Source organism: Lepidochelys kempii, chromosome 2 (assembly GCF_965140265.1).
Source record: "Lepidochelys kempii isolate rLepKem1 chromosome 2, rLepKem1.hap2, whole genome shotgun sequence".
In the NCBI taxonomy this organism is placed as follows: domain Eukaryota; kingdom Metazoa; phylum Chordata; order Testudines; family Cheloniidae; genus Lepidochelys; species Lepidochelys kempii.
In genome coordinates, this window is record NC_133257.1 from 83,288,780 (window position 1) to 83,577,137 (window position 288,358).

The 288,358-nt window shown below is 41.7% G+C and overlaps 3 protein-coding genes across 11 annotated transcripts; 2 read left to right on the forward strand and 1 right to left on the reverse strand.

Annotated features, from left to right (window-relative positions):
* Positions 1–280: 280 nt before the first annotated feature.
* On the forward strand, positions 281–182,430 carry ROCK1 (Rho associated coiled-coil containing protein kinase 1). Of its 4 annotated transcripts, XM_073331427.1 has the most exons (34): positions 281–1,299; positions 61,537–61,618; positions 75,046–75,146; positions 75,941–76,078; positions 77,644–77,819; positions 80,280–80,364; positions 82,800–82,944; positions 91,633–91,771; positions 98,302–98,393; positions 105,867–106,026; positions 113,183–113,249; positions 117,723–117,811; positions 121,147–121,195; positions 121,871–122,006; positions 122,382–122,473; positions 122,609–122,855; positions 125,235–125,341; positions 129,675–129,825; positions 131,426–131,586; positions 132,967–133,151; positions 133,838–133,907; positions 141,616–141,710; positions 146,680–146,845; positions 148,565–148,658; positions 152,482–152,570; positions 153,242–153,430; positions 154,186–154,351; positions 160,130–160,200; positions 168,531–168,619; positions 170,218–170,296; positions 170,390–170,651; positions 171,454–171,661; positions 179,793–179,849; positions 180,929–182,430. In XM_073331427.1, exons 1-34 carry the CDS (start codon positions 1,207–1,209, stop codon positions 180,930–180,932), a joined length of 4,134 nt encoding a protein of 1,377 aa, XP_073187528.1. In that variant the 5' UTR covers positions 281–1,206; the 3' UTR covers positions 180,933–182,430. The 4 variants fall into 4 exon arrangements, with proteins under 4 accessions (XP_073187528.1, XP_073187529.1, XP_073187530.1 ...); XM_073331428.1 differs by lacking the exon at positions 179,793–179,849; XM_073331429.1 differs by lacking the exons at positions 168,531–168,619; positions 170,218–170,296; positions 170,390–170,651; ... (1 more) ...; positions 179,793–179,849; positions 180,929–182,430 and adding an exon at positions 167,510–167,684.
* Positions 182,431–186,203: 3,773 nt separating this feature from the next.
* Positions 186,204–222,225, forward strand: USP14 (ubiquitin specific peptidase 14). Of its 3 annotated transcripts, none has more exons than XM_073331431.1 (16): positions 186,204–186,413; positions 189,215–189,360; positions 190,662–190,694; positions 193,069–193,173; positions 195,332–195,435; positions 205,163–205,221; positions 207,217–207,347; positions 207,722–207,802; positions 208,723–208,802; positions 211,194–211,308; positions 214,585–214,650; positions 214,995–215,087; positions 218,094–218,222; positions 220,101–220,161; positions 221,234–221,341; positions 221,513–222,225. In XM_073331431.1, exons 1-16 carry the CDS (start codon positions 186,398–186,400, stop codon positions 221,662–221,664), a joined length of 1,479 nt encoding a protein of 492 aa, XP_073187532.1. In that variant the 5' UTR covers positions 186,204–186,397; the 3' UTR covers positions 221,665–222,225. The 3 variants fall into 3 exon arrangements, with proteins under 3 accessions (XP_073187532.1, XP_073187534.1, XP_073187533.1); XM_073331433.1 differs by having other exon boundaries at positions 221,272–221,341; positions 221,513–221,600; XM_073331432.1 differs by lacking the exon at positions 186,204–186,413 and adding an exon at positions 186,472–186,630.
* A 24,184-nt stretch (positions 222,226–246,409) lies between these two features.
* Positions 246,410–281,549, reverse strand: THOC1 (THO complex subunit 1). Of its 4 annotated transcripts, XM_073331435.1 has the most exons (21): positions 281,385–281,548; positions 280,409–280,482; positions 280,249–280,309; positions 278,809–278,875; positions 277,258–277,376; positions 275,926–275,974; positions 275,256–275,351; positions 274,863–274,945; positions 273,363–273,436; positions 267,647–267,755; positions 265,704–265,835; positions 264,184–264,284; positions 262,552–262,618; positions 262,167–262,217; positions 261,597–261,667; positions 259,987–260,082; positions 258,933–258,998; positions 253,304–253,387; positions 252,563–252,710; positions 251,241–251,319; positions 246,410–247,087 (listed from the first exon to the last, which is right to left on the reverse strand). In XM_073331435.1, exons 1-21 carry the CDS (start codon positions 281,430–281,432, stop codon positions 246,792–246,794), a joined length of 1,971 nt encoding a protein of 656 aa, XP_073187536.1. In that variant the 5' UTR covers positions 281,433–281,548; the 3' UTR covers positions 246,410–246,791. The 4 variants fall into 4 exon arrangements, with proteins under 4 accessions (XP_073187536.1, XP_073187537.1, XP_073187538.1 ...); XM_073331436.1 differs by lacking the exon at positions 259,987–260,082 and having other exon boundaries at positions 281,385–281,549; XM_073331437.1 differs by lacking the exons at positions 267,647–267,755; positions 273,363–273,436 and having other exon boundaries at positions 281,385–281,549.
* Positions 281,550–288,358: the final 6,809 nt, after the last annotated feature.

The following is a 288,358-nucleotide window of genomic DNA, read 5'->3' on the forward strand; positions in this document are numbered from 1 at the left end:
TGTCACAAGTCTCCTACTCTCTGCAGCATCTCACCTCCTGCCACCTCAACGTTCCGCTGGCGGTGATTGGCCCACAAGAGATCGCTCGCCGATCGGAGGCACGTGTGCATCCGGCTGGGGGGCGCGCTTCCACCCGTCAGTTCATTTATGCGCGGGCAGGAGATTCGCTTGCGCGTGCTCGGCGGCCGTTCAGTGGTGGGCTTGGGGATAGCGAGCTTCCTCCCCGCCCCGCTCGCTCGCTCGCGCGCTCTTCCGCAGCGCATGCGCGTTTGGTTCCGGCCCTTTCGGTCTGTTTAAACAGGAAGGCGGACATATTTGTGCGAGTCTCCTCCTCGCTCCCGGAGGCAGCCGCGGCCGGACCTTGCTCCGCTTCCTTTTTGCCCTTTCCTTTCCACAGCCTCGCTTGGTCCCTTCCACGGGAGCAGCGGCTTCCTCCGACTGGTCTGTGGGGGAGGGAGATGGGCGAGGAGCCGGGGCTGGAAGTTGCGGCGAGTTGAAGCGCGGCTCCCGGCCGGGGGCTGGAGTCGGGCGGCGAGTCCCTGCGGGGCCGGTGAGGAGGGGCGCGGGGCAGCCGAGGAGGAGCCGCCGCCGCCGGGGGCAGGCAGCGAGGGAGGAAGATGCTGCCGTCGCTCCGCTGAAGCCGCTCGTGCCCGAGGGGTGTCGCCGCGCTCGAGGGGGGGGCCTCTCCCCCGGAAGTGGGGGCCAGGGCGGCCTGCGCAGCTGGCACCCCGCTGCCCGGAGCAGCTTGGGCACAGGGCGGGGGCAGCGCCGGTCCCCGCACCCCGCCCCGGGGCTCCATGGAGGGAGTAGCTCCGAGGCGCTGAGGAGTTTCCTGTTTTCATGGTGGTTTTTGCTTCAAAAGAAATTGCTCTTCGGGAGCTGGCGCCGAGCAGCAGCAAGAGGAGGAACCGCTCCGCTGGCTCCGAGGGCGGCCGCCTGGCTGGGGGAATGCGGCTGGCGAGACCGCGGTGGAGCGAGGGAGTCTGCGGGGTTGCGATCGCAGCCTAGAAACGCTTGTGTGTGTGTGGATAGAAGGGGGCAGCTCTTCCTACCCCACCCTCGGCTCTAAATCTTTTGGGGAGCGCGTGAGACTTCCATTCCCCCTCGCCCCTGACTTCTCTGATCCGGAGGCTACCTAGGAAGCATCGTAGCCTGGTAGCTTACCCTGCTTTGCTCTGGAATAAGGAAAACTCTATTCTCGAAAACATGTCGACAGGCGAAAACTTTGAGGCTCGGTTTGAAAAAATCGATGTGATGTTAAAGGACCCCAAATCTGAAGTGAACTGTGACTGCTTACTGGTAAGTAGCGTGTGCGTGGAGATCCGTCTGCGCCCTGTTTCTGTGAATCTACTACGCTGTAGGACCAAACTCTACACGCCTTGCTTAGTCGCGTCACTTAACTCCTACTTACTTTTGTTTACCTGTGATGAGTGCTGTAGTGTGTGCGTGAATCTGTGAACTATGTGAGAATCTTCAGTACCACTGAAGTATTTGCCTATTCTTCACACCTCACCCTTACGTTTCCTATACATATCGTGTGTCTTGTGTTCTTTCACTATTTTTATAGGGGGCAATGTTAACTTTGTTGTTCAAGGGGATGACAAGTTATTGCCACTTCTAAACCCAGACACTATCCTGCAGATAGTCACGTGTCGTGGTGTAAAATTTGTTAGTCTCTAAGGTGCCACAAGTACTCCTTTCTTTTTGAGAAGTGTGAGTCTTATACGCAAGGTATGACCACTTTCAGTAGAGCATCTCAGTGCTATGAATACTTACTGCTCATATACATAGTGTTGTGCAAATACTAACTGTTTTTACCACCTTTACTACAACATTGTGAAAATTAATCTTACAGATGGGGAAAATAGATATGGGGTTAAATGGCTTGCTCAAAACTTCCTAGCAAGCCTGTTGGATTGGTGGGAGGAGAACTGGGGACAGTTTTCTGTTCCCCTACTTGATCCTGTAGCCCATGCTGCTTCCTCAATTCTTTAGTGTCTTGACGCATTTCAGCATCTTAATGAGTAGCATGTGCTAAAATGAAAGATAATATCTAGTTCTTGAGATGCTTTTCTAAAATGCTAATGGCTGACATTCATATGAAACTAATGCCTGTGTACTGTTAGTTTCTGATTGCATTGTAATGTAAAGTTGAAATAGACTCAGGTATTGCTGGATGCCTTAATTTTACAGTTGTCAAAAGTAGTAACAATAAATTACATAAACTAGTAAACCAGTTATGTAAAATTTTCTTCTTGCTGGGGTGAAGTGCCAAGTGAATAAAATAGATTTTTAGTTTTTCAACATTGTAATGGTGAAGGGCAAGTGAAGTAGGTTTTGTACCTGATAAACTTTTGAAAAGCTGTGTTAGGCATACACACAATTGTTCCTGTTTTCATCATCTATTGAGTTACCTTTTCTTGCCTTGGTAAGATTCAACTTCAAATGAAGGCAAAAATTCTTCCTTTCGTTCTACCTGGGCTATGTGGTGCCGAACAGAATGTGCACCTGTACGTAGAACGTGGGTGGTGGAATACAATGCATTAATCATTTGTAAGATATGCAGAAATTACTACTTAATTATGGAATTCTGATGTTCTAGTATCTTGTATTTTAGCCTACCAGATAAACATCTCATACTGAACAGCAGGGAGTAGGGTATGCAAGCTGATACTGTTTCATGTAATTTCTGAGAAATTCATGCTCTAAAAGATGCAAGGGTCAATTTATTGCTTGCAAGTTGGGGCAATTTGAATATCTGGTTGATGGCTGTACATGCTAACATATTTGAAGTCCTAATGAGTGATAGTATTCTGCATGTAAGGAAACACTACTCTTGATATTCAGAAATTTCTTATTTTTAACAAATTTGATACTCCTACCTAACATAGGGAACTGATAATGATGTACACTGTAAGCTAAGTCTTGGGGTAGCTGTACCTGTGATCTATACCCTATTTTCACCACTGAAAGTCAAATGTTTTCCCCGTGTTATGTATACAACGTTATCAGGTTTTATCAGTTTAAGTAGCAAATTACTAGCACATCTGCTTGTCCACCTCATAAATCTGACTACAGCCATAACATGGGAGCTGTGACATAGGGATTGCAAGGATGTTGCAACTAGCAGAATTGAGGTGTTTTGGCAGCGCTTACCCCAACATGTCTAGACAGCAAGTATGTCAGGGAACTTGGTTACAAACATTGCTCTAGTTTATAGTGTAGACTGGACCTTATCCATATTTCGTAGCCTTCTTTTGGTTCATCTGCTCTACAGTCTGGAGCCAGAAGTGGGGGACAGTTGTGTTGGAACCAGGTTCCCTGACCTAATTGTAGTGTAGATAGATAGGGCCTATACATAGCTCCATCCCAGGGCTTGACTCTCTTTAATATTGGAGTCTTACTGGACAGATAAGTTGGATTGGATTCATGTGGGTCATAGTTTTAAACGTACGTTCTTTTGATACAAATTTCAGAATGAGATTTACTTCCAACTATTTCTTATCTTTCCCTAGTGGGCACTCGTTTGAAGAGAACAAAAAATATAGTCCAAAACTTACTTTTGCTGATAGAAAAAAAACATTTCAAATAGTTTCAATATAGTGGACTAATGGTGTAAGTCCTTGGTGTCTTACATATAAAACCAATACTGACTGGATGCTGACGCTCATGCCCCTGCTTTTTAGACACTTTTAGTAAAAGCTTACTGCCAGCGCATTTAAAATCTCTACACTAAATTAAGTTGTCCTAAGAGGTTGGGTATGTGTTGGTTCTTGTCCATCTAGCACCACAACTTAATATGCTATTTCTCAGAAACAAAATACATGTTTTCTGGCCTGAATGGTTTACTCTGTGTGGCATAGCCTTTTCTGTGGCTTAAAAAAAAAAAGGCATTAAAGAAGTTAGCAATGCATTCTGCAGAAAAACATATTTTACTATTTTTTAAAATAGCATTTGAAGCTGGCTAAACCCTACCTACACTCTTTTTTTTGGGAAAAGTTTAATGATTAGACTTCTGTTTAACAAAGGCTAGTCTATAGAGCTAGCACAAACAATGTCTGCTTTACATGCTCCCTGTCTCATTCACATAGGCTTTGGTCAACTTATGTGGGCTGCTTCTGCTACTCGTCACAATGCTTTTAATTTAAAAAAAACTTTTAATTTGACTGAATTAATGCTGTTTGTAGTACTGAATATTTTTCTATTCTTAGACTAAACTGTATCAGCATTCTACAACTGTAATATCTATTGTATGAATATCTTAAACCCCCAAACTCATTTCTATGTACGTAGGTTTAAATGCATCAAACATTTTTTAGGTGCAGGACACTTTTTTTTGGGGGGGGGGGTAGTTGTCAGGTGTACTTATTTTTCCCCTCCCCTTCCCCATTATTCCTTTTCTTGAACCTCTCTTGCCCCTCCCAACTTGATTATTTCATGCCTGTGTTTCCTTGTTATGTAGTTCTGTGTCCATTCAGACTTGTGCACATCATGCACTAGTTTCTCTTTAATCCTGGCTGTGCATGCATTGAGATTTGAAATATTGTGAGAGCATAAGACAAGGAAAACTAATGCAAAGAGAATGGGAAGTGCCAAAGAAGTGAAGGGGTAGTATGAACTGAGGTAGGTGTAAATGAGGGACGTATAACAGAGCCAAGGAAACACATACCCTGGGAAAGGAAAAACATCATCTGGGAGAGAAAAGCTGAACTGGCCAGGAAGAAGAACAAAGTGAACTTGGGGCGAAAAATATAAAGGCAGAAAATAGATACAGAATGATACGAAGAGGAAGAACAAAAGAAATTCACACAGCTTTTTATTAACTACTTAATTTATAACTCTCTTCAGTTAACTTTATTATGTGTTGGCATGGTAGTTCTACAGCTTTAGTTTTTCTTTTTAAAAAGTACATGTCACAGCATCAGGTAACTTCTCAAAATATCAAGCCCTAGGAATCTAATACTGTATGTAATGTTGAAAAGATCAAATAAAACAGCAGAGGGTGTGTTAAACAAGTAGTCAGACACTGTAGGGTGTGCACTAATGAGAGATTGCTGCACACCTCGTGTATTAAACAGGGCCAGAGGCAAAAATAAATGCAAGCTGTCTGTTTCACTAATAACATTAAACAGTTAAAATGTTTGGTTTCAGAGTAACAGCTGTGTTAGTCTGTATCCGCAAAAAGAAAAGGAGGACTTGTGGCACCTTAGAGACTAACCAATTTATTTGAGCATAAGCTTTCATGAGCTACAGCTTACTTCATCGGATGCATACTGTGGAAAGTGTAGAAGATCTTTTATACACACAAAGCATGAAAAAATACCTCCCCCCACCCCACTCTCCTGCTGGCAATAGCTTATCTAAAGTGATCACCCTCCTTATAATGTGTATGATAATCAAGTTGGGCCATTTGCAGCACAAATCCAGGTTCCGTCCTCTCTCTTTCCCCTCCCCCCCACACAAACCCTCTCTCCTGCTGGTAATAATAAGCTATTACCAGCAGGAGAGTGGGTTGGGGGGGGTGTGTGTGAGAGAGAGCGTGGATTTGTGCTGGAATGGCCCAACTTGATTATCATACACATTATAAGGAGAGTGATCACTTTAGATAAGCTATTGCCAGCAGGAGAGTGGGGTGGGGGGAGGTATTTTTTCATGCTTTGTGTGTATAAAAGATCTTCTACACTTTCCACAGTATGCATCCGATGAAGTGAGCTGTAGCTCACGAAAGCTTATGCTTAAATAAATTGGTTAGTCTCTAAGGTGCCACAAGTACTCCTTTTCTTTTTAGTTAAAATGTTTGTTCACTGAATATACTTTATCCTTTTTTGTATCATTTTTGTATTATTAGTCAGAAAATGGCCCAAATCTTTGTGTTTTAGTACTTTAAAACTTTCTGCAGGAAAACCTTTTGGTCTGAAACGTCTCATGCTTGTTTTTTATTCAAAAGTAACTTTAAATGGTAGTTCGGTAAAATTCCACTTGGTTATTTTTGAATTCAGAGTACAAAAAGTTCTAATTTTTTTTCACACCTTAAATATTGTTCAGACATTTGACTAACTCAAACAGCTTAATTTTAAAACTTCAAACTCACTGTAGTCTTAATCCTCAGGAGAAAAGTGCCTCTTGACTTGTTCAGAAAGTTGGCTTAAAAATAACTGTTTGACAATAAGAAAAGGAGTACTTGTGGCACCTTAGAGACTAACCAGTTTATTTGAGCATAAGCTTTCGTGAGCTACAGCTCACTTCATCGGATGCATACTGTGGAAAGTATGTATCCGATGAAGTGAGCTGTAGCTCACGAAAGCTTATGCTCAAATAAATTGGTTAGTCTCTAAGGTGCCACAAGTACTCCTTTTCTTTTTGCGAGTACAGACTAACACGGCTGTTACTCTGAAACCTGTTTGACAATAGTGTGTACTGCATTATCCACTGCTAATTTAATCTAGCCTCAGAAGAGGTACCAGATTCTGTTGCTTCAAAATATGTGTAAGTGCAGCTTTTGGATTATGGAATACGTTTCCCAGCAATTTGGTGACAATGTGATTTAGACATTATGGTCTTTCTTGGGTATAATGAGATTGGATGTCCCATTAACACAGAAATCAGTAAAGTCATACTAGTCTGACTTGATTTACCTATTTAACTCTGCATCCTTTCCCCTACCCCCCAAAAAGAGATCCTTTGGCTTTAAAATATTTAGCGATAAGTTTCCTTTGCTATTAGAATATTTTCTGCAAGTTTTCACTGATTACTTCTGGAGATTTAACCCCCACCCAACCCTTTCAACTAGCACCTCTTTGAAATGTTTGCAAGTCTTAGTGTTCCTTTCTATCCCCCTATCTGTCAAAACACAATCATGTTACATGACATAGTGAAAGACGTACATTGGTCCATGTAAGAGACAACATTTCAAAGTCAGGAAGGGTAAATCATTTAAGATATTGCTATTTGAAACTTAAACTTTCTTTATCAATGAAGCCTTTGAAGAGAGAAAATACTGATTGAGAATATCTTAATTGTCAATTTCACAATCCCATTCCTCACTGGCTAATGCCACTCCTGAAAAGTGAAGGGGAAACTCACACATCTAGTAAAATCCTAATGTGAGTGTGCACATGATCCATTTTATAGATTTGACAACTATGTTCTTCAGTTACTCATGGTTAAAAAGGAGTTTTGTGGCAGAGTTGGAAATACACTCATCAATATACTACCCCAAAATTTTATTTACCATGTTACGGTATGTCTTAGACAATTTGGTTAAAATCTTTGCAGTTAGTAGGGCTGTCAAGCGATTAAAAGAAATTAATCGTGATTGATCGTGCGACTAAAAGAATTAATTGATGTTAAACAATAATAAAATACCATTTATTTAAACATTTTTGCATGTTTTCTACAGTGTCAAACTTTAGAGCCTACAAGTCCAATCATTCCTACTTCTTGTTCAGCCAATTGCTCAGACAAATAATTTGTTTACATTTGCAGAAGATAATGTTTCCTGCTTCTTGTTTACAGCGTCACCTGAAAGTGAGAACAGGCATTTGCATGGCAGTGTTGTAGCCAGTGTCACAAGATATTTACATGCCAGATGCGCTAAAGATTATGTACCTTGATGCTTCAACAACCATTCCAGAGGACATGTGTCTGTGCTGATAACAGGTTCTGCTCGCTAATGATCCAAAACATTGTGGACCGATGCATGTTCATTTTTACAATCTGAATCAGATGCCACCTGCAGAAGTTTGATTTTCTTTTTTGGTGGTTAGCGTTCTGTAGTTTCCGCATTGGAGTGTTGCTCTTTTAAAACTTCTGAAAGCATGTCCCACACCTCATCCCTCTGATTTTGGAAGGCACTTCAGATTCTGAAATCTTGGGTTGAGTGCTGTAGCTAGTTTTAGAATTTTCACATTGTTATCTTTGCATTTTGTCAAATTTGTAGTGAAAGTGTTCTTAAAATGAACAACATATGCTGGGTCATCGTCCAAGACTGCTATAACATTAAATATATGGTAGAATGAGGCTAAAGCAGAGCAGGAGAAAGGCAATTCTCCTCCAAGGAGTTCAGTCACAAATTTAATTAATGCATTATTTTCTTAACAAACGTCATCCGCATGGAAGCCTGTCCTCTGGAACGATGGCCAAAGCATGAAGAGGCATATGAATCTTTAGAGCATCTAGCACGTAAATATTTTGCAACGCCAGCTACAACAGCGTCATGCAAACGCCTGGTCTCACTTTCAGGTGACATTGTAAATAAGAAGCGGGCAGCATTACCTCCCGTAAATGTAAACAAAAATATTTGTCTTAGCGATTGGCTGAACAAAAGGTAGGACTGAGTGGACTTGTGGGCTCTAAAGTTTTACATTGTTTTGTTTCTGAGTGCAGTTATGGAACAAAAAAGTCTACATTTGTAAGTGGCACTTTCACGATTGTTCTACAGTACTTGCATGAGGTGAAATGAAAGATACTATCTTTTGTTTATCATTTTTACAGTGCAAATATTTGTAATAAAAAATATAAAATGAGCACTATACATGTTTTCTGTGATGTAACTAAAATTGATATATTTGAAACTGTAGAAAAACATCCAAAATATTTTATAAATTTCAATAGGTATTCTCTTGTTTAACAGTGCAGTTAATCACAATTAATTTTTTTTAGTTAATTGGGTGAGTTAACTGCGATTAATTGACAGCCCTAGTAGTTACCTGTAATATCGGGCTAATAACGCTTACCCAAGTGCTTTAAAATAATGTTTTGTACTTCATTCCCTTCTCCATCTGTAGATTTTAATCACAACTTTAGATGGTGAAACTTGAACCAAGATATTCAGTAACTTGGCTTGGAGGCACTGGCTGTGGAACTTGGTTAAGTGGGTTCTAGATCTAGGTTTGACCTTTACTTGCTAAGGGTTTTTAGCACTTTGCAAAAGTTTGAGGCGCATGTAGGCTGTATGGTTGGCTAATTTAGCTGTTTAATCAAAATGCAGGCCTTTTCGTATGTACAGCCTATGTCGTAAAGCTATGCGGAAGCAGTTATTAGGTTGCTTGGTGCTGATAACACCCATCAATTTAATAATGTGCTGATATAGCTCATACTGTTTCTTCTAAAAGTTTAAACTTTGTTTAGCATAAAAAGAAAAACAATAAGACCCTGGGATGTTTAAAAAATCCTTAATTTAAAAAAATTGGTTTCTGAGTGATGATGTATTTATTTTTCCATTAATAAAACGGAAGCCCTTTCAGGCAAGCAAATAGTTAGACATTATCAATTATCAAATAATGCATATTTCATTAGAACACTAACAATGTCTTCTCAGTAATCTCAAAATATAAACACGTCACGTTTTTTCCCCCTCAAAACAGTTACATGTGAAGTTTAATGAGGTATATGTTGAAAACTAAACCTCTAACTTGTATCTCTGGATTCAGTGGATACAGAGTAGAAATTCTTAAACAAACAACCCCTGAGGATTACTTGGGGTACATTTCAATCCCATATTAAAAGTTTTTGCATGTCAGTGTCTTGCTGTAGGATATTGTAAAGCTAAGGAGAGAGCAGCCTGTAGAACCTTACCTTTCATTCCCATGGTATTTGTGGGAAATATTCTAAAAAGAGTGGCAGAGAGTCCTGTGGCACCTTATAGATTAACAGACGTATTGGAGCATAAGCTTTCGTGGGTGAATAACAAAGTGGGTATTCACCTACGAAAGCTTGTGCTCCAATACGTCTGTTAGTCTATAAGGTGCCACAGGACTCTTAGTCTGGATCTGTAAAAGCGGCAAACACGGCTACCCCTCTAATACTTTACTCTAAAAAGAGTGTATTTAATAAAAATTCTGACTTTTTTTTTAATTCTCTGCTAGACACTTCACTCCATTGATCATCAAGTTCTCTTGTCCTGTATGTGAATGGAAACATACTGAGATGAATCAGTTCCTTTTTCAGACCCAGAGGGTTGTTATGGGTAACTGTTCTTCCTTTTTTGCCCGCAGAGTCACACAAGCTCAGTCCTCTTCGTTATGATGATAAACATTCTACATAAAGCAATAGAGCTGGTGAGACAATGTGGGCAGAAATAACAGCAGAATGCAGCCAACACTCATTTAATCAAATGCAAATATCATTGACCCCTAGTGCTCTCGAAGCTTTTCAGAAATCAGCACCCTGATAAAGAGCAGTTGAACTAAAGCTGAAACTTGATCTTACTGAACCTGAAGGAAGTACTTTGAAGAACTTGCGTACTCTATAGCCTTCCCTGTTGTTGTGCACATGTGTGCTTTCATTGTTAATCTGTAATCTTGGAGTTCATTTGGGCTCTTCATGGTTTATAGATGCCCAAAGAGCCTTGGCATAAAAACAGGTTTCAGAGTAGCAGCTGTGTTAGTCTGTATCCGCAAAAAGAAAGAGTACTTGTGGCACCTTAAGAGACTAACAAATGTATTTGAGCATAAGCTTTCGTGAGCTACAGCTCACTTCATCGGATGCACACAGTGGAAAATACAGTGGGGAGATTTTATATACACAGAGAACATGAAACAATGGGTGTTACCATACCTGATCACTCTTGTTACAGTGTGAATGGTAACACCCATTGTTTCATGTTCTCTGTGTATATAAAATCTCCCCACTGTGTGCATCCGATGAAGTGAGCTGTAGCTCACGAAAGCTTATGCTCAAGTAAATTTGTTAGTCTCTAAAGTGCCACAAGTACTTTTTTTTTATGCCTCCCCCCCCCCCCCCAAAAAAAAGCCCACCCCTGTCTATTTACAGTTGGCCAAAAGATGGTATCCTGTGAACCACAGACCTGGCCAAATTGATACATGCATTTTGGACCTGTGGGCTTGATTACTGCAGTACTGCATATTTAAGAATGAAAACACTTCTTTTGGAGAGATTTCAACTCATACAAAATGCACCACCTGCCTGCTGTGAACACCATCCTACACTTTGTGCTTGCTCCTAACTGAATACAGAGTACAGTTCAAAGTCTGCCCTGATATTAAAAATTCTTCATGGGATTGGCCCTACCTACTTGAGAGATTGCTCCTTTCTCACAGTCATGACCTTCCATGACTGATATGATACAGGAACTATGAAACTGGTTAATCAGTAAGGGGAGGCTGTAAGTACACACAACTTTCAAAGGAACTGGCCCTAAACTATGGAACTCACTCCACAAGACATGAATTACTATGAATATCACTCAAAACTCAATTCAGTTCAGATTTCCCTCTAAAATTTTTGTGTGCATGCACAAATAGAAACTAATCAATCTATTTCTTCAGGCTGGAAAGAAAGAGATGTCTGTTTTAAATTATTTCTGAATAGTTGGGTAGTACTATGATTATTCAAGGGTAATGACCATATAAATACATCAGTAGAAAATGCATCTGGCAGATTATAGTTTTATCCAGACTGTGGATTAGGATTAATTTAATTATAAGAATTACATGAGGTCTTTTGTGTGTGTGGAACATTTGTCATGGATTAAGGTTGCTATATCCTACTATCTGTGCCATGAAAGTGGCTTTTGGCCCTAAAGAGGGGGGACAGGGGTCAACAACAAAGTTCTTGTAGGATTTGTATCTTCTTCATTATGCTGTGTTCCACAGATTCATTACAATGGCTTGCAGCTTGGCGACAGAGCCAGAACTCTCAATCGCTGACAGTGGAGGAGCATCTTGTCCCTGAAGTTCCCTCCAATTTTTTTTTTTTTAAATTGGGAGCTTTCTTGAACAAGACCCAGTACTGTAACTATAATTCAGACAGGCAGTCCTCACTACTATCGTAGCATTCGTTCTCCTAAGTACATTTAAGAAATAGCCTTCTTTTGGTCAAGCATTAAAGTCCAGTCCTTAGGAACACTAGCAGTCTCTCTCATGGCAAAGTAGTCTTATCTTCTGAGAGATGCTTGGCAGCTTCATGGCCATGAAAATGCAAGTTAACCAAATTCAGCATATTGGTTATCCTGTGACTATTTTCTGGTAGAAGTCTTTTCCACCACTTATTGCCTGGGGAAAGATGGAGGAAATCCATTACAGACCTTGTCTTGGATATTCTTGTTTCAAGGATGAGCCTGTTTCCCACCTGGGAGGCACACTGATGTGAAAATCTTGTTGTAATAGCTCTATAGACCTTAGCACAAGGGAAAATAGAAAAAAGGGGTATCAGTGCTTACTTGAGAATTTCCTTTATTTATTTATTTTGTATTTTATTTTTTCAAGTAATAAGGTCCACAGATTCCACCCAGCCTGGAGACAAGTGGATCATCCATGATAGAAATGGAAATTGACAGCCGAAGACTTGGGTTTGTTGTTGTAAGGGGGAACTTGGGTTTGATTAAAAGAGGTGGGGACTGGAGAGAGATCTCATCTTCTGCAAGGACAGAAATTGTTGTTTGTTCCTCAAAGCATAGTTAACACAATCTGTAACTGAGGCCTGGTCTACGCTACAGAGGTAGGTCGAAGGAAGCTGCCTTAAGTCGACCTGTTAATGTATGTGTCTACGCTACCGGTTCCTAAGTCGCCTCTAATGTCGACTTGTGTAATCCACTTCTGTGAGAGGTGTAGCGCTTAATTCGACTTTTTTGGGTGGACTGCGAGGTAGTGCAGATGCAGTGTTGTGTAATTTGACTTAATTGGCCTCCAGGTGTCCCTCAATGCTCATCTGTGACCACTCTGGAGATCGTTCTCAACTCTGCTACACTGCAGCCAGGTACACAGGAAACAACCCCTCCCCTGCTAAAGCCCCAGGAATTTTTGATTTCCCATTTCCTGTTCAGCATTGGGAGCATGCCAGCTTGAGCACAGCTGGTCAAGGAGACTACACTCCCCAAATGCGCTCCAGCCTGATCTGCGCAGCAGGTGATGAATCTCACTGCTGTGTGGGGAGAAGAGTCTGTGCAGGCAGAGCTCGGATCCGGCAGAAGAAGCACTGACCTCTATGCAAAGATCGCTCATGGAATGGGGGAGAAGGGCTACATGAGGGACACACAGCAAGCCATGTGAAAATAGAAACTTCGCCAAGCGTACCAGAAGGCAAGGGAGGTGAAGAGTCATTCTGGTGCTGAACCCCACACATGCCGTTTCTACAATGAACTGCATGTAGTGTTCTTGGGAGTGACTGTACCAGTACCCCCACAAGCAACGTGGGCACCTCAGAGGTGTGAGAGTCTAGAGACAACAAGGAGGATGATACAGTGGATGAGGAAGAGGAAGAGAATGGGAGACAGGTGAGCGGTGGATCCGCTCTCCCTGAGAATCAGGAAATGTTTTTAAGCCCTCTGGGTTGCAAGACATCACTGTGGCCCGACCGTGATGCTGGGGAAGGCACCTCTGGTGAGTATACAATTACAAAGAAAGTCCACTGAAACTTTAGTTGGCACACGCATTTGGTGGTATTGCATGTTTACTGTGAGGAAAAAGTGAGTGCTGTGGCTCTCTGCTTACAAGAGGGTGCTCCAGCTACGCAGACGGTGGCCCCCGGAAAATACTGTTTATGTGGACTGGGATAGCCTGGGATCCTACATGGATCTCTCTAGGAAACTTTCATGGAGGTACTTTGCAATCCTGTGCAGAAGGTTTGTGGGCAGGGCAGTCTTATTTCTTCCACCATGGTAGGATACTTTCCCATGCAACTCCTGAATGAATTCTGCTGTCGTCATTGTGGTACATAGCATAATGGCATAAGGACCGGGTTTATACCCAGATGCTTGAAGCATCTCCTTTTTTTCTGCCTCTGTTACCCTCAGGAGTCTATCACGTAGGGTCACCTAGGGGAAACTGAGGAAGTTCTCATTAAAAGTGCTCTTACAAGGAAAAAGATCATGTAGACCCTTCCCTCCCCCACATTCCAGATTGCCAAACCACGCAGCCGCTAATGTGCCTTTACTGTGCTCTGCATGGGTCGGCAAGTAGTTGAACTGGCCCTGATAGGGGACTGGGGCCCCACAAGTGAGATTCCATGACTTGGGAGTGAAAACGTTCCCCCCCCCCGCTCTGTTTGTAAACAGCTTCCTGTGGTGCTATAGGGAAGGGCCATTGTTCGACTAGCTACCTGTGCTCCCTACATGAGCCTGCTATAAACTTGATTAAAAGTGTGGTCACCCATGACTCGATGGGTTAGGGGGTGGGCTACTCACCATTTCTGGAACAGCAAAACGGCACAGTGAACAGTTATGGATTCTGATTGTTATGGCTTGCACCTAATGTAATAAGGGTTTTTTTTTTTTTCATGAAAACTGCCTTGCTATGGAAATATTTTCTGCATTTACAATAGCGCCTTTATTTTTTTTCCCCCTGACTGACAGCTGGAAATGTCCTTCGGCATGTCATCAACACCTGAAAGCAGGCTTTCGGTGATTAAAAGGAGAACATGGGAGGACATGTTCACCAAGATAACGAATGCCTTGGGAAGAGTTGACACAGAGCTGAGAGCATGGAGGAGTTCACTGCATGGGAAGTTAGATGTGGACATGGAGAGCAGGAAAGCTTCCCATGAGCATGAGTGTGTGGTGCAGGATGAGATGCTTCGGATTCTGAGGGACCAATCAGACATGTTAAGGTGTCTGGTTGAACACGGATGTCAGCATGTGCTCCAGTCACTCTTCTGCTTCAGATGGTCCTGTTAACAGAACACGAGAGTCAGGTTCACCGTCAGAACATAGAGATGCTACAACTGAAAGCATGGCTCCTCTGTGGTTCTTTAATGACGAACTAGATTGCTCAGAACAGGTCAAACAAGTGCTACTCCACAGTAGAAAATCTACTTGTAAAACCTGCCTACGAAAGTGGAAGAGATTTACTACATGGTGCACCGCCAAACAACTCACAGCGGTGTCGGCATCCCTTCTACTGATACTAGATTACATTCTTGAATTAAAATAATCCGACCTATCCATCAGCTCAACAAAAGTACACCTTGTGGCTATCGCTGCTTTTCACCAAAAAATGCTCACCCAATCACCAGAAGATTTCTCGAGCATCTATCCAGAAGTAAGACTGCCCACACAACCTTGGGACCTAAACTTGGTTTTAAAAGGTCTCGCTTGAAAACTGTTTGAACCTCTGGCTACCTGCTCCCTACTACACCTTTCCATGAAGGTTGCATTTCTAATACCAATCACATCGGCTCGATGCATAAGAGAAATAAGGGCTCTCATGATAGACCTGGTAAAGTTACATTAAGGACTCATCCAAAATTCGTCTCTGAGATAGTCTCGTCCTTTCATATAAATCAACCAATACATCTTCCAGCATTATTTCCCAAACCACATAAGAACACACTTGAAGCTACAGTGCGTGCCCTAGACCAGTGGTTCCCAAACTTGTTCCTCTGTTTGTTCAGGGAAAGTCCCGGCCGGGCCAGTTTGTTTATCTGCCACGTCTGCAGGTTCGGCCGATCACAGCTCCCAGTGGCCACAGTTCCGCTACTCCAGGCCCATGGGAGCCGCTGGAAGCGGTGCAGGCTGCAGGACATACTGGCCACTGCTTCCAGCAGCTCCTATTGGCCTGGAGTAGCAAACCGCAGCCAGTTGGAGCTGCGATCGGCCGGAGCTGCGATCGGCCAAAGCTGCGGAAATGTCAGGTAAACAAACCGTCCCGGCAGGGGCTTTCCCTGCACAAACGGTGGAACAAGTTTGGGAACCACTGCCCTAGATGTTAGACGAGCATTAGCGTTCTATTTGGAGAGAACGAAACCATTTAGAGCTTCACCAAAACTATTATGTCTATTGCAGAACGGTCCAAAGGAGCCGCTATATCTACGCAGAGGCTCTCAAAATGGAAATCTAGATGTATTCACCTATGCTACCAACTAAAGGGCATACAACTGCCCGTGGGGACCAGAACACACTCTACCAGATCAATAACATCGTCAGTAGTATTTTTGCACAATGTCCCTCATGTAGACATATGTAAAGCTGCCAGCTGGGCCTCCGAATACACCTTTGCTAAACACTACACAATCACATAAGGCACAGAAGCGCATACATGGATTGGCCTAGCTATGTTATCTTCACTCAACCTGTCAACTCCGAAGCCCCTCCCATCTTAAAGAGGGCACTGCTCTACAGTCACCTGGAGTGGAGCACACACAGGGACATGGCTAGAAGAAGAAGAGAAGGTTACTCACCTTGTGCAGTGACTGAGATTCTTCAAGATGTGTGTCCCTGTGGGTGCTCTACTTGTACTCCTCCCCTCTACTTTGGAGTTCAAATGGCGGACCTCGGTAGAGAAGGAACTGAGGAGTCCGGGTTGTGTACGTGCTAGATGAAGCGACAATGGTGCTGTGAGGCAGGCACCACACATGCGCGACCTGTACAGACACTGCTACTAAAACACCCTGACCAAAGGTGCAGGGACGCACCAACACCTGGAGTGGAGCACCCACAGGGACACTCATCTTGAAGAACCTCAGTTACTGCACAGGGTGAGTAACCTTCTCATCTTCAATGGTCTGACACTGAAAAAAAGGGTCCTAAAAAAGTAGAAATTGTAATTTGACCTAAAGGATGAATATGAACAACACAAACACTTAGGGACAAAATTAGAAAGTCCAAGGCACAAAAGTAGATTAAATGTGTAGAGTCAGAAGGGGAAACAGTAAAATGTATTACAGTTACGTTAGAAGCAAGAGGAAGACCAAGGACAGGGTAGGCCCATTACTCAGTAAAGGAGAAAAGACCATAACAGAAACTGTGGAAATGGCAAAAGTACTACATGACCTCCTCCCCCCTCCAAAAAGTTTATTAGCGATTAGATGTCTTCTCTGGCGTTCACTGTGTTAAATGAGGTAAGATTAGAGGCTAAAATAGGGAAAGGACAAGTTAGATGTCTTCAAGTTATCAAGGCCTTATGAAATGCATCCTAGAATACTCAAGGGATTGATTGAGGAGATATCTGAGCCATTAGCTATTATCTTTGAAAACTCAGTAGACGGGCAAGATTCCAGAGGATTGGAAGATGGCAAATATAGTGCTCATCTATAAAAAGAGGATTAAGGACAATCTGGTAAATTAGACCCAGACATCTTAACTTCAGTACCCAGAAACATAATGCAGCAAATAATTAAGCAATCAATTTGCAAATACCTAGAAGATAATATGGTGATAAGTAACGGTCAGCATGGATTTGTCAAGAACAAATCCTGTCAAACCAACCTAATAGCTTTCTTTGACAGGGTAACTAACAAGCCTTGTGGATAGGGGGGAAGTGGTAGATATGGTATGTCTTGACTTTAGTAAAGCTTTTGATACAACCTAAATCAGTGCTCTTCACTATTTTTGAAGTGGGGGCCAAAAACCTTCAATGTGAGAGCCACATCAACTACTAAATTAACAGATTGCTTACTACTCAGTGATGTAATGTTACAGAGCCCCTTGTGTAACTAAAAGTTAGTCTATTTGTACAGTAAAACAGTACTCTTTTTTTTATAAAATAACCAGGAAAATATATGGAATTAAAAAGGTACCTATGCGAATAAACTTTGAGCAGAATAATGCAAAACTTAGTTTAACAACTGGATGAGCAAAAATGTGCCTGTTCCACCTTGACTTTGTTCTTGCAGTATCTGTAATGTCATTGCAATTCTGGTAAGATAGTCCAAATGTTCATTGGTCAATTTGTTCCTGTTTTCTTTTCACCGCTGTGGCAGCTTCAGGGTGGAGGAGGAGGCTCAGGGCTGGGGCAGAGGGTTGGGATGCGGACGGGGGGAGGGTGGTGTGGATGAGGGCTCTGGCTGCGGGTGCAGGCTCTGAAGTGGGGCTGGGGATGAGGTGTTTGGCATGCAGGCAGTCTACCCTGGGGCTGGAGTCAGAGGACTTCTCCCCCTCCCCCCCAGCCCTCTAAGTGCCAGCAGCAGCTAGCTCCGGGGAAGGGGTGTGCATCTCTCTCTCTGCTAGCAAGCAGCCCTGCAAGCCCTAACTTGCTCCCCTCCCCAGTTCCCGCCCACCCACTACCTCTCTCCTCTCCAGGTTCCTGCTGCATGGCCCTATAAAGCTTCTGCGCTGCTATTTATAGCCTGCTGCACAGCTTAGAGGGAATTTAGTGAGCCACACTTAGGATTGATGGGAGCCGCCACTCGCTCCAGGCCTTGCAATGAAGAACACCGACCTAGATGTAGCTACTGTAAGGTGGATGCATAACTGGTTGGAAAACCATTCGCGCAGAGTAGTTATCAGTGGTTCACAGACAAGCTGGAAGGACATGTCAAGAGGGGTTTTGCAGGAATCAGTTCTGGGTTGGGTTCTGTTCAATATCTTCAATTATTTAGATAATGGCATAGAGAGTACGCTTATAAAGTTTGCAGACAATACCAAGCTGGGAGAGGTTGCAAGTGTTTTGGAGAATTGGATTAAAATTCAAAATGATCTGGACAAACTGGAGGAAATGGTCTGAAGTAAATAGGATGAAATTGAGTAAGGGCAAATGCAAAGTACTCCATTTAGGAAGGAACAATCAGTTACATACATACAAAATGGGAAATGACTGCCTGGGAAGGAGTACTGTGGAAAGTGATCTGGGAGTTATAATGGATCACAAGCTAAGTATGTAACAGTGTAACACTTGCATAAAAAGTAAGCATCATTCTGGGATGAATTAGCAGGAGTGTTGCAAGCAAGGCATGAGAACTAATTCTTTTGCTCTGCTTCGCACTGAGAAGGCCTCAGCTGGAGTGTTGTGTCCAATTCTGGATGCCAGATTTTAGGAAAGATGTCTACAAATTGCAGAAGGTCCAGAGGAGAGCAACAAATATGATTAAAGGTCTAGAAAACATGATCTCTGAGGGAAGATTGAAAAAGCTGGGTTTGCATAGAAGAAAAGACTGAGGGGGGACAAGTACAAAAGGTTGTTACAAGAAGGAGGCAGAAAAATTGTGCTCATTAACTTCTGAGTATAGGACAAGAAGCAGTGGGATTAAATTGCAGCAAAGGAGGGTTTAGGTTGGACATGAGGAAAAACTTCCTGTCAGGGTAGATAAGCTCTGGAACAAATTGCCTAGGGAGGTTGTGGAATCTCCATCACTGGAGATTTTTAAGAAAAGATTAGCAAACATTTGTCAGGAATGGTTTGGTTATTATATTGTTATGACTTGAGTGCAGGGGACTGGACTAGATGAAGAATTCTCAAGAGGTCAAGTCCCACACTTCTGATTCTAGTATTTTGTTCTTGCAGAAGTGTCCCTCAGCATGGAAGAGGAATGCCTTCTCTTTCCCATTCACCTGTGTCTTTGGTTATGCCTTTCTCCTGTTTTTTTCACATCACCAAAATGGTTCAGAAAATAGAACTAGACAGGGTATCTATAATCCTGTGATAATATCATATCTGGTGCCTCAGACCACAGCTCCATATGCTCGTATGGATGGCAACATGCAAACTTTGGACACAATCTAGGTTTTAAACAGTTTCTTTCACGGGAACCCACTCACTCATCCTGACCTTCACAGGTTTGATTTTAGTTTGGAACCTGAGTGAGCTCTTGTGGATACTTCAGAGAACAGGTGGATTTTCTGTTAATCCTAGAACCTTCCATAACCACAGCATATGAGAATATGGGCCTCTTCTACCTGGAAATAGACATCAGTCTAAATCGGTTTTTAGCATCTGTTGGACAGCCACAGAACTTTGTGTTCTTGGCCTCCATAAGGGATTAAGCCTCTGTTACTGAAAGGTTCTGCTGACTTTTGAATTTTATTAATCCAAGTTTTCTGCTGACATCTCCTGTTTCTGCATTGCTATTGCACAGGAGAATCACTATGGAATTGTAACACTTCAGCCTGGTTCTTCAGATCCTTTTCATGCCTTCTTTGTAAAATAATCCTCCTTGTATTTGTCTGTTTTTCTTTCTTGTAGGATTGTGTTTCCTAGTAGTTGAAGTGGGTTGGGAATTTTGACAGTTAAATAACCTTATTTATTTTTCCTGGAAAATAGGTTCTGTTTTAATAATTGAACCTACAAATTTAGCCCGTGCACTCAACTGTAAAAAGTTGAATGTTCATAAAAGTCACAATAACCTATAATGTTGATGGAGGGGAAAAGTGCAAAAGGAAGACAAAGTAAAAACAAAAAGGCTTGCTAATATAACTTAGGGCAGTGATGGGCAGCATGAGGCTCATCAGGGTAATCTGCTGGCGGGCTGCGAGACAGTGTTTACGTTGACCGTCAGCAGGCACGGCTGCCTGCAGCTCCCAGTGGCTGCGGTTCACTGTTCCTGGCCACTGGGAGCCGCAGGAAGCGGCGGCCAGCACGTCCCTACGGCCCGTGCTGCTTCCCGCAGCTCCCATTGGCTGGGAATGGTGAGCCGCAGCTACTGGGAGCTGCGGGTGGCTGTGTCTGTGGACGGTTAATGTCAACAAACTGTCTCGCGGCCCGCAAGCGGATTACCCTGGTGGGCCGCAGGTTGCCCACCACTGACTTAGGGACTGTGTTTAAAATCATGCCTGGTAAATAAAAAAAAAAAAGTGTGGAAGCTGAAATCAATAAATCAAAATTGGTGCTTTGGAAATTAGGCCTAATTAGTGGACAAAATGATGAGTGGATGGGCTATTCTGCCAATCATTCCTTTTTGAGGGCCTTGGAAAGAGACTAGGTGACTGGATGTGGATGTTAGCTAACTGAAAGAGAAGGGGATGGAGCGAGTTTCATCGTTGCTGCCACCCCTGCTGTCTGTTGGACCACAGACCTTTTTCATTCTGATCCTGAAAATAGCCTGATCAGACTGGGCCAGAGAGGAGTCCAGATGACATAACTACCAGGTTGGGCTAAATCTTGAATATTACCTGGGGTGTGAGCTTCTGTCACCATCCTCTCCCCCACATGTGTTCTTTTTATTCCCTGTCTTATTTCTTTTCGTGGCCAAGATTATATTTTGATACACACTCTGTGCCCAGAAAAAGCCAGCTAAAAGAAATACTGTAATCATCTTGTTGCTGGTACAAATTTGTCAAGTCTTGAAGTGGCTAGTAAGACCATGTGCTATGCCTGATATATATTTTGAAATCAAGCAGTGAGATTGTGAGTGAAAGTCAACACTAGGGGCAGAAACTGCAATTTCTGTCTTTGCTGTTCTTTTTCTCCCACTTGTGCGTGTGGTGTTTTGTCTTTTAGGAAATGGGACAGGCCTTTAACAACAGATCTAGCCCATTTCAACTAAATTTTTTTCTCTTTCCCTAAAAGGACAGTTCTCACCAGTCCACCAAAGAAATTGTCAGACAAGAGGTTTTTTCTTTCTGAAGACTTGCTACACCTACAAGGAAAGGGAACAAGGGATGTTGTTAAAATGAAAGCTTTATTTAATATTTTACATTTCAAATGCTTTGTTTTTTTCCTTTTTTCCTGTATCTTTAATAAAAGATAAAAAGGATTTGTAATGGTGTGTTTGCCATGATATGAAGAAAACTGAGGTGTCATACCAATACCTAAAAACTTGTTTAAAACTGTTTAATGTTGGACAGTGACAGGCTCATATTAACATCTGTGATTCTTTGGGCCCATTTATTTGATCTAAATTTAATATAGCTATCTCTAAGCATGACTTGTACATAAATTAGTTTAAGTGGAATTTTTTGTGTATTTCCTTATTTTTGTTTTAAATCCAAATATTAGAAGGGAGGAGACGTTATTGAATTGAATGTGAAATGAGCTTAATCTACACAGACCAAAGAGAGGAGAAAGATAACTTTGTTCATTCTTCATGTTGATCCTGAAACTTTCTTGAAGGCCTTCATGACTTTGCTCTTTCAATGGATTATATCATACATACCAAGCATGCAAAAGCATCCAAGAAGAATTTTCTTCAGAAAGGCATCAAATTACATTCTGTAAAGGGCTTATCAGAGTTTTAAGATGAGAAGCATAGAGCTTTGTATAATCAAACTTGCAATGTATGGTTGCTTGAGATCTGCAATTTTTCATCAAGTACACTGGACCCTCGCTAGAACCCGTGTCTATATAGCGTGAATTCGCATATAATGCAGTTGCAGCCATGGATTCCAAACTGAATTACTTTAATGGGAATTCATTTTAACATGGTCCCCGCGTTAACATGGTCCCCGCGTTAACATGGTACCGCTCATGGATCCCAAATCCCGTGTTCTAGCGAGGGTCCAGTTTACTACAAGTCTCTTGTAGTTGCCAGGGCAGTCTTTGGTCTTTCTAGTTTCCCTTGATCTAAATTAAGCAAGCAAATAACTTTAAAATAAAAATAAATTAAAAGGATAATTTTTATTTTTATTATTATTTTTTTTTACTTTTAGAGCAGGGGTCTCTAAACTTTGAGACGAGGGCCATATTCGATTTTTGAAGGGGCTTTGTGGGCTGAAGCAACTGTGAAAGAAATTAAATATATGCAAAATATATGCAAAATTGTTAAAAAAACCAACACTACTCTACTGTGTCAGTGTTGTATTAAATTCTAAATCAGGTATAAAAGTTAATCGATGCAGGTACTGTAAGTTGACTCCCCTTTTTGGGTCTGCTCTGTCCCGTGCCTGCTCCCTTCTCCCTGTGCCTGCTAGGCGTGCCTGCTCCCTTGAAGATAATGACAAAGGATTGAAAGTTTGGCTGTACTTTGGGAAGAGAAGCTCCAGGTTCCCATTGTTGGTTGGGACTGTATGGTTCTATTAGTGCTGTAGTTAAAATTTAACTATTATGAAATTGTTAATTTCCATCTTCTTTACTTCTTTATTGGAGATGTAATTAAGCATCTGGCTTGTATTTTTACTCTAAGGCAGGTGTCTGTGCCTGCTCGGCTGCCCTAAGTTGGCTCCCCTTTTGGGGGGACACTTGCTCCTGGGGGGACTCATCCCTCTGCACAACTCAGCTGAGCTCTCCCCGCTCCTCCCCATGCAAGCTGCTGCCAGCAGCCTCTCTGCCTGCTCCGTGTGCCTACTCAGCTGCAGCCTGCCTGTTTGCTTCTCCCTGTACCTGCTCGGCTGTAGCAACGACTACATTCTGTGTTCTGAATAGACCTCTGTATATCAAAATACATTTGTAAGTTGCACTTTCACGATAAAGAGATTGCACTAGAGTGCTTGTGTGAAGTGAATTGAAAAAATACTATTTCTTTTGTTTATCATTTTACAGTGCAAATATTTGTAATAAAAATAAGTGAATACTGTGCACTTTGTAATTGAAATCAATGTATTTGAAAATGTAGAATAACATCCAAAATATTAAACAATAGAATACCAATTGAAATTTATTAAACAGTGTGATTAAAACCGTGGTTAATCATGATAAATTTTGTTGAGCTCTGCAATTAATTGCAAAAGGAAAAGGAGTACTTGTGACACCTTAGACTAACAAATTTATTTGAGCATAAGCTTTAGCTCACTTCATCGGATGCATTCAGTGAAAAATACAGTGGGGAGATTTATATACATAGAGAACATGAAACAATGGGTGTTACCATACACACCTTTTGTAGTGATAATCAAGGTGGGCCATTTCCAGCAGTTGACAAGAACGTCTGAGGAACGGTGGGGGGATAAACATGGAGAAATCGTTTTACTCTGTGTAATGACCAATCCACTCCCAGGCTCTATTCAAGCCTAAGTTAATTGTATCCAGTTTGAAAATTAATTCCAATTCAGTAGTCTCTTCGGAGTCTGTTTTTGAAGTTTTTTTGTTTGAAGAATTGGCTGGAAATGGCCCACCTTGATTATCACTACAAAAGGTGTCGTCCCCCTCCTTCCGCCCCCGCTCTCCTGCTGGTAATAGTTCATCTTAAGTGATCACTCTCCTTACAGTGTGTATGGTTTCAGAGTAACAGCCGTGTTGGTCTGTATTCGCAAAAAGAAAAGGAGTACTTGTGGCACCTTAGAGACTAACCAATTTATTTGAGCATAAGCTTTCGTGAGCTACAGCTCACTTCATCAGATGCCTACTGTGGAAACTGCAGAAGACATTATATACACAGAGACCATGAAACAATACCTCCTCCCACCCCACTCTTACCAGCAGGAGAGTGGGGTGGGAGGAGGCATTGTTTCATGGTCTCTGTGTATATAATGTCTTCTGCAGTTTCCACAGTATGCATCTGATGAAGTGAGCTGTAGCTCACGAAAGCTTATGCTCAAATAAATTGGTTAGTCTCTAAGGTGCCACAAGTACTCCTTTTCTTTTTGCGAATACAGACTAACACGGCTACTACTCTGAAACCTGTGATTAATTGATAGCCCTCATATTAAGTCAAGAATCAAAAGTGCCCAAATTGATTTTATTGGCTTCCTGAGAAGGAAACTAAGGCAGTGAGTAAGTGCAGTGCCATCCTAACTCAGCAGAAGGGTCCTACATGACAGATATGCCCTATGACAAGCAGAGTACAGAAGGTTCTGCTTGGAGTGGGGTTGTATGTGTGGGAGGAATTTGTGTGGGGATGGATTAGAGCAGAGGTTGGCAAACTACGGCCCGCGGGCCACATCTGGCCCGCGGGACCCTCCTTCCTGGCTCCGGAGGCTATCCCCCGGCCCCTCCCCTGCTCTTCCCCTTCCACCTCAGCTCACTGCGCTGCCGGCACAATGCTCTGGGCAGTGGAGTGGCAAGCTCTTGCTGGGCAGCACAGCTGCAGAGCCGTGGCGTGACCCAGTGCTCTGTGCTGCCTGGTGATGTGGCTGGTTCCAGCTGGTGGCACGGCTGCCTGTTCTGGTGCTCTGGGTGGTGCGGCTGTAGCGTCGCCAGTCACTGGTGCTCCAGACAGCGTGGTAGGAGCGGGGGGCATTAGAAAGAGGGCAGGGGAGTTTGGGTTGGTGGGCAGGGGGTGGAGGTGTGGATAGGGGTCGGGGTGGTCAGAAGGCAGGGAACAGGGAGGTTAAATGGGGGCAGGAGTACCAGGGGGGCAATCAGGAAGGAGAGGGAGGGTTGGATGGGGCGGTGGTGGGTAGTCAGGCAGTTCCTGGGGCAGTCAGGGTGGTCGGATGGGGCTGGAGTCCTGGGGGGCGGGGGGGAACCTGTCAGGGGGCTAGAAGCGGGGAAAGTCCGATAAGGGGTGGGGGCTGGGCCACACCTGGCTGTTTGGGGAGATGCAGCCTCCCCTAACCGGCCCTCCATATACTTTTGGAAACCTGATTTGGCCCTCAGGCCAAAAAGTTTGCCTGCCCCTGGATTAGAGGGAGGGGTGTTAATGCCATTCTGGTTCTGAGGGAAAAGCTTATTAGCAAGGGAGGCTTTGAATTTTTCCTAAAGGCTATTAGACTTCAGATTAATCTAGTCTTTGTAAGTTGTTTTTCATAACTGAATCTTCTCAACTGAGAATGTTTTGTCCCCTGCTCTCATTTCTCAGCTGGTACTCTCATTCAGGGATGTTTCTGCTCCTTCTCATTCAACAATCCAGTGGGTTTCTTTTTGCTATTCAGATCTGGCATGTAGAATGAATAACCAGTCGCTGTTTCCAATAATATTTTTTTTCCCCCACTCGTCTGCCCTCCTCTTCCTGGCTGGCTCCTGCACTTTCCTCAGTTTGACTGTCTTTGTTTCAGGCAGCTGCCTTCAGTTTCTCACAGAGCAGTTAATCGGCTGGAGGGACAGAAAATACTTTAGGTGTGGCTGTGAACAGATTTGTTCAGTGGCAGGTTCATGGTGCCACTGTTGTGCTGCTAACTCTCAGTACCCTTAGGGGTATGTCTATATTGCAGATAAGGCCTGTGCCAGCTGACTCAGGCCCCAGAGGCTCGGGCTGTGGGACTATTTAATTGCAGGGTAGACTTCTGGGTTCAGGCTCCAGCCAGAGCTCTGGGACCCTCCCACCTCGCAGGGTCCTATAGTCTGAGCTTCAGTTAGAGCACGGAAGTCTACACTGCAATGAAACAGTCCTGCAGCCCGATCCCCATGAGCCCAAGTCCACTGGCATGTTAATTGCAGTGTAGACATAACCTCAGAGACTGACTTGAGCAGCCTCAGTCTTATTTGGTTCTAAGCACAGGGGCCAGAATCTTCTTCTTCTTCTTTTTTTTTAAAGAAAAATCCAAAAAGAGAATTGTATTTTGAAAGAAAGATATATACTTTAACGTATATGTTGACATTAAAAGCTGCCTGGTAGCTTCTGAAGCCCTGGGTGTGGCATGCAGAGCGCTTCACACCCTGCCCCATTCTTCACCTACTAGACGGGATAGGTGTGGGGGTGGGAGAGCTCAGCATCTGTGCCTTGCAGCAAGTTGGTGGGGTTGCGGCTTCAGCCCAATGGGGATGGGGGTCTCAGGGCTTCAGCAGGAGTAGGCCTGAAGCCCCAAGTCTACGTAGGCCCGCCCCGGCTATCAAACTTTTGAAGATTGTCATATGCGGCTTGGAGGGTCAGTAAGTTTGGCCACCCCTGCTTTACACTGTCATGTATCCTACATATGTTGCATATGTTTGAACAGCTGCTTTAGGAATGTTTAGTCCCAACTTTCTCACTTCATATCTCTCTGCCTGTAAGGCTAAATGACTCTAGTTTCCTTCAGTCAACTGTACAGGACTGATAGGCAGCCATAAAAATATTTAAAATGATCTCAGATAGCTCTTTCCGTACCTAAAAAGTCTGATCTACAAGTAGTGACACACCAAGGCTCTTCCAAGATTAGAAGAGAATGCTGGATCCCAATGGTAAACTGGTAGTATTTCCTTCTAGTCTTGCAAATATTGGACTTTAAACTTATTGCATTTAAGAATAGGAAAGCTGTTCTGGCCCAGGACTGAATCTTGCTTGTTCTGGACCTCAAACAGGTATAATTTTGGTGGAATAACGTCATATGAGGAATAACAAGGAAAATTTCCCTTTACTTTTCAATAATGATTTAAAAAAAACCCAGCTACTTGGAAGCTTTGTTGCAGTTTAGAATGGTAAGTCCTGGGTAAATAGATTATTGGACAATTGGGGCCCTGGGGGATGGTGACTTAGTATGTATAATTGAGGGGTGGGGAGGATGGCTATAGCTTTTTAAGGGACATGGTCACACAGGCGATTTTTCAGTTTAGCAGGTGAGCTGGCAGTAGATCAGCAGGAGCTGCTAGTCTTCCTCCCCTGCAAAGCATCAGATGGCCAGCGAGGTAGCTGCAATAGGAGAAGGTCAGCATCTGCCCACTCCTCCTGGAGCTACGGGAGACCTGGTTGCAAGCATTCTTGACTCCTTAGAGCTAAGATCAAGTGTAAGTAGTCTCTTGGTCTGTCCAAGGCTGTGATCAAGTGTCTTGATATTTTTGGTCTTTTGTCCCTGAGATGAAAACCTTGTCTATGTCTCCTGGACCATGAAGTACAAAAAAATCTAAGTTATATATGTTATTACCAGTTTAATATCTGCTATGTTCTGTCTCTGAGAACTTTATATTAAATGGATTTTTGGAACAGGGAGATGGAATAGGAGAGCCCAGGCAGTTGTAAGAGTGAATAGTAGCACAAGATAACTTCACACAGAGCTGAGAATAGAACCCAGGTCTCAGTCACATAGCAATGCTGCCTTTCAGAATGAATGTGCAAGATCTCTATGCTGTCTGTAACTACTAGACAACACTTCTATCCAGAGACAGGAATGGAATATGGGACGTCCAGCTTTCCCCTTCTGTCTAACAAATAGTTGTGTAAGCTTCTGGTAGACAGTGTCACATCTCTTGTGGCTGGTCCACAGGGAGTAATAACTTACTACTATACTACATGTTACTCCTTTAGCACAGTGGTTCTCACTCTTTGGGGCAGGCATGGGAATGTGTCAAAGAAGATGGAAGCTGTGTCTCTCTCTCTCTCTCTCTTTTTTTTTTTTTTTAAAAGCTCTGGCTGTCAGCACTGGGTGGCTGGGGCTCGTGCAGAAGGGCCATGCACATCTGGGAGGCAGGGAGAAAGGGGGCAGCCGGAGGAGCCCTGCTGTCCCTGTGCTGACAGTCGGAGCCCTGCCACTTTGGCTCAGGCTCTTCTCCCTTCCCCCCAGTACCTCACTGGGAGGCAGCCCAGGCTCTGGCTGTCAGCCCCAGGGTGGCTGCAGCAGTGCAGAACTAAGGGTGGCAATGGGGTGCTAAGTCTGCTGGGAAAAGTGATATTGACAAATATTATTTTTTACAATGCCAACCTTACTTCTGTGCTGCTGCTGTGCACTGCCTTCAGAGCTTGCTCCAAGCTAGCAGTCGCTGCTCTTTGCTCTGCTGCCAGAAAAGGGTGGTGGTATATGTACTTGTGTGTGTGCAGGGGCATAAACAACTACAGGAACAAAAGAAGAGGGGCCAGATCAGATAAGTTTGAGAACCACTGCTTTAGCCTAATTGGTGGAGTTATGTGCTGCAGACCTTAGAGTCCTGGTTTAAAGCCTACTAGTGACCCATTGGAGACAAAGTTCCATATAATGGAATTTGGTTTTTTTAGTTTAAACAAACTAGTAAATTACATACAACTATGTTCAAAAAACACTTAAAGTTGCAAAGTCCCAAGCTCTTAGGAAATACCAGAATTGAAGTTGTGTATTCAACCTTAATTTGTCCTCCTTGTCCATATGCCTTATGGTAGTTTTAATTATACTGTACTATATTGATCTAAAGAACCCCTACTTCGTATGGCACAGTGAATAAGACAAAGTTGCAAGAAGACAATATGTGCTTACTAAGGCTGTCAAGCAAGTAAAAAAATTAATTGCGATTAATCACAGGCAGTCAAACCATAATAGAATACCATTTATTTAAATATCATTTACATTTATTTATTTAAATATTTTGGGATGTTTACTACATTTTCAAAGTATACAGTGCTCACTTTATATTTACAAATATTTGCATGTAAAAAAACAAGAAATAGTATTTTTCAATTCACCTAATACAAGTACTGTAGTGCAATATCTTTATCATGAAAGTTGAACTTACAAGTGTAGAATTATGTTAAAAAAAACAACAACAAAAAACTGCATTCCAAAATGAAACAATGTAAAACTTTAGAGTCTACAAGTCCACTCAGCCCTACTTTTTGTTCAGCCAATCGCTCAGACAAACGAGATGGTTTACATTTACAGGTGATAACATTGCCCATTTACAAAGTCACCTGAAAGTAAGAATAGGTGTGCTCATGGTACTTTTGTAGTCAGCATTGCAAGGTATTTACATGACAGATATAATTTTATTAAGATGATGTTGAAGTAAAAAGAAAACGGTACAGAGTTTAATCACAGAAGCTTCTGGTTATCAGGGAATAAGTTACAGATTATCAAGGGGTGCAGAATTCGATTTAGGAACGGGTGGCGTAAGGAATACATAATCTGCAATCTCCACGATTGGGGGTAAAAGATTAACAGGTCAAAGTACAGACATTGAGATATGGGGGTATGTTGCTGATATATAATGGCTATGTTCAGGTGTGGAGTATAATGAGTGGATACGATGATGAGGATGGATTGACCCTCATTTGGTGAGATTTAATGTTCAGTGAGTTTATGGTTCCAGTTCATATGGTCCAATGGAAAAAGTCTCTCAGTCCCTTTCCCATATTTGATGCACGATGTCGTACCAGCTCACACCTCCTGGTACTGTTGGTGGCCGGTGATGTGTTCGATGTAGATGTCCCTGGACCATCGGATGGTGTCTAAGACCATGAGGCACCGCATGAGCCATGTGTAGCATCAACCGATCCCACAGGTCCACAGCACGCGCTCTTTGCAGGGGTCCCAAGTGTCCAGGGCTCCGACGATCAGGACACCATCTGCACCTCGTAGCCCTTCGCTCTCAGGGTGTTGGCCAGGGGGGGCGTATTTTTCCAGCTTACGAGCTCGGGATTCGTGGAAGGCCGGGGTTCTGTTCTCAAAGGAGACCGTGACGTCGATGAGGATGATCTTTTTCTGGGCCTCATCGGTGACTACCACGTCAGGTCGCAACTGGCTGTCAGTACCGGGGATGGTGCAGTTCCCGGCGACCTCCCCCAGGCGTGGTGCGATGGCTTTCACCAGGCGGTTCTGGATGGCATTGTGGCGCAGCTGCCAGGCTCTGGAGTGGGGCTTGCAGCAGCACAGGATGTGGGGCAGGGTCTCGTTGGAGTAGCCGCACTTCCTGCGACGCTTGTCTTGCACTTTTGTAGCCAGCATTGCAAGGTATTTACATGCCAGATATACTAAACATTCATATGCCTCCTCATGCTTTGTTCAGCATTCCAGAGGACATGCTTCCATGCTGATGAAGCTCGTTAAAGAAATAATGTGTTAATTAAATTTGTGACTGAACTCCTTAGGGGAGAATTGTATCTCTCCTGCTCTGTGGTTTACCCGCATTCTGACATATATTTCATGTCATAGCAGTCACGGATGATGACGCAGCACATGTTGTTTGTTTTAAGAACACTTTCACTGTAGATCTGACAAAACGCAACGAAGGTACCAATGTGAGATTTCTAAAGATAGCTACAGCACTAGACCAAGGTTTAGGAATCTGAAGTGCCTTCCAAAATCTGAGAGGGATGAGGTGTGGAGCATGCTTTCCGAAGTCTTAAAAGAGCAACACTCCGATGCAGAAACTACAGAACTCGAACCACCAAGAAAGAAAATCAACCTTCTGCTGGTGGCATCTGACTCAGATGATGAAAATGAACAAGTGTCAGTCTGCACTGCTTTGGATCATTATAGAGCAGAACCCGTCATCAGCCTGGACTCATGTCCTCTGAAATGGTGGTTGAAGCATGAAGGGACATATGAATCTTTAGTACATCTGGCACGTAAATATCTTGTGACACTGGCTACAACAGTGCCATGTGAACTCATTTTCACTTTCAGGTGACGTAAACAAGAAGTGGGCAGCATTATCTCCTGCAAATGTAAACAAACTTGTTTGAGTGATTGGCTGAACAAAAGGTAGGGCTGAGTGGACTTGTAGGCTGTAAAGTTTTACGTTGTTTTGTTTTTGAGTGCAGTTATGTAACAAAAAAAAAATCTACATTTGTAAGTGGCACTTTCATGATAAAGAGATTACACTACAGTACTTGCGTGAGATGAATTGAAAAATACTATTTCTTTTGTTTATCATTTTTACAGTGCAAATATTTATAATAAAAATAATATAAAGTGAGCACTGTACACTTTGTGTTGTAATTGAAATCAATATGTTTGAAAATGCAAAAAAAAAATCCAAAAATATTTAATAAATTTCAATTGGCATTTTGTTTAACAATGCAATTAAAACAACAACTAATCATGATGTTTTTTAGTTAATTGCATGAGTTAACTGTGATTGACAGCCCCAGTGCTTATGTTTTAAGGTGCTGGATTGTGTTTCTGGCTCTACTACAAATTTTCTGATGTTGGGCAAGACTTTCATAATGCGTATGTGAACGGAGCCAAATTAAGTTGGCATAGGCAACCTTATTTCTGATGCTTACTAGCGTTTGGGTGCTTGACATTGTAACCTTCATTTTTTTAATGTAAGTTTTTAAATTTATGATCACACCTGTGTGTGTTGTATATGGCACTATGTATTTTAGTCCTATCTTAGTTGTGGAAGGAGAGGGCACCCTGGAAGAGAGAGTATCTGTTGTTAAAAAGAAATGTAGATGAAGTGCTGCTTTGTGTATCAAATTCATATCCACACAATTTTGCTGTGATTGTTTAATATCTTAAGTGAAAGGAGCTGACCCATCACTTGGAAGACAATGAGTGATTGATAATGACTTAGAAATATACTTTAAAATTTTCAGAGCTTTTTTTAAAAACTGTTTTTTATTACTGTGGGCAGAGCTAGCCAGTATTTCTTTCTTTGTTCAAGTGGATGCAGAAAAACTAGAAATTTTAAGTTTCATCACTACAAAAGTTTTTTTTTCTCCTGCTGATAATAGGCTAATTAGTTAAGATGAGCTCTCACAGTTTGTATGGTAACTTCTAACTTATCTGTACGTGTGTGTGTGTATATCTGTATCTATCTTACCGTATGTTCTGTTTTATGCATCCGATGAAGTGAGCTGTAGCTCACGAAAGCTTATGCTCTAATAAATTTGTTAGTCTCTACGGTGCCACAAGTACTCCTGTTTTTTCAGAAATTTTAAGTCTGTTACATATGTTTTTCCTTTGGTTTTGTGTGTGGTTTTTTTGACAAACATTGTCAAATCTGCTGCCTTATTGCTGTAGTCAAAGGCATGCTGTAATAGTTAGATTTAAGCTTTGTCTACACTGCACTTTCATCATTAAAACTTCTGTCGCTCAGGGGTGTGAAGGTGGAAGCGGTTTTATTTTGTAGCCAGGAGAACTCTCTCCTGGCTATAAAGAGAGACTACACAGTGCACCTTACAACTGCATGGCTCCAGCAGTGTAGACGTAGCCTTACATTCGATGAATGGTTATCAACCTGTTGTCCGCGGACCCCTGTGCATCTGTAGACTAAGATTTCCAAAGGAGTCCGCGCCCGCATTTGATATTTTTTTTTTTTTTAGAATTCCGCAAATGAAAAAGATTGACAACCACTGTATTAAATTTTGAAACTCCTTTAAGTGCATAATGTGCTAAAAGCTGTGTTTACAGCTTGAAAATACTCTTTGAAAATCTACAAGTATGCATATTGGTTCTTTTTAGTGGTGGTGGTGATGAAATTCCATAAATGTTGTGTGGAAGTATTTCTAGCTTTTGGGAGTACTTAATATGGAATTTTTAATAACATGAAATCAGCATGTTGATTTAAGATTTCTAAACTTGAAGTTGAAAATCAGGTCTGTTGAGAATATATTTTTGATAAAGAGGAAATCATGAAGTGTAAGAAACAAAATGATTTTAGCTGTTGAGGAAACAGCATTCACCAAAAGGCACAATTCAGCCTTTTTATAAGCACATACAAAACAAGCCCATACGCTTTCCTGGTGTCTGCTCTGTAGAACTACATAATAAATTGATTTTACAGTTTAACAGTGCTAAGTTCTTGTTCAGTTACGTATTTTAAATAACTGCTTGATGTGTGATTGCTTGCGATGGAATTCTGCAGAAATGTAGCTTGAGTCACGACAGGAAATTGTGCAATCATGAGCATGTCAAGTTGAGTACTTTTTGACTCTGCAAAAATTCAGTCTCTTTGTGTTGTACATCTTATACGTTTGGGCTACACATGACAACCAAAAAAAATTTTATCCAAACTTGAAAGAAATGTAAATAGTAGTTCACAGATACTTTGTGATCTAATTGTTGTTAATTCATTATGATCTTAATTTGTATGTTGTCATGATTATTTTTGATCCCCATATTGAAAGTGGATTTTGTGGGAGCAGGTTGGGAACTTGCTACTGTTAGATCTGGAGCCAACTACAATTCTTTAATTTCTGTTAGGAATGTTTGTTCAATAAAAGTATGAAACTGATTGATGGACTCTTGAAAATTTTTTTGTTGGGAACACACAATTTTAATAGTGACTTAAAAGGGAGGAATAAAACTGGGGCTGTCCTTTTTTAGCTATTTTTTGATATGTAAAGAAGGCCTGAAAGGTTAGTAATGCAATGATGGGAGACTTCCAAAAAAATTGGATTCAGAGATTAAGGCCAGCATGGACTCTGATGACTATCGAGTCATACCACCTGTGTAAAATGCCATGGAATTTTGTCAAATGATTCCTGTTTCAGACCCATAACTTCTGTCTGAGCAAGAGCATATCTTTTAGAAAGACATCCAGTCATCTTTAAAAGACTTTGTGATGTTCCACCACATTCCTTATTCCTAAATTATTGCCTTATTGCCTAAATTATTCCATTAATTAGTAGGCTTGCAAATTTGATTTAAAAAAATAGTTTTGATGGATAATATAGATCTTTATCTTTACACATTTTTTCATTTTTTATCAATTGTTAGATTTTCACAGTTGCACAGTTATTTGGGGAAGTCAGACAATTATTTAATGGTAGCAGACATTGAAATTCAAAAAGTTAAAAGCCTTGTAACAGTTATAATACAAATAGTCAATATCACATCAAAATATACCAAAGTAAATATCCTTAGTTTGATTTAATTTTTCAGGCAGCATTTTTTTACTTTGCTGATCTGAAAAATTTTGATTACTATTGATGGAAATTATTTTTTCAACTGTGTGTACGGTGACATCGTTTACCGATAAAAGTCCAATCCAATCTTATTAATTACCCTCATGGTTAAAAATCTGGGCCTTTATTTCTACTCTGAATCTATCTAGTTTCTTCATCCATCCATTGGATCTAGTTATCCTTGTCTGCTAGATTACAGAACTCTCTACAATCAAAATCTTTTTCCCGTATAGTTTTTTTTATAAATCGTTATAGGTTGCTTGATCACTTTCTTTATTAAACTAAACGGATCAACCTTTTAGTTTCTTAATTTTAAGGCAGAGTTTTCAGACCGTGAATCATTCTTGTAACTATTTTGGACTCTCTTTTTCAGTTTTGAAAGTGTGAACATCAGAACAGGACACAGTATGGCATTAGTGAGACCATTACTAGAATATACAGTGGTAATAATGCCTCCTTACTTCTATTTTATAATCTCATGATCCATTCAAGGATTGCATTTGCTCTTTTAGCCACTGCATTGCACTGCATGGTTATCCTCCATTATCTTTAAGTCCTCTTTTGAGTTACTGCTTCCAGGATACAGTCTCCCATCTTGTAAGTGTGACCTGCAATCTTGACTTAGACCTGTAATCTTAAATTTTATTATATTCAACATATGTCCAGTTAATTGCAACTTGCCATGTGATCCAGATAACTCTGTAGAACTGACCTGCCCTTGTTGTTTAGCCCTCAACCAACTTTTGTGTCACTTGGAGAGTTTACCAGCAATGATTTTGTTTTCTTCCAAATAACTGATTGATATTGAATAACATTGGCCAAGGACAGATTCTTGTGGGACCCCACTAGAATGCTCCCATTGGATGATGATTCTCTGTTAACATCCAAACCATCCCCATTCAATATAGACAAAGTCATTCTCACTTGAGAGCAAGGGTTGATGCTCTCTGTACAGATCAGGACAGTTCAGCCTCATGCTCATCTCTTCAGCCATTTGCTGATCAGAGATTTCAGGGTAATGGGATATGAAGTCTTGAAGCTTCAGATCCCTTTTCATTGCTTTTTCTTGAAATGACTTGGGGATGGGGAAGGTTCATCTGAATCTGTAGAGTGACAGCCTTGATTGTCTCCTTTTTTTCCCTCTTCAGTTAGAAGCTAGCGGCTAGGATAAGGAGGGAATTGAGAGCCAACTTCTATCCTGTCACTGTTCTAATGTCTCAAAAGGAAAACTATGTGGAATAGCAGCATCGACACCCCACCTCATAGAGAAGGGACGTCATGTAGTTCAGAGTTCTCAGTGGAGAAGGGGACAAAGAATTTCTGTAAGGCATTTGACTTAGTACTGCATGACATTTTGATTAAGAAACTTGAACAGCACAAAATCAACACAATGCATTAAATAGATTAAAAACTGGCTAACTGATGTCTGAAAATGTAATTGTATACCGAGAATCATAATGAGTGTGTTTCCCAGTGGGGTCTTGCGGGGATTGGAGGTTGGCCCTATGCTATTTAACGCTTTTTTTTTTTATCAATGACCTAGAAGAAAAAATAATTTTATTAGTAGTAAAATATGCAGATGACCCAGACTGGAGGAGTGGCGGTAATGAAGAAGACAAGCCATTGGTACAGAGTGATCTGGATTTCTAGGTAAACTGGGCACAATCAGTCTGTGACTCAATATAGCCAAATGTAACATATATCTAGGAACAAGGCATACAGTCCCTACTTACAATAAGGAAGACTCTATCCTGGGAAGCATGAAAAGGAGGATCACAATGGATAATCAACTTAATATCAGCTCAGTGTCCAGAGTGACACTGTAGCCAAAAGGGCTACTGTGATTGTTGGATCTGTAAACAGAAGAATATGGAGTAGGGAATTTATATTCCTTTGTCTTAGGTACTAGTACGACTGCTGTTGGAATACTGTGTCCAGTTCTGGTGTCAGTAGTTCAGAAAAGTTGTTGATAAATTGGAGAGGGCTCAGAAAAGAGCCATGAGAATGATAAAACGATTAGAAAACTTGCCTTCTGATGAGAGACTGAAGAATCTCAGTCTATTTAGTTTATCAAAGAGAAGGTTAAGAACTTGATCACAGTCTATCAGTATCTCCATAGGGATCAGAAATTTGATAATAAGGGGTTCTTCTATCTAGCACACAGAGGTTTAACAAGAGCCTGTGCCTGGAAGTTGAAACTAGACAAATTTAAACTAGAAATAGGGCATAGATTTTTAATAGTGACAGTAATTAACCAATGGAACAACTTAAGGGTTGTGGTGGGTTTTCCAGCACTTAAAAACTTTTAAATAAAGATTGAATGTTTTTTTTCTAAAAGGTAGATGATTAATTCATGAAGTCCTAGGGCCTGTGTTATGCAGGAGGTCAGACTAGATCAGGGGTTCTAAAACTGGGGGTTGGGACCCCTCAGGGGGTCATGAGGTGATTATATGGGAAGGGGGGGTCACAAGCTGTCAGCCCTCACCCCAAACCCTGTTTTGCCTGTAGCATTTATAATGGTGTTAAATTAAACACACTTTTTAATATATTTATAATGGGGATCGCACTCAGAGGCTTGCTATGTGAAAGGGGTCACCAGTACAAAAGTTTGAGAATCACTGGACTAGATAATCACAATGGCCCCTTCTGACCTTAAGCTCTGAATCTGTTTTGCAAAGGGGATGCATATACCAAACCATCCCAGTGTGTAGGAGAGCAAAATGAATAGATGAGAGAGAAGGATTGTTGAGTGCTAGTGTAGATTTGTTTCCTATAACTACCAATATGTTAATTTTATCAAGATATTCATGCCTTCTGTGACCCACTTTGGAGTAGCATCTCCAGATTTCCTTCACCCCAACAGACAAATAAAATAAAGCCTGTTCATATTAACCCTGTTAGGATTGTAGTAACTATTAGAAATCCAGCTGCTTGTATTTTAAATCAGTTGTATGCTGCAGCTTTTTTTATGCTTTTATTTGAAATGCTCTTAATGAGCTGGTCTGTCAGGCCATAATCCTTTGCTCATTCAAATTCCTTCTGAAGTCTCTCTCTTATTGTGACACCAACAAATAACTATTGTTGGTTGTAATGTAGTTTGGAATTAGCTATACATCTATTTTTTTTTTCTTTAAAAACACTTCACTAAAATCTCATTAACAGGACTTAACCTATTGGTACTTTCACTTGGCCAACTTTTTCCTTTCTTTTTATGTTTTTGTTTCCTTTGCTCTCTGTATGTCTTCCATTTTTTAAAAGAAAAGCTTTGTAAACTCTTCAGGAGAAGGACTGTACTGGTGGTGTTTATATGTTGCTCTCTGCCAGAAACAATAAATAATATAATAGGGTAGCTTACAACAAATATATCCTGTTTCATTGCATCACAGGACGAATTCAGTGTTTCATTGTTTGATTTTTTTTTTTTCTTTTGGTAGCCTCTGGAGATGGTATAGTTCCTTTTTCTGATTTTCTGCAAGGTAAATGGTATCTTGTGGGAGCCCAGCATATTAGGTGATCTCTCTACAGATTCAGTTTACTGCTTGCTTCACAAGAAAGCTGTAACAAAGGTGACTGTGTTCTGTTCCTAGTTTATGGTTCAAGTCTGACATCTTGTATGGCATGTTGGACCTAAATTAATATAGTTAATGATGAAGTAGTTGAGCTGTTTTAGATGTTCTCACTGATCACATTCTTGAAAAGAGGTTGGAGTTCAAGGAAATTAAGTCAGGAGGTGGCAAGGTTCACAGTGTGGGCCTCATTTTAGTCAGCATTTAGTTTTTCAAACGTTATTGTTTGCAGGGACTCTTTGCACTGAGATTCTGACCTTCTGATTTGAGAGTCTAATTCAGAGGTGGGCAAACTATGGCCCACGGGCCACATCCGGCTCGCGGGACTGTCCTGCCTGGCCCTTGAGCTCCCGGCCAGGGAGGCTAGCCCACGGCCCCTCCCCCGCTATCCCCCCTTTCCCGCAGCTATGCTGCCACGCGGACAGGGCCGGCGGATTTGATAAGAGGCAGGAGGTCCTGGGGGGCGGTTGGGGGTGGCGGTGTGGATAGGGGTTAGGGCAGTCAGGGGACAGGGAGTGGGGGGTGGGTGGGTTGGGGCAGGGGGTTCCCGAGAGGGGACAGTCAGGGGGTGGGGGGGTTGGATCGGTCGGGCCTTCTGAGGGGGGCAGTCAGGGGATGGGAAGTGGGAGGGGACGGATAGGGGGCAGGGGCCAGGCTGTTTGGGGAGGCACAGCCCTCCCTACCCTGCCCTTCATACTGTTTTGCAACCCCAATGTGGCCCTTGGGCCAAAAAATTTGCCCACTTCTGGTCTAATAAAAGTGATAGACCTGCTGTTTGAAGAGCAGATTTTTTTTCCAAAGACTCTTGAAACCTTGGAGAAATTGAAGACTACCAGATTCATAACTATGACTCAACCTCTGAGACAGTCATCTTTCTTTTTAGAGTGGCTTCTGTAAATTCCCGCTTGTGGCACCAGCATTGAGCTGCAGAATCTTCTAGAGAGCAGTGTCCATTAGGGCGACTCATCCCTTGCAGAGGGTACCAAAGGTATAAAGGGAGGGGGGGCCCCAAACTTTCCTTAGTTCTTTTAACTCCCAAAGTTATAGCAACTTCAGATTGCATGCAGTGTCCTCAATGCATCCCTCATTGTTCTGTTTATTTTTTTTATCTGCCCTTTTACGGCTATTTTTATTTTAGTTGCAGTTGGTGCAGGTGTCCTTTTGGAAGAAGTGGTCATATGCCTCATATTGGAAGGTCAGTTTTATTGGCTCTCTTCCTCAAGGGCAGTGATTCTCAACCTATTTACTATTGTGGGCCACATCCACACAAAATATAAATATATACTACCTTTATGGCCTTAGGATGTCACATGGATTGCAGCAGTGTGCTGATTGGGCTGCAAGTGGCCCGTGGTTTGCGAACCGCTACTCAGCGATTCCACTTCCTTCAGGAATCCAGAGTGTCCCACTCTGAAAAGTCTTTCAAGGGTCAGCAGAGGGCAAGGTGGTTTTTCTTTGGTCTCTAGGCTCTCAGCTGCTTCTCTGGGTTCAGTAAAGAAATTTGGGGAGTTTCTTGGTATTGTTTTTTTCTTGTTTGTTTTTTCCAGAGGATCTTGGATCCCACTTTTATTGTTCCAGAGTTCACTGTCATGGCCAAGAGTCAGATCAAAACCAATCTTTTTCTCCGTGCCTTTTTAATAATTCATTTTAGGAGATCCTTCTGCAGGGTAAAATCAACTCCCATTTTAAAATAAAAATGATAGAAGTGGAACGTGAGTCTTAGAAGGGCAGAGTGGGGGCTTTAAAAAAAATTATTTTATTCTATTTTCTGTTATTTTGCTCTCCCCAAAGAGATGTATATTCAGTACTCTTCGAGATTTAAAAAAAATTTGAAATTCCATATGACTTCTATGGGGAAACGTACCTCTTTAAAGTCTCAAAACTGGTCTGAGGCCCTTGATGTGTACCTCAGAAAGACAGAGGCATAGGAAGTGTCTCAGGTTCCAGTTGGGCAAAAATCACTGAGTACAAAGTGTTAATTTTCAGGCTGCCAGGAGCTTCAAGAATGTATATCAAGTACATGAAAGTGGTGGCTGCCCATCTTCACCAGTAAGCCTTGGTAAAATTGGGCTCCATCCAGTGATCTCAATAATGATACAATCACATCAAGAGGTGATTCATGCTCTTGTGCAAATATGTTCCCTGCTCAACTCATTGCAGTTATGAGTGAATGTATGGGAGTCAGTCTAGGAGCCCTTCTGATTTCTGTAAGGACTTTCAGTGGATTGAGGAACATTAACTTGTCATCAGAAGAAATTTAGTGATGTCAGGAAAATGACTTTAACAGCAAAGTTTCAAACCAGTAGACCACAACCTGTTTTACCTTGGCTTGAGGCTGCAGATGTGTAATCTGCAAGGTTAAAAAGTCTTGTTTGCAACTTGACTGTGGACTCCTGAGATTAATCTGCTCTTCTGAGGGAGATTAAGAATACCCTAAATTTAAACTGCAGAGGATAAGATCAGCATGAATAGTCCCTGAAGAACTTTTTGGAGAGTTTGATCTTTTGCTGTATTAGCTTCATCTGGAAGTGGATCACTATGTTCTGGATTTGGTTGAAAGGGCTAGAGACCAAGCTAATTCTATCATTACTCTATTGAAACACATGAGGTTGGATAGAACACTGGACTGGGATTTAGTAGACCTGGTTTGAATACCCTGGCTCTGCCACTGGCTTGCTGGGAGACCTTGGGTAAGTCACTTCCCTCCTCTGCCTCCATTTCTCCATCTGTAAAATGGAGATAATGATATTGACCTATGTAAAGTGTAGTGACATCTATTGATAAAAGATGCAATATAAAAAGCTAGATATTATTACAAAAATGATTTGGAGCCTAATGTAGTTGGTAACAGTCTCTGTAATGTCTTTTCTCCCAGTAGCTCTAGTTTAGACTTCTGAACTGCTACTAGGAACTCAGTTTTTGTATCTATAAAGCATAATTCCATGGATCATGTGGCATGCAACTCCTATTGCAGGGGTCACATTACTCTTGCTCTCCTTTCTCAGCATTTTATCCTACTAATCCCCGGCCCTGGCCCATCCTTTGTATTTTCCTGCACTGCAGATTTGTTTTTTCCCTTTGCAAAATAGCTGAAGAAAGAGCAGGCAAATAATAGCATCGTTACATGACTTCATCGGGGAAGAGAGTTAATGTTATTTCTTCCTCAGTCTCTGTCCAAGATCAGAAATCTCTTTAACTGAAGTGTGAGAGCTTTGACTTCTTGCTCCTCCTTCTCCTCCTCCTGATCTTTCATAAAATCTCTCTTCCTTTTTCACTGAGTTTTCTTTCAGCTTTTAAATCTTGAGTATATTCCGTTCGCCAGTCCTGACTTCCCTCACTTCTGTCTATCCCATCGTTAATTTTTTTAACTTTCCAGCTGTTTGACATCCTACAGCTGTTTGACATCGTTCTGTTGCCATCTTAAACTCAGTATTGCAAAAACCTGAATTACTCACATCTCTTTTCTCCAGTATGATCAGTAATACCTCTGTCGTCTTTTCTGCCTCCCCCCACCCCCCGTGTTCAGTTATATTTAATTGTCACGTCTTCCAAATCCTCTTCTATCTCTACAGCATCTCTAAATGTTCTTACACCTATGGCAAAAACTGTTGTCTATACCATAATTAACTCTTTCACTTTACCTGCTTTCTACCACCTCAGTCCCCTTCAGTCTCTCTGAAACTTTGGCGTAAGCATACATTGCTGTCGCTCTTGGTCTAACTCTGAGGGAGGTCGCGCCTCCTTGCTGTCATGCCCTTAGCACTGCAATCAGTTAGGGGGAATTAGCAGTCTTCAAAGTTTAGGTTGCTTGATCCAGGCTGAGCAATAGTGAGTCTCTGAGCCCAGACCCTCAGTCAGGGCGGGGCAGAAAACAGTTGGGGGCTCTGGTCTGCAGTCAGGGCAGAGCAACAAGGGCTATAAGCCCAGGCCCTCAGTCAGGGTGGGGCAGCAAATAGTTCGGGGGTCTCTGGCCTACAATCAGGGCAGATCAATAAAGCAGTCTAGGGGCTCAGGCAGGGATGAGCTCCAAAGAGTCTAGTGTCCTAGGTTGGTGGACAGTAGACTACCGCAAGCCTCCTAGCCTAAGGTGAGGAGGCTGCCATCCCAGGGGTAGGGTGGTAGGGGGACCTGGGCCAACCTGACTCCACTGGGTCCCAGCCCAGGGCCGTAACAGTGGTGGAGTAGTCCGCCACTGGGTCAGCGGGGATCTGCCTGCAACACACTGACCTAGTGTCACGCCAACAGTTAACCAGACTGTAGTTTAGTTTCCCTGGGCTACTTCCTGTGTTCCCTTGGTTTAGTTCCTTTGTTATCAGGGTATCCTCCATCTCTCTTGGGTAGGTGGCCAGTTGCGGCCCCAGCAGCTTCTTGGCATCTCAGTTGGCCAACGGCACTGGGAGCTCTGGCCAGTCCTCAAGAGGCAGCCCCAGCAGCTCCTTGGCACCTTGGTCTGGTGGCAGCCCTGGGAACTCGGGCCAGTCCTCAGGTAGCAGCCCCGTTAGCTCCTCCTTGGCGTCCCGCTCCAGCAGCGGGAGAGAAGCGTCTGTCTCCCTCAGCAGCTCCAGCCCAACTGAATGTAGGGCTCACCTTTAGTACTTTTGCTTCCTGTCCTGCCCCTTAGCTTCTGTGGGGCGGACATGGCTTTCCTAGCTCTGCAGCCCACAAGCTGTGGTTGTGGTCCCTCCTGGTCTAACTCTGAGGGAGGCCATCCCTCCTCGCTACATTTGGCAAATCTTGTTTTGGTCCTTGAACTTTGGGATGCCTCCCTTTTTGATGCTTTTCATTGACATTCATGTACATTTCAAATTTCTTGTCCTTACCATCAACACTCTGGCTAGTTCTGCTCTTGCATATATCTTTATCCTCACTGCCTCCTTTTTTCTTTATACAAGTCTCTTCTGTTTACTCTTGATCCTTTTAAATTCTGTTTATAGTCTGCAAGTTCCTCCTTTGGTGTATCAAATATCCATCTTTTCATGAAAAGAAAAGGAGTACTTGTGGCACCTTAGAGACTAACAAATTTATTTGAGCATAAGCTGTAGCTCACGAAAGCTTATGCTCAAATGACTTTGTTAGTCTCTAAGGTGCCACAAGTACTCCTTTTCTTTTTGCGAATACAGACTTACATGGCTGCTACTCTGAAACCTGTCATCTTTTCATTCTAACCTTTCTTTGTAATTTCTAATTTTGCTTTCGGAAAGCCTACTAACCTTTTTCCGTACCGTTTGTTTTTAATATAACAGTTCATGGCTCTGAGGTCACTTCATCTTGTGCATGTGTGTGTATCTAAAATTTTGTATCTTGTTTCCGATATTATTGTGTAAGTGTGCATGGAGAAGAGAATAACTTCCTAAAACATTATCAACTCCTGGCAGTGTTTGCTAAGGATGTATCATTAAATGGAAGAGTCAAACCTGGACTCCTGCTGGTAGATTAAAATAATGAAAGATAAGACTTTACCCTCTCCAGCAGCTCCCTTGGTATTCTGAGATAGAACTTATCACTCTTTTATGAGAAGAATTTTCTGAATAGAGTTCATTGAAAGGAGTCCTTATGACCTAGATCAGAGAGCAGGTTTGGGTACATATGAAGATGTATTGTGGCACTGGAATACTATTTAAACTGCCCTCAGCTATGTGGTAATGATGTACTCTAATAAAAGCCAGCTGGCTCTGTGAACAAAATTTTAAAATTTTTGTTGATATATTTTGTATTCATATATTCAAATAAATAATTATACATTTAAGTTTAACAAGATCAGAGTTTGCCATCACATAATATGTGTGTTTAAAAAAAACAAACAAACCAAAACCTAAACAAACTAACTGGGAAAGCAGTGGAAGCTAATGTTAGCTTTAGTTTCAAGATCTCTTATCCATCTTTTAGAAACATCTAGGAAAAGTTTACTGTAGATGAAAGAATATTATTGATCTCTGTAAAGTAATTGAACTTCATTATCTAGAATCAATATAGCAATAAACAAAGTAGTAAGTGACAAGTTTTCAGGACAATTTTACTTGAATGAAAAAATTCCTGAAAATTCACACAATACTCCTAAGTCATTCAAGCTTAGGAATTGACTTTCTATCTGTCTGTCTTAGTCACATCAAAATATGGCTCTTAACTTGTCTTATATTGTTTTGTTTCATTTCTCTGTAATCACTTGTTGATCTTATCTAACTTTTTACAAGTAAAAATGTGCTGTGGAAGCTTAATGCGTCAAATTTGTTCACTGTGTGTCCGTCCGTTCCCCATCTCCTCTCTTCCAACTCACTCCAAAAATACCCCTAGCTTTCCGTTTGTCTGTGTCAGAGAATATGCTGTTCAGCCTTCCAAAATGAGAATTATCCATTCTAAAGGGTCAATTAGTTTAGAGCAAAATAACTTCCACCTTTGTGAGAGTTTTACTTGCCAACATCCATACTGATATTTATTCAGTATATAAAATGCCTGATAAGAAAAAAGAAAATTGTAGTTGAATTGCTACCTCTGGTTAACAGGGAAGGGTAAAGAGATGGAATAATTTGCCATGTAATCTGCCAGGTATATTGGCCTTTGTAAATTGGAAGGAAATCTGTGTCCTACAGATCATTTTAATAAATATTATGTTAGATATTAATGGAAAGTTTCTGAATGTGTTAGTAAATTAGGTCCCCTGTTGGGCAAGGACTAATATGCTGTAGCTGAGCCTTTTCTATGTTCATCTTTTATTTTTTAAGAGAAAGTGTGGTGGAGAATAGCTAACTGAAGGAGACTCAACCCTTCCCCTGCGCCCCCAGATTTGCTCTATTCCAAGTATATCCTGATTCTGAATGACTTGTGGCATTAATCTGAAATTTAGAGGAACTGGAATCTTGGAGACATTCTGACTTAAGGGCTCACTTCTAAAGTTTGGTTAATCTCTGAATATTTTTACATGCACTTGTCAAAATATAATTTAAAATATTAGACATATAGAGCGCTTATTATGCCTACCCAGAGGAGGAAGGGAATGATTCAAAAACTGTGCTTTTAGACTCCATAAAGCAGACTTATACATCATTTCTTTATTATCTTGATAACTTTACTGGTATTTTAAAAGCCAATAAAAAGCAGTCTGATCTTCTTTCTCCTCACTCTAACATGCTTTCTTCCTAAATAATACTCTGGGATTCTATTCTCTGTACCACTGCTTGCCCTAATTGTGCACTCAAGCAATTTTTATTTAATTGTGCAATATCTTGTATACTGTGGCCACTGGATATAGCTATTTTTTTCACTGAGTTGTATGAGAGTACCTGGTGTGGTTAAAAGAAAAGGAGTACTAGTGGCACCTTAGAGACTAAGCAATTTATTTGAGCATAAGCTTTCGTGAGCTACAGCTCACTTCATCGGATGCATTCAGTGGAAAATACAGTGAGGAGATTTATATATACACAGAACATGAAAAAATGGGTGTTATCCTACATACTGTAAGGAGAGTGATCACTTAAGATGAGCTATTACCAGCAGGAGGGCGGGGGGGAGGAAGAAAACCTTTTGTAATGATGATCAAGGTGGGCCATTTCCAGATCCGATGATGTAGCTCACGAAAGCTTATGCTCAAATAAGTTGGTTAGTCTCTAAGGTGCCACTAGTACTCCTTTTTCTTTTTGCTAATACAGATTAACACGGCTGCTACTCTAAAACCTGTTTGTGGTTAGCTCTCCATTGTCAGGAAGGGTAAAATATAAATATATACTACTACTTTTGATTAGCAGATTATGGTGTAAATTATAATTTTGATAAGGGAAAAAGTGTTTGATCAGTTATGTTTTTACCTATTTCTCTAAACCTTACGTGCTGACACCAAAGTGAGAACAGACCAGCACTTGAAAGGGAGCGTTTAGTAGTATTTATCTAGGTAAACAACTTAATTGCTGGAAGTCTCCCTTAATTATATATTAGAACATTGCCTATTATGTTGGCCCATACTGTCTCATTGTTGTCTTATACTCTCTTATCTGTCCGTAAATATCTGTTGTCTTTTGTCTTGTACTTAAATTTTAAGTTTTTTGGGACATGGACCATCTTAATATTCTGTGTCTGGCACAATCGGGGATGGAAATGTCCATTATTAAGACATGTTTGTGCTATGGTAGTACTAATAAAAATGCAGTCAGTACTCTCAGAAACAAATAAGTGCAGCAGACTCTCCAGAGAAGGCGGAGAACTATGTCCACAAATCCAGCCCTGAGCGCCTGGTAAAAGAGGTAGATCTCTCACAGAATTGTGAGAAATGTGTCTGACTTCACCTCTTTTGAACTAGCTGGGGGTGAATTCCAGAGTTCAGGGATACTTATGAAGAGCATATTTCTACTGTCTCCTTTTATTTTAAAATGAATGAGGTGCAGTTTGATAGTATCCACTAATCACAACTGCAGCGGTATCCCAGGGATAGAGAGATGATGCCTCAAATACACTAGTCCTAAGCCATATAATATTTTGTGGGTCAAATGACCACCTTATATTCTTCAATGAGCAGCCAGAACATACTATAGAGCACTAGTGACATGTGTTCTGGGCACAAACTCCACATTCGCCAGTACCTTCAATTTCTAAATGGATGTGAAGTACTGAAAATCCCATAGTGTGTGCATCTACTAACTCTCCTAATAGCCCAATGTGCACACTCCGCTAAATGGGGAGGAGGGGGGAGGAGCCCTTTTCGAGCTCTACATGAGTCCTTGGCATAGGAAAGCAGTTGTCCAAAATTACCCTTTAGTACTTCTCTGGGAGTGGGGTACAAAGCTATTGATTTAATTCTTACTTGCTGGCTTTAACCATCTGGAAGGTCATGAGTCGAAAGCTCAATCTGTGACAAAGTATTTCTGACCTCTCTGATGTCTTAAGGGAATTGCTGACCTAAATTCAACCACAGATACTTATGTGCCTAATTCCCATTGAAATCAGTGTGAGTTAGGTGCCTAAATGCCTTTGTGACTCTGGGCCTTAGTGTGTACTCTTGAGATCTCACTCTGCAGTCCTAGAGCAGACAGTTCAGTTCAAATCTATTTGATATTTTCCGCAGTACAACACGAAATGTCCTCATGATGGAGAGGGCCCATGTCATTCACTGTGTGGAGACCGCCTCGACTAACTTGGTTGTCCACTACTTTGCAGTAAATTTTGCTGAGGGAAATGTAGGGAACCCTATTTGGAGGCAACAGTCCTTTTTTTTTGCCTCCCATACAACTATGAGTTAAGACTTCAAAAAATGCTTTCCTTAGGGTCAGTCTACACTGGCAATGCTAACGCGCTACTGTGGCAGCGCTTTAACGTGCCTTGTGTGGTCGCGGTGCAGCCAGCGCTCTAAAAAAACCACCTCTATGCTGGGGCACTGTTTTCACTGGCGCTTTACAGCGCTGCAATTTCCTGCACTCGGGGGGGGGGTGTTTTCACACCCCCGAGCGAGAAAGTTGCAGCGCTGTTAATTGCCAGTGTAGACAAGCTCCTGGTTCGTCAGGATTGACATAAAGCCTCTCCGAGTTGTACTCAAGCTAACTTCTCTTTTGTTTCAGCTGTGGTGGGTCATCTGTAAATTGTGGATGTCTGTGGATAAAGCTTAGGTAAAGGACATATAGGGCCTATTCCAGTAGTTGAGGACAAAAAAAATAATTATATAGTTCTACTATTGGTATATTGGACTGTATTTCTGTTTCTGCTCTTTGTCACAGTAGTAACAACAGTATGTTTCTTCAGCATCTTTTAAAAAAAACATTTGGGTTCCATTGGTTTCTGGGGGTGGACTGTCAAACAGAATCTGCACATTAGAGAGACATCCCAAATTCAGTTTATAGGAGGCAGTGACTAGTCAGTAACAGACTGAGTAACAGTTTCCTCATTGAAACATTAAATCATGGGTGTAGCCAGATGTTTTGAGTTCAATAAGCAGCTGCCTGTGAGAGTCTCACGGTTGTTATGATAGCTCAGAATTTCATGGTTCTCACAGAAGAATCAGTATCACGTGGATGGTAGTTACTGAATCCTGTTAACCTTTTGGCCTTTGATGCTATTCAAGTAACTGACTTTAACAGCTCATGAAGGGATTTAGTAGTGCAGTGGGGTGATTTGTACACGAACTTCAGTCCAATCTTAACTCCAGCCCAAGACTCTCATATATAGTGGACTCTCTTTGATCCACTATTTGGGTATAAAAACCACTTATAATGCAGATTTGATTCAAACAGAACAGCCACACAGATGTAAATTCCTTGGAGATTTATACTCTGTTGAATATCTGGCTAGAGCCAATGTGACAAAACTGGCTAACAAGTGTCATCCAACCAGGTTTGGAAATACATTGCAAAAAGAGATGGGGGGAGGGGCTTAAATCTGCTCTGATCGTGGATTCTCGACATTTTACCTGCTCCTGTTGGATTAATTAGCATGAGCTGAAATCCATGAATTTTGTCTGCTGACATCACAACCTTCTGAAAGGTAATTGTAGGTGAAACCAGCAAAATAAAGACTTATTGTATGGATTGTTACTTATTCCTTATACCCAATTTTTCTTCCTGCTTTGTCTTCTCTTTCCTACAATCACTGTGCTCAAGTGCTCCAAAGCAAATGCCACATGCCTTCTGCCAGGCCACCGTAGACTTAGTACACAGCAGCATTATTTTATCATCTTGGCTTCTATAAAGTGGCCATTGACAGGATGGAGCTGCCATAACTGATTGACTATGCCTGGTCGTCACGGTCCATCTCACCAGTACAGGTATCCTCCCAAATCAGTCTCTTCCTGCCTGTCTGCAAACCCACCACTCCCTCCCGCCCCATGCATGCTCTCCATTCACTTGCTGTTATAGGTCTTCCAACTCAACAATGTACTCACTTTTTCATTATTTCTTCTCCTTCCCATCTGCAGATTGCTGGGTTTCTCATCTTCATACAAGAGAAAACTAGACATTTTGACCTAGGGTCAATATTGTATGTTAGTTTCAGAAGTCATTAATTTTGGCGGGCTGGGTAGACACTTCACTTAAACATGCAATGGCAGTAGGCTCCAGAAAGATTTCACTCTCCTCTTCTCTACGACTGAATAAATAGGCTGGTTTAAAGATAGTTTAAGCTTAAAGGTTAGTGTGTGTACAATTGTGCATTAGAGTAATGAGATTAAATGGAGCAATTAACACTCCAACAAATCCATCACCAGGCTATTTTTTTTAAATATAAAGAAGCTTTGAAAAGTAAAACTTCAGATAACAGAAAAAAGGCTATGGTTGAGGGAATTATAACTTGGAAAGTTACAGTTGTAGATTTCAAGACTTACTGTGCCCTCTGTCCAAAAAAGGAAAAGCTGCAAGGACATTTAAACTTGGGAAACAGCCAGTCAGCCTAAGGAATGCAACTGTTGTATGCCGCTAATTCCCACTAAATTTTTTTCTTATTTCTTTGAATGATAGATTTAAAAAATAGTAAAATAAACAAAAAAACCCAAACAAAATATCACGGTAGTGAGTCTCAGAGCCTGGGTCAACTGACTAGGGCTCACGCTGAAAGGCTAAAATTTTGGGCTCGAGCTGGAGCCCAGGCTGTGCAACCTGGTGAGGCAGGAGGTTCTTGGAGCCTGGTGTCCAGCACAAGACCAAATATCTACATTGCTATTTTTAGTCGTGTGGCATGTGCCCAAGTTGGTTGACCTGGGCTCTGAAACTCACTGACACGTGTGTTCTTTGCTGTGTAGGTGTGCCCCAATCTAGTGGAATAAACTCGATGGTGTCTTCAGAGACCATGGATTTGTGGTTTAGTAGGCTCTCAAAGTGCTCCTTCCAGTGTTGTTTAATAGCTGCATTGTACTTGAGGAGGGTGTAACGGGGTTGGGTCTTTGGAGCTTGTACCATATATAGCTTTTGTTGCTTGAAAGATGTTTCTTATGTCATCCTGGTCTATGAAATCCTGGATCTCAGAGGCCTTCTATTGCCACTACTTGTTTTTGATGTCACATAGCCTCCTTTGGACTTTGGCTTTAAGCAGGTGATAGGCCTCATGTTTTCATTTGTTAGAGGAATCTTTTTGCCAGTTACAAATGCGTTTCTTTTCTGTTGAATTAATGCTTGGAATTCCTCGTTGTCTTCGTCAAACCAGTTTTGATGCCAATGAGTGGAATATCCTATGGTTTCAGCACATGCATTGTGAATGGTGTTTTTAAGTTGATCCCAGTGCTCTTGAACGTCAGTGATATTGTCAGGCAGGTTACTGTCAGGCAGGTTACTCAGACAGATGTTGCTGGAATGTCTCGCAACTGGCTTGGTCTTGAAGTGCTTTGACGTTGTACCACTTTCCCTTAGTCTTTGGGTGTTTGTGATGTGGTAGAGCGAGCTGCAGGTACATGACTGATCTTACTAATCGATGGTCTGTCCAACAGTGATCGGTACCGCTCATAGCTCGTGTTATATGGACATTGGTATAGTCTCAGGCTCTGACTATAACCTAGTTAAGGAAGTGCCAGTGTTTGGACCGAGGATGTTTCCAGGTGGTCTTAAATTTGTTACTGTGCCTAAAGATGGTATTTGTGATGAGCAGGTCATGCTCCACACATTTGCTGAGGGGTTTACATTTCCCACCCCTTCTTTGCCTGTTGTGCCTCTCCGGAGTTGGGAATCCCTTCCGACTCTGGCATTGAAATTTCCCAGGAGGATGAGTTCGTCTGCCTTAGGTGTGGCTGCGAGGACTGCATCAAGAGTTCTATAAAACTGCTCCTTATTGTCTTCCTCGTCTTTGAGTGTTGGGGCATGTGTGCTGATGACCATGGCATATTGGTTGTTGCTCAGCTTGAGCCGAAGAGTCACGTTGATCCCCACGGGAAGCTCCAAAAGCAGACTGGTGATCTTATTTTTGATGGCAAAGCCAGTCCCATGAATGTGTCTCTCTTCAGGTGGCTTTCCTTTCCAAAAGAAGGTGTAGCCATCTCCATCCTCTTTTAATTGGCCCTCATCGGCCCGACGAGTCTCGCTAAGAGCTGCAGTGTCATTATAATCTTGCCAGTTCTCTGCCAATTATGGCAGTTCTTCTTTCTGGGAATTCACTATGCTGAGAGTCCATAAGGGTGTGGAAATTCCAGGTGGTGAAATTCATTGTCTTATTCTCTTGTTTCGGCCACTGAGTTGAGTGATTACGCTGGATATGGACATTCCACAATGCTCAGCAATGGACCATCTTGCTGATCTCCCATTTTTGAGGAAGTCCGGGATGCCATCACCCAGACAAAAAAATCACAAGGCACCAGGCCCAGATGGCATCCCAGCTGAGGTTTTTAAAGATGGTGGAATAATGCTCCAGCACAGACTTTGCCAACTCCCTGACAAAATATGGACCTGTGAACAAATTCCCCCTGACTTAAGAACGCCAACATTGTTACAATATTCAAGAAAGGGGACAAATCTTTGTGCAGGAACTACAGCGGTATTGTTCTCCTCTCCATCACAGGGAAGATTCTTGCCCAGATCCTACTAAACTGTCTCTTCCCCCTTGCTGAGGAACTCCTCCCCGAAACAGTGTGGCTTCAGGCCATCCCAAGGCACAACTGACATGATCTTCATGGCACGACAGATTCAGGAGAAGTTCAGAGTGGAACACCAGGAATGGAATGTTCATGGCATTCATTGACCTAACCAAGGCCTTTGACTCTATCAATCATGATGCCCTATGGAAGGTGCTGTGTAGATTTGGCCGTCCACAGAAATTCATTTCCATCATCAGACTACTCCATGATGGGATGACTGCCACCATTTAGTGCAACGGCTCAGAGGCTGAACCATTCGCACCTGTGTCAAGCAGGGCTGTGTCTTTGCTCCAACACTTTTTTCTCCATTTACCTTGCCATGATCCTGATTCTCATTCACAACCTCTTTCCTGACAGAATCGGGATTGAGTATCGTATGGATGGCCAACTCCTCAATCTTTGATGTCTCCAAACAAAATCCAAGATCATGAGAATTGGCATCACTCACCTTCAGTGTACAGGTGACTGTCATTCTTGCACACACAAAGGCAGACGTGCAAAGCACCCTAAATCTTTTTGCAAATGCCTATCACAGCCTGGGTGTCTCTCAACATCAGGAAAACCAAGGTACTCTACCAACCCTCACCTGCACAAACTACTCTTCGTACTCCAGAAATCACCATCAGCAAAGAACCCCTGGAAAATGTGGACCATTTTCCGTAACTTGGCAGCCACCTTTCCCAAACAGCCAGCATTGACACCAAAATTGAATACAGGATCCACTGTGCCAGCACATCGTTGAAAGACCACTCAAAAGAGTCTTCAATTATAGGGATCTACAAACAGGTACCAAGATCTTAGTTTACAAGGCAGTTGTCATCCCCACCCTTCTCTATGGGTGTGAGACCTGGGTAACCTACAGATGGCATGTCAAACAGCTGGAGTGGTTCCAGCAGCGTTACCTCAGGAGAATTCTCAGGATCAGCTTGAAAGGCTGACACATTACATCAGCATTCTCTCTGCAGCCAACGTCAGCAGTATAGAAGTACAAGTCATGAAATACCAACTCCACTGGGCTGGCCACTGTGTATGTATGCCTGACACTCGCCTCCCGAAGCAAGTACTCTTCTCTCAGTTAAGTCAGGGAAGAAGGGCAGCTGAAGCATTTCAAAGACCTACTGAAAGTACATCTTAAAAAGGGAGGCATGAACCCAGCAAACTGGGAGGACTTGGCACGGAACAGAATACAGTGGCGCCACACCATACACCAAGCCACAGCTCACTTTGAGGACAACAGATGTGCTCATGAGACAGAGAAGCAACCGAAGAGGAAAGAGAGGGCGCAACAGTCCAGCCAACAACTATGTCTCCAAGATTACACCTGTCACTTCTGTGGGGAAAATCTGCAGGGCAAGAACTGGGCTCCTCAGCCACTTAAAAACTCACCAATGAACCCCCTTGGCAGACATCATCCTCGCACTGAGGGATAGCCGAAGAGAGACCACAATCTAGTGGGAATCAGGAAAAGGATTAGACATTTTATATAATGAAAATATCCACGTTTACATTAGATGAGATTAAAACAAATAGAATTTTCATGCTCCAGGGCATAAATCAAATTCGGAGTCAAGAAGGTGTGAATGTAAAATAATGGGGGAGGGAAGAGGTTGTGGTTCTTGGTCTTTAGACAGTTTGAAGAAAATTTTTACCTGCAGGTGGAAAAATGAAGAGAGCTCTTCATTGTAGTGAATGTAACTTATACATTTTGAATGTTACTTTTTTCCAATTTGAACATTTTGCAAAATTTAAAGCAGCAATAGCAGTGACGAGTATACTTTCACATTTGAAAATCTATCTGCCTGACTCAAAACCATAAGGGAAAAGTAGTCTGTTAAATCAAGATTAATTCTTGCTTAGCAGACTTTCAAATGCTGCTAAACAACTTTGATAATTAGCTTAGTAGAAAATTCTTATATGTAAGCATGATTGTTTGCCACATCAAAAAATTGGAAAAATCATTATATCAAAATAATGCCAAAGATTCAATTGTATCTGAAAACCCCCAAAGCCATAATATATTTTTGAAAAATATGTATTAAGTGTTTTCTGTGTGGAAAAAGATTCTGAAAACTACCCAGAACATTGTATTGATAGAATTCTGAAAAAATTATACGAGTTATTACTTTGATAAAGCCAGTAATGTATTCTTAAATTATGGAGTTTTTAAAGTATTTTGTCAACTCCAAACACATTTTTTATAAAGAAAAGGAATATGCTGTAAAGCACTATATGATAAGAGTTAAGAAGACAGTGCTTCATCATGCAGTCCTAGGTTTAGAAACATTTTTTTCTAGACTATTTAGTCCAATGACAGAAGAATCTGTAGAATGTGCAAATGGAATTACACAAAATATGAATATAATCTGGATGAATGAAAATGATACCAATCACAATGTTGTTGAGATTGTTTTGCAAAAATAGTCTTATTTGGATGGGGGGAGTAGATGCTCAAGTTAATACAGCTGAACTATATTAGAAATTGGCAGAAGGGGTAGAATAATTAGGGTAAGGTATTTCAGGTAACTAAAGAGAAACACAACTCTCATATCTTCCTGAAAGCTTAATTTTATTTTACAAAACCTGAAGAAATGTGTGATACTAAAACAAGCATTAAGAAATAAACCTAATAGCAGAAGGAAAGAATTTAGAGCAGGATGGGCAAACTTTTTGTCTGAGGGCCACATCTCAGTATGGAAATTGTATAGCAGGCCATGAACGCTCACAAAATTGGGGATAGGGGTACAGGAGGGGGTGTGGGCTCTGACTGGGGGTGTGGGTCTCTGGGGTTGGGCCAGGAATGAGGAGTTCAGGGTGAGGGAGGGGGCTGTAGGCTGGGGCAGGAGGTTGGGGCAGGGGATGAGTGCTCTGGCTGGGGTGGGGGGTGGGGGGCAGGCTCTGGGGTGGGGCTGGGGATGAGGGGTTTGGAGGACAGGAGGGGGATCCGGGCTGGGACTGAGTGGTTTGGAGGGTGGGAGGGGGATCCGGGCTGGGGCATGGGGTTGGAGTGCAGGGGGTGAGGGCTAGATTTACAAAAAGAACCAAACAGTGGGAGAAAAGGACTTTGACACTGGACAAACCATGATCAGATTAAATTAGGGATGGATCAGAACATAAAGGTAGCAGCTGAGGGAATTGCCTATGAGATCGTCAGGCCAATCAACATAGTGGTAGTATAGAGTCATTACGGGGACTCCAAAATTGAGGCTGTATTTAGCTTCTTCCACCACCACACATGTCGCTCTTGGGGAAGCACTTTTGGACCACTCCAAAGTTTCAAAAATGTAAATGGAATATATGATTTCCATTAGACCTGTGACAAACTATCTTCCCTACTAGTCATGCAAAGCTAGTTTAAAGTTGAAAGGTGGGCTAGGGGCTGTGCGACTACTGGTAATGGTGCATCACTGCTTTCTTTTATGGAAGAGTACATGAGCACTGGATGTCTTTAGAAAAAGAGGTATCTACTTGTTTAATTTAGAGGGAAGTTAGATAGCAAAAATGACTGGAAAGATTAGAAAGAAAGAGGGAAACTATAATGCAGAGAGAGATGTGTACCTTTGTGCAGCCAATCCTGGTCCTGGCTGGGAATAAGGAATGACAGAGCTCATGCCCTACTTCCCATTCACTTTCTTTCAGGTATAACTACTAATATACCATAGCAGTTCCACTCTCCCCAATCTCCATATTCGTTGTTTCAACTGATTTGCTAAAAGGCATTTTTCACTTCTGGTGCAGTGGTCTCAAACTTGTTTACTGGCGACCCCTTTCACATCGCAAGCCTCTGAGTGAGACCCCCCCCTTAATAAATTAAACACACTTTTTAATATATTTAACACCATTATAAATGCTGTAGGCAAGCGTGGTTTTGGGTGGAGGTTGGCAGCTCGTGACCCCTCCCATGTAATGACCTCACGACCCCCTGAGGGGGTCCCGACCCCCAGTTTGAGAACCCCTGTTCTGGTGCTCATATACTTATTCCCTCTTCACTCTCCTGTTGGTGTAACTGTAATTGCCAGAGTTCGAGTATCCTCTCATCATTCCATTCATGCACAGCCTGTGGAGTTTGCAAGCTCTGCCATCTGAGCTAATAGGTTTTAAGCAAGCTTTATGAAAATAGAAAAATAGAACAAATCTACCTCATGTTTTCACATACTAGTACCTCATATATTAAATACTTAAAATCATAGGGTTAGAAGGTCATCTTGTCTAATCCTCTATCAAGATGCAGGATTTGTTGTGTCTAAACCATTCAAGATAGATGGTTATCCAGCCTCCTTTTGAAAACTTCTAGGGAAGGTGCTTCCACAACCTCCCTAGGTAGTCTCTTTCATTAAGCGACTGTTCTTACAGTTAAGAAGTTTTTCCTGAGATTTAATCTATATCTGCTATGCTGTAATTTGAACCTATTGCCTCTTGTGCTGCCCTCTATGGCGGAGGTGGGCAAACTACGGCCCGCGGGCTTTTTTTGCAACCGCATTGCATTGTTGATTTATGTTGAGGTTATGATCCACTACAACTCCCAGATCCTTCTTCACAGTGCTGCTGCAAAGCCGGTTATACCCTAGTCTGTATTTGTGCATTTGGATTTTCTTCCCTCATGTAGTACCTTTCATTTTGTTTATAGCTCAGTTCTCCAATTTATCGAGATCTCTTTGAATTTTAGCTCTATCCTGAAAAGTGTTGTCAACTTTCCCCAGATTTGTGTCCTCTGCAGATTTGATGACTATGCTCTCTATTGCTACGTTCAGGTCATTAATAAAGATATTAAACAACACTGGACCCAGAACAGATCCCTGTGGAACCCCACTTGAGACTTCCCTCCAATCTGACATCATTCCATTAATAGTTACTCTTTCTTTGTCTCAGAGTAGTAGCCGTGTTAGTCTGTATCTGCAAAAAGAAAAGGAGGACTTGTGGCACCTTAGAGACTAACAAATTTATTTGAGCATAAGCTTTCGTGAGCTACAGCTCACTTCATCGGATGCATTCAGTAGAAAGTAGTGCGGAGATTTATATACACAGAGAACATGAAACAAATAAATTTCTTAGTCTCTAAGGTGCCACAAGTCCTCCTTTTCTTTGTTTGTCGTTTTTAACCAATTACATATCCTCTTAATTGTAGCTCTGCTGAGCCCACATTTCTCCATCTTACTTATCAGGATGTCATGTGGGACAGTGCCAAAAGCCTTGCTGAAGTCCAAGTATATTATGTCCACCACATTCCCCCTATCCACCAAACCAGTTACCCTGTCAAACAAGGAAATCAAGCTGGTTTGGTGTGATTTCTTCTTAATAAATCTGTGCTGGCTGCTAGTGATTACCCTTTGATCCTCCAGGTATTCACAGTTTAAATGTTTTATATTTTGGTCTAGTAGCTTCCCAGGTATCGAGGTCAGGCTGACTGGTCTATAGTTCCCTTGCTCCTCCTTTTTCCCCTTTTAAAAGATTAGTAGACTTTTAAATATTTTAATTAATCAGGAGGTAATGAGGATTTCACACAGGAGTAATTTTTTTAAAAAATGAGTTAATACCTATTTATTCTGAATACCCCAACCCTTAGCCTAGGTAGAGGGGGAAATCAGCACAAAAATCCAGCCTTAACTCATTTTTTTCTTTTCTCTGCAGTTCGCCTTTAAAACAATATTAAAATTCTTTTAAAAAAGTTTGAAATCCTGTATCCTCTTTTCTTTTGAATGAGCTGGGGCAGAGTAGATTCCACTCTCAGGACTTCAGCAATGGGTCGCTGGATACTGAAGGCCTGCTTCTTTTTCCCCAGCAAAGCATGTTTAAATAGGAATCTCTTGGGCTGATGACAACTTTGTTAAACACTCTTTTTTGCCTGACTTTCAAATTTATTTTTAAACTGAACTTCAGATTGTTGAATAGCTTGACATTGTTCAGTATCAATTTAGCCATCCTTCATAGTTGATCTTTGATAGAGAGGGTGCCTCCAAGTAAAACAGTGATGATCTGAGAAGTGTTTATGGACTACTATGAACCCAGTTGTGTTTTTGGATTAATTCTGTATTTGACTCTGTTCACATATACTGTGTATGACTGATCTGTATTTAAAATCCACTCTCACCTACGATAGTTGTGGACTTCTTATGGATTGTGTCTCACCCTTATTTTTTAAACGAACCTCAAATATATATACATTTTGAGATTCTTATTGCACTAGACATACTGTACATGTTAATATTTAGAAAAGGAAAAAGTGAGAGGAAAATTTAGAATCCTGCAAATATTCTAATTTGGCACAGATGATCATATGCAATATTTTAGCATTGTATTTTTTAAAAGAAAGGGCTAAATTGTGGCTTTTCTGCAAGCCCTGAGCTAGATGAAGCAAGCATATAGTTGTACTACCCCAGGAGCAGACAAAGAACCTGATTCTAAATCAGAGTCACAATCTGGTTCTTAGTGTCCCCCCCCACCACTCGTGGGAGAAGTATTTTGTGCTGGTATGACTAAAGCAGGTTACTTCACCCAGAGTGTTTGGGGGTGGAGGGCAGAGTGACATGAAGGGTCTGCACACTCCTCGTTCCTGACCACCCGTTCCCTGTACAACTGTGGTGTGCGGGGGAGAGGGGATAGTAGCAGCTGAGCAGAGGTTGCTCTCCTTCACCTTCTGTTCCCCACAATGTGTGGGTAGCTAGTCCATTGGAGTAATAGTTTATCTTGTGCTCCGTTGCTTAGGCACATTAGCTAGATCACAATGTGGCCCGGGATTATCCTCTTCTTTTGTTAACACCATCCGGTTTAAATGGATTGTTTTCCTTTTTATTCAATTTTCCAGGCAAAGTCTGGAAAATGTAATTTTCATTAGTTTAGTTAACCATTTTTTTGTAAGTTTTTTTCACATTTTCATGCTGTGTACCTTCATTACCATTTCTCTTTGGGGTGTAAATTGTTTGACTTCTTGTCTTTCCTCCAAACTATTGATCCATAAAAATAGTTAGTCTACTCTATTATCCAGTTATTGATAATTTATCTTTTTGATCACTACTCCAGGGCCAAAAGGAATACTGGTCCTGAAAGCCTCTCATTCTTTACAGTAGAAGAGAATCACAGGAGAAGTATAAATATTAACTTTTTTCTTTAAGTTTTGTGAAAATATTGAGACATTCTACTTAGTTGTTTATTATTTATATTACAGTAGTGCCTAGGAGCACCAAACAATACTGAGACTCCATTGTGTTAGGTCCTGTACAAATGACTAACGTTCAGCAGCAGTTTTTAATTTTTTTAAAAAAAAGTAATGAATTTAACAAGCGTGATAACATCCATGTTTTAAAGTCAGGTTATTCTGATTACCTCTTATCTTTATTCCCATTACCATCACTAAATTTAATTCTGGTGTAATTTTTAACACTCCTCACTCAAACCTCTGAAGTTAAAGATTGATACTTTGTCATTCAAAAGTATGGATTCCAAGCTTCTCCATAACTTGCATTCAGATGGCGTTGATTCTAGCTCTGAAATTTTTTGAGATGGAGGACAGTAAAAATCTAGGTTGAAATTGAAAGTGCAGGGAAAGTGTTTTGTTTTTGTCTTTTTTGTTTTTTATCAGAAAGATTTGATTTTGTTTGTGCTGTGTAATGGAATGCTTTTCAAATGGTGTATGTATACCATAGCATTTCTTTTCCAGCCATGCAAGTTTGTGGGATATTGATCCGTTGGATCAGTAGTGTGGGTTTATTTTAAGGTATTGGTCAAAGACTTAATCTAGAAAGTCTCAGACCTTGCACTAGCACAAGTCACTCTCTAATTTATTTTTGTAGTTGCCACTTAAACATTATCTGACTGCAAAAAAAGGTTTTCCAACACAATTTTAACTGAATTTTCTGAGGTTTAGTCATCCAGAACACTTGATGGGCCTTTATTAGCTAGGTGCCATTTGTTCTTGGGAGGTGAAGAGTTTGTTTTATTACCAGAGATGTAGGGTATAACCATGTGAGGTGCTGTATGCTTCCTGTGAAGTTTAAGAGCACACTCAGCTCCTAATGGAAAAGCCACACGGTACTTCATAGGACCTGCAAAGTATCTTGTATGCATTTACGCTTGTTCTTGAGTATCTTAAGGTTTGTCTAGAATCTAGACCAATCTAGGGGTTGGCAACCTATGGCACGCACGCGAGCTGATTTTTAATGGCATGCTGAGGCCTGCTGGGTACCAGCCGCCGGCCCCGCTCAGCCGGCTGTCGAACCCAGGCCGGCAGCCTGGACTCCGGCAGGCAGCAGTGTGCCATTAAAGATCATGCCCACCCCGGCCCGCTCTTCTTCACCGGGGCAGGGTGAAGAAGCTTTGTCCTGCCGGCTGCTGCTGCAGGGCAGGCAAGCTCCCCCCTCCCCCGCCTCTTCCCCCAGCGTGCTGGGTTCCTGGCCCCCCTCCTCCTCTCCCTCCCTGCCACCCATCAGCTGATGGCCCCTGTGAGGGAAGGGGAGAAGTGGAGTTGCAGGGCGTGTGCTACTCTGGGAAGGAGGCGGAGAAGAGCTGGGGATGGGGCATTGGGGAAGGGGGGTGGAATCACCTCCAGCCCCCTGCCATGAGCCGTTCTGGGCAGGGGGCTGGGAGCACCCACACACCCCAGCCCTCTGCTCTGACCCCTTCAACCCCCCCACGACCCCAGCCCTGACTCCAGCCCCCCCACACCCCATGCCCTGACTCTTGCACCCCCCACATTCCCACCCCCACCCTGAGCACCAAACGGGAGCTACTGCACCCCCCACACATTCCCACCTGCACCCCTTGCACCAATTGGGAGCTGCCCAGGTAAGCACTCCACACCCAAACCTCCTGCCCCAACCCTGAGCCTGCTCTTGGCCAGACCTTATACCCCAACCCCCAGCTTGCTCCTTTACCCCCAGTCCTGTGCTGGGTGCACTCCCACCCTCAGCGCAGTGCAGAGAGAGAGGAAGAGAATGGGCTAGAACCAGGGAGAAGGTAGGTACCCACTCTATGTGGACAGGGCCGCGATCGCAGACCGGCAGCGGGCTGAGCGGGGCCGGCAGCAGGGACCCTGGCTGGCAGGAGCCAGCGGACGGAACCCCAGACCGGCAGCGGGCTGAGCCGCTCAGCCCGCTGTTGGTCTGGGGTCCCGGCTGCCGGCCCTGCTCAGCCTGCTGTCGGTCTGGGGTTCTGGCTGCCAGCCCCTTCCCAGCCGGGTCCCGGCCGCAGGCCCCGCTCAGTCTTCTGTCTGCCTAGATGAATGGAACCCCAGGCTGGCAGCGGGCTGAGTGGGCTGGCGGCGTAAGATCAGCATTTTAATTTAATTTTAAATGAAGCTTCTTAAACATTTTGAACACCTTGTTTACTTTACATACAACAATAGTTTAGTTATATAATATATAGACTTAGAGCGAGACCTTCTAAAAAACGTTAAAATGTATTACTGGCACGCGAAACCTTAAATTAAAGTGAATAAATGAAAACTCGGCACACCACTTCTGAAAGATTGCCGACCCCTGATCTAGACTCTAGATGAACAGTTAGTGAGCGGCAAGTTAGGGTGTAAATATACAGTGCACTAGTGTGCAAAGCATTGACTTTTCATGAGGACCTTGCTACTGTGCACTGAAAGTTCCCTAATGTGCTTTGATCTATTCCACTTTGAAATTGAAATAGTTTCCTATGCACTAGGGAACTTTTAGTGTGCGATAATAAGGCCCATATGGACAGTTAGTGCGTGGCACACTTGTGTGCTGTACATTTACACCCCAGCGTGTCACTCACTGTTTATCAAGACAAACCCTAATAGTTTGCAGTTTTGTAGTAGCTAGAGAACCCATGGTGGGCTGTTTCTGATCCTGTGCTCGGCTTTGTTGCAGCAAAACACTTGTACATAAAGTAACTCACATGTTTACGAGTAGTCCCATTAAGTTCCATGAGACTATACACGTGCATGAAGTGACATATGTGTTTGCTGGATGAAGTCACTGCTGTGTAAATGTGAAAAATAATCTTAATTAAAATAAAAAATAAAAAGAACCTAATGCTAGAACTCAACTTGAAGCTTGGCCTTAAATTAACATCATGCTCTTCTCTCTCTCACAATTACCCTCTAACTCTTACAGGGCCTCTACTTCTTGCTATCTGATGTACTTTTTAGTCTTTGGCAGCAGTGCGCTTTAGTCCACATCAAAATTATATTTTCTCCACTTTCTAGAATGAAACACAGTAATAAAGTACAAGAAGAATACTTGAGAAATGGCATGCTTTTTTCTTTTAAAACATATGAGTTAATTATGTTTGTCCATCCTTTTCTGTTTTTTCTTTTATGGGATGCATGGAGGCTGTTGTAGACATGCTTTCTGGTGAAAGAAGTGGAATAAAAGCTGAATCACAGTGTATTGCCTTTAAATATATTTAAATTTGCTAATTGCATAATAATCTTCATTCTGTTAATGTGGGAATTTGGCAAAGGTAATTGTTTGTCTTGTCTCTATGATTAACCTAATTAATTGTGTTTCAAAAGGATATATAATTTTGTTTGTGCTTTTCTTTGTTCAGGATGGATTAGATGCTTTGGTGTATGATTTGGATTTTCCTGCCTTAAGAAAAAACAAAAATATAGACAACTTTTTAAACAGATGTAAGTATTTAATATTTTTATTATAATATTAAATAACAAGTTATAACTAAATATAAATAGTTATTAGTAACTAGGATCTAGATTTTCAAAAGTTACAAGTGATTTTTGGTGCTTCAGTTTTTGGGGGCCAATCTTGAAATTTTAAAGGAGCCTGACTTTCAGAAAAGACTGAACACACAGCCCTGAAAATCAAGCCCTTTCAAGGTGTTTCAAGTTGGGCACTCAAACTCATTAGTCACATTCGAAAATGTAGGCCTACATCTTACCTTTTTCTGTATTTTTCTTCGTCCTGGACATTCACTTTCCCCATCAAAACCTGTGCCAGGGCAATCCTTCTGGAAGAAGTTGGGAGCTGTGCTTTGCCACTTTGCAGCTAGAGGGGATACTAGCTATTTAAACAATCCCTTTGCACCCCTTTCTTCCCACACCCAGCATACTAGATTGCCAGAAGTGAGGGACTGTACTCTGGTTTGGAAACTTAGAATTTTAAGTAATGATAACATTAAGTATTTACTAAGATTTGTACAGTGCTCTGAAGTTGTACTGAATTAAGAAAAGATCACTTGTGTGATAAAACCATTTATTCAAAATCAAATTTACAGTCATCACATTCTTAATATTTTGTATTTTTCCTAAAATAGTAAATCATAAACAGTTATCACAACACAACATTACTAAACCATCACAGAGACAATATAATAAAAATATAAGCCACAAGGAGTGTAGATTAGTAGGCTATTGATACATGATATATTTAGGAGGAGGTGATGGTAGTAGTAGTATAAGGTCTCTTGCCTTAAACTACATGAGAAGCCTAAACATTGTAGTTGATGCATTTCTTCTTTTTTTGTGTGTGCTTAGTGCTAGCTGTGCAGAATTCTGCTCTTTTTTGCTGATTTAAATTATTTTTGGTGCACAAGAAGGAAGCAAATGAAATTTAGCTGTGTGGTTTAAGCTTCATTAAAAACTCCAGTGTTTGTCTAGTGCAAAAGAACAAAATGAAGAAGGAAATATTTTTTTAGTCCTGTAAGGGAGCAGTGAAAAACTCATCTATATAAAATTATGTATTCTCTTTTGCAGCTGAGGGCCACCACTGTGTACTACTGCATTGTGGTTATGGTTAATATTGGCATCTGCTACATTTTGAAAAGAACTTCAGAATTCTAAACTCTTAACTAATCTTTACCCTTTAAATGGAATGGCTTTTAAAGTAACCATAAGATTTTTCATTATGAATGCAGCTGTTTTTTCACAGGAGTCATGGTTCTTCTTCAAGTGCTTGCTCATGTCTGTTCCATTCTAGGTGATTGTGTGCCCACGTGCACAGTTGTTGGAGACTTTTGCCTTAGCAGTATCCATAGGTTTGGCTGTGGCGCCCCCTTGAGTGCTGCGCTCATGTGTCTGTATATTAGGCACCACCAACCCTACATCCTCTCAGTTCCTTCTTACCGCCCGTGGCGGTTGGTTGGAGTGCCTGGTCTTGCCTTTAGCAAGAGCATTAGCGGGTCTTCATAGTCCTTTGTTCTACCTGTTCTGTACATAGTAGTTAGGTAGTCTTTGCAATGTTAAGTTAGGGTATGTAGAGTCCTGGCTGGGACTTCGCCTCCCAGGGGGGCATCCCCTGCTCACCCGGCTTCAAGCCATGTGCGTCATGCAGCAGGCCGATGCCTATCAGTGACTCCCACGAAATCTATCTGAAGTGTTTGGGGGAAGCCCATAGAAAGGACAAGTGTCAAATTTGTAAGAACTTTTCCCCATCCGCAAAAGAAGCAGGATATCCGCTTGAGGGCCCTCTTCCGGAGGCTGTGCTCTGCCCAATGTCAGAGCCCTCCGCCGTAGAACCTACATCGAGTACTTCGGCTTCTGTGCGAGGTGCTTCGGCAAGGGGGAACAGTGCCAGGCGGTGCCGAAAAAGCGCCAGAAGAAGACAAGGAGGCTGTGGGCAAATGACTTTTAGGCCATACGCCCACCGTGAGGCTTGACTGGGGTAGCGCTGAGATTGGACCCCATAGCCTGGCCAGGGATCCACCCGTGACCCTGGAAAGCGGCAAAGGTCCCCAGCCTCTCCCATGGTTGTCAGGACCTGAAGCGGTACCAGTGGCTCTGCAGGCGCCACACCAGGTGACTGTCCCAGCTACGACCCCAGCACCGAAAGGGAAACCTATGGGAGTGCAGCCTCATAGGAGGGTGGAGCACCCCCAATCACCGGACCGGAGGTGCACATCCCCGTTTCTGTGACCTCGGTCCCCAGCACCATATCCTAGCTCTCCAGCTAGACAACCCAGGTCTCTGACGTGCTCCCTGCCTACTAGGCGCGGGACACCGGAGCTGCGACGCTGTTCCCCGTACTGCAAGTACCAGAAAACTTCCGGCCATAGGTCAGCTAGGCCCCAGTCACTCTCTCCCAGGTGGTCTCCTAGATATCGGTCACTGTCCTGGATTGGCTGCTCAGAATCACGGTGCCAGTCCCGGTCTCCCCGGTACTGCTCCTTTGGCAGACATCGCTACTCGTCTTCGCCTCCCTGGTCACCGTCCAAGGTCAGCAGGCAAACTCTGGTTGCCACCGTGGTTGCCAGAGGGACAGTGGTCCGGGTCAGAACAAGAATTTAGCACGTCACCCCAACAAGGGAATTATCCTCGTACGCGGGAGATTGTTGCAGCACCAACCATAGTGTTGTCGCAGCAGGGACAGTGGCCTACCTAGTGGCAGTACTGGAACCCATGATGGAGTGCCGGTGATGCTGGTCACATATTCTCAGTCCTCCCTGGCTTCCTTGGATAAGACAGTCCTGGCACCACTGGCACTGCAGCCAGAGCAAGATACTGAGCCAGACGCGACACCAGCGCACCGAAAGAGCCTTCCCCGGACAAGAAGAGGGAATGCTCTCCTCCGCAAGTGGAACAGTTCTTGTCATTGAGTCCTGACGAGGCCAGTCCCCCGGACGACTTTAAGGAGCGCCAAGCCCTCCTTCAACGGATGTCTGAGAACTTAAACCTCCATGCTGAAGAGGCCGACAACGTCATTTCGGCCCCTGGCTCGGGTCACATTGCCGGTACACCCGGGGGTCCTTAAAATTGACAAGTCATTGTGGCAAACCCCCTCCTCTATTCTGCCGACATCTAAGAAAGCAGAACAGAAATACTATGTCCCTGCGAAGGGATTTGAATATCTCTATATTCATCCCCCTGCGGCACTACTGGCTGTGTCCACAGTGAATGAAAGGGACAGAGGGTCAAGTTAGCAGCACGCCGAAGAACCAATTGGCCAAAAGACTTGATTTGTTTGGCAGAAAAGTTTATTTGACGGCTAGCCTACAATTCAGGGTCTGTAATCACCAGGTCTGCTGGGACGTTATCATTTCAATCTGTGGGACTCCTTGAATAAATTCAAAGAGACAGTCTCACAAGATCGAACCCAGGAATTTCCCACACTGGTGGATGAAGGCACGTTGGTCGCCAGAGGGTCCTCCAAATAGCCTGAGTCGCCACTGACTTGGCCAGGGTGGTCGTAGGGAGAGTGTTAGCTCAGTGGTTTGTGCACTGGCCTGCTAAACCCAGGGTTGTGAGCTCAATCCTTGAGGGGGGTCATTTAGGGATCTGGGGCAAAAATTGGGGATTGGTCCTGCTTTGAGCAGGGGGTTGGACTAGATGACCTCCTGAGGTCCCTTCCAACCCTGATATTCTATGATCTGTGATCTGTGGTGGCCATGAGACACGGCTCTTGGCTGCAGTCCTCTGGGTTGTCCCAAGAGATGCAGGCCACGATCCAAGACCTCCCTTTTGATGGCACCGGGCTCTTCTCTGAGCTTATGGACTTTCGGCTACACTGCCTTAAAGACTCCCGAGCCACCCTCTGCTCCCTGGGCCTTCATCCCCCGCAACAGTCCAGGAAGCCTTTCTGTCCTTTGCCGCCGCCTCCCCCTTCAGCAGTCTAGGTCCTGGGGAACTCCCAGAGTGGGCTTCTACAGGAGGAAGGATAAAAACATGGGGCATAAACAGTGATACCTATCCTCTTCCCACCTGGCTGCACAACCTGACCCTCCCCAAATCCAGGGAGGCCAAAAGCAGTTTTTTTGAGGGTGTGCCTGAGGATGGGGCCCCCGCCAGTCTGACGGAACCATCCATCCTTCCCCTTCCTCAACCACCTCAGCCCTTTCCGGTCGGCATGGTCCTGTATCACTTTGGACTGTTGGGTGCTTGATACAGTTTCTGGGCTATACCCTACAGTTTACCGCCAACCACCCCTTCCACCTCCCTTCCCTGTCCCTCTTCAGGGACCCTTCTCATGAGCAGCTCCTTGTTCAGGAGGTCAACAACCTCCTGCGCCTGGGGGCAGTGGAGGAGGTCCCAGGGGCATGGAAAGAAGAGGATTCTACTCCCATTACTTCCTATTTCCAGAAGCAAAAGGGGGCATCAGAACTATTCTGGACCTGGGTCACCTCAACAAGTCTCTCAAAAAGTTAAAGTTTCACATGGTCTCCCTTGTCTTCATCATCCGCTCCCTGGACCTGGGAGACTGGTTTGACGCCCTCGATTTAAAGGATGCTTACTTCCATATCTCCATCCCCCCTTGTGGTTAGGGGGGAAGCGGTAGATGTGGTATAGCTTGACTTGAGTAAAGCTTTTGATACTGTTTCGCTTGACCTTCTCATAAACAAACTAGGGAAATGCAACCTAGAGGGAGCCACTATAAGGTGGATGCAAAACTGATTGGAAAACCGTTCCCAGAGAGTAGTTTTCAGTGGTTCAGAATCATGGTGGAAGGGCATAATGAGTGGGGTCCCGCATGGATCGGTTCCGGTTCTGTTCAATATCTTAATCAGTGATTTAGATAATGTCAGAGAGAGTACACTTTTAAAGTTTGTGGATGATACCAAGCTGGGAGCAGGTTGCAAGGATTAAAATTCAAAATGATCTGGACAAACTGGAGAAATGGTCTGAAATAAATGGATTGAAATTCAATAAGGACATATGCAAAGTACTCCATTTAGGAAGGAGCAATCAGTTGCACACATACAAAATGGGAAGTGATTGCCTAGGAAGGAGTATTGCGGAAAGGGATACGGGGGTCATAGTGGATCACAAGCTGAATATGTCAACAGTGTAACTCTATTGCAAAAAAAAGTGAACATCATTCTGGCATGTATTAGCAGTAGTGTTGTAAGCAAGACACGAGAAGTAATTCTTCCTCTCTACTCCGCACTGATTAGGCCTCAATTGGAGTATTGTGTCCAGTTCTGGGTACCACATTCAGGAAAGATGTGGACAGATTGGAGAAAGTCTAGAGAAGAGCAACAAAAATGATTTAAGTCTTAAAAAATCTTTCAAAAATTGGGTTTGTTTAGTCTGGAAAAGAGAAGACTGAGAGGGGACATAACCGTTTTTAAGTACATAAAAGTTCATTACAAGGTGGAGGGAGAAGAATTGTTCTCCTTAACCTCTGAGGATAGGACAAGAAGCAATGGGCTTAAATTGCAGCAATGGAGGTTTAGGTTGGACATTAGGAAAAATTTCCTAACTGTCAGGGTGGTTAAGCACTGGAATAAATTGCCTAGGGAGGTTGTGGAATCTCCATCATTAGAGATTTTTAAGAGCAGGTTAGACAAACACCTGTCAGAAATGGTCTGGATAATACTTAGTCTTGCCATGAGTGCAGGGGACTAGACTAGATGACCTCTTGAGGTCCCTTCCAGTCCTATTATTCTTTGATGGCCAGATTCCTCAAGGGTCTTGAGCGCCTCTACCCGCATGTCAAGGACCCTGTTCCTCTGTGGGACTTGAACCTGGTGCTGTCGTGGCTCATGGGTCTTCCTTTTGATCCTCTGGCTTCCTGTTCTCTCCTCCTGTCCTCAAAAGTTGTGTTCCTGGTTACAGTGACTTCAGCCCGCCGAGTCTCAGAAATTTGGGTACTCACCTTGGAACTGCCTTATATGGCCTTCTACAAGGACATGGTCCAGCTGATACTGCACCCGGCTTTCCTGCCAAAGGTGGTCTCTCAGTTTCATTCAAGCCAGGACATTTACTTACTTGTCTTTTTTCCAAAGCACATAAGTCAGAGAAGGAGCGTGGACTGCATGCCTTGGACGTTAGGAGGGCACTAACCTTCTACATTGATACAGGACCAAGCCCTTCGGTAAGTCTACACAATTGTTCATCTTGGTGGCTGACAGGATGAAAGGGCACCCTGTATCCGCCCAAAGAATTTCTTCTTGGGTCACCGCCTGCATTCGCTTCTGCCATGATCAAGCAAAGGTGCTGCCCCGGTGATTGTCACTCCCCACTTGACCAGGACGAAGGCCCCTTCGGCAGCTTTTCTAGCCCAGGTGCCTATCCAGGACATCTGCAGGGTAGCCATCTGGTCGTCTGTCCATATGTTTATGTCCCACTACGCGCCTACCCAGTAGGCCCGGATCAATGCTGGCTTTGGCAGGGCAGCGCTGCAAGCCACGAAACTGAACTCTGAGCCCACCTCTGCAGATACCACTTGTGAGTCACTTAGAATGGAATCGACATGAGTAGGCACTCGAATAAGAAAAAACGGTTACCTTTTGCAACTGTTATTCTTCTAGATGTGTTGCTCATGTCTATTCCATTACCTACCCTTTTACCCCTCTGTCGGAGTTGCTGGCAAGAAGGAACTGAGAGGGCATAGGATCTGCGTAGTCTAATATACCGATGCATGAGTGCGGCACTCAAGGGAGCGCCACCCCCATCCCTACGTTTACCGCTAAGGCAAAAGTCTCCGACAACTGTGCATGTGGGCATGCATACACCTAGAATGGAATGGACAAGAGCAACACATCTTGAAGAACAACAGTTAAAAAGGTAACCTTTTTCTATAATTTTCATACTTTAGAAAATCTTTAACAAATCTTTCACTTATGTTTGCTGACTGTGATAGTGGACAGTTGAATCAGTTTTATTGAGAAATTTGCGAGCTGCCAAATTAAATCTTGGGCTGTGTAATAGTTTGAGGGATCAGGAATCAATAAATGAGGACTAATGGTCTGTTACATGGCAAAGCAGATAAAAATCAATAATTTTAAAAATAAATAATCCTGTTGAAATTTGAAATTATGACAACCTGTGTTAAGGCCTAAAATTTACTATAATCTATTGAAATAATTTAAATTAAATAAATAAGCAGTATGTTTGCTGCCAAAGTTTTAAAGCAAGTCAAACTATTAGAATGCATCTGATGAAGTGAGCTGTAGCTCATGAAAGCTTATGCTTAAATAAATTGGTTAGTCTCTGAGGTGTCACAAGTACTCCTTTTTTTTTTGCGAATACAGACTAACGCAGCTGCTACTCTGAAACCTGTATTAGATTGTTGGAAGTCAGTGGCTAAGCACCTAGAACCAGAGTTTGCTGAAGTACTTTTGACATCAGTAGCCTTTTTTGCAGGAAGACAGAGGATATTTTCTTCTTTTCAGTTTATTCAGCTTGTTCAGATCAATGACTAGTTCATTCAAAGTTAAGAAACAGATATGGAGTTGAAAACAAGCATTGCTGTATTTTTCTCTTCCAATCTGCAAATAAAAACTGATATGAGAGGATGAGATCGATTAGTTCTAAAATGTTGAAGGACATGGTGATTAGAAAAACGCTGATTAAATCACTAGTGATAAATAATACTACTTTTATTGAATAAATCAATTAGTTTTAAATGCAAAACTTGTTTTAATAAACTGTGTCTTACATGTCCAGCTCACTTGATTAACATTAAAAAAAATCAAAACATTTAAATATTGGTATTGTGCATTTTAATAGAATTCCAATTTCTAGTCAAATAGAGCTTGACACAAATCATGAGTAAAAATTAATCATCCTCTAATGAATAAGAAATGTTTCATTTACCATTTTATCATCATAAAACAGTAAAAATTATGAATGTATGTTAAGCTATATAATTGCTTAAATCAATGTGTGTAGGTATAGTGTATCCTGATTTAGCAAAAAGTTCCAAATTCAGTTACAAACTTGATACGTTTTAATGGTTGCCAACCATGGAGAATCAGCATTTTGGAAAATAACTAAAAAGTACAAATGCAAAACAAGATTAAAATGAATTATTTAAACCGTGGTTTCCAGTTTGCTTGATTTTAAATCATGATTTTAAATTGCTCTGATTTTAAATCAGTCCACCATGTCACTTGATGACAGAGAGGTTGCAGATACTGGTCTGGGTGTTACTGTGGACTGAACTGACAGTTTGAACTGACAGAGATTGAAGTGTTCTCCGACTGGTTTATGAATGTTATAATTCTTGACATCTGATTTGTGTCCATTTATTCTTTTACGTAGAGACTGTCCAGTTTGACCAATGTAAATGGCAGAGGGGCATTGCTGGCACATGATGGCATATATCACATTGGTGGATGTGCAGGTGAACGAGCCTCTGATAGTGTGGCTGATGTTATTAGGCCCTGTGATGGTGTCCCCTGAATAGATATGTGGGCACAGTTGGCAACGGGCTTTGTTGCAAGGATAAGTTCCTGGGTTAGTGGTTCTGTTGTGTGGTATGTGGTTGTTGGTGAGTATTTGCTTCAGGTTGCGGGGCTGTCTGTAGGCAAGGACTGGCCTGTCTCCCAAGATTTGTGAGAGTGTTGGGTCATCCTTTAGGATAGGTTGTAGATCCTTAATAATGCGTTGGAGGGGTTTTAGTTGGGGGCTGAAGGTGACGGCTAGTGGCGTTCTGTTATTTTCTTTGTTAGGCCTGTCCTGTAGTAGGTAACTTCTGGGAACTCTTCTGGCTCTATCAATCTGTTTCTTTACTTCCGCAGGTGGGTATTGTAGTTGTAAGAAAGCTTGACAGAGATCTTGTAGGTGTTTGTCTCTGTCTGAGGGGTTGGAGCAAATGCGGTTGTATCGCAGAGCTTGGCTGTAGACGATGGATCGTGTGGTGTGGTCAGGGTGAAAGCTGGAGGCATGCAGGTAGGAATAGCGGTCAGTAGGTTTCCAGTATAGGGTGGTGTTTATGTGACCATTGTTTATTAGCACTGTAGTGTCCAGGAAGTGGATCTCTTGTGTGGACTGGACCAGGCTGAGGTTGATGGTGGGATGGAAATTGTTGAAATCATGGTGGAATTCCTCAAGGGCTTCTTTTCCATGGGTCCAGATGATGAAGATGTCATCAATGTAGCGCAAGTAGAGTAGGGGCTTTAGGGGACGAGAGCTGAGGAAGGGTTGTTCTAAGTCAGCCATAAAAATGTTGGCATACTGTGGGGCCATGCGGGTATCCATAGCAGTGCCGCTGATCTGAAGGTATACATTGTCCCCAAATGTGAAATAGTTATGGGTAAGGACAAAGTCACAAAGTTCAGCCACCAGGTTAGCCGTGACATTATCGGGGATAGTGTTCTTGACGGCTTGTAGTCCATCTTTGTGTGGAATGTTGGTGTAGAGGGCTTCTACATCCATAGTGGCCAGGATGGTGTTTTCTGGAAGATCACCGATGGATTGAAGTTTCCTCAAGAAGTCAGTGGTGTCTCGAAGGTAGCTAGGAGTGCTGGTAGCGTAGGGCCTGAGGAGGGAGTCTACATAGCCAGACAATCCTGCTGTCAGGGTGCCAATGCCTGAGATGATGGGGCGCCCAGGATTTCCAGGTTTATGGATCTTGGGTAGTAGATAGAATATCCCAGGTCGGGGTTCCAGGGGTGTGTCTGTGCGGATTTGATCTTGTGCTTTTTCAGGAAGTTTCTTGAGCAAATGCTGTAGTTGCTTTTGGTAACTCTCAGTGGGATCATAGGGTAATGGCTTGTAGAAACTGGTGTTGGAGAGCTGCCGAGAAGCCTCTTGTTCATATTCTGACCTATTCATGATGACAACAGCACCTCCTTTGTCAGCCTTTTGCTGGTTTAACTTGGATTTAAACTTTGAGAGTGGTCAGTTTGGATAAGCTATTGCCAGCAGGAAAGTGAGTTTGTGTGTGTATGGAGGTGGGGGGGGTGAGAAGGCCTGGATTTGTGCTGGGGGTGGCCCACCTTGATTATCATGTGCATTGTGGGGAGAGTGGTCACTTTGGATGAGCTATTGCCAGCGGGATAGTGAGTTTGTGTGTGTGGTTTTTGCGAGGGGGGTGGGGGGGTGAGAGAACCTGGATTTGTGCAGGAAATGGCCCAACTTGATTGTCATGCACATTGTGTGGAGAGTTGTCACTTTGGATGGGCTATCACCAGCAGGAGAGTGAATTTGTGTGGGTGGGTGGAGGGCGAGAAAACCTGGATTTGTGCTGGAAATGGCCCAACTTGATGATCACTTTAGATAAGCTATTACCAGCAGGACAGTGGGGTGGGAGGAGGTATTGTTTCATATTCTCTGTGTGTATATAAAGTCTGCTGCAGTTTCCATGGTATGCATCCGATGAAGTGAGCTGTAGCTCACGAAAGCTCATGCTCAAATAAATTGGTTAGTCTCTAAGGTGCCACAAGTACTCCTTTTCTTTTTGCGAATACAGACTAACACGGCTGTTACTCTGAAACCTGTCATGTCTCACTGCCACATGAAAATGGGATAGACCATTGCAATGGTGATCATCTCCTTCAGTTTGTAGATTGTTGGCCTTGAATTGCTTCCAGCAAGTGGTTTCTGAAAATTATCCAGAGAGGATCTATCAAGTTTTGTTCCTTCAAAATGGTTCACAAACTTAGTCTGCAGTAGGAATTCAGAGTTTATCGTTCAGTGCATATAAGCTCATTAACAAATTTCAGACAACAAGGGAGATATCCATGCCTATGGAAGCTGTCTCAGCTGGCAGGCTTTCAGGTGTAGCTGGCCAAGCTCTCTCCTGTCAGTGACAGACAGCCTTTGTAGCTGCATGCAGGCTAAGAGCCCACTGATTAATTGGTCTGTGGACTTTGTAAATCAAAAAGAGGAAATTTTCCGTAAGATACATTTTCCTATTACAAGCAGCAGATTCTGTATGACTTATGATGTTACTGTAACATGATATTGTCTTAGGGAGTTGTTTAAGAATTTAATGTGTGCGTATAATGGCTGTCTTTCAGACATTTAAGTTGCAATTTGCAAATGCCCACAAAGCCCACCTAGTCATTTTATAATATTTGGACCTAAATTGCTGGTAACAATGCATTTTCATTCTCTCTGTTGAGATACCAAGTGGTACTTCAATACACTATAGAATAAATTATTACAAAATTTTTGCCTTTCAAAATAAGTACGTGGTCTTTTTTTTTTTTTTTTTAAAACTAGTCAACAGTCACAACCCACCCCAAACTTTATTTTGTTTCACATCTTCTTTAAAAACAAAATAAATATCTATTATAGTAACTTAAAGAAAAAAAGCATTTGATGTTATTCATATGCCAGTTTTAGCCTTATGTTAATTAAAGTGACTAAAATATGAACCTTGTGAAAAACAATATCTGAGTGTATAGTATTAAACAGCTGTTTGATGACAGAATAAAAATTTCACTTTTTTTTTTTAAACTTTTCTGTCCTTTGATCCTTCAGAAATGAGTGACATTTACGTGGTCACAGGCCAGGTTTATGTCTGAAACCATTTGAGGCAAACTTTCACGTCATGTCTTGCTTTTATCTGCATTAGTGTGAAGACTTTTCCTACAGTGTTGATAGTCTCTTGTAATGGGATTGTGAGGCAACCAATTATTGACAAACAGAAAAAATTTGCCATGGTGATTGTTACATTTCAACCCTATCCAGTCCTACTGATCCTCTAGCTTTAGACTAAGTCAACCTTGCTTGAATAGTGAAAGAACTTAAATTAGATCTTATTCAGTTTACTAAAGATTCTAACCATTTTACAGAATCTGAATCACACTTGTAACTCTTTATTTCTGTAGCATAGTTTATTAAAATCTGTGTGTTATATATAGTGCTCTGTAAACCATGGGTTTACATTAGAAAGCAAGAGAAAAGAATATTCAAACCAAGGTATGGAGTTTTATGAAAACTCCTTGTTACTGGAAGTCAGTTGCATTCCTGCTGCTTTATTTTAAATTGGTCCTTTTTAATATGAAAATTAATTTCTGCATGCATCTTTTGGTTTTTAAACGTGCTCTGTATGTAGGGTAACCAAGTCATTTTTAGTAGCATGCCAAATAATTATTTAAAAAGAATCTTGATTACTGGAATATCAGTTCCTCCCCTCGCAGTTCTTTCAAAACTTTCCTTTTTGGTCTAAAATTGTATTTTGGAAATAAAACAGAATTATTGCTGTGAATGTTTTATTAGAAATGGGGCTGTTTTAAAAGCTGTTCTGTGCTTGTACCAAAACATGAAGCTTTTCCATGTAGTCTCATGCCAGTGCTGACCCATATGGATTAAAATAGCCTGTTTTTAATCTATGACCAAATTTGGAATTAGAATATCTGCCCACTGGGAGTTTGTAAATTTTTGTAGTTTAAAGAATGATAGGTTTATATAAATAATTGCAATGATTCTCACTGCATGTTTTAAATTAAAATCCACTTTTTCAACTACAGAAAAGTAATAAAAGTACCTGCAGTTTGTTTTCTAAGGAGCTTGTTTAAGTGTGTTTTATACGTGTGGTATGGTAGTTTCTCAATCTTTTACATACATGCCCTTTTAATGATGATCTTTTTATATTGTTCTGTATACAAGCAGGTCACCCTAGATGCAGAATTTCCGCATTCCAGTAGCTGTTTCCGATATTTGTTTTGAATGAGAGCTTTCACCATTTAAACTGTTTCTTTCTTAGTTTGATCGTGCAATGAAGTTGAACTGTGACATTTTTCTGTTATCATGGCAATGAAAGTGAGGTCATGGGTTCAGAATACAGATTTCCATAAGAATATGAGCAAGACCTTGTCTTAAACGTATATTTTAATAAGCATCAGATGTTGTAAAAACAGTTATCAGTAAATGAAATGTAAATTGATTTTTGTGTTAAATCCAATACACTTGAAATATTTTCTTAATATGAAAGTTCCTTTCTAATAATGTTTTTAATGTTACTCCTGGGTGAATTCTGCACACAATCTTTTTAAATTCTGTAAAATTCTGCATGTTTTGTCAAAATAACATAATCACGCCAGTTTCAATTATTTTGGTAATTTATTTCAAAATACCTTTCGGTAACAATACAGACAACAGAAAAGATTGAGGAAATATATTTTGAAAAACAGATTCCTTACTAGGCATATTAATGTAGAACTTTGTGTAATAATTCATTTGAACTACAATACAGAAATGGTGTAATTGTAGCATGACCTTTCTTGCGGCTTCCTTTTGCCTCCCCATCAGAATAAATTATTCTGCAGGGGTGGGGAAGGGAATAATCTGCAGGGAACATTAATTCTGTGCTTGTAGTGTTCCCCAAGGTGTGTAATGTGTAGCTCTGTAATAACCAATATAGAAAGACAGTGAAGGCTTTATTAATGAATTACTGTACTGTTTTAATGATTTATATTTTTCTCTTTATACAGATAAAGACACAACTAATAAAATCAGAGATTTGCGCATGAAAGCTGAAGATTATGAAGTAGTGAAGGTGATTGGCAGAGGTGCATTTGGGGAAGTTCAGCTGGTAGGTTATATTTCAGTGTGTAAATAGAGTTGGATTTTGTTTTACGCTACTCAGCGCTACTTACCTTTGTATTTTTAATAAGATTTTTTTAAAAATTAAGCTAATCTTCTAATATAGGGACCGTAAACCTAGTGAGAATTTTATTCTTGGAAAGAAAGTTTTCTAGGATCTTAACTTTTAATACTCACATCCACAGACATCTGAGTTGAATGTGCATTTTCACTATACTCATCCTGGCCACTGCAACTCTAGGAATTTGTGAGGCAGCTCTTCAGCTGGCTCTGACAATTTACATCACCCAAGGAACTGCCTCCAAAACCTGAACGCAGATTTTACACATATAGCATTTTTTGTGTGTAGTGAGTTAACAACCAGGCCTGCTCATATTGAATCACTGAGTTGGGTAGCTGATGGAAGAGATGTAAAATAAGGCAAATGTGCTCTTCAAAATATTTATGTTCTTTTTACATTATTTAGCAAAAATATTTACACTTTTATTAAAAACAAATAAATGTAAATTACAGAGCAATTATTGTAATGTACATGGACTTTTATTTTTAATATTCTTAGCAAGTGTTCTATTCTGATAGTTGTATTGTAGTTAAAAAATGCAATATTATACCATGTAGATCAATAGAATAATTATTTTTACGAAAGAACCGTGAAGAATTGGATAAAATTGGTGAACTAAGGTAAAATGCTCAAAGCAGAAAAAATATTGGATTAAATATCTTAATAGATCATCAATATGAAAAGTTAATCTATTTTTCTGTATCTTAATTTTATCTTCAAAGGTAAGGCATAAATCTTCAAGGAAGGTGTATGCTATGAAACTGCTGAGCAAGTTTGAGATGATAAAAAGATCAGATTCTGCTTTCTTTTGGGAAGAAAGGGACATTATGGCTTTTGCTAATAGCCCCTGGGTTGTTCAGGTATAGTTATACCACTGTTAATATTTTTGATTATGGCAGCGTGATTTTGTTCTATCACTGGATGAATCACATTGTAACTGAAGAATTATATAAATGTTCATTTGTAGCTTTGTTTCCTAAGCAACTTACAAAACTTCCTTTTTCAGCTAAGTTGAAATGTTTTGTTAGGAAAAGCCATTGAAAATTTAAAAACTGCAAAAAACAAAATTGTAGTTACTGTAATTCTTTTTAAAGTTATATTAAGTAGTTATGTTCTGAATTAATATATGGTAAAATAATGTTGTTAAAATTGTTGTGCCTGCTGGACAAGAATTCTTTGTGTCACCCCAGTGTATGTGACAATTATTCACGTAAAAAGCATATTTTAAAAAACAAGTAGTTGCACAAATATATATCTGTTTTCTTGTGTCTTTGGTAAATGAGGTTAAATGCAAAATTTGAAATGAGATAAGAGAAGCCATAATTGAGCAATGTGGTATTGTAGATTTGTGATGATAAATGCAGTTTAGCCTATATAATTTACAGTATGAACTTTTTTTTCCAAGCCTCAGTTTCTTCTTTGAAATATAAGGACTGGGTCTTGCAAAGACTTGCACATATGCTAACTTGCTCAGTGGTACTACTCTTAATTTTAAGAATGGTGCCTACATCTTTGTTGTTTGATGGTTTAAATGACCTAACTTTCAAGCTCATGGAAGCCTTATTTACACTGATTTGGGAAAAAATCGTGTTAGTATTTTTCTAGAGAATGATTATCTGGAAAGATGTTTGCATTGTTTGCAAACAATGTGTAAATTCAAGAGCCGTTAATTTACTGGTACTGTTTATTTTGAGCAGGCCTATGCCAACCGATAAACATGGATTTGTACTTTTTAAAAAAAAAAATAGGAACTCACTTTTCAAACTGTATGATTTGATAGAAGAATGATAAATTTGCAATAGTAAATCAAATATAGTAACGAGGGCTATAAGAACGCTGCAAAAAATTTTAATAGTTTTCATTCATAGCTTGTGCATTTTGGTAGGCAGATCCATTCTCCTGGATTGCTTGATGCATTTGTTAGAAGATGACCAGTTTGCAGTTCTGTACAATACTTTATTTTCGTAAGATCCTAAATAAAACAGCTATCTAAAGAAAATATGCAGGCACTTCAGAAAAAATGCAGGCAGATATCTTTGATAAAATATTTCCTTTTTAATGTATTTGTAAACTAATCAGCTGTCTCATTTAATTGATGGAAGCTTGTTGCTCAGTTATATAGGTGTATGTAGTCTGACGGTGATCTCAGTGTTCATTGAGCCAGAGACTCTATCACAATCAGTCTCCTTTAAACTACGCTTTGGCAGTGTAAAGAGGCAGAAGACAGCAGTAATAGTGCCTCCTCTTCATAAGGGGAATTCTGGTTGACAAAAGCTGTTGGAATGGCTCTAGTAATTCTACTAATCTTTAAGTGTTAAAACATTTGCAGTGAAATTAATTTGATCAATGCAATATGCAAAATTTTCAAGCTTTTATATTAAGATGTACTGAATATTCAGTTACTTACTTTTGTTTGTTTTTATAGTTATTTTATGCATTCCAAGATGACCGTTACCTTTACATGGTGATGGAATATATGCCTGGTGGGGACCTTGTGAATTTAATGAGCAACTATGATGTTCCTGAGAAATGGGCAAGATTTTATACTGCAGAAGTTGTTCTTGCGTTGGATGCAATTCACTCAATGGGCTTTATTCACAGGTGCATATATAATTACTATAGTTAAACTAGATCTATATTAATCTTTACTTTGTCAGAATGTCTTTATAAGCATTACTTAATCTGTTTTTAAATTGTTGCTGGTATTATTACTTCATGGTTATTCCACTAGACACCTTAAACATTTCTTAGTGTGAGAAAATGTGAATCTGAGGTGATAATCTTCAAGATAAGATATTTTCAGCAAATTGACAGTACTTGAGCATTCTGTTCTCTGCCTGAGCTTGGATTTCTAGGATTTGCCCACTTTACAGGTAGAAAAAACAAAACCAAGATGGATCTAATAAACTATCCCAAGCATTTAGTTTGGTTTCTTTCCTGAGTAGAGAAAGCACATGGTTTAATAACTGGATAATAATAGTATTTGGTAGTGTCCACTACTAGGTACTATTATTTATTAGATGTGTTGTTGTTGTGCCTAGAGATCAGAGCCCCATGGAGCTAAGCACGGTACAAACACCTAATAAGAGATAGTCCCTGCGACAATTTTTTTACAGTTTAAAGGAACAAGAAGACAAAGGGTAAGAGAGGAAACAGTCACAGACAGGTAGAGTGATTTACTACAGGTTGCACAGCAGGTCTCTGACAGGAATAGAACTTGGACTGGGACTCAGAAGACTCAATGCCCTAATCCACTGGACCACGCTGCAATATTTGTATTAGAATATACCTCTAATGACATCTAATCAGTCTTGTTTTCTAATCAATCCTCACATTATGATCGGATTGAATGAATCTCAGGATTGGGTGCAGTCTTTCCATATTTGTTCTACTTGATGGGTGATCCACTCCAATAGATTTAATTTAGTTTTGTCTCCAAAGAGAGATGTGAGAAGAGGGTGCAAATATGAGAGCGATACAGAGAGAATATAGATAGATTGGTAAATAAAGTAGCTCTTTCAGCCTCTTACTAATGAGGTAACATTGAAAGAGCAAGTCATGGAAAGGAAGAATACTACCTGCAACTATAGTAATTATTTTTAAACTCCCTAGACATGTATTTCTGCCTATGTTTGTTCGTTGTGTCATGGGAACAAAAAATTAACATATACCATACTTTCGTTCGTAGTCCTCCTCTCTGATTTTTATCCATCCCTTCTTATTTGGAATAGCAGTGTGGCTAGATATAACACAACAATTTTAATTGCTTTTCTTTTCTTTTCTTTTTTTCTTGAAGAGAACTCAATCGTCATTGGTTGATATAGAAATAAAAAATGGCTACATAGTCAATGAGAGGCTTGTCTTAGTAAATTACATATAACTAAAGTCCTGCAAATCTGCAGATATCCATTTTATATTGGTGGATACAAATTTTGTATCCACTCGGGGCTCTACATATATATCCATATTTCTCATTTTTGTTATGATTCAAAACAGCAGAATGTTATAGTTCTAATTTACTAGACTATTAATCAAAATATAGAGTTGAAATAAAACCTCAAAACCACTAAACAAAGGAAGATTAGAATATTAGCTTTAGTTGAAAAGAAAGCTATCTTAAATACAAATTTGCTGCTGTATAATAAAAACAGCATAAGTTAATCAAATTATTTTGCATTAAATATGTATAGTGCATTTCATTGTGAAGGATCCCAAAATACTTTGTATACTGTATACATTTAAGAATCACTTAAGCACATCTAAAATATAATCACATCGGGGGTAGATTATAATAGCTATTCCGTGGTTAGCATTTGTGTAAAGTTTTTGGTTTTTTATTTTATTAATTGGGAACTGAAAAATAATTGCTTCACTTGAAAATATAGGGGTAATTTTAGGTTGGGGTAATGTAAATATCCAAATTGCAATTTGGCCAGGAGGTTAGGATTAATACTTATGCTTGTCCATATATATTCTGTTAGTGGTGTGCATGTTCGCCCTGCACTTCAGTTTAAAATCTTTGGGCCAGCAGTGCCTGTTGGAGGCCACACCTGTGTCATGAGTGTCTCATGCCTCCAACTGAAGATGTAAAGGCTGGGGCATCCCCTGCTCTCCCTTGGTTCCTTCTCACCACCTGTGGTTGCAAGTTGGAATGTGCTGCGTCCAACTTCTTTACGCACAGAATGGCATATTCTTTGTTATGTAAATAATTGTACTGACCTTCTCCACTGGATAAATCACTTTCTCATTAGGAAGGGATATGAGGAACTTGAGTTTGAAGAGTAATACCCAGGTTCTTGAATTGAACCTACATCTACAGAGTTATAGTTCACTGCCTTAATGAGAAGACAATACTTACTGATACTTGAAATTTGGGGGTAATTTGACTGAGAGTTTGAAAAATTGGAGGGGGCAAAAGGAACACTTGCATTTTTTTGAAGTGTCTTCTTGCCATCTTAAGAGTCTTAGTCTCTTCTTGTCATGTCACATCAGAAAAATAGTTGTCTTGTTTTGGTAAGTATAACTAATTTGTCAAATTAAGTATAATGTAATATTTTTCAGAGATGTGAAGCCTGATAATATGCTGCTGGATAAAGCTGGTCATTTAAAACTAGCAGATTTTGGTACTTGTATGAAGATGAATAAGGTTGGTATATTTAAACCTTGAATCTAGCACTGCTATTTGAGGAGCGCATCCTGTGAATATTGTTCTTTGGGTTTCCATCTGCTATTGGTTGATTGACTTTCTCTGGTGCTTAGCACTGTTGTGTTTGAGAACCTCACATCTGTTAACAAATTTAGCCTCACAGCATCCCTATGAATTAGGGAGAAATTATTATCAGTTTTACAGATGGGATATTGAAGCATTAAGAGATTAAGTGCCTTTCAGTCACATAGGAATTCTGTGGCAGAGACATAAAAGGAGCCTAAATGTCCTGGTACTTGCCTTAGTCATAAGAAAATCTTTCCATATCAGAGTGTATATTAGTTTCCACAGTGTGTACAGTGGAAAATTAATTGTTGAATTGTGCACCACAGTTTCAGTACCAAGAGAGCAAATAACATTTGTATCCTCTATTTTTACTGTTGGTTAAAAGGAGACTACTAAAAGTCCTGACACCTCTTAGTCTGAGACTGCAGTCCATGTCTCTGTTATCAACAGGGAGAGTACATAAACTCTTCCCCCTCCGCCCCCCCCGAACTTGGGAAAAAGAGGACTGTTTTTTCCAATGTGAGTGAGTCTGAAATTCCTTTGTTGTACTTTCTTGTTTTTTCTTTTTCCTCCTACCTCTGTTCCTCTCGTTGACCTAGACTGCAGAGCGAGCTTCTTGTTTCATCTGCTTGAGGGGACTTAAGCTATTTAGCAGTGGTAAATAGGGGGAAACTAAAAGCAAGAATTTAAGAGATTTCTTATTGATCATTTTTAAAAAGTTACATGTGATTGCCATTTAGCAGCCTCATCACAATTGAAAAGTAAAGGTTGATTCTGCTGCAACCTTTTCAGTGTAGAATCAGGTTATTGAAGGACTTGTTGACAGCAAACCAGTGCAATGAGAAACATGAAAAGGAGCTCTTTTTAATTTGATGGAAGCATTTATGTCTGCTAATGTGCTACTCAAAGCTCTGAAGAATCAAATCCATATTGTTCCTTAGAAAAATCCGAGGTCATGGCAGTGTCTCAGTGGTTGCATACTGACTATCTCCTTCATGTCTTTGGTTATCATATTACTGAAGTAAAAAAAGAAATGAGCTGAAGCAATTTCTGTGTCAATTGTCTGTGATGAAACAATCAGTATCCAAAGTTACTGTGCCCTTTATGTGCTTATTTGCCATAACTTCACTCAGCAAAAATGTTTGAGCAACCAGGTGAAAGAAATCTCAGAATTATTCTATTGCAATATGTCCTCATGAGGCCATAAAATAATAAATGATTTCCAAAGCAAGTTTGCAAACGCTATAAAATTTTTTTTGCTGTTCTCTACACAGTGTTATTGGTTTCTGTCAGACAGTACCGCATACATCAACATATACTAGGGGAAAACCCTTGAAATGGGTGATCCTTGATAGATCACATGTAACTGATAAGCACATCTGTTAAATCTTTTCAGGAACACTTGAATGAAGAACTTTGTCTAGCTGCTTTATAATAAATAAATAAAAGGCACTAAGAGCTCCTTCAAATAAGGCCAGACTTGGGCAGTATGTGCAGGCAGTTCCTCATAATTGCCTCAAATGGCTTTAGTGGAATATCCTAGGCATGAATTTGGCCCTGTATGTTAAGCTTAATTATATCTTAACTATGGCACAGTTAGGTAATGATGAATTTTGATGAAGAAAATTATGATGATGTTAACCTTGTTTTTATTTTTGAGCGGCAAAGTACCAAAAAAAAAAAAGACACCTATCCCCAATAAATAGACTTTAGCATATATTGGTGTTGCAGAGGCAATTCAGTGTCTGGAATACACTTAATTTCACTCAAAAAAAAATTGCAAGTACAATACTGGTTTTAAATTGGATATGTTAAGCAAAAATTAGTTGTAAGCAACAGTTTTCATTATGTAATTACATCTGCAGATCCCCTCTCTATGAATAGCGTGCCCTGTCCTATGGAGCCTAGAATCATTTCAGAACTGTATGACCAATAGAGAAGAGCAAGTGGGTGCTGACCATGAATCCAGTATTCCAAATCACAACCAAGAGACTGCCCTTAATTTGTCCGTTCTTTCTCCACTGGCACAAGCAGCCATGGGACATTCCTTTCAGCCCTTGTCCCTTATGCAGTTTGTCTACTTAGGATTTCAAGTTTTAATATTTAATTTTTTGTGGTTCTGTGGATTTTTTTCAGAGCAGTTTAATAGTTATTTAATAGTATTAAAATGTATCTTCGGCAGATCTGGAGTTATGTGCTGCATTTAAAAGATATTTTTAGAATGATAAAATGCCCACCTCAGACCAACATTTTCAGAAATTTCCATTGTTTAGGAAAGGAGTATTCATCTAGATGATAAATATTCCCTTAAAATGTTGTGCAATTCCCATTCTAAATATTTGAGCCTTACTGTTTTGTTTTCTTTGTAGGAAGGTATGGTACGATGTGATACAGCTGTTGGAACACCGGATTATATTTCTCCTGAAGTATTAAAATCCCAAGGGGGTGATGGTTACTATGGACGAGAATGTGACTGGTGGTCAGTTGGAGTCTTTTTGTATGAAATGCTTGTTGGTGAGTAACAAGGTCATCAATGTTTTATGAGTAAAATTAACTGCACTTGCTTCTTGACTTCATGTTAAAATCACATTATGATGTTTCTCATGTACTTTAATTCAGAATTATCCTGCTTTACTGGTTGCCAGTAATTGTAGTATTTACAAAATATGTTTGTGTTGTACAGAGGCATCAGCAATATTATATCAGTGGGCTTTTGTGGGTTAGTGTTGTTAATTTTGTTATTACGTTAAAGGAACTATTGGTAGAATTCTTTGCTTCTGATGCAGTTTTATTCCCCTCACTAGATACTGCTAAACCATCCCTTCCAGATATAATTTATCAAAAGTGTTTTTTTTTCTTTCTTTTTTTTCCACTTGTGGAAAGTACCAAAGTGCATCAAGTATCAGGTATTTTCAAAGATGTTTCGCAAGGAAGCCTAGTTCGAATGATCCTATAAGATCTCAATTCACCTTGCCTCCCATTTCAGATGAAACAAGTTGAATTATTTGCTGTATTAATACATTGGTATATTATTCAGAAACAGAATATAAAAATTCAGCATATGGCACTGAATAGAAGTTGGCCCAGTGTTGCTGACTCTGTTTTTGGTTATGGTTATGAGACCATTTTTTTTAAAATGGGCAAACAAATTAATAAATTCACTTTCTCTTTGCAAGCATATACATCACAGGCTAAGGAAAAAAATTGAGAGCTCCTTGTTAAAATATTGTCAGCACTTCAGTGGTGGACACTCTAGAAACATTTAAGACTTCTCCCCTGGAGTCTGATTGAACATTAAGCACCCTAACAATCCTGTTTTGATTTGGATAAAATGAATCGGCACAAAATGTCTTTTTCACTAAATGGGATGCCGATATTAATAGGACTTACATTATTGTGGTTAATGATGCACCCAACTCAACATCTGAGCATATATATGTACCTATAATTATATATCCGTCATTTTGCCTGTAATAGATTGCAGCAGTAGCCACCCATCAAAACTACTACTTAATCAAGCAAATAATTGAGCAATTAAATTAACTTTAAGTCATGGCAGGGTCAACTAACAGTCACTGGTGGACTGAGAGAAAGAAGGAATTCCATAATCAAGGTTCCAACAGCAAGAATTGACCATATTTGAAAATTCTTTAGAGCAGTTAATAAACTCTGGTATGTGAGCTTGTTGTCCGTGGTACCTGAACAACAACAAAATTTTGTTTCAGTGCACAGTTGCAACATGCACAGCAGGGTGTCAGAAAACATCCTAGAAGCAAACTGTACTCTCCTGGCTGCTTTCAGCCATAAAGATGAATAACATTCACTCACCATGCAAGCATAGTAGTTCTGTTTAGTGGTGTGTTGTGCGCTGTGGCTATGCAGATAGGTGTCGTACTCTAATCTGGTGCATAGTTGACTGGCTTTGTGTTAAGACTAACCTCCTGCTTGTATTGGGCCTCGTAGGTTAAGCTACTAAGGTAAACTTGTGAAGTTCCATATCAGTCCACTAGAGACCCTCTTATCTAAAAAGATGGTTGCATACATGGCTGGTTCAGAGTGGCTGCAAAACCTGCAGCCACAGGGAGCCCTGAGACCAAAAGACTGTCATGCAAGAATTTTGCTGTAGAGCAGGATCTCCCACTGTACTCCCTGCCCTTCAGACCCGGCAGCCTAACCCTTGCAAGGCTGCGAGGCAGGAGGCAGATGGAAAATTCCCTCATCTCTATGCAGGGAAGTTGGGAGGCAGGGGTGGTTGGTTGCGTCTGGTGGATAAAAGCCTGGCTATATAGAACTAAGGTGATTTGCCTGGTTCTTCAAATTGGAGCCTCCTCCCACCAGGGGGAACTACTGTGCAAATTTGTTCAGCACTGCAGGTATCCAGAGGCACTGCTGGGGAGTGGGTTGGGGCCATGCTGCTGAGGAGCAGAGACCTCCTGGAGCTGAAGCTGCATGATGCCCAAATAAAGCTCCCATTGTTCTTTGAGTGCTTGCTCATGTCCGTTCCACGCTAGGTGTGCGTGTGCCGCATGCACAGTTGCTGGAGATTTTTTCCCCTTAGTGGTATCTGTAGGACCAGCCCTAGTGCCCCCTGTAGCAACATACACGTGCTGGTATAAGGGGCTCTGCCGGATCTGCACCCTCTCAGTTCCTTCTTACACGCAGGATGGCTGCTTGGAATTACCTCCTTGCTCTTGCAAGGCTTTCCCAGTGGTTTGGACTCTGTAGTCTGTTCCACATAGTTTTTGCAGTTAGTGTTTTTAGTTATCAGTTAATATTAGTGTATGTAGTGTAAATAGCAGTCCCAGTTGTCAAGCGACGTTGGCCCAGGGACTGGACATGGCCTGGTCCTCAGGCTTCAAGTCATGTACCTCCTGCGGCAAGCCCATGTCAATGAGTAATCTGCATTTGAGATGTCTAAAGTGCCTTGGGGAAGCTCACATTAAGGAGATCTGCAGGGGCTTCAGACTGCATTCAGAAAGACAGGGATATTTGGTCTGAAGGCTTTGCTCATGGAGGCAGCCCTCAGACTGTCCTCGGAGTTGTGCCGCTCCAAATCGGGGCCAAGCACTTCAGCCTCCAGGTGAAGTGCTCCACTGGCACTGTGCTCTTCCTGGCACCATTCTCCATTGCTGGTGTTGAGGAAGAAGCATAAGAAACAGCTTGCTGAGAGAGGGCACTCTCTGGTGCCAAAGAGGGCCAAGCAGGGAGCAGCTGATGCAGTGAGACCCGTGCCAGGCCACACGTCTTCCCCAGAGCCATGGTTGGCTCTGGTGACTCTGCCTAGGGCACCGAGACCAGTCTGGGACCCATCTCCAACTCCTGAGATTGGTCATGGCACCTCGTGCCTGTGAACCCCCTTGACTCTGGAGGCATTCCTGGCTGCAAAGGATTTGATGTTTCTCCCTGTACCGCCCACCCCCCAAAGCCACTTGCCAGCCAGGGCTACCAGGGATAGAGGGTTCAGGGGGTGGTGCGATAGCAACCACCGTGGCACCTCCCAGAGGAAAGTCCTCCATGGCCCTGCCACAGCGGTCCCCACCCCGGTGCCGGTTACCGATTTCCCGGCACCACCTGGTCTCCAAGGGAAGAGTCCTCTTTGGAATCCGAGGGGGAATCCTTCACCCTGCCGAAAAAGTACCGGTACCCGACTTATGTACTGGACTTCGGTACAGGCACCGCAGCTGGTGCTTGGCCACGGGGCCATTGGCCAGTGCACTGGCAATATTGGAACCTGTAGTCGTACTTGGTGGTGTCCAAGAGATGAGCCACTGTTTCATCCTGACCGGCACCGGACCCCAACTCCGGTACTTCAGTGACCTCAGCACTGAGGTCACTGAAGTAGCCCATATGGAGGTGGTGCAGGTGGAAGAGGAAGGACCAGCCCCTCCTACTGTGCTAGCCTTTTCCTCCTCATCTCCTGATGAGGCAGTTGTAGGTCCTAGTTACCGGTTTCTGCCAGATGACTACAGGGCCCATCAAGAGCCCCTAAAACAGGTCGTCACAAACTTGGGGCTGGAAGCTGAGGAGCTAAAGGAGTCCACGCATAGCCTGATTTATATCCTGGCTGCAGGGGATCCCTCCAGAATGGCCCTGCCAGTCAATGAAGTGCTGTTGGGGCTGGTAAGGTGCTATGGCAGACCCCTTAGTCTCAGCCCCCTGCCTCTAAAAGGGCAGAGACCAAGTACTGTGTACTGGCTAGTGGGTTTGAATACATGTACTCACATTTCCTCCCTCCCCCTGGTGGTGTCAGTCTCAAATGAGTGGGACCCCAAAGAGCCCCACCCCAAAGAATAAAGAAGCTAAGAGGCTGGATCTGTTCAGTGAAAGGTTTCTCTGGAGGAGTCTCTGCACCTTGCAGTCTTTAAATCATGATTTGAGGACTTCAATAGCTCAGACATAAGTTAGGGTTTTTTTACAGGAGTTGGTGGGTGAGATTCCGTGGCCTGCGTTGTGCAGGAGGTCAGACTAGACGAGCATAATGGTCCCTTCTGACCTTAAAGTCTGTGATTCCGTGGGCAACCTTTAGTTTTGCATCTCTAACTAGCAGGCGCTGCTGGGGAGGTATGATTTTAACTTGTGGGACTCAGTGCTCAAGTTTAGGGACTCTGTGCTGCTGGAGTCAAGGCAGGAGTTCATGGTCATCCTGGAGGAAGACAAGATGGAGGCTAGGGCCTTCCGCTAGGTAGTTCTGGATGCTGCTGACTCAGCGGCCAGAACTATGGAATCAGCGATCACCATGAGGCGCTGTTCATGGCTCCAATCATCAGGCCTCTCGCATGAGGTGCAGCAGTCTGCTTAGGGTACCTCCCTCTTTGAGGGTACCTCTCTGTTCTCCAAACAGATGGATTCCAAGCTTCATGACCTCACAGACTCAAGGGCCATGCTTTGCTCCTGAGGCCTCCAGGAAGCATTTCAGGCCTCAACAGCCTCAACGGGTTTTCGGGGCACACAGGCGGGAACCCTAGAAAAGGAAAGGGAAGGGTTAAAAGCATAGTCAGTCCCTGCCTTCTGCCTCAGCTTCCCAGTCAGGCTCAAGTAGGTACCCGGTGGGACCAGGCAGGCCTTTTGAAGGCACGCCTGAGGATGACATACCAGACTCGATTCAGGATCCATCCCCCATTTTGTTTTTGGACTGCCTATCGCGCTTTTGCCCTGTGTGGTCCTATGTAACATTGGACTGTTGGGTGCCCAGTACTGCAACAGTTTGTTACATCCTGCAGTTTTCATCCACCCCTCCATCCTACCCCTCCAATCCTGTCCCTCTTCAGGGACCCTTCTCACAAGCAGCATCTCATCTAGGAGATACAAGCTCTCTTATGTCTAGGGAATATAGAGGAAGTTCCTTGAGGCTTGAGCAGGAAGGGGTTTTACTCCTGATTTTTCCTAATCCCGAAAGCCAAAGGGGGCCTACTGCCCATCCTGGACCTGTATTGTCTCAACAAAATATCTCAAGAAACTGAAGTTTGGCATGGTCTCCCTGGCCTCCATCATTCCCTCCTTGAATCCAGGAGCTGGTACGTCACCCTCAATTTAAAGGACACTTATTTCCACATCTCCATGTTCCATGGACAGAAGATTCTTTAGGTTTATGCTGGGCCAATGCCACTACCAATTCATTGTTCTTCCATTCAGTCTGTCAGCTGCCCCACGGGTTTTTGCGAAATGTATGGCGGTGGTTGCAGCCTATCTCAGATGTTGAAGTGTACAAGTCTACTCGTTCCTCGATGATTGGCTGATCAAAGGCCGCTTGTGGGTTCTGGTTCAGCACAGCATTGGCATAGTACGGGCCACCGTTTGAGCACTGGGTCTGTTAATAAACACGCACAAATCAACATTGGTCTTGGTGTTGAGAATAGAGAGTATTGGGGCAGTGCTCAACTCCACCCAGGCCAAGGCCTACCTATTGAAGGCCAAGTTCCGAACTATGTCGGATCTAATTGCCTGGGTTACAGTTCACCCACTTACAACCACTCTGGTGTGCCTCAAGCTATTAGGTCATATGGCAGCGTGTACCTAAGTGGTGCAGTATTTGCGGCTATGTCTCAGACCCCTATAGACGTGGCTCATGTCAGTCTACTCAATGGACAGATACTGCTTGGACTTGGTTTTCAGAATTCCAACGCCTATCTTCGCTTCTCTGACTTGGTGGAAAGAACCATGTTCTGTGATGAAGGGGTGCCTCTTGGTGCCCTGTATCTGACAGTAACCTTGGTTTCAGATGTGTCAGACCTGGGGTGGGGAACCCACATTGGCAGACTCAGGACCCAGGGTCTTAGGACCCAGGATGAACTCTCCCTGCATGTAAAAGTTGGGGAAGTCAGAGCGATACGCTTGGCCTGCCAGGTGTCGTTTCCCCCCCCCCCCCCAAGCTCTCAGGCATGGTCGTGAAGGTCTTGACAGACAACATGGCCTTGATGTTTTACATCAACAAGCAAGGGGGATCTTGATCCTCAGCTCTGAGTCAAGAGGCCTTCCGATTGTGGGACTTCTGCATGAAGCACGCTATTTGTCTTGAGGCCTCGCACCTCCAGGGAGACTGGAATGCATTGGTAGATCATCTCAGCAGGTCCTTTTCCTCTCGCCACAAGTGGTCTCTTCACTCAGAGGTCACGAGTGTTATCTTCCAGAAGTGGGGAACTCCCCTGGTGGACCTGTTAGTCACCAGACAGAACAGGAAATGCCACTGGTTCTGTTCTGTGCACAGGCTCAGTAAGGGCTCCCTTTCCGATGCCTTCCTGCTCTCATGGGCAGATGACCTGCTGTACGCCTTCCTCCTGATCCCCTGGGTTTACAACGTTCTCCTAAAGATCAAGAGGGACAAGGCAAAGGTTATCATGATAACTCTGTTGTCTCATGATATCATGATCTATCCAGCAGTGATTCAGCATCTTTCTGGACCTCTCAGTGGCAGGTCCACTAGCGCTGCCACCCCATCTGGACTTGATTTTGGAAGACCACAGCTGGTTGCTTCACCCAGACTTTACCTCCCTATACCGGATGGCTTGGCTGGTGCGTCACTGAACCCTGAGGAGCAAGACTGCTCGAATCAGGTTCAGCAAGTCTTGCTAGGTAGGAGAAAGCCAAGTAGATAGTCTTGGTGGATGGTTAGGTAGAAGCATTTCACTTTTTGGACCTCCACATGGAATCTTTCTCCATCTTGGTCTTCCCTGCAGTCCATCATGAAGTATCTGCTCTACCTGAAACATCGAGGTCTGGCTCTATCATCTGTTAATGTTCACTTGGCAGCCATCTCCACCTTCCTACCTTCAATACAGGGCAGATCAGTCTTCTCACACAAGATGATGATCAGGTTCCTCAAGGACTTGGAAGACGCTGCATACAGTTTGTGACCTGATTTTCCGATGGGACTTAAACCTGGTCCTATCAAAGCTCTTGGGGCTCCCGCTTCCAACCGTTGGCATCTTGTTCCTTACTGCTCCTCTCTTGGAAGGTTGCCTTCCTAGTGTTGATCACTTTGGCCAGAAGGTTTCCGAGATCAAAGCCCTGACTCAGAATCCCCTTATATGATGTTCTTCAAGGACAAGGTTCAGGTGCAGGCCCACCCGGCTTTCCTCCCGAAGGTGATGTCGCAATTCCATAACAACCAGGACATTTTTCTGCAAGTCTTCTTTCCAAAGCCCCACAGCACTGATGAGGAACATCTGCTTCATATGTTAGATGTTAGGCTGGCCCTGGTCTTCTATATTGAGAGGACTAAGCCCTTTTGTAAGTCTACACTACTTTTTGTAGCAGTAGTGAAAAGGATGAAAGGACTACCGGTGTCATCCCAAAGACTCTAATCCTGGATAACTGCCTGCATCTGAGCTTACTATGAGCAGGCAAAGGTTCCGCCTCTGGCCATCATGATCGCTCATTCCATGAGAGCCCAGGCTTTGTCAGCAGTGTTCCTCACACAGATACCAATCCAGGACATCTGCAGAGCCGCAACATGGTAGTCTGTTCATACCTTCACATCCCACTACGCTTTCATGAAACAGGCCCGTGACGATGCCAGTTTCAGGAAAGCAGTGTTGCAATCAGCATGTCCATGAACTCTGAGCTCGGGGGTATTGCTTGTGAGTCATCTAGCATGGAATGGACATGAGCAAGCACTCGAAGAAAAAATGGTTGTTAACCTTTTGTAACTGTTGTTCTCAGGATGTGTTTCTTGTGTCCATTCCATGACCTGCCCTCCTATTCCTCTATCGGAGTTACTGGCAAGAAGGAACTGAGAGATTACAGAGCCCCAGCATGTTTGCAGAGATTGCAGAGACCCTACGGCTGGTCCCACGGATACCAGTAAGGGAAAAAAATCTCCAGCAACTGTGCATGTGCGATGTAAACACCTAGCATAGAATGAACATGAGCAACACATCTCAAAGAACAACAGTTACAAAAAGTTAGTAACTGTTTTTTTCCAGCCAAGACTCCCCACACTTGTCTACCTTTTTTAGGTCCCTCTCCCCACACTTTTACATACACTTCTCATTAATGGCATTTTTAAAATTTTCTCCAAGAGCTATTCAAAATGTTATGTTTTTCTTGATTTCCATTTTGTAAAAATGGAAGCAAGGTGAACTCTGGCTCGTGTTCAACAATAATCCAGATAACTGCAGGAATGTCAAAGTTGAATTAGAAAAATTAAAAAGTCAAGCCGTTCAATGAAGTTCAGCTGCATACCAGCATATATCAAGACATCTTGTGACAAATTTGTTTCTTGTAATTTGAGTAACACGAAAGACGGATAATAATGGGATCTTCATTGTGTTTCCTTTTGAGGCATTGTCTGAAAACCTTAGATGTTTTAAATGTTGTTATCTGACAGTAACCTTGGTTTAAATGATGTTATAATCAAATGGTTAAGGTTCCTTAGGCATTTGTTTTACTATAGAGCCTGGAAATACTTATTTTATACCTATTAAGGTCTAAAATGAATGTGCACAAAAAGTAGAAACTTGCACATTGTATGTCAAACATCAAGTTTTTAAGTAAGTGGTGTGCTATAGAACTCAAATATGGGGACTATTAGTAGATATTTTTATTAAAGAAGAATGTATGCACTTCTAATTGTGTATGGGCACTGAGAGCCTTCAAAGGCACAGTGTATGATAAAGAAATAAAATGTTCTAAATTAAAACTTCCACTACTTTTGATATTTATATTATATGAAGATATTTAATTTTTGTACTGCTGTTTCTTCAGGTGATACACCTTTTTATGCGGATTCCTTGGTTGGAACATATAGTAAGATTATGAACCATAAGAACTCTCTTACCTTCCCTGATGATAATGATATCTCTAAAGATGCAAAAAACCTTATATGTGCCTTCTTAACTGACAGGTAAAATAGCTCAAAGTTTTATTCAGAATTTTAAATAAGTTTTTGTTAATAACATTTTCTCCTCTTGTGACCAAAACAAAAAAAGCATTTTGTGTATACATGATTTTCTAGTGGTATTCTAAACTGTTGAACAGTATCAGAAACATCCATTGTTCTGACCTTTTATGTAATATATTTCTTCTACCATATAGACACCCTCACAGATGTGAGGCCAGCTATACCTTCTATCCTTTTTCTTGTCTCTCTGAGTGCACCTCCATCAGGTTTACTTATTTTCATTTTTTTCTTTTTTCTTCTCCCCTTCTCCTGCCCTCCACGTCTCTTTACCTTTCTTGGGCTGGAATCTCACAATTTCTCCCCTTATTTGACTAGGATACCTGTACACTACTGTGTGTATTTCAGCTGCATATCACCCCATAGGCCTGACTAGGTTTCAGGCATCTGCATTTCCTCCGTTTGGGAACCTGTGAATAGTCATATTGACTAAAGCCTTAAAAAAGACTATTTTTATTTACTAGTTGGAACAAAACATTACAGAAAAAAAAGATTTTTCATAGATTCATAGATTCATAGATATTTAGGTCAGAAGGGACCATTATGATCATCTAGTCTGACCTCCTGCACAATGCAGGCCACAGAATTTCACCCACCACTCCTAAAAAAGACCTCACACCTATATCTGTGCTATTGAAGTCCTCAAATTGTAGTTTGAAGACCTCAAGGAGCAGAGAATCCTCCAGCAAGTGACCCGTGCCCCATGCTACAGAGGAAGGCGAAAAACCTCCAGGGCCTTCCAATCTGCCCTGGAGGAAAATTCCTTCCCGACCCCAAATATGGCGATCAGCTAAACCCTGAGCATATGGGCAAGATTCATCAGCCAGATACTACAGAAAATTCTTTCCCGGGTAACTTGGATCTTACCCCATCTAAAAACCCATCACAGGCCATTGGGCCTATTTACCATGAATATTTAATTACCAAAACCATGTTATCCCATCATACCATCTCCTCCATAAACTTATCGAGTTTAATCTTAAAGCAAGATAGATCTTTTGCCCCCACTACTTCCCTCGGAAGGCTATTCCAAAACTTCACTCCTCTGATGGTTAGAAACCTTCGTCTAATTTCTAATCTAAATTTCCTAGTGGCCAGTTTATATCCATTTGTTCTTGTGTCCACATTGGTATTGAGTTTAAATAATTCCTCTCCCTCTCTGGTATTTATCCCTCTGATATATTTATAGAGAGCAATCATATCTCCCCTCAACCTTCTTTTAGTTAGGCTAAACAAGCCAAGCTCCCTGAGTCTCCTTTCATAAGACAAGTTTTCCATTCCTCGGATCATCCTAGTAGCCCTTCTCTGTACCTGTTCCAGTTTGAATTCATCCTTCTTAAACATGGGAGACCAGAACTGCACACAGTATTCCAGGTGAGGTCTCACCAGTGCCTTATATAACGGTACTAAAACCTCCTTATCCCTACTGGAAATACCTCTCCTGATGCATCCCAAGACGACATTAGCTTTTTTCACAGCCATATCACATTGGCAGCTCATAGTCAACCTATGATCAACCAATACTCCAAGGTCCTTTTCCTCCTCCGTTACTTCTAGTTGATGCGTCCCTAGCTTATAACTAAAATTCTTGTTATTAATCCCTAAATGCATGACCTTACACTTCTCACTATTAAATTTCATCCTATTCCTATTACTCCAGTTTACAAGGTCATCCAGATCCTCCTGTAGGGTATCCCTGTCCTTCTCTAAATTAGCAATACCTCCCAGCTTTGTATCATCTGCAAACTTTATTAGCACACTCCCACTTTTTGTGCCCAGGTCAGTAATAAAAAGATTAAATAAGATTGGTCCCAAAACTGATCCTTGAGGAACTCCACTGGTAACCTCCCTCCAACTTGACAGTTCACCTTTCAGTAGGACCCGTTGTAGTCTCCCCTTTAACCAATTCCCTATCCACCTTTCAATTTTCCTATTGATGCCCATCTTATCCAATTTAACTAATAATTCCCCATGTGGCACAGTATCAAACGCCTTACTAAAATCTAAATAAATTAGATCCACTGCGTTTCCTTTATCTAAAAAATCTGTTACTCTCTCAAAGAAGGAAATCAGGTTGGTTTGGCACGATCTACCTTTTGTAAAACCATGTTGTATTTTGTCCCATTTACCATTGACTTCAATGTCCTTAACTACCTTCTCCTTCAAAATTTTTTCCAAGACCTTGCATACTACAGATGTCAAACTAACAGGCCTATAATTACTTGGATCACTTTTTTTCCCTTTCTTAAAAATAGGAACTATGTTAGCAATTCTCCAATCATATGGTACAACCCCTGAATTTACAGATTCATTAAAAATTCTTGCTAATGGGCTTGCAATTTCTTGTGCCAATTCTTTTAATATTCTTGGATGAAGATTATCTGGGCCCCCCGATTTAGCCCCATTAAGCTGTTTGAGTTTCGCTTCTACCTCAGATATGGTGATGTCTACCTCCATATCCTCATTCCCATTTATCATGCTACCATTATCCCTAAGATCCTCTTTAGTCTTATTAAAGACTGAGGCAAAGTATTTGTTTAGATATTGGGCCATGCCTAGATTATCCTTGACCTCCACTCCATCCTCAGTTTTTAGCGGTCCCACTTCTTTCTTTGTTTTTTTCCTATTTATATGACTATAGAACCTTTTACTATTGGTTTTAATTCCCTTTGCAAGGTCCAACTCTACTTGACTTTTAGCCTGTCTCACTTTATCCCTACATATTCTGACCTCAATAAGGTAGCTTTCCTTACTGATCCCTCCCTTCTTCCACTCCCTATATGCTTTCTGCTTTTTCTTAATTACCTCTCTAAGATGCTTGCTCATCCAGCTTGGTCTACAACTCCTGCCTATGAATTTTTTCCCCTTTCTTGGGATGCAGGCTTCCGATAGCTTCTGCAGCTTTAATTTAAAATAATCCCAGGCCTCCTCTACCTTTAAACCCATAAATTCTTCAGTCCAATCCACTTCCCTAACTAATTTCCTTAATTTTTGAAAGTCAGCCCTTTTGAAATCAAAAACCCTAGTTGCAGATTTATTTTTGTTAATCCTTCCAGTCAGTTTGAACTGAATTAGCTCATGATCACTTGAGCCAAGATTATCCCCTACAACCATTTCCTCTATGAGATCCTCATTACTCGCCAAGACCAGATCTAAAATGGCATCCCCTCTAGTCGGTTCAGCAACTACTTGTTGAAGGAATCCATCAGCTATCGCATCTAGGAAAATCTGAGCCCTTTAAAACAGACAGCCTGCGTATTTAGTCTCATCTAATCTTATTCTTCACTATAAGCTTCGATAGGCTTTTCTTTTAAGTTACAAAAACCAACTCACATTCCCTTAAAAAGTAAAGACTGTGTGTGTGTGATATTCTGATTCCCCAGGTGATAAGGGCAATGGAACCAGAGAATTTTGTTGGTTCAGTTGCTAGCATCTCAAATGTTATTCCACTCTCATCAATAGGGCTTGCAAATAAAAATAGACTTGAAATGTCAATTTGGCATTCCTATCTTAAATTCGCATTTAATTCACAGTTTGTACACATGAGAAGTGTTTTTCATCATGGAAACTTTTAAATTGTTAATTTGACATAGCACTTGCTACATTGCTAAATGGAAGTTGCTTGATTTTAGAGTAAATTAATAACGCTTAAAAACAGAATTACATGCTTACCTGGGAACTAATTGAAAACATAGTTGGGAAATCAATCTTTTAAATTCCATAAAAAGACAATAGGAAAGTTAATTCTGGACATTTCAAATTCAGTGTGGGATTTTGAGAGCATGGGGTTAAATGTTATCCAGGCTCCAACAGTGTAAACAAATATCTAGGTAAGTATACGGCAAGAGAAGAGAGAATCTTAAGTTCTGAAGTAAGAAAAAATTGTATTTAAAAATTTTTAGATTATTATAAGGGTAACATTTTATTTTATGGTAGTCTGGTGGACTACAAAAAATCTAATTGTAATAATTTATTTCAATTTTAAAGTGAACATTGTATGTGGAGTACCAGTGTTAGTTTTTATCCTTGCCATTACCTCTGCCCTAATATTGTCTGTTTCTCTTCCTCTCATTTCATCTTTCTCGGTCTGTCGTTTTTTTCCTTGTCTTGCCTTCTCAATCCTTTTCCCTCTCCCCTCTTTTTATTGTTTTCTTTTTTACCTGTCTTTTTCATTTTCTTTTGCATTGTAGCCAAGTAGCAGTGGTCTGCACATGGAAATGCTGCATAGGAAAGTTGACTGAGTCATATGGAGCAGTGTTATTGATTGGTTGGTTCTGCTCTTTCTGAAAGTGTGTGAATGCTGTCAGTGAATACTGTTTATATCGTAAAGAACTTGGACAAGAGATAATGATCCTGATTTTCCTCTCACCTACAGCAAATGAAACTGACTTTTATGGAGTTACTGATTTACAACAATGGAAGTCACAAAAAGAAAAGGAGTACTTGTGGCACCTTAGAGACTAACCAATTTATTTGAGCATGAGCTTTCGTGAGCTACAGCTCACTTCATCGGATGCATACCGTGGAAACTGCAGCAGACTTTATATACACAGAGAGATCATAAAACAATACCTCCTCCCACCCCACTGTCCTGCTAGTAATAGCTTATCTAAAGTGATCATCAAGTTGGGCCATTTCCAGCACAAATCCAGGTTTTCTCACCCTCCACCCCCCCCCACACAAACTCACTCTCCTGCTGGTAATAGCCCATCCAAAGTGACAACTCTCGACACAATGTGCATGATAATCAAGGTGGGCCATTTCCTGCACAAATCCAGGTTCTCTCACCCCCTCACCCCCCTCCAGAAAACACACACACAAACTCACTCTCCTGCTGGTAATAGCTCATCCAAAGTGACCACTCTCCCTACAAATGTGCATGATAATCAAGGTGGGCCATTTCCAGCACAAATCCAGGTTTTCTCACCCTCCCACCCCCATACACACACAAACTCACTCTCCTGCTGGCAATAGCTCATCCAAACTGACCACTCTCCAAGTTTAACCAGAACGTCCGGGGGGTGGGGTGGGGGGTAGGAAAAAACATGGGGAAATAGGCTACCTTGCATAATGACTTAGCCACTACCAGTCTCTATTTAAGCCTAAATTAATAGTATCCAATTTGCAAATGAATTCCAATTCAGCAGTTTCTCGCTGGAGTCTGGATTTGAAGTTGAAGGTCGCTATCTTAAAACAAAAAAACTTCAAATCCAGACTCCATCGAAAAACTGCTGAATTGGAATTCATTTGCAAATTGGATACTATTAATTTAGGCTTAAATAGAGACTGGGAGTGGCTAAGTCATTATGCAAGGTAGCCTATTTCCCCTTGTTTTTTCCTACCCCCCCCCACCCCCCAGACGTTCTGGTTAAACTTGGATTTAAACTTGGAGAGTGGTCAGTTTGGATGAGCTATTGCCAGCAGGAGAGTGAGTTTGTGTGTGTATGGGGGTGGGGGGGTAAGAAAACCTGGATTTGTGCTGGAAATGGCCCACCGTGATTATCATGCACATTTGTAGGGAGAGTGGTCACTTTGGATGGGCTATTACCAGCAGGAGAGTGAGTTTGTGTGTAGGGGGGTGGAGGGTGAGAAAACCTGGATTTGTGCTGGAAATGGCCCAACTTGATGGTCACTTTAGATAAGCTATTACTAGCAGGACAGTGGGGTGGGAGGAGGTATTGTTTTATGATCTCTCTGTGTATATAAAGTCTGCTGCAGTTTCCACGGTATGCATCCGATGAAGTGAGCTGTAGCTCACGAAAGCTCATGCTCAAATAAATTGGTTAGTCTCTAAGGTGCCACAAGTACTCCTTTTCTTTTTGCGAATACAGACTAACACGGCTGTTACTCTGAAACAATGGAAGTGAGAGAATAATTGGGCCCAGTTTCTTAAATTAAAGGGACACTTCTTTAGCTGCAAATTTGATAGCATAAGGCCTTGTCTACATTTAAAAATTTATTTTGTATGCCCAAAGGTGTGAATTTAAATGAATATAATTGTATCAGTATAACATCTCCTTTTAGGTACTCTAATTGTAGAATAAGAGTGGAGTTCGTTGGTTAGTATGTTTAGCTTATGTCACTTATAACTCTGGCATATTTGGTTTAAGCTAAACCAAAAATGCGATAGCTATACCTGAATGAGAGCCCATATATATGGGGGTGGGTGGGGAAAGAGAGCGATGTTCTACAGATACGACTATATCAGTATAACTAGTAAAACTTTCCTGTGGTAGACAAGACCTAAGACCAGATTGCATTATGGGATGAAGGGAAGAAACGCCATGAACCTACTTGTGCTGGTATAGGGCATTCTGTGTTACAAATTCAGAGAAACTAGAGCTTTTATACTGCCCTTAGTTGGCAGATGTAGACTCTCACCTCTAAACTCTAGGATATTTGACCTCGTTAAAGGAAAGGAAAAATCTTACATGGTGTTTTTTTGTTTTTGTTTGTTTTTAAACATTTGTTTACAGGGAAGTGAGGTTAGGACGAAATGGTGTAGAAGAAATCAAACGACACCTCTTCTTCAAAAATGATCAGTGGGCTTGGGAAACTCTTAGAGACAGTAAGTAGTTCTTTGTACTGAAGCAGTAATATTCTCTTATTTACATGGTGTATCAGCAAAAGGGCTGTCACCTGTCTGTTCTAATGGAAGGCTTTTTTCTCTTTAAATACTGAATTAATGTAATTAACATTTTGCTCAATACTTTGCTAAGAGGCAAGTCTGTTTAGATTTCCCACATAGTTCAAGATTTTCTTCAGTCTATTTTTTTTTCTTTTAGCAAATGCTTAGACCAGATCAGTTTCTTAGCAATATTGTCTTCTGTATTTATTATTTCTTAATTCATAATGATATCATAAGCTTCTGGAAGGTAAGTGACAATAGAAAGTTTTGACATGGGATTAAAGTGTCTTAGAAGTTTGTGGTACAGAATGCATCTGTCTGCTTGCTTATTGGTTTGAGCCATAGAAAGCATATTATCACTGTGCTTCAGGAACTATATTTTTTTAAGCACAATGTTTGTCTGAGTTATCTGAATAATTCTCCTCTGGGTCATCACACAGTGGCGCTCAACTGGTAACTTCTTGCTAATCATGTCTCACTTTGAAAGCCTGGGAGCTGGAGGCAAAGTTTTCAGTATAGGGTCATTCAACTCTTGCATTCTTTCTCCCACGGGTCTGACAAAATCACATCAGTTTAGCCTTTAGAACACAGTGTAAAGCCTGTTTGTTCAGGTTTATGCCTGGGAGGGTAGTGCTGTGGCTTATTTATTTTTATAGTTTGATTCAGGGTTGAATCTCTTCATCTTTATTTTTATAAAGATTATTTAATTTTTTTTCATAAACTGAACTCACAAGGATAAAACTTTTTGTATAAGGTAAGAACTGTGCAGTCACACTTTTTCAGAGTGGGTGGTATGAGGTCATGCTCATCAAGCCCAAGGAGGTAGATTTTTACGGGAGAGGGTAATGGCTGGTACTGTTGTAGTTCAGTGTTCTTTGAGTATATGTCAGTGTGGATCCCATTGTAGGTGTGCATATACCTCATGTGCCCAAGATTGGATTCTTTTGAATAGCAATGTCCATTGGAACTGTGCATGCACCCTGAGCCTCTTCATGCTCTGGTGTGAGGGCATAAAGGGTGGAGCGGTTTTGAGCCTTACCATCTCTGGCTTGTATCTAAGCTACCATTATCTCTTAGTTCTGTGGTCAGTTCCTCTTTGTTAGAACAAGGTCTAACATAGTTTCCCCGTGTTGCGTGCAAAACTTTTTGAGTTAGGAAATTGTAATCTATAACATTTAGAAATTCCAAGAGTGTTTTAGTATTGGCACACGTCACTCAAATTGAAGGACCCACGTGATCGCGCAGGTTTTTTTTCCCCGTATAGACAGGTGCGCAAGGAAGTGGTCATATCCTGTTCCCTAGTGTGATTTGGTGGTCTGCAGCAGACACCAACTAATAGCTCATCTTACGCTTTATCTGTTAGGACATTGATCCATAAGCATTGGAGATCATTTTCTTCCAAGTTGTTAGTGACTTGGAAACAAGTAATCCCATTTTTGATGTAGAGAGCCACTCCACACACCCCCTTTGCCCACTCTGTACTTCCTAAATAGATTATAACCGTTGATTTTAACATCCAATCGTGAATCGTCACACCAGATTTAAGTAATACCAACTAGATCAAATTTATGCTCATGAACAATTCCTCTTGTTTGCCAACACGTGTGTAGGCAATTCAGAAATTTCTTCTCTTCATGTCCTTTGGGCTCTTGACTAAATTTGTTCTCAACATATTGATTTTGTGCTAACTGAGTGCTCGTATCTTCCCTCTTTTTACCCTCTTCTTTGCTATTCGTTTAACCCCCTGCAGACTACTCTAGCCAGCCTGTCCACAGGGAGATTGGTCCCTCTTTTACTGAAGTGGAGGCCATCCAGACAACAGTCCCCAAACTTTGGAGGGTTGCCTCCCCACCTCCCCCCCACACCTGCCTGCGGGAGCATTTCCAATGCATGCCTCCTATCCACCCTGTTTCCCTGTTCCTTTTCAGGGACTTCTTATCATGACAGCCTGTTTAAGTGTTGTGTGTAGGAGCTGTAGAAGTCATAGTGCAAGAGTTCAGGGAAGAGACTTCTCCTCCTGATATTTTCTTATCCTGAAGACAGGTTTTTTTTGTTGTTTTGTTCTATCCTAGACCTGAGGAGACTGAACAAATACAAATGCTGCCTCAGAATCAGGATGGTAACACTTTCTAATTCCATCACGTCATGCTCAAGAATTGTGTGCAACTCTTGACTTGCAAGATGTATATTTCCATGTAGCCTCCATCTGGCCCAGTCATAACCAGCACAAGGTACTGCCATTTGGACTCTCCACAACTCTGAAAGTCTTCACAAAGTGCCTATCAGTAATAGTGACATGTCTCAGAAGAAGGGGCATTCACTGTTACCTTTACCTGGAGGATTGACTGATCAAGGGAAGATCCTAGCAGGAGATGGCGGCAAGCTTGGAATTATGCCATCTCCCTGTTATCTCAATTGAGCATTCTGGTGAACTACAAAAAATCATTTCTCTTGCCACTGTAGATGATAGAGTTCATAGGAGCCTTTGTTGACTCCAGGTCGATGAAGGCGTACCTTCCCGAAGATAGCCTACCTTCTGTCAGTGCAATCACTAGGGCTCAAGAAAGACTCAAACATGACCACATGTGTCTGGGACTGCTAGGCCATATGTTAGTGTGCACATATGTGATGCCACTTGCCAGATTTCATCTGTGACTGCTCCTACTTTGGCTCATATTGCTTGGTTTCCCTGCAGAACACCAAATGAGCAAGAAGGTCATGAGTCCACCTTACATTGTTACTGAACTGAGATGGTGGAAGGAACCCACAAACGTGTGGAAGGGTACTGCTCTTCTGCCACCTCTCTGACAAGGACTTTAATCATGGATGCGTCAGGGACAGGGTGGGGAGCCAACCTGGGTCACTTACAAATGCAAAGGACCTAGACTCCAGAAAACAAGGAGCTCCACATCAATGTTCTGGAGCTCAGAGACATCAGGGTAGCATCCATGACAGTTTTATCTGTTTTTCAAAATTCCACAGTGCACGTCCTGGCAGATGACACCTCTGCCATGCTCTGGATAAACAAGCCAGGAGGCACAAGCCTCTCTCTCCTCTGTCTGGAAGATATGAAACCCAAGCAATGGTGCCACCTACAAAAGTTTACCCCCATGGCTTTTCACTTCCCAGGAGTTAACTTGGTAGATTTTCTGAGTAGACCATCTGTAATTTCTCTTGAGTGGTCACTGCAGATGTCCATCAGAGGTCTGATATTCCTTTGTTACAGTACCTATTTCCCACCAATGATTAGAACTATTCCAGACCATGCCTGAGTCTGGGCTTGATACTAGATGCCTCCTTCTTCAGTAGTCCCAAGGCCTCCTATATGCCTTTCCACTGATTTTTCTGATATTCAGGGTGAGTTCCAAAATCTGAGGAGAAAAAGCACTAATGTTCTCCTAGATGGCCTGATGGGGTAGGAACGTGGATTCTGCTCCCAATGCTAGAGGCCTTGGGTTCAAATCCCCATCTGGCTGGCTGTGGTAGGGGAGTGAAAATTTCTGTACCTAGAATCTATTAATGTAAGCTCCATACTGGCAGAGGCAGTTTTGGATGACAGAACTGTTACAGATATACATTTAGTTTCTGGACTGCCTGCACCTGATCTTCCAACACTATTGACAGCTACTGTCATGACCCGCTGTCTCAAACTTGGGTCTGTTAATGGGAGTGGCCACGCTCCAAACCTCCACCTGATAGCCTACTGACAACTGCTTACCTAGGATCCATGAAACCCAGCTCCAGTTTGAGGCTCTGCCCCTGGGGTCCTATTGGCAGAGTCCCAGAGCTGTTGGCCGTACTTAAGCCAACAGCAGGACCAGGAAGCTGTTTCAACAACTGGGCTTCACCCTGTCCCAGACAGTGTGCCTTCTGCTTCCTGCTCCCCTGGCTTGATTTTTTTTTTTTTTCAGCATCCTGACCTGGCTTGACTCATGGCATCTGATTTGTGGTTCCTGATCTCCAGTTTTTTCTCCAGCCTCTAACCTCCTAGTATCCTGAGCCGGCATGACTCTGGTTCCTGACTCATGGTTCTGATCTCAAGTTTGTCTCTTGCTTCTGATCCCTGTATCCTGACTTTTGACTCCTGTCTCATGACTATGGACTCTGGCTCTGACCATTAGGTCTGGCTGCGACAGCTACTCTATCCAGACCCAAAGTCACTGCGTCCAGAAAATCTTGATACAAAACAGGAAAATGTCAGCCAGAAAGACTTACTCTTCTAAATAGAAGACATTTTCAACGTGGGCACATCAACGTGGTCTGGATTCAGTTCAGGTCTTGATACTGGAGATCCTTGAGTATCTGTTGCTCTGGAAGAAGGCTGGTCTTTCATTCAGTTCTGTTAAGATCCACTTCGCAATAATTTTACTTTTTGTTCACTTACACAGTTCTCTTTTCTCATCTGACCGTATCAGAGTTCCTCCATGGGAATAAATACTTACCAACTGTGTGAAGAATTTATTCCTGCCTGGGAGCTCAACCAAATTTTCCCAAGCCTCATGGAACCTCTCAGAATGCTCCTGACATGCACTGAAGTTAATCTTCCTCATGGCTATTACTTTGGCCAGAAGAGTGTGAGAGCTTCTGGCACTTACGCTGAGCTCCCGTATACAACACCCCACAGAGACAAGATGGTGCAAGACCTCATCTGAAATTCATTCCCAAGGTGGTCTCAGATTTTCATCTAAACCAGTTAATCAACCTACCTTTCTTCTTCCTGAAACCATACTAGGCACTGGGAGAAAAGAAATTGCCTATACAGTAGAACATCAGAGTTACAAACACTTTGGGAATGGAGGTTATTTGTAACTCTAAAATGTTCGTAACTTTGAACAAAACATTATGGTTGTTTTTTTCAAAAGTTTACAACTGAACGTTGATTTAATATAGCTTTGAAACTTTACTGTGCACAAGAAAAATGCTGCTTTTCTTTTTATTTTAGTAGTTTAGGTTTAACACAGTATTTGCTTTTTTCCTTCTCTGCTGCTGCCTGATTGTGTACTTCCAGTTCCAAATGAGGTGTATGGCTGACGTGTCAATTTGTAACTCTGGTGTTCATAACGCTGAGGTTCTACTGTACTAGCTGTGTCCAGGACTTCGCTTTATTATGTTGAGAGGATCAAACTGTTCAGTCTGTGGCCCTGTCTATTTCTCATTATAGCCAGGCGCTCTAAAAGTCAGGCCATCTCATCAAGATGACTTTCAAAATGGATACACAAAGAATCTCCTCATGTTACCAGTTGGCTGGTATACCTCTCCCATCATATATCAGACTCACTCCACCAAAGCTCAGGCGGCATCAGAAATGGACAAGTATCAGATATCTGCAAAGCAATGATGTAGAGTAACCCATGGACTTCTGTCAGACATCTTTTGCTTGGACTTAGCTGGTAGAGCAGTACTAAAATCATTATTCAAGTGATTTAGCTGGAACTCCTCATTACCACCTTCCTAGAGGGATACTGCTTGCCATTTGCTTACCTGGAATCCATACTGACACATACTCAAAAATAAAGGAAGGTTATTTACCCTACAGTAACTGTGGTTCTTTGAGATGTTTTTGGCAGTGTGGATCCAATGACCTGTGGGAGCTCCCCTCCCATTCCTGCTTTTTGAAGCCTTCAGTTATCACAGGGTTTGAGTTGAGGGAACTGTGGGAGGGTGGTGGCTGGCTCACTCTTTATGCCCTCATATGGGAGCATGAGGGGGTATATGTATAGGCTCCCCCTCCCCCAATGAAGTTCGATATTCAGAAGAATCCGATTGCACACGTATGCGCACCAAAGGATAAGTAATCATTCTTTACTGCTGGTGCAAATGGTTGCCCACAAAGGGGCTTGTGGCAAGACCAAAGGATGCGTGATTATAAGGCATGAGAGTAACTGTATCTCCTTGTTATAGAAATAGTTTTAAAAACACTTAATTTTGATTTGAACCCAAAATAAACTTTTTTTCTTGAAAGAACGGGAACAGTGTAAGTGCATGTGATAAATGAATAGATTTGAATGCAAAAATTGCCTGCCGAAAGCCAGCCTTTGTAAAGCCAACACAGTTCTTCAGAGTTATTGAAAATATGGGGCTTTTCTTTGTACCTTAACCTCTTGGAGAATTGAGGGCCAGATTCTCTGCTGCCCAGAATTTTGATCCATTCAGTGGGGAATGCTCTAAACCAGGGGTCTCAAACTCAATTTGCCTTAGGGCCAGTGCCAGTCCTCAAATCTTCCCAGCAGGTCAATAATGTCACTAAAGATGATGTTCAAAAAAGAAAACATTTATATTGTATTTTTTATTTTGAATTTATTAGAAATAATAAAGCTGTTATACAACTTTATACAATGCTTTGCTTGCCAGAGAGTTTTAAGTGTTTGCCAGACACTGGGCAGCGCTTCAGTTCTGTCAGTTTGTTGATGTTTGGCCTCCGTGACTGAGCAGTTGAAACTTTCAGGATTGCAGCGAGGTGTGCCTCAGATAATTGTGTTTGGTATTTTGACTTGTTTATATTCATTGTGGAAAAAAGTGATGCTGCCTCCATGGCTGACTCTGCCTGGCAACTAATGATGATATCTCTGTCCCTCTCCCAGCCAATGGGAGCTACGGAGGGGCGGCTCCTACAGCGGACATCGCGGGCAACTGCCTGCCTGTGTCTCTCCTCCACGGGCCACAGTGGGGAAGTTCTTGGGCCGCAGGTGGCCCGCGGGCCAGGAGTTTGAGACCTCTGCTCTAAACTTTCCTTGCTCTTAGTCTCCAAACAGACTTTGTCAGTTGGGGGTTGGGTAGGAGGTGCTCTGATCAAGCCCCCTTCTGTCTCTGTATGTCCCTGACATGCCCTCTGATCCATGGCTGAGTAGGGAAAGATGGGTAGTGCAGGAACCAAATATGCTTGCTCTGCTCCAACTGAGAACTCATCAACACCAACAAAGTTCTCAGCTGGTCAAATCTGGCTTTTTTCTGCCTCTCTTTTACGGCCAGAGTGACACAAAGGAGCCAGAACACACGAGACTCTGGCACTAAAGAACTTACTGATTCTTCACTGGTCTTCACTTCAGTTTTTGTTTCTGAACTCCTCTATTGACTTTTCATGATGTGCATGGTTAATTTGACAGATCTAAGTTGAGGCCCTGATCCTATGTATTACATAGCACAAAAGTGAACTGCTGTACCCTACTGAATCTGCATTGCCCCATACACTATGGGATCAGGACCTAAATTTGTTCAGATGATTACTGTCGCATCCGTCCACCTACTGACATACACAGATCCCTAAATGTCAAGGCATGACTATTTAAAATAACACAAAAATTATGGACTGTAAGACTGTAACAGAAGGGAAAATTCTAATATTGATAATAACATTTACATTTGTCATTCAGCTGGTTATCGTTTGAGTGGAATAATAATTTTATTTTATTGTAGCTGTAGCACCAGTTGTTCCTGATTTAAGTAGTGATATTGACACTAGTAACTTTGATGATTTGGAAGAAGACAAGGGAGAGGAAGAAACATTCCCTATACCAAAAGCATTTGTTGGCAACCAGCTGCCTTTTGTAGGATTTACATACTACAGCAACCATCAGTAAGTATGGAGGAAACAAACTAATGTTATGTACTATCATCAAGTTTTGTATTTTTGATTCTTATCTACATATTTTTGTGTGTACACACATGCAAGCGCATGCTTGCTCTCTCTCTCACTCACTCACAATCTCTCTCTCTCTGTATATTTAGATAATAATAGACTGTTTAAAAGGGAAAATTTCTAGAGTATCATAATTTGTGGTATTTATATGAAAATGGTCCCACCGCTAGACGTTAGTGTTTTAAAATGTTACAGGAATTTTGTAATCTGGTCAGTGTTACTGATTCTGAATTAACCATACATATAAGCACCTTGTTATAAATATAAAGGGAAGGGTAACAACCTTTATGTATGTAGTAATATAACCCCCCCCCTTTTTTTTTTTGGCCAAAGGTACAGAATTACTTACCTGCAAGGGGTTAATTAGTTTAGTTTTTTTTTTCATATTCTCTGTGTATATATAAAGTCTGCTACAGTTTCCACGACATGCGTGTTTTGTATGTGTGTTTAAAAAGAAAAACCAAGTAGGTAATGCAGCTTTTTTACTAAAATAATATATTTAAAATTACAAAAATTGTAAGTAATAGTAAAAAAATGCATTAAATTATTTGTTTTAGCTTGTAAATTTTTTTATGCCAAAAGAGAGGTTTATTTTTGTTTTGTAATTTTAAAATACACACAAAAAAATTTTGAGGCTTAATTTTAAACCTTTTTACCCTGTAAAATTACCTTTTATTTTAATTTTACAGAGGTGTGTTTTTACCTTTTTTTTAATAATAAAGTTTTTTTTTTTTTAATTTTAAAACCTAATTGGTTTTTAGTGTTCTAAAAACCCAAGGGTTTGGTTTGTGCTTACCTTGTTAACCTATTTGGTTGGTATAATATCTTTAAGCCTTCCCAAAAAAGGGGATAAAGGGCCTTGGGGGGATATGCCAAAAGAAAGGTTTATTCCTGTTTTATAACTTTAAAGTTAAGCCTAAAAAGAACCCCTCTGTGTTTTAAATCTTTTTATTACCCTGTAAAATTATCTTTTATTTTAATTTTACAGAGGTGGTTTTTTTTCCTCTTTATTATAAAAAGTTTTTTCTTTTTTTAATTTTAAAACCGAATTGGTTTTTAGTGTCCTAAAAACCCCACGCTATGATCTGTGCTCACCTTGTTAACCTATTTGGTTGGTATATTATTCTCAAGCCTCCCCAAAAAAGGGGGTAAAGGGGCTTGGAGAGATAGGGTTCCAAGTGGCCCCTACCTAAATGTTTGTTTAAATCACTTGGTGGTGGTGGCAATACCCCGTCCAAGGACAAAAAATTTGTGCCTTGGAAAAGTTTTTAACCTAAGCTGATAAAATATAAGGTTAGGGGGTCTTTCATGTGGGTCCCCACATCTGTACCCCAAAGTTCAAAGTAAAAAAACCCAAAACCCCTGACACATCTACTAGACAGAATCACATACAAAAGGTTAAAGAGTAGTTCGTGAATGTGTCTGTATGAGGCCAGAAGGATGAGCGCAAAACCACTGATCCCAGGGCAATGAAAACTCACTTTATCCCTAGGATGATGTTCCTTGACTTGGCTTGGGGACTTTCTTTTAGATCGGTTTCTAGCTAATAGATATCTGATAAACTTAAAGTCTCCTCATGGCTGCTAGAAAGGGTAAGGAAGTTTCTCGTTCTCACTTGGCTGTTGTGAAGATAGTGACTCCACTCTGCCTCTTAGTCTCCTTTTTTCTTTTAAAGTTCTCCCAAGCAGCAGCATGAAATTGATGTGATTTTTATAATTTGCACTACTGCCCATGAGGCTTTAAATAACATCAGTTCAAACTGCATGCATTGCTATTTATATGGTTATTACAAATAGGTTCGCAAAAAGAAAAGGAGTACTTGTGGCACCTTAGAGACTAACCAATTTATTTGAGCATGAGCTTTCGTGAGCTACAGCTCACTTCATCAGATGTTTACCGTGGAAACTGCAGCAGACTTTATATACACACAGAAATCATGAAACAATACCTCCTCCCACCCCACTGTCCTGCTGGTAATAGCTTATCTAAAGTGATCAACAGGTGGGCCATTTCCAGCACAAATCCAGGTTTTCTCACCCTCCACCCCCCCCCACAAATTTACATTTAAATTTAAATTTGTGTGGGGGGGTGGAGGGTGAGAAAACCTGGATTTGTGCTGGAAATGGCCCACCTGTTGATCACTTTAGATAAGCTATTACCAGCAGGACAGTGGGGTGGGAGGAGGTATTGTTTCATGATTTCTGTGTGTATATAAAGTCTGCTGCAGTTTCCACGGTAAACATCTGATGAAGTGAGCTGTAGCTCACGAAAGCTCATGCTCAAATAAATTGGTTAGTCTCTAAGGTGCCACAAGTACTCCTTTTCTTTTTGCGAATACAGACTAACACGGCTGTTCCTCTGAAACCTACAAATAGGTTGTGTTGGTAGCAACAATGGTTAAAGGTTGCTCAAAGCCTTCCATTATAGGACCCTGTTTTCCGTTGCTTATAACAATGGCTTCATGTCTGTCACAGAGGTCATGGAAGTCATGGATTTTGTGAATTTCTGAGACCGCTGTGACTTCTGCAGCGGCCAGTGTGGCTGACCCCATGGCCGCCCAAGCAGCTGCCTCCAGGACCAGCTGCTCAGGCAGCCCTGGGGACAGCCACACCAGCTGCTGCTGGAGCAGCCCCGGCCCCGGTGCCAGCCACACTGGCTGCTGCTCTGGCAGCCCCTGGCAGCTGGCCCCGGGGACTGCCCAAGCAGCGGCCAATGCGGCTTGCGGTGGTTCTGGGGTGACTGGCACCGGGGCTCCCTGTTCCTCCCTCCCCATAGCAGCCGCAGCAACTGCTGGTGCCCTAGGGCTCCCTCCCCTCCAGATACAATCAGGGGTATTATGGTATAAGTCATGAACTGGCTGTGAATTTTTGTTTTTTGTCCGTGATCTGTCCATGACTTTTTTTACTAAAAATAGCCATGATTAAACCATAACTTAGCTGTTGAGACTGATATTTTCCAGGCCAGATGTCTGCCTCAGGCAGGTTTTTCAGGTAGTTGAAATCAGCTATCAAATCCCCCCTCATTCTTCTCTTCTGCAGACTAAACAATCCTAGTTCCCTCAGCCTCTCCTCATAAGTCATGTGTTCCAGTCCCCTAATCATTTTTGTTGCCCTCCGCTGGACTCTTTCCAATTTTTTCACATCCTTCTTGTAGTGTGGGGCCTAATGGTGGATGCAGTACTCCAGATGAGGCCTCACCAATGTCGAATAGAGGGGAACGATCACATCCCTCGACCTGCTGGCAATGCCCCGAGTTACACAGCCCAAAATGCCATTGGCCTTCTTGGCGACAAGGGCACACTGTTGACTCCTATCCAGCTTCTTGTCCACTGTAACCCCTAGGTCCTTTTCTGCAGAACTGTTGCCTAGCCATTCGGTCCCTAGTCTGTAGCGGTGCGAGGAATTCTTCTGTCCTAAGTGCAGGACTCTGCACTTGTCCTTGTTGAACATCATCAGATTCCTTTTGGGCCAATCCTCTAATTTGTCTAGGGCGCTCTGTATCCTATCCCTACCCTCCAGCGTATCTACCTCTTCTCCCAGTTTAGTGTCATCTGCAAACTTGCTGAGGGTGCAATCCACGTCCTCCAGATCATTAATGAAGATATTGAACAAAACCGGCCCCAGGACCAACCCTTGGGGCTCTCCGCTTGATACCGGCTGCCAACTAGACATGGAGCCATTGATCACTACCCGTTGAGCCTGACGATCTAGCCAGCTTTCTCTCCACCTTATAGTCCATTCATCCAGCCCACACTACTTTAACTTGCTGGCAAGAATACCATGGGAGACCATGTCAAAAGTTTTGCTAAAATCAAGGAATAACTTTTTTCTTTGTTTGTTTGGACAGGTTCAGCAAAAAATCAGGTTAGCTGTTTGAGAATGAGGCTAGGGAAAAAATAAATTGTTTTGCCCGTGTTAAAGTATATTACGGAGAAGCTATAATGCCTCTGTGCTTTGGAGCCGGGACTTGAAATTTGGCAGGTGACTTGCCTATGTGTCAGATATGTGCTTTTAGCCATCCCTGTGAAAATCTGCCAAATAAGCCTCTGAAAATAACAATTTAGACATGCTTGCCAGTGGGTTGCTAGAGGCTATCAGCTAAATTCTCTGAAGATTCTGTCTGTGCTGAGCATGCTCTATCCCCACAAAGCACTCGCGGGTATGTACCAACCAGGCTATGCATGTTTCATCTGCACAGAGTGACTGAGCATGCTTACTTCTGGGGCTTCAGGAGCTGAGAACAACTTTCTCTGCAGTTATTCTTCCTGGCTGACAGGGACCACTGTAGTGTGAGGCACAAGAATTAAAAATAGGGAGGCTGTCTCTCCTGTCCTCCCAGTGCTCCTTTGCTAGTGCTCAAGCATTCTGGAGGAAACTGACTTGAATTTAAGGGGGTGAGGAATAAAGTGGGGGCAGGAGTAGGTTGGGGTTGATAGGAGAATACCGAGACAGGAGCTGGGGGTGAATGAAGATGGGGACAGGGATCGGAGTCAAGATGGGGAGGAATAGGGAGCATAGGAGGGGACAGGGCAGAGTGGATAGCAACCGAAGGGAACAGAAGATGGGAGTGGGAGGAATACGGGGTGGACGGGATCAGAATCATCTATAAGCACTAGAGTACATACATGTTGAGAACGTGGAATAGAACCAGGATTTCTGAGTTGCAACATCTCCTTAATGTGGTTTTCAAACATTCTTGTTTAACGTTTCAGAAAAGCTGAGTGCTGAACAATGTTAACTGAAATTAAAAAGCAACAAATTCAAAACTGAAGGAAATATTTTATGTAGTGATTGATTAACCTATATAACTCAGTGCTACAAGATATTATTGAGTCCAAGAGCTTTGGCTTGATCGAGTACCCTTTGAAGTCAGCGGGAGTCTTTTCATTGTCTGTAGTGGGCTTTGGATCAGATCCTTAGTGTAGGAGTCAGAAAAATAGGATTCGGAAAAAGCTAAGATGTTCTTATTATAATGCTATCCCTAGATATACTAGATAGAATAAAAATATATAAGGTGTATAAACCCACTTGCTTCAGAGCATAAACCAGACATTGACTGACTGATGGGGGGCATCTCCCATTGCCACAAATAAGTTATTTCATTATAGGTAATTTACACCATTCTTTGAAGCATCTGTTTCTGCCCATTGTTTGAGTAGGATACACGACTAAATGGACCATTGGTCTGATCCAGTAAGTTTAAAGGGATAGTACCCTACAGTCTACTTTATACTCCCTTCTTTTTTAAAAAATAATCTTGTAGCTGTTCCTTCAGGTTCTAAATGTTCTGTTTTTAATTCAACCACTCCGTTCCTGTGGAATACAAAAACATCTCTGCTTTGCTATTGTATTGCCATCCAGTCATCCAACGGAACACAAATCATAAATACACTGTGCATTGTTTTGCGTTGTTGATAGCAGCACCAATTATATTGTTTTAAAATAAGAACTTCTTACATTTGTTATAGAATACAGTATTACCAACAAAAGGACAAATTTTGGCTGTCTCTGCATGCATTTGTTTAAGGGGGAGAAGGTGCTTGAGAGCCTGTCATCACACCTGTGAAGGACTCAGCCTCAGTGTTGCAGGCAGCGCTCTTAAGTACAAGGAGATTGAGATGGCTAGTGCTGACCATCCCAAGGGGAATGTAATCAGGCAGGCTCATAGCCCCATATCTTATGTACTTGATAGTACTCCAGACGCTGGCATTGGGGAAAGCACATACTATACCTCTTAAGTGTGTAACAAGTGCCACTTCTGAACATGCTTCCCCAAAGTTTCTGGAATCATTCTACCTTTTACAGATATAGCACTGATAGACACCACTGTTTAGCTGCTACTTTCTATGTACTCCCCTTCCCATCCTGGCTTTGGCTGTAGTTACCACACTAGAATCCAGTGTACCCAAAGAGCCACATTAACTCCTGTTCCTTTGAAATTGCAGGAAAAATCATTATTTGTCAAATGGAAAAAGTAGGGCAATACATATTTTTAATCTTCAAGGATGAGATTTTGGGTTGTGTTTCACAGACCTCAAAGTCCAGTGGAAGGAAGGGCTAAGGTTACTTTAAGCCACCTTTGCACCCTCCTGATTCTGGACTACCTCGAGGGGCCAAAGTGGCCCCAGGTGTAAGTTAGGCAGCCTAATTTATGGGAGCTGTCTGACTTATGGGGAGCCTGGTATTGTCGCCTATGAGTAATAATGCTCCCCAAAATCTCCTCAGTACTCTGTGCTGCAGCTTTGCTTCCAGCACATCCATCCCACCCCTAGTCCTGCCCCAGACACTCTCCTTACATCAGGATGTGGGAGGGAGTCCTCAGAAGAGAGTCTGTGGCTGTCTTTTGCATGTTAGACTTCTTCTTCCGAAGATGGATCCAGGGTTTGTGGAGCCCTTTTATGCCATTCTGTCTCCTTTACTCAAGCATAAAAATGTAGGAGTTGGGAGCAGAATCTCATCCCAAGCTTTTAAGGTAATCAGCAAATTATTTGCGTTTATTTATCTGACTTTCATAATCCATGACAAATAAGCATACGCAGTCATGGCAAATAAACATATAGATCTACTTGGTACTCCGAATTGATACCATTACATAAAACAGGAATACTGTCAAAGAGCCCTGTGCTGCAAGTCCCTCCAGCTATGGAACTCCTGTTAACTTCACTGGGAGTTCCGTGCCCATACTCCCTGCAGAGTTGACTTCTATGGTACTACTCCTGTGAGGAAAAATTAATCATGTGAGTAAATGTGTGCAAGATCAGGGCCCAAGAGAGTGTTGAACCATGGAAAGTAAAACTTTTAACTTACTATAAAAGGAAGTACTTTTTTCCTAGGAGAAGAATGGTAAAAACTGCAGATTTCTACTTAACGTAAGACAAATTATACCACGAATTGTATGGTCTTTTAATTAAATGTGTTTACATTTTATAACATAATAAATGCAAGCACTAAAAATCTGTCCTTATAGTCCTCATGGCTACCTGGATCTCGCAGAGTTTGTGATCTTTGGAGATCCTTTTTAACTAGTTTACTCTTTGTTTTCTCTTTCTTTTAACCTTGCTTTTAAACATTTTTAATTAAATATTTTGTTATAGGTATTTATCTGCTTCTACAGAAAAGTCAAATGACAACAGAACAAGTTCAAGTACAGATAAAAGTCTGGTATGTATTTTGACATTAGTTTTGTGTAAACTGACATTGGGTACACTGCACATTGAAATACTGAAGTAATTTTAAATGACATGAAACTGCTGTAGTGTTTTGAAATATGGAAAAACAGTACATTTATTTTAACTGTTTAGACTGACATAGTTTTAAGAACTGGCAGGGAAACAGAATTTCAGTTCTGAAAAATAAATTGATACTTTAGAAAACAATTATCCTGAATTGGAATGAAAAATGCTGAAATCTCAGAATTTTCACTGAATGGAAATTCCACAATATTTAGTTTTAAGAAACACCAAAACATTTCCATAATAGAAAAGCTTTGGTTTTCCAAAATAAAATATGCTCCCTGGAAGTCAGATCTGCAGTAGCATGCCAGGCAGGCCACCACAGAGCTAGGAAGCTAGGCAGCCTGTGACTAGGCCAACCAGGGAGCAGGAGGCAGCTAGTGCGGGGAGGGATCTCGCCCAGGGAGCCAGCTAGTGTGGGGTCTAGGGATGTCTGGGAGCCCAGCAGCCTGCTGGGGAGCTGAGAGCCTAGAAACCCTGGAAGTTCTGGGAGCATTGGAAGAATCAGGGAGTCCTGTATGGTCTGGACACCATTGGGAGCCTCAGCTCTAGGACAACTTGCCTTGTGAGCTGCTGAGTAACCCTGAGAGCCACGGCTCTCAAGCTCCCCATGAGACAGGATGCTGAGGCACAGGGAGCCTCAGATCCCAAACTCCCTGCCAGGTGACCTGTTGAGGAGCCTCTGAAGCCCCAGGTTCCAGAGAGACGGCTGGGTTGGGGAAGGAAATCAGGCAGGTTTCCATTTAATTTTTTTGTAAAATCAACCCATTGTTGCTGAATATTTAAAATTGGCGTTTTTTGATGGAAAAATATTCTATCCAAAAATGTTCTGGTTAGCTTTAATAGCTATCGTGCTAGGCTTGGATGCTACTAGCCCGATCCATGCCTTGTTTCTATTGTCCATTCCATTAAGCAGATATCAATGACTGTCTGTTACTATTTATTATTAGATTGCAATACAAGGTGTTTTCCAAACAGAGGAAGAAGAGGAAGGCTATAGAGTTGAATGAAAGGAAAAAAATGCAACTGCAGAACGTGCTCTGTTTTATGCCTATTTTTGTTGACTCTATATAGTTTGTTCTTAAATACTGTGTCACTTACAGAAATATTTTTAAAGGGCAGAGGAACCAGTTATATCTTATATTGGCTTAACATAGTTCAGTAAATGTTTGATTTGAAGGATGCTGATTCTTTGTGCCCATTTTGACTGGTGTCTTCTTTCTTGTATGTTACTTCACCTTCCTTTGGTTGGTGATGTGAGAAAATAAGAATTTAAGGCCAGATTTTCAGGTATTTAGGTGCAGACAGGCTCCTAGTGAGTTTTGAAAAGTGCCTGAGCAGGCACCTGAGTTGCTTAGTCATTGCGAGAATCCCCTAGAAGAGCTCTCTCTAGCCGAAAGCTTGTCTCTTTCACCAACTGAAGTTGGTCCAATAAAAGATCTTACCTCACCCACCTTGTCTCTCTAATATCCTGGGAGCAACACGGCTACAACAACACTGCAAACAAAGTTAAGTAAATGTGACACAAGATACTGCCTACGTGTACAGTTCTGCAAGGTGCTGAGTGCCTCATGGGAGGAATTGAGTGTCTGCAATTTCCAGGGAACACATGGGGTTTTGAGGATCTTCAGGACCTCATAGGATTCGACCTTAAGATTCTAGAGAGAGAAGGAATCCATAGTCCTTTAATTGAAATTCTGAATCTATTTGGAAGTATGAATTAACTTTACTCCTTTATTTTGTTTTAACACTTGAAATTCAGTGCCCATCAGAGTCTAAAAGTTAAGTTAAAAAAGATTTAGAAAATCTTCAGTCTTCTCACCACTGAGGAGGTAGAACCAGACATGTTAAGTCATTGTCAGGGAGGGTGTGGCCAGCCCCTAAAGATCCCAGAGAGTTTTTGTTCTTGCCTTCTCTACTGTCGGCAAACTTCTCCAGACTCTCCCTGCCCCAGAATGCAGAACAGAAACAAAAACATAAAGAAATGTTTTTATTCTAACTGCTCAGTTTGTTGAATTCCAGGCTTTTGATGGTTTTTGTTATTTAGCCTTAGACTTTGGCAGAAACCTCTCTGAAAGAACATCTTTTGATAACTAAGGTAACTGGCTGCAGCAGCTGCTAGCACAGCATGTCTGGGCAAGCCTCTTAGGGAACTGCAGCACACAGGCAGCCAGAGGCACAAGGCAGCCAGCTCCAAGGCAGCAAGATTGAGTACAGAAATTCCTGGGCTGTCATCCCCAACTGTCAGTGTGGACAACTATTCCTCTTCCCTCCACAAAAAGCAAAAACAAAAAACACCCTAAAGTAGTCAGCATGGAGAGAGAAAAAAGGAGAGCAACCCAGACACAGAGACGCAAGTAGGCAGTAAGGAGCCCTTCATTTATTTCTGTCCAACTCCCATGCCCTTTCTTAGCAAAGTGTGGTGAGCCCTTATGTAACCCAGCCTTATTTTCTGTGTGACTCATTCAGGCAAAGTGGCTGCTCCATGTACAGGCTTCCCCTGGTCCCCCCCTTGTCCCTACAAATTATGGGGTTAGACACCATCCATCAAGTCAAAGGGGTACCACTTAGGAATAGTCTCTTTCAAGGGTCACATGCTTTCTATGGTGCAGCAGTAGGTGGAATTCTCCCTTTAGATTTCATTGACAGGGCTACTCTAAGATCTCAGGATCAAGTCCACTTCCTCTGGAAGAGATTGGGGAACTCCCTCATATCTCAAAGCTTTGTGGCAGAGTCTAATAAACTCATAAAGCATATTGTCTTATCTAGATGGAGAAAAATTACAGAGCCTCTCCACTCTACCTCTGGATACCTCAGAGCAGCCCAATAATGTGGAAGAAAGCAAAATTATAAAACCAGCTGGGGTAGGCACCTGCCAAACTCCTCAGCCTCTTGAGGAGTATAAATTCTCTGTCTTCCTCTTTCCATTGGAATAGCAAGAAAAGTCTAAAAAATAGAAAAAGGAGGCAAGGAAACATCCTGCTCAGAAGCAGGAAAATAAATCTCTCACATGCTCCCATCTAAGATGGGTAAAGAGCATTAGCTTCTCTCCCCAAATATCAGATACCAGCAGAGCAGCAGAACAGTTCCTGTATAAAGTATTCAGAAGGAGCAGGGACAGATATCATGTGGAACCTCCTTTCTTTATCATCCTACTATGGAGCCTTAGAACCTAATTTCTCAAAGCACAAATTCGGTAGGATGGGGAGTGGTTGGGGTGAATCTCAAGAGACCTAGGAAGAGCAGTCCTTTCTGAAATGACTGACAGTTGTCTGACTCCTCAGAATACAGGAGACCCAAAACAAAGTTCTTGCCCCAGAGTATTTAGATACTGTTTTATTGAAAAGTAGCAACACATCTATGCTTTCCTCCAGACAGCCCACCTTAGGAAGAGTTATTTGAGGAAGATGACTGGATAGATAGCAAGACCACTTGGATACATTTCCTTTCAGGATATAAATTGGAACTGTTAATCCCTTTCCATGCAGCTCTTAAAATATTATGAGTGAAGACTGGGGGAACCAACTAAGGCCAAGCACCTGAAGAGACTGAAAATATTGAACATCTGGGATGTATCTTGGTGGTCATCTTTTTATGGCAAAGAGATCCTGTGCAGTAACTTTATTGTAGTAAGAGGATCTGAAGTTCTTGTTAGTAGTTTCAAAGGTTTATAAAGTGGTCATATAGTAGAAGCTGCAGAAATTTTCTCAGATTAGCTATATCTTCGGGCACTGAGCCATTTCCTCCCTGTCAGAGGCTGCCAGGTCAGATTCTACTTCCAGAGCTGTTGACAAGCAGAAGATTCACTGAAAAAGGTCTGTGGATCTTCCTACTAGAGGAGAAAAAAAGGAAATTTTCACGTAAATACAAATAATGTTTCCTATATCCCTTGCAATAATAACTTAGGCTTGAGCCTGTAAACACTTAAGCATATGAGCAATTTACTCATGTGTTTCAGCAGTACTATTCAGGTACATAATGCTTTACTCTTGTGCCTAGATGCATGAAGGATCAGGCCTTACTCTATTTTACATATTTTGTATAATGAAATCTATGAACTGAGATAGCACTGCAGGAATAAGTTGAACTTTGAGAATACTTTGTTTGATTTCGCAACTGCTACGTTGCATTGTTGTTTTGTAACTTTTTTTAAAAGCTTCAAGAAGAGAATATCACACTTTAATAACTAACAAAACATAGTCTTTACATTTTTCTTCTCATGCCAGTGTTTGTGCACAGAGTGGAAACCAGTCTCTTCCATTCCTCTGTCATTAAATGCTTGATATAAAATAGATAGATTATGACATCATTTAGCTAGTCCAGGCAAGTGCTGGAATTTTTTTTACAAGTTTCATAGAATGTAGTGCATATATTTTAAATATGTATGTATATATATTTTAAGCTGGAAAATATGCAGAAAACTATCTATCAGTTGGAAGAGCAACTTCAAAATGAAATGCAATTGAAAGATGAAATGGAGCAAAAGTGCAGGTGAGACTGAATTTAAATACATTTTCAGAATTAAATAATATAAACCATCAGCTCTGTAAAAAACACATTAAGGATAACAAGCATGATATCAATATTGCTACTATAGTAATTCAGTGGTCTGAGATTCAAGGCCATAAATTAAATCACTTTAAAATGATCTCAGAATGTTTTTCTTGTGTATTTAAAGAAGAAGATTAATTGTTTGTGTTCGCATCAGTGACACACATCTTGAATATTTGAACTCCATGTTGTTTTTCTTTCCACTACCCTGATAGGTTTCAAAACATCTGCGGGATACAGTGAATACATAGATTTTTTTTTTTTTTTTTAAAGAACGTAAAATACTATGTGCACCACATGTTCTAGAATATTGGAGTTTAAGATTGTCCAGCATCTTGGTATCTTAAATGCTGCAGTACTATTGAAAGATCCAGCATGCAACTTTTGTTGAGATTAAGACAGAGATGAGCAGCAGTTTTCTATCTGAGTACTAAATTCTGTTATATTCTTGAAAAAAGTAAATATCTGACAAATTACTGCCTATTCTTGCACCTTCAACAACATGAGCATACAGTTCTGAAAATCTGATAATCATGGAACTTAATGTGCACACATTGCTGTTGGTTATCTTAGAAGAATTGCTACCAAAAATGGTCTTATGGGAATTCAGACCACAGAGTAATATTTAGTACATAGTGTGCTCTTTACACACATCCGGAGTTTCACTGTCCACATACTGACTACCGACCACATGGCAGCATGTGGGATGCTAGAAATATATTCAACAATTGTATCCCTACAATCACACTGACAGCGAGTATTCAGTAACATCAGTGTGTCTTCTGATGTCTCACAGTTAAATACATTTTATCACAGAGTTAATAGATTTGATTTAGGGCTGTCAAGCGATTACAAAAATTAATTGTGATTAATCGTGCTATTTAAAAAAAATAATTGCAATTAATCTGGCTGTTAATAATAGAATAGCATTTATTTAAATATTTTGGGATTTTTTTTACATTTTCAAATATATTGGTTTCAATTACAACACAGAATACAAAGTGTATAGTGCTCACTCTTTTATTACAAATATTTGCACTGTAAAAAACAAAAGAAATAGTATTTTTCAATTCATCTAATACAAGTACTATAGTGTAATCTCTTTATCATGAAAGTTGAACTTACAAGTGTAGAACTGGGAACAAAAAAATAAATCCATTCAGAAATAAAACAATGTAAAACTTCACAGCCTACAAGTCCACTCAGTCCTAATTCTTGTTGAACCAATCGCTAAGAGACACAAATTTGCTTATGTTTGCAGGAGATAGTGCTGCCCACTTCTTGTTTACAATGTCACCTGAAATTGAGAACAGGCTTTCGCAAGGCACTGTTATAGCCGACCTTGCAAGATAATTACATGCCAGATGTGCTAAAGATTCATATGTCCCTTCATGCTTCAACCACCATTTCAGAGGACTTGCGTCCATGCTGATGAGGTGTTCTGCTCGATAACAATCCAAAGCAGTGCAGACTCACTCATGTTCGTTTTCATCATCTGAGTCAGATGCCACCAGCAGAAGGTTGATTTTCTTTTTTGGTGGTTCATGTTCTTTAGTTTCTGCATTGGAGTGTTGCTGTTTTAGGACTTCTGAAAGCATGTTCCACACCTCATCCCTCTCAGATTTTGGAAGGCACTTCAGATTCCTAAACCTTGGGTCGAGTGCTGTAGCTATCTTTAGAAATCTCACATTGGTACCGTCTTTGCATTTTGTCAAATCTGCAGTGAAATTGTTCTTAAAATAAACAACATGTGCTGGGTCATCATCTGAGACTGCTGTAACATGAAATATTTGGCAGAATGTGGGTAAGACACAGAGCAGGAGACGTACAATTCTCCCCCAAGGAATTAAGTCACAATTTAATTAATGAATTTTTTTTTTTAACAAGTATGTCCTGTGGAATGGTGGCCGAAGCATGAAGGGGCATACAAATGTTTAGTATATCTGGCATGTAAATACCTTGCAATGCTGGCTACAAAAGTGCTATGCAAATGCCTGTTCTCACTTTCTGGTGACATTGTAAATAAGAAGCCGGCAGCATTATGTCCTGTAAATGTAAACAAACTTGTTTGTCTTAATGATTGGCTGAACAAGAAGTAGGACTGAGTGGACTTGTAGGCTGTAAAGTTTTACTTTTTTTTTTAGTGCAGTTATGTAACAAAAAAAATTTACATTTGTAAGTTGCGCTTTCATGATATAGAGATTACACTACAGTACTTATGAGGTGAACTGAAAAATACTATTTCTTTTGTTTATAATTTTTACAGTGCAAATATTTGTAATACAAAATAATATAAATTGAGCAATTTACACTTTGTATTCTGTGTTGTAATTGAAATCAATATATTTGAAAATGTAGAAAAACATCCAAAAATATTAAATACACTTCAATTGGTATTTTGTTTAACAGTGCAATTAAAGCTGCAATTAATCGTGATTAATTTTTTTGAGTTAATCACGTAAGTTAACTGCGATTAATCAACAGCCCTAATTTGATTACATATGTTGGTATAAACTGCTATTTATTACATTAGTTAATACTGTCTGAATTGTTTTTGCTATAACTTTTTTGGACAGAGGTAAATAACTACAGAAGGCTAACATTTATGTGGCCTAATGTTTTATAAAGGCCAAAACTAGGGACAGACATCCATACGAAATGTATAGAACTGGAGGAGATCTTGCTGTGGATTAACGGATGTTCTGTATTGCTGGCTGACCAGTTCATATTTCCTTTGTGGGATGTTACTCAACACTTATTTCACCTTCTCTCTGTAGTAACTTTTTTTCCCCCCCAGTTTTCTAGAGATACTTTCTTGTGGTAATAGCATGTAGATATCTCTATATATGATATGGATATATTTGTATGGATAATTGATCAGTATTGGGGATCCACATTCTTAGAGATGTGGGATGTGCACAACTGGAGCCATTCTTTCTAGAGAATGGCAGAAGAAGTGTTGACCAACATTTACTAGTTATAAAAACTTCTTACTCTGCACCTTTTTGTGGATATAGGGACAGAATTTGACCCTTCCCGTTTTTGACACACATTGCCTCCAGTGAACTGTCAATACATTTGATGATTGTGTTATTATAAACTACTGATGTTGATTGGTGACATTCTTCAATTTAAAATGTTGGTTTTAGGATGAAGGGCATGCACATAGTAAGCATTTTTTAAATAATGGTCTTAAATAGTTTAAATATTGAAATACCAGGCATGTAAAATAAGATCATCTTCTTTTACATATTAAAATAATTCATTATTTATAGGACTGCAAACATAAAACTAGACAAGCTAATGAAGGAACTGGATGAAGAGGTAAGTTGGTGTGTGTTTCTTAATCACAGAATTTTTAACTGTGTTGAGTCAATCTGTGTCCTCATAATACTGCTAGAGGTTTATAATTTTCCTGTAAAAATTTGCACTCCAATTTAAATTTGAGAATAAATCTCCACATTCCAAAACACCAAATCATTTTGGCCATTTTTGTTATGAAAGTAAAAAATGTAATTTTAAAATACTTTTTTTGCCTCTACAATTGAAAACTACTTTCTTTCATTTCAAATCCTGTGCTGAACTCTCTGTTTAGCCTTGTTCAGAATATTCAATATAATTTTTCAAAATTAGCTAGATTTCTAAAAATCAGTTTGCAGATAATCCTCTAGGACATCATTATATTGTAGTATTCATAGACCTAGTAGACAGATAATTTTTGCTTTTGTGTTAAATACAGTTATTGCAGTGGTTTGGAAGATTTAATCAGAGACAAACTTCAAAAGTGATGTTGGGAATTATTAGGCTCTATCCTGCAAACCTCCTGTTCATATTGGTAGTCTCAGTGAGTGAAATCCTGGCCCTACTGGCTTCAATTGAGCCAAGATTTCACCACTTGAAGTCAATGAGACTACTTACAGAACAACAGAATTAAAAAAAGTTTGTAGGATCATTCTGTAAAATGTAAATGGAAAATACCAGTGTTTATTATAATTTCAGGGAAATCAAAGAAAAAATTTAGAATCAACAGTATCTCAGACTGAGAAGGAAAAGATGGTGCTGCAACATAAAATAAATGAATACCATAGAAAAGTTGAACAGGAGAATGAAAAAAGACGGAATGTAGAAAATGAAGGTAAGCAATGTTACCCAGGTGCTAGAAATGTTGATGTGTACGCTACTATACAGTTTTATGAAAAATTTACTTTTTTAGCATTTGAAGCATTTTAGAATAGATTTTTTTCTTGAAATTCTGTTATCACAGGAAATAGCTATTTCTGTTTTTGATATTTGAAGTAGCAAATTCTTCCCTTAGATGTATGCACGTGGAGCCCCTAGTGATTTGAGTGAGCCAGGTGTACATATTCAAGAACAAAATTTGACCTCACGAAATTAAAAGGAAATATTCTAATTATTTTGCTGTCTTTCACGTAGAAATATCTAGTAACACAAAGCTTTTCTGTTCTGAGCTGCTAGGAAAATTGAATTCCATATTCATTTCTGTCTCTAGTGTCCACATTAAAAGATCAGTTAGAAGACTTGAAAAAAATTAGCCAGCATTCACAAACAACAAATGAGAAGATGACACAGTTACAAAAGCAAGTAAGTGATGGCTGTTCAGTGTTTTCATTGTTACTTAAAATTTGTCATTTAGTATTGATTACATAAATGTAGCAAAGCTGAATCTGTTAATTGTTACACTTTGAATGGGAATCTTGACTTTTCTTACTCTAACAGCTAGAAGAAGCCAATGATTTGCTAAGGACAGAATCAGATACAGCAGCAAGATTGAGAAAGAGTCATACAGAAACGAGCAAGACTATAAGCCAGTTAGAATCACTAAACAGAGAACTTCAGGAAAGATGCAGAGTTCTAGAGAGCACAAAATTGGAAGTGGAAAAGGACTGTTATCAATTGCACGCAGCATTGGAAGCAGAACGAAGGGACAGAAGTCATGGTTCTGAAATGATTGGAGATTTACAAGGTAACCATTCCATGCGTACATAGTTTTTTAATGTTGCAGTAAATATTTATTATTACAAAAATCCATTTTCATAACTTCACTTTGTTGCTCTGTACCATTGTCTAAAGCCTGAAAAAAATGTACCAGCTGTTTTCAAGGAGTTTAATTCTATTCATTTAGCGTAGCAGAGCAGTAATCAACATATGAATTGTGTATCCCTAGAGGACTAATACTTGGGAACATTTGTAAATACAGTTTAAGGTACCAAAAGTCTTACCAATTCAGTATTAACTCACGTACATAATTCCTGTGTGGTTGAGTTTTGGGGATGAGAGGGAAAGCAGTATTGCGGACAACAGCGATTTCTCCTCTCTGTCCTCCAACATGATTTTTTTTCATCTGTGGATATTAACCCCTTTAGAGCAATGTTTATGGATTCTGGGACACTGACACAGCAGAGGTAATATCAGAAAGTTCCATACAGTTTAGAGAGTTGTGTGTTTAAGAGAATAATTAGATTCTCTAACCCAAGATGACAGCCAACTGACAACTTGCTTAGCCACTGAGACAACTTAATAGAATGAATCCATTACAGATTAATTACTCTAGATTGCCACGGGGTAACTGTATGAGAGGGCAATTTATCCAGTATGAAGAAAAAGAAATATATTCAAAGAAGTCAGAATAGAAAGGGACAAGAGGGAAGGTCTCCTGTACAGATTATATGGTGTGGTGGAGCAGACCTCACTGATGCAGTGTTAGAGCTACACAGCTCTTTAGGTGTGCATGAAAGGATAATCTTCTTCAGAGTTCCTAAAGTATATAGAACAGGATGTTCTGTTGGTATCTAGCCAGAGAGTTCCACATGAAATTTGCACACGCTATTGCCAGTTTTTAACAAGCAAATGTTTGACAACTAAGCACAGCATTGAAATTCTGGAAGAAGTGTTTTCTTTCACATCATTTTGTCATCTAGAAATTCCTAGGACATTTTAAGATAAAAAAAACTATGCTAAGCATGCAGTGTTCAAGATAGTCTGACATACTTGTGAGCTATGTTGCTGACATAGTGTGTATAAGGTATAACAGTTAACACGGAGAGTAATACAAGAAACCAAATTACAGTTGCAATTGGAAACTTCACTTAAAATGTCTTGGTGTTTCTGTTTAAAGTCTTCAGTTTAATAGTACACTGAAGTAGCTGCATACGGTGTGGGGCAAGCTTTTTCAAACTCAAGGCTGGAGGAGAGCCTTTGCTTTTGTGGAGTGATCAGTAGGGTAAAAATAATTCCTCTTTCTCTGAAGGACCTCTCCAGTGCAGGTTATTTAAATTATGTTTATGTACTGCAAGAGCACCTCGAGGCCCCAACTGAGATTGGGGCTCCATTGTGTTATATGTTGTATCTACTGTGACAGGGTCAGGCCAGATGGCTACAGGAGAGTGATAGAAGGAAGATATATTAGCCCCAGGTTAAGTAGGTCCCTTTTCCCTGGGTAAGGTAACAGGGAAGGTTCCAGAACAATCAGGAACTTTCTGGAAACAATTAAGGACAAGCTGATTAGAACACCTGCAGCCGATCAAGAAGCTGCTAGAATCAATTAAGACAGGCAGGCTAATCATGGCACCTGGGTTTAAAAAGGAGCTCACTTCAGTTTGTGATGGGTGTGTGAGGAGCTGGGAGCAAGAGGCACAAGAAGCTGAGAGTGAGAAGGCGTACTACTGGAAGACTGAGAAGTACAAGCATTATCAGACATCAGGAGCAAGGTCCTGTGGTGAAAATAAAGAAGGTGTTGGGAGGAAGCTATGGGAAGTAGCCCAAGGAGTTGTAGCTGTCACGCAGGTGTTACAGGAGCTACTGTAGACAGTTGCAATCCACAGGGCCCTGGGCTGGAACCCGGAGTAGAGGGCGGGCCTGGGTTCCCTCCATCCCCCCAACTCCCTACTTGGTACCAGAAGAGTTGACCTGGACTGTGGGTTCCACTAGAGGGGAAGGTCTCTGGCCTGTTCCCTGATCCACTAGGTGGATCAGCAGAGACTGCAGGGATTATTGTTCTTCATTTTCCCCATGCTGGCCAATGATGAGGCTAACTGAGTGAACGGCAGATTTGAGCCATGAAAGTGGCCAAACTGAGGGCTGCCGTGAACCTCTGAGGCGAGCATATCTGCCAATAAGTGCAGGACCCACCACGGCAGAGGAGGAACTTTGTCACATTACCCATAATAAGACTTCAGCAGAGTTAATGTCTGTGAAAATGCAGTTGTTGTATGTTGTAACAGCACTTATATTAATGAAAGGAAACATCTATACATTAGCAGTTGGACAAAATAAAATCAAAGTCCTGTTTCTGCAGCTAGGCGTAGTAGCTGAAATTGAACTATTTTAAATTTGTTTTTGCTAGCTCGGATTACATCTTTACAAGAAGAAGTAAAAAATCTTAAAAATAATCTCGAAAGAGTGGAAACGGAAAGAAAACAAGCACAAGACTCACTTAATCATTGTGAAAAGGTAAGGTAACTAATAATACATGATGATTCAGGAAAATGCTAATGTTAGTTCACTGGCTGTGGTCAGAATATGATCATGTATTGAATTATTTTGTATTGTGTGAATAAATCACAGCTTCTTCAAGTGTGTCAGTCTGGATCCCACTGTAGGATTCTCCAGTGCCTCCTGGGTGAGACTGGGCTTTTATCTTAGGCCTCAAGAGACTCAACAAATACATACTCAGTCTCAGGATGGTAACACTCTCCTGCATTGCTCCAAGCTCTAGATTGGTTCATGGCTCTTGACTTCCAGGATGATATACTTACATATTGCCATCCATCTGTCTCACGGGAAGTGCATAAGGTTAACAGTAGGGGCCAGCCATTCCCAGTTCAGTGTTTTGCCCTTCACGCTCTCCATGGCACTGAGAGTTTTCACCAACTTCCTAGCTGTAATGGCAGCAGATCTAAGAAAACATGGAATTTACACCTGTTTATATCTAGATGACTGGCTGATCAGAAGCAGGCCCAGCAGAAGACCAGAATGTCCCTGGATTGTGTTTTGTTGGTGGCTTGTCCTGATGAACATGAGAAAAGGGGACAGTAATGCTTATCTCAGACACTATAGGGACTGGTTGGGGTGCCCACCTGAACCACATTCAAATGTAAGATACCTGGTCTCATGATGATTTTAACCTACACATGAGTGCCTTGGAACTAAGAGCCATCTGACTCATCTGTATAGCATTCCTGCTGGAAGCCATCCAATGCTGGAAATGGTGTTTATCAACATGGGGGTGACTCCACTAGCTGTACACCTTCCAGGGATTAGCAATGACCTAGCAGATGTTTAGTGAAGAAATGTGGTAACCAGCCATGAGTGATCTGTGTAAAAATCCATACTAGATCCAATATTCTGTCAGTGAGAGACTCCCACCACACATTTGTTTGCCACAGAGGACAATACCAAGTGTTAGAACTTCTGTTTCAGGGAAGGTGGGGAGTCCAGGCTAAGAGCCGATTGCCTTACTATTTCAGTCTTCTTGAGGACGCCTGTATGGTATCGTACTGTATCCCCTGGTCCCCAGGATATCCAAGATCAACAGTATAGGGCCTCAATCATTGTGCTAGTCCTATATTGGTTGAGACCATTCTGGATATCAGATCTGCTCGAGATGTCCCAGAAGCTTTCCATACATCTTCCTTCCTACCCTAATGTGATATCCCAAACCTCAGTCAGACAATGTATCTAGATGCAGTCTTTGCACCTGACAGCCAGGATGTTGGCTAGCTGAACAACACTGACAGAAGGTGTTCCGTACGGGTTCATAAAATTCTGACACAGAGCAGGAAACCATCCGTAAAGTTGACCTACTTCTCCAAATGGGAAAAATTCTCCATTTGGGCAACCTAGAATAATACTGACCCAGTGGAGCCCCCGTAATCAAAGATGATGTACTGTGACCTGCTCTTGCACATGTGGGACTGATATTTAACTCCCTTGAAGTTAACCTCACTGCCACATTGGCCTGTCACACTCCAGTACAGTTGCACTCTGTCTTGTCACACCCCTGCTATTTAATTTCTTTATACTTTCTCCCCAGTAAGAGTACCGACTTCCATAGGGGACCTCAGTGTTGTCGTTTTAAAGCTTATAAAGCCTTCTTTTGAACTGCTGTTGGAGTGCTCGGTATATTGTCTTACCATCAGGATGTTTCTTCTTGTGGCCATTACATCAGCAGAGAGAGTTAGCAAGCTCCAAGGTCTTGTGGCCAGACCACCTTGTATATCCTTCCATAGGAAGGGGATGAAACCATACCCCAAATTCATAACTAAGGCAGTCTTGGAATTTCACCTGAATCAATCAATTTTCCTGCCAGTCTTCTTTGGAAAGCCGCAGTCCTCACAAGGAGAAAAGGTGCTCCATCCTCTAGCATCTCCAGGGTCATGTTCAATTGTCCCAAAAGAAATGAGTCCTTAGACTCTCTCCCTGCCTCTTTGTGGCCATAGCTTTGCTTGTATGTTCTATATCAACTGACAAGGGGGAGCGAGGTCCCAATTCCTGTGCTCGGAAGCAGTAAAATTGTGGAACTGTTGTATCCAGCATGACATCAACATCTTGGCCTCATACTCACCTGGACACTAGAACACCACAGTGGACTCACTGAGCAAGAGATTCTCACAAGACCACGAGTGGGAGTTAGACACAAGAGACCTGCAGCACATATTCAACTTCTGTGAATTTCTGAGTATAGATATCCTCTCCATGGCCAAAACTGCCAAATGTCCCTGCGGGGCATCTTCCTCATTACATGGGATGCACCCCTACTCTACGCTTTTCCACCCTCTCCCCTATTTTCACAGTGCTTCACAAGACACAGGTGGAATGAGCTACAGTCATTCTCATAGCCCCAACGTGGCCATGAAAGATTTGGTACCCTTACCTTGTGTGCAGGTGGCTTGTCCACCAATCACCCTACAGTTGATTGCATACCTCCTCTCTCAAGACACAGGCCAAATCCTCCAATCCAATTTAGAACTCCTCCATCTGAAGGCATGGCTCCTTCATGGTTCTGGGATTTGGAGATGACCTGTTCAGAACAGGTAAAAGAGATTCTTTTAGGTAGCAGGCATGATAAAAACTTGCCTTACTTATCTCAATAAATTGAAAAGATTCCAAACTTGGTGCAACACCAAACATGTCCTCGCAATAAATGCTCCTTTATTGCTCATTCTAGACTACATTCTAGAATAACTTAAAAGAGCAGGATTGCCCACAAGCTCCATTTGGCTTCCACCACTGCATTCCACCTCAAGATAGACTGTCATTCCGTATTTACCTATGCACGAACAAAAAGATTCCTTAAGAGCCTTCAAAATTTGTACCATCAAATACAAGACCCTATCCCACCTTGGGATCCCAGCCTAGTGTTGCGCTGTCTCACCAGTGCCCCGTTTGAGCCCATTGCAGCATGCTCCTACATACGCCTATCCATGAAAACAGCATTTCTTGTCGCCATCACATCCACCCGACAGATAAGAGAAATAGGTGCTCTCTTGGAATACCCACTATACACAATCTTTCACAAAGACAAAGTCATGATCACATCCGAAACTCTTACCCAAGGTGCCGTCCTCTTTCCATCTAAACCAACCTATCCACCTTCTCTCCTTCTTCCCAAAGCTGCATAGCAGCCAACATGAAGCCACTCTGCACATCTTGGAAGTCATATAAGCATTAGCCTTTTATCTTGACTGAAGAAAATCTTTCAGGCATTCACCATGCTTATTCCTCTCTATTGCTGAAAGATCAAAGGTAGCAGTTTTATCCAAACAGATCTCAGAGTACATCCACCTTTTGCTGTCAGCACAAACTGGATCTTGAATGCATCCTACTCACTCGCTGTCTACCTCGATTGACTTTCTAAACAACGTGCTGATTACTGACATTTGCAAAGTCGCCACTTGGGCATCCACAGACACCTTTAGCCAATACTGTGTCATTACCGATGACGTGGCATCAGATGCCCTACTAGGATATATTGTCCTATCGTCCTTGGTTCACATCACTCCGAAGCCCCAGCCTTCCATCTAAGGGCACTACTCTACAGTCACCTACAGTGGAGCACCCATAGGGACACTGCTTGAAAAAGAGACGATTGATTACTCACCCTGTGCAGTAACTGAGATTCTTCGAGATGTGTGTCCCTATGGGTGCTCCACTACCCGCCTTCCTCCCCTCTGCTTCTGAGTTTTAAATGTAGGCTCTGCGGTAGAGAGGGAACTGAGGGTGGTTGGACCGAACAGCTCTATGTAGATGGTGCGAGATGGGGAGAAATGCATGTGCAGCCCCATGGGTGCTTCTACTGAAGGTCTCCCATCTCAGGCGCACCTACAGTGGAGCATCCATAGGGACACGCATCTCTAAGAACCTCAGTTACTGTACAGGATGAGTAACCTTTTTTCACTTAGACAACCACTACCAAGGAAGAGGCACAGAAATGCTAGCAGTAATTAAAACCTTTATTGATTAATGCATTCTTCAGTTCATTCAAAATGAGAAATGATTGATATCTTATGAATTCATAGATTGCTGAATAAAATGAGTGTTTTTTCTTCAAAGTCTTATTACCCCCTTCCTCTCCTTCAAGCCTCATTTTTAAACACCTAAAAAGACATGGTATAATACATCCTATTAATATTATGACTTGCGAATAAACAAAAATGTAACCCTTCCTTTTTTTTAAGGGAAGAAAAGGAAATGTGGGTCCATTCGACGGCTTGGTAAAATACTCCAGAATTTATTTTTACAGTTCTGCTTTAATCAAGTATGCTTTTTTTGTCCTAATTTGCAGGAAAAGAATAACTTAGAAATAGATTTAAACTATAAACTCAAAATATTACAACAGCGGCTGGAACAGGAGGTAAATGAGCATAAAGTGACTAAAGCTCGGTTAACTGACAAACATCAATCAATTGAAGAGGCAAAATCAGTTGCAATGTGTGGTATGTATTTCCTTTTAGTTTCAAACAAAATACTGAGCAATAATAAGGTCTGTTTTCCTAATTCCGTTACAATGTCAAAGAATGTTTTTAATGTAGTGTTCATAAAACCAGTTTTTAATCCTTGGTGTAGAGAAAATGTATATGCATATCAAAATTGGAAAACATACATAATGTAATACATTATTTAAAGATCCTGGGCTCTCTCTTTAGTTGGTATAAGTCAGCATAGGATCTGTTAACGTCTCTGTACTACAAATATGAAAACCCTGTACTGTTTATATCTTTAAGTTAAGGAAACATTAGTTACCTATAATTTTACTGCTTTGAAGTTATCACACATGACTTGTACTCATCCAACCACTTCCCTTCATAATTTAGAGGCCCATGTTTTTTTAGTGTGTTCTAGGGTTGCCCGGCATCCGGTTTTCGACTGGAACGCCCAGTAGAAAAGGGACCCTGCTGGCTCGGGTCAGCACTGCTGACTGGGCCTCTAAAAGTCTGGTCGGTGGTGCAGCAGGGCTAAGGCAGGCTCCCTGCCTGCCCTGGCTCCATGCAGCTCCCTGAAGTGGCTGGCATGTCTGGCTCCAAGGCGCAGTGGGGGTCATGGGGGGCTCCGTGCGCTGCCCCCGCCCTGAGTGCCAGCTCCACAACACCCATTGGCCGGAAACTACAGCCAATGGGAGCTGTGGGGGCGGCGCCTGTGGGTGCAGGCAGTGCACAGAGCCCCCTGGGCCCTCCGCCTAGGAGCTGGACATGCAGGCTGCTTCTGGGAGCCACCTGAAGTAAGTGCTGCCCAGACCCCAAACCTCTCGGCTCCAGCCTGGAGCCCCCTACTGCACCCTTGCCCCAGCCCGGAGCCCCCTCCTGCATCGTGAATCTCTCATGTCTGGCCCCACCCTGGAGCCTACACCCCCAGCCAGAGCCCTCACTCTCTCCTATACACCAACCCCCTGCCATACTGGTGAAAGTGAGTCAGGTTGGGGGAGAGTGAGCAACGGAGGGAGGAGAGATGTAGTGAGCGGGGGATGGAGCCTCAGAGAAGGGGTGGGGCCTCGGGGCAGGAGGGCGGCAAGGGTGTTTGGTTTTGTGCGATTAGAAAGTTGGTAACCCTACTGTGTTGACACACCTTAGGATGTTTTTTGCTATTCGTTCTATCAAAATTTTTATTTAATTTCATTTTTCAATGGCTGTTGTTGGAAGCTCTCTGTTTTTGAGCAACACATGAACTGGCTGGAACATTTCAAGCACTGATATAATGGCAGTTAGCGGAGTGACAAGTAGCTGCCTGTAGGAGGGTCCTAACACTCTGGCAATCACTATCACTGTGTCTCTGTTTGTTGCAACAATACTATAATGATTTTGTTCAGTAGTAGACTAGAGATGCATACTCATCTGAATGTAAAGGATTTCAAACACCCCAGCCATTGTGTGGGGGGAGAGAAACCCTGTGCTTAACTCCCAAGGATAGAATCAAAGCTCGAATGTTAGGTGTATTTAAGAAAGGCATGGTCAAGCAAACATGTTCTTAGAAGTAACATATTTGTATTTTTGCAAATATACCTTTTTATTGTGCGGTCAATTGCTTTTGTTTCCTGTTTAGAAATGGAAAAAAAAGTAAAGGAGGAGAGGGCAGCAAGAGACAGGGCAGAAAATCAAATAGTTCAGATTGAAAAACAATGTTCCACGCTGGACTTTGACCTGAAGCAGTCTCAGCAGAAGCTTGAGCACCTCACTGAGCAAAAGGAGAGGCTTGAGGATGAAGTAAGCAAAACCTGCATTTTTACTTATCATGTTTTCTATGTAAAAGACAAATTAAAGAATGATAGTTGCATTAAGAAATAGAAAACTGAATCTATTTAAGTTGAGATATTTATGTAGCGTAACGTTATTGAATATAACTGTACTAAGAAATTTCACCTAAATGGTGTAAACATTTATGTCTGAGTAGGTCAAATGCCATGTCTGTCTCAGACCCTGGATAATATGTCTTTCTTTCAGTCTTCCTTTATAAGTGCTATGCATTAATAGTGAACTGATTCCAGGTATGAAGTCAGTGGGGTCCTACGCAATAGAGTTATGCAGGAAGTAAGTTTTGCAGAGATGGGTTTCAAAGTGGCTAGCATATTTTCTTCTGCATTATCAAAGCCATCAATTTATTACTGAAGAATATACTATCTGTGTATTAAAGGACACTAAGTTGAATTGCAAAACAGTTAGTAAATTCAAACGTTAATTTTCCCATATTAATGTTACTTAGCCAGATCTAACATTTGACATGTATTCATTTATGCTGTTATAATTGTATGCCTTAATTTATAACATTGCTAGTTAATGTTGCTGTGAGAAGCTAACTTTTTGGTGTCCTGTCGCTTTTGTGTTTGAACTCTTACCTGATTGGTAATTTTTGCATTTAATTTTATTTCTATTTTTTTTAAATAAAGCTTGCCTATGAGTTTGAACATGCACTCTTATTACACTTGCAAAATAGATATTTTGTGTGTTCTGAATTTGAATTCTTCAAAATGCAGTGTATCATTCAGAGCATGCAAAATTTAATCTCAGAAACACCAGCTGAAAGTTGTTGTAAGATATATAAGAGCTAATTGTTATTAGGTCTCATCCCCACTGTCCTTTCAGATTAAATTGGAAGAGTCAGTCTGAAAGCCTTTCTGCTAGGCCATGTTGTCTGCAATTCAAATTTTAGACCGCTCTGGGCCGCATAACTTTCTAGGGTGAAAAGACATAAAGCTTGTAAAACCTGAATTCCACAAAGAATGGGGGTCTGTCAAACCTCTTGGGCCTCTTCCACTGTCCCCCTTAAGGTAGAATAGATGAGAATGAATTCATGCCCCACCCCAGAGTCTGTTACAAAAGAAAAAATGAATGGCTGGGAACAGGGCAGTTCTTGAGGCCGAAATATAGACTAAAATCTATAAGAAAAACTAGTTTCTATGATATTGCACCCAAGTAATATTGAAGGCTATTTTGAATATTTGTATGCATTATTTCATGATTAAAATGTAGGAAATGGTTATGCTTGACATAAAATAATGCACATGTGAAACATTATTACTTTTAACAAAATCCAGGAAAATATTTGGTAAAAGAATTTTAAATTAAAATGATTTATTAAACAATTAGGTTAAGAATCTAACACTTCAGCTGGAACAAGAGATAAATAAGCGACTAATGACACAGAATGAACTGAAAACACAAGCCTTTGAGGCAGACAACTTGAAGGGTTCTGAGAAGCAGCTGAAACAGGAGATCAATACGTTGTTGGAAGCGAAGAGATTATTGGAATTTGAGTTTGCTCAACTCACTAAGTAAGTAGAGGCCTGACATAAAATGGAAAATCCTTTCTTTTTTTTTCCCATGTTCATGTATTTTGTCGGTCACCTTTTTCCAGAAACCAAAAATACTTGTTGGCATTTTTTAAATGTGCTTCGTGAAGATGTGTATGTATTTATTGTATTAGAATATTTTTATTTTGAAATATAAAAAGCTTTGCTTTGCTGATACTTCTATGCTCAGGCTTGTCCAGCCTTTCTGGAGCAATTGAAGTGCCTATCCAAGAACCACCATTTTAGGTTTAGACTTTGGAGCGTCTGTTGGAGGACCACTGAGCTCCATGACTGGGTACATTTTTTTCTCCTTAAAACACTCCTCCTCTCACTTATGATTTTTTTAGCTTGACAGGAGCCCGCATTACTTTTCCAACAAGAATATCCTTCCCTCACTGGACCTGTGCCACAATAGTCTGCAGGTCGAAGACCGAAACCAAGCATTTTCGGAGCACTGCTTCCCATCCAAATTATCTGTGGCGGCTACCATTATGGTACCATAAATTATATTGTTACACTGGAATCTTAGAATGTGGTGTTTATGAATTACCATGTTTACAGGTGGTGTGTGAAGGAGGAGGTGGGTGCATATGAAAGAAAAATGTTGAGTTTAAAGGTGCAAGTGTAATGGGTGGCTTTTATATGAGGTTTTGTTTTCTCTCTTTAAGGCAATACAGAGGAAATGAAGGTCAGATGCGGGAACTTCAGGATCAGCTTGAAGCTGAACAGTATTTTTCAGTAGGTTTAATTTTACAAAAATAAATGATTGTTTTGTTCAATAACTTCATGACTAAATACCCCAATGCTCTGACATAAATGAGTGACACACAAAATACTACTAAAATATACAAATAATACACAAAAATCAAGCTAACAACATGAAAAGATAGTGATATGTATATAGTAACAATCATAAATACTGTACTTGGTCTATTACCCTTCTTTTATATGATTTTGTGGGCAGCAAAGGTACTGTGTTCCATTTATGTTGCATAAGTAATAACACTTCATATGCATATAGTAGTGAACTCCCTCCAAAAACTTCCTAAAAGTGCCTCAGGTATAAACTAGTTCCAAATTAGTTTGCTCATAATCTAGCAGACTTGATTAGAGAGCCAGGTGTCACTTTCCCATTGGGTAGATTTATTCTATTTATTTAATCTACCTCCTAAATTGGGTAGATTTATACAAGATTCAGCCAATGCATTTGGCATTGAACTTTAGGATGAATTGAAAGAAAGAAGATTCATATAGTTTAAGGCCAGAAGGGCCCATTAGATCTTCTAGCCTCACTCTTCTTGTATATCACAGGCTATTAAATTTTACCCAGTTATCCCTGTGACGGTGCGCAATAACTTGTGTTTGGCTAAAAGAGATCTTCCAGAAAGGCATCTTATCTTGATTTTAAGACATCGAGAGATGGAGAATCCACCCCTTCCATTACTAGTTTGTTCAGTGGTTAGTCACCCTCACTTTTCAAAGTTTATGCCTTATTTCTAATCTGAATTTGTCTGGCTTCTGCTTCTACAAATCGGTTTTTGTTATGCTGTTCTCCTCAAGGTTAAAGAGCCCTGTAGTGCCCAGTATTTTCTCCTCATGAAGGTACTTATACACTGTATTCAAGTCACCTTTTAGTCTTCTTTTTTAGTCAGGTAAACATACTGAACTTTTTAAGGCTCTCAGTGTAAGGTATTTTATCTGGCCTCAAATCATTTGTGGGTTTTTTCTGCAACCTCCAATTTTTCAACATTCTTTTTATAATGTGGACAACAGAGAGAGATACAGTAGTCCAATATCAGCCTCACCATATACTAAGGCCATGCTAAGAGATACTTAATATCCAATTTATCCAAGTCAGTAAGGTTTATTAACTTTTCTGTTTGCAAAGCCTTAGCATTTGAGGAAATTTGGCTTAGTCTAGGCGTCTGAAGACTCAGTCCAGGCTCTAACCTTGTAGGATATTACAGATGGGACAGATAGTGATCCCTATATTTTGGTTGTCTAACACTTTTTTTGATAAAAATAACTGAGCTTTTTAAGCTGTAACACTTCCATTCTTTGCCATAGGCCCTTTACATTTGTCAAGGAGCAAGCCCGTGGGCTAAAGGAATGTCTTCCCTTTGTTCCATGAGATTCCATTGAGGTTTGGCTGAGAGATAAACTGTTAAAAATCACAGTTTCATATGTCTCACTTGCATTTCTCACAAAAATTTTGGCATCACGCTAAAATAATAACTGAACAGGAACATTTAAAAAAAACTCAGCAGTGTGGGTAGAGAGCCAGGCAGGGCTTCTTCATCACCTCCAAAACCCACTGTATGGCCCCAGCGTCCTATACATTCCTCTGAGATAATAGCTTTCTGCTGCTGCCAGCAATAATGTAGTTAGTTCTATAGCTCATGTGGTAGAAATCTGTGCTACATTGCAGAAGGTAAAGGTTCAGATGCTGCTGCTGCTGCATAATTGGGCAGTTGTTCCAGTTGTACATAATAGAATTTGTTTTTACTTTAAAAAAAAAAGGAAATATAGGAAATTGCATGAAAAACTACATTAAAATGTTGTTTAGGTTGCAAAATCAATTACTCGAAAATCAGGAAGATGCCAGATCTATGGTTATTCTCTGCAACCTTATTTCTGCCTATTTGTGTGTGTGAATGATAACAGTCTTTAATTATATGATCACCTACAATGTTTTTTTTCCTGCAGGACACCTGCTTCTTTCACCGCACAAGTTGGATGCATAGGGGGTTGAATTAAGGTTGCATAGACAACTGTAAATGTGGCATTTCTTAACTACTGAGTACTTGACTTTGCAACTTAAATAATTTTTAATATATCTTTAGTATGTAATACTATACCCAGTTTGCACACACGACTCTTCATGCCCACAAAACCTCATTCTTTAATATGTGGGATGCTTGAGTCACAATTGGGCCAATCTAACCAAACCATCTTTAAGTTAAACGCTCTTTATCCGAAGATTTTCAGAGTGTTGCACTCTGTGGTGTAGGTTAATACCCGTCTATCCATGCATCACAGAAAGTGAATAGCCAAACAGTAAAGAACTGCACTGGAGCCCCAGATTCCACCTTCCCTGTCTTTCTTTTTACTATTAATCAGTAACTTTTCTTTCATTGAGTGTATTTATTGCACTTGATTTACAATCCTAGGATTTTGGCTGGAGAGAAAATAACCTTTTAACATATAATTATATTATTCACTGGATGTGTTTTTACACTGTCCTAATATAGCTTTACATTGCTGCAGCCCAAGTCTAACCTAAGTAGAGACAGCTTTTCAAAACTATGAATTCTTTGAGTGTCTGTCAGCATGGATCCCACTCTAGGTGCTTATGTCTCTTAAGCATGCAAGAATGGATTTTTTTGACTAGTCATGTTTGTTGGGGCTCTGCATGTGTCCTGTGCTGCCTCCATGCTCCTACATGAGGTAAGGAGTGGGGTGGATGGGGCAGCCTCAGTCTTCCCTCATGTCCTTCTCGCTGCTCATGCTAGTGGGACAGAACCTAGCTGATGTTTGATCCACTAGACCAGTGGTGGGCAAACTACGGCCTAAGGGCTGGATCCGGCCCCTCAGGGCTTTGGATCCGGCCCGCGGGATTGCCTCCCGTGGTGCTGCAGGCCCCGCTCCGCTCTCAGAAGCCGCCAGCACCACATCCCTGGGGCCCTGAGGGGGCAGAGGGCTCTGTGCGTTGCCCTTGCCTCCAGGCACTCCTCCCACAGCTCTCATTGGCCAGGAACAGGGAACTGTGGCTCATAGGAGCTTCGGGGGAGGTAACTGGAGGCGTTGCAAGGGCAGTGCGCGGAGCCCTGTGCGCTGCCACACACATCCTTCTTCCCCCTACCCCCCACCACAGTGGCCACGCAGGGACGTGGTGCCGGCTGCTTCCCGGAGTGGCACAGCATGGGGCCAGGGCAAGCATACAGGGAGACTGCCCTGGCTCCGGTGAGCGCAGCTGCTGCCCCAGAGCCACTTTAGGTAAGTGATGCCAGGCTGGAGCCCAAACCCCTCCTGCACCCTGCCCCCCGCCCCCAACTTTCTGTCCTCTGCACCCTGCACCCTGTCCACCCCAACCCCCTGCCACATCCCGCACCATTCCTGCACCCCACCCCCTGCCCTGAGCCCCCTGCTTCACCCCACATTGTCTTGTACCTCAACTCCTTCCCTGACTCCCCTCATACACCTGCACCCCTTCTCTGCCCCAATCCCTTGCCCTGAGCCTGTTCCTGCACACCGTACTCTCTCCCGCACCCCAACCCCCTGCCCTGGCTCTGCATACAATTTCCCCACCCAGATGTGGCCCTCAGCCCAAAAGGTTTGCCCATCCCTGCTCTAGACCTTAACTTGAACTAAATTTCTGTTATTCTGAGACTCTTCTGAACAATCTCTGTTCTTTTCATTTAGTTCTTTCCATTTCATTCATTTTCATTTAGTCGCCTTAGTCTGCTCTAGTACATGACTTTAGAAATGCCAGACTCTCAGTCCATAGGCTTCAAAGTCTGTCCATCCTGCAGTGGACTAATTCTGCTGAAAGACTGGCTTGACAGATACCTATTCCACTTTGGAGAGTCCTGTAACTGAAGTAGATTCTTGGTCTCAGTCTCCTTCTTTGTGAGGACTGGGAAGTCGTGAGAAGCAAGAGTAATGCTCCACCTTCTGGAGCAATCCACGGAAGTGGCATTGGATCCAGATGTATTGCGTTAGAAGACCCTTCTAGTAGTCTGTAGATTGCATAAGGTGGACTGATGACTTCAAAGACCTCCTCAGAGAAAACAGCAGTGAAGCCAGATCCAATGTCAGCACCGGTATCACTTTTGGTGCTGAAGACACCGACAGCCCCAACATTTAATCAGCATTTCAGAGGTTGAAGCAAAGTGCTGAAAGGGGTCACTCTCAGCATTGGGGTAGGAGCTCAAGAAGGATCTCTGTCTCCTTGTAAAGAAAGGGACAGGACATCGGAAGATAGTTCGGTCAAGTCCAGTGTGGCCTTGAGGATCAGTGGAAAGGAGCAGACTGCAATGTAGCAGACTCTACCTGTGTGGAAGTGTCCCCATCGATGTTGACTCCAGCACCAGCAGGGCAGACTTGGAGTGCACTGGAGTCATGGTCGGCACCAAGATATGTATTGGCACTGGTACAGACCTTGACACCAACAATACCTTACCAGTCAGCACCACCTGTGGAAGAGGTGTACCCCTTCTCCACCGTTTCCCCCAGGCACATCTTTTTGCTGGCAGCCTGCAGAGATCCGTCTCCACTAAAGTCCACAAATTGTACCACTAGGAGATCCAAGGACCTGTACAGACCTCAGCTACTAGCCCACCAGGATTGTCACTGGACCAGCCAGGAATCCGAGAGCCACCTGTATGTGTATGGGATGCCACTGTGGCTATTGCAGCTTACTTTTCCCAGCCTTTAGGAGCTTGTCCCTACAGTGGTAGAAGACCAGGAAGTCTCCCTCTCTAGCAGCTTTTCTAATAAGACCTCAGTCACGGGCATACACAGAGGAGCGAGATCCAGAGGTCCAGCAGCCCCCCTCACCTCTTAAGAAATTCTCCTCACTGTCTCTGGTGGTAGATAGTTTCAAGGCAATTCAGGAGCTCCTAGTGCAGACTGCAGACATCTTGAAGATGAGACTTCAATCATCCCTGAAAAATTCCACAAGTTATTTGACATTTAGTCAGCCACTAGCCCTCCCAGGATTGTTCTCCCCATAAACAAGGCCCTGTTCCAAAGATTCTGGTCTACAAGCATGATTAGCCTTTAACTCTTTTAAAGTCCACCTGGCGGTGATATCAGGGTGCCATGCACCAATTCAGTCACCTTCGGTCTTTTTACACCCTGTGGTGTTCAGATTTCTCAAAGCTTTTTTCATATCTGCCATCACTCCCACCATCCAGAAAGGATGCTGCTTTTCAGTGACCTCCAGTGGGATCTCCAGATACACAGTATCAAAGCAGAAAGAATGGTTGCTTGCAATATAGTAACTATGGTTCTTCAAGATGATGTCAGTGTGATCCCACCACTTGCTTTCCATCCCTGATTTCTGGAGCTCTTAGCTACACAGGCTTCGAATTGCAAAGGAGCTGAGGGAGGGTCGCAGCCACCTTGCCCTTTGTGCCCTCATGTGGAAGCATAAGGAGGCAGAGTGCATTCTCACCTGCAGTGGGACTGTACTGCTAGTCAAAAAAAAAAAAAAAGAAAAGAAAAAAGAAAAATTCACACGGCTAGTCAAACAAAATCTAGTCTCCCTCACATGAGGCACATGCTCACTTATAGTGGGATGCCCACTGAGTACAATATCTTGAAGAACCACAGTTACTGTAGAGTAAGTAACCATTCTTTTTCATTTGGGTAGCTATATATAGACATATACAAATCTAAGAAAAACAAACTAAAGTGTGTATATGTAGACAACATATAAGGGCTCTATATAAAATTGTTATATTTTAGGTCCTAATTTTGACACCCATTACCTATAGTCCCCAGTGGGATTACTCAGGGGGTAAGGTACTATTCAATATGAGTAGGCATGGCAAAATCAGACACTTAGTTTAGTCAAGCCAAATTCATTGTAATATAGTCTATTAATCCAAATAGTTGACTTTTTTTATTATATTCAACCAAATGACTATCATCTTGATCTTGGGAATAGGAAAGTATTTGAGTCAGTGTAAATGGGTTTGCACAAGGGAATCTTAGGAAGGAGGGATGAAATCTACTTTTGTGCTATGGTAGGCTCCACAATGTTGTTCCTCAGTGTGTTTGTTCAAATTACAGAGAAAATAGCACCCCATGCATTCTGTACATGTTCCTCAGAATGCTAGGAAAACATCTTTGTTATCATCCTATGGGCATCTCTGCTGATTCAGCCCCAACAGAGCAATGGTTCATAGCACTCAGAAACCATTCTCTGCACTTTCATGCACTGGGATTGTATCAATATTGTACTCAGGGCCTTCCATGTCTCTCATTTGGCTGGAGGATTTGTTTCATTTGTGTGAGTACAGACAGCGGCGTAAGATGCTCTCTAATGCATGAACTTGAAATATCCTTGTGAATTTATATAGTCAGTTGAGATTTCAGCTTGAGAAATATTTTTATACCTGTCACAGTTTCAGGGTTAACTTCACCTTTGACCACTCCCTTCCTTGCCTTCTTTGAAGGCACCTACTTAAGCTGTCAGGCTTCCAGCTGTCACCTCTCTCTCAGAAAAAGACCCGTTTCTCTCTCTCCAGACCTGGGGTTTAGGCTTGCATTCCTTCTGCACCTCACTGTCATTTCCCCAGCAGGTCTGACCATGGTCCAACACTGTGGTTAACTTAGGGTCATTGCTACAGCAGTGTATACTTGTTACCATTTAGCCTTCATAAAGCATAATACATTTATTCTTGTGGTAAATGCATTACAGAGACAACAAATAAAAACCATAAAAGTTCCTATAAACATGCTAAAAGCTTACCAGAGATCACCCATCAGTCTTTTGGGTCCTAGTAGATCAACGTCTTTCAACCTTTCCACAAGGATTGGGGTCCACCCCATCCCTTGGACACAGGGTCCTATCTGTTTACTGGATCTGAAAAAAGGCACTGTGTTTAAACTCTGCCTTTTTATGCCAAAAGCGCTTTGTTTGTCTGATGGTCTCTGGACCAGTATATGCAAGCCTCCACAGGGTGTGGTACCTCCCTGGAGGTGTTTACAACCTGAGTAGTTCACTGAGTAATCACTGTTTTTGATTTCAGAAGTTGTGGTAACTCTCCCCCTGGAGTTACATGTAAAACAATATGTAAACCATTCATACAATACAGTTAATACAGTGTGGTCCCCAAAGATAATGCAGTATCTATCATAATACCCACTACAAAGAAGTTTATTTTGTAATCATTTGTTTAACTAAACTTCACTGTAATTTTATCATACATATCATGATTTGTGTAACATTTTACTAATTGGAAGACCAGGAGTACAGTGTTTTTACCCTGATCCTTTCGTCAGTTTTATGAACTCATGTAATTAAAGAAGTATTAATCAGTATGATCTGAATTCTTAGCCATAGTTCTTCAGAGTAAAATGTTAATTTTAAGCTTAGAGGATGATTATTACTGTTTTTAATATTTGTATTATCCTGGAACCTAGGAATCCCAGTCATGGACCAGGACTTCATTGTGTTATGCCGTGTACAAACAGAACAAAACTATAGTCTCTGCTCTCAAGAGCTTGCCATCTAAGTATGAAACAACAGATGGATACAGACAGACGGGGGAGTACAAGGAAACAATGAGACAATATTATCAGTTAGCATAATCAGAAGTGATATCAGTGTACCAGCTGTCTAACCGTTGTGAAAATGTTTTTATAGGTATCACAGCAAAGGAGAGTTTTAAGGAAGGATTTGAATTATGATTTCTTTCCAATACTTCCCTTACAGACACTTTACAAAACTCAGGTAAAGGAGCTTAAAGAAGAAATTGAGGAGAAGAATAAAGAAACTCAAAGAAAAATACAGGAATTGCAAAATGAAAAGTATGTCCATTTTATATTTTCTAGCAGAAAAATCCTTACCTTATACAGTAGTGTGGTATCAATCTTGAAGCCCTGAATCCAGGATAAAAAAATTTTTTTTTCCCCTGCAATAATGCTGAGAAATGACTACTTACAAAAAGTATAACAGGTCTTGTAATATGGTGAATATATAGGATGTTACTTATATTGATGGATGATTAAGAATGGAGTCAGGGTTTATGTTTATTTTCTTGGACTAGGTTTGGAGTTTTTGGAGAGAAATGTTATTAGTCCTGAGAGTTTAGAAATGTCTGACATTTTGAAAAATAGTTTTGTTGGATTCATAATTTTGTCAGACTCACTTCCCTCCTCCAAAAATGTTGTTAGCCTGGTAATTGCATTTAGTTTTTGAGCCAATAAATGGTTTTCAGACAAAGAATTTTAATGAAGATAATACTTCATTTGAAAGCTCATTTTAAATGTGTCGTACGAACTACAACCAAACCAATTAAGTTTATCCAATTTTGTGAATCTTTTCAAATAATTGAAGAATATACAGTTTACAGTATTTCAAAACTTACGAAAGACTATTACTTAAAACTGTTTCCAATTCACTAATTTGTTCTTCTATCTATGCAGAATTAGGCCTGTCCATTTCATAAACTTTACACAGGCGCAAAACCATCACTTTTTGAATATAGTACAGAACTTGTGGTACTTGACAAGCATGGTCATTGGTCTGCATAAGTATTGCAGACAAGTCTTTAAGAGTAAATTAGGGCATGTTAAGAACAATGTTCACTGTGGATTTGGGAAGAAGGAAAGGAAGGAGAGAGAAGACACCATGTTGTTAAATATGATATAAGGAGAGATTATCAGCCAATCACAGCCCTGAGCAAGAAAATGTAGGAGAATCTCAATTCCCCAAGGTGGGGACAAGGGAAGAGACACTCCCTTTAGCCCTTTCGGTGTCTCTTCTCTTTTTTTTTTTTCTTTTTTTTTCTTTTTTTTTCTCTCCATTCCCATTTATTTTTTTGTCGTCTTATGGAGGCTTTTTATTCCCTTACCCCTTCAGCATAAGATATGTTGTATACATTTTTAATTAGATCTATACATGAGCTATTCCAAACTAATTGTCTGATTGTTGCCTGTCTACGCTAGGGGCCCTCTTACAAATACACGAAATCAGGGACTCAGCTGCAGCACAGTTGTCGTTGAACTATGAAAGCATATTTTCATATTGCAATATGGATAGGCCTTTAATATAACCTCATACTCCAGTAAAAACTTAACCTGGCTTTAGTATGGTTTGGGGAACCTGTGAATATCCCCTCTATATTGTAACATACCACCATGTTTTTTACCATATTGGGGGCTGTGATGCTTCCCTGGATTGTGGGGCAACTCGCTACAACCTTCCCTTAACATGAAAAATCCTTGAACTGTGCCAGTTGTGGGTCAGCTGCCTAACTCCACTGGCCATAGGCAACACAAACACTGCTCTCTAGGCCCTGCAGGCCACACTGTCACTCTATAGGTTACCGATTGGCACACCCCCCAGCCCTTGAACCTTCCAAATGTCTCCCTGGAGTACTGGCCCTTGTCTGCTGGACACTCTCACAGTTTCCACAGATTCACTTCTTCCAAATGCAGCTTACAAGTACACCCCAGTTTACAAGTTCCATCTTGGATCACTGCTTAGCACTTAGATGTATTTATAGTGAAATCAAGAATAAGTTTATTTAACAAAGCCTAGAGATTCAAGTAGTAGCAATTAGAAGTATTGGAAACAAATAGTTACATATAAAATAACACACATTCAAGATCCCAACCTTAAGACATTCGAGTATCTCCTTAATTTTAGAGTATTGCTCACCCAAAATCCTTGCAGTGCTTTACAGCCAGGCTGGCTGTGATGCACCTTTCATGAGACAAGCATGCTGTCAATTTGCCTTCTAGGTGAAGGATTCAATGTATTCATTTGCACTCCAAGGTATACTAGACCAATCTTTTGTCGATCTTCATAAAGAGGACACCCCTTCTCCTGTATGTTGCTTCCTGTAGATTTCCTCACTTGCAGATTTTGCAATCACTCCATTCACACTTGGTCCAGTATGCATATAGTAGGTATATAATAAACAAATGGCCAGACATGGAGATTGGTGTCAGTTACCTCCTGCCTGAAAGGAACATCTTCACGGTGTGTCATCTCCTGGTGACCTGCCATAACTCCAAAACCTTAACAACATAATTTTTAGTATACCATGTGCACATACATTTTGCAGTGATTATGACAACCAGTGGGCTTCTAGCTCTTGGGAGAGATTTTGCACGCCACTCTTTGGTGAACTATTATGCATATATCTGACCCAAGGGATCCCTGTAAAATCATATGCACCCACTTTGCCCTCTACCAGTTGGCACCAAAGGGAACCTAGCTTACAGGGGCCAACTGTGTTTTAACCTCCCAGTATGGCTGCATTTGTAGGGCAAGTGGACCCTTAGACACAACACTGTTGCAAAAAACTGTGCTTCTGCAGAAACTACCCAAACAGTATAGAGCATGATATCTGAGCAGTCTTTAGAATCATAGAATCATAGAATATCAGGGTTGGAAGGGACCCCAGAAGGTCATCTAGTCCAACCCCCTGCTCAAAGCAGGACCAATTCCCAGTTAAATCATCCCAGCCAGGGCTTTGTCAAGCCTGACCTTAAAAACCTCTAAGGAAGGAGATTCTACCACCTCCCTAGGTAACGCATTCCAGTGTTTCACCACCCTCTTAGTGAAAAAGTTTTTCCTAATATCCAATCTAAACCTCCCCCACTGCAACTTGAGACCATTACTCCTCGTTCTGTCATCTGCTACCATTGAGAACAGTCTAGAGCCATCCTCTTTGGAACCCCCTTTCAGGTAGTTGAAAGCAGCTATCAAATCCCCCCTCATTCTTCTCTTCTGCAGGCTAAACAATCCCAGCTCCCTCAGCCTCTCCTCATAACTCATGTGTTCCAGTCCCCTAATCATTTTTGTTGCCCTTCGCTGGACTCTCTCCAATTTATCCACATCCTTCTTGAAGTGTGGGGCCCAAAACTGGACACAGTACTCCAGATGAGGCCTCACCAATGTCGAATAGAGGGGAACGATCACGTCCCTCGATCTGCTCGCTATGCCCCTACTTATACATCCCAAAATGCCATTGGCCTTCTTGGCAACAAGGGCACACTGCTGACTCATATCCAGCTTCTCGTCCACTGTCACCCCTAGGTCCTTTTCTGCAGAACTGCTGCCTAGCCATTCGGTCCCTAGTCTGTAGCTGTGCATTGGGTTCTTCCGTCCTAAGTGCAGGACCCTGCACTTATCCTTATTGAACCTCATCAGATTCCTTTTGGCCCAATCTTCCAATTGGTCTAGGTCCTTCTGTATCCTATCCCTCCCCTCCAGCGTATCTACCACTCCTCCCAGTTTAGTATCATCCGCAAATTTGCTGAGAGTGCAATCCACACCATCCTCCAGATCATTTATGAAGATATTGAATAAAACCGGCCCCAGGACCGACCCTTGGGGCACTCCACTTGATACCGGCTGCCAACTAGACATGGAGCCATTGATCACTACCCGTTGAGCCCGACAATCTAGCCAGCTTTCTACCCACCTTATAGTGCATTCATCCAGCCCATACTTCCTTAACTTGCTGACAAGAATACTATGGGAGACCGTGTCAAAAGCTTTGCTAAAGTCAAGAAACAATACATCCACTGCTTTCCCTTCATCCACAGAACCAGTAATCTCATCATAAAAGGCGATTAGATTAGTCAGGCATGACCTTCCCTTGGTGAATCCATGCTGGCTGTTCCTGATCACTTTCCTCTCATGCAAGTGCTTCAGGATTGATTCTTTGAGGACCTGCTCCATGATTTTTCCAGGGACTGAGGTGAGGCTGACTGGCCTGTAGTTCCCAGGATCTTCCTTCTTCCCTTTTTTAAAGATTGGCACTACATTAGCCTTTTTCCAGTCATCCGGGACTTCCCCGGTTCGCCACGAGTTTTCAAAGATAATGGCCAGTGGCTCTGCAATCACAGCCGCCAATTCCTTCAGCACTCTCGGATGCAACTCGTCCGGCCCCATGGACTTGTGCACGTCCAGCTTTTCTAAATAGTCCCTAACCGCCTCTATCTCCACAGAGGGCTGGCCATCTCTTCCGCATTTTGTGATGCCCAGCGCAGCAGTCTGGGAGCTGACCTTGTTAGTGAAAACAGAGGCAAAAAAAGCATTGAGTACATTAGCTTTTTCCACATCCTCTGTCACTAGGTTGCCTCCCTCATTCAGTAAGGGGCCCACACATTCCTTGGCTTTCTTCTTGTTGCCAACATACCTGAAGAAACCCTTCTTGTTACTCTTGACATCTCTGGCTAGCTGCAGCTCCAGGTGCGATTTGGCCCTCCTGATAACATTCCTACATGCCCGAGCAATATTTTTATACTCTTCCCTGGTCATATGTCCAACCTTCCACTTCTTGTAAGCTTCTTTTTTATGTTTAAGATCCGCTAGGATTTCACCATTAAGCCAAGTTGGTCGCCTGCCATATTTACTATTCTTTCGACTCATCGGGATGGTTTGTCCCTGTAACCTCAACAGGGATTCCTTGAAATACAGCCAGCTCTCCTGGACTCCTTTCCCCTTCAAGTTAGTCCCTTTAACTTCATTAACTGTGGATGCTAGAAATGTAACAACTCTTATGCAGTAACCGTGGTTGAAAAAGGTTTCAAACATGGTATCAAGTGCTGATATGGACAGGACCTATGTCTTTTTGTAGTGCATTACATAGGTGTCATATCCCTTTTTAATGTAGACCTATTTGCTTCCCTCAATCCTTTAAAGGCAATGTTTTTTAAAAAACGATGCACTGAAAAGTACAGTGTGGGCTTGTTTGTTCTCCCTGCAAATATTAAGTATTTTCCACAGGAAACATAAGATCTTAACATTCTGTTATAGAGAAACTCTTGCTGCACAATTGGATCTGGCTGAAACCAAAGCTGAGTCAGAACAGTTGGCCCGAGGTCTCCTGGAAGAACAGTATTTTGAATTGACTCAGGAGAGCAAGAAAGCAGCGTCAAGAAATAGACAAGAAATTACTGACAAGGACAACATTGTAAGCCGGGTAAGTTGTTGTTGTTTAAATGTATAAAAAGTGGCTTTATTGTCAAAAAAAAATATCAAACATTACAACTATAACTAAAAATGTGTGTGTGTGTGTGCATAAAAATTTAGAGACAGGTTTTTAAAGTCCAGCATCTTTGTGCGTGCAAATTGAGGCAGTTTTGCATCTGCTGTTATTTGTGCACATAATTGCTGCCACTTAGATATCTGAGGGCACGTTCAGGTACTTAGACATTTAAATTACATTATTTGAGCTCCCAAATAAATGTGGACACAAAAAGAGGGTCTGGGTTGAGGCCAAGTTGAAAATCAAGCACAGTATCTTTCAGTCAGTCCACCATTCATCACTATATATTTTTTAAATCATCAGTTTCTTTAATAGTGTACTCAGGGATCTGACTACATAATCACTTTCCTCATTCAGAAAGGATTTGAAAGATACTGGGTTTTCTCCAGGCAAATATTTTTAAATCAAAATATACAAGCTAGGAAGTCTCAACTTAAAAGAGCAACCATTTAATTTTTGCATTACATTTACAGTAATGTGTTAACTAAGAGTACAAGCCCTATTAATTTGCAGTGTAATATTTCTATTTTATAATACCTTTAAACTGTGTTCTTCCACTTTGGCCTTCTGCATGCAGAGGCATGCATGCACTCAGATACTGCCTAACATAACCCAGCAGTAAAATTTTGCGCATGATGACCAAAATGCATTGTTTTTCTGCATGCTATTATGTACTTTACACCCCCACATTAAATTATTTGAAGTAACATTTGTTGCAGTAATGTTACACGTGCAATAGCCCCAAGAAATAACCTTTCACTTTCCAGAATGCCCCATTTTCATTTGAGACTATTTTAAATAACTGCATCAATATGGAATCTAAGTAGGAACTTCCTACCCATAAATTGTCAACTTCAAATATTATTGATAACATAACTCAACACACAATCATTCAATGTATTTCTGTAGGTTTCAAACAAAACTTTCTTACTGAACATAACTGCAGTCTTTTTGTCTTTTAATATGTTTGTATAGCATCCAGCACAATGATCCTGATTCGGAGCTAATATCGGCAAATAATATTAATTTCCCCCTACAGTTCATTTCACAAATCCTGTGTGCCCCATTTGACAAAAAACAAATATTTTCTTTTTACCCATATGTGCCTGTCTGTTTTCCATGATATATAACACTACTCAAATGTAAATTCCATGGACTGAGAGTGATATTAAATAATTATGGAAAGCCTGAAATCTTGGAATTTCATAACAAGCACCTGATTCTCTGGGTTCAGTTGTAGGTAGCTACGTGTTATCGTTTACATAGACGTTCCTTAAAATTTACTGAAAGCTGTTGAACAAAGTAACACTGAAGTTCTGCTTAATTCCTTAAGTTCTGTTGGGTATTATTTATTGGACACTGAAAATGTGCTCAACGCTGCATGGATCATAAAAGTAGACCTAGTCCTTTTCTTAGAGAGAGTTGTATACCCAGTGTCTATGTGAAAGAAAGAGGGATCAGAAGTAAAATATCTAGAATTTTATGTACAGTTTTGAAGTATGAACAGATTAGTGAGTATGCAATCTAAGAATGGTAATTCTGTGTAAAATACTATTATTGATTTAAGATTATTTTAAAGAAAAAATACAGTTTTGAATATGGGTAGGATGTATAGCAAATGCTTTGTTTTAAAATCTGTTTGTTTTCGTTTAGCTGGAAGAAACAAATAATACATTAACCAATGATGTTAAGTTTCTAACAAAAGAAAATGCAGAGCTCTTTGAAAAAAATAAGAAACAGGAGGAAGGTATGGCATGTTTTAAGTTTTAAATTATATTAGGATGATGCAGAATTGATTACAGAGAAATATAGGTTTGCTGTTACAGACTTGAAAACCAGTTTTGGCCATTTTTTCCTTCAGTATTAAGGACCTTATCTTTTCCATGCTGTCAGCATGAAATTAATTACTTCCTCCCCCCATGTGATGGGGGACATGTGGTTCCTTTTCTGCTCCTAGGGATTTCTGGTGGACGTAGCTGTTGAGGGAGCCTGTACTGCCATGAGGATGAGAAAAGACTGAGGAGCCAGGAGCTAGTGAAAAGTTTTATAAGACTTGCCTGAATCTGCTGGTTTTGTGGGCCAAATTCCCAGCCCATTTAGTTTGTATAGAGAGATTGCAAATCCCATCCTTTCATGATTTATGATGGAAAAGAATACATAATAATAATAATAATAATAATAATAATAAGCTTAGTGTATTTAGCTTAACATTGTATCAGAATATGTTGTTAAACATGATATAAGGAAAGAATTTCCCAGACCAGAAGTAAACAAACGTTCTTCTTCATATTCCATGTCTACTAATCTTCATGATGGCGCATAAATTTCCATGGAGCTTTGAAAATTATAGTACGAATTTTTTTTGTTTTGTCAGATCTGGTCATGACACCATAGTTAAGGCTGCATTTGAGTTTTTGTTTTGACAAGACTTTTAAACCTTTGTTTTGTAAAAATATCATAAAAACGGCAAAAATCAAAACATAAAATTTAATCTCTTTTGAGTGCTATTTGAGTTTTTCATGGTGGTTGGATGAAAAATAGATTTATTACAGAGAGAATAATAAGCATTCCAAAATCATTTACTTTTGGCAGGTTTACAAATCCTCTGAGCTGGAAGTATACCTTGACTTCAAATCACACCTCTAGTATGGTGTTTATATTCCCATGCTCTTCGTTACCCTTATTGTTGGTTAAGGTTCTAAACCTAGAACACAATCAAGTATGAGTTGCTGCACACACATCTTTCCCTCTCATTTTTAAAATACATTAGCAGAGAGGTATGCAGGGTCACTGCAGACAGAGTCAAGAGTGGAGTCCAGATCTCTTACATGGCAGACCCACATCTTGCCACTCTGCTGCTGATCTATGGGTTATGGTTGTATGTGGTTAAACATTGTGAGAAGACACCTTACAGGTTTTGTACTTTAAAACCACAATAATCTGTACCTTATACTTTGAATCACCAAAATAATGTTTCGTATTTCAGTCATTTGTCCCACATTTTGTTTGCTGGTGTCACATACTAGCAGATTTGAAGGTTGAGAGGTGAGCTTTACACTGGCAGGGAGACACATCAGAGCCTCTTGTGTCCTTCGGGTGGTTTGACAGCTAACAGCAGCCTCAGCAGTGCATTTTCTGCATCTGATCAAAGGTCAGGTGTATTTCCATTTCAGAGCAACCCTCAGGTCATTGAGGGTATGCATGCCAGCTCCCAAACATAAGCATTTCAGACCTCAAGCTTACCACAGGTAGCCTGCTTACTATCGGTACTGACAAATGGATGCTCAAAGGAAACAACAGAAGTTTGTGGGAGAAATTCGTATAAACAGTTGGGACTTCATCTCACCTGTCTTCATTATTGAGGCTGTAAATTTGATTGCTCACCCAGGAATATCTTACAAGTTATTATAGATCTAGCTATCCCATCTCCTCCCTTTTGGGGACCGCCTGTCTCATTTCCACTGTTTCTGGACTGATATAACAAGAAATGGATGAGTACTGGAAATCATTGGAGTGGGATCTGAGATTTAATTTAGTCCATACTCAACACTTGCCCACCTTCCCTGTTCCTGTTCAGGGACCCCTCTCACAAGAGCTTGTTAGACCAAGATGTCCAGTCACTTCTGGCTCTTGGCACAATACCCCTGCTTTGCTTCAGAGGGAGGGCTTTTTAATTGAGGTACTTCCTCATCTCCAAGAATAAGTGGGGGGACTTTGGCCTGCCCTAGAACTCAGAAGAGTGAACACTTACCTCAGGAAGATAAAGTTCAGAATGGTGTCCCTAGCCACCATCATCGCATCCGTAGACTGACTGGTACAGTGCCCAAATGACTGATTGGTACACTGCTCTCGACCTTCAGGACACATTCCCCTATCACAATCCACCCATTCCACAGATGATATTTGATGTTTGTGGTTGGGAATTACCATTCAGCCTATCAGCCACTGCCAGAGTATTTGCAAAGTGTCTAGTTGTAGCAGCTTACTTCAGAAAAACGGGGATCCAAGTATGCCCATATTTGGACTATTGATTAGTTTGTGGGAGATTATGGCAGAGGTAGAGGAACAATATTCATCACATCCTTTGATTGTTCTCTTTTCTGGGACTGTTAGGAAAGAAATACCAGTATTGATCCCTATGCAGAAGATAAAATTAATTGGAGCCATATTGGATTTTACCAAAGGTGTTAAAGGAGCACTCGACGAAGACAAAGCCATTGTAGAAAAGCTTAATGAATTATTTGCAATGGTCTTCACTGAAGAGCATGTGGGGGAAATATCCACATCAGAGCTATTCTTTTTGGGTGACAGATCTGAAACAGTGTCCCTAATTGAGGTGTTAATAGAAGAGGTTTTAGACCAAACTGAAAAACTAAACAGTAATAAGTCACCAGGACTAGATGGTATTCATCTAAGAGTTCTGAAGGAACTCAGATATGAAATTGCAGAACTACTAATTGTAGTATGTAACCTATCACTGAAATCAGCCTTTGAATCGGATGACTGGAAGGTAGCTAATGTAATACCGATTTTTAAAGGGCTCCAGAGGAGATCCTGGCATTTAATGGACAGTGAGCATAACTTCAGTACCAGGCACATTCATACAATATATAGTAAAGAACAGAATTATCAGACGTGTAAATAAACATAATTTGCTGGGGAGGAGTTGATGCAGCTTTTGTAAAGGGAAGTCATGCCTTACCAATCGATTAGAATTCTTTGAGGGAATCAACAAGCATGTGGAGAATTGTGATCCAGTTGATATAATATATTTGCATTTTCAGAAAGCCTTTAAGATTGCTCACCAAAGGCTCTTAAGGAAACTAAGTAGTCATGGTATTAGATGGAAGATCCTTTCATGGATCAGTAACTGGTTGAAAGATAGGAAACAAAGGGTATGACCAAATGGTCAGTTTTCACAGTGGAGAGAGGTGAACAGCAGTGTCCCACCAAGTATCTGTACTGGGATCTGTGCTGTTCAGCATATTCATAAATGATTTGGAAAAGGGGATGAACAGTGAAGTGGCAATGTTTGCAAATTATAGTTATTCAAGAGAGTTAAGTCCAAAGCAGACTGCAAGGAATTAGAAGGATATATCAAAATGGTGTCACTAGGCAACAAAAATAGCAGATGAAATTCAACACTGATAAATGAAAAGTAATGCATGTTGGAAAAAATAATTCCAACTATACATATACACTGATAGGTTCTAAATTAACTGTTACCATCCAAGAAAGAGATTTTGGCGTCACTGTGGACAGTTCTCTGAAAACTTCTGCTCAGTGTTGCCAGTGGTCAAAAATGTTATAACAGTAGGTTAGGAGCTACATATATATGCATTTTAGCTTTGCCCTATCTATCTGAAGTATTCTCTTGTGAGATATTTGTGATATTCCAGTATCATTAAATAAATGGTCTTTATGGTTACAAAATGTCTGTGTTTGTATGCAAAGTCAAAGAACAGAAAGATGGAAAAAACCCACATACTATGGAGAAATGAATGACCTTTAAAAATTGTTTTCTTGCCATAAAATGTATATCTTAGAAAGTTTAATGGTATTTTTAACAGAATTTAAATTGAAGAAAGAAGAGGAAATCAACAATATTAGAATGCATTATGAGAAGAATCTTCACACTGAAAGAACTCTTAAAACACAGGTATTAATTTTTAGACATTTTAATATGAGCATGTTGACTTCATGGTGGCATACCAGATAAATAGCTTTCAAATTTTAATGAATTACTCTGTGTGATTACTTCTCAGCACTATAGCTAGATGAAATTTGTATTCGTGATGATCTATAAATCTGAAATTTGCATTAGTGTAATTTATAGCTAAAAGCATAGGTTCTGATCCTGTAAACTTTTCACTTGATTATGGAATGTTCAAGAGAGTAAGGGTTTGCAGGATCAGACCCACAGATGACATGTTAATAGGAGCTTTTTTGTATCCAGTGCATTCACTTCTATAATTAATTATGTTCTGGGAAATCTACACTTTTTAAAGATGGTCTCAGCTCATTTAAAAAAAATCTATTCCAAAATTGGAAATGTTACATTTTACATCTCTCTTATTTCTACTTTTTCTTACTGAAATGTAAGTATTTTAGTAGTCAGGTTGACAGCTGCAATAACAAGGGGATAGAAAGGCACGGAGTTCTAGATGCATGTCTTCAGTATGATGTCATGCTGAAATATAACGTGGGCTTCTGTAACCCAAATGATCTTTTTCTCTCTGACGTGGTTTTGAACCAAGAGAAACTTTTACGTTCTTTACAAAAGCTTATGTGTATAGCATCTCTCTTAATTCATGTACTTTTTTTGTACAGGCTGTGAACAAATTGGCTGAGATAATGAATCGGAAAGATTTTAAAATAGACAGAAAGAAAGCTAATATACAAGATTTGAGGAAAAAAGAAAAGGAAAACCGAAAGCTACAATTGGAGCTTAATCAAGAAAAAGAGAAATTCAATCAGATGGTAGTGAAATACCAGAAGGAGCTCAATGAAATGCAAGCGGTAAAACCTTTTCCTATTTTGTGGTAGTCTGTGATCCAGTCCAAAGGGAAAGAGAGTGCAGGCATTATCTTCCTTAAAAGTAACAATTATGAACCAAATATATGTACTAGAAGACACCTTTTTTTTTTTTCTGTCCAAAACACTGATTATGTTTCCTAATACAGTAGAATCTACTTTATAGACCCATTTCATTGTGACAGTTGCCAGGGAACAAATCCGACGCCATGCATTTGACTGACTGAACAATGGAAAAAAATGACATAAATAATATAGTTTTTTGCAAACCAATTTACAGTAGTTTACAGATGTAAATTGGTACTTTCTAGTATAAAATTCCCCTTATGTGGTCTCTAGCTTGCTTTATTACAACTTAAAGAAATTATTATTGCTCTAATTTAGAGTCTAAATGGCTGATTTAATATTTGGGGATATTCTTTTTAAGAAAAACATTAATGAAATTAATCAGACTATTTCCTAACTTAATGTATTCCCACAAGTTCTTGATAACTGGGCTGATTGTTTAATTAGCATATATTAGTCTCAAACAAAAGCCCAAACCAATTCAGAGAATTCTATTATTGTAATAGAATAGTAAAAGATTCCAAATGAATAGTAATATTACTAAATTAATCCATAGATTTACTGAAAGCTTGTAATCCATCATAATTCATTCTTAATTTTTTAAATATCTTATTATTTTGTTTCCATGTTCGCTTTGGATCATATGCTTACTGTGTGTATATATATAAATACAGCAACTAGCAGAAGAGTCAACATATAGGAATGAACTTCAGATGCAGCTGGATAGTAAAGAGAGTGATATAGAACAATTGCGTAGTAAAATTTTGGACCTTCAGCAAGGAATGGACTCTACCAGTGTTGCCAGCCTCCAGCCAGACGAAACTGATGGAAACCTTACAGGTAAGAGAATTATGCATTTGGACAACTTGTCTTTTGTGTATATATACTTAGTCTTAGAAATTGTTGGCCATCACCTTTTAAAATGGCTTCTCTTACCTTTTCTGCATCCCCTCTCCATTATTTTAACTATTTTTTAAAAAAACATGTACTTAATCTTTTGTTGAAGTCCTGAATGCAGGAAAATAGTGTTAACTTTTTATGTTGGAGGCCAGGTAGGATTTCATAGCTTGGCTAGCTTTTTATAGAGCACTGTCTTAGTTTCATCTGAAATTAGTCTTTCCAGGTTAGAACCATCACTTCCAGTCAGTGGAAGAGACCATCCTTACAGCTGTTGTTGCTGCACTGTGTGAATATAATGGATGTGATATGTGTTGTAAATGAGGTATCTCAAATCTTTTCATAGTGTAGACCATACTGTAATGCAAAATTGCCTTCTGGACCACCTCCCCTAGAGTTCACATAGCATCGCTGTGGCAATGACAAAAATTGCCTCCCTGGAAAGTAAATGTTAGGAAAATATTTAATACATTTTTAGCTATGTGATGTGATTCAGTAGCTGAAAACAAAGAGAGAGAGCATCATGTTACTAACCATCTCTTTGCAGACCATGAGCATATAGTTCATGGACTGCAGTTTGAGAACTGCTGTTGTAGATACTAGTTACTTTTTGTGGTGCTGCAAGAGTATAACCTGATCTCTGTTATCCCAGCACACAAGATTTATTTTTGATACAGAACAACATTCAATAATATGCTGTGCTGTAAAATGCCCATAAGGTAAAGTTATTAGGCTTATTTTCTATATACAGGGATATAATTTTCCTTGTGAAATTAGTAGTAAATATGCTTGTCATGTGACTTTTTAAAATCTGAATACACCGCAGCAGAATACATCTGAATATCTGTAAACAAGGGTAGGACCTATGTCATCAAGAGCATTTTAGACAAGGGATATTGGTTTACACATGACCATACGACGTCAGAGGATGAGCAGTGTAAAAGAAACATTTTAGGCATGTCTCTCTTCCTATCGATGCACTTTCCGCTGCCTAGATCTTCACACTGCAGTTTTTCCAAAGATCTTTAAATAGCTGAAATCTTGAATTTCAGGTATGTAACAATCGTTCGTGAATCCTTCTAGATATTAGCCTCCCTCCCCTTTTGTCTGCATTGGTGTCATGTCTTCCCTTAGTTAATTTTTGTTTTTTATTTTAGATGTTGATTTTAAATTATATACCTTTTCTAAAATGTGTTCTTAGTCAGTTAATGGTGTGTCAAAATCTTCACAACTGCTGCGCTGCGTAATAAGTCTTCTGGCTTCTAGCACAATTCAGACTGTTAAAAACCTAAAGGGCGTATGTCTGCTGTATTTGTTCCAGGAACATCTTCAGGATATTGGTATATTTGATGTTAAACCCCTCCCAAATCTGCTGGTGGTGACTCCTACAGTCGTCATATCCATGTAGAAATACATCTCCCCTTGTGTCAGATTCTAGGAACCCTCCTGTTGTTTCCAAGCTGTCAGAAATATCCAGGTCTTTTTCAAGGAACTTTATTCCTTCATAGCACTTCTTAATGCATACCATTTACTGAGGTATTGAAAAGGGATCAGAGACCTTCAGCTGGCAGCTTTCCTCATGTTGCTAACTGGCATCAAGTCCTATGTTCGACAATATCTCCTATCTGAAAAGAACCTCCATTGATCCTCCTTGCCTAATTTCTGAGCTCTTATAATTTGAACTCATAAAATTTTCCTGAAATTGGTCAACATATTAGAAGTCTTATGTTGCCTAGGAAGGGCAGTCTTGAACTGTCGAGTCCTAATTATATCAAGTCCTAAACTACCAAAAGTACTCAATAATTCGCTCTAACCATGTACATACTTGTGTTTCATCTGCTCCAAACCAGGGAGGTTCCCCACCAGGTTCCCCACAAGAAGGAGTTAAATCGCTTCAGAATCTTATTTATGTTGATAAAATCATGAGGATAAAATTGTGGCAGTACTGAACCACAAAACCTGGAGAGGTTGTGAAGGTTGAAACTATAACTGGGTTCAAAAAAGAATTGGGTAAGTTCGTGGAGCATAGGTCCATCAATGGCTATTAGCCAAGATGGTCAGCGATGCAACCCCATGTTCCTAGCCTCAGACTGCCTGATACTGGGACTAGACAACTTGATAATTGCCCTGTTCCATTCATTCCCTTTGAAGCATCTGATATCAGAGGATAGGATCCTGGGATAGATGGACACATTGGTCTGACCCAGCATGGCCGTTCTTATCTCTTTATGTAAAGCACTCAACAAATGCCCAAAAAAGGGAAATCCTGCCTTCAGCTTTTACCAGTATGCAACCAGGAATACTTTTTAACTTCTGTAGAGTTGACAGAGGCCTTTCTGCATCTCAGTCAGGTCCACCCATCAAATGTTTCTGAGGTTTACACTGACTTTAGTAGCCTACCAGTAAAAAGCACTGCCATTCAGCCTTTCAGCCACCCCTAAGTCTTTATAGAAGTGCTAGTGACCATTGTTGCTACCCTTCACTACCTAGGGATCCACTTTGTTCCTGGATGTTACATTTATTTGAGATGTCAATTCATTCAGGACACAGAGGGTTGTGTAGATAACTGTTCTGACTCTCTCTAGGAACATGTATTTGTGATTGACCAAACACCATCCTAGAATATAATCCAGAAATCCCAGTCTGGGGAGTAGTGATAGACTCCGCTAACAACATTGTGTACCTTACCTGTAATTTCTAAAATCTGAGACTGCATGAGAACCACAATCTGAATATTTCTAAATATCCTTGGATTAATGGCTTTGCATATTGGTATACATACCCTGGGGTTGCTGGATCATGAAACACTGAGGATGTATCCCAGCAAAATACCCTATGAGAATACAAAATACACTGGAATTTAAAGTGATGGTACCTCGTCTGGTTAGCATACTCATTTTAACTGACAAATCAAGAGAGATTCTTGAAGGGCATTCTGCTGCAGGTTTGAGTCTAGAGCAGTATTCACATTGGACAGCAGCATGAGAAGATGGAAGCACTTCTTGGCTTAGGGACAGTGGTCCTGGGAAGAAAGGCAAAGCAACATAAATTTTCTGAAATTGAGGACAGTCTGCCTTGCACTCATTCCCTTTCAGTTAGTCTTTCAACAGGAACACCTTACCCTTATGTTAAAAAAAAATTGACCACCATATCCTACCTCATTTGGCAAGGAAGGACTGAAGGGACACAGTTGCACCAGAAGGCTTGTTTCTGTTCAGATTGGCAGAAACATGTTCTATCATTCAGAGCCAAGTACCTGTAGGGTGTCCTTAATATGAAGGCAGGCTGTCTCAGCAGAACTATGAGATGACTATTCCACACTAGCCCACCCATCCTATATTTTCTGAGTTACTTCTTCAGGATAACACCAGATATTTCTGTCCTGGATCAAATGTTTGTGGAGTGACTAGACCTGCATTTAAAATTGTGTTGGTTAAGTTAACTGGCAATCAGTTAAATCAAATAAAACAGGACAATAAATTAAAGTCTAAAGAAACCCATGTGACACCATCAGTGTCTCTAATTGAGAGGAAATGTGTACTCCTTCAAGAGCTCATTAGATACTAAGGAATCTTGAGCCTCCTAGAAAAGCAGGACATTGAGGAGCACATATCTTCAATTGCAAGGTGCTTCTTTGTAGCTTGAAAACCATTCCCTATACAAATGTACTTTGCACACTGGAACAGATCTGTCAGCAGGTGCACAGAAAAGAATATCAACCAATTCAACATTCAGTCAATGAAACATTGTAAATATCTCAGACTTTCTCTTGTTCCTGCAAACTTACTTTGTCAAGGAACTCAGGCCACATACTGAAATAGAAGCCTTTGTAATTTGCTCACAATCGGTGTCCTTATGAGCACAACCTCTTCATCTTCATGACAGCTATTACTCTATTTTGCTCTGAGGATTGAACCCCTAACTTTTTTTTAGATTTTCAGAAATTACACCAAGTTTAGTGATATTCATTCTTGCTTAATTGAGAATACCACAGGAACAATATATTTCAAAACAGAACAAATTTCTTAAGTGTGACTGCTATAGAGATTGAGGAAAATATATTCCCTGCTAGGAAGTTATTGAATGTTGAGTCAGAGAGCAAAGAGAGGGTTTTTAGGAGGTTTTTAAAAATATATGTGTATAGATTTGAAAACGTGAGAAGCAGAGAAAAGGGCATTTCCTTGGCTTTTACATGGCAGATAAATTTCTGATTGCAAAAAGGTAATGCTGGCATGCACTTTGCCTATCTGAATTTCAAGATTTTAATGACTCTGCATTCTTCAAGTGGTTTGGGGAACATCTGTAGAGTGTGGAGAAGAGACTCAAAGAGAATTCCAATAATTGATAAGTAACCCAGTTTTAAGTGATTACATAATGTTGTCTTTATTATAGGCATTAATGCAAGAAATGTTACCATTTCACTGAAATAATGCATGCAAAATAATTTTTCTTTTTGGAAAATTAGGGTGGCAAAACTCTTCCTAATTTTAGTCAACAAAATATGTGGACGTTTGGAAAAATATTTGGGTATATTTTCACAGCAGTGCATTAATACTTGCATGGCTAAATCTTATCAGCTGCTTTCCAGAATTATCCCTACAGTGGTAGTGTGTGTTGGAGAAATATACAGACAGAAAGTTATAAATAATTTTGTTTAGTTGATGATCTTGGGATATTGAAATGCTGTTAGCCTTATTTTAATCAAATTCATTGTTATGGCTGAATGATTGATTTATATATTTGTTACTGTTCTCTGGTAACTTTTTTTTTTTAAACAAACTACTTTTTAGGATTCTTGTTTTCCTTTTATAAAACTATACTTAAGTAATTATAAATAGATTTTCCATGTTGAATATCCATCATGTCATTTTAACTCAGTTGAAAGCCAGACGGTGTTTCACTACTATCATCAGTTTCATGCATATTTTTAAAAATGCACCCCAAACAATAGAAATACATTTAGAACATCAGATAGCTAGAGTTTTCTGTAGTGATAGCCAAAATGTTAAGTGTCAGTGTGGGAAACCTCAGGTTTTTTTTATCAGTGTTCAAAATAATGATTTGTTATTTCAGTAGCTATATTGTAAGAAAATTCATTATCAGAATACTCAGAAAATTGTCCTTTGAAAAACAAATAAAATGCTTGTCTCTTATTCTTTATATCTAGTTGATTCTTCCTGCATTCCTTATTTATTTATCTTCTGTTCCTATCTTCTGTGAGTAATGGGACACTTGCGTACCTTTGCTTGTTTTCTTGTGCATTCTTCCTCTGTGTTTTGTAAATTGTGGCTCTGGTTTGTTTCACTTGCAGAATCTTTCTGCTAAATATTTTCATATAGCCACTCTGAAAGTTAAATGATATTTACATTGATAATCTTATAATTATCTTCCATTTAAGCTGCAACACATTTTTCAAACCAAAGCATCCTGTCTGGCTTTTTTAATTTTTTTTTTTTAAATACAGTGTTAGATATTAGCCTTATGGAAAACAGCTTGATATTTTTTCTGCAGTAGCTGTGTGGACATAAAATGTTAGTTTGTGATGAAGCATGAAATACAAATGCTTATATCCTTGTTTTATTTAGCTATTCTTTTAATTCCTGCTTTGCTGATCTATTGGGTAATTGCCTATTGCCGCATGACGTCAAGTGCACTTTGTTATATTATTTTGTTCTATTATAATATATTAAGACTGTTTAATTTTCCTGTATTTTAAAACAGAGTCAAGAATTGAGGGTTGGCTTTCGATACCAAACAAAGGAAATATAAAACGACATGGCTGGAAAAAGCAGGTATGAAATAATTCCCCTCATTCCCACCCTGCCATCCCGGAATAGAGCTCTTTAAGCATATTAATATTAACTGTGCAGTTTACATTTAGAAAAAAAATTGAGTAATTTAGTTTATATGTATTACATTATTGCAGGAAGACACAGACAACTTCAAAATTCAGGGTTCCATCTGGCATCTAGAGTTATGCAGTAAAAAATTTTTCAAGTAGGACTAAGTCTGCTTTGTGGATTTTCTGGTTTGTTTTTTTTTTCAAACTGCAATATTTGGATTTTTTTCATGGCAACTAAGCATTGCCAGCAATGTGAAGATGTTTTACAGTGCGTTCTGCAGAGGAATAACTGGTCTAAGTATGATTATATAATTGGCAATAAAACAAATTAAGGACTAAATGCTCCCCATCTCCTTTCTGAGTTCACAGAAGACACTTTACAGATGAAAGAAACTACATAGGGGTCCATCCATACCCATTGTGTACGAAGGGCCTAATCTAATACTCTTAGAAACTTTTAATTTAGTTAAGTAAGCTTTGGATATGCTCATTGCATCTCCCCATAGCAGTATTGAAGAGGTTTAGGAGAGTAGCAAATAGATCCAAAATTATGCAGATACGCAGGCCTAAACTTTTTATTTAAGGGGGCTTGGAAGGATTATATTTTTATTGGTAAATATCAATAAATATGGATTTCACTGTGCGCACACAAACACAAAAAATATTTCCATCTATGATAACAGAAATGTACACTTAAGCAAAAATTTAAAAAAATTCTGATTGAGAACTTTCAAGTTTAATTTAAGGATATTTACTTTGTATATTTTGACATGTGATGTTTACAGTTTCTGTTTTAACAATTATAATGCTTTAACTTTTTCAATCTCAATGTCCACTATCGTTAAATAATTGTCTGACTCCTCCCCACATTGTCTAACCTCCCCACAATTTCCTGCAACAAAAATTTAAATTGATTAAAAGAATAAAGAGATCAGTTTATTTTTAAGAATTTAAAAATTATCTGTCAAAATAATTTAAAAAAAAATCGGATTCTGCCAAGTCTATTTAAGACTTATGCAGGGACTATTCTATATTAAGTGGCCAAGTTTGAGAGGGGTTCTTCCACAAAATTGTTCTAGATCCTATGCACAAAAATCCCATTTCTTGTTTGAGTGAATCGCTATTTATTTCCCACTATTGGGAAATGTGCTGGTAGTGTAGCTGGACCAGTGGAAACCTCTTGGAGCAGTGTGTGCCTCCTTTGCATCCCCCAGCTCCAAACGTTCTGGAGAGAAGCTTATAAAGGGGGGTGTGGGGTGCTTGAACCACGTCATTTCCTTTCAGCCATGGTAGTGTGCAGACCAGGAATCTCAGCTGGGTCTTTAAACAGCATTACAGAAACTTTATTTCTCAATGCCATAAGTTAGTAGTTTTTAGTGTTAGCAAGTAATGTAGTTGTAGTCTTTGTGCCTGCCATAAATTTGCAGATATGTAATGATGGATCCTGTCATAAAAAAAATGGGGTTTAAGAGATGTACTTCTTGCCCAACTGGTTTCAGAGGCCCTTACTTGGTGTTTGACTTGCTTGAGGGAAGGTCATGAGCCCACTAGATGCTCCTGCAAGCGCTTCACCCTATTGGCGAAGAAGGAGCATTAGAACTGGCTCCAGGTTATCCTTAGTCAAGCAGTTGTGACAACTAAATCTTGCACACTCAAGATTTCTGGAACTCTGTGTTCTTTACAGGTCTCCAAGAGGCCTTCAACTACTAATCTTTCTCCAGGAGCAAAAAGGCCTAGCCAGACCACTATTCAGGAGTTGACCCCTAGGGACACCTTCCTGCAAGGAAGCACTCTTGGATCTGCTTTTGACTATACCCTCAGATCTTTATCTATGGGTTGACTGCTCTCCTCTTTCACACACTTTGGGAGACATCAAAAGCGTGCAGGAGATGTGGGGCTTGGACTGGAGCATAAAACAGTATCTCGGGTCTATCAGAATAGAGGATTGCGCAGATCAGGATCCCCAGCCCCCTACTGGTTGGATTTTTATCAGGGTTACTGGCATGTTTTCAAGATACAAGTATGAATAATGGGGCCTGTGGTGATGGCCCCCTTCACTTAGCCTCCAACCTATCTGTATATGGGGTGAGACAGGGGAGGTAACGATTTTCCAGCTGTTTTACAAGGATCCTTCTTCTTGGGGAGGCGTTAAAAAAGCTCTTCCTGTGCATCAGTGCTGAAAGCCTTGTACCCATTGCCGCTTCTGGACCCACTAGATCAGTCTCTCATGTGGATCACAGATAGCTGTCTTAAGATGAATTGGATGCAGCCATAGATAGCACTACTATGAATCCAGCTTTGGATCCCAGTGCCCAGACTTCTTCAGCCTCCCTATACAAGAATGTTGGGGCCTCTTTCACATCTTCTCCAGAGAACCTTTGTCAGTTTTAGGAGTGAATGGCTTCTGAGTGGTGGAGGGAATGGCTATCACTCTCAACATACCTGCAGTGGCATTTCAGAAAATCGCACATCTGGCGAAAGGGCAAAAGTGACCTTTTCCATGTTGTGTGGTTAATTGCAAACAGACATGGGTATTTGAATTAATCCAGCATCTGGGCCTGTTTCTGAAAAGGCTGATATAACTTAACAAGCCCCTCTTGAATGTTTCATGTTCTCCAGTACCCACCTCGCTCCAAATTCTCTCTTTGTGTCCACGGTTATGGAATGCCCTATTGGTAGCCGAGTTCATTCCACCCCATCAGACAAAGAGGGCAAGAAGCTAGACAGTATTGTTTGGAAAGGTCTTTTCATTGGTCACATTAAGCAGTCAGTGGCAAACTACTAATCTGTCGTGTCCTGCTACCAGTACTTCTTGTGGGACAAGATGACTGTCTTCACCCAGACTTCACCCAAAGATTGGAGAAATTTAGACAAGGCCCAAATCACAGAAGGTTAATCAATTACAGATGTGCCCTGAGGGAATTCTTTGATTTGTCAGTTGTTGCTTCCAGGGAAGTCCCCTTGGCTAGTACAAACAGCACACATGGCTGAGAGTCTGATTTATCCTCCAAGTTTGAGCGCAGGTGGAGATTCTCCTATTCAAAGGGAAGCAAAATTATCCATCCTCTGAAGAGATACCATATCAGTAGGACCCTTAACAGGAGTAGCAGAAGAGAAATTATAGTTTTAAAGTGACAAAAAGGTGTTCTACCATTTACTTTTCTCCACCATCATCCCTGAGACCTCAAATTTGTTGGGGTGCCCAAAAGCCTAGAACCAGTCTTAACCATGTTTTCTGGTTCCCTTTCCCATTTGAAGACCACTTAGCATTCTTTCACACAACAAACTGCAAAATCACCATGGATATTTTTGGAATCCAATTATGCAAACCAGTTTCACTCCATATTATCTCCCCAAGGCCCATACTCATCCTTCTTCAGGGATCCTTCACACAGGCTCCTGTTGACCTGGCAGTGTGGCCTTCCTGAAGTTCAATGTGGTGTGTTCCTGCGGAGTCCAAAAGGAAAGGGTTTTACTCCAGGTATTTCCTGATGCCAAAGGAAGATTAAGAGTACTCGTGGCACCTTAGAGACTAACAAATTTATTTGAGCATAAGCTTTCGTGGGCGAGAGCCCACTTCATCGGATGCATGCAGTGGAAAATAGAGTAGGACGATTTTATATACATAGAGAACATGAAACAATGGGTATTATCATACACACTATAACGAGAGTGATCAGTTAAGGTGAGCTATTACCAGCAAGAGAGAAAAAAAAACCCTTTTATAGTGATAATCAAGGTGGGCCATTTCCAGCAGTTGACAAGAACGTGCGAGGAACAGTAAGGGGGAAAAATAAACATGGGGAAATAGTTTTACTTTCTGTAATGACACATCCACTCCCAGTCTTTATTCAAGCCAAATTTAATGGTGTCCAGTTTGCAAATTAATTCCAATTCAGCAGTCTCTCGTTGGAGTCTGTTTTTGAAGCTTTTTTTGTTGAAGAATTGCAACTTTTAGGTCTGCAATTGAGTGACCAAAGAGATTGAAGTGTTCTCCAACTGGTTTTTGAATGTTATAATTCTTGATGTCTGATTTGTGTCCGTTTATTCTTTTACGTAGAGACTGTCCCGTTTGGCCAATGTACATGGCAGTGGGGCATTGCTGGCGCATGATGGCAGATATCACCTCGGTAGATGTGCAGGTGAACGAGCCTCTGATAGTGTGGCTGATGTGATTAGGCCCTATGATGGGGTCCCCTGAATAGATATGTGGACACAGTTGGCAATGGGCTTTGTTGCAAGGATAGGTTCCTGGGTTAGTGTTTTTGTTGTGGGGTGTGTGGTTGCTGGTGAGTATTTGCTTCAGGTTGGGGGGCTGTCTGTAAGCAAGGACTGGCCTGTCTCCCAAAATCTGCGAGAGTAATGGGTCGTCCTTCAGGATAGGTTGTAGATCCTTGATGATGCGTTGGAGAGGTTTTAGTTGGGGGCTGAAGGTGACGGCTAGTGGCGTTCTGTTACTTTCTTTGTTGGGCCTGTCTTGTAGTAGGTGACTTCTAGGTACTCTTCTGGCTCTGTCAGTCTGTTTTTTTATTTCAGCAGGTGGGTATTGTATTTGTAAGAATGCTTGATAGAGATCTTGTAGGTGTTTGTCTCTGTCTGAGGAGTTGGAGCAAATTCGGTTGTATCGTAGAGCTTGGATGTAGACAATGGGTCGTGTGGTGTGGTCTGGATGAAAGCTGGACGCATGTAGGTAAGTATAGCGGTCAGTAGGTTTCCGGTATAGGGTGGTGGTTGACATATTCTGGGTCTCAGGAAGTTGAATTCTTTCATCTGAAAATTCAGATATAGTACATTTTTCTTTGACTTCCATTATCTCTTCTATATCCTTTCAAGACTGGTTTAGTCTTTCATTCTAACACACCTATTTTCACATTAGTATGAGGCCTTCTTATGGGAAGTGTCTGCACTTTTCTGTCAGACAAGACCACTATCAATACAAGGCCCTCCCTTTTGGTCTCCCTATAGCTCTTTGATTCTTCATGAAGTGTCTCTCTGCTGTGGCATCTGATCTGCGCAGATGATCATTCACCCTCTCCCCTTGTATCAATGACTGGCTGCTCAGGGTGTCAATACCAGGGGGTTCTCATAGGGTATGTCTATACAGCAACTAGACGCATGGCTGGCATGTGCCAGCTGACTTGGGCTCATGAGGCTCGGGCTGCGGAGATGTTTTACTGATGTGTAGATGTCTGGGCTCTGGTTAGAGCCCAGCCTCTAGAACCCTGCGAGGTGGGTCCGGGCCAGCTGCAGGTTTTTCTTTGCTGTGTAGACATATCCATAGAAGCTATGCAAACTACTTTAGGAGTTGGTTACCTCATCAACGAGAAGAAGTATTTCACTTCTACTCAATGAATTATTTCTAATAACTTCAGTCCCAGATTTGGTGTACAGAAAGGCATTTTCTCTCCAAAGACAGTGCAGGAATAATAGGGTGTTATTTTAAGTAATTAAAATAAATATAGGATGACCTCAGGAATGGTTAATTATTTAATCTTTTTCTTCTACGTAGGCTATTTTGTCTGCATTGAAGTTTTGAGAGAGAAACCAGTCTGTATCTTTTATAAATGTATTAAAATATTAAGCAAGTAGTTATTAAAACAAATATGTGATTAGAAAAAATGTCACTAGCTAATTTAACTTAGTTTTCTGAACTTAATTTACGGTAATATGATGCACTAGTCACATTATGTTATAATTGAAATATAATCAATACATCAGTGGTTCAGTTATCCGGCTTGCCTGTTACTAAGGTAAGTGGCAATGTCTCCATCTTTCTGGCAGTCTTGCACAGATATAAAATGGTTTCTAGAATCCCTTGCTTATAGCAGTTTTAAAATGACACTGGGTTAACTTAGAGATCTTACTATTTAGAGAACAGACTTAAGGGTGTATTGACTCCTTTAGGGAACAGTTAATGATGGGGAGGTGGGAAATTCAGCATACAGCCACTCACACTGAGTGTTAGAGTGATTCCACCATCCTCAAATTGCTGTACAGAAGGATTTTTGCACTGTCGTCTTAAAGTTTTTAGCTCACAGGATTGGACTTAATTCGGAACTAAGCTAATATTTGCCAGTATTTTTATCAATGAAGGCTTGTTACATATAGGCAGGGAAACCCGATCTCTTTTATCTTTCTCGGTTGTAGACTTCAGGTTTGGCTTAGCTGATGGTCAGTCTTTCACCTCTTCTTTGGATGGTCAGTCCATGGAAAAGAACAGGATACAATTTTGGATGTGGTGGTGGTTATGAGAGAGAGCCCCAACCCGTTCCTTCTGCATAGCTTGGGTCTGTTCTAGGGATCAGCATCCCTTTATTCCACCTCAGGGGATACCCTAATATCGTCAAAGGCCAATTAGATGTTACAGCCTGGTAGCCATAATTTAATGTGAGCCAATGGCCTGGTATCTTGATCTTGAAGTCACATTGAAGATTCCAGGTTAGTGTGGATGTCTTGCAACGATTAGCTGATAATAGCAAACGGCTGCATCTTGAAAGCAGGCTGCAAGGAGGTGCCATGTGCTAAGGAGCTGGTAGGCAAACTTCCACTTAAGTCCAAGACATAAATGTCTTAATTGTATAAATATAATTTATGCCTTGTCAGCATTCACATATCCATTTTTTCCCACACATCTTCATGACAGTAAGTTAATTATGTTACTGGGGAAGTAGGTGCAGAATTTAGGGAAGTGAATGACCTTACCCTAACAACATTTTGACTAGAAGCCAGAAAGCTGCTTTGAGCATTTCTTAGTACTGCTAACTTCTATTAAACATTTGGCCGACTAAATTTACTCAGTTCTAAGTCCCAGTGTGGCCTATGTTCCCTACAACAGGTACCTCAAAATCTTCATGACACAGAGAACTGGAAGGATTACTCGTCCCAGCCAGTAATATTCTTCCTCGGGCTAATAGGCTTAATGGTCTCAGTAATTTACTGTGCTCCATTTGCATGGCTGAGAATGAGACATCTTTCCAACATTGGTTGGCAAGACACAATATCCCACATGGGAGACAAGTTCCTGTTACTGACATTACCCAAAGACATGCTTCTTACTCGATTAGTGGAGTCAAAGAGACAAGGAACAATTTGTTCATCCTTTAGCTTCATGAATAGGGAATGTTTCAGATACTGCCAGTCTTTGGGCACTTGCTGCCAGTGCTTCAGAGTCCATGGCTACTGGAGTCTGGGAAGGAGCTCAACTCTAGAGTTGTGGGTGACTTACTGATCTCTCAAGTAGTTTCTTTCTTGTATTCAAGGACATGTAGTACAGTAGCCACTGACAATTTCATGGCCATGTGCTGTATCAATGAGCAAGGAAAGATCCACTCCTGACAACTTTGCAGGAGGACAGCGACCCTCTGGGTGTGTGGCTCTCCATCTGGCAGGGAAGGACAGTATCCTTGCAGAAAGCCTCACTCTTATCCAGGACAGGTGAAATTGCATAGTTTAGAGGCAAAGACGGTATTAGCATTTTATTTACATAAGTCAAAAGGATATAAGTATTCACTTAAGCTTTCTCCAGTGGGGATAATCACAAGGGTCAGGTCATTGCAATTTGGCAGGTGTCCAAGTTGACAGACTCAGTATTAAGGAATGCTATAAACTGCCTAGAGTCCCTATCAGAGGAGCTTGGGGTCTATTCAACCAAGGCCAAGGCAACGTCTATGCTTTCTTAGGTATATCCCAGTAATTGAGATATGCAGAGCTGCTGTGTAAAGATCAGTCAGTACATTCCCAAAACACTATTTGGTGGATGTGGCATCAAGATCTGATGCTCCATTTGGGAGAGCTATGTTACAGTCCCCATTTAAATAGGACTCCTCACCTGACCATTCTGGGGAGGATAAGCACCGCTTGCTAGACTCCAGGTAGTGGGAATATGCAGAGGCCCACTCCAAGAAGATATGAAAATGCTTACTAGTAACTGGAGTTTTCAAGATGAGTCTTTGCACATTCATGCTACTTCCTACCTTCCCCACTTCCTCAGATCCCTGTTACTACTAGGCTGTGGAATTAAATGTGGAAGTAACAGAAGTAGTTGAAAGCATTTTACTCCTTTCTATTGCCTCACCTTCAAAATGTTTGCAAGGAGGGAGTGCCTTGGAGCTTCCAGTAGTCACTGCTTCTAGAGATTTCAGCCAACCCAGTTGAACTACTAGCACGTCTCCCAATAGTGAGGTAGTGCAGAGGTTCATCCTGGAAAAACTCCAGTTATTGGTACTTAACTGTGTGTGTGTGTGTGTGTGTGTAACCTTTTTCCCTTTCCTTTTCTTTCAGTATGTTGTGGTAAGCAGTAAAAAGATTTTGTTCTATAATGATGAAAAGGACAAGGACCAGTCCAGTCCATCCATGGTACTAGATATCGAGTAAGTGATGCTACTGTTAATTTGAAATTTAAAAAAAAAGGCAGAAAAGCATTTTATGTACAGTGTAACTGACAAATTTGAAAACTCAGGATCAAGATACAGTAAATAACCTTGAGTTTGCTTTGGCCTTTTGAAGATGCGTGTTTATCTGTTCTACTTCAAGATATACAGAAGTATTTTGTTTCTAGTATTTTCAACATTTAGACTTCAGTGACCGTTTCTAGTGCAGGGGTGGTCAACTGATGGACTGTGGGCTAAATCTGGACTGCCAGATGCTTTTGAATGGACCGCAAAATCATTTTGTTTTATTATCATTGGTATTGTATTTGTATTATTTTCTCTGGAGTCTGTACCTTGACTATACCTTGATCAAGAAATTTGGACCTTGACAAAGAATAATTGACTACCCCTGTCCCAGAATCTTGTTTTGATAAAATACAAGGGAAACAAATTAACTACAGAAGAATATGATAATGGGATTAGCCATTGGCTGTATTCAGGGTGGTGCAGAGCCACATCATCCCAGGAAGAGCACAGGGACAGGGGAACACATGCACTACACCACATGTTTGTATGATGGCAGTATTCTCTCCTTTCTGTGGCCAGCCAGGTCTGTAGGGGAGGGGAACATGAAGCTATGGCCCTGACTTCCTGACCCTGCCAAACCCTTTTGGGATGACTTGTGCTCCCTGAGCTGCACTGAGGAAACAGTCCTTATGTTCCCTAAACAGAAGAACTGCAATTGTACATGGCCCTTGTCTGGGACACAAAGGTGAGGGAAAGGCTCCTTGATTCCAGAGCCTTGTGTCCCATCATCACCACACTACTTCCTCTTTCCTATATTTCTGGGCAAGGATCAGGTTTGATCTAGCCCAGTGTTCTCAACCTTTTTAGGTTGTCCACTCCTTATCTGAAGTCAAAAATTTTCACAACCACCTTACATTTAATATAAAAGAGTAAAAAATGGATAAAAGACAAAAGTCTGTGATTTTTATGTTGTGTGTTTTAGATGTTGACAGAATATACTTTGCTTTGAAGGGTAAGGAGGCATGAGGAGTGGGGCAAGTGAGATTTTCTTTGCTGTGGATTGTAATAAAATTTTCAGTGTCTCATAACGGTCCTGATTTTCTACATGACCGTGTTGGCATTCACAGCTGACTGATTGAGAAACACTAGTCTAGCCCAATATCAATAAATGCTTTGCACTTCCAATAGTCTTCCATCCAAGGTTATCAAAATGCTTTATAAACAATGAATTAGGCCTCATAATAATACTTTGAGGCTCTAAAACTCCCTTCCTGTCTTCGAAAGTGAATTTGCTATGCAGGATAATGTATACCTAATAAGGTGGTCCTCTTCCCATGTTACAACATATTTTGGTATTCCTTGTGTAGGAAGGATTAAACCGTGTGTATAAACACATTACTAAATCCATGTTACAGCCCTGACATCAGTGGGACAACTTGCATGGGAAAGGACTCTTCCCAAGAAGTTAGAGTGATAAGATTGAACCTCCAATCTATATCCAGAGCAGTTTATTAAAGAGATTTGATTTATACTCTGTTAACACTTTGAAAATCTTGTTTCTGTAATTTCAGTAAACTATTCCATGTCCGACCTGTAACCCAAGGAGATGTATATAGAGCAGAAACTGAGGAAATCCCTAAAATATTCCAGGTAACAGGAACCTAAATAATTTTTAAAATAAATACAATTTGTCTGTTATAAAAGTTTTTCCAATGTATCTTTTTTTATTATTATTTTGCTCAGATTCTGTATGCTAATGAGGGTGAATGCAGGAAAGATTTGGAAGCAGAATCAGCACAGACAATGGAGAAAATTAATTTTCTAAATCACAAAGGTCATGAATTTATTCCAACATTATACCACTTTCCAGCCAACTGTGAGGCCTGTGCCAAACCCCTCTGGCATGTCTTTAAGCCGCCCCCTGCCTTGGAGTGTCGAAAGTGCCATGTTAAGTGCCATAAAGATCACCTAGATAAAAAGGAGGAATTAATTGCTCCATGCAAAGGTAAGGAGCTGTATCTATTATGTTTTTTGTAGCTTGAAACGGTTATTCTGTGCATTTCTAGCTAAGTACTTCAAATTACCAGATGAAAACAAAAATAATTTATTAATGATAGGCTTAGAAAAATCTTTACTGGTAAGGCTAGTGTTAAAATAATGGGACAGTGAACACATTGCCATTGAAGAGGCAAACTGTACCCTGCCTCCACCTGCTGCATGAGGTCAGAGCATGATTCTAGAGGATTATATGCAGAGAGAGGCCGTAGGAGGGGAATACTAAGGAGCACCCATTGCTACATGGATCCTCCCATCATTCTCCGCACCTTCATAAAGGGACACATGGGGGCCATAGAGGATACGGCAGCATTAATTCTAGAGCAGCACCCTTGGAGAGAGACTTCATCTATCCCATGGGCTGAAGGGGAGCATTCCGCCTTTGTGCTCCCACAGAGCAGTACACATCCCTGTACTGTGGGTGTGTGTTTCTCTTCAAAATTTGAGCCACAGAGCACTGATACAATTCTACCAGTTTTATTAAGACTAAAATTGAAGTAAACCAGTCAATCTCCATAATATTAATTATATTAATATAGACAGACTTGCATAGTTTTATGTTTAATTTCTGTAATTTCCCCTGATATTTGTTATGTGTTTTACAAATATATAACCCATTTAAATAAAAATTTGTTAGGTATGCAGATTCCAGCATTATCCTAGCAGCATGATTATCATAACACCATAAACATTATATTGATGATTATTCCTAGTTTTTCACTGAACAGTCCTATTTCTTCTCCTATGTATAGTGAGTTATGATGTAACTACAGCAAGAGATATGCTGTTGTTGGCATCCTGTCAGGATGAACAGAAGAAATGGGTCACGCATTTAGTAAAGAAGATCCCCAAGACACCCCCATCCAGTTTCATTCGTGCTTCCCCTAGAACTCTGTCTGCAAGATCCTCCGCAAATCAGTCTTTCCGAAAAGTTGTTAAAAATGCTTCTGGAAAAACTAGGTGAGAAATTAACTATAAAATTTCCAGCTCCTTTTAATGCAAAAATGTCTGTGCCATGTCTGTGTATCAAACATGGGAGCTTTGTTACTAATTCTGCAGTTAAAGTTGTGCTGAACTTTTCACTTACAGCAGAATTAAAATTCCTTTGTTTCACAGTTTCATGATTGAAAATAGTCTTCGGGAAAATGAGGTACAAATCATTCAATTTTGAAATTTAGCTCTGAGAAGCTCATCTTTCTATTTTGAGTGATTGTCCATATGCATATTCCACTAATGGTGTGCGTGTACCCCTGCACTTGAGTTCAGAGCCTTTTGGCCAGCATATCTGTACAGTGTACATGCACCCTGCAGCTCCTCATGTTCCTCAGTGAGGGCATAAGAGGTGGAGAACACCATCTGCCATCAGTTTCTCTCAGTCACCTCTTGGTATCGAGACAGAGCAATTGTTGTCCATCCCTCTGTATTCCAGTTTAGTAGTGTATTCATATTTATAGTTAGTTATAGCTAGTATACTTTTTTAAATTAAAGAGACTGTTCCTGAGGTGGCCACCTCAGGACCTCCAAGGTTTAACTACTGCCCCTCTTCTGAGGGAGCTATGCCCACCAATAATGAGCATGTTAAAGGCCTCTACTGTCTCAGAGAATCACACATTCTTGGAAAATATAAAAATTGCAAATTATTCACATCCCAGGCCTGTAAGAACGGGGAGGCAATATTTCAGATTTTTCTGTTCTAGATCCATACAGCTGACATCAAATCCAGGCTGACCAACCCCCCAGTACTCTCTCCTCTGAAAAGTGCACGTGCGGGCTTCTTACCCCACACAGATGGTCATTCTTCATGACCTGTAAGTTGATAAAAATGGAAAAGAGGCCTGCTAAAGAAAAAAAATCAGAGCACAGGAAACTCTAATGGCAGATCCTCCTCTAAGAGTTGGGCAAAGAGGAGCTCTCCTCCCCTGCATAATGTATCTGAAGTTTCATGGCTCCACATGGCACCTGTAGAAGCTCGATGAGTCTCAATCCTGGAGAATCTCTCAGGTCGGCACTGCCAAGATCCCCACGAACAAGGGATGGCACCAATCTTTGATTTACTACCTTAAAAAGCTAAAGTACACCACATTTGTAATATGACTGTAAATTTAAATTGTACTGCTTTGGCGGACAATTAGTTGAACCCAGGATACAAGGCTTGTATCCAGTTCCTTAGCTTATTTTCTAGCAAAGTTAATCACAGATGTTGGTATTGGCAAATGTGGATTTTTTGAAAATTGACAGTAATATATATATTCTTTATGAACACCTTTATTAGAAAGAACCTTCTTTGAAGACACCATACATACATAATTCCCATGCTTGCATCTCAAGCCCCTGCAAAAGAGCTCTTTGTGACTTCCCTAGCTCATAGATTCTTTACCTATTGAGGCAGTCACCATTAGCACAAACTCTTCCCCATGCACAGTTCCAATTGATCAGCTCACTCCAGAACCTTCTTAGTCAGCTCCTTTCTGAATGCAGTCAGTAATTGAGCTCTTCATGTAAGCTGCATGCCACTGCTACTCCAGCTCTTTTTTAGAACATTCTTTATTTTAGATACTCCACTGGATCCTTCATTGTTCTTGCTCTTTTTCATTCTAATTCATTACTTTTAGTTGGTGCTGAGCCTTTGGACTCAGATTTGAATAGCAGCTTCCTTGGAAACCATGGTTGTTTCCAAGATAATTTACATCTGGGGTTTGAGGCTGCTACTTCATTTTTCTGTCTGTCAAAGCTTAAAGCAATTGTCTTCTACAAAGTCTTAATTTGCCTGTGCCACGTTAGAACAGTAGCTTTATCTTTAACACATCTGTCTGTCAGGAATGAGGACATCTCCTTCGCTCAATTAATTTGTTAGTATGGGTAGTTTGTTGATCATGTTTCTCCTTATATATTGCTCTCTTTCAGGGGTTTATCTGTGAAGGCTACTTCCATCATTCCCTCACCACATAGCACTTGAGGTGTACCTGGCAATGTTTTCTGGGTGACATATGCCTGTTCCAGGGATCTTCTGTCACCAGATTCCAAAAGTCTATAAAACTATTCCTAGCCGGAGTTAAGAAATTTCCTCCACTTAAGGGTCAAGGATTGCTTTGGGGGTTAGATGCGTTATGTATTTGACCACTCTATTATAGATTTATAGATATTAAGGTCAGAAGGGACCATTATGGTCATCTAGTCTGACCTCCTGCACAATGCAGGGCACAGAATCTCACCCACCCACTCCTGCAATAAACCTCTCACCTATGTCTGAGCTATTGAAGTCCTCAAATCATGGTTTAAAGACTTCAAGGTGGCAGAGGGGCATTGCTGGCACATGATGGCATATATCACATTGGTGGATGTGCAGGTGATATATGCCAATGTGATATATGCCATCATGTGCCAGCAATGCCCCTCTGCCATGTACATTGGTCAAACTGGACAGTCTCTACGTAAAAGAATAAATGGACACAAATCAGATGTCAAGAATTATAACATTCATAAACCAGTTGGAGAACACTTCAATCTCTCTGGTCACGCGATTACAGACATGAAAGTTGCAATTCTTCAACAAAAAAAATTCAAATCCAGACTCCAGCGAGAAACTGTTGAATTGGAATTCATTTGCAAATTGGATACAATTAACTTAGGCTTGAATAGAGACTGGGAGTGGCTAAGTCATTATGCAAGGTAACCTATTTCCCCTTGTTTTTTCCTAACCCCCCCCCACTCAGACGTTCTTGTTAAACCCTGGATTTGTGCTGGAAATGGGCCACCTTGATTATCATACACATTGTAAGGAGAGTGATCACTTTAGATAAGCTATTGCCAGCAGGAGAGTGGGGTGGGGGAGGTATTTTTTCATGCTTTGTGTGTATAAAAGATCTTCTACACTTTCCACAGTATGCATCTGATGAAGTGAGCTGTAGCTCATTTATGCTCAAATAAACTGGTTAGTCTCTAAGGTGCCACAAGTACTCCTTTTCTTTTTACCTCTGCCTAGACTCAGCAACAGCATGTAGTGGAAGTAATCTTAAGTATACTACCTCTGCCTCAAAACCCCAGCAACGGGCAGGAGGGGCACATTGACGTATCTACCTCAACACATTGGCACCACACAGAAGAGGCACTCCAATGCTTTGTCATCTCTACCTCAACGCTGGTGCCATACAAGAGAGGCATCCTGGTTCACTGGTTTCAGATGAAGAAGTGCATCTGCCTCAGAATAATCACACTGATGTGATGAAGCAGTTTGGTGCATCTGCCTCCACCTTCTTGCACAACTACTTTGATACACTAGTGCTTTGACCTCTCTGTGTTGGCACCATGAATCTGATGTGCCTTGCTGCCAAGGGGACATGGAGTTGCATATGTGCACTGCTGTCACAGAGATGGTGTGTCTCATTGAATCAGAGCTGTAGAGATGAGATATTCCGGAGTTGTAGCACTATAGCCATAGCATCTCGAAATTAGGTGACCTAGTGCCTAGCCATTGGCATTCAAGCACCATGAAAGTGAGGTGCAGCAGTGCTGGGCATCACTGCAAGAAGGATTTGATGCCCCTCTTATCTCTAGATGCCAAGTTTCTGTCCAGGTTCTCCTGGTACTCAGGGAAGGGAAGTTGTTTTGTTGCATCAGCAATAACTTGGGACCTTTAGTGTTCTGATGTGGGGTGACACTTCGGAGCATTTATACTTCTTTCTCACTTTTCCTTTGCCCCTGAGGTACAAACTCTTCATAAGGCAGAGTGTTATGATGATGCTTGCCAGATCAATTTTGATTCTGCATCATGTTTCTGTTAGCTCACAATCCAGAACATTGAACTTTTCCACCATTCAATATTAAGAACTGCTCAGAACCTGGGCATAACACCCGTGGGGAGAGGCTTGAATAATCCCACTGACAATACCTTCTCTAATGGCCTGTGTTGGAACATGAACTAAGCAGCTCAACACATTAGTGTGTGGCTTAGGATCTGTTGTTGGACTTCACCAGCTAGGTTATTCATAGATTATAAGGTCAGAAGGGGCCAAGTATTGCATTAACCATTTTGGCCACAGCATTGCATGTTCAGCTGATTATCCACCATGATTCCAAGTCTTTTTTTTTTTTTTTTTTCCTCACCGTCACTGCTTCCCAAAATAGTGTCTCTCGTCTTGTAAGCATGGCCTGTGTTCTGTGTTCCGAGATATATGACCTTACATTTATCCATATTGAAATGCACGTTATTTGCTTGCACCCAGTTTACCAAACAATCCAGATTATGCTGTATGTTTCCTTCAAGGACATGGATTAAAAAAAAAATTGTTAGATATCATAGAGCCAACAACCAGTCACTGCAGGACCCCACTAGAAACACACACACTCAATGACTCCCATTCACATTTTGAGACCTATCAGATAGATAATTTTTAATCTATTTAATGTGTCATGTTGATTTCATATCATTCTAGTTTCTTAATCAAAATGTTGTATACCACCAAGTCAAATGCCTTACACAAGTCTTAAGTATATTACATCAACTCTATTACCTTTATCAATAAAATATGTAATCTCATCTAAAAAAGATATCAAAATAGATTGACAGGATTTAATTTCCATAAACTAGTGTTGATTGGCATTGATTGCCCACCTTTAATTCTTTATTGAATCCCTTGTCACCCGTTCTATTGTTTTGCTCAAGACTGATGTCAGGCTGGGACAGCCTATAATTACCCATGTCATACCATTTGCCCTTTTAAAATATTAGCATAATTTTAGTTTTCTTCCAGATCTCTGGAACTTCCCCAGTGCTCCAAGACTTGTTGAAAATCAAGATTAATGGTAGAGACAGCTTCTCTTAAAACGCTTTTGAATGCAAGTTATCTGGACTGCTGATTTTAAAATATTAAGCTTTCATAGCTGCTATTTGACTTCTCTTTAGTTGGAATGGAAAGTATTTTATCATCATCCTCATATGATATGAATGGATCATCTGGCTTTTTCCCAAATACAGAACAGAAATATTTATTGAAAACTTCTGCATTTTCTTCACTGTTGACAGTTCTACCATCTAGTAATGGACCAATGCCATTGTTAAACATTTCCCCCCACAATATACTTTAAAAACCCTTATTGTTCTTAACTCACTGGCCACAGATTTCTGCTTGTGTCCTCCTCCTTCTGCCATTGCAGTGGCTGTGAGCTTTAGTGCAACATTCCTGGAATTAGTGCCGCTCATGTTGAAAGTCATTTCCCCAGATGAGATAGTCTTGAGGATCACTGTTGAATATGTTAACATATACAAGTATAATTCACTGATGTTCTTGTCAGTCTAGGATTTGACCATCTGAACAAAGATGTTTAGTTCGCTTTGTATCTCTCAGATTGCTTTGTTCTGCTTTTCTGACAGCAGCTGAGCTGTCCCAGAAGGAACTACTTTGGGGAGTGAACGCCACAGGCACTCTCACCTACAGGAGGAGCTCAAGAATTCTTTCCAAGCTGGACATCAGCAGTTCCATATAGCCAGCTAAGATGGCTGTGTTCTTTTTACACTCCAAATTTTAAGGCAGTTTTACTCTAGATACTGTTGGTTTTTTGTTTGTTTGTTTGTTTTTTAAACACTCCTGGTTTAAATTTCTTCCTAGTGCAAGCTGCCTTACCTTTTCCCGTGTTCTGATTCATTGATGATGTGGGATCCATATTAGATTTGCCTTGGAGCAAACACACCTGCCAGGTCATGGGGCATAGACATTTATCTAAAGTGCCAGCCTACTGAGCTTCCATTTAAAGATGACACAGCAGTGGGATTTCTCCATCCCTACTGATATACAAGTTGTGAAGCAAGGGCTCTGTGGAGCAGGTGTTTCCCCACTAAGTGTAGCAATATCATCCAGCTCCTACTTTGTCAAGGCAGAAGTGCTCTGTTGAACCTCAGCTTACTTAGCAGTACCTTTCTACTTGTTTATTATGAAACATTCCTTGACATCCTTCTCTTATAGTAGGAATCCTATCTATATGGCATATTTTCAAGAATGGAAATAATTGTACTGTAATCATGGCCTGCTCATAAGTTCCTGGTGTGCTGTGGTTCACCACTATCATGCCAGGTGTACCAGTCCTACGTAAGCACTTGATCTTAGCCACCTCTGCCCAGGGAGCTGAGCCACTTCTTCTGCAACCTCTCTGGCTAGCTCCAATTTTGCAACAGTGATTGTTCCTTCCAGTACTTAAGGTTTCTTCTTTCAAAGAGCTATCCCAGTCTCCCTTTCATATATGTAGGTCACAAACTGGCCTTGGTACAATGAACCCTGCATTTGTTCCTTAAAACGTGGGAATGCCTACTGGCAAAATGTTAGAGGGTATAGCCAAAATCACTGTCTGATTCCCCTGTTCTTATCTCCAGTTATTGAAGTCTGCTTGCTTATACTTTGAATCTGTGGTTTGGTCCAGAGACATGTAGGTCATCCTTAGGAAATGCTTATCCCCATTGCCTGTCAGATGCCAGCCTTTGAAACACCTTATTGACTTTGTGTTGGAATAGCAGATCCAGAAAATCCAGATTGGTGGCCTCATTCCATCTATTTATTCTTGCAGTCCACTCAAAATGGTTGATATGATTGGCCAGACCTCTGCCATCCCTGTTGTACGCTCCAAGCATGAATATGAGCAGTGGTGGTTCTACACCTCAATTATCGTGTCTGTTTTTCTTCTCAGATATAGCAAAGACTTGAATTGTCAGGGTTACTCACTTCCAGTGCCAAGTAGCTGTCTGACACCTTTCTCACTCCTAACTTCTGCCTACCAAATTAACCATTTGAGCTCTCCGTCATACCACTGGGAATGTAATGGGATCCCACCTGTATCACTTGGATAATCATTGCCCCTTCATGAGGTCTGGAGAACTGCCCTACACTCAGTAGTGTTCAAAGTGCATGCCTCAACAAGCCCTAGATGCTTCAACTATTAAGGCTGTCGCACTTGGTGGGTCCATGCTCCAACTGTCGCGAAACAACTACCCTTTTCCCAGTACAACCCAGACACCCTGCCTTTGACCCAATCTAACAAAAGTCCTGATCCAGTGGAAAGACTCCCATTGACTTCAATAGGTTTGGATTAGGCCTTAAGTGTCCTTCCATCTGACATAAAACATTCCACTTCTGGTGACCTCTAATTCTCCTCATCAAAAAAAGAACCCACTGCTGATTTAAGATTGTTCAGCTGATTCTTAACATTACTTTGTAATTCTGCTTCTTTTAAGATATCTTCACACACGATTCTTGGTTTCCTACTCACTTGACCTTAGATTTGGGGATTCTATTTTAAATTGGTGTGTTGCTTTCAAAGCTTTTGTATGTCCATCTTTGAAATGATCTTCATATAGTGAATGCTGGAGAAGTCACATTTGTAGTTGTAGACGTTTGTAAGGGAGCTTTTGCATGACCTAAACATAAGGAAAGGTACCGCTAAAAAGGAAGGAGCATTATTCGATATCTCTCTGAAACATATCTCAGATTTCTTCTAAATGATGAATTAAGGAAAAAGGGGAATAATTTGACATACTGCATGTATGTATCTTATAACAAAATGTATTGTTGATCATTTGAAATATACAAAACAAAAATAACCATCTTCTGTCTCTATTTCTGGTTCTACTTAGTTCAAGGCTCACTTAAGACAAGAGCTTCATTTTTTGCCATAGTGCCACATTAGATCAAACAGTTCTGCTACTCAGCTCTATTATAGTTGTCAGCCCCCTTGTTGGATTCTCTTGTGTTGGAAGAACAGTCAGATTCTTCACTCAGATCATGCATCCTTGAATCTAGCTACTAGGCTTCTGAGTTTTTCATTTCAAGATCTGAACATTGCCTAGGCATTCTTACAGATTATTTAGGGAAGATAGAAACTTTCCATTCAAACTCTTCAATAATAATGGAAAGAAATTTTCTGAGAAGTGGAAGACCAGCTCACTGAATCCTTTTCGCTCTCTTTTAATAGAGATTTTGGCTTGTGTCTTGTTTTTTAACCAGCATAGGCATACAGTTCACTTTTTTAGATGCTCATATAGAGTGTATACACAGCACTCAGTGCATCTGAAATTTTTCTTGAAATGTTCATTTCTACATTTCAATAGGTCAAAAGATTGTGGATCTATGGGGGAAAGTACCCTTTCAGAAAACTCCAGTTACTGGTGAGTAACCTTCCCTTTTAGTCCCATTGACACCTTTGTGTCATGTAACAATCATAAAAAATCTGGTAAAGAGTCATCGTGTTCCAGCACCGAACCAGGAATTTTATTAGAAAAAAAGGAAAACAGAATTGTCCCTCAAGCTAATTTTCTAAAGTATCTGTTTTTCTCTCTTTCTACTTCATTGTAGATCTTTTGCCCAAACCTTCTTTTGCATCTCTACCACGGTTGTAAAGAAACAGATGCATGCTCTCACAATTTAGGATCTGAATTTTACTAATACAATATGTGCCAGGATGATGGGAGTTAAACCTTTAATGGCAATATATTCTTCTCAGACTTACTCTGAATATTTTGGTGGAGGTGTACTTAATATCAGCAAAGAAATCTGCCCTGAGCAATCTCATTTCATTGTGTCTCAGGATAAATACAGATATACTTTATTTGAAGAACATAACTTACAGCATACTTTGCATTTTAATGGTCACATACTGTAAGGACTGGTTCCTCAGAGGTTCTTGTCAACTGCTGGAAATGGCCCATCTTGATTATCACTACAAAGGGCTTTTTTCCCCCTTCTCTCCTGCTGGTAATAGCTCACCTTAAGTGATCACTCTCGTTACAGTGTGTATGGTAACACCCATTGTTTCATGTTCTCTGTGTATATAAATCTCCCCTCTGTATTTTTCACTGAATGCATCCGATGAAGTGAGCTGTAGCTCACGAAAGCTTATGCTCAAATAAATTTGTTAGTCTCTAAGGTGCCACAAGTCCTCCTTTTCTTTTTGTAGATACAGCTGCTACTCTGAAACCTGTCATTGTTCTCATATAAAATGATACTGTGAATGAATTTTCATTGAATAGATCAGGAAATATATTTACTTTTAATTTTATGTGAGGTTTGTGTTATTTAAATTTACAGTTACGCAAGTGTGCCTTTAGTGTTATGCTGTTATAAATTGAAAAAAAGTTATAAAACATTGCTATGTAGAACACGTTTTTTCATTTAAACTTTTGGTTAACATGAACGAAGAGTGTTCCTGTGATTTCTTCATTAATTGCAATATTTTTTTTTCTTCCAGCTAACCACATGTACAATACTTTATGGAATCTCATGGGATGCAGTCTGAGAAACTGGGCTTCTTTAACCACACAGAGCAGTGTAGACAGGCTGCTGTTCCTTTCAACACAACTATCACAGGCTTCAGGGTTAAGATTGCTGTTACTCTCTCCTCCTTGCTTTGGCACAAAAAGCACACTGAGGGTGTTTTATTGCGGGTTTGCCTAAAGGTAGATTAGATTAATTATTACTATGTAATGCAAGTTAAAGCAAATAACGCTTAGCTAGGTGTATGAAAAAGGTGCTGCCTTTTTGGATTTATAAGAAAATGCCTGTCAATCATGATGAAATGCAATCAACTTTCCTCATATCAATGAGAGAAAAGGACTGTATTCCCTTTGGAGAGGATATTTATATCAAAATCAGTACACAAACCTGAGCAGAGAAGGAAGATCTCTCAAAATGAGAAGAACTGAAATTTCTTTGAAGACTCTGAGTTGTGCTCTTGAACACTGCAGAAGTAGCTTAAAAATGAAGCCGTATACTCACTTGAACTTCAGTGCCTTCACTGCAGAGCTCTTAACAGCGTTAATGCTAATCACCCATAATAGAGTGGATCAAAGTGTTAAACACTTTTCATTATGCTTTACAAATACTGATTCAGAAAGTGTGTAAAGGGATGGGGACAACAAGCATTTAATCTATGCATTTTTGCCAAGCCATACTGAATTATTTTACTATTAGAGGCATTAGAAACTAACTACAAAAGAACCAAGTCTGGAAGCATATTTCGGGGGTACATGATTTCTGTAATTGTATAACATATTGCCTTACCGTTTTAAGTGATAACGTACATTAAGTTAATAGACATTTAAGAAATGTATGCACTGTTTGAAATATAAATTATTCTTAGAACACTTTTAATGGGTGTTGCATTGCCCTTTTAGTGCCTTATTTTGAGATAATTGTATTATTGCCATGTCAATAAGCGTAGAAATCTCAAAAACCTGTTCTGCATCAGTAGTTTTTACTGAACTTTAATTGGTTTAAAGTATTGTAGATGCTAGATGCATTTCCTAAATTGAATACAATCTTTGAATGAAAACTCCTGTTACAAAGAAAGAATTCTTATTCATAAGACGAGATTTCCAGAAAATGCAAAAAGCATGTAACAGAGAAACAACAATACACCCATGAAACTTTTAAAACTCCAGATATTTCAGGAATTAAAGTATAAATGTTGTTAAACTCTTGCTTTGTAGCAGGGATACATTCATGGTATGGACAGTATGGTTTTATTTTTATTTTTTTAACCAAATACCTCCTCAGTAATTTATAATGGCTTTGCAGTTGTGTATTAAATAAGAAGCACTGGAAAACTGATTCGTCCTCAGGACGATTTGCATGTTTCAAGTGGTATTGAAAGCCGCACTGATGGATATGTAATAATAAACATATCTGTTATTAATATGGTAATGACTCTGTGCTCATTCAATGAGAAATAAAAGTAATTTATGGAAGGACCCTTTTGAAAATGACTGGTATAGTGTTTTTGCCTGACTAAAGTGCACATTTCTTTGAGCGCCTAAAAAATTTGCTATGAAGTATGACGAGTATGTCAAAACATGATTTCAGTTTCTCTTAGTTTAAAAATGGTTGCATCTGTTTAATTTGCTGCAAGAAGTTGGTACAGTGTATATTTGTAACAGTGTTTATGCGACTGAAGACTATATTGGTTTGCTACATGAACAAGTAAATACCATAGTAAAACATTCTTGATTTTCAGCTGAAGAAATCTTGAGTTGTAACAGTGGTAAATAGATGTCAAGAACTGTTTCTGGTAACCTAATAATTACTTAATACTTTGTTGTTAAAAAACAAAAAAAATCTTTAACTATGTTTTCGGTTATAATTGTAGCATGACTAATAGTAAAATTCTGCTAAACTTTATTATTAGTGTGTATGTGTTGCAGTAGCATCTAGGGTCACCAGTCAAAGATCAGGAGCCCATTGTGCTAGCCACTATACAAACATTCAGAAAAAGCTAGTCCCTGCCTTAAAGAGCTACAGATGAGGTTATGGCAACTCAGTGGGTGGACTGGACTCTCATTAATCTTACATACCTCTGATGCCTCTTTTATTTTGAAGAGCCATACAATAATTAACAACACAGCATCCCTACTCCAAGTAGTTTACAGTCTAATTCAACCCCCTCGATACAAGCCACGAGAAACAATTTAGAAGGTGGTGGTAAGAAGTTGGTGTGGAAGCTTAGCACTGGGAAGTTTCACAAAAAGAATGTATTTTAACTAGTGATACATGATTAACAGATGAGAAGTGAGATAATGCTTCAAGAGTAAAGAGAAGATGGTATTGAAACTGAGAATGAGGTGAAACTAAGGGAGCAGCTGGAAGAAAATTGGGAAAAGGAAAAAAAAATCAAAAACAAGACACCGTCATTCAATTCTCCCCTGAAATAGATTTATCCATGTCTATAATTGGCTTAAATCAGAAAAATACACTTGAAACTTTTTTTAAATAAGGGGTTTATTTAGTTAGAACTTGCATGCATGTATGCACAAACAAATCCAAACCTACCCCTCTTCTCCCACTCAACCCCCACCGTCACAAAGTAAAGTAAACTGATCAAATTTAGATTATCTTGCTTCAGAAATGCACATCATAAAAGGTATTTGATTAAATTTGACTGACAGGACAGGCATTTCCTCCCTCTTTGGGGCCTATGGGGTCAGATAAATCTGGAGAGCTGGGTTATTTTTCGTGTTGGTTTCCCAATTCCATTGTGTAGGACTGAATTTTTGTACTTGAGAGTTAGAACCCTGCTGCTGAATCATACCTCATTGCAAGAACAATGTCATACCCCACTCAGAGTACAAGTGTGTTGAAGGCCTGAAAAAGATACATAACATAATGTTAAAGGTAGGGAGTGACTTGGAAAACAGGGTATGATTGTGAAGCAACGGATAGGCTTCATAGAATGCTTAACCACTATAAAAATGTTAATATGTACCTGCACTAAAATGCTACATTTCTTTTTATTCTGGTTTTACTTGGAGAAGAAGAAAAAGATCTAATGAAGTGTAAATTTACTTTGATTTGTATGTCTGGGGTATGTTCCAACCAAATAAAGTCTAGATGTGCAAATTACAATTTATGTGCTGGTATGTAGACATTGGTAATTGTTTACTGTGTGCTGTATATATTCAAGTACTTTGAATGACATACCCGGACAAATATTTTCACTCTCAAAAAATCTTGACTTTGACTCTACAATGTGTGAGCTATCATTAAATATTTAGTAAACATCAACTGTACCATTATGGAAGAAGGCATGAAACTCTATTTATTACTGCTGTATCTTTTTACCTGTTCATACCATCTTAAGGCAACTCAAATACTTTTGATGCCATTAAAGTTCCATTATCCTATAAGGATATTTTATCCATATGAATTTTAATACAGTGCAAAGAGTAAATATGAGATCTGAACATTTCAGAACTACAGTTAGGGGATGGTATAAATAAACATAGCTCCACCGCTGTCGGTGGAGCTATCCTGATATATACCGGTTGAGATTCTGAAGAGACCAGTTACCAGACTCATTCTGACCAATAATGGGCAGGTTTTCATTGTGGACTCTAGCTCCTTTCTCCCCTCATCCTATGTCCTCTCGCTGCAGAAGGCAGCACGTGGTGCCTTAGCAGGAGTAGGATGCCGTGACCAGTTCCATGTCTTCATGAACCTCTCCCTCTTCAAATCATCCTGGTCCCTGATGAAGGAAGCAGAAAAAGAAACCTCATTTATGGGTAAACTGGAGCAAAACCACCTTAATGGAAGGACCGATATCTCCAAGGAATGGGAGGAGTGCTAAAGAAATTCCTATGGACCTAACAGCAACAAACTAAGATGTAGAAGCACGTACCTCAAAAAACTACTTAGCCCTGGTGGTCTCTGCCATCCAGAAGGATAAGTGAATGGCAGAAGAGACGTTCTTTTACAAGAATCCCCCTGCCAACGAATCTATGGTCTTCAGCATCCCTCTGTGGCAAGGAACCATTTGGTTCCCTTATCAACACACAGGAAATATTCAGATACATGTTACTTCAGTGGTTAGAAAAAAGTGACTCTTAGAACACTGATTGTGATCAGCTGCAGGTCAATGCCATATCCCCAGTAAGAAAGGGATTAACTGTCTCTTCTCCCTTTGCAGAAGTGCTCAGGAGAGGAGCTAAAACGAAGACAGCTGGAGACCCAGAAGCATGAGTATGGCTGGAAGCCAAGATCAGTGGAATGGAGACAACTGAGAGTTGGATAGAGGCCAGCAAGCACATTCTTTAGTGACAATATTGCATAGATGTTACTGAAGGCTAAGTTGCAGATCTGCTTGGAAACTGGGGAAAAAAAAAAAGGAGGTGGGTAGGGCAGGGGCGTTATTGAAATTTTATTTTGACACTTTTCTCTTCCTACGCTTCTGAGCTTGTTAAATGACTGAAAATAAAGTGGGGGAGGAAGAAAATATTTTTAAAAAAAGCTTTAGGATATATTCTACCTTTATAATATAAGGCTTTCTTAAAACAATAAATGGGGGGTTCTTTTTCTCTGCCTTCTAGTGAAGGAAACCAGACAGCAAGTGTGAAAAAACGGGACAGGGGCTTGGGGCTGTGTGTGTGTGTGTGTGTAAAGAGGAACCCATATAAGAAAAAGGCCCAAAATCGGGACATCTGGTCACCCTACTGCTGGTTCTGAGCCTTTTCCATGCACTTGCTTGCTGTAGCTCACGAAAGCTTATGCTCTAATAAATTGGTTAGTCTCTAAGGTGCCACAAGTCCTCCTTTTCTTTTTGCGAATACAGACTAACACGGCTGTTACTCTGAAACAAGTTTTTCTCTGTAACTCTGCCCCCGGGAACTGTCCTTGGCCTTAGCAAGAGCGACTGCTGGGACTCCCGTGCCATCGCTTGCTGCCAGCTGCTGCGGCTGTAAGGAAAAGGCTAAGAATCCCCCAAACGATCGAACCCCAGGAACCCGACCGCTCTTGGCATGCCGGGAGGTGGCCCCCTGCCTGCAAGGTAGCAGCGCAGAGAAGTAAGCGGGGCGGGGGGAAACACGGTGATTTTTGAGCCGGCCTCGGGGACTGGGCTCGTGAAGGCGGAACGCGGCCCCATCGACAGTGCGCGCGCAGCCACCCGCAGCGGCGCGCGAGTTCGGGGGGGGGCGTGGCGGCTCCCAAGCCACAGGCAGGCGCCGGGCGCCGCAGCGGGGAGCACGACCACGTGACGGGAAGCCCCGGCGCCTCTTCCGGAGCTGCGCGCGCCGCTTCCCCCACCGTTTCCGGCGCCTGGGTTCCGCTTGCGGCGTCATCGTGAGGGGCCGGTTTGAATGAGACCCTGAGGGTGGGACGCGCCGGAGCCGCTGCCCGCTGACTGACGCCTCCTCCCCGCTTCGGGACACGCCGCCCGCCCGCCGCCGCCATGCCGCTTTTCTCAGGTGAGCCGGGCCCCTCCCGCGCTGGCCGGCGTTGGGCCTCCCCCGGGTGCGCGCGCGGGCGCGCCTGGGGGGCTCGGGGTCTCCCGCCTTCGGGGCAGCACGGACCAGGCTCCCTAACGAGGGGGCGGCTGGTGGGCGGTGACCGGGCCGCCGGAGTTACCGAGCGACTGAACGGACGCAGCTCGGGCCCCGCGTGGGGCGCTCCCGCCTCTCCCCGGTGGGTCGTTGCTTCAGTTATTTAATAGCGCCGCGCAGCGCCAGGAAATGCCCCTAGGGCGGACCCCGGACAGGGGCGGCCCCCCACCCCCGTGGGACCCACTTGCTAGACCTTCTCGGCTCAGCGTGAGCCATTGTAGACAAGCAGCAGCTATCAGGCTTTGAGCCAGATGTGCCCCCACTTTATAGTAAACTCGTCTAATCACATGTCCCTGTTTTCCTGATGAGAGTATCGTGTGGGACAGTGTCAAAAATGCAAACAAATCATGTCTGCTGCATTCTGTAAACACCAGAGAGGAGTCTGATGTTATAGGTATTAGTTTTGTGCTCATCAACGTCTCCTGGAGGTTGGGGAGAGGGGCATGGTGTGCACTACAAAAGCAAGCACTGGAGCAATGAATGGTCTGCTGTGTCAGTGACTGTGTCCGCTGTGGGGGGGGCGGGGGGTGTATATACAGAGAATTTAAAAACCTTTGATACTGATTTTACCTATTTGTCTAAACACACTGGTGTTCACCAAAACAAGAAATAATTGTACACTTGCTCTTCCTAATGTAGGCCCATCAGCCTGTACTTTTTTTTTTTTTAGCTGCACTGTATTCTAGCTAATGCTAGAGAAGTTGCAATTTAGCACAATTGCCTCTCATCCTACCCACCCCTGTTTCCACTAAGAAAAGTTACTGGCAAAAGCTTTAACAGCTGGAAACTTCCACTCTCTGGTGGCTCTCTTCAGGGAGTTGTTGCTGGTGTGTGTGCATTTCACAGTTCAGCCTTCCCAGGCCTGTCAGAACATTTCAGTGCTTGGCCAATGAACTTAAAATGGCACTGTGAATTTATCTATCTCCCTGCAACCTGAACTGTGGTTTGCAAATTGGGGCCTTGTTTGGAGTTGGTGAATATGGCTTCTCAAACTCATTTAAACAATCCATTGTTTCTATTCTGCATGGCCAACGCATCATTACTACTCTCCCCGCAGCCCCCCAATGCTTTTTCAATAGATAGCGTGACTTCCGTTTTAGTTTGTATAATCTTTGCTTGAATTATTTTATTTCCTTATCAGCAGCACTGATATTAGGCACTAGCTAATGAGTTGTATGTTGGAAAATGCTGGACATTTCTATTATGATATGTAAACTCATGGAAAAACTTTGTACAGTGTATTTCTATGGATACTAAGTTTTTAAAGATAGTTGTGTCTGAGATTATAAGGTTTATTGTCTTTCAGTATAGTTAATGTTCAGATTGGATTCTCGTGCAATTGATTATTAGCATGGTTTACATAAGAGCTCTTTTTTTTTTGTACTCCAAAACCTTCTCTGTTTGAACAAATTGCAAAAATGATTGGAAACTGCCTCTTCAAGAATGAATACTCTGACTGTAATGCCCTGCTTAAGGCTACTTATTTGTCATGACAAACAAGTAGGAGAAGTCATGGTTTCATGGCAAAAAACAAATCACAAATGTAAAGAAAAAATGCAGAAGGACAGGCAAATCATGCTCTTTTTACAGATTGTCTGTGTGGAAAAAATTGTTTAAAATCACCCCCTGGTCATTTTCCCATAGTCTGCTATCCTGGACCTATAGGATGACCTGACAGCAAGTGTGAAAAATTGGGACAGGGGATGCGGGGTAATAGGAGCCTATATAAGAAAAAGAACCAAAAATCGGGACTGTCCCTATAAAATCGGGACATCTGGTCCCCCATATATAAATGATGGAAGATCCTTTATTAAATCACAGCTGCTTTATCGTATATTGAAAAACCCTAACTTGCTGGTTTGACAGGGACAAACATTGCCGTAACTGATAGCCAAAACAATTTAGCTATCATAAATTTTCCTGATAGTGTAGCCTCATTATAAGCTATGCTGTGTTTCAATGTTTTCAATGAAGCAGTAACATTTTGAAATAACTTTTAGAAATATATAACAGCATTTGATGTAACCCACTGGCTGAAGATTTGCAACACTGCTGGAAAACCATGCTTTTTCTCTGCTATGGGTCAGTGATAGATTAGTCTAGCAACAGTTGCTATGCCATGCATGGATTCCAGCTCTGCTGCTAAGGAGTCAATCTATAATTGACTGGAGCTGCAGGACATTCCTATTATGTCCAACTACACTGAGCTAAAATCATTTTGTGACTGTACTGTACCAGCAGTAAGGCATTTAACAATGGTTGTGGTGTAACTGGGGCTAGATAGAGCAAAATAGTTTGGGTACATATTTGACGTGCAGTATGCATTTTCATGTAAATAACCTTTTCCACCAGAAGTATTAGTTTTGTTTTGGAAGAACATAGGGTTATCCCACACAGAATTATAACTGACCATAGATTGCGGGAATTAACTTTCTAATGACTTCTTAAGATTGGACAGAGAAATAGTTTTGCTTGGTTTTATTGTGAAAACATGAATCTTGAATAATTTTTTCAAACTTGTTGATCGCCAACCTGAAACTGAACATATGGTGGGGCGCCCAAGGTCAGTCTTTGGTAAAATATTATATACTCATAGTTAATTCTAGAAACTAAATAAGCTCATGTGGGAGAGAATGAGCCACATGTGTAATGCATTGTTTTTGCAGTGAACGTAAAATGGGGGAAAGAGAAATTTGATGGTGTAGAGTTGAATACTGATGAACCTCCAATGGTGTTCAAGGCTCAGCTTTTCGCATTGACTGGAGTTCAGCCAGACAGACAGAAAGTTGTGGTGAAAGGAGGAGCTCTAAAGGTAGAAATCACCAATAACTTCCTTTTATTTGTCTAATTCTGTTTAGTGTTTAATCAACAGTAAGAATATATGTTACAAATGTATAAATGTGACCATGAACAGTTCAAAAAACGCATAGTATGATGTGTTGATGCTGTAGGTCTGTTGCTTGTTACTGGAAAATGTTTTGCAAAATACGGGTTGATTAATTGGTGGTCAACACAAACCAAAAGGAGTACTTGTGGCACCTTAGAGAGTAACAAATTTATTTGAGCATAAGCTTTTGTGAGCTACAGCTCACTTCATCGGATGCATGTAGTGGAAAATACAGTGGGGAGATTTTATACACAGAGAACATGAAACAATGGGTGTTACCATACACACTGTAACAAGAGTGATTTGAGCTATTACCAGCAGGAGAGCTGGGGGCGGGAGGGGAACCTTTTGTAGTGATAATCAAGGTGGGCCATTTCCAGCAGTTGACAAGAACCTGTGAGGAACAGTACGGGGAGGTGTGTCCGTCCCCTCCCTCCCCCTCCCCCCGCTAGTAATAGCTCACCTTACCTGATCACTCTTGTTACAGTGTAATGGTAACACCCATTGTTTCATGTTCTCTGTGTGTAAAATCTCCCCACTGTATTTTCCCCTACATGCATCCGATGAAGTGAGCTGTAGCTCACGAAAGCTTATGCTCAGATAAATTTGTTAGTCTCTAAGGTGCCACAAGTACTCCTTTTCTTTTTGCAGATACAGACTAACACGGCTGCTACTCTGAAACACAAACCAGTATTTCAAAACTTTTCCCCACCCCTTTGTACAAAGATAGTCTCTTGATATTTTCGTTAAGAAATTAACAGAACTTGAACAGTACTTTCTGCTCGGTTAAGAATTTTATCTTGTTTCTGCACTGCAGGCCAGTGAAAACAATCCAGAACAGACAATGTATCTCTGCCATGCACTTTTTATGCCAATGTGACTTAATTTGGTCAACTTGCCTTTTTTCCCTTCCTTCTGAAACAGATACTTGAGCTGACTAGTTGTAAAACTATCAAGAGCCATCTAGAAAAGAGTACCTTGCTGTTTTTAGTATAGATTGACACAGGATTGGAAAAAGAATAATCTCTAGTAAAGTGTTCGCAAAAAGAAAAAGAGTACTTGTGGCACCTTAGAGACTAACCAAGTAAAGTGTTAACACTGCTATAATGTGCTGTTCAGAGACAAATGACTGATGTTGGTGAAAGCGTCAGTTAGCCTTTTGAGTCTTCTAAAATGTCTTCTACTGTAAGACAGTAACACAGTCCTTTTCTTCCCTTCAAACATAGGATGATGAGTGGGGCAACATCAAAATCAAGAACGTAAGTATCCTCAAAAATTCACTTGCATATAGGTAAATGGCTTAAAACTTGTCCGTTTTATTATAGTGATCATCATAAGTGGGGTGATAGTCTTATGACTTGCAGGAAAAAATAGGAACGCCATTGTGAATAATGAGAGATAACAGTAATCAAAATTGTCATAGGCTTTGTTTTATAACCACAGTGGCTTCTAGATTTTCTGTTTTTAGACTAAATAACAATTTTAGGATGTAGTTGTCTTACCCAAGCATATTTTTAAAAATCTCCACACTGGGTCTTCTAACATTTGTTCTCTGGGAATATGGTGAGAGAACTTTGTGAGCTAGGACCTGTGGGGAAATGACACTTTCTTCCTGATACTTGGAGAATTTTTTATTGCATTTTACATTGATAGCTGCTACTCACTCAATTGCTCTCATAGGATAGTTTCTCCGGTATAGGGTCTGTACTACTTTCACCGCCTCAGTGATGAGGCTTATCTGCTGTTTTTTCCAATCCCTGGGGTAATGCAAGAGATTCTTGTGATTTTGTTGTTGTTGCTTCCCTGGAGCCTGCTAGCACTTTTTTACTCAACATATCCATGTTGTTTATCTGATATTCTGCCTGACCAGCGAAAGGCAGAGGTTGCTCCTGAGCTCTCCCTGATGGTTCTCTTCTTTCTTGCAGGAACTTGGTAGTTCTTTTCTCTTAGGGCATGGCTACATCTGAAACTTCAAAGTGCTGCCGCAGGAGTGCTTTGAAGTGTGAGTGTGGTCACGCACCAGCGCTGGGAGCACTGGGGCACTGTTTACACTGGCGCTTTACAGTGCTGTAACTTGCTGCGCTCAGGGGTGTGTTTTTTTTCACACATCTGAGCGAGAACGCTGCAGCGCTATAAAGTGCCAGTGTGGCCGTAGCCTAAGATTCAGCAGTAGTCTGGTAGGGAAGGGATCTTTAATGAACAGACAGGGGAAAGTTGCTTGATTCCCCTAGCCTGGGGGTATTTCACTTATTATGAAGTATCAGCAGGGTGGTGCAGTAGATCAAAGAGCTGTGGCAAAGGCACTCGCATACTATTGTGCTGAGGGCTAGATAGGTAAAATTCTGGTCTCGCACTGTGCACCAGGTGCTGATAGTCTTCCTCCAATAATCTAACCACACTTTCGGATATTGTAAGGAATTTATACTGCTTGGGGTGAGTCTCTGGGTACTTATTACTCATTTTTTGATATACCCCTTTCACCACCAGCGTCATACTTTCAAACACTGACCTGTTGGTCAAAGGGGAAGGAAATGTCTATGGTGTGGAGCCACCCAGGTTGTCACGATGGCAAGTTCCTTTTGCACATACTGGCCCAGGAAAGGTCATAGCACCAGTACCTTTCTCCCTGGACTGTCCACCTCTTGTTCTCTGGGCAATACTGTGGAGCATCCCCAACCCATTTTTCCCTCATACCTATGCCATATTGGCCACCCTAGATCAAGTATTTCTCACTTCCTCAAATAGCCCCCCCTGTCCTCAGAGGTGGCATCTCCCTTGTTCCCCTCCTCTTAGTATACCCATCCCAAGAAAACACACAGGTCCAAAACCCACAAGCCAGCTTTCACGGTAGTAAATTCAACAAGATCCTTCTCAAGGTCCCCCAAATCCTTGGCCAAAGAAGGGTGAATTTCTTTCTATTCAGAGTAGTCTGAACTTGAATAATTAGCAACTTTTGCACACACACGTGGAGATTCTAGTAAACTTTATTTTATCCTTTCAAATCTGAACGTAGTTCTGGCTCCTAACTTCTTAAAGCCCAAGATCAGAGAAAAGGAGGATAAAGTAGTTTCCCTTGTATACTACTGGAGTATGAAAGACTTTTGACTTGAAAGGGTCAAAAACAGAGGGAGTTTTCATTTAAAGATATTCTGTGGTTCATTAATTTTTTAGTCATAATTGGAACCTGATGTTAATTAAAGCTGTTTAGTAGAAAGATCTTGTCTACTGACTGATATAGCATCCAGGCCAAATGGAAACTTGCTTAAAAATACTAAAATTTTGCCTATTGTGCATTTTCTACTTAATTATGAAGTTGGTAGTACTGTTTAGAGATTAATGAACTAAAAGCCTTTTCTTAGTTTTCATGAAGGAAGGGTGATTCAGGAATTCAATATAAATATAAAAGAATAAAGCGGTAGATTCACTTCATTTTTTTTTCCCATTGGTTAGCTTTGTCTTTAGAAACAATAATACAGTATGAAATAGACATTGTAAGAGAGAGCTGTTGGTTTATCTCCAATAGGAGATATCTGAAATTACTAAATTTTAGAGGTATGCAGATTTCTACCTTTCTTGCTCTTGTATTTTATGGATGTTCCTTAATGTGTCTGATTATATTTGCTGTGTTTACAGGGGATGACCTTATTAATGATGGGCTCTGCAGAGGCACTCCCTGAGGAACCGGTAGCTCGACCTGTCTTTGTAGAAGACATGACAGAGGAGCAGTTAGCCTCAGCTGTAAGCACATTTTTTACCTCAGATTCCTGTTATGTTTTGGATAACTGCACTTTTCAGTGTATTTATAATGTTTATTTAAAAGTGGATCTTCAACTACAGCATATTTAGTTATCATTTCTAGTATCTAACAAACCTGAAAGTGTTGACAGTGTAATGTGACTTTGGAGGAAATGGTAAAAAGTGTATTTTAAATTATAGCTCATTTAACTAATATCATTTGGCTTGAACCAACCTTATTGTGGGGTAGGCATACAGTAGAACCTCAGTTATGAATACTAGAGTTACAAACTGACCAGTCAACCACACGCTCATTTGGAACCGGAAGTACACAATCAGGCAGCAGCACCAGAGGAAAAATAAGCCAATACAATACTCTGTTAAATGTAAACCTTTTTTTAAAAAAAAATAAATAAAGGAAAGCAGCATTTTTCTTCGGTACGGTAAAGTTTCAAAGCTATATTAAGTCAATGTTCAATTGTAAACTTTTAAAAAACAACCATAACATTTGGTTCAGTCATGAACAACCTCCATTCCCAAGGTGTTCGTAACTTTCAGGTTCTACCATAGTACAAACTTCCCAGATGTGTCCCTGGAGAGGCATCTGAAGCCAGACTTGTATCCTCCTTGTGGTTTTGATCCTGGGCTTCTCTTGAACAAAGACTGCTAGTAGTGTCAAATTATTTGGTGGCTTTTCTATATTTACAGTAGTGCACCCTGAAAATATCCTAGTCTCCTTTTTGGGAACATTGGTTCCTAGTTGAAAATTTGAAACTCCTTTTTTAAACTGTTGGAGTAGAAGAAATCTTCTTTGTGAGAGAAGGATCTGGGTGGGGGGGAAATTGACTTAATGTTTGAAAACAAAAGTTTCCCTAGTTTGGGATGTATTTTTTTTAATAACTTGAATAGTTTTGTTTGTCCTTAGTCTGAACTAGGAGCTCTTATGGTATTTTTTTAATTAACGTAAAACAGTCATGGTGACTTTTGAACCCTGGCTACTGCACAATTATAAATATCCATATGATGATGGCTTTGTAATTTAGGACTGATATGTATTTTAATACTTACGTAAGATCCGCCTATGGTCTAAGAGGAAAATAATTGATACTTAAATTATATAAACCTATGAGACTAGAGCTATCCAGTCACTTAGACTAACTATAAATAATAGAGGTGAACAAGGAGACATCAATCTTGGATAAAATTTGAAGGACTTTACATGTTACTTTTTCTCTTACCAAATTTTATGTCTCTGAATTTCAAATATGCCTATACTCTGTGCTGCTGGTTTTTTTAGCAGACACATTAACACAGATTGTGTAGCTAGATTAATGCTTTTTCCCAAGAATTTATCCAAATGTGTAATTGACTCATTTTGTACAAATGAATTTTTCCTGATATCTGGCTCACTTTGTATTAAATAAGTGTTGCACAAATATGTTATGATATTTTGTAATTATTTCTAATGGTTTCTGAAATTGTTATGGTCCAGTTATTACATGAGTATGACCATTTTCTTCTTTTAAGAAGTTAGATCAATATTTTTAAAATGTAAACTTCAGGACCTCAGAAATTCAAAAAACTCTTTTAACTCCTCCCTGTAAACTAGTGATAAAGCAAAAGCAATATTAACAATTTAACTATGGATTTCATTACTTCTCAGAGTTCTGCTGAGAACATAGATGTTGTTTTAACATTGATTTGATTATATTACAACTATCCTTAAAAACGCGTATGCAAGATTATCAAGGCAATCAGCAAGATAAAAGATATTTTAAAGTTTGAATTTGATTATAATTGGAACCTCTGTAAATGTCTTACTTTTAGGAGATTTGCCCTCTAAATTTAATTCTGTTCACTATACCAAAAGGTACACAAAAATGAAGCACTCTTTAATGTTTTTAAAAGCAATAAAGTGCACTAAAAGGTAAAATACTTCAAACTAACAAGGTAATAGAACTAAAAATAAATACACTTTTTATAAAAATAAATCTGAATTAATAGATCTGTTAGATGAAATTTGATGTAACATGATGGTTGATCAGGTTTCTTTTAATTTCAGATTTGTCTTAACAAGCTACTGTCTGAGTTACAGTGTGTATACCAAAATAATTTCAAATGTCTCTTAAATCTTCAAGCACCATGTATATTTCCTTGGCAGATGGAGTTACCATGTGGTTTGACAAATCTTGGCAACACTTGTTACATGAATGCTACAGTTCAGTGTATCCGCTCTGTGCCAGAACTGAAAGAGGCCCTTAAGAGGTAGGGTTCAGTACAAAAGTACTAAGATGAAAATTGTTTTCTTTGGATTATGAAGTGTCTGTGTAAAACTGTCGTTTTAATAGAGCTACAGACTAATAGAATCATTGTGTTGGTTACATCTTTGTCCTTACTAAGAAGTCAAAGCAGCTGCATATTTATAGGAGCTAAAATATTTTTAATAGAGAATTGGTTCTGTCTCACTAAAAAAGTTCACATCCAAATTCTGATGCAGTCTACTGCAAGTAAGTCTTCAGCAACCTGCCTAAACAGTTTTGTGAACTTTGATCATCTACTCTTTTGGGATTAACGTATATTCTTTTTTCGTCTAAAGAATTATGATCTCTCCTTTAAAAAAAAAAAACCCCACACAACAAAAAACTAAAAACCTGTGTTATGCAGTTAACTTAAGAAACAGTCCTATTCCTTTGCAAAAACACTTTTCCATAACTCTGTCCACTAGTTTGTTTGCAAACTGTCCAATTACAGATTATGTAGCTTGTGATGTTCAGTATGTTACATTTTGTTGGCAACACAGCAGAAGATTTAGTTTTAGAAATCCACAAGCATTTTCTTAGTACACTTGGTATTTCCTAATTTTCCTGACTCTTCTGGATTGAGGTCTGGAAACAACCAGTTTCTACACAGATTTAATTGTGAGTAATGCATGAAGGATTTTTCTACCGTCTTGAGGGTCAGCAAGATAGATAAATCTGTTCTTCCAGACTTACCTTTGGAGAATTCCAGTGAGAGAGCCAACAGGCACACAATGTGAGAGGTCTTTAACATTCAAGAATTGTGGGAATAGTGGTTATTTAGGCAGGATTACTTCACTCATGTAGAATGATCAGAACTCTTGACACCTCTGTACTTGACTTGGTTTCCCCGGTACTCCTGAGTGAATTCTGTGCCAAAAAACATCCAACAAATTTTATTTGTCAATAAAAAAAAATGTGGCGGCTCCAGCATGGCAGTGGGGAGCACAGGCCAATGGCTGCACGGAGATGGGAGATCACCCTGCAGGTCGCCCCCTTCACCCCCGAGCCCGGGATATGGATTCAGCGGTGAGGCTGCACCTAAGCCTGAAACAGCGCGAGGGCTGGGCCTACCTCAGAAACACCCCAGGGCCCTGCCCCTCTGTACCAACTGTGGGCAGGCAGGCTTAACCCAGCAGGATCTAAGTATGGAGGAGCTTATTATTGAAAGGATTGAGGTGTGGGGTTGAGAGGGTTCTGGGTGAGGCGGTTTGGGTGCAGGAAGCTCAGTGGGGGGGTCTGGATGTGATGGGAGATGGGGTTACAGCTTCAATTGGGCTGCAGTGGGTCCAGGTGAAGGCGGTTGGGGCTCAGTGGGGGTGGGGAGGTCTGGGTGTGGCAGGGGTTTGGGTGCTGGGGGTGCAGGGATTGGTGGGGTGGTGGTCCGGATGCAGCTGGTTGGGGCTCAGTGCAGTGGGGGTCCAGGAGAACAGGGAGTGGGGTTTGGGGTATGGGTTCAAATGCGGGGGCTCATCAGGCGGTGGCCTGGATGCAGGGGGTGGGGCTTGGCGGGGAGGTGGTCTGGGTACACTGTTGGGTCTGGATGTAGGGGGAGGAGCTCGCTGGGGGGTACAGATGCGGGGGGGGGGTGAGGCTCGGTGTGGAGGTCTGGGAATGGGGGCTTCCGGATGAACAGGGAAGCAGCTACCTGTACAGTGACCCCTCCCCATGCAGCTGAGGAGGGATGCAGAACTTCCGGCAGCTGGGGGAGTTTTCTGGGGGTGGGTCTGACCCAGCCTCAGCCGCAGCTACCCTGTGCAGGGAAGCTGTGCTCCTCCCCCAGCCCAGATGGGACTGCAGGCTGAGCCCATAGCAGGGTAGGAGCCACCAGGTGGGGCTGGGGAGATCCAAGTGCGGGGTGGGGTTGAGACTTGGGTAGAGGAAGATTTGGGGGGGAATCTGAGTATCAGGGGAGGAGTCTGCATGCATGGGGGTTGGGTGGACGGGGGTGGGTCTTACCATGCACCACCTGGGGAGTCCCCAAACCCTCCCACCCCCTTGCACAGTAATTTAGCTCACTGTTGGCTGCCCCAGGTGCCCGAAAGGATGCGCCTGAGCTGCTGGGGAGTGGCACTTGACCGCTCTTGCAGCTTCTCTTTGATTCCCTGTCAGGGTATGTCTACACTACGGAATAAGGTCGGTTTTTTAGAAATCGGTTTTATATATTCGAGTGTGTGTCTCCCCACAGAAAATGCTCTAAGTGCATTAACTCGGCGGAGTGCTTCCACAGTACCGAGGCTAGAGTCGACTTCCGGAGTGTTGCACTGTGGATAGCTATCCCACAGTTCCCGCAGTCTCCGCTGCCCATTGGAATTCTAGGTTGAGATCCCAATGCCTGATGGAGCTAAAACATTGTCGCGGGTGGTTCTGGGTACATATCGTCAGGCCCCCCTTCCCTCCCTTCCTCCGTGAAAGCAAGGGCAGACAATCGTTTCGCGCCTTTTTTCCTGAGTTGCCTGTGCAGATGCCATACCACGGCAAGCATGGAGCCCGCTCAGGTAACCGTCACCGTATGTCTCCTGGGTGCTGGCAGACGCGGTACGGCATTGCTACACAGTTGCAGCAACCCATTGCCTTCTGGCAGCAGACGGTGCAGTACAACTGGTAGCCATTCTCGTCGTGTCCGAGGTGCTCCTGGCCACGTCGGCTGGGAGTGCCTGGGCAGACATGGGCGCAGGGACTAAATTTGGAGTGACTTGACCAGGTCATTCTCTTTAGTCCTGCAGTCAGTCCTATTGAACTGTCTTATGGTGAGCAGGCAGGCAATACAGATTGCTAGCAATCCTATTGCATCATCTTCTGCCGGGCAGGCAAGAGATGAGGATGGCTAGCAGTCCTACTGCACCATCTTCTGCTGAGCAGCCATGAGATGTGGATGGCATGCAGTCCTTCTGCACCGTCTGCTGCCAGCCAAAGATGTAAAAGATAGATGGAGTGGATCAAAACAAGAAATAGACCAGATTTGTTTTGTAATCATTTGCCTCCTCCCCCGTCTAGGGGACTCATTCCTCTAGGTCACGCTGCAGTTACTCACAGAGAAGGTGCAGCGAGGTAAATCTAGCCATATATCAATCAGAGGCCAGGCTAACCTCCTTGTTCCAGTAAGAACAATAACTTAGGTGCACCATTTCTTATTGGAACCCTCCATGAAGTCCTGCCTGAAATACTCCTTGATGTAAAGCCACCCCCTTTGTTGATTTTAGCTCCCTGAAGCCAACCCTGTAAGCCGTGTCGTCAGTCGCCCCTCCCTCCGTCAGAGCAACGGCAGACAATCGTTCCGCGCCTTTTTTCTGTGCGGACGCCATACCAAGGCACGCATGGAGGCCGCTCAGCTCACTTTGGCAATTAGGAGCACATTAAACACCACACGCGTTATCCAGCAGTATATGCAGCACCAGAACCTGGCAAAGCGATACCGGGCGAGGAGGCGACGTCAGCGTGGTCACGTGAGTGATCAGGACATGGACACAGATTTCTCTGAAAGCGTGGGCCCTGCCAATGCATGCATCATGGTGCTAATGGGGCAGGTTCATACTGTGGAACGCCGATTCTGGGCTCGGGAAACAAGCACAGACTGGTGGGACCTCATAGTGTTGCAGGTCTGGGACGATTCCCAGTGGCTGCGAAACTTTCGCATGCGTAAGGGCACTTTCATGGAACTTTGTGACTTGCTTTCCCCTGCCCTGAGGCGCATGAATACCAAGATGAGAGCAGCCCTAACAGTTGAGAAGCGAGTGGCGATAGCCCTGTGGAAGCTTGCAACGCCAGACAGCTACCAGTCAGTTGGGAATCAATTTGGAGTGGGCAAATCTACTGTTGGGGCTGCTGTGATGCAAGTAGCCCACGCAATCAAAGATCTGCTGATATCAAGGGTAGTGACCCTGGGAAATGTGCAGGTCATAGTGGATGGCTTTGCTGCAATGGGATTCCCTAACTGTGGTGGGGCCATAGACAGAACCCATATCCCTATCTTGGCACCGGAGCACCAAGCTGCCGAGTACATAAACTGCAAGGGGTACTTTTCAATAGTGCTGCAAGCTCTGGTGGATCACAAGGGACGTTTCACCAACATCGACGTGGGATGGCCGGGAAAGGTACATGACGCTCGTATCTTCAGGAACTCTGGTCTGTTTCAAAAGCTGCAGGAAGGGACTTTATTCCCAGACCAGAAAATAACGGTTGGGGATGTTGAAATGCCTATATGTATCCTTGGGGACCCAGCCTACCCCTTAATGCCCTGGCTCATGAAGCCGTACACAGGCAGCCTGGACAGTAGTCAGGAGCTGTTCAACTACAGGCTGAGCAAGTGCAGAATGGTGGTAGAATGTGCATTTGGACGTTCAAAGGCGCGCTGGCGCAGTTTACTGACTTGCTTAGACCTCAGCGAAACCAATATTCCCACTGTTATTACTGCTTGCTGTGTACTCCACAATATCTGTGAGAGTAAGGGGGAGACGTTTATGGCGGGGTGGGAGGTTGAGGCAAATCGCCTGGCTGCTGGTTACGTGCAGCCAGACACCAGGGTGGTTAGAAGAGCACAGGAGGGCGCGGCACGCATCAGAGAAGCTTTGAAAACCAGTTTCATGACTGGCCAGGCTACGGTGTGAAAGTTCTGTTTGTTTCTCCTTGATGAAACCCCCCGCCTCTTGGTTCACTCTACTTCCCTGTAAGCTAACCACCCTCCCCTCCTCCCTTCAATCACCGCTTGCAGGGGCAATAAAGTCATTGTTGCTTCACATTCATGCATTCTTTATTCATTCATCACACAAATAGGGGGATGACTACCAAGGTAGCCCAGGAGGGGTGGTGGAGGAGGGAAGGAAAATGCCACACAGCACTTTAAAAGTTTACAACTTTAAAATTTATTGAATGCCAGCCTTCTTTTTTTTGGGCAATCCTCTGTGGCGGAGAGGCTGGTTGGCCGGTGGCCCCAACACCGTGTTCTTGGGCGTCTGGGTGTGGAGGCTATGGAACTTGGGGAGGAGGGCGGTTGGTTACACAGGGGCTGTAGTGGCAGTCTGTGCTCCAGCGCCTTTGCTGCAGCTCAACCATACACTGGAGCATACTGGCTTGGTCCTCCAGCAGCCTCAGCATTGAATCCTGCCTCCTCTCATCACGCTGCCACCACATTTGAGCTTCAACCCACCACTTACTCTCTTCAGCCCGCCACCTCTCCTCCCGGTCATTTTGTGCTTTCCTGCACTCTGACGTTATTTGCCTCCACGCATTCGTCTGTGCTCTGTCAGTGTGGGAGGACAGCATGAGCTCAGAGAACATTTCATCTCGAGTGCGTTTTTTTTTCTTTCTAAGCTTCACTAGCCTCTGGGAAGGAGAAGATCCTGTGATCATTGAAACACATGCAGCTAGTGGAGAAAAAAAAAGGGACAGCGGTATTTAAAAAGACACATTTTATAAAACAGTGGCTACACTCCTCTTTCAGGGTAAACTTTGCTGTTTACATTACATACATAGCACATGTGCTTTCGTTACAAGGTCACATTTTGCCTCCCCCCACCGCGTGGCTACCCCCTCAACCCTCCCCCCTCCCTGTGGCTAACAGCGGGGAACATTTCTGTTTAGCCACAGGCAAACAGCCCAGCAGGAATGGGCTCCTCTGAGTGTCCCCTGAAGAAAAGCACTCTATTTCAACCAGGTGACCATGAATTATATCTCACTCTCCTGAGGATAACACAGAGAGATAAAGAACGGATGTTGTTTGAACGCCAGCAAACATACACTGCAATGCTTTGTTGTACAATGATTCCTGAGTACGTGTTACTGGCCTGGAGTGGTAAAGTGTCCTACCATGAAGGACGCAATAAGGCTGCCCTTCCCAGAAACCTTTTGTAAAGGCTTTGGGAGTACATCCAGAAGAGCCGCAAATGCCAGGGCAAAGTAATCCTTTCACATACTTGCTTTTAAACCATGTATAGTATTTTAAAAGGTACACTCACCGGAGGTCCCTTCTCCGCCTGCTGGGTCCAGGAGGCAGCCTTGGGTGGGTTCGGGGGTACTGGCACCAGATCCAGGGTGAGAAACAGTTCCTGGCTGTTGGGAAAACCGGTTTCTCCGCTTGCTTGCTGTGAGCTATCTACAACCTCATCATCATCATCTTCGTCCCCAAAACCTGCTTCCGTATTGCCTCCATCTCCATTGAAGGAGTCAGACAACACGGCTGGGGTAGTGGTGGCTGAACCCCCTAAAATGGCATGCAGCTCATCATAGAAGCGGCATGTTTGGGGCTCTGACCCGGAGCGGCCGTTCGCCTCTCTGGTTTTCTGAGGGGTGCCTCAGCTCCTTCAGTTTCACACGGCACTGCTTCGGGTCCCTGTTATGGCCTCTGTCCTTCATGCCCTGGGAGATTTTGACAAAGGTTTTGGCATTTCGAAAACTGGAACGGAGTTCTGATAGCACGGATTCCTCTCCCCATACAGCGATCAGATCCCATACCTCCCATTCGGTCCATGCTGGAGCTCTTTTGCGATTCTGGGACTCCATCATGGTCACCTCTCCTGATGAGCTCTGCATGGTCACCTGCAGCTTGCCACGCTGGCCAAACAGGAAATGAGATTCAAAAGTTCGCGGTTCTTTTCCTGTCTACCTGGCCAGTGCATCTGAATTGAGAGTGCTGTCCAGAGCAGTCACAATGGAGCACTCTGGGATAGCTTCCGGAGGCCAATATCGTCGAATTGTGTCCACAATACCCCAAATTAGAGCCGACAAGGCCGATTTAAGCGCTAATCCACTTGTCAGGGGTGGAGTAAGGAAATCGATTTTAAGAGCCCTTTAAATCGAAATAAAGGGCTTCATCGTGTGGACGGGTGCAGGTTTACATCGATTTAATGCTGCTAATTTCGACCTAAAGTCCTAGTGTAGACCAGGGCTCAGAGTCATTTTCTGCAGGGAAGCAAAGAAATCTGTAGGGCACATGAATTCTGCACCACTCACATGAATTCTGCACCCACACAGTGGTGCAGAATTCCCCCAGGAGTAACAGTACAGTAATACTGATTATCCAGATACTTATTCAAATTAATTGCCTTCCATTCTATTAAATAATTAAGATTTGACTGTTAAAGTAATGAGTCTGGCATAAACGTTGCCTTGTAACAACTTTGATAGCTGTTTCTAGGCTGTAAAATTTACACATTTAAATACACTGGAAAACTGTTCAGAAATAATCTGTGTGGGAAATCCCATAAATCTTAATTTCAGTCAGGAAATCTTTTTCACACTTAGTTTTAGAGCTGTATTTAGTATCTTAAATGTCCCATGGGTTGTGTCAAGATATATCCTATAAAACTAGGAGGATGCAATAAAAGGTGGCAGTATTCTATCTTCTGGGAAACCAGCCCTAGGAAAAACCAAATCCACTGCTTTGAATGGTGTTAGCAGGACTCACCCTTTCTCTTCTCTCTTGATGACAGCACAAAAGGATAGTGAGGAGGAAAGTAAAGCTGTTAGCTCAGCTTGGCAAGCTTAGTGTTCTGGTTTCACTTCACATCAGCGATCCCATTGAGGTATCCAGGAGCATCATCCCCCTTTAGCTTCTCATGGTTGATGTACGGCTTTCTGATGAAAGGGATACTGTCCCTGGTCCTCCCTGACATGAATTTTTGTGGAAGCCAGGTCCAAGGTTGAAGTAAGAGAATCACAGATCCCTCTTCCTATCTTGGAGGAGCCTATTTCCTCAGAGCTCTTCCTTTACATACTAAAGTAAGGTCTCATTAGGAAGAGAAATCTGATATCGGAGTAGCAGGAGAGGCTCCCATTCTTGCCCAGCAGTGAGTGAAGCAGCAGCATCACCTGACGGAAAATATGTACCTGACCTACTCCTTTTCTTAAAGAAAGATCTGTTCCATCCATTACTTCTCTCTGAGTGGAGCAAGGAAGAAGGGGTGCCCACCAGCTCTATAAATTTTATTCAGACTTTATCTTAAGAGCATAAGAACTACTATACTGGGTCAGACCATGGTCCATCTTGCCAAGTATCCTGTCTCCAGCAGTGGCCTATACCAGAGTTTCAGGCGCAATGTACAGGACAGGGCAGTTATCAAGTGATCCATCCTTGTCTTGCTCTCCCAGCTTCTGGTAGTCAGAGGTTTAGGGTTGCCTCAATCTTGGGTTTCAGTTGCTGATCATCTTGGCTAATAGCCATTGATGGACCTATCCTCTGTGAATTTAGGGGGGGAGGGATAGCTCAGTGGTTTGAGCGTTGGCCTGCTAAACCCAGGGTTGTGAGTTCAATCCTTGAGGGGGCCATTTAGGGATCTGGGGCAAAAATCGGGGATTGGTCCTGCTTTGAGCAGGGGGTTGGACTAGATGACCTCCTGAGGTCCCTTCCAACCCTGATATTCTATGATCTATGAATTTATCTAGTTATTTTTTTAACCCAGTTATACTTTTGGCTATCACAACATCTCATGGCAATGATCTTTTGTTTGTATTGAACCTGCTGCCTATTAATTTCATTGGGTGACCCCTATTTTTTGTATTGTATCTCTCCTCATAGAAGTCATTCCATACCCTTAATCATCTTTGCCTTTCTCTGAACTTTTTCCAGTTCTTCTAAATACTTTTTGAGATGGGGTGACCAGAACTGGACACGCTATTCAAGTTGTGGGCACACCATGATTTATAGTAGCATTATGATATTTTCTGTCTTCTTTTCTATCCTTTTCCTATAGTTCATAACATACTGTTAGCCTTTTCAAACACTGCACGTTGAGCGGAAGTTTTCAGAGAACTCTCCACAGTGACTCTAAATATCTTAATCTCATAAGATGGAGGAAGTTGCATTCGATACTTCAGAAATTTCTAAGGAGTAACTCCTGCATGTGCTCCCCCTTTCCTGTGCTTTTCTAAAATACATTCTCCTCCTTGGTAGAAATCACGATTGGACACACCAGAAATGTGCCCCATTTTGTTCCATACTCTTGGTGCATGCTTCCCCCACCCCCCCTAGCTGGCTGGGAACCTGCTTGGGGACATGAACTCCTTTTGGTTACTTACTCTCTTGTCCCCATTCCCTTCCCCTTGCCACACTGCATTGTTTCATAAGAGGGAGATGTGTGACGATAGCTACCAGAACTAGTGATCTCCGCTCAGCTTTCATCTGCTTTTACCACTGAGTGTGACTATTCCTCCCCACCTTGACTCAAATCATTTTAGGAGGTAGCTGTTGCTCCCATGTGAAGCAGTAGAAACCTGTGGTTAGACAAGTGTTCAGCCTTACTTTTCATGTGCTAAGCAAGGAAAGGCTCCTCTTCCAAGAAACAGGAAGAGAAGGGGGGACAGAATTAAATGGAAGTAGAGTGTATGCAAAATCACATAGAATTAAAGTAATCAAATTTTTAATAAGATTTTTTTTTCATTTACTCTTAAGCAAAAGTGATTTGAGGGATGCCAGCCTTTCCTTTGCTTCAGCGTGATTATAGTAGAAATGATGGTTTGGGGTGGGTGTCAAAGCACTAGAGGATGAATGCTGCCAGGCGGTAAATACTTGGATTACATCAAGTTCAGTGAATCTACCCAGAACCCTTTTTCAGAATGTTTTTAAATGTCTATCTGACCATTTTATCCACTCCCCTCTTTTGTGAATTAAAAACCTGATATTTGTTTTTAAAAATTTATTTTATATTAGTTTAAGATTAGATTTAGTTTAATTGCATGCAAATTATCTGAATCTCTTTTAGGTATGCCGGTGCCTTGAGAGCTTCAGGAGAAATGGCCTCTGCTCAGTATATTACTGCAGGTCGGTATTTGGATTAGAACAGAGTGTTTTTGCTATTATTTGCTGGAGTCCAGGATTGTTATTGCAATTCTTTAATGTGTGTTTTTCTTTGGAGTTTATGCCTTAGGAACTCCAGAGCACTGAGGGGTTCATTTTAACCTTTACCACCTAATGTACTTCTAAGGACTAGACTAATCTAGCATACTTTTCTGCACCTTCCAAAACTTACTCCAACAAAGGTATATTTGGAGTAGTGTGGATTACCCACCTGAAACTAGGCACAATCTAGCCTTAAATGTAAAGCATTAGCCCTTATTTCTTAAGTGTGGTTTAAAGTAATTGGGACTTTGTAAAGCACTCCTCTCCATCATTTGAGGTGAACACTTCCCATGTAAACATCTGAGTCGACAGTTCTTGTTTTTCACTTAATAGTAGGTTATAACTGTACTTCTGGAACTCACCATGCCAGTGACACTACATTCAATAGATGTTATTGGTCTTGCAACACCACTGGAGTAATATTGACTGCTATCCTCAATATGCCATAATCCTTACCCTAAACTTCATAATAGCATCATATATTTAATCTCCAAAGGGAAAGTAACATTTTATTTTGGTGGTGGTGATGGTGGTCTGGGTAGCAGGAGCTCACAAAGGCCCAGTATCTCTGAGCTCTAACTAGAACTCTAGTTAGACCCTTTACATTTGAACAAGGGTACTACTTGTCCACTTTGTTTTCTTTTTTTACTCTATTTCATTGCCCCACTAAGATGCTGGGCCAGCACACTGGGATTTCTACCAGTCCATTTAAGGAAAAACAAAACAAAATAAGAAGGAAAGGTCCAGTTTGTGGGTATGCCTGCTGATCGAATTTTGGGGTGGTAAGTTCAATGGTTACTCTATACAACCATGCCTGCCCCTTCCCCTCTCACTGCCTCTACTTTGTGTCCCTTATTATTTTATTTTGAGGTGACAACGTTGCTTCTGAGGAGTCTAATACATTGATAAGTAAATCCTTAGTTAACTCGTTGGTGCTGGGCTGGTCAGGAGCTCCTGCATGACACACACGCATTTTTTAATGCCTGTGTCATATTGAGATAATGCCTCTTGGAGTCAGTGTTTGAGATGTTGGATCACAGGGACAGGAAGAAACTGGCCATAAAATTTAGTTTTTTTTGTTATAAAATAACATTAGCTATATCCATTGGTATAAAAGCTTCATGCCTCGGTCTCCTTACCTGTAAAGCCTACATCACAGGCTGTTGTGAGCAGCAGTCAGTGTCTGTAAAGCGTTTGGAAACTTGAAGTTCTGTATAATGGATACATTTTTAGAAATAAGATTCATATATGCAGCTAGGAATGGAAGGAAAGGGGGTGTGTGTGTATGTTGCCACTCAACATATTCTTAATCAGCATCATCCACTACACTGCAAATAGCTTTGAACTTTCTGCACTAGTGTACATTGACTTGCTTTTCCTGGGTGCGAAGTTTAAGTATTCTCTGAAGAATTTTAAGTGTGGAAAAATCAAGTTTAGATTTGGTCCTATCAGCAATAAGTGACACTTAAGTCACTGTGGCTTTCAGTTATAGAAAGTGGATCTTAACCTGAACACCTTTTGTTTTTAGGTATAGACATGTTACAAAGACATTGTGCTTCAGGAGTGTGTTAAATAGTTTTTGGTGAATGACATTTCTATTTGTGGACTGTTAGTGAGGAGCCAGCTTCAAGTGGCATCAAAGGGCAAGGCACTATGTGCCTATCTTTCATATCTGGGTCATTTGCTATGCCTGCGTAATCATGTTTACAGGCACATTTTGCATCTATTGTACCTACTGTGAAACAACTGGGCCCTTTGGTGAAAAGTTCTAATTTGACACTGTTAAATAAGTGTTCCCTTTGGATATTGTTGCCTTCTTGCTGTTCATTTTAACTACTAGTTTGCTGTAGTATTTTTAAGAGGATTTTTTTACATTTAATTTTTTTATTTTCAAAACTCACTTGCTTTATTTTTAAGCTCTTAGAGATTTGTTTGATTCCATGGATAAAACGTCCTCCAGCATCCCACCCATCATTCTCCTGCAGTTTTTACACATGGCCTTCCCACAATTTGCAGAGAAAGGTGATCAAGGCCAATATCTCCAACAGGTAAAGACTTTCACTTAACTTCCGATATATTATACAGTGTCCAAGGAATACATTTCTGGAAAAGATGTATTTATCAAATAACTTATTCTGTCATAGAATACAGTTGCAAAACATTAACTCAACAGAAAATTACTACTTCTAGCTATTGAAGTCCAAATATTATTCTGTAGCCTTTTGTATTCCAAAAGCTAGATGTTTTTTTGTAGGGTGTAGAGAAAAAGTTGCATGAAGAGTCAAACACTAGCTCAGCTTACTCAGATTACAAATTTCATGTTATCAGGGGATTGATAGTAGTTTCATAAGAGTACATACCTAAAATCATAAATGCAAATTACTGGTATCTAGTCAAATTTCAATATTCTGTTTTTTCATAGGATGCCAATGAATGCTGGGTACAAATGATGAGGGTACTACAGCAAAAGCTGGAAGGGATAGAAGGTGATGCTCTTATGGAGGTAATAGACATCATCTTGTATTATTCTTTGATTCTGACTATAGATGAGGCTATAATACAGTATTCATGACTGATATTCTTATTGGGGGGTACATCAATAAATAGTTGAACAAATTTCATTAGGTTGGAGCACTACCAAGTTCTCCCTAGGTTATATTTATAGTCTAATAAATGAAATTGCCTCATGATGTTGAGAGCCAGTGCAAGGCCCTCCATGCCACTTAAATCGCACATTGGGGTGCCTATGCTATGGAAGGAGTTTCCATGTTGGCCCTACATAAGCCAGTGTGGAAGACCACAAGATCCGTGCTTATGTGAGTCCAGTCACCCTAACATTCTATTAATTTTATATGATGTTGGCTGTTTCTAAAAAGCATTATTGTGGTTTGGGATTCAGAGAAGGATGTCAGCAGGAATGCTGCAGCAAACAGGATTAGCTTAGTCAATTCACCGAGAACTTTATTTTCTCCAGGGTAAGGGTGAAACTTCCCCCCAAGTGTAGCTTTAAAAAAAATACTTTGTGGAGTGTCTTGGTTTACAAAGATCAGTGATAAAACAGTTTTGTTTATAGTTTAAAAAGTATTATAGAGAACTCTACCTTTCAGTGAAAAATAAAGTGGTGCTGTTTTTAATAAAGACATTTGCTGTTTCTTGCCAGTATTATGGTCTAAAGAGACTGCTTTCACAGTAATTAAATGCTAATGTTGGTGTCTAGTCTAAATCTTTTTCACTCTGATAGGGAGACTAAGCAGATGAAATTTCAACATATCTAGTTTTCTTATGTAACCATAGGTATGTGTTCTTTTTGAATGAATAGGCATTCATGAACTATCTTTTAAAAGTACTTAATTGTTGTCTGCATGGAAGAGATGGTGTTTTTGTTTGCTACTTAAAATTATAATAAGAAAACCTGTTTTGCAGACTGACTCTGGAGCTTCAGCAGCAGCTTCTAAAAAGAAGAGTTTAGTTGATCAGTTCTTCAGCATTGAATTTGAAACAACGTATCCTAAGGATTTTAAGGTCTAAAGAGCAGTAGTGATTTAGTAACTCATAGTGGGGAGGGGATTTCACACATAAGGGATAACAAAAATGAAAAACTTAACCCAGAAGAGGCTAAAGAGAGAAGATACTTGGGGAAAAGATACATCTGTATTGTAGAAGTACATAAAAGCACATCACAAAAATTAGAATAAGCAGTAATGGGAAAAATGGTACCTTTGGAAACTTTTTTAAAAACAAAACTTAAATATACAATGGTTCTTCTCTAGAAACTAATAGCATTTGAAATTCTTTGCCTCAGGAAATGCTGAAAGTCTACTTTTACATGGATACCAACGATATCGTAATACAAAAGGGACTAGATGGCCACGCATTTAATTGCTAATTTGAGGGTTGCTGATGTTCTTAGTCTACTCCACGTTTTGTACATTGCTATCCCTTTCCTGAGGAATTTCGTCAAATGCAATAAATATATAACAAATAAATCTCACACCATCAGGTGACTAGGAAGTGGATTCATCATACAATTTTCAAAGAGTAGGGTTTTTTATAGAAAAATAATTTGTTTTGGGAGGTGGATCAAGATTGACATGCTCCATGGAAGTGGCATTTCAGGCATAGTGTACTATTCTTGATCACCTACCCATAATGAAATTGAGTGCATGCCATATTTGGGCCTGTGGAGTATTTTTTTTTTTTTTTCTTTCCCCTGGACATATGGGGAAGGACCTGAGGCAGTTTTTAATATTTTGCTTTTCTAAGTTGTTGAGGGGGAAATATCTGTTAAGATTAGGGTAGTAATCTTATACAACTTTCTTGATGCAGAGTCAGGTGTTAGATCTTTTTGGAGCAAGAGGGCCATGCTTTTCTGCTTTCATACCATGGACCTCATTTCAGTTTCTGAGCCTGTAAACTGTGGGTGGAGGAACAGAATGAGTATGGTAGGAGAATAGATACATAGGTCAGTGGCATGATGAAATGAGTCCACAGAAAGTTTGGGGTGTAGGTTGGAGAATGGGGAGAACGTAGTAATGGAAGGGTATGTGGAACAGAGATGAAGGTGTAGGAAAGGGAAAAATTAGCTGATAGGGAGACTAGGAGGTGCATGGTGAAAGGAACTGCAAATGAGGAAAGCCTGGACATAAGTGGTCCACTATCAACTAGGTCACCTGATAGGAAGAACAGTGAAAGGAGGGGATGGATAAAACTACAGAAGAGGAAGTGATGGGGAGACTAGTTATAGAATTAGGGAAGAAAGAAAGGCAGTTGAGATAGAAAGGGAGAAGGTATGGAAGGGGATGTATACCATCTTTAAGGATACGATTTAGTCACGGCAGTCACTGATTCAGTGACTTTACCAGATGTCCCTGACCTTCAGCTGTCAGCAGCTGAAGGCGGGACTGTGTGCCCCCTCTGAAGCTTCGGCTGGCGTTGCAGCCACGATTACTGCTCTTCTCCCTCCTCCCCCTTGGCCCCCCAAAATAATGGCTGGGGCCAGGGCCATGTGCCCCTCCTCGGGGCTGTGCCCAGTGACTGCAGCCAAGGCCATGTGCCCCTGCTCTGCAGCCTCTGGGCCGGAACCATGGCTGTGCGCTCTCTACTTCCCACTCTCTCCCCTTCCCTCCCCCCCCACAAACTGTGTCTGGTGCTGAAGCCAAAGCTGTGCCCCCTCCCCACCCATGGCAGTGGGACTTGTTCTGTCATATCCCCTCTCTCCTCCAAATGGGGCTCCAGTCATCATTCCTTTTCCCTCCCTAGCCTTGCCCCCCAGTTATTTTTAGTAAAGTCACAGACTCCTGTGAACTTTTGTTTGTCTGCAACTTTTAGTAAAAATATCCATGATAAAATCTTAACCTTAACCATGATAAAATACCTATCAGTTTTCAAAGAGAAGGCTGTTCAGTGGTCTAAAGAAGTGGGGGGAGCCTGGGAGATAGCAGATGTAGAAGAACTTAGGGCAGTTGTCTCTACTCCACTCAGCCACTGTTCGTGGAGTGTAATATTGAAGCTGATCCTAGGATTTGATACTGGCAAACTAAATAGAGCAGTAAAATGGCCTTTGCAAGGCTAAGTGTCAACAAAACGTGTATTGTGAGCTGTTGCTGTTTCCATGGACTAACACTCTAGCCATTAGACTGGTTAAAGCAGAGAAAAGTGGGTGGGGATTTATTTAACAGAAGGGCTTTTCATTGTTCCAAATCTTAGTAGTTTCTTTCTGATATTAAAACCACATTTATGTAAAAATTAAGCCTTTTAAAGGGATGAATAAAAATGCTGCCTAATCAGGAGTTTCAGATTGTATTAACTGATTTAGTATTCCATTGATCCTACTCGTGTAAATAGAGCAATAGTTCAGCTCTTAGGGTGTGATGGTTTTCCTTAATTGCATGAAGCATGAAATGTACAGAAGCAGAAGAGGAGGAAGTAACTAAAGGAAAAGAGAATCAGCTTCAACTTAGCTGCTTTATTAATCAAGAAGTCAAATATCTTTTTACAGGACTTAAATTGGTGAGTAGTATTAAATATCTTGTTTGATTTACATTCTAAATTACCTATATCAGTGCCCTTGGCTATCAGAGACAATATTTGACAGCAAGCTTCACTTCCCAACTGTAAAAGGTAGCTGACCTTTTTGAGTAGAATATGGCAAGAGGAAAAGGGGGGATGAATTGCATATTAACCAAAAAAACTGGAGCACTAGCTGGAACCTGACGTAGTGCAGCCAGAGATTGATTTCTAATTCCAGCTCTCTTCAGGTAAATCTATTGATCATGCTTAGGGCTCTGTGTCTGTCACAGAGGTCATGGAAGTCACGGATTCTGCGACCTCCATGACTTCTGAAGTGACTACTTTGGCTGACCCCAGGGCTGCCCCTGGGGCCAGTTACTCAGGCGGCCCTGGAGGCAGCAACACCGGCCGCTGCTGGAGTGACTCTGCAGCTAGCCGCTAGGGTGGCCCCAGGGTCAGCTGCACCGGTGTTGCTCTGGTGGCCCTGGGCAGCTGGCCCTGGGGGCTGCCTGAGCAGCAGCCAAGACGGCTGGTTCAGTGGCCAGGGCAGCCGCTGGCCCCCAGAGGGTTCTCCGTGCCCCCTGTCGGCAATCCTAGTGGCAGCAGGCCCCCTGGGGCTTGCCCCCTCCCCCCAGCAGCAACCTGAGCGGTAGCGGGCCCCCTAGGGTTTCCGCGCCACCCCCAACCAGCAAAGACAGGAGCAGCAGCAGCGGGCGGCCTGGGGTCCCCCCACCCCGGATTCAATCAGGGGTATTTATGGTATAAGTCATGGAGAGGTCACTGGCTGTGATTTTTTTTTTTCTTGTCCGGGACCTGTCCATGACTTTTACTAAAAATACCCATGATTAAATTGTAGCCTTAATCATGCTGAATTGTGCTCCCAAACTAGCATAGGGTTTAGATAAATATTCTCCTTTGAACTGAGACGAAAAAACAAATGACTTAAACGCTTGGAGCATGTCTTTCCAGGAATAAGGCCAAGTACTTTGTACAATTGAGAGAAACATGTAGGTAGCACCATTCGTAATTGCGGATATGTTTATCAAGTCGGCCATTGTTGAATTTGCTACCACCTACAGAAAGATGCTGGTTTGGCTGTTGGTGAAAGAGCTGTCGTACCAAGCAGGAGCAGAAGCATACTGACGGGCAGAGCAAGCAGAATGCCAAATCTGAGAACTCTTTCTACACAGATGGTGTAGGGGAATGCTAAGCTGAGAAACCTAGAAGCAAGGGAGAGGAAGGAGTATCTGTTAACTCTCCCTGCTTCCTCAGCAGCCAAACTATTAGATTTTTTTCTTCCACTTCACTCATCCAGTGGCAACTGCTAGAACGGTTAGTGTACTGTCAGCAATAAATTCTGAGGCAAACAAATTTACAGCAGCATAAAGTAGAGGAACATTTAAAAGTGAGTTATTAAACTCCTGCAAAAATTGCGGGGCTTTCCTGTGAATTTGAGCCTAACATGCGATGATATATGCATGGCCTAGATTACCACTAGGTGTCGTATTTGTATAAAATAATAGTACTTTAAGAGTTGTTTACATTTTATAAATTATTTCCACAAGAGTTCACTGTTGTTTGTGAGAGAAATAGTGTATATGGGGTAAGAAACCTTAGATAAATTTTTAAAAAATTACATGGGTTTCATCTAAATAGAAGTAGAGTAAGTAAATTTCTCCAACTAGAAAAATCAAAGGTAAGGCTGAGAATCTTCTCTTTTTGGGACAAGCCACCTGAGGGAAGACTGACCTTCCAGAATTCCCCAAACTTGTAAACTTGGGGAGAGAAATTCATGACATCAACAACCAGGCCAGTCTAGCCTTTTACTAGTCTTAAGGAGGTCCATGACCAAGAAATGCTGTGCCAGCAGAACATCGCTGTCTGGCTTCTGAACTGCAATTCCAGCTCCTGCTCTGAGAGCCAGAAGACTGAACTGAAGAATTTGCAAAAAAACCCATTACCTTAAGTGTCATATTTTTCTTTTTTGTTTTGTTTTTATTGTCTGGAGACATCCCAGTCTATTTTAGCCTTTTTGTTTTGAGGGTGTGTGCAGTGTGCATGCGTAAAGTCCACACGAGGAAGGCACCAGAAGGAGCTCTAAATACTTGCAAATAAAACTGTTCACTAAAGTGTGTTTAAAAATCCTGAAAGGCTTGAAATTTCCATCTGTAATTTCTGGTAAATAAGAGTGGTGAAACTTATGTTTATAATACACGTTAACAGACTCCTTTGATGATAACTCTGATGGGGGTGGCGGAAAGAAAAGTAGCTGCTACAAAGAACTGAATTCTAAGAAGATAGATTTATAATTAGCTCTGAGGTTGTGCTCTAGACATTAGATGGTTTTGGTTTCAGTATTAATCAGCTCCAAGTTATAAATCTAATTGACTTTGGTTACAAATCCCAACTAATCAATTTTACCAAACAACCAGCAATCTCCTTAGAATCCTCTGTAAAATGTGTAAGTATTGACTGGTTTTTTGATATTTGATTATTTAACTACATGATTTTAACCCCAGTCCAATATTGAGACTAATGTATTGATTTAATAGTTAATATTGCTTTATTCTGTAGTTTACTATTAGTAATAGCTTAGCTTTGGTGATATATTTTCTTGATCTTATTTTTAAGTGTTTGTTAAACTTTTATACAAAGATATACTTAATCACATTTTTTTTAATAATCATGGTTCCTAAACCTTTAAGAACCTAGATGGATACCAGGTGGTTAATCTGAATGTTTTATCAGCTCCCCCTAATTAGTCTTTGGTTTTCATGTTACTTGGTTTTGTTTGGATCTTACATTTATGTTTTCTACCAATGTGTTTCTAAATAATTCAAACAGTGTTCTAAGATAAGTCTGTTACTCAGTTCAGGGTTATACTCCTCTTTTGTTAATTACACTGATATAATAGTAATACTGTAAATATTTTAATTGCTTCTATCTAAAATCTCTCACTGCACAACTAGTTTATAGCATGTAATTTTCTAATGGGGGAAAAAAGCTTGATGATAGCAGATAATTGTATGGTATCTTTAAGTTAAGCATCACAAATGTTTATGGCACTGAAGAAAAACATGGTCCTTGTGCAGAGCGTTCTCATATTCTGAGCTCTTCTAAAATATCAAGCTGTAGCAACCAGGTAGAAGAGTACGCTTGGTGGAATAAGGACTGGGGTTAAGATTGTATATGTTCCATACAACTGCTTTGGTTTTTATGTTGTATAGGTGTCCATTATTAGTTCAGTGCTAATATTATCACTAATTTCTTTCACAGCGTCTTCAAGAGGAAATCACAAAACTTTCTCCAACATTGCAAAGAAATGCTCTGTACATCAAATCTGTGAGTAGTAATCAGTCATCACTATTCTTGTAATCTTATTAACTTCATCATGTTGACAAGAATTTTTTGGCTCAAAACACTAAGTTGCTGTTGGAAAAGAATGTGGTGAACCTTTGCAGATTTCCAGAACCAAGAAGTGTAAAAATCTGAGCAATTTATTACTTTATTTAATCCAGAGGCTCCAATCAAGATGTAGCACTTTTGTGCTAGGTGTTGCACAAAGACATAGGAAGACCCAAGTCCCTCCAAGAAGAGCCTACAATCTAAGACAAAAATGCTAAATGTCTAAATTCTCTGTGAAAATCTGAAGTATAATGGATCCCTCTAAATATTTTCTTATTTAGTCCAAGATTAGTCGTTTGCCTGCCTACCTGACTATTCAGATGGTTCGATTTTTTTACAAAGAGAAGGAATCAGTGAATGCCAAAGTTCTTAAGGTCAGTAGCAATCTTCATCAACATTATATTGAAGTTTAGAGTTTTTATACACTTGGAGATCAGAATTTTATTCTAGTTCATTAACACTTACAGATACTATTCGGTTGAAGTGTGTTTGCTCTCAAATTACTCCTTATATAGACAGAACATAATTCCAAAAGCATACAGTATTTTTGAATAAAGAAATATATTGAAACTGTCAGAGAAACTACATTGTCAAATTAAATGTTGTTTTTTCTGCATGGGACTGAAGTTAAATTGCCCTGATGCTATTAAGCATTTTTTACCCTGTCTTTCTCCATTAGTTCAGAGGAGGATGTCACATTTGCCACTTTGTGACTATCCTGTCTGGGGTGAGGGCTCTTGCTTTCAGCTTACTCCCCTATCAACACTCTGAGGGGAGAACTTCCAAACTTAGTGGGCCTCTTATCTTTGACTGACTGCTTCATTTGTAGTGTTCAGGCAGCAGGGATGCTTAGATTACTTCCTGACTGTCAGACAGGGAAGAACCTGCCTCTCCACCTGCTTTTAGGAAAAGGAATGAAAAAGAAAGTAGAAAATATATAAAATAAAGGCTTGTGTGGCCCATTATGATATGACTGGGTCTCCAAGAAAATGTGTGCGCATAGAATGGAAGAAGGATGTGTGTGAAATTAGAGCAGGAGGGCAGAGGCAGCTTTAGGTATAAGAACCCTGTTGGGGCTTTACTTATTTGGAGGGACCTATAATCCTCTACTGCTTTGACAAGTCCTAAGCCAGCCCTTTCCTGAAACCCGCTGAAAAGCAGCACAAGAAAAAAGTCTCGCTTCCTTCTATCATGAAGTAAAGGCTGGTTTTGTGAGAGGTGGGAAAAGATCTGAATGCTTGCATGTAACAGATCCTATATTTAGTACTCTGTTTTGGATAGTGAGACAATTTAGGGGTGAGTAGAGAGATTGCTGCAATGAGGGAAGATGTGAAGGTGTGCATAGCTATAGAGCACAGACATGCCAATTTATATGTAGGTTGTTAGTGAGGTGTATACATGAATCTTTTTGTTTGCACAGCATATATGTAGCTAGGCTGTAGATGTGTTTACTTGTGGTGGTTATGCATGTTTTTGTCCTCTAGCTATGCCACTACAAAATTGCACAGTAGTGATGAATGCTGCTGCATTGTGCCACTTTTGAATACACAGTTAAACAGCAGAAATTTTATAGTGGGCATAAGTCAATTAGATGTCAATTAGAAAAATTTAACACACACAGATTTACAAAATAATTCACCCAAGAATTCAGGACAAGTTCTATGCCTAGTTTTAAGTTTCTATCATTTTTTTAGTTTAGACTGCAAGTACACATTTTTATGCTCAGCAGCTGAAAAATAGCCATGCATGTGGTGTCTAATACAATTAGATGCCATTAGTGACTATGCAACTGAAAACATAGTAGAAATAATGTAGTTAGCATGCGAAAAGCCAGTTCTTAACTCCTCATAACTTTAATTTTACTTGCCTGTATTTAAAACCAACAAAGTGACAATTTCTGATAAACATAGTCACATGCAGTGTTTAATTCAGAAATTCAGCTGTTTGCACAAATATCTGTCTCCCTTCTGGAAGGTTTGTGTGGGAGATTCAGCATTTGCCAAATTAAAATAATGAAAATAAAAACATGGATATGAGACACAGAATGGAAAGTTTCAGTCCCAAAGGAAAGCTAAGATTTAGTGAAAATGGAATTATGATAGAAACTGAGTTTCAAACATGACAGCACTGAGAATGGCAGGGGCCAATCATGTGGTAGTGGATGGCGTAAGAGGCCCTTTTCTGCCTGGATTGGCTCTTCAATGCCTCGTGTCCCTGTCAGCAAATCAGATGCCTGGAACAGGTTTCCAGGAATACTCAATGAAAGCTCTCCCTTTTGTGGAGCAGGCCCATTAGCTGACTGGCATCATGCAGTTCAGGGAGCATGGCCTGTTCTTTCAGGCGTGCAGCTGAATAGAGGTTGAAGAGTATATTTTTCATACTCTTCACACTCAAAAATGGATTGATCTTGGCAGAGAAATATCTGTTCCTCCAAAGGTGAAATGACACAAGAACTAGGGGTCACCAAATGAAATTAATAGGCAGCAGGTTTAAAGCAAACAAAAGCAAGTATTTTTTCACACAACGGACAGTCAGCTTCTGGAACTCCTTGGCCTTCACAACATCTTCTGTCAAGACTATAACAGGTTTCAAAAAAGAACTAGATAAATTCATGGAGGATAGGTCCATCAATAGCTATTAGCCAGGATGGGCAGGGATGGTGTCCCTAGCCTCTGTTTGCTGGGAATGGGCGGCAGGGATGGATCACTTGATTGCCTCTTCTGTTCATTCCCTCTGGGAAATATTGGCATTGGCCACTGTCAGAAAACAGGACACTGGAGTAGATGGACCTTTGGTCTGACCTAGTATGGCCGTTCTTATGACAGCAAGTAGTACTGTAAAAGAGTAAAATAAAGAACTGTGCTAGGTATGAACACTTTGAGAAAGCATTCATTAATTGTATTTAAAACTAAATTATAAATTAGTATCAGTAAGTGATTAGGCAATCCAAACTGTAGGCTCAGATACAAATAACTGAATCCCACTGAGATGTCCGTTATTCAGTGTGTCTATAGAGAAAGGACTGTTAACATGTAAATGTTTGTATTAACTGTTTTTAGCTTGTTGCAGCTTACACTGCATTGGCCTGTTACAGAAACACACATCAATGCTACCCGATATGTAGACATACACAAATATTTGTAGTCAGTTTTTCAGCAGAGAGCTAATCGGACAGTTGTGTGCATTTCTATAACATCTATTATGTGGACATCTTAAATTATTTTATACTTTTTGAATAAATCAAGAAAAGGCTGTGTCAAAAATATGGCTAAGTGCATTTAAATGATCAGATGGGATTGGCTTTCTATGAAAAAACACTTCTTTAATACGGAGTTCTAAATTGAGCTAATGGCCTGACTCTCTTTGTAACTTGTTCCTAGGATGTCAAATTTCCTCTTATGTTGGATGTGTATGAGTTATGTACATCAGAACTTCAAGAAAAGATGGTTTCATTTCGGTCAAAATTCAAGGATCTAGAAGACAAAAAAATAAATCAGCAGCCAAAGAATGTAGGTTACATGAATATTTTTTAGCCATTTTGATTTATGTAGTATCCTGAATTAATGTTTTGGTTTCATATAATCAACGAAAGTGGGACAGCATGTCTTAAAACTAATATCTAATCAAAACTAATAATAAAATAGTATCAAGTGGTAATTTACAAACCTGCATGCTGACATAATGGGCCATAGTTTGAATTTTTTTCATGACTTAAAAAAAAAAGAATTCTTGGATTTGATAGGTTAATTCCACAAACTGTTCACGGAAAAGTCTCCATCTTAGCTTCTACGCACAATTGTAATTGGTAAGATGAATAGTAGATGCTTTAGGTTTACTGAATAAAAAGTGATTTTTTCAATTTCATAAATTGATATATTCAAGCAATTTAAACTGCAGTTTTGAGGGCTGTGAAAGCTGCTTATTATGTAAGAGAATGTTGACCTGGGTATACCAATGTGCTTTAATGTCATTCATACCAACTTTAACTTAGAAGGACTTGCACATAAACAAGGCTGTGCCCAGGAATAGTGATCAGATTACAGAACTTCAGCTTTGTTTCAAGAGCTTGGAGTAAATGTGTTTCAAAACTCAAAATTGGAATATTCAACAGTATTTGGAAAAAAAAAAAATACATGCCTAATCTGATTAAAAAATTCAACTCACACAACGTAAAAGTTTCATCCAAGGATAGGCCAGAAAAACAATTCCCTTAAATATTACACATTTTTCTCATTGCCTATTGAAAAACTGAGCAAAATGTCTCCCATACATACATGTACAATATTGTCTAAGTGTAGCAAAGCTGTCAGCATAGTTGTTTGAATGGAAAAAAGTGCTGATGCTAGCTCTTACATGGGAGCAACTTGTTTGTGGCAATTCCCTGAAAAATCAACTTCTAAGAATTGTCAGTTAAATCACTCTTACCAGACAAATATGTTATTTATGCTTTAATTTCAGTAGACGGACTGTTCCAAAAATATGATGCAGTTGATCTTTTTTTGGCAGATGGAGACCATTCATATAGAACAAAGTACTTTTTGCTATGCACAAGTACTTTCTATGAATATGTAAATGGTGACATGCCCAAATACTGCTGCTTACTGGCAGATCATTTAAATCTCAATAGAATGAAGCTGCTCTCTCAGCTCTATATCCTAAAGGGGTGCCAAGTGGCTGTGATTGGTATTGAATTGAAGAGCGGAAGTAGATGTGGTCTTATTGGCTCGATAGTATGTTTTAAAAACTGCTAGTTATTTATTTATGTGCTTTGATTTTGTTACAGCACAGGATATTTCTATAAGCAATTTTGTTGTATCCTGTATGGTACACTGCTTTAGGTTCTTCTTTAAAAAAGATGTTAAGTTGTACATTAAGCTATACCATTGTATAGCTGTTGCTAAAGCTGGACTGTTCATATCCCATGCCCCATCAGCTTTCTTTTCAGTCTTTGGAGGAGGAGGATTTTTTTCCCTTTTAGATGGGGGAGAAGAGGGGTTTATTGTGAACAGAACTGATTTGCATTTAGTTTGCCTCCCATCTTTTTATTTTCCTTTCTAGCCTCTCCCCTGCTTTCAGAGTGACCCTAGGAAGAGATGAAAACTTTCTATTGCAGAATCTTGTTGGCACTCCAGTCCATTTTCACATTTTCTGCTGCTTATATTGTCCCTGTTGGGTGATTTTTGGGTGCCCACCTCGAGATCTTACTGGTGTCATTTTCAGAATGTGGGTGTTGAGCATATTTTGGAAATCAGGTTCTGTTAAGGTGTTTCATGTCAAGCAACCAAAAAAATCAAGGCAAACAATCTCTCTTGAAAGATGTAGGCCATACATTTTGATACAGTATAGTAAAGCATTTTAAAATTAATAATAAAAAAATTGTTTTCCAGTCTAGTAAAGGTGATGGTGCACAGAAAGAAGTTAAATATGAACCATTTTCCTTTCCTGATGGTAAGTGAATTTTGAGAGGTTTAATGTCACTTTAAAACTTGTATCCTAATTAAGCAAGGATAAAATTATCTTGTATGTGGGGGAAAATCTCTCCATCAGATAACTTAATTCATTTTTAAAGTCATGAAAAATAATCAGAAACCCTGGTGCAGTGTAATGGAATGGAGAGATTAATGGCAAGTCAAGACATGTTTGCTATCTATTTAAGACACTTCATCACAGGAGCCCTATATTCATTCACGGTGTAGACCAGGGCTAAGTTACCATGTGAAAAGAGAATTGTTTCCAAAACTAATGTTGGCAGGTAAAATGAGATCTGCTTTTAAGTTCAGCATGCTCTCAAAGGTAGCTCACTGGACTCAGCAGGATTTCTTCTATCCTAATTCAGATTACAAAATCGTTTCCCCTTTTCTAAAAAAAATAACCCTAGTAAATAGTTGACTTAAGTGATGCATTTAGTGTGGTGATAAATTACTACATGTGAATGGTAGTGATGTCATTGGGGTTCCTTTCAAGTTGAACAGCATGAATGATGTCAGTTATTAAATCTGCAAAAACAGCTGTTCTTTATTTACCTGAAATGTTCTATTTCCCATTGACTGTAGAACCATTCTGTAACCTGCAGTAGAGAGCTGTACTTTGCATTTGGGTTTTGATACATTTGACAACCAATGTCAGGCCAGTACAATCTAACTCTTGGTACAAGGAAAAAGCTGACCTGGGTTGCTTAAAACAGTTCTATTTAAATGGAAAAATGTATTATCTGCAGTAAGTAAGGTTAAATTTTTTTAGTAAAAGTCAGGGACAGGTGGAAGGCAATAAACAAAATTCACCGAAGCCCGCAACCTGTCCCTGAGTGCTGGCAGGGGCTTGCAGCTGGACCGCCAGTCCTGCCCCAGAAGTCACAAAGGTCCTGGAAAGTCACAGAATCCATGAACTCTGTGACATTTGTATCCTTAGCCGTAAACATTGCAGTCTAAAGGTGATTCTAGCAAGGCAAGCTTAAACTGCGTGCAGATTGATGTTACTCATTGGGCTCTGTGTAATCAGTATGGTGCAATTTTTTTTCCAGATATTGGCTCCAATAACTGTGGTTTTTACGACCTACAGGCAGTGCTAACACATCAGGGAAGATCTAGTTCCTCTGGTCATTATGTATCTTGGGTAAAAAGGAAACAAGGTAATATCCTTTTCAGTGCTATTAACTAACTGTACAAGTTAACCAGTGCAGTTAAGTTTTTCATTTAAACAAAGTGTTGTCAATACTGAGGTCCTGTTTAAACTTTCCTCCTAAAGGATACTAGACATAATTCTTATATTTACATGTTTAATTTATCTTTGTTTTTTGTAGATGAATGGATTAAGTTTGATGATGACAAAGTCAGCATTGTTACACCTGAAGATATTTTGAGGTTATCTGGGGGTGGAGACTGGCATATAGCTTATGTTCTACTTTATGGACCTCGCAGAGTTGAAGTAGTTGAAGATGAAGCTGAACACTAGTCTACAGTGTTAGTGGTTCCTGCCTAGGTGTGAAATAAATGTTGATCACTCATCATTTCTTTATCCTGGGAGCTTTAGCATTGGAGACAATTTGTTCAAGCCCTTTCTCCTCACATGAAGTGGGAAATTAATCTATTTGAAACTGATCTATGTACCAAACACTTACAAAAAATCATTGCTGGACTGTACTGCTGCTCACTCAGTGGTAGTAGGACACTTAACTAGCTTTTACCTAAGGATAATTTTTTTTAATTAACTAAACTGAGCCTCCCTCTTTCTCCTCTAACTTCAACCAAATATTTATTACACACCTATTACATCATTTGTTACTCTTGCATGGTTTATACCACTTGTTCAATAGCTGTCCATCCTTTGCCTTGTCTGACAATTTTGCCAGGAACATGGAAGGGAAATTGTTGTCTCCTTGTGTAACTCAGTGCTGCTGCCCATAACCCACAGAAACATGGCTACAATCAAGTATTTGTCCAGCCTGACGTGCTGACTCAGTATGTTCTGTTGCTGGCATTTCATGTCTTTAAAATAAATGGTGATCAACAACAACGATCCTGTTTAAAATTCATTCTTTATCTTGAAATGTGACATGCCATCTGTGCTTAGAGCAAGCACTTATGCTGCCTCTTAAACCAGAACTAAACTACAAGTGACCACAGAATCATGTCACTGTCAGCTAGCAGTACTGTTAGCACATACAGGTAAATGCTATTAGTTCTTTAGGAATTTAGTTTTTAAAAGCTAGATCTGTAACTGGTAGAGCAATATCCTAAAAGTAACCGTTGAGCTTAGTTACTTCATAGCATGCTCTATGAACTAGTGCCATGCCTCTTACCTTGTCCTATGGAAAAGTACTCCATGAGGAGCTCAGCAGGAAAGGTGGTTATACCTGAAGTGCTATCAAATGGAGAAAGTAAAACAGAAGTAACCCCTACTGAATGCTAAAACTAGAGAAATTTTAAGGTGGAAGTGAGCTTTTCAGGCAAGTTGCTGTCCCTTTAAAGCTGGTTAAATGGAGGAAGTATGTACCTTGCCTTGCTCTCGGAACAAGAGAGCCTTTGTGCCTGTATGGTGGTAGCACCATCTGTTAGCTATTTCTCAACATTAGCTATATTTACTTAGGCCTGGTCTGCATCCACTGTTTTTAGGGGCATGACTGTTCAAACCACCGGTAATTGTCCACAAGAGGTAGGTTGTACCACTTTAACTATACTGATACAGAACACCTTAAACTGTTAGGCCCCAGGATATTTAGATTTCAGCAGCTCAACCTGTGCACAACCATGTGGGAGTCTCAAACTGCATTATCCCACTTAACTTGCCTTCTGTCCAATTAGTAGAACTGTGCAGAGCACTTCTAAACTTAGGAGTCTGTGGTCTGTCCAAGCTAGCTTCTGATGGCAACATTTAGTATGTGGCCTAGCTTAAGAACTACTCTGCACCCAATATTTTAAATTTCTACATAGTTTCAATTAAGGTTGCCTGGGTAAGCATGTGTGGTACAACAGTCTTTAATTCCTATTTTGTGCTTCAAATGTACAAAACTAAATATTCTAAAAAAAAAAAAAAAGACATGGAGGTGTGTTTTAATGGGCACTTCTATGAATTAAGGCTTATTTTTCTGCTTTAGTTAAGTCTGTTAAAAGGGGGGCAGGGGTGACTTTGCTTTGTTGCAGGGAAGATGACGATACATTCAGATAGTTAAGTGCTGAGGTGTGATAAGCACCCCAGGAAAGTCTATGAGGTCATAATTCCATATTCAGGGCAGAGTTTGCGGCCTAGGTCTCCATAGCAGGAGCTAAAAAAAACCAACCAACCAGCTCCCCCTTTCTAAGTATCGTTCAGCTTGTGCACTGACTGAGGTAGGAGATCCTGTGGCAAAAGGTAGTAGTGTATGCAGTTGTGTAATTAGTCTTCTCAGCACCCACATGCAAGAGGTAGCTACATATTTTGCAAGTAGGAAAAGCAGACGTGTTATTTGACTGAGCCCACAGAGAACAGGACCTCCTGACTCAAGCCTGTGCTCATTCCTCCATCCCACAGTGAGTATCCATAACTCCCACTGACTTCAGCTGCAGTTCTGAATGTTTTGCACTTTGAAATGTCAGGCCTTTGCTGTCTTAAGCTGTGCACCCAGAAAGAAGTGACCCCCTAGGAAAGTTTTGATTTACATGGTTTTTCTATCATCACAGTCATACATAGAATCAAGTTCTCTAATGGTATTCACCTACCTAACTGCAAGACCAACCTTGCTGTTCCTGCACTATCCTACCCCATTTTTTACATACTTTCCAACTTTTAAAGTAAATGAACCAGGGTCCTAGAGCCAGATACATTGACTACACAAGGCTGAATTTTTCCTTAAGCACTGTTGCATGAACCAAAAAAAAAGCAGTGATGTATTTAAGAATTATAAGGCATTTACACTAGGAATGGGCAACCTTAATTCTTATATCTTAACTAGAATGCATGCCTTAGCATTCCCTGAATGTGTCTTTTAATGGGTGGGGGAAGTGTTAAATTTAAGTTCAAGTAGGGGGGGCTTGCCACATGCACAGTCGTGGGAAGGTTTTTCCCCTAGCAGGACCTGTCTGGTCAGCTTCAGTGCCCCCTGGAGTTGCATCTTCAGGATGCCACATATAGGTCCCTGCTGACCTGCCACCTCTCCAGTTCCTTCTTACCACCAGTGACAGTCCTCAGAGCATTCTCTTCTCCCATTTTCAAATGATCCCCTCGTGTACTCATATCCTACCTATAAATAGTTTTCAAGAGTCAGTTTGTAGTTTAGGGCAGTGCTTGAACACCCTTGTTAGTCAGGTTTCCCTTCCCCTGCTCAGGGCATGCCTCAGTCCTAGGGGTTTAAGCTGTGTAGGATCTGCCAAAAGCTCATGCCAAAGGGTGACCCGCACCCGTCCTGCTTAAAGTGCATAAAGGAATCCCATCAGGATAGGTGCAAAACCTGTAGAGGATGCCACCCCCACACAAAGAAGGAAAGGGACCACAGACTGAAACTGTTGTTGATGGACACAGCCCTGAGGCCACAAATCTGAGTTGAGTCCCATAGACCTGGCCCTGGTTTCTTTGGCACACTGGCCTCAATCAGGGATGTCGTACCAAGGTAGGACTCGGAGACCTCCCCCAGCACCGCTCGGTGGCCAGTGCTGTGTAAGAAACCTAAAAAGACCGACAGAGGGCTCTCAAATGGCTTGAGCCTGCTAGTGGAGCGTGACCCATACTGCACCACTCCACCTCATCTGTGCAGGAGGCAGCACCATTGACTCCAGGCCTGCAGAGGGATCCATCTAGTCCAGAGCCAGTAGAAGAGGGTCAAATGGAGGACTTGGATCTCCCTTCCACACTGCAGACCTTTGAGGTGGCCAGGGTCTGAGGGGAGCCTGGGTCCCTCCAGCTGCCCTGGGGGGGGGGGCAAGCAGCCCCCTACCCAGAGCAGGTAGAGGGACCCAGGCTCCCTACAGCTGCCAGCACTGCTCTCACTGACCAGGCTCTGGTCAGGGAGGAGGGCAGCTCAGAGCCATCGTAAGAGCCGGGCAGGCAGTTGGGGGGAGCCACAGGAGACCCTCTCCTCTGCCCAAGACAGGTGGAGAATCCACACTGTGGTTCCTCACAGCTGCCTGTCCACTCTTACAAATTTTGTATCCGGGCTGGGCTCTGACAGTATCTGTATCTACAGAAATGGTCCACAGATAGAAGTGGATACCCCCAGCTTTGCAGGGCTCTACTGATCCTTGGGACTGTCCAGCACCCCACCACCATGGGCTCAGACTCCTCAGTATCAGACTCAGAGCTGGAGTCCTTTGTAGTTAGGAGGAGCCAGCACCAAGGGCAGTGGCAGATGCCAGTGTAGTTGCCCTTTTGGACCCCCTGGGCATACCACCAATCCCCAGGGTCTGTTTCAGTTGCCTCAGCTAGATGAGCCCCATCCAGGGCCAGACAGCTATCTCGCAGTGCCATAGTAGACAGGGGTAGATACTGACGACTGGCTGCATATTGCGGAACCAGACAGACAAGGTGGCCCTATACTGGCCCAAGCCACCTCCTCATCCTCACCTGATGAGGCAGTAGCAGGAACATCCTTGTCCCACCTGATGGAGCTCCTCAGAAGGGTGGCACAAAATCTGGGGCTCCAGATGGAGGAGGTCACTGAGGTGTCAGATCCTATGATGGACATATTATGCCCCACAGGCCCCACCAGGGTGGCACTCCCCCTTATTAAAACAATACAGATGACCACTAAGACCCTGTGGCAGATGCTGGCCTCTCTAACCCCCACAGCAAAAGGGACTGAAAGAAAATATTTTGTGCCATCAAAAAGATACGAGTATCTGTTTACACAACCCCCCACCCCACCGGACTTTAGAAATAAAGCCAGTACACAGCCAATATTCATAACTTCAAATACAAAAATGATACATGCATACAAATAGGACTAATGGATTCAGTAGATAATAACTTTCACATAGATATGTTACATAGAACATATTCCAGTTATGTCACATATATTCATAGTATATTTCCATAAAGCCTTATGGGGGGGGGGGCACTATCACAGGCTCCACCTTATTTTCAGAAAAAAGCAGACTTAAAGCTGCATAGTTTAAAAGTCGCTTGAGCCACTTCAAAATCTGTGCAGCTGCATACACCTGCCACTCAACACAAGCATTTTAAACCTCAACCTATGCTGTGCCTGTAACCCGGGCATTCTAGGCAGGACTGCAGTAGAAGGGGCAGAAATCATTGGCATCGCCAGTTTCAACCCCCTATCAACCAGCGCTCAGGGTTGGCAACACAACCCACAGGAAGGTATGCACAGGGGCAACACACCAACCCAAATGCTGGATCCGTTACTACCCTTCTCGCCCCATCTATCTCATTACAAGAAGGATGTGGATAAATTGGAGAGAGTCCAGCGAAGGGCAACAAAAATGATTAGGGGTCTAGAACACATGACTTATGAGGAGAGGCTGAGGGAGCTGGGATTGTTTAGTCTGCAGAAGAGAAGAATGAGGGGGGATTTGATAGCTGCTTTCAACTAGCTGAAAGGGGGTTCCAAAGAGGATGGCTCTAGACTGTTCTCAATGGTAGCAGATGACAGAACAAGGAGTAATGGTCTCAAGTTGCAGTAGGGGAGGTTTAGATTGGATATTAGGAAAAACTTTTTCACTAAGAGGGTGGTGAAACACTGGAATGTGTTACCTAGGGAGGTGGTAGAATCTCCTTCCTTAGAGGTTTTTAAGGTCAGGCTTGACAAAGCCCTGGCTGGGATGATTTAACTGGGAATTGGTCCTGCTTCGAGCAGGGGGTTGGACTAGATGACCTTCAGGGGGCCCTTCCAACCCTGATATTCTATGATTTCTATCATGTGTGGTCCCAAGTTACCTCAGACCATTAGGTACTACGCACAGCAGAACTGGGATATTCCCTCCAATTTAGTTCAGCCCCTCCCTCCCACCCCCCCTTTCCCATCCCTCTTCAGGGACCCCTCTCATGAGCAACTCCTAATACAGGAAGTACAAACTCTCCTAGTGGCAGGAGCAGTGGAAGAGGTTCCTGTGGAACCAAGGGGAAGGGGTTTTTCCTCCCGTTACTTCCTCATACCAGAAGCCAAAGGGGGTCTCAGACCCATCCTGGACCTGCACAACCTCAACAAGTTCAAGAAACTAAAGTTCTTCTTAGAGTGATTGCTCATATTGATTCCAATTAGGGTGTGTGTGTGCACATGCATCAGAAAGTTTTTCCCGTAGCAGCACCCAACGGATCACTTGTGGAGCCCCCTGGAGTGGCACCTTCATGGCATTCATTATATGAGCCTGCCGACCCAATGCCTCCTCAGTTCCTTCTTACCGCCAGTGACAGTCATTGGAACTGTGGCATCTTGCTCAGCAAGTTCTACCACATTTTCCTAGCCCTATGTATTTTTTATACGTTTCAGTTAGTTTAATTTTTACTTAGTATTAGTATTTAGCAGTTGGGCTGGGGAGGGGGGAGAAGAGGGGTTGCCTTCTATCCCAACTGCTTTTTCTTGGGAGGGCTTTCATTAGCAAGACCCAGGGGTTCAAGCCCTGCAAGTCCTGCTCCAAGCCTATGCCACCCCAGGGCCCGTCTGCCAGCCCCACTCATCCCGCTGCCAGCCCTGGGTCCTGGTGGCTCTGCAGCCGCTCCCAGCTGTGGCCCACTGGCCGGCATCCTGGGGCAGTGAGGGGGTACAGACAGGCAAATGGGGCACAGCTCAGTACCCCCATCTTAAAAATTGTTGCAGCACCCCTGTCCTGGGATATTTTAAAGTCCTGAGTTGCTGCTTACATCCCGATCATGTCATGTGGAACAGTGCACTGCGTTTGACATTGTGCGTGCCGTCTGTCACAATTTTTTTCCCCCTAAGTTGAGGGGTACATTTGACAAAGTGTCAGCTTCTAAGAAAGCAAAGTTAGATGTCCGTTCATTTCAGCCTTCTTGGACAGACACATTTAGATTTATTCAGAAGGACTGTGTTTTTGTGCTTTCTGTTGTGAAAGGGTTGTTTGTTGCACATGAAGTGTTCAACAATACTTGCAAATGAAGCATGAGGAAACCTCTCTTGCTGAAGCAGACAAGACTGAAATTGATCAAAAAGACAGTAGCAGGATATGAGAAGCAAAGCAGTTTTAATGCTTAAGTGTAAGTAAAAATAAAGCCAGAGAAGGAAGTTACAAGATTGCATAGTGCATTGCAAAAAAAGGAAAGCCCTTTACAGATGGGGAATATATATATATAAAAAGTTTTTCTCAGCAGTTGGGAGGTTTTGTTCAATGATTTGCCAAATAAAGATGCGATCGTATCTAGAATAAAAACTTACTATCTCTGCCAGAACAGTTGAGAGATGAGTAAGCGAAATGGCAGAAAACATTAACAAAAAGCAGACAACTGCATTAAAAGAAGCGGTTGCAGTTGATGAGAGCATGGATATAAACGACATTCCACGTTTGGCAGTTGTTGCAAGATATTGTGCTTCTGATGAAATCCAAGAGGAACTTTGTTGCCTAAAACCCCTGCATAGCACAACAATAGGGGAAAGATACAGCGGAAACTTTTGTAAACCATTTTGAAGAACGAGGAGTTGACATCAGAAAAATATTTTGTGTGATAATAGATGGTCGGAAAACAGAAGGGATTTGTAAAGTTACTTGAAGATCAAATTGGCCCCCCGACAGTCAAATTTGACTGTATCATCCATCAAGAAAACCTGTGTGCTGAAATTTCTATTTCAGAGCTTAATAATGTGATGAATACAGTGGTGCGAATTGTGAATTTCCTTGTTGCTTGATCTGCTTTGACTCACAGACAGTTTCAAGCACTGCTAGAAGAGATAGACAGTGCTTAGAATGACATTCCACTTCACAGCAACATTCAGTGGCTAAGTTGTGGCAAGGTTTTTGTGCACTTTGTAAACTGTTTTGATGCAATCAAGTCCTTTCTGTAGGAAAAAGGACAAAACTACCCCGCACTGGATGACGACAAATGGCTGTGTAAGCTCATGTTTCTAACTGACATCACCACTTGCCTAAACAAACTCAACCTCCATCTCCAGGGTGCAGGGCAAATGGTTCTGGATCTTTATGAAACCTGGAAATCATGTTGTAAAACAAGCAGTTTTTTCTCAGGATATTCAAACTTTGACTTTCCACTACTTCCAAAACATAAAAGAGGTATCGACACGTTGCACTGTCAGTGTCTATGAGATTGGAATGTACATGCAAGAACTGGAATCAGAATTTTCTGACAGATTTCAAGATTTCCAGTGATTTGGCCCAATGCTTTTTTTTCCTAATTAAACCTGAAAAGTTCAATGAAAGCGACTTGGATTTGCCTGCATTTCAGTGGATGGGTGTTGAAAATTTCGAAATGCAGCTCATTCAGTTAAAAAGCTCAGAATTGTGGGCATCAATGTTTGGAGATATGTGGAGTGCACTTCAAGCTACCAAGAGATACAATGGGGCCTCTATTCTGATCTGCTGGACATCCCTGCCAGTGAAATTTAACTGTTTGAAGAAAACTGCATTTGCAATGCTTTCAGGATTTGGATCCACATACCTGTGTAAACAGGTATTTGCACACATGAAATTTCTCCTCTGTCCCTCTCGGAGCCAGTTAACTGATCACTCAGAAGCTTGTGTGCAGCTTAAAGTATCCAAATATGTGCCAGACATTGGAAAACTCAGCAAGAAAAAGCAAGGGCAAGGATCACACAAAATGGATAAGATCTGCATTTTAATTTAATTTTAAATGAAGCTTCTTAAACATTTTAAAACCTTATTTACTTTACATACAAAAATAGTTTGGTTATATGTTAGAGACCTTTTAAAAAAAGGTTAAAATGTATTACTGGCATGCAAAACCTTAAATTAGAGTGAATAAATGAAGACTTGGCACACCATTTCTGAAAGGTTGCCAACCCCTGATTTAAAGGATCAGGGCTTGTGGCTTTTGTCAATAAAGGTTCACCTGGCTGCTATTTCAGCATTCAACCTAGGAAAGGCAGGCCACTCGGTCTTTGCTAACCCAATGGTGTGTTGTTTTCTTAGAGGACTAGACAGGTTATACCCACAAGTTTGGCAACTGACCCCGGCTTGGGACCTTAATCTGGTGCTTTCGAGGCTCACAGGGCCTCCATTCGAGACCTTAGCAACATGCTCACTACTCTACCTGTCATGGAAGGTGGCTTTCCTGGTCGCTATAACTTCAGTAGGAAGGGTGTCCGAGATGAAGGTCCTCACATCTGACCCTCCTTTTCCCATCTTTTACAAGGACAAGGTACAGCTTCAGTCACATCCAGCCTCTCCCCCTAAGGTCTTCTCATGATTTCATGCCAACCAAAACATTTCTCTCCCAGCTTTTTTCCCCCCAAAGCCTCACGCTAACAGCTGGGAGCTCAGGCTCCACTCTGTGGATGTTTGGTGGGCACTGGCTTTTTAAAAAAAGCCAAAGCCATTTCATATATTGAACCAGCTGTTTGTCGCGATGGTGGACAGGATGAAGGGCCTCCCTGTGTCCTCTCAAAGGATCTCATCGTGGATCACGTCCTGTATCCGAGCATGCTATGATTTGGCAAAGATACCTGTCCCCACACTGATGACACATTCTACTAGAGCACAGGCCTCCTCGGCAGCTTTCCTGGCCCAGGTCCCAATCCATGAGATCAGTAGAGCAGCAACATGGTCCTCGGTCCACACCTTCATGTCGCATTATGCCATTACCCAGCATGCCATGGACGATGCAACATTCAGCAGAGCAGTGCTTCAATCAACAATTCCATGAACTCTGACCCCACCTCCTAGGTAAGGCTTGGGAGTCACCTACTTGGAACAGACATGAGCAAGCACTCGAAGAAAAAACAGATTATCTACCTCTAGTAACTCTTGTTCTTTGAGATGTGTTGCTCAAGTCTATTTCAAGACTCACCCACCTTCCCCTCTGCTGAAGTAATCCATCAAAAAGGAACTGGAGAGGCAGTTGGTCAGCCTACATGTGGTGCCATGAAGGTGCCCGAGCCCACCCGATGGGTACCGCTAGTGGAAAAACCTTCCAGCAACCTACTTGGAATGGACATGAGCAACATATCTCGAAGAACAAGTTACAAGAGGTAGGTAACCCTTTTTTCCCTAGGCTTTCTAAAAAGCCAGCTGAGAAAAATTAAATGATGTGGAACCATCTTTTCTGCGATTTCCTGTAGCAAGCAGCACCAAGCACTACTACAGTGACTGTATATCCAAAAAAGTTCCTTAGCTAGAAGGAATGCTACTGTAGTGGTAGGAGACTTTGTCAGCTACATTATTTCTTACATCCTCCATAGCATGGTGATTAGAGTGGGGTTCTTGTTATAGAGGGGAAAGTTCAGCAGCAGATATTGTGGAAAGGAACCTCAGGTGCTCTGCCCTTTGTCCCCAATTCTTTGGGGATATGAGGCAGATAGAAAGAGCTTCCATAAGGATAAGATGGCCCTTGGCTACTCTAGTATCTTTGCTGTACAGGAAGATGCAATAGCTCCCCATTTCCGTTTTGTTTCTTGCAAGACAGATGGCTGGCTGCCACGGTTTCCTTCTCCAGGATTAATGGCGCACTCTCACGTGGGAGCACGAGTAAGCCTTGTTGCCACACCTTAATTTTGCTCAGCTTCCTACTTGCTACTGCTCAGAAGAAAAACATGCTTTCTACAGAAACCATGTATTCTTACAGCAGAAGGTAGATCCAGCACTCATAAGTGCTTTTAGGAAGTTGCATCCTGGCCCCTTACACTGATCACAGCCTGGTAGTTATAAACACTACTTTGTCTCTTGAGAGATTGATCTGGAAATACTCCACAGCATGAGGATTGTTCTGGAGGTTAGAAAAGAAACTATAGCACTGAGATCTCTCTAGACAGCAGCCTTTGTTCTATCTGGACTTCATTACATCCCTAAAATATATAAAAATCATAGTGCTATTAATTGCCTTCTTGAGAAGATAACTTGCCTGATATTTTATAGTGCTAAGAAAAACCATGTGTAAAAGGCGGATACCATGACAATCCTCCAAAACACTTCAGGAGAGAGAAGTACTGGGTATAAGCAATGACTCACTACTATAAAATCATTAATGGGAGTTTACTCAATTACTTAGTGAACCAATTCAAACAATGTGCACCAATGTGTGGGTTTGTTTTTCTTTCTCATGACATAAAACATGATGTGGATGTGCCAGGATTAGTCATTTGCTAACAATCTTTTCCCTGACAATATGTACAATCATCAAAAACATCAGAACTCCACCATTAATGGTTAAGACTCAGGAATCAAAAACAAATCTAGTCCCAGAACACCTAGTACTCAACTAATTCCACCCACCTTATAATACTATTGCTCTCCTAGTCCTCTAAAAGTCTCAAATCCAAGGGCAATGAGCAAGAAAGTAACAAACATAAGACTTTAATCCTTAGGAATCCTCGTCCAATGGGGCTCTCAACCTTCCCCAAATATGGATAATCACCCTCCCCCTGCCCCCAAAAGGGGGATACAGCCTCCTGCAGGAGTAGTCACATCCATAGCAAGGTGCCAGTCCAAAAGTGAAGGAATTCAGCCCCATGCCCAAAGAAATCTCTTTTCCCTTCAAAGCAAGGATATTCCCTCAAGTCCCATAACCAATCAGAATCCCTCTCTGCGTAACTCCTACCTCCAAAGTGCCATGGAATTCAATTCCCACTCATAGAATAGAAAATTTCTTACCCATAAGTTTCTTTCTGCTAGCAGCATCTCCCACAATTCTGGACATCTGGACTGCTCTCCTCTCTGCAGCTCACAGAGTGGATCAGCGTTTTGGCACCATGCAGTCTGGCAATGCCCCCTCTGCTCCTCCTTGATGCCAAATGAGTTATTCCCAAGCATTATCATAAACCACTATTCCAACTGTACTTTAGATCAGGGAAGATGTATGGTAACAATCCCGCTTAATATCTCTCACTTGACTCATGAGCCATCTAGGTAGAACTGTGAAATGCTGCTAGCAGAAAGGAAATCAGTAAGAAGTTTTCCAGTCTGTAGCCCAGCATCTCCTACAATTCTGGATGCCCGGAAAGTAATGAGCAGCAAACAGATATAGGGAAGGTTATGAAAAAAAAGTTTGCTAAGCAAGTACCAGCCACCTTTTTATGAGTTCGCTCAAATGTCTGTATTATTTCTGAACCACTGCCTGCAGCTAGCACCTTCCTGCCAAAGGAGGCCTCTAGAAGACAAGTCCACCTTGCAGTGCTTAATGAAGCTAGCTCTAGACAAGGTGGACGTGCTCGCTCATTCTGCCCATGGAGGTGGCTAAGCATCTCGTAGAGTGCGCCTGGACCCGTTCTGGGACCGGCTCTGATTTGTAGGCTTCCAGAATATATTATAGAGTCTAATCCACCTATCGATGGAGGATCTGGAAACTGAGTTCCTGGCATTTTGGAGGGAAAGACACAAATAGTCTAAAATAGTCTCTCAGATTCTGTATGCTTGAGACCTTTCCTGCCATAGGCAAACCTCAGAAGTCTGTGGTGTGTCGTCTGTTGGGGATATAGGTCTGCTAGATCTACTAAAGTAGAGAAGTCCTCTCTGGGACAGGGATGATACCATTAAGGGCAGGAGCTCCATCAGAAACTTTTCTTCATCCACTTGTTGAGCCTTTTAAAGTCAATGCTCTTCTGACATGTAAGGTGGCCACAACTTTTCAGCTGGATGGCGTGTATTGGATAGAATGAACAAAGCACAACCTCAGTTGAGAAATGCAGAGGGAGGGAAGAAAGGATTCTAGGGTCAACCTTACCCTTGTGGAACATGCAGTAAGCTTTCCTTTATAGATGAGCTGAGCTGAGACATTTGCTTGGCAGACATGATAGTACTAAAACAAGTCAATGGATAATACAAGGCCCAGTCTGAAGTCAGAGGCTCAAACGGATGGCTTATTAAGGCCTTCAAAACTAGTGAAGTCCCATTTTGGGAAAAGTGACCTGACTGCCAGTCTGGCTAACTGGACTGCTCAAAGGAATCTGGCTACCTGTGGATTGTCTACCAGAGAGCTAAGGGATCTTGCGAACAGCACACTACTAAGGGAAGACACTGGACATGAATGGTACTAGGCTGAAGGCCTCTGCCTTCTTAGAGAAAGTCCAGAACGTTTGGAATTCCTGCATTTCTGGGATTTGCACCGTGTGCTTGTCACCAGATAGAGGAGTATGGTTTTAGTGTCAATACTCTTGCAGATTAAAGCAATGTCTAAATGACTGAAGGACAGATCAGGACATTTTAACACTTTGCTCCCACTAGTCAGGCTGTTAGTTGAATCTGTTTCAGGTCCAGATGAAGAGAACTTTGTGACAGGATGCCTGGTCTCCAATGAAGCAGGAATGGAGGCTCCAGTTTCATCTCCATCAGGTCTGAGAACCAAGGTCTCTTCAACCAAAAGGGAAATTATAAGTATTAATATCTGTTCTCATTTTATTTTCTGGACTACCTTCCCCAGAAAAGGAAGGGGTGGAAATGTTTAAAATAGGCCCTGTGGCCAACTGTGGAATACGGCATCTGGGGTTTGCCTCTCTTGTGAAGTATTTTGGCCTCTGTGTTCAGATAGCCCAACTTGATTGTCATGCACATTGTGTAAAGAGTTGTCACTTTGGATGGGCTATCACCAGCAGGAGAGTGAATTTGTGTGGGGGGGTGGAGGGTGAGAAAACCTGGATTTGTGCTGGAAATGGCCCACCTGATGATCACTTTAGATAAGCTATTACCAGCAGGACAGTGGGGTTGGAGGAGGTATTGTTTCATATTCTCTGTGTATATATAAAGTCTGCTGCAGTTTCCACGGTATGCATCCGATGAAGTGAGCTGTAGCTCACGAAAGCTCATGCTCAAATAAATTGGTTAGTCTCTAAGGTGCCACAAGTACTCCTTTTCTTTTTGCGAATACAGACTAACACGGCTGTTACTCTGAAACCTGTGTTCATACAGTTTGCAAACAGGTCAGTTGAAGGAAGGCCAAACATCTGAACAATGAGATTGAAAACCTCCTGATTTAGGCACCACTCAGAATTGTTGACCCTGTGCCTGCTCAGCCAAATCTGCCTTTTGTTTGAGGAGGATCACTGCAGGAAATAAGGGACCGTTTGTCCACTTCATTATTTCCAATGCTTCTGCAAATAGTGCTTGACTCCATGTCTCCCCCTGCCACCCTTGGTGTTTAAATATGTAACCACAGTCATATTGTCTGATGGAACCACATCCTGGTTCACTCTTAGGGTGGACTGGAACCTTCAGAGAGCTAGATCGACTGCTTTCAGTTCTAGGAGGTTTATGTTCTGAGCCTTTTCCTCCTCACTGTTTAGGTGGACTATTTAGGTCTCCAAGTGGGCTCCCCAGCCCTCCAGGTGGGCATTAGTTGAGGAAGGCAGATGGGCATACTTTTATGGACATTGTTGTGGGCTGATCACCACTTTAAGGAGTTGAACACCTGTGTCAGAACTGATAAGTGATCTTTGTGTTCCAGGGAGCGGTCCCACATGTTTAATATGAAGGCTTAAAGATGTTGGATGCATGATTGTGCCCATGGAGCGATCTCTATGCATGAGGAGTCCTAGAAGTTGAAGGCACAATGCTATGGTAGGTCTCCTGTGGCTCAGGAGCAAAAAAATAAATTCCTGGATTTTCTGAAACCTTTCTAATGACTGGTAGATCTTTGCTACTTAGGTGTCTATTTCCACCTCCAGGTGGTTTATTTTCGTGAAAAGACTGTTACTCACCTTTATAACTGTTGTTCTTTGAGAACTGTTGCTCATATCCATTCCAATTAGGTTTGTGCGCGCGCCGTGTGCATGATCGAAGATTTTTACCCTAGCAACGCTCGGTGGGTTGACTGAGGCGCTCCTGGAGAGGCGCCTTCATGGCACCAGATATATGCCCCAGCTGACCCAGCGCCCCCTCAGTTCCCTTCTTGCCGGCTACTCCAACAGAGGGGAAGGAGGGTGGGTTTGGAATGGATACGAGCAACACATCTCAAAGAGCAACAGTTACAAAGGTGAGTAACAGTCTTTTCTTTTTCGAGTGCTTGCTCATATTGATTCCAATTAGGTGATTCCCAAGCCTTACCTAAGCGGTGGGGTTGGAGTGAGATGTCGCGGAGTGAAGGACCGCTGAACCAAATGCAGCATCACCCCTGGACTGCTGAATTATCGCATAGTGGGTGGCGAAGGTATGCACGGATGACGAAGTCGCTGCCCTATAAATCTCCTGTATTGGTACATGTGCCAGGAAAGCAGAGGATGAAGCCTGAGCCTGCGTGGAGTGGGTGGTAAGGTGCGTAGTTGGGACACCAGCCAAGTCATAGCACACACGGATGCATGATGTGATCCAGGACGAGATGTGCTGGGAGGAGACCGGAAGGCCCTTCATCTGGTCTGCCACAGCAACAAACAGCTGCGACATTTTCCTGAAAGGTTTTGTTCGCTCAATGTAGAAGGCGAGGGCCCTACGAACGTCCAGGGAGTGCAGCTGTTGTTCCCATCGAGAGGCATGCAGCTTCGGGTAGAAGACGGGGAGGAAGATGTCCTGGTTGAGATTGAAGGCCGACACCACCTTAGGGAGGAAGGCTGGGTGGGGTTGCAGCTGTACCTTGTCCTTGTGGAACACCGTATACAGTGGTTCCGATGTGAGTGCCCTGAGCTCAGACACACGCCTCGCTGAGGTGATAGCTATGAGGAAGGCTGTCTTCCAGGAAAGATACAGGAGCGAGCAGGTGGCCATTGGCTTGAACGGGGCACCTATGAGTTTGGAGAGGACCAGGTTAAGATCCCACGTAGGGACTAGTTGTCAAATTCATGGGAACAGGTGCTCCAACCTCCTGAGAAATCTGCTGACCATGGGATTGGAGAAGACTGAACGCTTGTTTTCACCCGGGTGGAAAGCCGAAATAGCTGCCAGGTGCACTCTGATGGATGATATTGCCAAGTCCTGCTGTTTTAAGGACAGGAGATAGTTCAAGATGATAGGTATCGACGCCTGTGCGTATAACTGAGTGCACCAGCAGGAAAAATGCTTCCACTTGGCTAAGTATGTGGACCTGATAGAGGGCTTCCTGCTACCCAAAAGGACCTGCTGTACCAAGCGAGAGCAGCAGAGCTCAGATTGAGTTAGCCATGCAGCATCCACGCTGTGAGGTGGAGAGACTGCAGTCGGGATCACAGAGTCGTCCGTGGTCCCGTGCGATCAGGTCTGGCCACAGGGGGGAGCGGAATTGGAGTGTCCAACAGCTCTAGAAGAGTGGTATACCAGTGCTGTCCGGTCCACGCCGGGGCGACCAAAATCAGACGGGCTCTGTCCCTGCGCAGCTTGAGCAGGACCCTGTGGACCAGCAGGAATGGAGGGAAGGCGTAGCACAGGTGATCCTTCCACTGTATTGGGAAGGCGTCTGACAGGGAACCCGGAGAGCGTCCTTTGAGAGAGCAGAAAACCCGGCATTTCCGATTCTTGCGAGAGGCGAATAGGTCTATCAAGGGAAAGCCCCACTTCAGGAAGACAGAACGGATGAACTGACCACTCGTGAGCTTGGAATGATCTGCTGAGGTGGTCCGCTAAGGTGTTCTGGACTTCTGGGAGAAACGACGCCACCAGATGGATCGAGTGGGCTATACAGAATTCCCACAGACGAGTGGCCTCCTGATGGGGGTTGGGGGGGAGGGGGGGGCACGGGACTGGGGGGGGGAGGAAACGACACACGACCGGGCTCCCCCTTGCTTGTTGATGTAAAAAACATAGCCGTCGTATTGTCTGTGAGGACTGCAACACAATGGCCTTGAATGCGCTCTTGGAATGCTTGACACAGCAGGCGCACTGCTCTGAGTTCCTGTACGTTGATCTGCAGCGATAACTCTCCTGCTGACCATAGACCCTGTGTACAGAGGTTCCAGAGGTGGGCTCCCCATCCCAGGGATGACGCATCCATGACTAGGGACACGGAGGGCTGCGGGGCATGAAATGGTACCCCTTCACACACTGATTTGGGGTCCAGCCACCAGCCTAGAGAGGCTAATATCCCTGATGGGATGGTAACCACCGTGCTCAAGCTGTCCCGACGTAGGTGGTATACCGTTGATAGCCAGGCTTGGAGTGGACGTAGTCGCAACCTGGCGTGTATGGTCATATATGTGCAAGAGGCCATGTGTCCCAGCAGGCATAGGTATGTTTTCACGGTTGAGGTTGGGAAGTTTTGTAGGCTGTGGACTATGTTCGCCAGGGATTGGAAGTGTGCTTCCAGCAGAAGTGCCCAGGCTAGGCTTGAGTCTAAGACTGCTCCTATGAATTCTATCCTCTGGGTTGGTACCAGAGTGGATTTCACAAGATTGAGCAGGAGGCCCAGTCGATTGAACATATTCATGGTGAGCTAAACAGGAGACTGCACCTGATCCCTGGAGCGACCCCGAATAAGCCAATTGTCGAGATACCGAAACACTTGGATCTGTTGTCGACGAAGGGAGGCAGCCACAACAGCCATGCACTTGGTAAACACCCTGGGGGCTGTGGACAGGCCGAAAGGAAGGACGGTGAATTGAAAGTGCTGTTGATTGACCACAAAGCGAAGGAAGCGTCTGTGTGCTGGGTAGATTGCAATGTGGAAGTACGAATCCTTCATGTTGAGGGCGGAGTACCAGTCTCCAGGAACTTCAACTTTACCACGAATTTGTTGAGTCCGCGTAGGTCCAGGATGGGCCAAAGCCTGCCCTTGGCCTTGGGGATCAGGAAGTAGCGGAAGTAAAAACCCCTGCCCCTTGACTCTCTTGGAACCTCCTCTATCGCTCCCACAGCTAGGAGTGATTAGACCTCCTGTAGAAGGAGGTGCTCATGAGGAGGGTCCCTGAAAAGGTACAGGGAAGGAGGGTGGGGAAAAAGCAAATTGGAGGAAGTATCCCCTTTCCACCATGCGTAGGGCCTAACGGTCTGATGTTATGTGAGACCATGCATGGAGGAAAATCGGAGAGACAATTTTGGAAAGGTGGAGAAGGATCCTGATTGGAGACTAGTGCTCCGTCCTTGGGCGCACCTTCAAAAAGTTCTGCTTAGGCCCTGCCAATGGCTTGGGAGGGCCCTGGCCTTGGCTGGCTTGGTGGCCAGTTTGTTTTCTTTTACCACCTCAGCCGCATCTTCTAAAGAAGTCCTGTCTTGGCCGAGGGGAAGGGTAGGGTCTTTGAGGCTGTGGTCTGAAGGGCCTTCTCTGCATTACTGGGGTATGCATTCCCAGAGAGCACATGATAATTCTCGAGTCCTTCAGACTCTGCAGTCTTGAGAGTCTTTTAGGAGAATAGGCCCTGGCCATCAAAGGGCAGGTCCTGGAGGGTCTGCTGCAACTCTGGTGGTAAGCCAGAGATCTGCAGCCATGAGATGCAGTGCATGGCTATGCTGGAGTCCAGGGTCCTAACCGCTGAGTCCGCTGTGTCCAGAGAGGCTTATAGGGAGGTTCTGGCCACCTTCTTGCTCTACTAGAGCGCCAAATTCCTCTCTGGACTCCTGTGGAACCAACTCTAAATTTTTCCATAGAGTGCCACGAATTATAATCATATTGGCTCAGGAGTGCCTGCTGGTTGACCACCCTGAGCTGCAAGCCTTGGTGTCTAGAGTCCTTTGATTTAGGCGCTGGGGCCTGCTGACCGTGCCATTCCTTCTCGTTGACCGAAGCCACAACAAGGGAGCACGGTTGGGGTGTGTGTTTTTAGAGGTACTTATATTCCTTTGTCCCTTCAAAGTACTTCCTTTCCATGCCCTTTGCCATAGGCGGAATAGAGGCTGGCGATTGCCAGATTGTCTTGGCCTGTATAGTCCATATGACAGGGAGGGCCACTCTGGACGGTGCCTCTGCCAACATAGTATCAACCACTGGGTCCTCTACCTCCACCACCTCCTCTATCTGGAGGTTCATATTGCGTGCCACCCTGTGGAGCAGTTCCTGGTGGGCGTGGAGGTCCATAGGAGGAGGACCCGAAACCGTAGTCCCCGCCACTGCCTCATCAGGTGAGGATGAGGAAGATATCCCCGGGACTAAGGGATCCTGTGTGAGGGCCTCTTGCAGGGAATCTTGATGCTTAAGGTCCACCATGCTAGGCCTGTTCTGGCACTGGAGCAGTCACCTCAGAAACTCCCCAAGTGGGGGGGCGGCGAGACACAGTGGCCTCCGGTACTCAGGGCTCCGAAGGGCGGAGTGGGAAGCCCCCCGAAGGAACCCCTTGGGCCTGATGGTATGCCCAAGGGGTCCAAAAACACCACTGTGGAGGTCCTTGGCCCAGGTCCTGGCCTTCGTCCAGCCACTGGCTTGCACCGCCCTTGCCCTGGTCGTGGTAGCCACCTTGTGAGGGTGTTGCCAAAGTGGAGAGAGACGGCCAAGGCGGTGCTGTACGTGTCATCACCGAGTCCCCCGGTGCTGTATGGTGCCACAGTGCTGGGGACTGGTGGCGTGATGCAGAACGGTACCGAGACATCGATCGGTGCCTGGGGTCGTATCGGTACCAGAAGCCTGATCTGGATCTCGCTGGTGACCTCCAGCGAGATCAGTGCTGGGATCGGCTCCGGGTCGAGTGCCGGTCTGACCGGTACCAGGAGCGGTGTCAGGAGTTCGATCAGTACCGGCTGTACCGCAATCCGGAACTCCGCAAACTGGAGCGGCATCGCAAGTATGACCAGTGCCAAGAACGAGATCAGTGCCGGGACTGGGAGCGATTCCGTGATGGGTACCAGGACCAAGATCGGGACCAGGACCGGTGCTGTCCTGCTTTGACGGTTTTTCCCTCAATGGCTCTGCCCGCACCAGAGGAGCCGCCGGCTGCAGAGTCAGCGGCTCTGTGAGCGCAATCAAGTCCTACACTGTTGAAAAGGTCTTTGGCATGGAGGGCAGCTTTAGCTCGACAGCAGTGTGCACTGGGGAGCTTACATGTACCAGACTCGACAGTGTAGGAGCCATTACTTGTCCTGCGTGCTCTGGCAATGGACACAGCTCCAACCGCAGTGTGGGACGCATTGGTGGCTGTCGAACAAGAAGCAGTCGGCAGCTGTTTGGGCTGCTGCTGTTGCTTCTTCTTCTGGCCTGGAGGTAGGGACCGGCGCCGTGTTGGAGGTGGTGCCAGGGAGATCTGGCGCCGCAAGTCTTTAGCAGAGTCCGAACGGGGTGCCGGACCAGTCGGCGCCGCAGGGGCACTCCGCACCAAAGACAACGGCGCAGAGTCCCGGTGCAAAGTGCTGCCTCCTTAAGGAGCTGCTTCAGTCTAAAGTCCCGCTTCTTTTTGGTTCTCTACTTGAAGGCTTTGCAAATGTGGCACTTGTCTGCTTTGTGGGATTCCCCCAGACACCTTAGGCAAGAGTCATGGGGGTCTCCCATTGGCATTGGCTTCAGGACAAACCAAGCAGGGTTTGAAGCCCGGAGTCCCAGGCATGGGCTAGAGTACTGGGACAGGTGGGAGGGGAGAAGACCCTGTTCCACCCCCCTAAGTAAACTAAATCTAACTATACTAAGTAACTATTAACTACAAACAACTAATCACAAACTATTAACAGGTACTAAAGTGAATGCTAGGGAGAGTAGAGATCAGCCAAGCTGTGTTCCACAGTTCCAACGACCATCGCGGGCGGTAAGAAGGAACTGAGGGGGCGCTGGGTTGGCTGGGGCATATATCCGGTGCCACTCCAGGGGGCGCCTCAGCAGACCCACCGAGTGTTGCTAGGGTAAAAATCTTCCGACGATCATGCACGCGGTGCGCACACCTAATTGGAATCGATATGAGCAAGCACTCGAAGAATGGAACTTTTCTTGGCATTAATGATGAAGCCATGCACCTGGATAAGATTCAGCATCCAAGACGTAGCCCTGTACACTACAATTCTGATCGAGATATCATCCAGGAAGGGTACAAGCGAGTTCCCTGTGAAACAGAGTCTGGCTATTATCACTACCACCATCTCTGTAGAAACCTTTGGGGCTGAGAACAGGCTGAACAGCACTGTTCAGTACTGATGCTTCCTACCGTAGGCAAACCTTAGAAATCTGCGGTGACATGGTCTGATGGGGATACGCATCTGCTAGATCTACCAAAAAGTCAAGACAACCTCTTGGGACAGGGATGACACTGTAGAGGCCAGGGGCCTCTGAAGGTGAAATGTCTTTTTCTTCATTCACTTGTCAAGCCTTGTGAGGTCAAGAATGGCTCTGATACATCCCCCTGTCCCATGTACAATGAAGACGGAGTAGACCCTTTCGTCGAAAGAAACATACTATTAATCTTAATTGGATTACTTCCATATCTAGAAGATGAGATATTTCATTCTGGATCAGATTGTGTTTTATGGGATCATTGGAGCTGGGTGACTAGATGAAGAGTGGATTGGGTGGAGCCCATAGCTTAAGGGAGGATCCCTGGCTCACATGTTTGTGGTAGATGAAAACTATTCTTCTAGGAAATGGGAAATCCTGCCCCCTAACTTCAGTTCTGGATGGATGCCTATGCGATCTTTGTAAGAAAGTGGTTTTGGGGAGTGGGGGCAGACTGAGGTCCCTCATGACTTTCCCCTTGACCTCAATTCCATGATTTCCTTTGGGGAATCTATTGTCTCTTTACTGGTTCTCTGTGAGGATGAGGAGCAAAAGCAGTGCCTCTGTCTGAAGGCTGATCTATAGTCTCTCCTGATGGCACTTAGTGGGGAAGGGAGAGACTTGGATTTTGCTGCATTTTCCGCCACCACCTTATCCAGCTTTTCTCCAAAAAGCAGGGAGCGGATAAAGTTGGCTGAGCCTAGGACCTGCTTATAGTGTCCACCTTCCAGAGTTAGAGCCATAGGTGGCACTTGGCTGCTGAACTGGAAGCCCAGGGAGGCATCAGCAACAAATGCTTTTGGCTAGGGAGATGCTTTCTTTAAAGTGGAGCTGAAGTCAGGGTGATTCTCTGTTCTTAAAGGCTTTGAGATCTTCTAGCCAGGAAAGGGATGCTCTAACAAAGCAGGTAGATGCCAGGGATGCTCAGAGGATAGCGGAGGAGACTTCAAAGTTATTGTTGAGAGTGGCTTTCTATCCACAGGGTTCTTGGGGTAGAACTCACCCTCTGAGGGAATAACCATACCCCCGGCAAAGTGCGTTTCCACCTTTAGTATCTCAGCAATAGAGCTCTTTGTATTAATAAGAGCAACCTTAGGCTCTGTAACATTCAAGAATCACTTGCCCTTATCAGACGTGTTCCATTCTTCCCTAAACTTCATTGAAGGAATGAAGAAGTATTGCAACTTTGGGAAAGGATTTTGAGGGCAGAAATATATTCTGAGGCTTACTCAAAGGAGCCTGCTAATGTTGCATTTGAATAATGTAGACAACCTTGCTGAACAGAGCTTGAAGTTTCTCAGGGGAAAGAAAAAGCAAGCAAGAAAAAAAAAATTGGTGTATTTTCCTCCATCCTGTTCAGATTCAGCACCAGACAGCTCACCTTCCTCAGTGGAAGAGAGTCAGAGGACTCACAGATCCTAAAACGTGTTTTTTCTTTTCCTTTCCCTTTATAGCCTCTCGATTTTTTTAAACCATGTGTGCGTGCTTTGGATGTGTAGATGCTCTGCTGTGGCTTTTTGTGCCTCGCCTTCTTTAGGGCCTGCTGCCTTCTCAAGAGATCTGTCTCAGAATCCTCCCCTACTGCGTCCCATTCTCCCTGGAAGGGAGGGAATAGGACAACTCGTCAGAGCCCTCCTGGCTGAGGGTGATCAGAAGCCTTGCTTCCTTTTCCCAGGGAACTCAAGACACACCTTAAGACTTGGAGGGGAGAATGGGATTCATGACCCTGCAAGTCTCCCCTCTCTGTTCTGTGAGGGTTCCCTGGGACTTATGTACCCCTGCCCCAAGTTGAGTGGTCACTGTCCTGCTTATTTTTGGAGCCCCTTTGCTCTGGCGCTCTTGGTCCATCTTTCCCACACTGGAGTTGCGACGGCTCTGGTGGGTAGGGGACCCCAGCTGCCTGTCTGACTCACAGCCCAGGGACCTAACAGAGTTAGGGATAGAAGGCTGGGTGCAGGCAGGATATAATTCTCTGTCTGCCAAGCCGAGGATGGTTGCCTCACACAGACAGCACTGCCTGGATAAGGTGCAGAGGAGCCAGCAGGGAGACACTGCAGGGAGGGTTAAACCCCCATAAGGTCAACCGACCTAGAGAGGAGAAATGCTGAGGAGGGAGAACACTGCTCCCCACTGCAAAGGGGGAGGAAAGGAAACTGCTGCTTTCTACTTCCATGGGGGCCAGAGGGATCAAGGCCAAACCATCCAGTGTCAAACAGCTCATCTGCTTCATTGGGAGGAGAGCAACCCAGATGTTCAGAATTGTGGGAGATGCTGGGCTGAAGGACAGTGCTCTTATTTCACAGCTCTTACTTCCCTGACAAATGAGATAATCTCCTTGCAACTCCACAGCATCTAACCTCTGCCTTGAAATATGTTCCCAACACTGTCACACATTCAAATTACCCCTAAAGCAAATAATCCCTTAATATTTTACCCAAATCACAATCCGATAACCAGCAAAACACCCACACTGGATCATGCCTGTGGCCCATCAAATCTAATATCCTGTCTCTGACAGCATCAGATCAGATGCAAGCATCAGATGCACCTCCCTGAAAATAAAGGTGGCAGTATGCAGATGTGGGATAACCTACCATCTGCATGAAAGTCTCATCCTAACCCTTAATGGGCAGGGTTTATGTTCTGCAGAATTTTTTTTTTTTGGAAGGGATATAAAAGTATTTAGCATGTACTGGAGCTGGATAGTCTTGTTATCTCCAGAACTGTGCAGTCCCTCTTTGAATCTGGTTACGTTCTTGGCCTCAATTGACATCCTGTCACACTGAATGGAAAAAATTATTTCCTGTTGTCTGACTCCTTTCCCCACACCCTGTTCTTGTGTTCTGTGATAGAAAGAATACTTGATCAATCTTCTCCATAAAACCACCTACATCAGCAATCTACACATTAGACAGAAACAGTCCTTTGAATAGAGATCCTGATCACACCACGAGGACAAAACTCCTTAGAGGTTTAAAACAATGGGGGAAAAAGCCCAGAATGACTGGCTCTGCAGGAGAGAACTACCTAGTAGAACTCCCCACTACCTTGCTCCACCCACAAAGAAACACGGTACGTGTCCCCGTCCAAGAGTCCTGTTGGGCTGGGGAAGAAAGGACGGAGTTTTCTTTTTAAAAAGCCCCCCCCAATTTGGGGTCAGTGAAATCAGGTTTGGGGCCACAGTAGCTTGACACCTTCCCAGCTTTTTAAAGGACTCTCCTCCTTATGGTTGCCAGTCCTGCTTCAAGGGTCCTAATGGCCATGGCAGCCTGGTGGCTTCCCAGGCCAGGATATATAGCTGATCTGTTAGTTTTCAGCAGTAGGAACAATTAATCTAATACCACTGACAGAAACGCTTACGGAAACATTTATAATTTTTCTGTAGTAGGCTGCGCAGTCATTGGCAAGCATCTATAGAAATTGAGAGAGATGATTTTGCAACTAGAATAGAGACTTTTTCAAAAATAAAAATCCAATGATGCCTAAAGCTTTCTGAGTATTCAACGACTGATGCACTTCAATTAATAAAGCAAACTCTACATGGAGAGACGCTGATTTTGCTGAAGTAGGTTCTAGCCAAGTACTATACACCATCAAAAGCTCCTGAAAAAAATTTTTTTTTTTTTTCAATAAAACTATATCCAGAAAGGCTTCACCCATCAATAAAATGCAGCCATCCCTACATTTGAAGAAGGAAGCTTAAACTAGCACTCAGCAACACTCTACAACAGGCCAGGATAGAATACCTCACCCACATTACATTAGAGGTGAATTTTGGGTAGTCAGGTGACCTAACAACCCTATTCCTAAATATAAATAAATTTTAAGAAGTCACATGGGATTTTTTACTGGAATAGAGTTAATACCTCAAATATATGCCTAATCCAAAGAGCACTGGAAAAGAACAGGACACTGCTTCACTGCTGATTTAGCAGTTCAACCAACTTCCCTCAGCAGGGAGAATACCACCCACTGGAGTATTAGCAACACTTTTTTTCCCCCCCTAACTTGACTTCAGTCAACATTGACAGTCAAGTTTTCAAGAAGGGAAGCCAGAGGCCTGCATACAATTCCACCCCAACATTTGCATGTCCAACCAAATTAATTAGGAATCATGTCATTTTACACATATTTAACCTGAGTTACATGTAAGCAAGTACAAAGATAGTGCACATTACACACAGACCTTCGACACGCTTGTCAGCAAAACATGGTCTAAAAACAGCAAGCTGTTAAACTATTACCATGTGTGTGTCTCAGAAAACTCCACTGAACCTTGGCTCTCCCCTCTTACATTTTCATAATTTAAGGATGATGCCTGGGTTGCTATTTCTGGATCACTGTTACTAATCCTTCTCGGGAACTCTAGAAAACTACATATTATAGAAAGGTTTTATTTGTTTACTAAACATAAAGCTGGCCTATCAAAATGTTAGATCTGTTACCTGGCAACAATAATCACAAATTGTTTTAATAAAAAAGTTGCAATCTGAAATAAATTAACTACTGTTTTCAGTGTCATTAGTTAGGCTTTCTGCAAGGTCACTTAATCCAGCTTTGTTCACTGCAGTAATCAGATTCTCAGGTGTTGCATGTATCCCCTCTTGATCCTGCCAGGCAACCAGCAGCTGCTTCGCTCTCATCTTCACATCCTCACTATCTGACTCAATCTGTCTTATATCAGAGTCCTTCATTTCCAAGTAGGGGGCCAGAGTCTTCCACTGTTCTCCAAGCTTGTTAGCAAACGATTCAATTTGCTCCCCTGTCACGGGTTTGTCTCGTCGTACATCTGGACCTGAACACACACACAGAAAGAGTAAGGTTATACCCTCAGGATGATGCAGCACTCCACAATCCTTGTGATCTGCTAAGTTTTAAACCTATTACAGTAGAACCTCAGAGTTATGGATTTCAGCCACATGGGGGGCTAGGGGGTTCAGGCTCGGGGCAGTGTGTGCGCGTGTGGGGGAGAGAGTGGGGGGCGCAGGGCTTCTGACCCTCGGAGTGCCAGGGCTCTGGCAGGGGGCTCAGGCTTCTACTCCAGGGGATGACTGGGGCTCAGTGCTTTAGATTTGGCGGGAGGGAGTGCTCAGACTTCCGGTTTCAGCCTTGTGGGGGGTGCTGGGGCTGCTTTTGGCTTCAGCAGGTGGTGACCTCAGCTACAGAGGGAGCACTGAAACCAGTATTCCCCTCATAGCTAAAGCCCCAAGCCTTGGCACTGGGAACAGAGCTGTGGGGCTGAAGCCCCAAGCCCCAGCACCACACCACCTCCCCCCCACCCTTCTTGGTCTAAAGCCCCGAGTCCCAGTGCTCCCAAGGGTCAGAAGCCCCTAGCCCCTGTGGCAAATTGCCAGGACGATTATGATGGGTTCCGCGCTTCCTCTTCTTGTGGCAGGGATGGGTGAGTTTCAGGGTACAGTTTCCTGCCCCTGAACTAGGGTATCTACTGTCCCACTAGTAACCCAGAGAAAGGTAGTGGAGCAGGAGGGACCCGGGCCTGCCCTCTACTCCAGGTCCCAGCCCAGGGGCCCTAGGGATAGTGGTAAACCACTTTAACTAGTGTTTCCTTCCCCTCGGCTACTTCCCTCTCCTGTTCTTCAGCTTGTGGGGCTTCCTGCCCTCTCTCTCTGCATGAGCCGGGTGTCTCTTTACCTAGGTCTTGGTCTTCTAGCCTTCTCCAAACTCTCCTCTACTTCAACTATTCTAAACTGCTGGACCCTAGCCTTTTATCTGCTCTCTTTTCCCACCTAGACTTCTGGGGTTTCCCCGGGGATGAAAATAGCTCTGGGGCAAATTGAGCAAAAATTGGGATGAGGCTATCTGTAGGTGCCTCTGTCTCAGCCCCAGGGTTGCTACCCTCCCCTGGCTCTACTGGGGGGAGTAAGTTCTCAAACCCGGGGAAGTCCCTACCAATTAGGACCGGGTAGGGGAGCCTAGGGACCATTCCTGCAGTTACCCTGGTAGTGTTTCCCTAGATCTCAATCCGTACTGGGATTGTGTGGTAGAAATTTATGGTGCCATGAACACACGTTATCCCTATGGTTTTGGCCCAGGTTAGTTGGTCTTGCCCCACCAGCTTCCGAGACCAGTGTGACAGCACTCCTGGAATCTACTAATGCTAAGGTCGCAATACCATTCATCTTTACTGACCTTGTATACCCAAGTGAGGTCATTGCAACCCCTACCAGGCCGATTAGGCCACATTGTTCCCCAGGATCCCCCAGATTGCACTACATAGGCTCTTCCCTGTTGGGGCATTGGGCTGCTATATGCCCTAATTCCCCACACTCGTAACACCGTCCCCTTATCCTGGTTGCCGCCCACTGCCTGGGGCTATTTGGTCCGCCCCCCCCAGCCTTCCTGCCCTCTCTCTGCACAAGCCAGGTGTCTCTTTACCTAGGGTCTTGGTCTTCTAGCCAGCCATGGCACTTCTCCAAATTCTCCTCTACTTCAACTCCTCCAAACTGCACTCCTGCTCCAACTCCAAACCACTCTGCTCCCTGCTCCAACTCCTTCCCCTGGCTGATTGAAGTAGGTGGTTTTTATCAGATGACTAGCTTCAGATGCTCTAATTGGCTTCAGGTGCTTTTAATTAATCTACAGAAACCTTTCTTCCCTCTACAGGGAATAAGGCTTCTCCTCATCCTGGGACTTACATATCTCTCCTATATCACTACCCTGCTGCCTTCTGGCCATGCTGTCTCACACCCCCAACCCCCTGTGGCTAAAGCCATGAGGCAGGACAGAATTTGCCCCCCCCCCCTTCTTTTCTCAAAAAAAAAAGAAGTCTGTACTGCTGCCTGATTGGTGTCCGGTTGACTGGTAAGTCCGTAACTCTGGTGTTCGTACCTTTGAGGTTTTACTGTATTTATAAACAGACTCTGGCTGTTTTACACATTTCAGCTAAGCATCTTATTTTGTATTTATGCTCTGAAACAGTCCTTTAAACTCTACTCAAAAAAACTGTCAGCCATCAATTTTACATAATCCGATCAATGCCTGAGTCTAAGATAAACTCCCCCCATAGGTGTATTATTGAAAGACTGTCCATTATGAGGCTTTCTAAACCACTAATCCAATCTGGTACAGCTACTATATTCTTAGATTCAGCAGAAGCAATTGTTTCCACTGCTGAGTGTAAGAAGTCTATTCTTGCAAGCCACTGCAATTTTCAATACCTAGGTCGATAGGTGTCTTAAAATCTAAAACCATAACTGGAATTTCACTACATCTGGAAAGGTTTAGGTTAGTTAAATCAAGCAGAGCTAGCCCAGTTTAACTTGTCTGAATTTGTGAAAAACAAAATTTGCTTCCCAGCAGGAATGAAAACTCTGGTTTTCCTGCTTACAGTGCAGCCTGCCCTGGATTATACAGCAGTTAGTTTTTAATTGTGTAAATTATCTTTTTTTCTTACTTAAACATTTGGCAACAAGATAAAAACACTTCGACCTTTGTGTCTTGCTGGGAAGACAAATGCTGTGTGATTATGCAAGTGAGTTTACAAACTGGTAGTATATCACAGCTTGTCATCTATGTGCTCTGCTGACCATGTTTATAACGTTTCCAAAAAACATAGCAATGGATGAAGTTACCTATACAAGGAGTTGGATACTGTTCTGCATCAACGTGTCTCTCCTCACACAGCTTCGAGAGCCAATTGGCATGTTCTGAATGTTTTCTAACTTTCTCCACTGCTTATCAGTCACACTCATTTATAGGACATTTCACAAAAAACTAAAACCATTACATCAAGAGTTAGGAATTGAAGTCCATGAACAGCTTGGGACAAAAGCAAACAGAACACTTCCATTATTGCTCAGAGGCAGAGCATGCATATACTGCATCAGAGCACAGCCATCTCATCTTTACTTTAAGATGAGATTTAAAAGGAGAAGGAAAGTCAACAAAATGGAACTGTGAAGGCTGTTCCAGGTATTGTTAAACTGAAGAGGAGGAGAAAGCTCTTGCACCCAGAGTAACAAGATTGTTCTCTCTCTTCCCTTCTACAAGTGCTAGATGAAAAAAGGTAGTGGACTAGATACACACACAGAAAACCATGAAAGGTTTTAAAAACCAAGGAAAGATTGTTTTTAATTCGATCCTGAAGTGAATGGGCAGCCAGCAGGGGTGTCTGGGGATGGGAATGAAATCACATGCAACTCCCAGCAGCACACTCCACATGCTGGATACTAGAGAGCTCAGATAGTGAAATATCACACAGGGAAAAGCTGGAATGAGAGGACTGCAAGGATAAGGATGGAGATAGGCAGATTCACTCACATGGGGGAGGAGAGATCAGAGTAAGAATGCACCAGGATTATGGGCAAGAGGCAAATGAGAAAAGTCTGATTCATGGAAAGGAAAGGAATGGAATGTTATCAGGAAGAATGCTCCTTCGCTGTCACAGAGAAACTTCTGCATTTGAGAAAGATGAAGAAAGATCTCAGCGATCTTGGAGACAGGTTATATACTATTATTGGAAGCACTGCATAGGGTATTTAAGGGTCTATAAGTAAACACTATCCCAAGGCAATTTAACTTGTAGTTACAATAGAGGCCGAGAATTCAGAGAAAGCATTTCACATAGCTGTGCCATACTTTTGGCTTTCAATATCTAGTTACATAGTAAACACACACTCCTCAAGAGGAACATTGGGAGAGATTACTAATTATGTGTTCACAGTCCAAGTTGCACCCAACTCTGAGGAACGGAACACCTTTCAGTGATGCATGGGTTGAAGATATCCAAGAAACTGCTAGCTTTGTGGGACCGGATATGGTGCTGCTTGTTACTTTCAATATGAGCACTGGTGCCAAAATGTTGACAGAGCAGAAGCAGAAGGTGAAACAGGACAGATGACCTTGGGGAGAAAGTATGATAAAAAACCATCTTCTAAATATGGATATGAAGAGTGAAACTGAAAAAAACAGAAACATGTAAATCTTACTTTCATTGTTTTCCTTTAATAAAGCATCATTATCTTCCTCATCTTCATCCTCTCCTGTTTTTATTTCTTCAGAAGGAGGCTATAATGAGAGAATTGAATATCACTTGATGGCTTTTGTGTTTAAAAACAAAGGTTATAGCTGTGTGATGGTCCCTCACATCCCTGCTAAAATAGACAATTTGACAAGACATTTGTGTACCAAAAAAACCCACATTATCCTTCTGTAACCAAAACCCTAACAACAACAACAAAATACTACTGACCTGGTCACAGGAGACTCTCCTGCTTTTTTCAAGAAAATAAAAGCTTACATGGAACTTGCTCACTTTAGGGAAAACTAATCATTCCACTATGATCTGTGATACTACAGGATATTCAGTGCTTATTATTTTTTTTTCCAAACCCTGTTCCCCACTCCCCCACCCATTTTCCCGTTCATTAGCTGATGGTGGCATTCAACAGAAAAAATATTGAGCTTATGGCCTTCTTTGCTCCTTTATGATGGATAAAAAGCTTAAGAGGATTAAAAAAAGGTTCCTGTTTGTTCAGCATTTGAAATTCAGGTCTTCTCTACTACGTTTTTTTGCTGTAGGACCCGACAGATGACTAGACAACTAGTTGAATGACAGAGTAATTATGCCAAGTGAAACATGATTGAAAAGAATGTTTTACTGAGCATTAAAAAACTGTAACAACTAGTTAAATCAAATGATTGAACATGCTGAAAAAAGCTTTTTATTAAGAATTGAGTTCCCTCTCTCCCCACATCTTCAGGTTAGGGATAAGAAAGCTCGCTAACACAAATATGGATCCTCCAAGACTGATGACGAACACCACAATCAAAAGAGACAGACAATCCTGATATTTCTAAGGGGTAAAAAACAGATTTAAAAACAAAAAATCCCACCCAACCTTTCAGGCCTTCTTCATATAAAAAGCACAAAACCCCAACATTTCTCTTGTTCCTTTTAACGTCACCTTTAACAACACGCTTAAGACAAAGTGACCCTAAAACACATGAAAGCTGAATGTTTCTGCAGATATTTTAGGAGTGTCACAATTAGTTGTTCTAACAAGCCAAAATTTTAAGCACATGATAGCAAATCAATTCTGTTCCAAAGTCTAGCATCAGCAGGGTCTTAATGGATAACACCAGTTTTATTTGCAGTTTTTATTTTAGCACACAACCATACGCATGAATATAAATTCTTTTGACATAAACCAAACATATATATGATCATAGTCTCTTATTCTGCAGAATGGTAAATTATCAGGAGGTCAGTTAGCATAATTTGATTTAAATACCAGGAAATATTACTTACAGGCAACTCCTTAGCTAATTTGATTACCATGTTTTCTAAGTATTCTGGTAAACTCTTAAATTGTTGATTGGTTGGCTGGAAGAAGTGGGGACTTCTGCGTGCTAGTAATCTTAATGCTCTCCATCCATAATTAGAGTTGTTCACAGCCCTATAAAGACAAGTAGTGTTAGTTACATGTTCATTTATACATAGGGTTTGGAAGGCAAAAGAAAGAAAAATACCACTAGAGAACTTATTAGTGTTTGATTTAAGGAGATTTACTTTGTATCTTTTGATATGCGATGTTGACAATGTGTTTTAATGGTTACAAAGCTTTTAATGTTTTGAATCTCAACATCTATTGTCATTGTATAATTATCTAATCCCCCAAATGCCTGACCTCCTCAATTTCCCACAATTGTGAAAGCTTAAATAATTTTTTTTTAAAAAAAATGCTTAAAACCCATAATTTTGCACAAGTTTGAAAATTAAAATTGACAAAATTTTTAAAAATGCTTTAAAAACAAACTGATATGTCGAAACCATAAAAAAAATTCTATCAAGCCTATCTGTTCAAGACAGAAAAAAAGTCACTCATTTTGCAACTAATGTCATGCTGTCCAAGCTTTCTAGCCTTCTGGACAGAAGTTCAGACTTGTGGAGACAACAATAATCCAGAGAACAGATACTGTACTTCAATGACCCAAGCAAACGTTAAAAAGAGGGACACGAATTAAGTGGAATAAAATGAAATCTACTCACTTATACTCATTTTCAACCATGTTTTCAGGATCTGCCTGCTCAATAGCCTCTTCAAAGAACTCCTCCAGTGTCGGCATATATTCCCTATGACATAAATCAGAGTTTGATAGGTTTCAGAGTAACAGCCGTGTTAGTCTGTATTCACAAAAAGAAAAGGAGTACTTGTGGCACCTTAGAGACTAACCAATTTATTTGAGCATGAGCTTTCGTGAGCTACAGCTCACTTCATCGGATGCATACCGTGGAAACTGCAGCAGACTTTATATACACACAGAGAATATGAAACAATACCTCCTCCCACCCCACTGTCCTGCTGGTAATAGCTTATCTAAAGTGATCATCAGGTTGGGCCATTTCTAGCACAAATCCAGGTTCTCTCACCCTCCACCCCCCCACACACAAATTCACTCTCCTGCTGGTGATAGCCCATCCAAAGTGACAACTCTTTACACAATGTGCATGATAATCAAGTTGGGCCATTTCTTGCACAAATCCAGGTTCTCTCACCCCCTCACCCCCCTCCCAAAAACCACACACACAAACTCACTCTCCTGCTGGTAATAGCTCATCCAAACTGACCACTCTCCAAGTTTAAATCCAAGTTAAACCAGAACATCTGGGGGGGGGGGAGGGGTAGGAAAAAACAAGGGGAAATAGGCTACCTTGCATAATGACTTAGCCGCTCCCAGTCTCTATTTAAGCCTAAATTAATAGTATCCAATTTGCAAATGAATTCCAATTCAGCAGTTTCTTGCTGGAGTCTGGATTTGAAGTTTTTTTGTTTTAAGATAGCGACCTTCATGTCTGTGTTTGCGTGACCAGAGAGATTGAAGTGTTCTCCGACTGGTTTATGAATGTTATAATTCTTGACATCTGATTTGTGTCCATTTATTCTTTTACGTAGAGACTGTCCAGTTTGACCAATGTAAATGGCAGAGGGGCATTGCTGGCACATGATGGCATATATCACATTGGTGGATGTGCAGGTGAACGAGCCTCTGATAGTGTGGCTGATGTTATTAGGCCCTGTGATGGTGTCCCCTGAATAGATATGTTTGATACTCTTCACATTTTCATTCTGACTAATCTCTATTTATCCCTCCAATTAATTCATGCACACTTCAGTCTTCCTTATGAGGCAGCGATAGATATCCTGATTTGGACACTGCACTGAAGTGACAGATCTCAAGTTTACCTATGCATTGCTAATGTTGCTAAGACATGAACTACTGCTCCATCACTTAAATGCAACAGAGGTGTAACATGATCTATTATCAGTTCAGCACCATAGAAGACTATACAGACAGAATCCCTGCTCTGAAGAGCTTACAGTCTAAGGCACCGATTCAGCAAAGCACTGACTTCAAATAGGACTTGAGCACATGCTTAAATGCATTACTGTACAGGGACGCAATTACTCGTGTGGTTAAGTGTTCTGCTCAACCAAACTCGAAATTAACGTATAACATAAGGAGATATAGAACGTATTGGGTGGGAGGGTGAGAGTTACAGTAATACAGTGAGACAGTAATACAATTACATGGTCGCTTTGATTACTAATATGCACGAGTTTTGAGGATTTTGTAAAAATATTATTTAAGTTACCAGGATTACGAGGGTATGATTAGAATGCACAGATTTCATGGCAGAAGTGTGTTTTAAAAAGAGAGGCTTGAAGAAGAGAGAGAGTGGAAGCATGGCTGACCATATCAGGAAGGACCAGGCAGATGTAGGAGTCAACAAAGGTTGTTAGTTTTGTGCAATCTAGGTGAAACAGAGCAGGGAAAAGCACAGGTCCTTACCACCTCATCTGCCAATTCAGAACAAAGTGTTAGATATGGGCTGCATATATCCCTTCCATTCAGTTCATTTCTGGCCACTGATTTTAGAGGAAAAAATTGTAGATGTTTTTATACTATACTTAATTTGTTATTCCCATGCTGATGGATCCCACTCCTGGTTGAACATTTCAATAAGCATGGCTTTGCTTGTTTTTCTCCACTTGCAATGTGGCACATGAGATAATTACTGTATGTTTAAATTAAAAAGAAATCAACATACTCCTGAACATTTAGGGGATCACAAAATTACTTAGCTTTATTTAAGAGTCAATACTTGTAGTTATCATTCACCCTTTTGTTCGCTGCACTGTTATATGTTCTTGCAATAGTCAGCAGCTGCTTCTACTGGATATTCAAATCTGCACTTAATACTCCTGACAGAATATGGGCCACATTATTCTGTGCCCACTGTGCAGAAAAACGCCCCCCCCCAAAAAAATCTGCTGGGGGACACAAGCCTCTTCCCCAGCAGCACATCTGTTACAGCATGCTTGGAGCAGCCTCAGAGATGGGGGCTGGGCATGCATGCCTCACTGTCAGGAAAGTGGGGCTGGATGTACATGCATGCCAACGAGACAGACAGACACAGACTCTGTCCCTCTTTCTTGGGAATGCAGCTCCCTGGCATGGAAGGGTAGGATTTATCATCATGCGCGAGGCAGGCTCGAGGCAGAAATGTAGCAGCTTAACCGTGTAATAACACTGTTAATGTTCCTATTGTTAGTTAACTGTTCCCATTCTCAGTCAGTTCCCCCAGGAGCACAAAATCTGTGCAAGTTGTAAGGCCCCTACATTGTTAGAGTGATGTAAACGAGCCTTATTATGAAATGACAGTAAGGGAATCCTCAGATAAAAAAACCTATATGCTTTCTCACTTTTATCACAATGGGGTTAGATTACATCTCAGGATTTAATTTTACTTACCCATTTAAAATATTAAAAAAAAAAAAAAGAGACTGAGGGCAAATAAAACATTTACCAAGCAGTCATTAAAATGTCAGGACAATCAGAAACAAAAAATCAATCAATCACTTCCCAAAGTACTCAGCCAGGTCCAGGACAATGATTTGCAAAACTGTATGACTTTCATTTGTGGAAATCTGTGCAATTTAAGATGACATTCTACTTTTAGGGGGGTTTTTTTGTGCTGTTTGGTGTCCTGTAATTTAAATGAAAATCCAGGATTATAACTGGAATTCAGGGTATTAGTTACCAAGTGTTTATAACTTAGCTTTCATGTGTTTAGGAAATGCTGAATAGTTATTGTGACTTTTTTCCTGTATTGTAGTTTAAATAAATTACCAAAATAATTGAAACCGGTGTGATTATATTGCGTTATTTTGACAAAATATGCAGAAATTCGCAGGATTATGAATTTTTTGGCACAGAAATTTTAAGTTGTTGGCGCAGAATCCCACCAGATTCTTAAGTACCTGATGCATCTAAGAATATGCAGAACCATCAAGATAGTTTAGTTCCTGTTTCAGAGACTGTCAGGGTTCCCTCCCCACTCTGAACTCTAGGGTACAGATGTAGGGACCCGCATGAAAGACCCCCTAAACTTATTTCTACCAGCTTAGGTTAAAACTTCCACAAGGCACAAATTCTTTGCCCTTGGAGGGTACGCTGCCACCACCAAGTGATTTAACAAAGAATCAGGGAAAGGACCACTTGGCATTCCTATTCCCCCAAAATATCTCCCCAAGCCCTTAATCCCACTTTCCTGGGGAGGCGTGAGAATAATATCCTAACCAATTGGTTAAAAAATGATCACAGACCCAAACCCTTGGGTCTTGGGACAATAGAGAAATCAGTCAGGTTCTTAAAAGAAGGATTTTATTTTAAAAAAAAAAAGTAGAAAGGTAAATCTCACCTCTGTAAAATCAGGATGGAAAATAACTTTACAGAGTGACAAAAGATTCAAAAACACAGCAGAACTTCCTCTAGGTTTAGTTTCAAAGTTACTAAAAACAGGAATAAACCTCCCTCCAGCAAAGGAAAAATTCACAAGCAAAACAAAAGATAATCTAACACGCCTTGCCTGGCTTTTACTTACAATTTTTGTAATATGAGAGACTTTTAGGGTGGTTTATAGGAGAAAGTTTTCTGACCTGATGCTTCTCTGCTTCCCAAAAGAACACAAGCAACAAAGCCTCCCCCTTTCCCTCCCCCCCCCAAGATTTGAAAGGATCTTCTTTCCCCATTGGTCCTTTTGGTCAGGCACCAACCAGGTTATTTGAGCTTCTGAACCCCTTACAGATAAGGAGGGATTCTAGGCTACCCTTAGCTGTATGGTTATGGTTACAGCTATAGGGTACTGTGATAAGTGCATTATCTTGCATCACAAATACAGCAGAAGACAGATTCATCAGGCATCAAGTCCTCATCTACATGTGCCTTATCTAAGGTCCATTCAAGAGAAATATCACCTTTGCCTGAAAAGGTGGCTATCATGGAGCAACAAGGAAGCAGGGAGGACACGCTGTAGTATAGGATCATGAAGACATCTAAATAAACTGACTGGTTTTGTTTTGAAAAGTGGGTTTTGTCCCAACTGAGACTGGGCCCTATTGTGTCAGGCACTGTACAGAGTCAAAGTTAGTCTCCACCCCACAGAGTTTACCAATATCTAGAGACAATACTTGTGAGAGAAAGGAGATATTATCCCATTGTACAGATGGGCATCTGAGGCACAGAGATGAAGTGACAGTCCAGTGCCTTAACCATTCAATCATCCTTCTTCTCAACCACTCCCCCATCATGATAAAATAAATGCTAAATGGCTTATCATTCCTCCATTGTTTCAGGTTTTTGGGTTGGGGCGGGGGGGAAGAGAAGGTCTCAACTCCATGTACTGATGCACGTGGAGTAAGAGGTTGGGTTTTTTAAGCACCCCTCTATCTGCAGCACTTTTCTGGTACACAGAGGGCTAACCTACTTCAGCCTCCCCAGCCAAACAAGCATGGCAGAGATTCCGAGGCTCCCTCTAGCACATATTAGAAGCCTCAGAGCTAAAGAAAGCACCTCTTGTGCAGAGCTCCTACAATCTGTGAAAGCAGAGACTCCGCAAAGTTCCAGTGGAGCAGCACAAGCATCTTTCCTTGTGTTTCTTTTGGCCTCCTCAGCTACTGCCTACCACTCAGCTGCCCCATCCAATCTCCATGCTCCCTGGCCAACCACTGATGCTGCACAAAAATGGATTAATGTAGCAATGTTAGCAAAGACAATTATGTGGTCAAGTGTAGAGCCTTATAATTGCACAGTACATGGGGCCTTGACAGGGGCACAATTGTAAGTAGTAACTGAAGAGTGCATTTTACGGTCATTGCCTTAGCACAGCGGGTGTGTTAAATGACAGAAATCACTGGCAACAGATCTATTCCTAGCACCAGAAATAGTCAGCTTCACCTCAAGTAATGCTACATACATACATGTTAACACATACCCACCATCTCATTTTATTTCCCTCAAGCATTACACTTTTAATACAGCTTAAACATTTCAAACCAGATTCTGCAACCCTCGCCTGCTATGAGTGGCGACCACTGTTCCCAGAATTATTAAGAGCAATGGGACTACTTGCATGAGCATGCACTATTCAGTGAGAGTGAGGGCTGCAGACTGTGGCCTTTAGTTAGAATTTTACTTTAAAAAAAAAAAAGGTGAACAGAATTGTTGACCGTATAAATAATTTTATTAAACTGTTAGTTTCTTCGATTATTTTAAATCTTGTATAGTCACAGTGCAGGAAGTTAGCTTGTAGGTAATGAAGTACTTTTCCTGCTTACCTAGTCTCAGATTTACAAGCTTCCATGTTGTCCGGACATAAATTCCAAAGCCGAGTTAGCTCCTCACTGCAAACAGGAATACAAAATTGTGTGTTAAAACTGCACATCAATCATTCACTAAAAGAAAAGGTGCAAGAAAATTCCTACCATATTGCTCATCTAAAAGACCCTTATAACAAATCATGTCAGTTATGAGATGTGCATAGAATTGATATGTTCTGGGTTTATAATGTCAATGACTGATTGATTTTGTGGTCTGTGCTGGCCATTAGGCTAGTTACATTCTTAACATATGTGCAACATGCTGCCCTGGGGATTTGGGATCAGAAAGAATAAAAAGAATTTTACTTCCCAAGTTAGAAAAGCTTGACCCTGTCATGTTTGTGATAGAGCAAAGTACCACTTTCTAGCTCAGAGGGGACTTTCTGACAAATCAAATCAACAGGAGGGGTTTGGAGTTCAACAGAAGGTTGAACCTTGCCTCTCCCAGCTTGGAGGTTAGGTGAACAGCTACAATGGAAAGGAGAAGAAAAGAATTTCTCACTCCTCCACCCAAGAACAGTTAAATGTAATCAGTACATCACATAAAGTAAAGGCAGCAAGCAGAACATGACATCATCATGTTTAGGGATGCACTGACAAAGAGCCAGTGTCCCCAAAATGTTTATAATTTAGTCACATTAAAAACAGACATAACACACTGGTACATGACAGATACACAAGGGGCAGGAAGGATTCTTGGAGTGCTGCAAAGATCAGCGTGCATATGCTTTTGTAGAAAATGTATCTTAAGGGAAGATTTAAGGCAGAAGAGGGAAAGGTGATTCAACAAGTGGCCTAGAAAAATGGTCAAAGATGAGAGAGAGATACAAGTGGTGAACACGATCAGCTTCAGAAGGAGGTGATTAAAAGAAGGCATGAAATAAGGAATTAGAAGACACTGCTATACTCTGAAGAGATATTTCAGTAGTTTAGCTCATTCTCAAAATTTCATACTTTTACCACCAAGTCATCAATACAAACAACGAACTGGGGCAAAGAAAAATTAACGTACTTCCCCATGAGAATTTTTTTGTTTGGTCCTTTCCCTAGGAAATCCTCTGGAGCTGGCCTCTTTCTCACAAGTCTTGTTGGCTTGGAATCTGATGGTCTAAGTAAAACACACTTTTTTCAATGTCAAAATAGTATTTGGAGATCCAAAATGAGGACAATAGCTTCTAGCTGACTTTCAACACAAACTTTCCACAGGAAAGATTAGCTATTAGGATTTTTGGGGACCTATACCATATTACACCTCAGATTCATGAGATAACTGACGACATCTCAGAATTTGTCAATAGAAATAATTCCCATCTATTCCAGCAGTCCATATTATGTGTGATCTACCCTACTGTGTGTGTCATCTGCATGCAACCTCCAGGGGATGCAGATTCCCTCTCCACAATGCCCCTGAAGCCACGGAAGAAATTCCTCCCTTCCCTCACCTCTTCTGCTATCTCTGCAAATGGGTGGAATCAAAGAGAAGGCTCCACCAAATTCCCCCCTCAGCATATCAGGTGGTGACCCCGCTGTTTTTCACCACTGAAGATACCAGTCAGCCATGGGGGAAGGAGGGCTCCAGGATGAAAGCATAAGATGGTGGCCCACAGCCCCAAAGCCTAAGAGAGTACATTTTTTAGCCTGACATTTTATCACTTTTTAACATGGCCTATATCTAATGGTACGAGGACCTTTTACCGGCTGTATGCAACGAACTACGTTTTCTTTCAGGTCACTCACTGATCATCACTGAGCAGCTGCCAGAGGGAATTTGTCCATTCAAGCATGATTACATAAAATGCTCAGCCTCACTCCAACAAAGATGTACAGGTTTTATGTTCACTACAGCCAAACTGCCAGAGATCTTATTACTGGGAATCCATACCACAAGACGTGGTCATATGGGAAAGTATTTCAGCTTGAGCTATCTTACTTTTTCATTCTGAGCTCTGCTAAGTGCAGGAGGTGGGGAAGCACATGACACTCCATCAGTCTCCCACTCTCCAATCACAGAGTCCTTGGTAGCGTCCAGAGGAAAAACACGCTGCCATGGAGGCAGCTGAGCCTCCTCCTCCTGCACAGGAGAGGAAAATCCACATGTGCAGAGCCCCCAATGTACTTGGGAGTACAGGGGCACGATGGGTTCCTAAGAGTTTTACACCAGAGACCTAACTGCCATCAACACACACATGGTATGTCTATACTCGAACTGCAATCACACTTTCAGTTGAAGTGGGCACTCCCGCGCCAGCTTTAATATAGCTAACACGACTAAACATAGCAGAGAAGACACGAGCTTCAGCACGGGCCGCACAAGCCCGCACAGAACCCTGGGTATGTACTCTTACTGCTAGCCCGTGCCATGGTCTGTTCTGTCCCCATGTTCATGGCTACTTTTAGCTGTGCTAGCTACATTAAAACTAGCATAGGAGTGCCTACTTCAGCTGCAAATCACAACTCCAGATGCAGCATCAACATACTCTCAGGTGTGATACCCAACTATTCTGTTTAGCAAAATTACCTGCTAAGTCACTAAATGCATAAACATAAGTACACATACTTGAGTGGAACGGTCATTTCAAGCTAATTATAAAAGGGAATTTACTATTTTACTAGTACACTTACCTTTCTTTCACAAAACTTGGGCAGCCTTCATTTTTCCAGGTGTTCCAGTTTTCTTCAGTGTTTAATATATGCTGAAAAATAAGTAAATAGACACCTAACACCATTAAAGGACACAGTCACCTTCCAAAACAGTACCTACATTTTTTAACTCACTACTATTAGAAACACCTGAGAATGCCAAGCAAAAGATCAGAGGGAAAAAAAGTCTGTTTTTTAGTAGGTTTGCCCACAAAGCGCTGTAAAATGCACTAAGGAATCAGTCACACCATTTCTCTTATACAAAATATAAAAAGGGAGCTTGGTTATACACATGTATGTTCGTGCGTGCATATTTTCCCCCCACAGCAACAGGAGAGAGAGAGAAGCATTTTAAAGAAATATGAAAATGTGACTGCATAAAAAATATCGATGAGGGAATTGGTGCTGGTTATGGCACCTGAAACTTTTACTTCATACCTTAAAAACTGACTATATAGATATCAGATCAATGGCATTCTTTTAGAGCCTACTTTGATTCTGTTTATCTAAAGTTACAATTTAGTATAGGTCTTTTTTTTTTTAAATACTTACCTCTACCATTTTTGAGAATCTTTCCCCATCTGGGGGGTTTTCTGAAAGAAGCTGCAATTGGAAGAAATCATATGATTAGTATTAACCTTTGGCAATATAATTTGTAGCAGAACATTTGAAAGAAGGTAAACAACTAAAAACTGTGGTAAGCACTTCATGGATAAGAAACGCCATTTATCTGCCTTTCTGGCATTTTTCCAAGATTTCTAGTGTTTTTTCACATTTAGGAAGACAACAGCTAAATTTCCACAGTACAGCTGTGTTGAATTATTAAAAACTGATAATACAAAAACAGCAAATGGAGTAAGGAAGCCAATTCAGAGAGTTCCTTGGAGTTACAAGAAAAGAGTTGGAGCATGCATTGTTTGTTCTCTACTGTACTGACCTGGTAAACCAGTTTTGTAGTATCTTCAATCCAGAGGGACTGTTCATCAGTTAGAACGTAGTTTGAACTGTGGGTGGGGGGAAAAAGCACAGAGTAAAAACAGGCTGGCACATGAGATGCTGTATATTCAAAATTTTCTATATGTGAGGAAGAGGTTTGCAGTTAGCCAGCAGTGTTTGAAAGGAACCAATGAATCTAGGAACAGTAAGCAATGAACTACAGTAGAAAATGCACATTCATCTCAAACAATAACTTCAGCCTATTCTGTAGACTTCATGAAACAAAGGACATTGCTTTCTTTATGCATCTAGAATCTCAACAAGAGCGGCAGGTAAGGGGGGAAGGGAGACGTGAACTATTAACAAGATCTGTGACTTGGTTCATTTACAAAAGATGAGTAATTTTTACAAACTGAAAATGAACTTTAAATTCTATTTTTGAGTTTTCACTGGTGAAAGAAAAAAGTCCATTTGTAAAGAGGATCCCTAGGAATATAAAGCCTGAATCAAACCCTTCAGTAGCAACATAGTATGTAAAAATACATCTTTTTTGTGAGGCACTAGCTATGTTCAAAAGTAAATATAAACATGGTTATGGCTAGTCAACTTATGGAAGAAAGATTTCTGCAAGGAGCCCTCTAGTTAGAGGAAATGTGAAATTTGTTAGCTCTTTTAGAAAATCAGTATTATCTTACAATAGCTATATGAAATTTTATGCTGTCACATTCCTATTTCATTCCAGGTTGGTCTACACTAGCCTAATGAATATTTATGTAGACAGGAGAATAAAGTTAGTATTTGTGCCCAAATTGGATTGTAGGGCAGTTTTGCCCAGTGGGTAGGACACTGGGGTGGGACTTGGGAGACCTGCATTCTATTCCTGCCTATGTCACTACCTGCTGGGAGAGCTTGGGCACATCACTTCCTCCTCTCTGTCAAATGGAGATAATAATACTGACCTCCTTTATAAAGTGCTCAGAGATGTGCTAACTAGAAGCACCATAATAAGAGGTAAGTATGATTAATTGTAATTAAGGATACGATTTGGTCACAAAGGTCATGGAGTCTGTGAATTCCATTTCAGCCCCCTGCAACCAGCGGGGCTCTGACTTCCATGATTTATTGCCCATGTTCTGCCCGTGAATTTTAATAAAAATCCTCATGCCAAAATCTTAACCTTAATTATAATAAACTCAGTAGACAAATCATATGTACACAGCACAAGAAATGAATGATCTAAATGTATTAGTGGGGTAAGTCTGGAAATTGCAAACATTGTTTTAAATTTAGAAAGTTGTACTCTAATACAAAATTAGAGTATTTAGCAACACAAGAAAACTCTGTCATGTCACTTTTTTTTTTATAATCCTAAATGACCATAACCACTGCTGCTGGTATTTTGGACACACACACACACACCTTTAGCATACAAAGGGCCAGATCCTTCAACCAGATGTTCCTCACTGTCAGATCTCTCAGACAGCCCAAATCCCATTATCAGATCTCTTCCTAAGTTTTACAGAAGATTTTCCATTAAAAGGACAGCAAATTTGGTGTCTCTTTTAAAAATGCATTAGTCTGCTAGTACTTATAAACCCAAACTCCCGCAAAAAGACAAACATTCTCAACTTACCTTTTAAATTTGACTTGTCCCTTTAGATACTGAAATAGTATTAGATACTGTAGCAAGATGTGACGGCGGAAGTTACTGTCGCTCAGCTGTAAATCCATTAGCTAAAAAAACCCAAAAAAAGCTAGGTTAAAAAACCCCATACCAACTATACATGATTCATCTGATCCAATATATTTTCAGATCATCTTCAAGCTTTCAAATGGAAAGCCTGTATGTATTTGATAGGAGCAATCTCAACTTAGCCTACATAAATCTGAAGTTATTCAAATATAGTGAAATCCGTAGTCGAGATTGTCCATATGTGGCAATTCATCTTAATGATCTTCAAAATGTATTATGTATCATTCTGCCTCACTTTTATTAGAATGCCTTCTCTACTAAGACACCAACTTTGATGTCTTGGGCAATATATTAATGTGATATCTGTTAAGAAAAGATAAAAGCATGAAGAATGGTGTATATGGGCAACTCATGGTTCCTTGAATCCATTACAAAGGTTTTATACTGTTACACAGGCCAGTTTTACAGCATTCTACCCGAGGCATCATCCACTTCAAGCGTGCAACGATTTGGACACCCACCACAAATGCGCTCACAGATGTAAAACTATTTTTCCCTTTACCAGCATACATTTGCAACCCTGAAAAGCTATTACCCTGCATAATTAAAAGTTTAAAATTAACTAAAAAAGGGCTCTGAACACTTTTCCTATGCAACATTTGTGTTGCAGCACAGATTTTACAAAACACATTTAGTTTTTACTACCAAATTCAATTTCTCCCAGCAAAACTTCCTACTGAGGTGGTCCAGCGCTTGGCTCCCAAGCAGTATTACTGCTACATGACAAGTTAAGTAAAAGAATAAACTTTGACAGTTCCCTTGACTGTGCAAAAGGGGCTATGATGTGTTAGACACTACGTATACTTGGGCTCTGTGAAAAGGTATTGGCAACACTAGTCTCTGCACCCACTTTTCATTGTCTAAAGTAATAGACATGGAACAGTTTTATGCTCCACTATACAAGATGGCTAAGGAAACTCAAGGGCGGGGGGACAGGGGGGTTGGGGGAGAAGAGAAGAAGAAGCAACAGCTCAAAACAAAAAAAGGTAACTTTGGTACCATATGAATTCTTTCGAAGTTAAATGATGTATATTATTTCAAAGGGTAGATATTTTAGTATTTATCAACTTAAAATCATGCAATTGCCATAAAGTACATAATTCTTTGCATTCTATGCACATTACTACAACAACACTAAAAGATTTGCGATAATTTCCTCAAATTATGATATAATAAAGCAGAAAGTGCAGGTAAAAACTGTATGCTCATTTTAAGTGTTGAAAGTTCAGTTGTATGTGATAAGAAAAAAGCAGATTGTAAATATTTACTTTTGCTCGTTTTCCTTCTAAATTGTAACATTATGGAACAATATAGGTCAGATGGTACAATTGCAATTGTACCAACTTTTATTGGTATCCAAGCTTTTCCTTCTTTATACAAAAAGAGGTCAGATACAATACCTTTTCACTAGTTAAGAACTTTGCAAAGTAGACATGTTCTCCCCCTGTTTTTAGTTCTTCCAACTTTTTTCTGGAGGCCTGCGTGTCATCCAATTTGTAGCTTTTAAAAACAGCCAAAACTTCTTCGGAGTACTGTAAAGCAAATGGTACTTATGTGAAAATACCAGCTATGCATTTTTTAATTAGAAAAACAAGACCAATCCTAGAAGGTTTTGAGCTAGTAAATATCATTTATAAGTTTGCTATTCACAATCAGTAGGAACATCTGTGTGCAGTGTTAGCCAACACATAAAAGTTATCCACTTAAAAGTCTGATGAAGAATAAATTTTGCACAGGAAAACTTGACTGTTAGCTTCTTGAATAATTCAAGACAAAAGTATGAATATGTTGTCCTTCAAGCGTTAAGTGGAAATTACGGAAAACTTAAATAATTTACAGTGTGCGAAAAAGGAAGCTGACTGGTATTACTGAAACTATGGCTATGGCTCCCTACAGTTAAAGTTGCAAGACAAGTTCAGTTCTAAGTCCTATATTGTTCCTGTCTCCCTGCCCCATTTTTTAACGTTTCCTCTCTCACACACACAAAAAACTTTGGCCTGAACGGTCTTGCTCACAGTCATACCAAAGGAGAGGGTGTGAGAGCATGAAAATGTCAGGGAAACTGACAGACACTTAAATCTTGAAAAAAGCCACATGAAATTTTCACCATCCTATAATTTGTCTAGCCATTTTGGGCTACTCACTTCCCAGAAAGCACTTGTTTCAAAGCTTCAATACTTCTGAATCACTTAGTTTTTCAAAAGAAAAAATGCACAGAGTACATTTGACACAATTTAATCCATAAAGTGAAAGTGATTTGAACTCTATTTTTAAGATACACACACTGATTAAACAGGAAAGCACTAAATGTGTAAGAGCTTTCTCCATAATGGTTTTAGTGCTATATTCAGGCACCATCGCACTTCCATTTGCACATGCTAGAGCAGGTACTAATAGTTAAACTTAAGTTTCTACTTTTAGAAATTAATTTAAAATATACTTAAAAAAATTATGCTAATGACCATTCATTTTCATGGAGAACCTTTGTGAGAATTTCCAAATTTGGCTTGGTTAAGTCCTGTCATTCTTGGTACCCCAAAATAATTTTTTCTTCTTTTACAGAGATTTTAAAAAGTAAAGAATGTTTTAAAACCTTAACCAAGATGTAACTTTAAAAATAAAATCTGCTCATGAGATCAAGCATTTTACCAGTAGCACATATAGCAAGTGGTTTGAAATAAGAAAGTTTTCCTTCTACTGAGTAACAAAAGGTAGAATTTTAAGACAAATGATAAGCCATTGTCCATTACAGAAACAGTTTAGCAATTATATTTACTAATCATACTCATATCTACACAGCTGGCAAAACTGAAACATTGTTATTCACTATCCAACTGCTACAATGAGCTACTATGTGTATATGGCAGCTTCAAATCACAACATAAAGTCCTGACTCTACAGGGACTCTAAAAGGACCTGCCTAAGCAGAACATTATCTTGCACAAAATCCCACTGGCATCAACAGGACTCCAAAAAGGCACACTTCCCTGGATTCATTTGCAAAATTTAAGCCTAAAGCAAATGTTTTTTTCTTATCTAGGAAAAAAAAACAAGTTCTGTTTTTTTGCTATTAACAGAAGAAAAACGGCTTCTGATATTGTTGGAACACATCAGCATTTCTATAAATGCCAGGAAATCATATATACATGTAGCTTTGTTACCTGACCTACTGTGTGTACAAACAAATAACTGCATGTCTAACTCCGCACAAAATGTATAATGCATGAACTCGTGCACTCCTACTTTCCAGTATCATGAATAGTTTAATCTTTGGAAACAATACTTTCACTTGTGGAACAAAAGGTGAATTGCTGAACAGGTTTAATATAGGAACACAAATTACCTTAAGAAATGTCTTCCACGAGATCTTCTCATAGCACTGCACAGGATTCCTAAAGTAATCCTGAAGCGACCAGAATTTTCTATACAGGTTGTAATCTATTGGAATGGAGCTAACAAAGCAAATCATTATTTTACTCTGGCTAGTTTGGGATAAATATGCTAAACAAATAAAGGTCCATTTTCATGAATACAGAATCACTGAAAACAAAACCACCACTATTCTTGTAAATCAAAAAAATGAAGAGCCAGTAGTAAGCCCTTCCTAGAGACAGTAACTCAGAATATCAGGCCAAAACAAGGGTTTCATTCAGCCTGTTCATTTTCAGCTGTTATTTCAGGATCAGAACACTTTTCTTGAACTCTTTCTCCAAGTTCAACACTTCCATAGGCAGAGAAGCAGTATAGCCTCCTCTCCTCAAAGCATGCAATAATGACTGATACTGTAGCCAGTCTACGGACGCTTGAAAACAGTGTATGTTGTCTTTCCTCTTTTAGGCAACCCACGTTAAAACATATTAAGACATACTGGGGCAGTGCCTTTACCTTGTAATGGCTAGAGAAACATGAGTCTAGAGACTGGATTTGAGATGGGTGTTGCAGGTAGCAATTTATTATGCAATTACCTGGGCTCCTGAACGGGCCCTTTAAATTAAACACCAATTTTAGGTTCAGATTCTGCATCTTCTAGGCACAAATTTTAGAATTGCTCTCACACACCACCTGAGACAGTGATTTCACATGCACCAATAGTAACCGTGCATGCAAATTAGCCAGTTTGATTTGTAATGGTCGTTCACACGATCACGGTAACTATGCCTACAGATTCTCTTTTAGCCTTTGGGGCCGATATCAGGTGGAAAACAAGGCAGAGGAGAAATAACTACAGGGAGGGACATGACTAAAGATCATCCATTTTAAATATGAGCCTGCTGCTATTAGCCATTTGAAAGCTGTCTGGCTTCTCTTCCCACTGACATAGTGGCTTCTAGGAAGAGCTGTTCCTGTGGCTAGCTACATAGTCATAGGCTGAAACAGTAGCTTGTTAATTACTCTTTTCCAATGGTATTCACATTAACCACGTCGGCGACCATACTATGTTCCACTCCTCCCACGAACATGAGAGTAGGAGAGGGTAAAGAAATTTACCCAATACAGGTATTTAAAAAAAATCAAGTTAAAAAAACAAAACCAGGGGAGCAAGTGGACAAAAAAGGAAAAACAGTACCAACTCAGACTTTAAGGTCAGATTGGACCATCATGATCATCTAGTCTGACCTCCTGCATATTGCAGGCCACAGAACCTCACCCACCCACTCCTGTAACAGCCCCATAATCTCCAAGTTATGGAAGTCCTCAAATCACGATTTAAAGACTTCAAGACAAGAGAATCCATTATTTACTGTAGTTCAAACCAGCTGTTCCCCTTGCTACAAAGGAAGGTGTAAACCCCACAGGGACTCTGACAATCTGACCTAGGGGAAAATTCCCTTGACCTCAAACATGGTGATCAGTTAGACCCTAAACATTTCGGTGAGACTCAAGAGCCAGACACCTGGGAAAGAATTCACTATAGTAATTCAGAGCCCTCCCCACCTAGTGTCCCATCTCCACGCATTGGAGATATTTGCTATCGGTCATGGATGGGTCACATGTCATTATAGGCAGTCAAACTTATCAAGCTTAGTCTTGAAACCAGTTAGGTTTTTTGTCCCCACTGCTCTCCTTGGGAAGCTGTTCCAGAATTCACTCCTCCAATGGTTAGAAACTTTTGCTCAATTTCAACCCTAAACTTGTCGATGGCCAGTTTATATCTACTTATTCTAGTGCCAACATTGGCCCTTACTGTAAATAAGTCTTCTCCCTCCCTGGTGTTTACCCCCGAATGTATTTATAGAAAGCAATCATATCTCCCCTGAGTCTTCATTTGGTTAAGCTACACAAGCCAAGCTCTAAGTCTCCTCTTGTAAAGTAGGTTCTCCATTCCTTTGATCATCCTAGTAGCCCTTCTCTGTACCTCGTCCAGTTTGAATTCACTTTTCTTAAACATGGGAGGCAAGAACTGCACACAGTATTCCAGATGAGATCACACCAGTGCCTTGTATAATGGTAGTAACACTTCTCTATCCCTACTGGAAAACCTTGCCTGATGCATTCTAGTATTGCATTAGGCTTTTTCAAAGCTGGAACATATTGGTGGCTCATAGTCGATGACCAGGTTTTTCCTCCTCCTCTGTCATTCCAACGGATGTGTTCCGCAGCTTATAGCAAAAATTCTTGTAGTCAGTCTCTAACTACATGACTTTGCACTATTAAATTTCATCTCATTTCTATTACTCCAGTTTTTAAGGTCATCCAGATCTTCTTGTATGATATGCCAGTCCTCCTCGGTATTGGCAATACCTCCCAACATTGGGTCATCCGCAAATTTTATTAGCTCACCCTCACTTTTTGTGCCAAAGTCATGAATAAAAAAAGTGTGAAATAAGATTGTCCCAAGACTGATCCCCGAGAAACTCCACCAGTAACCTCACCCCAGCCTGATGGTTCACCTTTCAGTAGAACCTGCTGAGGTCTCTCCTTCAATCAGTTCCTTAGCCACCTTTCAATTCTCAGATTATCTACAGCTTTTCCAATGTAACTAATAATTTCCCATGTGGAACTATATCAAATGCTTTACTGAAATCCAGGTAGATTAGATTTACTGAATTTCCTTTGTCTAAAAATATCAATTATCTTCTCAAAGAAAAAGATAAAGTTGGTCTGACACTATTTACCTTTTGTGAAACTATACTGAATTTTATCCCAATTACTTCTATGTCCTTAACTACTTTCTCTTTCAAAATTTGTTCCAAGGCCTTGCATAAAATTGAGATCAAATTAATAGGGTTGTAGTTTCCAAGATCATCCCCCCCCACCCCTTTCTTAAAAAGAGGTTCTATATTAGCACTTCTCATAGGGTATGCCCCCCTAGTTTACAGATTCTTGCTGCTGAGCTTGCAATTTCATCTGCCAGTTCCTTTAATATTCTTGGATGGAAATTATCCAATCACCCCGATTTGATCCCATTAAGCTGTTTGAGTTTGACTTCCACCTCAGATGTGGTAATTTCTACTTCCATATCCTTGTTTCTATTAGCCACCCTGCCACTACCCCTAAGCTCCTCCTTACCCTTATTAAAAGCTGAAGTACTTGTTTAGGTGCTGGGCTATGCCTAGATTATCTTTAACCTCCACCCCCATCCTCATTGCTTAGCAGTCCCCACTTCTTCTTTCCTTGTTTTCATTTATATGGCTAAAGAACTTTACTACTGGTTTTAGTTTCCTTTTCAATGTCCAACTCTGCTTGGCTTTTGGCAGTTCTCACTTTTCCCGTATGCCTTCTGACTTCCAAGTGGCAGCTTTCCTTGCTGACCATCCCATCTTCCATTCCTTATAGGCTTTCTGCTTTCATGTGCTCAACTGCTGTAGTCTCTCTCAGGTCATGATTTATGACAGGATATTTATATCAGTAAGGTCCCTTAATGGACCCACTTCAACAAACATTTCTGGCTTTAAGGGAGTGTGGTGTTAAGTATGCGTTGACTCATTCCTCAGAAGGGTATGTCAGTGGTAACACTTCCAAACTTTGAAACATCAAAGAGCGGCAAATCTATAAAGCTATATATTTCTCATTCCTTCAGTACAGGGGTGGCCAACCTAAGTCTGAGAAGGACCCAGAGTTTACCAATGTACATTGCCAAAGAGCCACAGTAAAATGTCAGCAGCCCCACATCAGCTCCCCTGCCCCAGCACCTCTGCAGATCAGCACCTCCCCCTCCCTCCCAATCAGCTGTTTTGTGGCATGCAAGAGGGGAGGGATGGGGGGGAGGGAGAGAGTGAGGGCATGGCAGTCACAGGAGAGGGGGCAGGAAGGGGTGGAGTGGGGGCAGGGCCTGTGGCAGAGCCAGGGGTTGAGCAGTGAGTACCCCCTGGCACACTGGAAAGTTGGCGACTATCGCTCCAGCCCCAGAGTCGATGCCTATACAAGGAGCCGCATATTAACGTCTGAAGAATGGCATGTGGCTCTGGAGCCACAGGTTGGCCACCCCTGCTTCAATACTACAATTTTTTTTAAAAAAGTGATCACGATATTGATATATCAATCCTGCTATAACTGTTTCAGTGCAATATTTTCTGATTATTTGCATGTACTTTACATCTGGCTCATCTGACCTGGAATCCATAGCAACAAAATCCTAGAGCACAGCAGCTCTCACACTAATGATTCAACCACTGTGAATGCAGCACTATTACAAGCTTACATTTACTGCTTCTGCCTCACTGTTTTACCACTCCTCTAATAATATAGCAAGATGGCAAAGGACACCAATTTGTGGCTTAGTATGGCAAAAAAAACAAACATGCTGTTTAGTACCTGTAAAACTAATTACACTAAGAATTCCATCAATACTCTGAGCAGAAGTTTATTCTATAAATGCTGACACGAAGTCCACTAAAAAAAAAAAGCACCTTGTTGATTATGCCTTGCACCGCAGTGTCTCCAGCTCTCCCTCTGGGACAGGTGAAGCCACTTAAATGGAATGTGGATAATCAGAAAGAAGCTTCTTTAACATAAAAGCCTCAGGGAACAAGTTTTTTCCTATTACATTGAGCATTTTCTTGATCGAGGACAATGGTAAACTGCTCAGCCACTTTACTGGAATGATTTTCAACCTCAGTGCCAATTACACTGTCAATTACAATTAAGGTGGTGATGTGAGTTAGAAGTCAAGTAGCTTGCAGTTTATCCTCTCTTCATGCACCCCCATGTTGCAAGCCAGAAAATAGAGAATTTCTTTTAACTGTTCATTTAGTATTTTGAAAATTAGTAATAAGTTAGAAGGTAATTAGTTTAATTAAATAAAAGGCTTAAACAAAAACTTAAGTCTTCAATTACATTAACTGAACTGAGGACATTCTATAAACCCATAGGCAATAACTGTCAGTTGTGGGTTATTGAAGTTAGGCACCAAATAAGTGGCTTGATTTTTCAGAGCCATCTATTTAAATGGCAAACTTTGTATACTCATATTTGAAAATTTTGGCCTAAGAACACTTTGGATAAATATTGTTTAAATGAGATAGGCTGGTATTTGGATCCATGAAGAAGTTTTATTATCCGAGGCCTTGTCTATACTATTGCAGTAGGTCAATCTAAGTTACACTACTCCAGCTATGTGAATAACAGTGAAGTTGATGGGTGATGCTCTCCCGCTGATTTACTTTACTCTTCTCAGGGAGCTGGAGTACCAGAGTCAAGGGAAAAGCACTCTGCCATTGACTTAGCAGGTCATCACCGGACTTGCTAAAATCGACACCTGCTGCATTGATCACAGCAGTGCTGATCTACTGGTAAGTGTAGGCACGGCCTGTCTTATACAGTATTCAGTTTTTAAGTTAAACACCACTATCAAATGCTTGTTACTGTATTTTTTGGTAACATCAAAAATGTGGCTTCTTTCATTATTTGAAGACAATACTGAATTAAAATTAATGTGAATACTTAGATTGGACTGGACTATTTTTTTGTTTACATTAGGTCATAACTGTTTAAAGAAAGGAATAATTCTGAATACAGCATACAAGAATATAGTTTCTAAACTAAAACTTCAGTTTTCAATCTACCACCGCATGCTTTCACTTCATAATTTTAAAAGCTAAACTAAACTTTAAGCTCACCAACTTGTAGGCGCTTCATCATCTCCCATTTCACCTTCTTCTACTTCCATTCCTTCATCTCTCTCCTCTATGTGCTGACAGAAAGGGGGGAAGAGAGTACACTCTAAGCGTAGAAACTACATATACACGTTTGAATCTGCAGGTCATTCTCATTATTCCAGTTTCCTAGACCTTCATTATTCATTGGAACCAAAACAAAACATCCTTTGAACAGTTTTTGGTTTGTTCATTCTTAAGCCAGGTCTTCAACTAGCAACTATTAGAACACTGACGTAGCGTTGCGATAGGTAAGGTAGCGAGTGCTGCAATTCGCATTTTAAGTAAACATGGAAGTTTAAACGGGTCTTGAAATGTGATGACTTGTAAAGAGAATTCCCCTTCACTTTAATCCTTTCCCCTCTACAGGCCTGATCCAGGACAGCCTCCGTATGAAGGAAGGGTGCATAAGCATGTGCTTAAGTGCTTTCCTGAATCGCAGCCTATATTATTTTTTCCCTTCTTCCTTCCCCATCTCTTGGGGAGTTACACTCAACATATGCTCCAAAAATGGAAAACTGAAAAAATTAGGAGCAGTCACCTAGTTTAACTTCTGGGACACAAAGAGAAATACAGGCAGATACAAAAGAGAACATCAAGGAGGAAAAAGCTCCGTCAATAGCATACACTACGGTTTTGGTCTCTTAATAAATTCCAGATTTTTCTAACTTCCTCTTTTTTTTAAAAAACTGCTTTAATTTTTGGTTCAGAAAATTTAGGACAACACTGAAAGAAAACCTCTAAGTTACTGTATCCTACACTACTAGGTCCCTCTCACAAATACATATATATTGTGTGTGTGAGAGAGTGTGAGTGTGTGTGTGTGAGAGAGAGAGTCTCTCTCTCATATTATATATATATATATATATTCATTCTGTAATGGACCATTCAAGGGCGGACTCCCTGACTTCAATGGAGCTCTGAGAGGGCTTGTACAGGCCCTGAATCTGCAAGTCAGAGAGAGAGTATGCTAGCACTGCAGTTTCACAAGTAGTCAGGTAAAGCTTATTTGATTAAGATATTAACCCTCAAACCTCAAGTTAAAGGTTCAAAAATTCCCACATCCCATCCTACCTATGATTGCTGACAAAGTGGGTGAAATACATGTTAAGTTCCAGACCAGAATGATGTTTTATAGAAGTATATAATTCTAAATACTGGCTAAAAGTGGTTGTGATTATTTTGTGCCAGCTCTCCTATAGTTTTTACAGGTTTCAGAGTAACAGCCGTGTTAGTCTGTATTCGCAAAAAGAAAAGGAGTACTTGTGGCACCTTAGAGACTAACCAATTTATTTGAGCATGAGCTTTCGTGAGCTACAGCTCACTTCATCGGATGAAGTGAGCTGTAGCTCACGAAAGCTCATGCTCAAATAAATTGGTTAGTCTCTAAGGTGCCACAAGTACTCCTATAGTTTTTACACAAATTTTCTGCAGACACATGGAGCATAATGCATCAATTCTCACCTTCTGTCCTAGAGTGCTCTCTTGTTCATTAGTATTGAAAACTGTGACATTTTCCAGATTAAACTGACTTTGCAAATTGAGTCCTGCAGAAAAAATACCAACTTTTAAAAAGAGCAGATGTGTCAGTCTGGGAATTGATGAAGTTCATAAAGCCAGCTCATGATTATTACCCAACATACAATAGCCAATCTGTAGGAAACAAATCAAGTAACAATTTCTGTTTGTATTTATAAAAAGTGAATGATTTTTAAATTCTATGTTAGACACATATTAAAGTCAAAATTAAAAGCTGATTTCTGGTTAAAGTCAATTTTGTTTGAAGTAGGATTATTAGAGACTGGAGTATTTAATCTTTTAAGCTACTCTTCTTTCATGTGAAATACACAATCTCACCTGACTTCTCTGAAAGAGGAAATAATCTAGCCAGGAATAGCTGAATTCTTCCACAGAAGACTGTGTTCTGTGATTTAGATAATCTTCTTAGGAGATCTAAATAATGTAAAAACGAGAAAGCAGAGATAAGCATTAATGTTATCACATGTATTATCTCCCAACTTTTCATCCATTTTGTCTCTAGAACTCATTTTAAGAGTTCAGACAGGTGGGATCTCCATAACTAACAAAATAAATTTGAGACATCTTAAAATGACCCTTTCTCCCTCAGGCCTCAAATGTTTTATCTAATGTGTTCTAGTGGACCAAGTCTCTGAATTCCCACAAACCAAGAGTCCTAAAACTGTATTTAAAGATAATTGCAGGAAGAAGCCTATTGGACCACTCCTTCCAATACAGCCTCTGGCAATGATGAGGGCTCAAATGTTACTCAGAAACTTTCTTCTAGCGTCTCTCTCTCTCTCCTTCTCTGTGATAGAGAGAAATTTCCCCATAATCAAAATGAAGCTCATATTGAACAGCAAGGTCTTGAGTACCTACCAAGACAAACAGCTCATCATTTTAAAAACAATTACAGAAAACAGTCTAATGTGACTCAAATATTAAGACCCTAGCTTTGTTCAGTTGTTTTTGGACCTGCATTGCACTTCCCTGAAAAAGTGCTACTCACCGTTGCACATTCTCAGCAGGTAATTCTTTCCAGCTGAATAAAATGTATTCTGAAAAACAGAGCAAACGGATCAGTCTCATTCGGAGGATGCTGCAAATCTTCAATAGCTTTTGTCTTTTCAACTCAACAGTACAGATCACATTGATATTAGAAATAAATCCATCTGAGTCCTTCCTGTTCTTAAACCTCAACAGCGAATTTCCACTTATTTAAGGAAGACTCCACAAAAAAGTCCCAAAAATTCCAAGAAAATTTCTAGTTCATAAAGTAACCCAAGCTTAATGCCAACCTCCATACAAATACAAGAAATGCTGGTAATTCATGTGCTTTTTCGGAAAGGCTCTTTACACAGTGAGAAATACTGATTTGTAACCCATTTTTTCCCCTGTGTTTTATGTATAGATGTAAAGTTAAGAGAAGCACATAAACACAAGATTTAGAACAGCATCAGCTGACAGTAGAAACCTGCCAGTACAAGGAATGAAATGGATGATGTTTGGAATGACAGAAACCTGTCTTGAATGGCTAGGAGGTCACATTTAGATCAAGGAACAGAGAACAATTATTTGATAGTACTCGGAAGCTTTTTATGGATAAATCTGAAGAGCTGCCAACACTACAGATATTGTAAACGTTGAAATTTTGGGCTGATTTTGAGGGGTTCTCATGACCATGCAATAAAACTGGAAACTCAGACATATTGTTTGAAATGCCCAGTTTCCCCTTCAACTTCTGAAGGCTGCTGTTCTTGTGCTGCATGCAGTGCAGAGCACTGGAGCCTGCACATCCTTTGGCTTTGGCAGTGGCAGCAGCAGATTCACCCCCACCACCAACCACAATCTAGGAAGGGAGAGTTACTGAAGGAAGGAGCCCAAGGGAAGCCCCTTCTCCTGCAGGCTAGAGGGGAGGAAGCTGCTGAGGAAGGAAAGGGGGAGGAAGAAGCGGTGGGTGCACATGGCAGCTGAGGCCTGCATTTTGCGTGTGCACATTCTGTACACATTTTGAGTTGAATTTCCAATCTGTTATTGTCACAGACCATTTGGGATAGGCAGGGGATTTAATAAAAACAAGACAGACCAAAAAGATGATTTTTTTTTTTTTTTTTTTTTAAGAAATCATGATTTTTTAACTCAAAGTTAACAGTTCTGAATCTGCTATACTTACAAGCCTACCTTCTGTGTTTCCTATAAGCAGGCAATACTGACAATATTTATTCTATTATTTCAACACAAAAATAAAAGACAAAATCCATCTTGTTAATTGGTCAATCATTTATACCTCCATATCATCATCTTCAGCATGAACGAAACACACTTTGGAAAAAATACTCACCGATTTCCATGTAGTGACATTTTTTTCGACAAAGGTAAAAATTTTGTCACACTGATCCAAAGGCAGGCAATCCAGAACATCTCCCAGAAGAACAAAAGGGGTTGATGCTGTACAGATACCTTTAGAGAAGGGTGGGAGTGCAAGGATCATTTTAGTCAGAAAGACTTGCACCTAATAACTGTATTAACAAAGATGGAACGAGGAAGTTGCAAAGTATCATGAGAAAGAAGTTACTAAGAAAAGTCAGAAAAGGTAGGGACTAAAATATAAATTCTTCTGTTTTCGTGTGTGTGTGAGAGAGCACAAGTATGTACAGTACCTAGCATTTCATAGGTACCACTGTACTAAAAATAAGATACAGTAATAGTTATCAAAACTTGGTAGGTCCCCAAATTAAGAGATGTTGGAATTTTTGTTTAAATTTTATTACAATTAAAAGGTATTGGGCTGCTTTTTTCAGAGGAAGAAAGTGAAACTATAGTAGGGCCTACTGCTGTAAGGCTTTTTGAAGTAGAATCTGCCCTCTACCAAGAAACAATTCAGAAACGTCAGTGTTTTCACCACTGAGTGACTAATTCTTCAGAATTGAAGAGGCAGAGCCTCATATTCCCTCCCCCCCCATGCCCATCCTCCTTTTTCAGACTTCCAATTTAACCGTTCTACTTCTACTTCAAAGATAAAGCTTTTGATGATTGTTATTATTGTCATTTAGTCAAGTGACTATTACAATGGTGCTCTGATAAATGGATGCAGAAATTACTGAGGTACACAGCATATGCAACCACAGCTAAATGGTCACACCTTACACTGATCATTTATGAAATACAAACATTTTGACAAAAGATGATTACTACCGTTCATATAAAATTTTACTCAACAAAACAAATATTTAACAGGAATACACTTAAGTGACTTATGTATTTCCATTCATAAACAAATGGAATTGATGACCAGGGGTTCTATGCAAGAGGGCTTCCACCATTGTCTCAATTCACATTCACAATTCTAAAAAGACATTGTAAAGACAAAGACTCAAACACTACAACACAGTTGTGTTGCAGCAGGTCAGTTACTGCTGGGGGACCAGCATGGAAAGCCAGGAGATAAGTTTCTGTTCCAATAAGATGTTATAGGACATTGGTCAATTAACCTCGCTGTCTCTCTCTTCTCAACAGTAAAATCAGGATAACAAAACCCACATTTGTAAAGAGTTTAGAGATCCATGGATGAAAAGTGCTATGTAAGTGCTATTACAACCTGAGAGAAGAGTTCAGAAATGAACTCAGATTCCCACTATGCTTTTAAAAAAGGATCCATTCCAATATGTACAGCAGTTACAAGTTCAGTTAGCAGAAGTTAGGCAGCTGTCCTATGCAAGAACTCTACTACTGTTAGATCACCATAATATCTTAGCATCTGTGCAAACAGTTAAGCTAAGGACCATGCACTAGTGGAGTTGACGTTTGTAAATACTAATGAAAGAGAATGATATGGTAAGCACACTCAAACTTATACCTTGTATCAGGCTGTTTCATATAATTACTCACTCACCATCTGTAACTCCATTAATAGCAAGAGAAATAATAGCCAAGACATTTTCACATGAGGCTTGGTTTATCTAAACAAATGTAAGACAGATTTATTACAGAATTCAAGTAATTTGTACTATTTTGATCAGATGCATTTACTAAAGCCAGAGAAAGCTAACGTCTTGTTTTACTTAAGTATATTTTATATTACAAATGTTCAAAATCTCACTATGAGCACAAAGAAAAGTCAATGTTCATCTTCCCATGAATTTAACCACACTAGGAAGTAACATTCAGTAGCAAGCATTTCATATGAAACTAATACCAAGTTAAACTCATGCAGTTGAGTGACATTTCCTGATTACTTTTGGTCATTAAAGACTCTATAGCACATTATGCATGGCCAGTGCTATTTGGAATACCCTTATTCCAACATGTGTAGTTACAATCTCTCTAGATTTCCTCTGCAATTTCAATGACCTGATACCTTTCATAAACAGTGGAATGGTAAATTTTAGGTCCATATTGGTATGGCACTCCAGAGTGTGAAAAATCCACATCTCTGAGCACTGCAGCTATGCAGCTGTAACCCCAAGGGTAGATGTAGCCAGATTTACAGAATGCTTCTGTCAGCCTAGCTGTTGTCGCTCAGGAACATGGAGCTCCTACAGTGATGTAAAAACCCTTCCATCACTTTGGACTGTGTCTATACTACGGAGTTATGTCAACATAGCTACAACTATGCTGCTTAGTCCCCACAATGTAGACATGTTGGGTGCTATTAAACAGTTAACATTTTCCCTATCCCCCTCCCCCCGAAGCATCTGCATTTTGGCTGCTGGGTGAAATGATTTTCTATATATTTTGTATATTGCTTTGGAATGAACGGCAATACTATTCTAATCGAAGATTAAAAGGCCCTTATGAGCCTACACTACAAAATGTTAGGGAATGTGCAACTTTTTTTTTTTAAAGTATTTCCTTTCAAAGGACAGAATGAAATCCTATAAGTCTACACTCTGCTAGGTATTCTTTCATGCAAGTTATTGTTTTCAGTTTTGTTTTACTCTTAGTGTATTCCTTCAAGGGCTAAATAATGAAGAAAGCAATCTCCTAGATCCTATATAAAAGCTGTTATCATAAATCATACAGATTTATAATTTGGAACTAAAGTACAGATTTTTAAAAACTACTGTAAACAATAAATACTTTGAGAGATTTTATAAACATCACTAGACTATGAGACATTTGTGAAAGCATCTTTTAACAGATAATTTTTAAAATATGGCAAAGTGATTCATGTTTCCAACAGATATCCTAATAATTTCTGAAAGTTTTTACTAATAGCCAACATAGTACACTCAAATGGTAAATAAATGTACACAAGTTGTACATTAATACACAATATACAATTTCAATTTGTATCAACAAATAGTTACAGTGATGTGAACGGAATACTTACAATTTCCTCTTCTAGAACAACTCTGAAAGATTGATCCAGGGTGCATTTCTTTTCATTTTCACTACAAATAGTAAAGTTTTAGACAGTACTGATGAAACATTCAGGATAAATAATAATTAGTTGAAAAGACATTTTTAAAAATGAAATGATAACTCCTTACCTCCCAGGAATCTGGTTGAATGCATTCAATAAGGGTTTGATAGTTCTGTTGGTCAAAGCATCTCGAGTAGAATTCTAAAAACAAGTTACGTGATAAAATAAGTTGCAAGTAACTCCCAGTACGAAACCAGAAGGAAATCAAAAGTAATCCAGATAGAGGAGTCTTTTTTAATCTGACAGAAAAAGTTAAATACTAATGCTCTCTTAACCCGGGGGGATTACCACAGATCAATTTCCAATAACAACAACAAACGTACACAATTTGGTGGGTCATAATGCCACAGAAAGTAATAACCTTTAAAAGCACCAAAACGTACGTAAAATGAATTACGCCACACACTAACATGACTGACGCTACAAGTGATACAAAGGCCTGGTCTACTTACAAAAGTTGCACCGGTTTGACCAGAGGCACGGTTTTAAACTGATTGAGCTAAACTGGTTCAAGTTTGCCTGGGGACACTCGTACGGGCTTAGCTCGCAGCGGTAAACCGACATAAAGTTGCCCCCACAGAAATTTACACTGTGTGTTTTGTTTTTTTTAATTGATTAAACTGAAACTGCTGCAGGTCCTACGTGCAGCCCCGAGACCCAGCACCATTTGGTGGCCCCCGTGGGAAAGCTACCTGCGCAGAGCCCTCTGTCCAGGCCCGGCCAGTCGGGAGAGCTGCTGGGTCTGCCGCTGGCTGGTCCACCCCCCGCAGCAGCCGAGTCACCTGCCCCGCGGGTGTCGGGGGGACACACCCCACGGGCGGGGCCCAGGAAGGCGGCGGCGGCGGCGGGCAGGGCCAGGGGACGCGCGAGGCGAGGCGAGGCGAGGCGCGGCGCGGCGCGGCGCGGCGCGGCGCGGCGACCCCCCCCCCCCCCGGGCCGGAGGAAGCAGGAAATGCCTGCGCCGGGCTCCGCGCCGAGTACGCGGTGGCGTACACCGCGCGCCAGGCGAGCCCGCGCCTCGGCTCCGCGCCCGCGCTGCTCACCGTGAAGCGGAGCCGCGCCTCGGGGAGGCTGAAGAGCGGCGGCGACATCCTCCCTCCGGCAGCTCTGCGGCCCGCGCTTATGACGCCATCGCTCAGCGCCTCGGTGTCGAAACCATAGAGAGCGGAGCTAGAGCGCCCTCAGCCACCGGCCTGTCGCGCCCCGAGGGCCAGGGAGAGGTAGGGCCCCACCCACCAGGCCGGCTAGAGGGACTCCGGGGGCGGGGAACGGAGCGCGGGGTCACGCGGCTGTGAAAACGTCGCTTTGTTCCGCCTCCCTCCCGGCGCTGCCCTGTGCGAGGCGGGCGCCTCCCCACCTGCCCGCCCCCGGCCCCGCCCCCAGGGCCGCGCCGCCTGCCTGCGCCTGGATGGTGTTGCCGGCACCCGGTGCCAGAGGCGAGCAGCAGCAGCAGCAGCAGCAGGAGGGGTTCGTTGCCCGGCGTGCGTCACCCCAGAAACACAGCGGGGTGGAGAAGCAGAAGAGTTTATCTGGAGCTCCAAAGAAGGTATGGGGGAGAAAAGAATCTCAAATCCTGCACACTGAGCAGGCAGAGTCGCATACCTTTATACTCCTTATCTCTATTGCATTACACATCAGCCTAGTAAAACTGCTTTATATGGGTTACAACACTGTTTTTTCCGGCAACCTTAACAAGAATTTTAGCAATTCAAAACAACAGCACAGCCCGCTTAGCCTTGCGATTAATGAGGCGAATAAGCGGTTATGGCCTTGTAGCTGATTCCTGCCGTTATCCTAACTTGGCGCCAGCAAAACCTCCACGAAACAGCTCTGTCTGCAGCTGCAGCGTTATTTTGGGAGTACAAGGGCTTTCTCAGGCCAGCCAGGACTGAATTGTGTGAAGGGGGGTTAAGAAGGGCACCTAGGTCTAGAGCAAAGAGACTTCCTCGACACTCATGGTCTTCCACCCCCTCGACTTAACTAGTGGCCATGCCCTGGGACCCCAACAATGGGAACGGCTGTGAGCGTGCCCCACCCATGGGGCCCTGGCTCCGGAGCCCAGGGTCAGCGGTCCCAGCTCTGCGTAGAGCGCTATGGCTCCTTGGAGCCGAAATGTCCAGCTAACACACTGGCTCCACACACTGCAGCATCCCGCCGTTGCATAGGTGTCCAAAGCCCCAGCTGCCTTCTGCTCAGCCCCCAGACCTCCCGCTTCCCCCCGACGCTCTGCCTGCAATTCAGTTATGGGCTGTCCAGGCAAAAAATTTTGGCATAGCAAGAACTGAAAATGTGGGGCGAACATGAATTTACTATCAAAATAGATAGCAGAGGGGCTGCTGTGCTGATCATATTATTCAATTCAATGGCTTATATGAAGATGCAACATGTTTCCAGTGTGCCACAGGGGAGTGCCCTGTAAGCCAAGAATTTTAAATTCAGCTGTTGGAGAGCTCAAAGGGCCTTGATCCTCCCAGAGAGCTTTTTTTTCTGTCTTGCCTTCACTGTAGAGCGTTGTTCCCGAAACTGTGAGGTGTGCCCCCTCCGGGGGCATGGAGGAACATTCAGGGGTGTGTGGTAGGGCCTTGGCCAGCCCCCATGGGAGGCAGGGAGAGAGTGCCACTCGGCCCTGCTCTACCCTCAGCCCAGCTCCGCTTCCGGCCACAGCCCCCAGCTCCTGGCCCCAACCATTGGCCAGCTCCTGGCGGTGGCCCCCAGCTCCCAGTCCCAACCGCAGTCCCACTCCTGGACCTGCCCCTCCCTGCCCACCCCCGACAACTCTGGTTTCGGTTCCCAACCGCAGCTCCTGGGGGGGCGCAGACCAGGTAAGGGGGGATGCAAGTGAAAAAGTGTGGGGATCACTGCTGTAGAGGCTCTAGAACCTTCCCCAGCTCCCCTCTTGTCTGGTTTTCTGCTACAGTTTTAAAGAGCATGCACATCCTCATAAAAAGATCTCTACCCCAATTTTGTGTATAAACAATATTTAACAATAATTAATATTTAACAACAAATCGTTAAACCTAAACAAATCTCCAGCTTTGCCACTCATCCAGATGTCATCATCTTTGTCAGGAGATCGGTTTTGTCTGTATTCCAGTGGTGAAAGACGAAAGCTTGAGATCTCTTAGGTCAGCATTTCTCAAACTATGAGGTGGGCCTCCCTAGGGGAGGCACAGGAATGTGTCAAGGGAGGTGTGAGCTATGTGGTTTGATTTTTTTAAGTGCTTTGGCTGTCAACTCTGGGTGGCTGGGACTTGGGCTGTGCTGTCCAAATTGATCTGGGGTAAGTGACTGCTCTCTTGGCACTGGGAGCAATCTGAATATTTTGTGATTTTTGGTGTGAGTGAACATTTATCACTAAGTCCAGTTTGCCTAGATGGCAAGACAGACTGGAGTGCCCAAGGGGACTGTCAGTGACTCCATGGAGAGACTGTTACAGTGATCCAGGAGTTCACATTTGTTTCTGGTGTGGCAAAATCTAATTATAGAACACATCACAGGGTGTCTGCCCTTTTTTTGACTGTCTGCCCCAAGGCAGGCATTCACTATTGTGCACCACTCCAGACAGTGTGACAGATGGATACAAAATTGTTCTTAGATCCTAGGGTTAATCACAACGAGCTAATATAATTTAAAGATGAGAATCCTCGTCTGCACAGACGGTTACCACTATTTTGACATTGTGTTAGATAACCCTTGTTATAACACTGCCATATTCCAATGCAGAGAAGTCCTAAGGCATTAGAATATGGACTTAAATATTTCTATTATTGTAGTGCCCAAAGGCCCTGATCCATCCCATCACATGGGGCACTGTACAAACATACCTTCTCAGTGTGAGGCTCTTACAGTAGGACTGGTGAAAAAATGTATTTTTTGTAAAATCAAAAATCAGATTTCATTGTGTTTGAAATAATTCACTATTTTGCTGGAGTTTTTTGACAAAAGGAAACAGAAAAATTTTGACAGGTTTCAGAGTAGCAGCTGTGTTAGTCTGTATTCGCAAAAAGAAAAGGAGTACTTGTGGCACCTTAGAGACTAATGCATTTATTTGAGCATAAGCTTTCGTGAAAGTACTCCTTTTCTTTTTAGAAAAATTTTGGTTTGTTTCAAATTGGAAAATTTTGGTTCAGCTTTTGGGGTTTGTATATTTTAATGTTTTTCCCACTTTGTCTCCCTTTTATTTATCTTCCCTAAAAAATTAAATAAAGTTTTCAGATTCAAAATGAAGGGGATTTTTTTGTGTATTATCATCATCATAGCCCCTAGTAACTAGGAGCCCCAGTCATGGGCCAGGACATCATTGTGGAAGATGCTGGTTTAGCTGAAAAAAACAGAAAATGTATAAATGAAATGAAAATTTTCTGTGATGATTTCTGCATCCGATGAAGTGAGCTGTAGCTCACGAAAGCTTATGCTCAAATAAATTGGTTAGTCTCTAAGGTGCCACAAGTACTCCTTTTCTTTTTGCGAATACAGACTAACACGGCTGTTACTCTGAAACCTGTTCCATTCAGTCATCCACTTTTCATCAAAAGCAATATCAATGAACTGTTCTAGCTTACACTCTAAGCCAGGGGTTGTCAAACTGGGGATAAGGACCCTTGAGGGGGTCATGAGGTTATTACGTGGGGGGTCATGAGCTGTCAGCCTCTACCCGAAACCCCGTTTTGTCTCCAGCATTTATAATAGCGTTAAATATATAAAAAAGTGTTCTCAATTTATAAGTGGAATCACACTCAGTGGCTTGCTATGTGAAAGGGGTCACCAGTACAAAAGTTTGAGAACCACTGCTCTAAGCTATATGTTTAATTACAATGCAGTGCAGAACATATGAGACGTACAGAAACAAGATGACAAATTATTCTCTTGCGGTGAGCTGTCACATTGCATAGATGCTACAGTGTTCAGTGCTACACAGAATACCTAAGAAAAGATAGATAATCAATTGTTTTCTTGCAGGAACTGCTGAATAGTCCTGTAGATGTTTTTATTTCCTTAGCTCCCTCCTCTGCTTATACTGCCAATTGAGTCTGAGACAGCACTGATTCAGCTACAAGTAAGCTCACTTCCATAGTGTTACTGGATAAATCCCATGGTATGCCCAGTTGTTAACTAAAAGAGCTATTTCTTCCTGATTGCTTTTATGGTCTACTGAGAAGGCTGGATGAAATGTTTCTTATTTCTGTTGACGTAATTTGTTCATGCACTGTTGAGGATGGCAAAGGCCTCAGTTCCATAACAAGTGTATTTTCTGCACATCTCCTACCACTCTAAAACCAGTAACAGTATGTTAGCTTGACATTAACGAAGAAGCACACCAATTCTCTGTGGAATGGGAACATTTTTTGTCTGAATTACATTCCTTGGGAAAGAGATTCAGTCCTTGGCTGTTCATGAACTTTTTAAAGTATCTGAATCAATCTGTGCAATGGAGTGAATTGATTTTTTTTTGTCTCCTTTTAGCTCTCTTTCTCTTTTAGTAAACATATATATATCGTTAAATAAGTTGGTAGTAAATTTGGTTGATTTCAGTTTGGCAGTGAAGCATTGTGTATTTTAGAGCATTTGTTTTACCCTCCTCCAGTGCTAGATCTTCTCAACCTCACATAACTGAGGCTGTATCCCCATTTAGTACAACCCTTCATATTCTTGTGGTTGGAATTTCCCCCTACAGAGCAAGCTGGTCAGATCATTAAAGCAGAGGTCTAAGAAGCAGGGGATCTAGGTTAAACATTCCTCTAATGTAGCCTCCTATGGTCTCTACACAGACCCCAGTTTTCTATGATCACTCATAGTTTGATTGAGTCTTCCTAAACTGAATCTGTATTTCAGTTAAAAATAGTCAAAATATTGACTTCTGGGCTTCTGTCTCTCAGTCTAGTGACCTGACACTCAACCATTTAGCATTACCCGAGGCAGCTGAATTAACAAACACATTTTAACTAACATTTAAACATGACCTTAGTTTAGACAGGGACAGTTGTTTAAAAAGGTCTAGAGCAGAGACAAGCAGGCAGTCTGTGTTGTTCCTCAAACAGCTCCCCTTCATGGCTTCCCGGTTTAAGTACAGGTATTGGCCAATCGGGACTGCTAGGACTGCCGCTCAGGTCCTCTGGGTGGTACTTCTTGCCAAGACCAGCCTCACATGAGAGCCCAGCCCAAGTCGTCTGTGGCACTGTGGAGACATCAGTAGCTCAGAACCTCCCAGGTTCCAGCCCTGCAGGTTTTAATACTAATTTTCTGAAATTGGCTGGAATTGCTGTAAGAACAAGGTCATTGTAGACTTTGACATCTTTCTCTAAAGCCTTTTCTTCTTCCATAGGTGGCCATTTAATTGGAGCTCTTGATACAGTGTCTGCTATGGTGAGTGTTTCCTCTGCTACGTGTTCAATGTTGAAAGAAAATTGCATCAGCCGAAGTCTAAATCTTTGAATCCTAAATGGAAGATTTTCCAGTGGTTTTACACCCAATAATACCACTAAGAGCTGGTGATCAGTTTCTGCATTATTTTGGCCAGCACAGGTTAATAGGGTTGCCAACTGTCTAACTGCACAAACCCAAACCCCCTTGCCATGCCCCCTGTCCAGCCCCTTTCCTGAGGCCCATCCTTCTCACTCCATCTTCCCTCCCTCTGTCGCTTGCTATCTTCCACCCTCACTCACTTTCACCGGTGGGGGGTTGGGGTGCAGGAGGGGGTGTGGGCTATGGGAGGGAGTTTAGGTGTGGGAGGGGGCTCAGGGTTGGGGCAGGGAGTTGGGGTGCGGGAGGGAGTGTGGGCTCTGGTTGGGTGGTGCTTAACTCAGGCGGCTCCCGGAAACGACTGGCATGTCCCTGCAGCTCCTAGGCTTGGGGGGGGCCAGGCGGCTCTGTGCACTGCCCCTGCCTGCAGGTACTGCCCCCGCAGCTCCCATTGGCCACAGTTCCCGACCAATGGGAGCTGTGGAGCTGGTGCTTGGGGCGGGGGCAGCGCATGGAGCCTCCCTGATTGACCCCACACTTAGGGGCTGCAGGGACATGCTGGCCGCTTCCAGGAGCTGCACTTCCAGGAGCTGCCCAGGAGCCAGGGAAGGTAGGGAGCCTGCCTTAGCCCTGCTGTACCACCAACTGGGCTTTTGGCCTATTAAAATGTCCCAGATTGCTTTCAATAGCAACCGGGAGATTGAGGCTGATTCCAGGAGATTCCCAGCCAATCCGGGAGGGATGGCAACCCTAGGTATAAATAACAGTGTAGATGGTAAGGCACTGTTTAGGTGAGTAAAGACACGCCAGAACCTTAGAGTATGTACTCTACATGGCTCTCCACACATGCAAGCAGTGTCTCCCGTAGCTACACTGCTATTTTTAGCAAAGTACTGTAGTGTCCTGTTTTGTCTCTGCTGCCAGAGACTTTCTCTGCCACAGGGAGTTGTTGAAGCCTTCCTCTGCCTTAGAGGAAGACTCTGGCTTTGGGGAAAGGCTCTGTCAAGGGGAGGCAGCAGGGAAGGGCTCCGGCAGCTCCCCTGCTGCCTTCCCCCTGCCGGAGCCTTTCACTGCCACATGTAGCTATACACTGCATTGTGGATGCAGCCTACTTTTCAGTGTGGCATATAGCTACATGTATCTTACACGCTGCTGCCAGCACAGACAAGGCCTCAGTGGGAAACCTAGGGTTAATGTGATGTGTTAAAATACAACTGGTCCTGTCTACATCAGAGTTTTAAAACATGTTAGTTAAAATCTATTTGTTGGTAAGTTTAAAAAACAAAACACCTTTTAGCCTAGTCTAGACAGAATTCAAGAAACGAGAGTGCTCAGCACATTGCAGTATTGGCTCCTTGTAATGCTGCTGAATACTCACAAGACCACTCTTGTATTTGAAAAAGTAGAAGAGCTCAGCAGCCAAGACAGTTCCTTCGAATAAAGAGCCTGACTCAGGAACAGCCTTCTGGCATTACTTTCTGGTGGTCATACTGGTCACTTGGGATGAATTCTACCCTTGATATGTTTTCCTTTTTTGTTTGTATTTGGTAATAAACAG

What these genes read in the sequence shown, in the direction of transcription:
- ROCK1 (XM_073331427.1), top strand. Translation starts at nt 1,207, where the DNA reads ATGTCGACAGGCGAAAACTTTGAGGCTCGGTTTGAAAAAATCGATGTG. An exon ending in TCAATGGGCTTTATTCACAG is followed by an intron (nt 77,820 to 80,279) that starts GTGCATATATAA and finishes AATATTTTTCAG; the next exon opens with AGATGTGAAGCCTGATAATA. An exon ending in AACTGATGGAAACCTTACAG is followed by an intron (nt 154,352 to 160,129) that starts GTAAGAGAATTA and finishes ATTTTAAAACAG; the next exon opens with AGTCAAGAATTGAGGGTTGG.
- USP14 (XM_073331431.1), top strand. An exon ending in GCAACATCAAAATCAAGAAC is followed by an intron (nt 190,695 to 193,068) that starts GTAAGTATCCTC and finishes CTGTGTTTACAG; the next exon opens with GGGATGACCTTATTAATGAT. An exon ending in AAGGTGATGCTCTTATGGAG is followed by an intron (nt 207,803 to 208,722) that starts GTAATAGACATC and finishes CCTGTTTTGCAG; the next exon opens with ACTGACTCTGGAGCTTCAGC.
- THOC1 (XM_073331435.1), bottom strand. Translation starts at nt 281,432, where the DNA reads ATGTCGCCGCCGCTCTTCAGCCTCCCCGAGGCGCGGCTCCGCTTCACG. An exon ending in TTGTTCTAGAAGAGGAAATT is followed by an intron (nt 278,876 to 280,248) that starts GTAAGTATTCCG and finishes ACATTTGTTTAG; the next exon opens with ATAAACCAAGCCTCATGTGA. An exon ending in AAAAAAATTCTCATGGGGAA is followed by an intron (nt 258,999 to 259,986) that starts GTACGTTAATTT and finishes TCCTGTTTGCAG; the next exon opens with TGAGGAGCTAACTCGGCTTT.